Source organism: Thermobia domestica, chromosome 10 (assembly GCF_964235325.1).
Source record: "Thermobia domestica chromosome 10, izTheDome1.hap1.1, whole genome shotgun sequence".
In the NCBI taxonomy this organism is placed as follows: domain Eukaryota; kingdom Metazoa; phylum Arthropoda; class Insecta; order Zygentoma; family Lepismatidae; genus Thermobia; species Thermobia domestica.
The window spans coordinates 39,487,889-39,735,700 of NC_137463.1; the positions used below are offsets into that span (position 1 = coordinate 39,487,889).

At 36.1% G+C, this 247,812-nt stretch overlaps 2 protein-coding genes across 4 annotated transcripts; both read right to left on the reverse strand.

Moving 5' to 3' along the window:
* Window positions 1-7,013: 7,013 nt before the first annotated feature.
* On the reverse strand, window positions 7,014-146,517 carry LOC145662457 (putative fatty acyl-CoA reductase CG5065). Of its 3 annotated transcripts, none has more exons than XM_081728052.1 (9): window positions 146,249-146,517; window positions 62,260-62,518; window positions 52,731-52,979; window positions 37,104-37,249; window positions 31,444-31,553; window positions 24,861-25,053; window positions 20,582-20,821; window positions 17,672-17,929; window positions 7,014-12,052 (listed from the first exon to the last, which is right to left on the reverse strand). In XM_081728052.1, the coding sequence occupies exons 2-9, from the start codon at window positions 62,452-62,454 to the stop codon at window positions 11,866-11,868; spliced, it is 1,578 nt and encodes a 525-aa protein (XP_081584178.1). In that variant the 5' UTR covers window positions 62,455-62,518; window positions 146,249-146,517; the 3' UTR covers window positions 7,014-11,865. The 3 variants fall into 3 exon arrangements, with proteins under 3 accessions (XP_081584178.1, XP_081584177.1, XP_081584179.1); XM_081728051.1 differs by lacking the exon at window positions 146,249-146,517 and adding an exon at window positions 87,127-87,367; XM_081728053.1 differs by lacking the exons at window positions 7,014-12,052; window positions 146,249-146,517 and adding an exon at window positions 87,127-87,368 and having other exon boundaries at window positions 17,668-17,929.
* A 67,347-nt stretch (window positions 146,518-213,864) lies between these two features.
* Window positions 213,865-247,163, reverse strand: LOC145661975 (uncharacterized). Its single transcript, XM_081727320.1, has 5 exons — window positions 247,055-247,163; window positions 236,944-237,108; window positions 223,839-224,015; window positions 218,011-218,181; window positions 213,865-214,845 (listed from the first exon to the last, which is right to left on the reverse strand). Exons 1-5 carry the CDS (start codon window positions 247,091-247,093, stop codon window positions 214,693-214,695), a joined length of 705 nt encoding a protein of 234 aa, XP_081583446.1. The 5' UTR covers window positions 247,094-247,163; the 3' UTR covers window positions 213,865-214,692.
* Window positions 247,164-247,812: the final 649 nt, after the last annotated feature.

Genomic DNA, 247,812 nt, shown 5'->3' on the forward strand with positions numbered 1-247,812 from the left:
ACTAAATATTTTTGAAAAACTAATATTTTTTTTCTTTTGTCCGTTTTCCGTAAGTGGAAAGAGGTAATAAAATGTAACTTGATTTGATTATTTTTGTGGGATTATGGGTGGCCAACTTGAAATGGAATTCACTATACTTTAATAAAACTAACACCTACTTTTAGCCGTTTTTTTCACCCTCTATAACCAGGAATGAACTAAAGTTTAGTTTTCGTTGTTAGCAACTCGTTCTCTTTTGAGATGTTTAGTACATATCTTTTAGTTCGGCACCAATAACTCAGCGATATGATAAAAAAAATGGTAAAATTTGCAACATTGGTTCAACGTATCATATCTCAGGAACGGTTTGAGATATCAAACTGCTGTAAACGGCATTATAACTATTTTGTCTATTGGAAACAATCTAATTCCTTAGGTACGATATTTATTCCTTACTTCGTTAAAACTGGACTGCTTACTACCGCAAAGGAAGTATTAGGTAGAGATGCAAAGGCTCGGAAAAAACCCGGCTTTTTTGAAAAAAAAAACTCGTTTTTTTCTGCTTCGCTTTTTTGCTTGGGAAATTTTGGGCTTTTTTCAAAATTCTGCTTTAAATTGATAAACCATATTTTGTTTCGCTTCTCTATAACACAAAAAGTCATTTAATTAGTGGTAGATGTCGATAATAATATAAAACCTCGAAAACAAACCATGAATTTCGAAAACATATTTCAAACAGTTTGACTTCTCAACATATTTACATTATGAATTCCAAAGGATTAACCAATGTATATAATAAGATTTTTTTTAACCTCCTACATACAAAAGTAAGCAGAGTTGGCAAGAACCATGGTTGTTTGTGAAAATGCCAAAATCCCGTTTTTTGGGGGGAGTTTAAACTAGTTTTTTTTTTGGTTTAAACCAGGCTTTTTTGGGTTTAGATATTTTGCTTTATGTATTTATATTACATATTGACAGAAATAAGTTTGTTTCGCCTTGGTGTTATTATGCAACAATGGGGTTATGCTGGAAAAGGTCACATAAGCTTAAAGAAGTCCGGTCAGTAAATTTCTTAAATTGGGAAACTCCCGCCCTAGCCATCGGGAAAATCCCGTCATTACTCTAAATGTAAAACAATAACGGAAAAATCCTGTTATTGATTTGCATGTAAAATTTAAAGGTCAACGTATCATAATCAGTACGCTAAAACTGAGGTATTAAATTACAAATTCAGTACGTACATATCATTGAAAGTCCAATCTAAGCTAATGTTGGAAGCTACGTAGGCAATCGATAAATTTTGCCAATTTCTATCAATATATTTAAGTAACCTTGGCTTCTTTATAAAACAACAGGCATTCAAGCATGCAGAAATATACAATTTAGTTTCGTTTCGTATGTTCAGGCTTAACATCCTTACGTAATACCGAGGTTATCAAGAAGACATTCGCTTAAAGTGACATCCGAACTGCTACTTTGTTTACGCATGAAAAAAGGGTTGTGGTTCGACCGAGAATTTAACATGGGACACCTTGATTAAAAGGTGAAAAGGAAATAAATATCATGCAGATAGTTTGATATGGGGAAACGTCACCATCAAGTTCACACGATTCGCACACTGAGAAAAAAAGGATAGGATTTCTGGGTGGATACATCGTATTTACGCGGGTACGCTTCTTAAGTAATGCAATTTCATGTATAAAAGTACAGTAGGTGGGAACACCATGCCAAGTCTGGAGTTCGGCGTAGAACTAGACTCGCTGTGATTGGATAATTTTATTCACATGATTGATTTCGTGTTAAAAACTATTACTCTCGTAAGGTAGGGAGTCATAGATTTAGAAAGAACCAAGAGTGAACAGTCGTAGGAAGGTGGTAACAACATTATATACGTAAGTTACCACTGTAGGAATGGGTATGGCGTTAATTCTAGATTTAAAATGGTGGTCCCACAATACAAAATTTTCGCTGGACGATGGTGTAGATCGTACTAAGGATGAAACAACATTACTTAATGTGGTGACGCGCGTAACCTGGTAAAAACAGCATTTACATGCCGACTGGATTATGCATTTTTCTCCGTGCATTTTTCGTTCTTTTTATTTGTTTGTTTGTTTGTTTTTTTTTTTTTTGGTTTAAACCAGTTTATTTTTTCTTTTTTAAAAAAAGAAAAGAACAGCTGGTGTAAACCAGCCAACCCAAAAAGTAAATACTTATTTTAAAAAAATACATAAATAACAAGCAAAATTCTATGTAGTATTTTTCAAAATATTCCATACCCTCTTTTTTGGAACAATATAAAATTAAAATAAAACACAAGAAAAATACTTAGATTTATACGATACAATTAAAGGCTGCACATCTAGAGCGTTTGGTTTTGTATATTCTTGAAATTCTACAGTTTTATATAACCACCATCACGGTTTACTCAGTCCTCAAGTTTTCTGAATTTTTAACAAGAGGGATTCAACATAAGGGTATGAGACAAGAACATGGTAACCTACAATTTTACTGTTTTAAGAAATTAGAGATTTTCTGCTGCATAATCCATTTTGAAAGTCGGAAAGCTGATTTTTCACATAAGTCTATACATGAGGGATTAAACGAAGCGGTATGCGTTGCTGTCTATCTGATGCTGCGTAACTCAGCAATTGAAAATTTGTTAGTTACCATGTTCTTGGCTCACATCCTTCATATCATTCTGGAACTCTCCTCACCCCCCCCCCCAAAAAAAAGGACTGCGGAATATATTTAACTTAAGATAAATACAGCTGCACAACAAACATGACTGAGTGGAGTTTTTGCGCTTCTATCGGGAAGTCCGGGATTCAACTCAGCATTCGACCATTCTGATAAAGCTTTTCTTCATTCCATCTGTGAAGTAGAAATAGTGCGTATACTGTGAGTTGGCCGACTTCCTTTCTTATTGTTTTTAAATCGTTATTATTACTAATTACCAGCAGTGACGGTTTTGCGAAGGTTAGGTGGGCGGTCTTTCGGACTGAAGCCTGTTTCCCAAAATTACTTAATGTCTAAAACAAACGAAATATCTATTAGTCATGCCTTTACTCATAAACTTTAAGCTCCCGTCAAATAAAAATTACGAATGTTTAGAAAAACTAAACATTAGTAAGAAAAAAAAACTCCCAAAATACTTTTCTAAATCCGCCACTGATTCTCAGTATAAAATGATCTTCAATGAGGTTGTATCCGGAAGATTATCGCTAAATATATAAACGAAACGAAATATTAGTTATGCCTGTACTCATAAACTTCAAGCTCCTCCCAAATAAAATTAGGACATTTTAGGAAACGAAACAATCAGAGAAATCCCTCCCAAAGTACTTTTCTAAACCCGCTACTGATTATTTGTATAAATTAGTATTCAAGGTTGTATCTGGAAAATTATTGGTAAATCGTTGCACAGCTACAGTATAACAGAAATGTGGAAGTACGGTTTGACGGATATATTGAAAAAAGGTACGCTTTGACGGATATATAGAAAAACGTAAGTTTAACTTTTGCGCTAGAAGCTAGAGTACTAAAAGCTCTTAGAAATGAAACACGGATGACAAACTGAAATGATCCCGAGAAGAAAAAAATGTCGATAACTCAAAAGTTAAAATAAAGTTAAATAGCCTTTAAAATTGCCCTGAAATATTACATTCTTCATGTTAGCTTTAATTCGTAAAACATGTGCTCCATCCATCTTGCTGGTGAATTTTAGAGCGAAATATGGGATTTAGGTCATGGAATTCTTATCTAACTATAGAATATACTATAAGAAAGCTATTTAGACAGAAAAATCATGATAATGAAAAAAGCCAAAATTTCCAAAATTCTCGTTTTTTTCCCAAAAAAGCCGGCTTTTTATGTGAAAAAAACCATCGATTCAAAAAAGCCGGCTTTTTTGCATCTCTAATATTAGGTCATGAAGAAAAGATAGCAAGGAAATTATGGATCACCAACGAAATTCTAGACTTAATGGATGGGAGAAGGGAACTGAAGAATACCAACAACAGTGTGGCTAAGGTGGAGTGTAAAAGAATAAGAAATCAGGTCATTCGTAAATGCAGATTTACCAAGGAGGAGTGGATAAGACAATAATGTGAGGAAATAGCAAAGGATATGAACACAGGAAGAGTAGATGGGGGTTGTAAGAAAATTAAGATGAACTTCAATCCACGGACACCAACGACCAATACACTAAAAGAAAAAGAAGGAAGATCCATAACTGAAGTTGGTGATATAGTGAAAATATGGAAAGAGTATCGAGAAAGGCTCTATGGAAGCGACAAGCCATTAGAAGAATTAGAAAACATGGAGGAAGTAGAAGAAGAGGCAAGGAGAGAATTCACACTTAGATCCGGGTACGACAGATCATTATAAGGCCTAAACTATGGAAAAACTCCAGGTGTAGATGAGATACTAACAGAAATCTTACAAAGTGCAGGACAGGAAGTTCATGACAAATTCTATAAATTTACCAACAACGTTTATGAAAAAGAGTAGGTGCCTACAGACTTCCAGACTACCAAGATAGTGGAAATACCAAAAGCAGTAGGTGGTGAGAAATGCGAGAATCACAGAACGATAAGCTTTGCTTATTATGCTTAAAAAATTTTGACAATGAAAATCTATGGAAGATCGAAATTCAAGATAGAAGGAGTATTAGCAGATGACCAGTTTGGATTTAAAAAAAAAAAAAAAACTGGAACAAAGGAAGCAATCCTTACATTAAGAGGATTTCTAGAAGAAAGAATTCGAGTGGGAAAATTACGTAACATTTGTGGCTCTGGAAAAAGCATTTGATAATGTAGAATGGAACAAAATGTTCAAAATTCTAAATGAAGCAGGAATAAACTATAAGGAACGAACAATATGTATAAATATTCACAACCTGTACAAAGAACAGAAGGCAACAATTGAGGTAGAAGGAGAGAGAAGAGAAGCAGCTATTCAGAAAGGAGTTAGACAAGGATGCTCATCGTCACCAATTTTGTTTAATCTCCATATTGAAGAAGCAATAAAAGAAATCAAGGCCATTCAATACATACGAATAACTGTTGATGGACAGAAAATACACACGCTTAGATTTGTGGACGATATCTCAATGTTGGCAGACATTGAGAAAGAATATATTAGACAGATGTAAACCGTATGCAACAGCTACCGAGCTGCAAATTCAACATGAAGGATAACAAGAGCAAAACTGATTCTCTTTGGGTAATGTCATAGCCTCGCCTTACCTGCCCCTTTCAACATCCGAGATATGCCATTTTTGGACACAGTGAATCCACGCTCCCTGCACAGTTTGATAGCGGCACTATTACTGTAGTCCACGTTGGAAAGCGAAGTTATGTAGCCCTCCCAATAAGCACATATTTTCGGCGGCATTTGTCCCGACATGCATTTATCACACCTGTCACGCACAGTCAATGATCTCATGCCAACATGACTTGCAGCTTACTTCTCTTCCCGTTTCGTGGTGTTGCAGAATGTGTCTAATTTCGCCACCATAGATCGGACACAACCTCTGTACTCCTATTTCTACGAGATTCCTCTCATCTGCCTACCTCTTTCTAGTGATCCTTTTCCGATTGGCTTTCCAGTTAAATTTTAAAAGCATTACAACTTCCTTCCATTCTATCTATATAATCTGCCAAATGTTGCACAAACGATATAAATTATGCAGGAACGATATAAATTATTATAATTATCCTCGTTATGAAGTTTCTACCATTCCTCAATCCTGCCTCTCTTGGATCTGAAGATTTGTCTCAGGATTTTATATTCAAATGATTTCAATCTGCTTTCTTCCCAGAGAGTAAGCAACTATGTTTCGCAGCTATATATAGATTAGAAGCTTCAAATTCTTCGACAGAATTCACGAAGATTAAAGAGATTGAAATGAATAATGACACGAATTCTCAACTTTCAGCCAACATTTAATTTCTTCATGGATATGGCTTTAGCCTATTAATGTTTGAAAAGTGTTCACTTTGTCGAAAGTAATTATTACCTGATATTTTAACATATCAATAATTTGCAGTATTACGGCCACGACAAATTTTCATATATTTAGCTTTCTCTGTATTTAGTCCTAAATCCACGTCCCTGCAGGCGTCTAGCTAGAAACCTCTGCAGTTTTGCAATTGTTCTCACATCATACACGTATCTCATCAGTTTGAAAACAAGGTAACATGGACACTAAAATAACACGAGTTGGCCACTTAGTCAACCAATTGGGTACAACATTCCACTACATTATTCTTATTTTAAACATTATTAAATTGCTTAATAATAATGATAAGTAACATGAATTTATAAACCTGTGTTTATGACCAGCTATCTTCACCTCAACCAATCGTAGGAGGAAATTAATTTTTTCCCTCAAGCTTTTAAAATACTAGAATATAAATTGTTTTTAAGCGTGACATTATGCCCAGCTGAAAAAGCACAAGATATACGATTCACAAGAGTTCGTTACGAGAGGTAATTCCGTTAATTTGAAATAGAAAGTGTATCAGTTAGAACAAGATTTTAAAAATGTATACTTTTTGTCCTTATGATGATACAATAATTTCTCGATTTTTTCGTACGTTCTGTATGATGTTCAAAAATGATGCATTACGAAGGATATGATGTCTTTGCATATACACAATTCAAAATATGTTAACATTTTTTGTAATGGATATTTTAAATGCATTTATAACCTTAAGCTATACACAATTGCAATACGTTTTCTAATTTTTCCTTAAAAATTGAATCTCCTATCGAATGCATTGTACATTGTATGTAAGTCCTATCATAACATATTGATAAACAGAATGGTAATCTATTTCCCCGTCATTAAGTTTTAAACCCTTTTATTGAGTAGACAAACAGCCATCATAGGAGGTAAAGAACTATAACAAAACTATATTAGAATAATTAATTATGCATAAACTTTTCATCGTAAATATGTTAACATACCTACGAATATATATACTTTATTACTTTGTAAATAAATAACAATACATATGATCAGTGTCACGTAACATTTTATTGAAATGTTTATTTGGCAAATAAAATTACAAAATGTCTTTTCACAATTGCTAAACAAGCAACAAAACTTGTCTGCCTTGAGAATTAAAATGACTGGTTTTATATGTACGTATCTTCACATCAAAAATTATTTTGTTAATTCTATACTACAAAATAATAATAATGATAATGTTGTATACACTTTCAAAAAACAAACAAAATGTGTGTGTATGTATAATAGAAAAGAAATATTTGTTTAAATACTTTTCTTATATACAAAAGTAAAAATTATGACTGATATAGCACCATTAAATACATCTAAACTTACAATATATTTTAATAATAATATTAATAATATCGAGACTTTCTCGACGAGTCTTTTAATACTGGTTTTCAAAACAATACTGTATGAAAACTTACAACAAGTTTAGTATAAGCAAATTTAATACTTGTTTATTATGTTGCAAAATTTTGTTTGGTATTTTTGAAAATCAGAAATACTTACGAAGTTTTAAATATACTCGTACTGGTATATACATATATAGTTTCAAATTGTTATGTAGAAAATTTTGATAAATACCGTGAACTTTAAGCTGGTCACCCTTTTAAACTGATCACCCTCCGAAGATGCTTTTCTTTCTTTCTTCTGCGTTTGTCATCTTTATATATTGGACAGAAGCGAACAAGGTAATGTCTTCCTCCAATTTATACATTGATTGGGCAAGCATCATATTGTGCGGCTCAATTAATTTTACTAATGACAGTAACAACTAGTGGAAAGAATGTACGGTGGTCAGATTCGGAATCCTACACCAGACGGAGCTAGTTGAAAACAATAGTACATAAAGGCTTTTCAATTTGTAATAAGAGAACTTTCAGAAAGGACGAATCGATGGTGATGATGAATAATGATTATAATCAGTGGTGGCTTTAGCGGGTAGGCCGGGGTAGGCACGAGCCCACCCAAAAATTTTGAAAAATATATAAACGCTAAAAGATACAATAAAGAGTAAATATGTTTTCCACTATTTATATTAATAGTAGATAATAATTTAACAAATAGCATCAACCACTACTGTAAAAGTCATTTCCTACTATCATTAATGAATACAGAGCGGGCCTACCCAAAATTAAAATCCTACCCTGATTATAAGAATGAATATTTTTAGTGATACAAATGAAATGAATAACACCACGAACAGTGGTATATACAGAAGGGAGTTTAGAGTTTTAACCCACTACCTTGAACAATATATTACGGAAAAATAAACATTTATTATACTAAGATATGCACACAAAATTGGCACATTTTGAAACAATATTAGTTTGTATATTTGAACTCCCTTCCCCTTGGTAATATTCCGTATATGACACCGGCTTCGAAAAATTTTGTTTCCTTTCCTTATTATAAAATGTGTATTCCCACCAAGACTGCTATTTTAAGCTGATTTGTATGTTTTTATCTCTTGAAAAATAGGAAATCATTTTCCTTTGAATCTGAAGGTTTCGTAGAATAAGTTTGCACTCCTATTATCTCTTAGAAGGTAGTTTAAAGGAATATGTAACGAACTTTATATGAACAATATGAAAATAGCGAATTACAATTCGTGCCATATTAAAACTATTAAAACATTGAACACCAAACACAGGAATACTTTGTACAGATTTTAACCATTGTGTCACTTTGTCAATGTTTGTGATTTTAATTAAAAACAATAATCTACACTGAATGTGGGTATGTTCTGTGGTTTGTCCTAAAGTGAGTTCTTGCCCAATTATCAAGAAAGACTAAGTTGGACTTGAAGGATGACCATCTCTAGTCTCTTTGTGTTTTAAAAACATTTATGGCATACTGAAAGCTCTTTTTTTCTGTTTTAAAACTATATGGCAAATGGTCAGCTCTTTTTTCTTGTGTTTTACAAACATATGACATTCTGTCAGCTCTTTTGTTGTGTTTTAAAACCATATGGCAAACAGTCATCTCTTTTGTCTTGTGTTTTAAAACCACACGACAAATGGTCAGTTACTTTCTTCTGTTTTAACATCATGTGAAAAACTTGAAAAATTGGCAACTGGACAAATATATTAAAATTTAGGTTTAGAAATATTATCTACAAGAGAACTGATTAATGACTATATATTACCTACAGCAGGTATTCATTAATACATGTCCATTAATATAAATACGACATAAAACTTCCTGACATATAGAATATAACTGAAGTTCTACTCGAAAAATCAATGTTGAATAATTCGTATCTTGTTTTCTTTTTTAATTTCTTTTGTTTGTTCAAAACTCAATTATTTTTTCATAGAGTGAATCAGGATTTCTCAACCTATTTCATACCACGACCATCTTGTTATCAAATCCTCTTCCCAGAGATAGACATAAGTAATTTCCGGTTTGTAATAATCTCCTTGATTATTGGTGCCTATGTCTCGTCAGTTGAAAATGATTTGATAATGTGAGCCATGAAAATTCAACCGGACATTTGTCGAACTTGCCCAATCAAACCAGGCTCAAATTTCGTACGAATTTTAATTTTGAATTGTATTTTAATGTGCATTTCTTGTTGTATTTGTATTTTATCCTTATTCTTGCAATTGTTTTTAAACGATGATTTATTTGTTTAAAATTCTTTGTTGTATAAGTACGGAGACAAAAATATGTCTATCAAAATAAATTTTAAAGAATTTTCTGTTGTTATATGCTCACTTATACATTTATCTTTTCACTTTTTTTCACGACGCCCCAGGTTGAGAAATACCACAGTAAATAGTAAATTATTGTATATATCATAAAACTGTTGAAATCATGACACAAAAATTTTCACAATTTATTTTTGTAAAGAAAAATATTATCTTTTTTGATGTATATGTATTTAAATTAATAATATTATGTTTACTTTTCCATGATCCATTATATTGCATAATAATATGTAATAAGTTTTGTAAACTATATGAAATGACTGTTTTAAATTTTATATTAAGAAAAAATCTATATAAGACCATAAAATCTTCTCATAATTAACAGAAAATAATCAACAAACAAGACTAAATAAAATAAATGGATTATATCAATAAATTGCGCTGTCTGAAACCAGACCAAACTAAATCGTGCTGTAGGAAATTGACCCTTATGGAAACAGTGATTACATGATAAGAAATGCTATTTTTGAGAAATAGGCTTCATATGACTCGTGAAATTTTACACTCAGTTTGTTGTGGCATAAGGTTCGGAGTGAAACACACCACGCGCAAATGATTTCACGCTTAAACAAAGAATTTGGCGAAAATGTAGCGAGCGTAATCTGGTATCAGATATATCAAATAATAATAATAATAATATCACTGAGTGTAATTATTATTGGAATAACAAAGGCAAACCATTTTATTATATAATATTTGCTTTTGGCAGCAACCCATGTTAAATTGTCAATGTTTCCATAAGGGCGAATTTCCCTCAGCACGAAATGTAGTTATTTCGATTTGGTTCCACAGCTCAATACATTTAAGGCACATAGACAAAAAAGATTCTCATAAAGAAGCGCATAGTTTTTCTTTCTAAATTGTGCTAGTGAACAACAAACTCAAATATACATAATACACTAACAAACACACACTCTATAAGAGTAATTAAATAATAATGGCATACAAAGTATCATATCGTCGAAAATTATACAAAACACACAAATTTTTCAGTACAATGTTTTCTTTCTGTGTACAAAATACCAATGGTCTATCCAGGATTTTGTTTGAGAGTTGCTAAGATTTATATTTACTAAGGGTATGTACGATAGATAAGTGATATATACTTGAAAAACCTAGAAACCTAAATGTGAACACACTACACGCACACATATATTATATAAATAAAATATTCGGAAGGAACGATAGACTTTCTAGGGTGAGTACACAGCTATGAGATGACTTAACTTCATCAAATTTAATGTAATCCATAGACACTACAATGGCACCATTTTACATTCAAGACTAACAATATAAAGCGAAATCAATACGATAATATTCCAGGGTTTATATTTAAAGATATCACTCCACATTCACTTGATGAAACATATCTGGTTAATACAAGTTGGCATTTAAAATTCCGGCAATCACTGCACGTGATAAGTGCCGGATTTGGGGATGGTTATATGTACTGCATATATTTAACAGAAAATTGATGATAAAATGTGAAGGAATGAGCAGAATTGCCTGTTAGCAGGTGCAAGCAATTATCCCAACTGATTACCGACTACGGCGCCATCAAAACACAAACGGTGTCTCCAGAAAACAATATCGAGCTAACGCGGAAAACTTGAAAATGCACTCATGCTGCAAAATCTAAAACAATTAGAGTATTGATGACCGGATATATTAAATGTCAACGTATATGCGTATCTAAATACTACATGGTAAAAATGATTAATGTGTGAAAAACGATATTACGATTTAGAAAATGTTTAGTAGATTTCTGGCACTCCTGGTTTCAATAGATAAATATGGGCGGAGACTGAACCTATCCTTGGCATTGATCCTTAAGTCTCACTATATCCTACCATTTATCTCTGATACCTGTCCACAGACAGACAGATGGACATTCTATAAGACTTTGCAACTGATACGTTACTATCATAACTTGGAAGTCTAAAACTATTCTAAATGTAAATTTTAAAATTAATAAGTTCACACTTAACGTCCTGCATTTTCACTATAATACACTATGTAATAACATAGTGACTATTCTAATACCTATAGTAGAAGGAACATTCATATTCTCTCTATAAAAACGAGAGGAATTATTTTCGTTTAAAAAATGGTCTTTACAAAGATATTGTTCTTATTCTTCTTTAAACACAATTAAACCACTCTGGCTTCTTGATCTGTTTCAGCTAACACTCGCACTATTGGAACAGAAAACACACTGGCGGAGAAGGAGTCCAACATCACGTGCAAAGCATCGAATACAGGTCCAGACCACGAGTAAATCAGCCACGCTAACAGCATATAAAATATGGCCGTTGTTGTGATGTGCACCCAATAAAGTCTGGAAACAGAAAGAGAAATGATAATCACAAATTAATTTATAGATTACCAGTACAATTTATAATGGTAATAAAAAATAATAGCAAGGCTTACTTATAGGGTTGATAGTTTTTGGTAAGCCTACAGCGGGACACATTTGACGAACATGTGCAGATCATAGGTTTTTCGTACTCCAATTTGTACATAGAACTATTTGTTAAGAATAATACAAAGAAATACACATATGGCGTACATGAATGAAAATTTAAACCAAAAACACGCGAAGCAGAAAAAATCCTAACTTTATCTTGTTGGCGGTACACCATTAAACTAGTCAAAGAATTGGCGGTGATTTTGATATTTCCAACACCCGCCATATAATATGTCTCTCTTAAACTTAATTCGGAACACTCAAAATTTTCTTAAAATTCGGGATGTTCTGCCCAATTCGAGACAAGTGGCAAATAGCCCTACTCAATTCTGGCTAAATAGAATTTCCATATGCACGAGTTCAACTTCCGATGTAGACTCATGTGGTTTGCATCTTACTTTAAACTGTAGATCCACCCCTGTAGTCTCGGTACTGAAATAAGACTCAAACTACAAACGAACAAATAATTTAATACCAATATAACTACTGATAATAAATCACTTATATGGCAACATACCTACGAAATAAAATCCATTACAGAAGGATATTTATGTATTATGTATTTTCTTACGCAATGTTGTAAACGAAATGTTTAAGAATACAAATTTCTACAACATATACATTTTAACGTGGGATTTAGTAACAGGGAAACAAGATACTAAATCATACCAAAAAGTCCAGAAAAAATTTTAGCATTAAAAAAAATCGCCATTGATATATTGTACTAGATTACAGTATACTATGCATATTGTACGAGAGTGCGTCATTTAAAAATATAGAATCAGATGGATTTGTTTTTTCTTTACATACATGGTATATCTTGACATCAATAGTTTTACACGTTCTGTTTCATATCCTTGTTTAATACTATTTACAATCTTCTTTAGTTTGATTCTCTTTCTTTAATTGCATTGTTTTGTGTATTTTTAGAAACAGAAAGTACTTAGTCCTCGCACAGTTTAATAGATAGTGCAATTAACTCGTAAGAAATAGAAAGAAAAACTTTAATTTTAATAAAATTAATTATTTTTCAATGATTGAGTTCAAATAAACAATATGTTGATAAATGTCATTAAAATTTATTAATACTTTTTTTCAGTATTGGACAACTCACAAGAAGAATGTTAAAAAAGAGAAAACAATGTACAATCCGCAGCAAAAAACCTGCAGCATGAGCATATAAGTTTATTGTGAAACTACGCCTAACAGCGCAGGAATCAACATAACGTCTAAGTGGCACGAATCATGCCAGGAGAAACCTCGGCGTTCTCCCCTGCACACTTATTTTGGAGCAAAAGACTTCGTTGTTTCACAATGAACTTACATGCTCATGTTGCAAGTTTTTTTTTACTGCGGACTGTACGAAAGGACGTTATTTTATGACAAATGTTATCCAGGAAGTACCGGAAAGCAGGCAAATTACAAAAGAGCATACGTTTTCCTTTCTTACAAATACCGAATAAACTGAATACTAGGGGGGCATTCAGGTATTCAATACATTATTGAAGGTACAATGACTCCAGTAGATGTACTCGGGTGATACAAAGTTAGATTTCAGCTTTATATTTAGCCCGAGAAAAGGGATAACCAGGACTCCACGGTAAAAAACACTTCCAGAAGTGATCTAACAAGGATGGAGACACGTCATTGAGGATGTTCTGAAAGTGTCCATCAGGTCATTGTCTTCCAGTGTCATGTAAATTTAACATGTTTATTCATCCTTTGTAAATAATAAAAGTGAAAAAATTGGGCACTGTACAACCGTTATAGAAAATCTGAACTTCCGATTTCAGTTCAACAAAAATATAGTAGTAGGAAATTCCGATTTCATCAATTTCCATTACATAATTTCGATTTATTTTTTTTTCTTTCGTATTGTGCTAAATGAGATTTTATACTATTACTATTATATTAAATGAATTTACCTATGTATGTTTATATTTTTGTATATTTATATTTTTATACCTATGGAAATCTAATCTTTTACTGTAATTAGTAACGTATTCTTCCCCTTTTCTTTTTAATAAACAAATAATAACTTGAGACATCACAAAACTAACTCGAGCAATGATAGTCTTCATTGTAACAAGTTAAATTTGGAAATGTCTAAATGTTAAAAATTTTGAATATCATTAATTGTGATAAATCTATCTCAATAGTAACATGTGTCGATCCTAAATTCTCTGAATACAGTAAATCATAAATTTATGGTCATTAACTTTCGTTTATCAGTCAACTAAAGTATTTTGTTTATCTACAAAATCATGTTATGTTCAACTAGAAATGATCAAATATAATACTCATTTCCGATTATTTCATTTTTCCGATCTGCTATAAAGTTATAATACAGTATATTAGACATTGATGATTGAATTGTTACTTTGGAAAATTCCCACCACCACGGCGAAAATTCGTATATACTAATTTTCTGTGCTATTTGTTTCTATATGTTCTAATATTAAGAGTATTTTTTTTTCTAAATTAAAATTTGATTGAAATACAGCAAATATATTTATATAAACGTAAATATATATAGCCTCTAATTAAATTAAATGGTTCGAGTAAGTAAACATTGAATTTGTTGTTGTTGAACTTGTTTATTATATAAATAAACTGTTTGGCAAAGCTTATTTATAGGACTCTTATTGTTATACAAATTTCAATATTAAATGTTATTTAAAGTTACTTAAATACACTAGCCTGTGATGGAAAAAGTGTTTGGAAACTAGTAAGTGATTCTTATAGATTTAGAGGTGCTGATTTCAACGGAATAATCGAAAAAAGCTCTATCACGTAAGGTTTTCTCAGAAAACGCACATCTTGCTATACGCTTTGGCTCCTTCTCTGAATGCTGTGTAGAGAGCACATTAAAAACATTCTCACTAGATGTCAAAAGACTACTGATAATGAAATTCCAAATTTACAAAATAAAGGATACGAAACAAATACAATATACTCCCTACTAATTAAATTTACTTTCGTTAAGCCAAATTTAGGTACCACTCTTTATTAAATTAAATTTTGTGCAATTCTAATGACAAAGAACGCTATTTCTTACTATAAGATTCACACATCAGTTTGTTTATAAGTATATCTATGCTACAGGTGAATTGATTTTGTTTTAATTTATTATGTGGTTGGTGTGCGCTATAAACTCTCCATAGTGTTTGTAAAGTAGTCTAATTGGCTCCAGGGAATTTTCATAATTGGCCACATTCGTTTTGTTACATTTCTGAAGAATGTGTAGTGATAAAATATCAGCAGAACTTAATAAACTTTTGTCAAGAAAAAAGCGTATATCGCTTATTTTGTTGTAAAGCTACGTGACCAAGATGAATCCTGGGTCCCCCACAAAGTGTGTTATCCATGCGTAGAACAGCTTCCAAAGTGGTTTAAGGGCACAACTAAGTATTTTCGTTTTGGTGTGCATATGATCTGGAAAGAACCCCGAAATCATACTTTTTTTTTGTTTGTTTGTTCAACATACAAGGGTTCAACAAAAAATTAAGAAGCACATTGTTTATCCAAATCTACCTTTAGCAAGACGCCCCGTTTTGGATTGTTTATAAATACCTTCTCCAACCCGTCCAGAAACAGAGGATACCAACTTAAGTTCTGAGGAAAATGATGATCAAGAGACAGACGAGTTTTAAGGTATTACAAGAAACAATGAAGCCTGAGCCATTTTCGCAGGTAGAACTTAATGCTTTAGTTAGGGATTTGGGTCTTACAAAGGAATGCTTAGAGCTACTGGGTTCTCGACTGAAGGAAAAAAAATTCTTTTGGAACCAGGTACTTCTATTTCTTGGTTTAGAAACAGAGAAAAAGATTTCATTCCTTAGTTTTGTGAAAAAGAAAACCTAGTATATTCTTGCAAAGTCGCTGGATTGATGGAGAAGTTGAATATAGCATATGAGGTTAAGGACTGGAGACTGTTCATCGACTCCTCGCAAAGAAGCATTAAAGCAGTGTTGCTACATAATAGCAGCACATATACCTCAGTTCCAGGTGCTCACTGTGTGTTTCTAAAAGAAAATGATGAAAATCTATCTGTAATCCACACGAAACTTAAGTACAAAAAACGAACATGGCTGGATCATATGTGGCGATTTAAAAATTATTTCCACGATTCTAAGACAACTGGCAAGTTACACAAAATATCCATGCTTCCTCTGCGAATGGGAAGCGAAGCAGGAGTAGAGCTCATCACTGGACCCAAAAAGTTTGGCCACTTTGAACATCCCTACAGCCTGGAGGTAAAAATATAATACGGAAACGCTTAGTTGATCCTTGTAGAATCCTGCTCCCGCCTCTTCATTTTAAACTTGGCGTCATGAAACAGTTCATAAAATTTCTGTCAAAAGAGGGAGAAAGTTTTCGATAGTTGGCTTAAACGTTTCCAGGATTCTCAGAGGCTAAACTAAAAGAAGGCGTATTTCTTGGTCCAGACATCAGAAAACTAATGAAAAGATAAGAAGTTTGATGATAGGATGGCCGTACCTAAGCAAAAGGCTTGGAATGCGTTTAAAGAAGTCGTTCACAAATTTCTTGCTAACTTTAAGGATCCTAACTTCAAGACCATTGTAGAATTTTAACATGTTAGTAAAATTCAAAGATTTGGGATGCTCAATGAGTTTAACACTGCACTTCCTTAATTAACATTTAGACTACTCGGATAATCTAGGTGCAATAAGTGGAGCACGGAGAGGAATTCCATTAAGTAGCAAAGATGTCTAGCAAAGGTACCAGGGAAGATTGAACGTCAACATGGTAGTAGATTACTGTTGGGTGCTGCAGAGAGAGCTTCCGCAATCAGTCTACGAAAGAAAATGCCGAAGAACGTTTTTTTTTTTTCACTCAAAAGGGCAACATGGGATCTTTAAACATATTTGTTCGAGTTTTATTTAAAAACTGAAAGATAAACTTTTCATAAAGTATGTTCATAGAGTAAGAATATATAATCTGTTTTTCCTTGCAGTTATGACTCTCTTTTATACAGAAAACTGAATGTCATTTTTGAAATTAGCGTACCAAAATACATAAAGATCAACAATTATATTTTAAACATTTTTTATTCAGCTTAAGTTTGCAGGTTAGTGTTATGTGTTTATTTTTTGAAATTAAGGAAGTTGGAATTCTGAGTTTAACGTACAGCAGGGTCTTATCGGCGAATTCTTCCACCTCTAACGGAAACCTGTGAATAAGTATTTTTGCTTAAGAAGAAAATTCTTAAGGAATCCAATGGCGGCGTGAGAGAGTTTCCTGACGTTGTTTTATCAAATGCTTTTCAAATTTTAAAAAAGCCCCTCTCCCTTTGCGTCACAATATTGAATTAGCACCTATTTTACCTTATTCTACCATATTATTTCGTAGTAAGTCCCAAGTAGTCAGAGCGTGATAACAGAAGCCTTATAACTACTTACTCTTGTAATTGCAAATATGCATCCCTATTTTCTAAAAAATCTTTTAACTTAAACAAGTTTTACTTACATTCTATGGTGTCTCCTTGCTTTTGGCAGAGTGTTGGGATCCTCTTTCAAGAGATACTGCCTTGTGCCAAGAACAAAGTTCTTGATGTAAGGATCCCAGTCAATGTCATTGATATTCGTGTAGAAAGTAGCCCGATCTTCTTCAGATAACTTTTCACTCAATAGTCGATATTTCTCGTTCATAAATTGCCATTCTTTTGTGGTGTAGTATTGCAGTACTTCTAGTCCTCCTTGGATTCGTTTTTGGATTCTGACCATGCTGAAATAAAAAAAATAAAAAATCTATTATATATATTTAATTCTATTATATAATATATGAAAAAACTATTATATGAGTTGTTGAGTTGAGTTGATTTTAGTTTAGTGTCTCTTTCAGCAGCAAGGCTATATGAGACGTGGACCTACTTATTAACGCGGAATCCGAACCACACGAGCTCCCGCCGAGAATCGAACCCGGGTCTCTCACACCAAGGGCGCGTACACTAACCGCTTAGCCACGAGGAAGCTCTATATATTTAAAATTAATGAACCAATTTGAAGCAGATGTGGCGTCAGTGATGATGGATCATGTTACCTACATCAACGTGATATAAGAGCGCGTAGTCTCAACAGAGATGGGAATTCTGCAATCGGGAACCACTCGAGCTCGCCATCTATTCCCAGTGAACCTCTTTCTCACTAATCTCAAGGAGATTTATGCTCATTAATCTCAACAAGACTCGTGCTCATTAATCTCAATGATGTTCGAGCTCATTAATTTCAATAAAGTTTGAGCTCACTAATATCAATAAAGCAAGCTCTCACTAATCTCAATGATATTCACGCTCATTAATCTCAATAAGGATAACGCTCATTAATATTAATGAGGCTCACGCACACTAATCTCAATGAAGCTCACGCTCATTATCTTAAGACTCGCGCTGACAAATCTCAATGAGACTTACTCTCACTAATCTCAACGAGCTCGCACTCATTAATCTCAATAAGTTTCCTACTCATTAGTATCAATGAAGCTCGCCATTACTAATCTTAAAGAATCTCACGCTTACTAACCTCAATGAGAGACACTCACTAATCCCAATGAGACTCACGCTCATTAATCTCAATCAGGTTTACACTCACTAATCTCAATGAGGCTTATGCTCATTAATCTTAATAAGGCTCGCGCTCACTAACATCAATAACGCTTGCTCTCACTAGTCTCAATGAGGTTCATACTTATTAATTTCAATGAGTATCACGCTCATTAATATCAATGAAGCTCATGCTCATTAACCTAAACAAGGCTCACGTTCACTAAGCTTAATAAGATTAGCGCTCACAAATCTCAATGAGACTCACGCTCATTAATCTCAATAAGTTTTGCACTCATTAATATAAATGAGGTTCATGCTCACTAGTCTCAATGAGACTCATGCTCACTAATCACAATGAAGTTCACGCTGACTAACCTCAATGAGACTGACTCAGTGTCTTGATGAAGTTCACGCTCATTAATCTCAATGAAGCTCATGCTAGCTCACACTCGCACGAACTCTTGCTCACTTTCCTCACTGAGACTCGTTCAACAACGATCTTGCACTCATTAACCTCATACACTTGCGCTCACAAGAGCTCAGGCTCGTTACAGTCAATAAGAGACGTACACACTTGTGCCTGCTTTCATTAACTTCACTGAAATTTGCGCTTACTTGAACTCAGGCTTTGGCTCGCTTTCATCAACTTCACTGGAATTTGCGCTTACTTGAACCTCAAGTTCTTGCTCGCTTTCATAAACTTCATTCGACTTTGCGCTTACTTGAAGTCAGGTTCTGGCTCAGTTCCATTAACTTCATTGCAATTTGCGCTTACTTGAATTTAGGTTCTGGCTTCCTTCCATTAAATTCACTGGAATTTGCGCTTAGTAGAACTCAGGCTCTGGCTCGCTTTTGTTTATAGGACTCGTGCTCATTGAGCGCAGGAACTCGCGAGTTTTGACATCTATAGGGCTTTAGTGAAGAACACAATGAGATAAACAAGATAGATTGAAAATAAGAAATTTCTGTCTAACGTAAATTTCAGGTATTTTGCAAATACCCAGTGCTATACAGCAAACTTGTAAACACAGTTTTAATTCTTTTTACCTTGTCCTGTATTCTGAAATCTGCCTGATAATCAACCTTAAACTGAATGGGATTTTGGATGCATTCTGCATTAACTATTTCCTCATAAAGAATATCCTACATCTCTAACTTGGCCTACAATATATCATAAACCGAAATTACTCAAATTTATAACACCAGACAGAATCATGAATTAATCAAATCAATTGCCTTAAAGTGTTAAGCTGCATCTTAAATGCATCAAAACACGTCAGTCTTAGCATTTTCACTCAAAAAGAAGTGTTCTCTCACTAAAGTATAGATTTGAATACAATTTGGTTGTTTCATATGAACTGTTGATTGGAAACAACATAAGAATGTATTTTAGTCCATTGTAAACTAGTGTAATTGTTATACTATATTCTTATATGGTAAATACAATGTTTTCGCATATAACTTCTCCACTAACAGACATGTTTCAATGAAATACAGCTACAGAGTGAACGCGTCTTCGGGGCGGAAGAGCTATATTCAATTCTCGGACGGAGCTAAGGTGGTTCGGATTCCGTGTTAAGCCGTACGTCCACGTCTCATACAGCCTCGCGGCTGAACCTGACGATAAACTCTAATCAATTAATCAAACAAATATACCAACATCTCATTCTTCACATATCAAACCGTTTAACGATTCGTGAATTGAGGATTTGCATTTTAACATTATGGCAATCTGCGTCTACCACTATATGTTTTACGTGATATCTAATCTGAAAAAATAAATACAATTCTAAACTATATATATAAAATTAATACGTATATAGTATTATACTTACAATGGCTTCATTCCTAAGAGCGAAACTATAAAATCAATGAAATATGCCGGAAGAAAATGGAAGAAGGCAACACACAACAAGTGGACGAACTTGTTGCTTTTGATGCTTCCGTCAGGAAACCAGATGGCACCACTGAGAGGATTTTCATACAAATGTTTCCGTCCTGTGTTCAGAACTTCTCCCCATGTCATCGGGTTTTCACCAGATTGGGTTGTATTGAACACCATTATCTTCTCTGATCTGTTGAAATAAATTGAAATATATTAGCAATTAACAGGTATAAATAAGTTTATTTTTGGGTCTGTATTCAATTTCAGAAATCAAAATTTGTCCTAAGCGATGTCCTATACTGGAATATAATGATGCAATTTTGGACGAAGATCAGGGGCGTCATTTAGCGGGGGCAGGAAGGGGCAATTCACCCCCCCCAAGAGTTTGAGGAATACATATACTTTAATAGATTGTGTAGTAATATGCTAGTACAAAAGTGAAATTCTTATGTAAGTGGTGCTCTTGCCCCCCTCAAGCAAAGTGTGAAATGACGCCCCTAACGAAGTCTTGTATCAAACAAGATATAAGATATAAAGTGGACCTGCAATTTAAAAATTTGGCATTGACAGAATTTTAACAGTAACAAGTAATGAGTTATTACAAGATGGCGAAGAAGACGCGCAGTGTTCTGTTGTTTGCTGAATTTAAATCGTGTGTTGCTATGCACAGATTCTAAAAAATTTACAGGAAAAAAAAAAGCTACGAATGACAGGATATTAAAAAGTAGTTAAAACAACTTCAAAGTAACTGAAAGTGTTTACTATAATACGAAGTGTATATCAGCTGCCACGCAGCAAAATATCTCTTATGTCCAAATAAAAGGTAAATTTCAAGAAGCTACCCCTGATTTTGAAGCACGCTAAAAACGTGGGTTACCTAATCTGAATAATATACAGAGGAAGTTGCATTTTCCGTAATTTTGTCTGTTTGGAAGAAGAAAAAAGGTATGTTGGGAATTCTGAATCGCCCTGTATATTCTATTATTAATATATAAAGAGAAGGTAAAATATGTGGTTATAAACCGAAATTACAATCTTGGAAAATATCGCAATAAATGAAAGACCTAATAATAATTTTAAAGAAAGATTAATACATTCAAATATTGATTCATAATGGTAGAAAAGAACGAAAAGTTAAAAAAAAAAACAAATATTCAACAAGTAACAGAGTCACAATCTACTGTACATCACATGAAGAAGTTTGGTCTAGTATTTGACAAACCAAACTCCTTTACAAGCTAAAGTTTACTAAACGTAGGCTGAACTAGATCTAGAAATACTTTAAAACGAATCAATATTTGAAAATAGAAAATATTTCAACTCTTCAGATTTGTCAAGTAGAATGTCATTTAGTTCTACTTTTCGCGTTGAACCCCATGGACAAATTTACTTTTATATCCTGAATATTATACTAACCTGCTAATTTCACAAGCACTGCGGACAGCCTACCAAACAAGAATGAAATTCATTGTTACTCAGTAGGAATATTTAACGAATTGATTTTTGAATATCCGTATCTTTGAGATCAACTGAATGGATCATCGAACATTGACGAATTCAATTTCTACCTTTTCACCCTGTACACCCTGGCCAAAATTTATGGTAATCAAGCAAGTAGTTCTTGGGAGTTTGTGTCTCCTGGACAGACAAACTGACAGTAAATATATATATGAAGCAATTTTTGGTAAACCAAACTACTAAAAACCTATTAATTATGGAAAATGGAAGTTATTATTTATCGTGCCGACTAACTTCGAAAACAGTTGATTGTTTGGTTGAATCAACTTTCCAGCATCAAGGCTATATGAGAGGCTTTTTCTCTTTAAAGTAAAATCAAAATTACTACTTGAATTTGAATCCGAGGCAAGTTGCCATACCAAAAATCGAACACAGTGTCACACATAACTAGCTACGGTTTGATTCTATGGAGTATTCAATTCTACGGTACCTTAAAAAAAAAAAAAAAAAAACTTTTCGTTGCTATTCAATTGCATGTTCTCGTCATTTGTTTCCTGTAAACAAAATATCCGACAGCGGCCAGGTAACGTTAAGCAAGCAATTCATTGTATCCGTTATAAAAAGCATTGACAATGATTGATATCCTTCCTCGGTGTATAGGTATACAAACGCTCTCAGGTCGTTATGCCATAATCCTTTGTTTAACATTTATTACGCGTACAAAAAGAAAAAGAACGATTAATTTTATGAACACTCTTTCAGATAATCTCTACAACTATTACCGTTAAGAATAAGGAAACGCTATGTGTCGCCTGGCTACAGAGCAAATTGGTTTCAGAAACCTACAGGAAAGATAATGGTCTGAGAAGCAAGACTCATCTGCTTTCACTTGTTTCTTTTTTTTTATTACCCAGAGTGCATTTGTGTTAAGATTGACGCGGGTTATTGTGTTAAACCAAGGACAAACTTGTAGCGGTAGAAGTGATGACATAATAATATTGTTTTCGCCTTCCGAAATACGTTTTAGAGTTCTATATACATACACGAGAATGATTTGTGTGAGTAAGCCAGTAGGTATTGTTTCCGTCAAGACATTTACCTTTTGTATCTGGTATCACTTTTTCCTTCACATTATGCGGTTCAAAGAGCATTATTGCCTGTGAGTGATCCTGTGTGCTTTTCCTTGCTGTCAAGTTTAAAAAATAAATAAATACATAAATAACTTGCGACTGACTCTGATTGACGCAAGCGAAAGCGCGAATTTGTTGTCATGTTTTGATCAAATTATACATGGAAGTTTGTGAAATTGCGAAACGAATTTTGTTTTTTACTCGAGGAAGGACTGTAAGGCACGTTCCCACTCTTTGGAAATGGTTGTGCACGGTATAAACAGAACTTCCTATTTCTCAGTGCGACCTATGTTATTTTTTTCCTGCAGCTGATTTGTCGTTCATTCATTTTTTGTTCGTCTCTTATCTTGTCCAAATGAAAAGGGAAGAACATTAAAGAATATCATCAGCAACTTGACACCATAGCATTTAAGTGGCCCACTTACAAAGTACGTTGGATAGAAATGCTATATCGCGGGGCCTATATAGTCATTTTTTTGTGTGTGTCCCATTGATCCCATAGATGTCCTAAGACACTTAGACTCACAATAGAAATTTTAAAAATAATGGGAATATGCACAGGATGTCCCTTGAATTTTAATGTGAAGTGCTTGTTACAGGATAATATTTGGATGACCAAAATCGTAATGTGATTATCCTGCGAAGAACCCAGAAATGTCCCATAGGAATCTGGAGCTTCACAGGATGTAGTCACCCACATAAGTACCTGGACCCCAAGTAATGGTTTTATAACAGTCAGGGGTCCAGGTACTTATGTGGGTGACTATACACGCGACATCCACCACCAAATATGGGACATCCCGATATTTCGAGACTGACATCTAAGAGACGTGTTTGTGATAGACGGGTCAATGTCCTTCTCCTGTCATCCGTCCATATACCGTCCTTTCAACCTCCAGCGCTTTCTTTGGTAATTGAGCATTGAATTACGATTATGTATGATAGCCTCTTCTAAGGCAGAAATTTTAAATATTGTAATGTACCATGTGCTTCTGTTTATATGCTCCTCTTTGTAAATGATATGTGCTCCTCTTTGTAAACATCAAACACATGTATTTTCGTTGCAGTGCTACACCTCACGTGGGATTACAAGAAACAGACGACGGTCCACTCACACCACCTACAAGTCACATGACGACATGGGAGCAGCAGCGCCACCGCTGCTAGCAACGCCTATATATTGAGAACATACAATGGATAGGCACCAGCCTTCGATTGGTCTCCCCTCCTCTTGCTTGCCTGGAGCACTAGGAGAACCCAACGTCAAGGCCTCTAGTCTGCTGCGGAATTCTTAGCTTCCCTTCTACCTGACTTAGCCTGCTTCGGGGCTCTGTGTCTCTTTAACCCTCTCACTGCTTGCTGCGGAGCATTGGGGTTTCCTATGCCACTCTGCTTAGCTTGCCTGGAACTCTGTAGATATCGTATTCTTGCCCGCACGGTCTTGGGCTATCTAATTTTTACCTGACAATAGAGAAAGTTGTATTGAAGTATTTCTGTAGATATTGTTTTTATTAGAGGATTTTTTGAATGTAATAAACCGATAGTGGGAGTCGATTCCGGACTCTGATATACTCAACTTAGCTCTACCTACTTCTGCACTAGCACAACTTTTAAAATATACAAAGACAAAAACATATTTACCTATTGGTTCCTCTCCACCAAGCAGCTATTATCATGGCGTTTATACACAAGTCTACAGGAACTACATCTGCCAAATAATCTTCTCGGCAATGCATGGAACGTAGAACTCCCTTTCCAGCTCCTACAAGAAGACCTGTGGGACCATTTAGGTTTTCTACCCAGCCAGGGAGAGGCTCCCTCCAAGCTGCTGTTACTAAAAATAGAAAGAAAAAGAATAGCGTAAGCTTCACAGTATTGAAAATTTTTTTCTTACTTAATATATATATATATTTAATGAAAAGAGAACTTTCTCCTTTGTTTAAAGAAAGCAAACAAATATTAAAAGTTATATTTAGTTCATCAAACGTTTAGTTCAATTTGATTAAACTAAACAGACTAATTTACATATATCTAAAATCATAATCCTAGAGTTGGGTAAACAACAATCTAGAATTACATATATTAGTTCGATCGTACGTCATCTTGTTTGCTAATAGAACTGACTTGGTTCTGGTTAGTTCTATTAACTTGAAATTTGAATACTTTCCTTCATCACGAATACAATATTATGATTTATCAGTTATTTTGTACTATAACGAACACGATATTATCAGTTACTTTATGTTATCACGAATACAAATATTATCAGTTATTTTGTAGTATCACGAATATAATGTCAGTTATTTCGTATTATCAGGAATACAGTATTATTCGTATTATCAGTTATTTTGTATTATAATGAATATAATACTATAAGTTATTTTGTACTTTCACGAACACTATATTATCAGATATTTTATGGTATCACGAATGCAAATAATATCAGTTATTTATAATATCATTCATTTCGTATTATCGCGAATATATTATTATCATACATTTTACGTTATCACAAATACGATATTATCAATTACTTTATATTGTCATGAATAAAAAACCAAAACTAACTTTCCAACTTCTTTTATGCACACTCATACTCAATGACAAATATTCGATGTAGGCCCATTTCGTGACGTGGGAGATGTCTAAACGATAATCAACTTCTTCCAAAAATCCGTGCTTGTTTGTGTCTTTTCCCCTCCACAAGTAGCCTGTCGGTCTAAACTGTTTTAAACACCTTGAGATGGTGTGGTGCTTGTTTATCAAATTTTGACTGAAAATATATCTGAAGAACGGTTTATACCAATGGAGTTCTAGACTATTCGAGCGCATAGTAAGCCTTCTGTATCACTGATTCCGCCATTTTGCTACTGGGCAATTTCGGAAATACCTTGAAGAGTCCTTCAGTGTTGCCAAATGGAACTTCGAATGTTTACCTCAAACATTGGTATTTTTACGTGTTACATCAGTATTTTTTTTAAAGAATAGATTTAATACAGTTGTCACAGGTAACTTTTCTTTTCTGTGCTGCTCATTTTGAATTCCATTCTAGTATTTACCGAATCTACATGGACTTCACACACAATGAGGGTTAGAGCACGTTTCCTTTATAGTAAAAACGAGTTCTCCGGAAGTACCCTAAGCGTCAAATGTTGCTTTCAGTTGAGAACAGAGATAAATTTCCAGCATTTCTCCCCCTTTTCGGTTTCTTTATCCCCTTAATCTGCTAGTAATCTCCTCTTTTTCTCTTTCCCCTTCTTTCAATGACACTTATCTAAAAGTTGATTTCCAAATTTCTTTGTTATCGTGGACTGAGTGTGCTGCTGACAAAATCAAGCAGTTTGTGCTTTCTTTGGATTCAAAAGAAGCGGGTGCGATTTCCAAAGGCGTACCAACTTCTTCAACCAGAGAAGATTCATGATCTGCAGACAAAACTGTTTTCTGTCTCCGGTATGTGTTTTGTGTTCACTAGAAACTTAGAACAACATTGCTTAGACAAGGAACAGTGGGTTAACTACTATATACTTTACTGAGGCAACAGATAAATGGTTTTGCCAAAAAAAACCTCAGGTTAGATTTAGAAGAATACGCATGTTGTCGGATTTGCAACACTTACAGAGCTGCCATTTCGAACGAGTGCAAAGTTTGTCCTACCGGTCTCTGCATATGTAGAAAGAAGCTTTTACATCTACAAAGATGTTTTATCTCCAAATAGAAATGCATTAATATTTAAAAACTTAGACATGTTTAATGTTATTAAGGACAACAGCTGTATGTTTTTCCTTCCTAATATAATGAAGAGAGGTATATACTTTATATCAATTTATTTCTATTTAGATTTTAAGAAAAGGGAGGATTTCCCGTTCCTCTTGGGGCCGAATATTCGTCTCAGGATCTTGTTTTCAAATACATTCTTCCGTCAGAGTAAGCGATCATATTTCGCAACCATACACCTCAACAGGCATTATTCAATATTTTTATCTTCAAAAATATTTTAGATATTTTTAGCTTCAAATTCCTCCACAGAATTCACGACGACAAAAGCTTGTGAACTGAATAATAACACAAATTACCTTATTTCAACCAATATTTAGTTTTCTCGTAGATATGGTTTTGGTTTGTTGATATTGATCCTAGATATTTTAAAGTATCCACTTCGTCGAAAAGTATTATTTGATATTTTGAGGTATCCATAATTTGCAGTATTACGACCTCGACGAACTTCCATGTATTTACTTTTCTCTAACATTCTTTTAAAACATTATAGGTCGTCGACACTAATTGGGCACTAGCTTTTAGCATATGTTTTATAACTAGTGCCGGTGTGGGTGGGGCCAGTTCACGTGAAGATAGCCCCACCCATTTTAAAAATGCAGCACTAATTTTGTAAACTATACCAAAAAAATACTTCTAAATTAGTGCTGACGATACCGCATACAAAGAAAATCAGTGCTATTAATCTCATGATAAAAATTAGGGATTGATTGTTTTCTTTGATGATGGTGCCATTAAAGATTCTCCTATTTTAACCTTCTAACAATAGCACTAATTTTCTTTCTATGCGGTATCTTCAGCACTAATTTAACACTAGCTTTGTGTATGAGTTTTTTCTGAATCCGTTGAGTGGGTGAGGCTAGTGTGAATCTAGCTCTACCCGTAATTTTTTTATTGTTTTTTGACGTTTTAGTAACAGCAGATTTTTTTAACCTTGTAGATCGTCGGTACTAACTAGGCACTAATTTTTTTTATGTGTGTTTTACCATTAGTGCGGGTGTGGGTGGGGCCACATTCACGGGCATATAGATCTATTCAATAAGTCATTCACATAGAAGTTACAAATGATGCGATTTCATTTCACTGCATATTTTGCTTAATTTTACACATATTATAAAGTGAAACAAAAATCATTGAAAAATAGTGTATTTGTTATTCAAATTAGCAACAGATTTCATTAAACCTAGATCCTTACTTACTACGTAATCTATAATTGTTAGCATTAGCCAATCCTTTACATTTGGAAATTCCTGTTGTGCAATCCCAATTAGCAATTACGTATTCTTATTCAACAATACCTAAGTATGTGAATACCAATAACATTTTATTTTTAATAACTTAATTTTGTAAAAATCTATTACTTTGGTGGAACCATCTTCTAACAATAATGTTTCAACGCTATTTAACATATACCAGAGTTCACATCTGATGGTGGTGTTCAAACTGTGTTAGACTAGACAAATTAACTTTTTTTTGTGCCTTCTTGGATGATAATGATCAGTAGCTACACGTTATGTAAGAAAAAAAAAACTGACTGGGTCTCTCAGTCAAAGGTGAAGGCCAACAGCATTCATCCGTCTGAGTCTCTAAATTAAAATGCACATAAAAACAAGTGTCCAGTTCTTAGTAAACTAGCTAAGGGTAGAATGTAAAACGAACAAGTAATTTCTGTGTAAGTCACACATCACAGATATAGTAAAAGAAAAAAAAAGCACCTTAGGGCAGTTAGACTTATGAATTATGTAATCTGTACAACGTGGAAATCCCATTCAAGTTTTGAAATAATAACAATAATAATAATACAGATGGTCTAGGTATAGGGAAAATCGTATCTTATTTGCAAGAATTCAGAATGAAAATGACTGTTACTATGGTCCTGGATACCAGTAATGGAATGGATCATGAACTTCGTGACCCGTGACTCGGAAGATCCAAAGGCAATCAGACCCATGACTCACCAGATCCGGTGACCCGGACAGACCCATGACCCGAAGACGAAACATATGATTCTCTCCTTTCCCATTGCTTTTCTAGTAAATATAATTTTCTTTGACAATTGTTATTTGCGTCTGTGTGTCAAACATTTGCACTGAAAGATAACTACAAGATTTATTAGAGTACGAACGTGACAGAATTGCAGAAAAGATAAACTACATGTTTCTCTTATAAGGTATCGTCAAAATTTAACCGACCTCTAAATCTTGTCGTTTAGAATATAAAAGACACCGCTGAGCCCCAAAAATTGTCTGGTAACTCTTTTTGTATAGGTTATGTTCAAATACTACGTATGGGGAAACGAATAAACACGAAATTATATTTGTGAAAACATAAAGTATTCAAAGCATGGCAAAGTGGGGCATGCTGGCTCAGTGGTAGGGTGCTTATCACTGGTGTGTGAGGTTCCTAATTCGATCCCCAGCCAACTAACTTTGTGGTGGACAATGACGTGTCCGTGGGTTTTCTGAGGGGACTTTCGTTTGCTTCCGCATTCTCATTCCATTATTTATTCCATCATTATTTATTTATTTTAATCATCCGTCTCTCTTCATTTACCTTAATCATCCTCCCTTAGCCCATATCGTGGGACCTTAAACTGAAAGATTTCACTTCATTTTTTTCCTTTATTAATTAGATAAATGATTTTATTTATTTATTTATTTATTTATTTTCTTTTTGTAAAATGACACGTTAGTAAAAACAAGTTTTGACAAAAATGATGAAAACTATACTACACAGAATGGTTCCCCAAAAGCTTCTATTTATTTATATGTCAAGTGTAGGCAACAGCTTGACAGGATCAGATATCTCACAAAATGTGTATCTACGCGTCGCAAACACGATATTGTCGTTAATTTCACGTCTGACAAAACTTGATATTTGTCGTTTCAAAAAAAAAAAAAAAAAAGATTCAAATATGATTCGCTCTTCATTTGAACTGGCAAAAGGATCGCTGATACATATTCTCTCAGGGCCTCTTCCCCCATTGATAAACTTCATGAAGTGTCCCTAATTTTGCATTGGAAAGGTTTGCAGCAGTAATGGTGAGATTACAATTAGCAATCTCTTGAATATGATTATACTGTATATTGCATATTATTGTTATAATGTCTGTTAAATATTCAAGTAATTATCGCCACACATCACAATAACAACTGTATCAATAACAATTCTTTTTCATAAATATACATAATTTATAAAGATTTTGTGAAGGTTATGTTCGAACCGTCGAGCACCGTAGAAAAATTAATCCATGCATCTATGTAATCTTAATGTTATTCTTTTCTTCATCAACAAATGAAAAGTTTATAAAAATATTTTATTTAAATTAAGATAAAAAAAAAATCAATGCGACAACTAAGGTGTTTCATAGGTGTTGGAACAAGAATTCAATTATCATGAAATGAAAATGAAATCTTTTGTTTTGTTTTTTTCTCCTAGAGAGACAGAGAGAGAAAGAAAGAGAGAGAGAGAGAGTTGATAGACAACATACGAACCTGATATGAAACAAGAGTACTAATGGTAGACCCTACACATAAACACCAGATTAGTCGTAGTATTTCATTCCTTCTTTGTGTTAGAATATATGAATTTGTTTAAAATGGAAATAAACCACCTCGAAATGAATACATTTAAAAAACATAGGCGATTGTGTCCAAGAATTACCTTCTGACACAGCCGTTCATAGATTTCGTGGGGACCCAAACAAATTACACGTGGCCCCGCTGCTTTTTTTTTTTTTTTTTTTTTGTTACTGAAAACAATCAAATAACATAAATGTCGCTAAGTTCCTCTATTATTATTGAACTAAATTATATTTTTGTCAACAGAGGCCAGAACATCCTTAGGAAGTACTAAATGCTTATTTTTTTAAATCTAATCTCATTTAATCCAATCTCAAGAAAAGTTATGATTATTTTATCGCTGTAGGGAATATCAAACTTGAAATAGTAATTAAATTTTAAAAAAACTTGAAAAAAATATATTTATTTTTCACAGGCCTTCCGGCATTTGACGGAGTTGCATTCGCTTTGGGCTCGATTTCAGAAATGTATTCTGTAAAATCTAATAAACATATGGTATTGTGAGATATATGATAACAAAGCCAAAGTTTTCTTCCAACATATCACAAGTGTTTTAAATGAGCACCTCGCGTAACTCGGCACATATCAAGCCGATAATCAATTTCCTGCTAAACATTTTTATAGCATATTGTTGTAGTCAATTATCAGCAATTCATCTCATGTTTGCTGTTGACTCTTACAGCAGTAGAAAGTGGGAACGCTGCGTGGAAACGAAACTGAAAGTTAACCTAAGTTTATTAGATTTTACAGAATAAATATTTGAAATCGGGTCCATTATTTTGACTTGCCCTGTACAAGATATTATATTGTTTATTCTGTTCCGATCTTTGTTTATAAATACAAGATTTTTTAAAACAAAAATTACTTACCTATTGACGGTCGAACAATGACTATTGGGAAAAGCTCACTGTGATCCGACATCAGTTTTTCTGATAAACATTTTGAATATGCATACGTATTTGGCAGTTTTCCTATAAACCTGCAAGGAATAAGTACAGTATAGTTACATCATAAATGACTCTTATGTTATTAAAGAAGATGGACTGTCCAGGCCCGCAACCAGAGGGGGGATAGGAGGGCCTGGCTCCCTTAAACTTTACTTAACCTCTCCAGACCTCAATACAAAATTCTATTATTAATTCAAAAAGCACAATTTAGATATTTGTAAGATAATTTTTGATTACTTGGTCCCCCCTAACATATTCATGCCCTCTCCCCCCAAAAACCTCTGTGGCTGGTTTGCGGGCCTGGGACTGTCACAGTATACACTACGTGAAGGCTTCTTATAAGTGTGAAAATCTATATAAAAGGTTTGACAATGAAGTTCCAGAACTGATATTGGTGCTCTGTAATTGCTAATGACAGAAAATTGTATATCATGTGAGGGTAGCGCTATGATTTTGTAGGACAAATAGAGATTTTGTAAACAGAGCATCTGTGCTCTTCTTTCAATATTGGTCATCCAAGACACTCTGGTTCCCGTTGTCATGGATTCTTATATGAAACAAAGAGCATACATTAAGTTTTGCTGAAAGTTAGGGAAATCAACAACAAAGACAAATATGGATAGTGGTCAGACATGTCCAACAGAATGATTGCAGAAGACAGTGGCGGATCTAGCCGGGGCCGGGGAGGCTAGGCCCCCAATTTTTCGAGTGACAAAAATAATTGTAGCTATTATTTATATATTTTTGAAAGTTTATGGTAAACTAATGATATACCTTCATAGTCAGAGTTATAGCTGCCCTCCAGTTTTTCATCTAGATCCGTCACTGGCAGAAGATCGGCTGTTACTCGCCGTATAGTCTAGTTCTTGTTCCGAGTTATTTTTATGTCTTCTTACATCGCAAAAAAATGTCCGTTTTGATAGTCATAAACAATTGCAGACAGCTGTTATACATTGGTTTCATTCACAGGCAGTTGACTGTTACGATATCGGGATACAAAAGTTGATCCCATATCAGGCACGTAGCCAGGATTTCGTGAAGGGGGTGTGTGACATGGAATACTGTGGTCATCACACCAGGGGCTCGATCATTCTAAACAATTTTACTGGAACATATATTGGTTCGTTTAGCCAGGATTTCGTAACGAAGGGGGGGGGGGAATAACATGAAATTCTGAAGGCCATGGAGCTCGATCAATCTAAACTACTTTACTATCAACATATATCGGTTTGTGAGGATATGCTGGTAAGTATTATAATAAACTATGAAGAAATCTCGAGTAAAATAATAATAATAAAAAATAAACGTATTGAAAAAGATTATACAATATATACATCCTTCCTCTGTTTATTCAAATATAACAATTTTCCTTTCATTATGACCTCAACTATTATAAAAAGTACATATTCACTATTATAAAAAGTACATACTCAATAATGTCTTGTAAAATATTTTGCAATATCTGCGTTCCTTTTTCTGTTGAGTCAAATGTTAACAGAACTTTCTCTCCACATATATTTTTGGTTTTATTATTTCGTCAACTACTGTCTGTTTCAAATGACAGGTTAAAGGAGCAGTAGAAAATTGTTTTTGAAATAACATGTTTGATATTGTAAGGATGCGATGATCAAAAATTATGATAAAAAAATGTCCACGCTGTTACACAACGGCACTATGCTTTCGGAAGCATGAAATCTCCCTGACTAGTAGCAGTAATTCTGAGAATTCCGCAACTTTTCTAGAAATTTCAAATTCCCTGACTCTTCCAGGATATATCGGTCACCTCGCAACCATGTATTGCAAGTAATACAAATTTTCTCATAAGAAAGAGTAACCAAAAGCTTCCTGTAGTTTATTTTAACGCTGATCCTTCTTTTTCTTGTTTCATTTTGTTTCATCCTTCCCTAAGTTTTTTCATTTCTGGTCTCGAAGGGACCCCCGGACCCCCCCCTTGGCTACGTGCCTGCCCATATGGTTTGACAAGTGCCTGAATGCCGGTGGTAAATATGTTGAAAAGTTGTGTCATCTGTGCCATATTTGGCAATTAATTTTCCAAGGTCATTGTGCCTTTCTTTCTGTTTACCCCCCGACGAAATTTACTTTCTGAACTCGCCTCGTAGGTTAAACATTAGTCCAAAAAAGACAGCAAAAATAGAATCTAAATTATAGTATCACAAACTATAGTAGAGTAGCGCAAATAGTCATAGATTATGTCATTTAATAAGACAAAGATTATTAAAGTTCTAATAGCTTGTACAGATCTATTGTTATAAAATATATTCTATTCTTGACAACCATACAATTATTATTAAAATAAAACTGATACGTGTTTCTTTCTATTCAGGCACGTAGCCAGGATTTCGTGAAGGGGGGGGGATCCGTGACATGAAATATTGTGGTCATCACACCAGGGGTTCGATCATTCTAAACTATTTTACTGAAACATATATTGGTTCGTTTAGCCAGGATTTTGTAACGGGGGGGGGGGGGTGACATAAAATTCTGAAGGCCAAGGAGCTCGATCAATCTAAACTACTTTACTATCAACATATATTGGTTTGTGAGGATATGTTGGTAAGTATTTTAATAAACTATGGAGAAATCTCGAGTAAAATCAGGAAAAAAAGCATTGAAAAAGATTATACAATATTTACATCCTTCCTCTGTTTATTCAAATATAACAATTTTCCTTTCATTATGACCTCAACTATTATAAAAAGTACATATTCACTATTATAAAAAGTACATACTCAATAATGTCCTGTAAAATATTTTAATGTCCTGTAAAATATTTTGCAATATCTGCGTTCCTTTCTCCGTTGAATCAAATGTTAACTGAACTTTCTTTCCATTCCACATAAATTTTTGTTTTTATTATTCCGTCAATTACTGTCTGTTTCAAATGACAGGTTAAAGGAGCAGTAGAAAATTGTTTTTGAAATAACATGTTTGATATTGTAAGGATGCGATGACCAAAAATTATGATAAAAAAAATGTCCACGCTGTTACACAACGGCACTATGCTTTCGGAAGCTTGAAATCTCCCTGACTAGTAGCAGAAATTCTGAGAATTCCGCAACTTTTCTAGAAATTCCAAATTCCCTAACTCTTCCAGGATATATTGCATACCTCGCAACCATGTATTGCAAGTAATACAAATTTCCTCATAAGAAAGAGTAACCAAAAGCTTCCTGTGGTTTATTTTTAACGCTGATCCTTTTTCATATTTCATTTTGTTTCATCCTTGCCTATTTTTTTCATTTCTGGTCTCGAAGGGGGGGTCCGGACCCCCCCTTCGCTACGTGCCTGTTCTATTAATACTTACACAAAATTAAGCTAATTTTAATTAATACTAACTTTAAAACATGTTTACTGGCACACGCTCGAAACAAAAGAGAGACATTCGATAATACCAACATAGTTCGTAGAACCTTCTAACTAGTAGAAATGGCTCCACTTGAAGAACACTTGGTAAAACGCGCTCCAAAGGATTTAGTCTTTCAACAAATGCAGAGTTGTAAATCCTACAGTTGAAGTATGCACTCAAAATTCCAATTTTCCTAAAAAGGCATAATCATGAGATGTTCAAGATGCTGAATGAAATTAATCCTCATGTGAAAAAAAATCATATCACCAGAAACTCCAATACATGCAAGCTCTTTATGGTACTGTATATACTACAGTTAAGCCATACATATCCAGGGTAGAAAGAAATATTTCAGAGACATCTAGTATTAAGAGAATTATAGGAGTTGTATGTAGCGTTGAAATAAATATGGCAGAGAGATCTAGTGTTGAAAAAAAATTGGCAGATATATCTAGGCTGAAAGAAACCTAACTGATGTTTAACGTTGAAAGAAACGCGACAGAGACATGTAAGAGCACTGTAAATAAGTCTTAATGACAAATTCACAAACAAATGTGAAAAATGGATGTTTTTTTAATACAGGATGACTACAACATATTTCTTTCAATGCTAGATTTGTCTGCCAAAATTCTTTCAAGGTTAGATGTCTCTGTCATATTTATTTCAACGCTAGATGTCTCTGCCTTATTTCTTTCAACCCTTGTTGTCTGTTTCATACTTCTTGCAACGCTAATATCTCTGTTGCATTTCCTTTAAAGCTACATGTCTCTGATGTTTCATTCAATGCTATATCTGTCATAGTTCCTTCAGCCTAAATGTCTCTATAATATTTCTTTCAATGCTAGATGTCTCAGCCATGTTTCTTTCAACTACAGTTCATTCAACGAACCTTCTGATCCTGATGTAAACATTGCAGTACTGTATTACTCCGCCAGTCATCGGATGATTGGCTATCGGTCAGCGCTTCTTTCGAGAAGCACGTGCTTGTACCCTGCCGATGTTTTACTTATTCCCCGCATGTGATCATATTGTTAACTGTGATTCGCGCTAAAGTTGGGTCAAAACTATTTTCAATGCATGCGTATTCTCTTTTATTGCATTAATTCAATTTAGTTCTTAGATAAAGTGTTGTTTCTGTTGTCTAATTCTAAGGAATTTTGGTAATGAGCCTTATAAGCAAGGACTATTTTCTTCCGCCGCATGGGTGTTTTAAGGCTCTCTAACCAATAAAATCAAACAATCACCACGTGTATTTGTTTACATGAGGTACTGAACGTTCCTTGAATAAACTTTAGATTACTCTCTTATAACTCCCTCAACACATTTTTCTGCCATTTTTCTTTCAACGTTAGATGTTTCTGAAATATTTATTCTAACCTTTGATGTCTCTAAAATACCTCTTTTAACTTTAGATGTCTCTGTCGCGTTTCTTTCAACACTAAACATCGGTTAGATTTCTTTCAGCCTAGATATCTCTGCCATATTTTTTTCAACACTAGATCTCTCTGCCATATTTATTTCAACGCTACATACAACTTCCATCATTCTCTCAACGCTAGATGTCTCTGGAATATTTCTTTCTACCCCAGATATCTCCGGCTTAACTGTAGCATACACAGTACCATAAAGAGCTTGCATGTACTGAAGTTTATGGCGATATGATTACATCTTTGCCTATCAGTATATACGGTAGACTTGGAAATAAACTATAATATGGTTGGTTCGGCCTCCGTAACTTCTACCGATCCCCCCTCCCCCTCCCTACATTTTTGGGCTGGCTACGAGCCTATATATATTAAACATAGAGAGAGAGGGATATCTTACGTGGTATGGTCTTGTGTTTAACTCTACTTTTTCTAAGGGCCGCAATGGTAGAGCGTTCACCTCTGGTTCATGGGGTCCCTGGTTCGATTTCAGCTCGAGCCAAGTGAACTTTGTGGTAGACAAATACCGTGTGCATGGGTTTTCTCGGGTTCTCCCGTTTCCTCCCACTTTCTTCATTCTACCATTTCATTCATTACTCATCATCACCGTCTCCTTTAGCCAAACCGGCATAACCGTAGGACGTAAAACTGAAAGATTTCAATTCATTTCATTTCCATTTTTTTCTAAGAAATCACAACTGTCTGAGTCACTATTAATTGCTTGTAATCACAATGTAGAAAGAATATAGGATCTAGTGAAATAAATAAAACATATATAAATATTAACTTACTTGGGAGTAATGGAATCTAATATTTTATCGTCCATCCAATTAACGCAGTGCATGACGTTGTATGGGTCGGACGAGGGTTCGTAAGTCTTTTCTTCTAACACATCTTGATCACAGAAGCTGTAAGCGGTTGACACGTGAACAACAGCCTACAAAGATAAACAACAATTAACATCCTATGAATCACAACAATACGAAATATATCTATTTGAGATTATAATTTAAATTGCGTGAAGAACCAACCAGAGTTATAAATTTATGAATAAACTTTTCACTTCTATGTATTCATAAGTCTTAGCCTATCATAGAGTAAACCATAAAAACAGTTTAATTAGTAATTTGATTAAGAGGAATTGATAATATGCTCATGTTATGAAAAACAAAAGTAGCATCACAATGAATCATATTTTTTCGGTTTCTAGATTGAAAACAAGATTTCGATGTTAATCCAATGTTCTCGGGATTGCTGCCAGAGTGAGTGTTGCTGTGCTGAGCTTTCGTTACCATACAGCGGCAACATCTTCAGAGCTATGTGTTGAAGTGTGCTGGTCGTACAGATTATATTGTGGTCTTTAAGAATCGCTGTGTTCCTATTGGTTGTTTTTGTTGGCCAATGGCGTGCTCTGATTTTGCTGGTGGAAACTGCTCTCTGATTGGCTGATGGTTCTTTTCGTACTGAGAAGCTGGATCCATCCATCAACAGAGACGAAGTTTATCATCTACCTGACATTTGGATCCAGCTTCTCAGTACGAAAAGAACCATCAACCAATCAGAGAGCAGTTTCCACCAGCAAAATCAGAGCACACCATTGGCCAACAAAAACAACCAATAGGAAAACAGCGATTCTTAAAGACTACAATATAATCTGTACGACCAGCACACTTCAACACATAGCTCTGAAGATGTTGCCGCTGTATGGTAACGAAAGCTCAGCAGAGCAACACTCACTCTGGCAGCAATCCCGAGAACATTGGATTAATAGTAGACGCCAGCAAAGCTTCAAGATCATAAGATTTCGATGGATTAACGCTCTCAAGTAATATCAAACGATAGTACAATATCACTAATTAGCTCAGTTTCCTAATTACTTGACTATCAGGAACCCGTGAAGGCCTTATACGAAGGGTGATCAGATAGTAAGGTTACAAAGCCGGCAGTGAAACGTGTACATATTTTATTTCATATAACCAATATAGCCAACACATAGTACATATAGTAGGTTATTTTTCGACATAGTCTTCATATCCACTGAGGCGCTTATCGCTTCGTGGAACGAGATAGAAGATTTCCTTCCATAATAGTGAAGCTTTGAACTTTTAAAGTTCACTTGTTTCACATTTTCGGCACCCTATAACTCCGAAACTATCCACTTTTGAGCACAGGTCCGTATGAACTTTTTTTTCTTATTTTGATGTGAGGAATTTGTTCACAAAATACTGTGACACATTTTTTGTAACACCCTGTATATACACTTACATATGTCAGTCAATAGTAGAATATGGTAAGGGATCCAATTTCTTTCCTCTTTAAGTTCAAAAGAATACGAGAAAACTAGAAATTAAGGAGCTAGACTGAAAGAATAACATCAAAATTATAATTTATAGCCATTGTGATTTCATTATACCTAGGTACACTCATATCCAAAATTACTGTCGCATGTCTATAAATATGTTGTTGTAGGAATATAATTTGATAACGAATTCGCCCGGTATTTCTTTTAATGTTAGTAGATGTATAATCAGCAAAGACATGTCTGTGGCAAATTTCATGTCAAAAGAGCAGTAAATAAGAACAATAAAACGAAAATAAAACTTTCTTGTCCATTTGACAACATTTTGTCTTACTCATTCTAATTTTCGTATTTATAATTCTTTTCCTATGAAATTTATCACAAATAGACATTTCCCGATAGTATCAGTATCAGTATCAGTATCACATAGAATCAGTATTAAAAGTACCCTGCAAAATCATAATCAAATTATATTCTTACAAGAAGACAGTTATAGATATGCAACAATAATTTTGGACATGAGTGTAAATTATATCACTTTTGCAATTATTATTATTGTATTTTCCTGGTGCATTCATATAAAGATAAGATGTCAGATCATTCATAGAGGTTTGTGAAAGCACTTCCAGTAACCATATGAAGTTGTGTTACATAAGGCAACATGTAGAGGACAATTAAGAGTGAAGTATGTGTTCAGGTTGTCACCATCAATTTTCTCAGTGTGTGTGCAAATATTGTCAGAAATAACAGTTAATCAAGCCAATCATAGATATAATTCCCACCTACTAACAAAAACCAGGGGCTTGACAACATTTTTTAAAGAAAGTGCAAACTACAAATAAATTTCACACAAAGATGGTAATCGAAAACCAACTTGCTTTCCCAAATGAGACAATGACTTCTAGTAGTTATGTAACCGTTCATTTTTTTCATCGTGCGTGTGTACCTTAACCCTCGGCGCTTTCCTCCTACATCTGTCTGTGCATAAATAACAGTCAGACAAAACGTTCCGGGTTTACATCTTGACGACTGTCATGTCCAAATAGGATGATGTCAGGTGAAGGTTTATGGGCGCTGCGTGCTGCATACAAATGAAAGGAACATTCACCAGAATTTCCCTAGCAACGAACATTAACTCTTTTTTCTTCTTCTTCTTCTTCCCGAGTTTTCGCATCCATTCGCGAAATAGAATTACTTTCGGCACACCTGAAGGAACCAAAGGAGTGACTGTTCTTCTCTTGTTAATTCCACATTCTTTCTATTTTACCTCAGTTGACTTGAGCTACAATATTCTTTTTTCATTATTTTCTCCTAACTAACTGTAGGGCTTAAAAAAACTAACGGCATTAATACAAACATTCAAGCATTGAATCCTGTCCTATATCAATTATTTTTTTCTTTAATGCTGTGAAAATTACTTTTGCTTACAGTTTGAAGGTTATTGGATCAAAATATCCATTATATTTCAAGCAAAAATTTTCTTGTAGGCTTTATATCTGGAGAACTACATATAGTGTAAACAAACCCAAACTATCACTTAATTTAGTATGATGCCCGTATTCCGAAAAAAAAAGAAAAAAAACGAAAACTCGATTTAGGGTCCGTTCAAAAATTTTGTGGCCCCTGGCTCAAAAACTAATTATTGGTCAAGAACGCAATCTTTTGATCCATTTTCTTGATCATTTCTAGAATTCTTGTCCCAGCAGCTAATACGTATCTTTCTTTTCTTTCAGTGGGGCATGGTGGATCAGTGGTAGAGTGTTTACCTCTGGTGCGTGGTGTTCTTAGTTCGATCTGTGGCCACGTACGTTCGTGGTGGACAACATCGTGTCCGTGGGTTTTCCTCCCATATTCTCATTCCACCAATTCCTCCATCATCATACACTTGGTTTAATCATCCCTTAGCCTAAACGATATAATCGTGGGAAGTTAAACTGAAAGATTTCCTTTTTTCTTTTCTTTTAGTTTTCCACAGAGTTGTAGGCTCTCTCTTCGGAAAATTCTTATTTTTAAAAATTGTGGATTTTAATATGTTTTATTTGACCAAAGATTTGACCAAGTATATTCATAGAATATATTGATTATCACAAATAAGCGGTTAAAAATGAAATGAAATTTTTGAGTTTTACGTCCCACGGTTACGCCGGTTTGGCTAAAGGAGACGGTGATGATGAGTAATGAATGAAATGGTGGAATGAAGAAAGTGGGAGGAAACGGGAGAACCCCGAGAAAACTTATTCACACGGTGTTTGTCCACCACAAAGTTCATTTGTCGGGAGCAGGGTTTGAAGCCGAGACCCCTAGCACCAGAGGTGAACGCCCTACCACAGCCCCAAAATAAGTGGTTAGTAATAACATCGTTAGTAGCTTATGTAGGGTGAATGGGTATTGTCATGAAAGGAGTAAGTGTAATAATACAATAATTAGTGATTAATTGCATATATTCGACTGTTTAATGTCTATATTTTCATTCGAATTTTATATAGTTAAACGTAGAGATGATGAGATATCACTACAGGCTCGTAGTCAGCCCCAAAATGTAGGGGGGACCCGGCTGTAGTTAGAGGGCCCAATCCAATCATATTATAGTTCATCTGCGAGCCTACCGTGAAACTTTTACGGAGGCCAGCAAAAATTTAGGGGGGGCGGCCCCCTAGACCCCACTGGATACGGGCCTGTATCACTATCATTGGTGTATGTGACGATACGAAATTTCTTTCTGTATTGAAGGACTCAACGATAATGACAAACACTAAGGAAGTCCACATTATAGGAATGATTTGTTGTAGGGTTGCTCATAATATAAGGCGAGACAGAATTTTGCATGACGAAATGTGATACAAGACATACAGGACTCTTCTAATAGAAACATGTATACCTTTCGAGATCACTTATACAGTACCTTTTCGAAAGAAAGATGCTTCAAATCTTCTCACATAGGCAACTCACGTTGCAAAGATTCCCGGCGGGAGCTTATGTAGTTCGAATTCCACATCAAGCTTTTAGGTCCACGTCTCATATAGCTTCGGTGCTTAGAGGAACAATAAACATGAACTAAACCAATCAACCAAGTTGCAAATGATAGACAAATAAACTCTGATAAAGACTCTAGAAAGGATCACGCGAAATATTTCCAGGTACAGGACATGGATAGACACCTTAAGTCACCGTTAGCCGTTAAGATGTCAACGGATTGTCTCTATTAATGAATTCGGCCGAGATAATTGATCTAGTTTGCTACTGCAGAAAACAGTCTTAAAAAATTCGCGTAATACAAGGGCGCCGATCCTGGGGGGCTTGGGCCCCCAAAGCTCATGTGGGCCCCCTATTGTATTTATGAATATACAATATTTGGCATAATTTGAATGCAATTTGTCTTTAAAATCCTCATATATATACCTTCTGCATCTAAATGGGCCCCTCAAATTTAGAGATAAATAGGCGCCCTTGCGTAGGCCTACATGTATGGGATATGGGCTATAGACAGCCACCGTTAAAGACGCCGTTATCTATTGATAAGTTAACGGATTGATTCCATTAACGACTCCGGTCGAGATAATCGCTCTATGCACTGCAAAAAAAATCGATTATATGTATGGGATATGATATACAGATAGCCGCCGTTAAAGTAGCCGTTATCCGTTAATACGTTAACGAATTGGCTCTATGGACTATAAATAGCCACCGTTAATGTTGCCGTTATCCGCTAACGGATTGACTCCATTAACGAGTTCGTCAGAGATAATAACTCTAGCTATGCATGCATAAAACATAATTTAAAAATTCGCATCCGTTCAAGGGTTACCGTGCGGAGTATCGAACAGACTAACAACACAATAAGTGTCACTGCGTGATCCTACTGAATAAAGAATGCTATGCGAATAATTATGTTAAAGGGAACGTAAGTTCATAGTGTCCGCTATGAATAATATCATAAAATTTGGTAAAGTGTTGTAAAGCATTGCAAACATTTCTGCGGATTTCAGCGCCTACGTCCATTGCAGGAGGCGATTGGTTCATTGATTAATAAATTGATTGATTGGCTAATAAGTTTGTCCTTTCTCAGCAGTGATATTATATAAAATAAATAAAAGTCACTGTATTATGTGCGATGTTCCCCACCAGGAATCGAACCCAGGGGGGCGTGGTGGCTCAGTGGTAGAGCGTTCACCTCCGGTACTTGGGGTCCCTGGTTTGATCCCAGCTCGCGCCGTGTGGACTTTGTGGTGTACAAACACGGTGCTCGTGGGTTTTCTTGGGGTTCTCCCGTTTCCTCCCACTTTCTTCATTCCACCATTTCACTCATCTCTCATCATCACCGTCTCCTTTAGCCTAACCGGCAAAACTGTGGGACATAAAACTTAAAAGATAAGATAAGGAGTCGAACCCGGTACCTCGTGCACCAAAGGCGTTTGCGCCAGCCTCTAGACCAGCGAGAAGGCCATATAAGTAGCCATGTAGTCAGTAAAACAATCCGGCTGCTTTTCCCTTCTAGGTTAGCGACCCAGGCGGATGGCTGAATGAATCTTCGTGGAAGAAAGTAGAGAATGGAAATACGGCCTCTCTCAACCAAGGATCGAATCCGAGTCATCCTATTTCCAAAGATAGATAAACGCGTTACGAATCACATCAATGTATTCTAATTTCGTTTGGTTTGATGAGTGACGAAATACCACCAGAACTTGATGTAGTTGGTAGCCGTCTTGAATGACGACAGTGGCGTATTTAGGGGGGGGGGCTTCCGGGCTTAAGCCACCCCGAAATCTTACTTACTATAGTAAATTATATGAAATATCTTGCAGAATTTTCACATTTTCAGGCAAAGCCCCTCCCCCCGAAAGTTAGCAAAGCCCTCCCCGAAACAAAATCGTAAATACGCCACTGAATGACGACCTAACTTGCAGAAATAATATGGCATGGCTAGACGAAGTAAGATCCACCAAAATGAATTGGCAGGGGGGAAATGGGCCTCACGTTCATCTAACCTCTAAACCTCATAAACTAGGGAAAATTTTGAAACCTGAGGGCTATGGTGTAAAAATTCGAGATCTATATCATGTTCGGAATATCACTTCAACGGCAAATCTACACTATCATGCAGTTGAAAATAATTCTAAGAAACACCGACGGAAAATGCATTTAGACCTATAGAGAGTACACGCTGCACTTGTTTGTATTAAGACATAAGTTCTCCAAGGCTGTTTGCACACACACACACACAAAAAAAAAAAAAAAAAAATCAGACAGCGGGGCGTAGGAAATGGAAAATTTATCTTAAGACTTAAAATACTATGTTTATCCAGTGTAAACTTGATAATTTCGGACCACACTGTGCTCTCGGATACGACCTTCACTTCTCCCAATTGATTTTTAATTTTTAAGGGTATCTAGTGTATCTGAAAATAGCGTTGTAATTGTGTCTCGATTTATTTTTTCTGGTTTATGCCTAGATGGCTCGTCACTTGCAGCTCTGCAATTGCAATAATAATGATGGTTTCTAGCGAAAGCTCCACCCATTGATATGACCTTGTAATAAGAGTAGTATCTATTTACCTTCACTTAATGTCAATTACAAATTTATTCTTAATGTATTAATGATGAAGAGGAGAGACCATTAATGCTAGTAAGTATTCAACATTTTTTCACATGTTAAGCTTCTTGTTTAAACAATTTCTAAAATTACTATACTTGTAGTTACTAACGAGATTTCTTTCTTTTCAGACTTTAAACTACTTAATTATACGTTAACGCTGTAGATGTCTTGAAGTAACTCCAGCGATAAACGGCGCCTAAAACGGGACAACGCGGAGTAATCGTCTTCCGTTGGAATTTTTGGAACAATAGCAAACGATACTCAATATGAAATGCAATGAAATGAAATCTTTCAGTTTAACGTCCCACGATTATGCTCTTTATGCTAAGGGAGACAGATGGTTAAGGCAAATGAATGATGATGAAATAATTGGTGGAATGCTAATGTGGGAGAAAACGCATACCTTGAGAAAACCCACAGATACCAATTACTTGGCCGGGAACCGAACGAGGGACCCCACGCACGCCGCGTCTATTTTACACATTAAAATTTAAGCCCGCGGCTTTTACACGAGAAAGATAACAAGTATGTACAGCCGGATAGGGATGCGCACGAGAAAATAGTCTCGCCTCGACACAAAAGTGATATCTTGGCCTAACAACGTTCTGTTTTTTCTTGGAAGAACTCAAATTTTCGTCTCGTCTCTCTAGTACATAACTAGGGTGACCAAATTTAGAAAATAAAAAAAAAACTCGATAAACTGGCATAATTTGATAATCCACGTCTAGTCATGGTTAGGTTGTTATTCATGTCAATGAGGAGAAAATAACCTTCGATCATTTACCGATTGAAGGTTATCCAATATTGAAACATACTTAGCTACGGAGCCATTCGAGAAATTTGAAGATATCTAACATTTCGAAATCTTCTCAAAACAGACTAAAGTTGGAGTTTTAAGAACATATAGGGAAAACGGTACAGTGCTCACCTCTGGTGCGAGTTCTTAGTTCGATCCTAGGTCAGCTGAGTTTGTGGTTCTGAACATTGTGTCTGTGGGTTTTGTTGGGTTCTCCCGTTTCCTCCCGCATTATCATTCCACCCCTTTAAACTACAAGACTAGAAATTTCATTTCATTTTACACACGTATATAAAGGTCATTTTGCGACTCGTTTACGGTTTTGCCGTAACGTCTTACGTGCTTCTTAAAAAAAAAGGAACATTCCTGTTAAATCGAGACATATAATCATGCTATGCATAAAGGCAGCACGGTTGTTGCTTCTTTTAAGAAAGAATGTTCAGCAAGAGTAATCGCTACAACGTTTATTTGTTTCTTTAAGTAATAGCTACAACGCTTGTTTGTTTCTTTTCAGTTGTCACGCAGCTTATACGTATTTAAAAACACTTTATAAGACTAGTTTCGGTTATTCATTATTTAAAAAAAAAATGTAAACAAAACTTAAAAGTGAACCCTATACATATGTGCATCACCGTAGAAAGGACCTGAGTCCATTTTGTGTAACTTTGAGATATTAAAGAAAAACTATTTAAATCCAAAAGTGAAGACATTTTCTTGCACTCAACCTACAGTTTCCCATATGCACCGTTGTAATACCTTTGACTCTTTCTACACCCAAATATGCGTACATTTTTATACAAGCGGAAAATATCATAAACCGAATTTCAGAAAAATGTGATTTAGGTTCTTTCTCTAATCATCGATTCACAAGCGTATGCGTATTCTTAATATGAGAATACTTTATAAGCTGAAAACAAACGAAAGAAGAAGAGTAATTGTGATTTGAACGAAATGAGCTGTAACATAGTAGCTAAGTTGAACGAAATAAGCTGACATACTTTGTAATATTAGTAGATAAGTAGCAAGTTTTCAGTAACTAGGTAGTAACATTAGTGAAGATGTGAAAAAGCATAAAAGAATACCGAAAGAAGTCTTTAAGGAGAAGAAAAATAAGTATTTCTTATTGTGGATTGCATTTTTTGTTTGTCTGTAACTGAGTAATCAAATCATTTATTTTCAAGGTGAGTGTCAAGGAAAAAAACAGCAAAAGGTAGGTCACACTTACCGTATTTCCCCTTTCTGTCTTATATTCAAATATAGTAATTTATTCACAATAATATTTAGAAAGAATGATCAGAGGATAATACGTGATTTTTTTTTAAAAAAATTGTTATGTTCCTAGCTGGAAAAATTTCCAGTTCCAGTTCCAGTTCCAATTTAATATATTTATCTAACAGTGGATGGAAAGGATTTTCATGAAAATGCTATTATATCCAGTGCATTTTCTTCTGTTCTGTATATGATGAAAGGTTCCGAGGTGGCTCAGTGGTAGAGCGTTCACTTCTGGTGCATGAGGTTTCGGGTTCGATCCCGGCTCCCGCCAAGTGAACTTTGTGGTGGGCAAACATCGTGAGCGTGGGTTTCCTCGGGGTTCCCCCGTTTCCTCCCACTTTCTTCATTCCACCTTTTCATTCATTTCCCATCATCACTGTCTCCTTTAGCCTAGCCGCCATAAACGTGGGACGTAAAACTCAAAGATTTTCATTTCATTTCATGTGTATCATGAAATGACGACGGATTTGATTTGACATTTGATGGGTGATTGGTGTTCTTTTATCTTCTAAATAGTGTAGTCTTCCTAGAAACGAAATCTGTCAGTTTAACATCACACAATTATGTCATTTAGGGTAAGGGAGATGGATGATTAAGGGGCAAGTGAATGATGATGGAAGAATTGGTGGAATGAAAAAGTGGGAAGAAACGGAAGTACCCGAGAGAACCCATGGACATGATGTTATTCATCACGAACATATATGGTTGGAGATCGAACCAGATACCCCCTAAATCAGAGGTAAGCGCTCTATGATTGAGGCACGGTTCCCCCCGTGGGCTTCATAGAGTTTTCTTCTATTCTCTTAGCGATGATTTCGGTTAGATCCTGAATCTTCATTCTTTCAGTGGCTGGTGTTGTAAAGGATGTTGCCTAAGCTCTTTTTCTTTTTCACTGGTTAAATGAGTATTGCTTGAAAAATGATTAAATTCTTATTCTTAATTAAATAATGAGAATTTTATAGGTATTTCATCTTTTTGTGATTGAGTTATGGTACTTCCTTGATTGGTTAATTGATAGTTAACTCCTTTGTCGGAAGCAGGGTTATAAAGAAACAGTCTCTGAGAATCGAACCCGTGACCTCATGGATGAAAGGCACAATTGCTTGCTTAGACCAGCGAAGCGGGTTTTGGTGTTTTCTTGAAAAGTATGTGCCCTACATATAAACGGACTGTAGTAGATATGATAAAATTCAGTTATCGCTGGAAGATCTTCTCTGTGGGTTTGGTTAATGTGGAGACAAAATTTTTGTTTATTCGTCGAGTCCATGCTTACCATTAAAGTAGCTCAGTTCAATGCCTTTTTTGTGTAGCTTTAATGATAGATTCTTGCCATTGTTTTTGGTGTTATTTCCACATTTCTTTAGTTTCTAGAAAGAGAAAAGTAAAAGTAAAGAGGTCCCCTCGAGAATGCCTGCCCTGGAGAAGTGAAGCACCAGCCATATCTACGTGTCCTTTCTGCATACAAGTAGTACACTAAAGCATAGGTCGGCACGACTGTGTCGCGGTTTCTATCTCGTCGAATGCATTCAGGAAGAAGGAAATATGCAGGAAGAAACTAATAATGATAAGTAAAAGATTAAAAAACCGAAAAGGTTCTTCAACTTTGTGGCTTTGTGAGCGGAATTGAAAACAATACGTGAGAACCAGGAAAAATCAAAAGTATTCGGTCAGGCCACAAGCTTAGGAATTTGTCTGGCAAAACCACACTGCAACGGATTGGCAAAATTCAAACAAATGCATCTGTCACTGGTAATAACTAAGTTGAATTGGAATATCTTCTTAAATGTCTGTGTTGAGGAAATGCTTGGCTAGTGGAACGTCTGTAACATTTTTAATTATATAATCGTGCATTTTATTGATCTGGGTCTTTGCTTGATCATTGGGGTGCAGAAGGTGCAGTTGCATCGTCAGTGGGCGATTTTTCTTCCTGATGTTATTCCGTGTTTGGCTGAGACTTCTATGTTACCTATTTTTTTCTTGATGGTCCGGTAACGCAGATGTCTTCTTTCTAGTTTGCAAGTACGTTTATTGTAGTCTGAAGAGTCTTCTGTATGGACAATTGTATTCTCTTGACCATTCTTTGTATGTTATCATGGCGAGTAGGAATGGAGAAAATAACAGTGACACAACTGAGTGTTTCGGAGGTTGGTTGCTTAGCTATTGCTTAGTATACTGTTTGCTCTGGTGTTGATTCTAACTCATTATCAGGTTCGTGGTTCTTATCTGGTTGTTTCTATTATTCGTGCGGCTCCCTGTTGGTTCTGATAACTGTTGGAAATACTGCTGTTTGTAAAGTCTTATGTGGATAGTCGGTATTCACTGGTGCTATGTGATCTGGCTGAGTAGCTACTGCTTCCAATTAAGTAAGTTAGTTTTGTAAGGTAGATTGCAGTAGCTTGGGTAGACCTTCCCGCAACAGAGACACACGCGTTGACTGGACCATATATGTTTTGGATGCTTATATCGGTAGCAATGTCAGCAGAGGATCAGTAGGATCAGCAGGATCTACACTTCATCACCTTCCTATGTTGTTTGAAGGCCGTGTGTTGTAAGTTCGTCTTCTACTCCTGCTGAAAATAATCTGATAAGTGGAGATGGCCCTTTCTCTGTTTGAATCATTGTTATGTTAATGGGACGTATTTTCTACTTCTCTACTTTCATGTTGATTTCATTTCTATCTAGTTAGTCGGAATATCCCATATTACACAAGTAAATGTGCTTATTCTTTGCCTTGTAATGTGAAAAGAGACTCCCACTGCTCTCTGTCTGTTATTGATCATTATTTGAGAGTTTTTAATGTTGTCTTGAAAGTTGCTGAAGTGTGTCACTACCTCAGATGGCTACCTCCTTTGTTTGATTCGTTTTCTGGATTATACTGGAATGAAATATTCTTCTCCTTCTTCCTGTTTGTTCTGATCCAATACAATGCATTCTTATATTATTTGTGAATATGTTTTGGTTTAGGTGTTCTTGCTTGACTGAAGTTTCCTTTGAGTGATTTTTGTTTTTCGTCTACTCGTGGCAAAATAATACTTCCATATTTCCCTCTCGTCTCTTTCTTCTTTCCCCACTTTGGATTCAGTTCGTGAAACGAGCATTTTGATGATTCCTGTTTATGAGTTCCGCTTTTTTTTTTTTTTTTTTTTTTTTTTTTTTTTTTTTTTTTTTTTTTGCAGGGTAGCTTGGAGTTCCCTGTCGATTCAATTTTGTCGGTGTGTATCTGCGCCACACACATCATGTTAAAACTACTTCAGATACTATAATTCCAGATAAGAATATAAAATTCCCACCGTATTATAGAAGTCTGGACACAATAGAGGAATTCGCAAAGCACCTTTCAACCTCAACGACAACTTCTGTGTTATCACTTAAATCTATAGTCATTGTACAGGGACAAGAACCTTAACTAGATGACAACTTCGAAGTAAGAAGAATCCAGAATCATTCTTTCTAAACTATGACGATTTATATTTATTCCACACACTAAGTAGCGACTCTTCAGAGGAACACCAGCTGATCATATGGAACATAAATGAGGACAAATTCCAGATTAAAGAAGATGATCCAGCACCAATAATTCCTACTGATATAGCAATTTCTAATCGTAACAGTGGGCAAACCTAGCTTCCACCCTCCCTACTGATCTAGTGGCTAGAGCCTGTTCTTTTGAAACATGTGATTACAGGTTCGATTCCCGGTGGAAAAGCACTTAAATTTGAACTTATTATGGTGGTTCGACTTTCGCCTTGAAGTATAGGAGCACGTTTTACATGGCGTCAGTGCTGAAAAGGGAAGCTAAATTTCAACAAACAACAACAACAAATTCCACCAAACAATCAAGTACCAAACTTCACAAAAGAATACATCCAAATCATCTCATCCTTAATGTGAAAACATAGTGCAAGGTGTTTACTTTGCTGTTTGATTTCAACTTGCTTTACATATTTGCTCAGTAATTTCAGCATATGTAAGTATATCGTATAACACATAGTCAAGTACTTCGTCTGCAAGTTCACCTCGCTAGTTTTCTCGTACTTTTACTAGATTCAAATACCTGTGAAGTTCTGATTGGTTCATTCAGTATTTTCTGCTATTCGTTTGCTATAACAATTTGTAAAACGAGTTTCGTTCTACTACTGGATTGTATAATCGGAAATGGATAAAGATGTGCTAATAATGACAGTCTTTATGTAAATCTCCCCACCCCGATGATTCTGGAACATGAAACACAAAGATCATCTCAATAGATACAGTACGTACTATGAAAGTGCTAAGAAAAGACAGTGGAAGAATTGGAAGTTTCACTTATTTATTTATTTCAGAACTTGAATCCTACTCAGATTCTTTACACATTCTTTTCTCAAACTTTCTGAATCAACTAGATATCCTGATTTGATAATAAACATTTTAATATACGTTTTGTTTAGAGATAAGCAAATAAATATAAATTACAGAAGTATGTGTACATTAGTGCGATGAAAATTTCTACACTGAATCTCGTTTGTGTCTTTCACAACTCATGTCTTTCGTCTGTGAAGCATGACATAGGTGCAAGATCAACACAGTAAAAACTATGGATGCGAAAATTTAGGAATGTATTTTAATCTACTTCCATACATGGTATCATCGTTGAGACTAAATGTCAACTGTATGGTGAGATTTATTCAAAACTTGGTCATCAACGAAAGAGACGTGTGACTAAATCACAATGACACGTAATCTTTCAATTTAACGTCCCACAGTTATGCCTTTCAGGCTAAGGGAGACGGATGATCAAGACAAATGAATGATGATGGAAGAATTGGTGGAATGAGAATGTGGGAGGATATAGGAGTACCACGAGAAAACCCACGGACAGGATGTGGTCCACCAGAAACTCACTTGGCCGGGATCGAACCAGGGATTTCACAAACCAGAGATAAGCAGTCTACCAGTATTCCACTATAGCCCAAAAAGTGTAAGTAGTAAGCCGCGTTCTCTACAGAGTGGATTGTGAGGAGAACGGAAGGACAAAATTCAATAACCTCATACTTACAGACAAGAAGGAAATCTAACCTACTCTCAATGAAATCGTAATCAACATTAATACAAGAGACCTACCACAAATTTAGAAAATCGTCCAGCTACCATGAAAATCTTTAAAAGAAAACTCAATGTCCTCTTATTCTTCAGCGGTAACTTTTACATCTTATAGTGCCAAACCATCTATAACCAATGAACGAAACTGACGCATCTACAAGATTATATTAGAAGAAAATCAGCCCAACAAAATGAATGAGAGAGAAGGAAACCCATCACAATCACCTATGAAATAACACTCCACATGATACATGAGAGTGACATCTCTCTGATGATCTGGATACGTAGTAACTTCATCTAGGTAATCTCTGTGTCTGTACAACTTCCGAGCTGATACTCATTAGGATAGTAAGACCTCTCACACAGTTTTATTCTTGCAAATACAGTATGTAGCTCATGGCTGCTTGAATTCTGTTCATCAAATAACGTCAACAATCATCAAATAACGAGGCCAATCAAGTTAGAAACATTTCAGAATAAAAGAAGCCACAGCACCGCAGAAGGCATCAATCTTCACCGACTGATTTTAATCTTACCACTCTCTAGGACGCCTGGTCTTTGAGAGTTTCCTGCACCTCGCAAAAAACCTCAACCACTCTGTAAGACTCTGTAACGGAGTTTTATGCTCTTCTCTAGGACGCCTGGTCTTTGAGAGCTTCCTTCTCTTGGACGCCTGCATCTTGCAAAAACCTCAACCACTCTGTAAGACTTTGTAACGGAGTTTTATGCTCCTCCCTAGGACGCCTGGTCTTTGAGAGCTTCCTTCTCTTGGACGCCTGCATCTTGCAAAAACCTCAACCACTCTGTAAAACTTTGTAACGGAGTTTTATGCTCCTCCCTAGGACGCCTGGTCTTTGAGAGCTTCCTTCTCTTGGACGCCTGCATCTTGCAAAAACCTCAACCACTCTGTAAGACTCTCTAACGGAGTTTTATGCTCCTCTCTAGGACGCTCGGTCTCTGCGAGATATTTTACGTACACTTCTTGGCCACAAGAGCCTTAAATTCTATTACCCTAGGACGTTCGGCCTTTGGGTCCCTACAAGCTCACCAACAAAACCATCAAACATCTAAAAGGACTTGGTATTTCAGATTTAATTATTATTACTGTATATAGGAGGATTTTTAAATAATAAACGGTGATTGGAAAGGTCCCAAAATTCCCGTGTACCATTTTTAAGCTCTACCTTACAGAGAACTTTACAGTGTTTTTAAAATGTGTAAGTTTCTATACTTTGGGTACGAGCAATTTTATTAGACTATAATACAGTTGTTTCAGTCTTTGCGTAGTTCATGAACCACTCTATACATCTAGGTAAGTTTAGGCAGTAAGAGACAAACAATTATTATTATTATTATGAACACTTACTATGGGTACTTACATCCAAATGCTTCATCTTCTTACACAGCTCGAGAACTCGCAGTGTGCCTCTTGTGTTAAAATTAACAGCATTTTTAAGTTTCTGATCAAACCGAACATTGGCAGCACAATGGAACACTACTGACACTTTACTAATCAACACAGCTTCACTCTCTGGGCTGATTCCTAGTTTCTCCTCCAACACATCACCATAAACACCTACAATTTTCTTCAACAGCGACGGGTCTTTGCTGCGAACTTCGTCGAAAAGCTGCAGAGAGAACAGAAATATACAGATCAATTTACGTTGTTAGCACTTAATAATTGAGAGTAACAATATTCCTTCTTTTCCCTAATGGTTTTTCGATACTTTTCTATACACATGACACCGTTACTTGTTGTTCAAAATAGCAATTAGTTTTGTTCTAGGTGAAAAAAAAAATACTGAAGACCAAATCCAAACTTTGTTGACACACAACGCGGGAACCAAATAATTGCACAAGGAAATACTTCATATGCGTGCGAAGAGTCAAAGTGTACCACTATAATAAGTTTTATGAAGATCCGATGAGTTCACTAAGGTTGTACGATACATACTATCCTTGTGATCTTGATTTCTTTTAAAAAAACAAATAGCAGTGTCACGTGTACACCACGCGAAAAAGTTTGGTTTGTACGGAGTAATAATTTCTCATTAATATCGAAACCAGAAGCGGTGCAAATCTACTATCACTTACGGTTTTCATACGGAGATTACAGGGGATATGGAATATATTCTTGAGACGAATTGATTGTAAGAAGGCGCTTGTCGCTGTTACCGTCTTTTTTTTTTTTTTTTTTTTTTTTTACTGAATAACAATCAGCGTTAAAACAGGAAGTAGTTGAATTGTTTCACTGCTGGTTTTAATACAGAGTTTTGATTGGAGATGAAGTATGTTCTTGGATCACTTAATTGAATACAGAAAACCGCTTTTAGTTATCTATTACGGGTTTTATTTCATGGCAATTAACATTAAAACCAAAGGTGATTGATTCCTGTCATTCCATTTCGAATATAAGATTAAAAGAAAATATAGTACCTATTCTTAAAGCACTAAGTCGATACATGGAACCACTTTTCGCTCTCTCTGCTTGATTTCTACCACTTCCGGTTTGAATATCACATCCAAAAACCAACTCAAACGAAATTTGGTAGTCATCCACAAAGAACTTCTGGAATTTCTTTTGTTTCTCGGATGGACGGAAAATATGAGTAGGCCAATAGCAAAACCCGTTAAATCCAGTCTTTAAAAAAATGAGATAGTGGTTGCTGTGGATACCTCAGTTGGAAAGCTTTTATTTCCAAATAGTATTCAGTAGAAAATGACATTTTAACTTGAAAATTGTCATTGAAATATGTGCCAATTTCCAAACGAGTCAAATCCATTATGGCTACAGATGCAAAAACAGTTGAATCCATCTTCCATATTCAGTTTCATAAACTGTTAAGGCTGTTGCTACCTCTTCGCTGAGTCGAGTTTTCCCCTATCTAATAACATTGGAACTTTTTTCGTGTTTTTCTCAGCAAGCAATGAATAAATCCTTATAAAAATTTGCATAGAGTCAGGTCGATAATAAAGGATTTGTTATATGAGCTTATAATTTTACTAAAAGCCTCCAATTAAGTTATTCATTCCCCCCTTTTTTTCATGTGAAGATTTGCAACAATGCGATATCTGCTTCTCCCTGTTTGTATTAGCAGCGTGAGGGAAATGCGGGCTAGCCATTTAAAACAGGTTTTTAAACTCTGTCCATGTCACATCTGTGGAATGAAATTTTCTAGCCCTCTCGTCCTTTTCGAGGACAGATTTATGGCACTGAGAAGGAGGGGGTGCTCTTTATTTTCTTTGCTAAACCTATTGCTTTTAGTATATTCGTCTAGTCTCATTCGGAGTTCTTGTGGTTACTTCAAACATAGCAAGGTGCTTCTTGCATCTCATGTATTTCAGTCTTACACCTGGTGATTGGTTATACAAATATAAATTAGCAGACGATTGTGATAGCAGATAAATTTCCTGTGTGGGGGGCGCGGTGGCTCAGTGGTAGAGCGTTCATCTCAGTTGCATGGGGTCCTTGGTTTGATCCCAGCTCGCGCTAAGTGAACTTTGTGGTGGACGAACATCGTGTGCATGGGTTTTCTCGGGGTTCTCCTGTTTTCTCCCACTTTCTTCATTCCACCATTTCATTCATTACTTATTATCACTGTCTCCTTTAGCCTAACCGGCATAACTGTGGGACGTAAAACTTACAGATTTCATTTTATTTTCAAATTTCCTGTGTGAAATAATAATAATAATAATAATAATAATAATAATAATAATAATAATAATAATAGGAAATTCTTGGCACAAGAGATTGTAACGAGCAATGAATATCAGTGCAGCTTGGCACTAGTAATTTAGTTAAAATTTGTGGTCACCACATCGGTTCCTCCTTGCCGGTGTTTCCTTGACCAGAGACTGGCCGCGCTGCCGACACCAGTTGGGTTTTCACATTGAAAACACCAGCGCTCTTTGACTTTTGTAACCTCACGGAAACAGGTAAACCAGTGGAGATAGCATTTTAGAATAATTATATATATGTATATGCAGACCCGTATCCAGGAGGATCTAGGGGTTTGCCCCCCTAAATTTTCGCTGCCCCCCTAAACTTTTCACGGTACGCTTGCAAATGAATTATATAATATGGTGATAAACTATGATATGGTTGGATCGGGCTCCCCTAACTTCAGCCCCCCCCCCTACATTTTTGGTCTGGCTATTTACCTGTGTATATGTATTTGAAACTGTGAATAGTAGTATAGAATGTTTATGCTAAATAATAATAATTTCATTTTTACCACATACGAAGGAAATTTAGAAATAAACTTTTTGTTACACAAATGTGTTCTTAGCGTGAATGCTGTCAAATTCTATTCCTAATGATGACAGATTTTTCGGTGTTGTTTCAGTATCGTGAGGCAACTGGGAAACTGAAGAACTGACCACACATTACCCTTCTAACAGAGCACATTTGCAGGAGAAAGTGAAGTGTAATATCAGGGATTCTTTTACTACACAAGAAAACATCTATACATAATGAAATATGTAGTGTTAATGTAGATACAAACATCATTTTCTTGGTAACGTCTTTTCGTGGTTATTACTTTTCGAAATATGAATAGGGACTTATTTCTTGGTAACAGGGAATAGGGACTTATTAGTGTTACCTGCTAATAATAACCTTGTAACTTACGCATTCTAAATAAGAAATATTTATTTTCCAGATGGCGAACGCGTAATTTCATCTATAGCTACAACATATATATAAATAGTACAACACATATTAACAGAATAATTTTAATTTTATGCATTATTTTTTCATGCTTCATTTTAAAATATAGGGCTTTTTTGTTGAGGTACACCAATTTGTCATTGCCATACATATTAAACTAAAGCATTACCGTATGAGTATAAAAATATGTGATGGAATACTTCGTTACATTAAGCCACAACATTATGTAAATGAAGTTATTAAAAAAATAATAAACAAGCAGTATAATCAAAATGCTAAATATCACCGAAGCACTATTCACAATTTAAATATCTATGAGCATACTCCAAAATCCGTAGGTAAGTTTCTACATTGAAAAAAAAAGTAAACAAAATTCACAAGGCCACGCTAAACATAAATAAAGGAAAAGTTAAATAAAAAAAATGTTACCAGTAAAATTTCTACTCTTCCCCTCCAAAAATATGTCTCAAATCAAGTAAGTAACTTGCTTAAATTATACTGGTCTACGACTTTTTAATTTTGTTGATAAGTGGTCAAAGTTACACTCGAAGTATTTACTTCAATCAATACAAATAAATCAAACAAACACTAATATTTCACATTTATTTATACAATGAGTATGTCATAGTTTTTTTAAAAAACAATTTTCATTTCACGTATAAATTTGAAAGAAATAATTCGGTTTCAAATGTTACTTTCACGCAAAAAAAGAAAGAAAAATATACTATGGTAAATTAAAGTGAGATTACAGTGTTACAGTACGTAAAAACTATTTTTTTGTTATATTATACTATGTACATTGTAAGATCAAACCACAAGTTCTCTAAACGTACACATTCCATTTTAAAAAGTAGTTCAAATAAGATGTTAACGAAATTTTGCGGACAACTCGCGAAACTTATCTAAGAAGCAACTTTAAAAATTGACAAAAGTTATAGATATACTTCACGAGTGAGTAAAGAAATAATACAAATGTAGATTAAAAAGATATCTTTTTAAAAAATGTGCACGTAACAGGAATATAGTTAACAAATCTAAAATATTCTATAAAATAGATTTAAACAAATTTTCAATCAGATCAATTGATTCCCTAAATTTTCTTTGTATCACCTTATATATAAATATAAAAAATATATAAAAACAAGAATTTTAGGAATAATTCAAAAAATGGATCAAAAGATAGCGATCTTGGCTCAGAATTTTAAAAATGATCCAAAAAGTGCATAAAAAGATTGCGATCTTGCCAAATAATTAGTTTTTGGATCAGGGGCCACAAAAGTTAGCAACGGTTCCTAAATCGAGTTTTCGTATTTTCTACGGAATAAGCACATCATACTGAGTAAATTGTTAGTTTGGGTTTGGCTACACTACCTGTAGTTCTCCAGATATAAGGCGTACATGAAAATGTTTGATTGTATTAAATATATTGGATTTTTTGGATTAGGGTTCACAAAATTTTGAATGGGCCCTAAATCGAGTTTTCGTATCGGAATAAGCACATCATGCGGGCTAAATTGTTACTTTTTGGTTTGGCTATACTATATATAGTTCTCAAAATATGGGACGTACAAGAAAATGTTTGAATGGGTGAAATATATTGATTTTTTTCGATCAGGGCCCACAAATTTTTTGAATGGCAGCTGAATCTTTATATATATATATATATATATATATATATATATATATATATATATATATATATATATTTTACGGAATAAGCATATCATACTGAGTAAATTGTTAGTTTTGGTTTGGCCCCACACTTTGTAATTGTCAAAATATGGGGCGTACAAGAAAATTTTTGATTGGATGTAATATATTGAATTTTGTGGATCAGGGCCCACAACATTTTTGAACGGTCCTTAAATCGAGTTTTTGTATTTTTTACGCAATAAGCACATCATACTAAGTTAAGTCATAGTTTGGGTACGCTATATGTAGTTCTCGAGGTATAAGACCTACAAGAAAATTTTTGTCTGGAATATATTGGATCTTTTGATCCAATAGGGTCTAAATGTATACAATATATATTGGTGTTGTTGCCCATTATTATGTTTGATCTAAATCTATAGTTGACTGGTAATAGGTACTATTTTGAGCACTATTCTTTGTTACAAACGATACACTTTATTTTAAATTGAAATATAATAAATAAAATACAAATAATTCTCTTAGCAAGATACGTCACTATAAAAGTAGCTTTTCTTTTACCAGTATAGAAGTTTATTATAAATACCTCATATATAGATAAAATGGGCACTGGAGTCAAGAAAGGTATGTCTCTTCATGTTTTGAAAAATGTAATAATAATAATAATAATAATAATAATAATAATAATAATTATAATAAAGTGACATTCGCTTTCGTATACATTAAAAGTATCTTTATTCAATATAGACAGTTCGCTTCTAATTACTTATAACTGTCTATACTTGACGGGGGAAAAAGCTAATGTAAAGAAGAATGGATCTGTTCTCGCTGTGTTTATTTTTTTCTACTTTCAGCAAAGAAAACGTACTCCAACGCTTCCTCACTGAAATGCCATAAATATGTCATGGTTGAAAAGGGTCTCCTCACAGCTGTGGACAATGTTGAAACTTCAAAGTAACCTTCAGTTACTCACCGCAACCTGCTAGAAGAGAGAACGCAGTGTCGTCAATGCGTTGTTGCAAATCTTCACATGAAAAAAAGGGGGGAATGAATAACTTAATTGGAGGCTTTTAATAAAATTATAAGCTCATATAACAAATCCTTTATTATCGACCTGACTCCATGCAAATTTTTATAAGGATTTGTTCATTGCTTGCTGAGAAAAACACGAAAAAAGTTCCAATGTTATTAGATAGGGGAAAACTCGACTCAGCGAAGAGGTAGCAACAGCCTTAAGTCCCAAAGCTGCACACAACATAATGAGAAAAACAGAAATAAACCCGGTTAATTCCATATTTCAAACAGTTTGAGGTTTAGTACTGTATTGGGTTAGTTTAGTAGTCTGAATATTTATTGCAACTCTTGGTAAATTATTCGAAATTTCACTTGGCAATATTTGCAGTCTTTGCTTTGGTTACTTTTTGTTTTTGGACTAAGAATTGAAATACTAAACGTCCTAATCTAACTTTTCGTCACGTGTTTTTGTGCTAATCGGTTTTTCTGTAATAATTACTAGACAAATGAAGCACATTCACGTGTAAAAATTGTTTTGTATTTTCTAGTAGTAGAACACTGATTTATTTATGCCTCCAGATCGTGTGTTTGGTAATATTGAACGGGAAATCGAAAACAATGCCTCATAGAAACTCCTGAAAAATATGAAGAAATAATTGAAAAGTTGAGTACTGTTGTATATTTAGGAAAAAAACTGTGAGATCATGGACTGGAAACATGGCTCTGAGGAAATCTTTAAAAAACCTGGTAATTATCACTTTCAATTTCAAAAATCTCGCAAAATTATTTTGCTAAAAACAATAGCTGTACAACAGTTCTAGTCAAAGAAGAACCATTTTGCAATTTCCAGACAGGCAACTTGAAACCGATTAGCAAGCTAGGAAAGACAATAAGAAATATACCAATTGATTCTGTTCCATGGGAACACTATGTCAAAGAAGAGAAACTGCATGATGTTAAGCGGCTTTTGTTGTTACATTTTGGTGAAAATTGGGAAAGCAACCCTAAACTTACGTTTTACAAAGAGGTTCTTGCAGAAATACAAAACCGAGGAAATGGTGCTGCATCAGAGGACGACGGCGATATGGATTTCCATTTAGTAGAAGATGGTGAAGAGGAGCTTACACAACTCAGTTTTTTGCTCATTTGCATCAGTTGTTTTCAATTCAGAACAAAATTAATGTAGTATTTATGTATCAATATTCATTTGCACCAATCTGTACAATGTATAATTGAACCACTGATTGGAAAAAGGGAATAAGTACATTTTTTGCGATTTTAACCTGAGATAGCAGATGTGTTCCTTTAAGATAGTTACATCGTTGAGTAGAAAATAGGAATGTTTGGGCAACTCTATATGACCAATGTAGAAGACAAAATATCTCGTTGATTAGAAAAAGGAAATAACTACGTTTCCTATTTTCTTCTTCCAATCACTATAGGATACCACCACAACTGTGAGACTGTGTGTATGTAGACAACCATTAGAGCCCTCTGCTGACGTTACGATACTTCGCCTTGTCTTCGCATTGCACAATCTATAGAGAAATATTTGCTCCAATCAGTTACAGATTTACGTGTTTTCAGTGATACAAGTGGTGATCTTACAATACCAAAACTGCAATCATACAATGACATTAATGCTTTTCAGTCTGATCGTGTCAGAACGCTTTACCACTGTACAGCAATATTTGCCTGTCAGAGGTCACAGTTTTTACCATGTGACCGACATTTTGTTATAATCAAACGAGAACTCAAACGACACAATCGCATTTATTTACCAGCACAGTATAACCACATGATTACGAATGCAAGAAATACTGATACTCCATTTCAGGTTTACGAAGTTGTCAATGAAAAAATCTTAGATTTTAAACATTGGTGGTAACCTTCTTACAAGAAATCTTCAGGTAGCATTGTGGAAAAAACAGTGAAATATCAAGTACGTAAATAAAGACACTGTTTATAAAGCAGAATCTCTAGGTTATGTGCAAGCTCATAAGTTTATCAATGAACTAAGAACTGATATTTTTCGATTACTCAAAAGTAATGTCCCAAATGTTCCACTGAAAACATCAAAGGCATACGATTGGCAAGTCCCGATCAATCAGAAAAAGATAAACGATTCTTCACAAATCATCAAATGCATACCTGACCAATACAAAAAGTTTTATAGGATGATTTGTTCATGGAAAACCACTGACCAAGAAACTGTAGAAGACGAAGATGCAGACGGATAGGACCCTATGTAAAGTCATTCTATTTTGACAACATATTTTGCTACGTATCTTTTTCAGCTGTCTATTGTATTACTTTTCTTGCTGTACGAATAACATGTGCTTTACAAAAAAAAAAAAAAAAAGAAGAAGAAGAAGAAGAAAAAGAAAAAGAACGGTGACAATAAAAGTGTTAGAAGCCTAACATGCGTGATAGTTCGGATACATATATCCAAGATTAACACACAACATTGTATTCAGCATGTATATTTTCATAACTTTCTATCATAAACTGCACATTACATGCCCTACACACAATTACAATTGCGTTCAACTCTAATTGATTGGAAAAAGGGAATATTTTTTCCATTTTTAAGCTTATCTAACCAATTGCAGTGCTGCAATACAGGATTCTTCTTCTTGTCTTAGTGTTTGTTAGTTCTTTTGCTACAAGTAATCAATTATACACTTTTTACAACAAATACAAACAACGCCTCGGGAAGGTTTTTTAGCGTTTTTGAAAACTTAGGTCTGATGCACTTATTCCCTTTTTCCAATCAGTGATTCAATTTATAATACACTTTTCCAATGTTTGAGTAGACATAATACTGATTTCTGACTCTGTTTTCCCTTGCTTTTAACAGGTTTTGTATCTATCTTGAGCCTCAACAAAAATTGCCGCTCATCCAGATGCAAAAGCTGTTATTTGCATTTACATATGCAAAAACTGTTAAATCCAAATTATTTTCTTCAATAACTTAATTCAGAGAATAGTGTAATTACACAGCTTTTGGCAGGCCAACATTCACATTATTCTTTCTCTTTTTTTTAAAAAAAAAAAGTTTCTACATGTTATTTTACAATTTTGACGTGTTTAAACAGTTTTTTCTCGATTTGCCACAAATTTTAAAATGTGAATTTAACGGGTTTTGCTATTCGCGTACTCATATATATAGGAGCTCTGGCAAACCAAACTCCTTGGAAACCAAATGGATGACAGAATAATTTTGGAGATATAATTATTGAAACTAGGTACTTCTAAACTCTATAGAATAACGAGCGTGGCAGTCAGCCTTGATTCATGTTTGCTTATACAGTAATTGCTGCATTTCTTTTCTTTTCTTTCTTTTCCTTTTGGCATTTTCATCTTTTCTTTTCTATTCTTTGTACAGGTTTAAATCTAACCTTTTTGTTTTGTTTTGTTAAAGAGTTTCTTTCCAGTACTTTTACAGTTACGTGTAATTTCATTGTTCAACGAGTTTTTTTTTTAACCTTTGTGTTGTCTGCTTATTATGCAATATACCGTATTTTGTCGGTGTGTGTATATAATTATGAAATGTAGGAAAAACATATACTTACTGGAGAACTAATTAGATCTTCCAGTCGCGTGGCTACCTCACAACCTCTCTTTGGTCTCACCATGATAAATATAGTGTCAAGGTCAGAGCAACATCGCAGTAACTTCTCCAGAAGCACTTTGCCCATGAATCCTGTGCCTCCGGTCACAAAGATGCAACGCCCTTTGAAAAAGTCAGCAACACTGGAGGTCGCCATGTTGTTTACTTGATCTGCTTCTACACTATATACTTTTTATATCACTCCGCTCCAGTGTCCAGTCCTGCAACGAAAGAAAATTGACACCATTAACAATACTAGAAATTCTACTTAATACATTATTTTATAGCTTCGTCCGACTGCAGCGAAGCTAAAAAGGAGTTTCTTTTAACCACTATGTAAGATATACAGGGTGCGCCAGAAGTACAGGGGTCGCACCTGATAGTTTTTAAAATAAAATAGCACTTCAATGAAAATGGAAATATGTATTTATTTTTGCACAAAGATTCATTGTCATTTAAAAGAAATGAGAATTAACATGTATTGCTGTATCTTGAAAACATTTCGTAAGTGTTCCGTCATGCATATTAATACACTCCCGTAATCTGTCGGAGGAAACAGTTCACCATGATTTCATTTTTGCGCTACATTTCATCAATTCTTACGGATCATTTAGACGAACAAAAATGACAGGTCTATTTGTTTATACACCCGAACAAGTGGAAATAGGCTTTATCTAATATCAGTAACCTGTTCACATTGTCACATACAACTTGCAAAAGCTTCAAGAAATCTTTGTAAAATTGAAGTCGTTTCGTCTTGTGCTGTTCAGTAAACCAAGGGACAACTTGCATCTTCTAAGGATGGTAGTAAAGATTTTTGTACAGGATTTGGCGAACGCTGTATTCGCCAACCCAAGTGCGATAGCTTGTCTACCCAAGATCGCGTCCCATCCACGATACGCTTTTTTTGGAGTACATAACGAACGAGGATGTTATGAAGATTTGCTGTCTTTCATAAGTTCGTCTGGACGTCATTTCGATACCCATAACAACAGAGTATTTCCACTAAGGGCATCAAATCGGCCAAACTTGCATCGAAAGTTGCGTGGAGTAGCTCTGATAGCCTGTGTCTTTATAAACTACTCTGCCGCGACAATGAGTTGTTGCACAGAACAGTGCACTATCCCAACTGAACTTCCGAGGACAGTGACCGTCGAATAAAAACCGTCAAGTGTTTCTGGCTCACATTGTACATTGCTGTTTGAAACAGCAACACTAAGAAGCAATAACGGAAACGCATTCAACTCAGAAGATTTTTACAGCAGGGCATGACGTACGAACTGTTACAATTTCAGCGGAATGGTGCACGCTTAGGTTCAGCACTTATTTACTAGTATTTATTTAGTACATGCAAACTAACCGTTTTAAGTCTGAAGATACAAGGTGATTCTCTTTAAACTCATGGATTTCATTTGGGTCTAGAATTTCTAACTGAAGTCCGATATTCATGCGGTGTATGGCAAATGATCAGAGAAGGATAGGAGATTTATGGGATTATGTTTACTAGTTTAAATTTGTCCAGGGTAATATCGACCACGCCTCAAGAAAAACAGCAAATATTCGCCACTGTACCTTAGAATTTAAATGAAGATTTGGATTTTTAAAGCAAAATTGAAGAGCACAAATTAAGTGTTGGTGAGAATAGAAATTAAGCTTTAGTAGTAGTATCCCCAGTAACACCCACTCACAGGTTGAATAGCTGTAACCGGTTTCTTGCGACAAACGACGAAGAGATTTCTTGGGCGACTCAAGGAGTCGATAACTGACATCTTCCACGACACCCGCCTGCGGGGTCCGATACTTCCCTGTGGCACCTAGAAGCGATCCTGTTTCTTACAATTTATTCACTAGAGATCACATTATGTTCCTGTCTGGGGCAGAAGATGAGGAAAATTTGTTTCTAAATGCCCTTTGCGTAGCAACAACGGGTTCCATTCTCCAAGAACTTTTAACGATAAGCTCATATTGCTTCAAAGAATACACAATTTTCACTGTATCCCGAATAAACTCACACAGTAGCACAGAACTGTACAGCACAATTCTCAATGCAACTGCCCAGTTTCCTGTTTCTTATTGATCTTGGCGAGGTTGCTATATAACGAAGAAAACTTAAATCTCCAAACCGTGCCGCACCTCATTGCAATTGCAAGGTACACTGGCGAATATTTGCTGGTTTTCTTCAGGCGCGGTCTATATTACTCCGGATGAATTAAACCAGTAAACATAGTTCCATAAATCTCCCATCCTTCCTTGATCATTTGCCACAAACGGCATGAAAATCGGACTACAGTTAGAAATTCTAGACCCAAATGAAACCCTTGAGTTTTAAATAAATCACACTGAATAAGAGCAAACAACACGAACTGCAACTCATCTAGGACTGTTCATAGTGAAAACCGAAATAGATTGATTTCTTAGTGACCTGCTGGAAAGGAATGAATCCCACGACGATAAAACTCCTGAAGTTTTGAGCTGAAAACTGTTGTGGTAAGGCACGTTACACAGACTTCACATCATCAAAGATTTTTCTTTTCAATGGCGTCTGCAAATCAGAAAGCAGCTGGTAATTGGTAGAGTCCAAGTCAAGAGTACAGGACGGCTGGAGTAGAACCTCTTATATAAAGTCCATTAATATTTGGCGTGTGATGAGCAGTGTGGCCTGGCGTTATCACGGTGGACGATGACACAGTGGCGATTGACTCTTATTCGTAGTGTTGTTACTAGCCTCTCCAAATGTTCACAGTAGAAATTCGTATTAATGTTTGTTTAGAATCCAGCATTTTCCAGTGAATTATTTCTTTGAAATCTCACCATACATTTAACAATGACTTCAGGGGATGAAGTTCTGTTTTGGTTGTCTATGGCGACAGTTCAGAAGTACGACAGAGAGTCCTGGAACACTTTGGTACCTAACCCAATATTATTTCCAGAAAGCGTAGCAAGAACTGATCTTCCGCCAAGTGAACTTTGTGGTGGACAAACACCGTGTGCGTGGGTTTTCTCGGGGTTTTCCCGTTTCCTCGCACTTTCTTCATTCCACCATTTCATTCATTTCTGATCATCACCTTCTCCTTTAGCCTAGCCGACATAAATGTGGGACGTAAAACTCAAAAATTTCATTTCATTTCATGTACTGAAAAAGCAAGGGAACACAGGTCACCACTTCCTCTTCTCGCTGAATTGCTCTCAGCTGATGTGGAACACAACGATCACACTTTGTGAAGAAACCCAATGTTTAATTCGTTTCTCCACCACTGTCCTCTACATCTAGAAGATATCCATTATTTCTGCTATCGTCAGCTTTGAGCCGTTTCTTGTGATTCGATGAAGATTCTCTTCTGAAAACACTCCTGGACGTGGTTCTTCTTGACAGTTTCTGTCTCCGTTACTGAATTTCGAACCCTATGACGGCATGCCTTATTATCAACTGCATTTGCCTTATAGACTTGCAGAATGCTGAGGCAGTCTGTGTCCGTAGTGATGCCTTCACGGAACTCCAAAAGTGAACTGATATGCTCTTTACCTGTCTCCATTTGACTCACATGCTAGTCTGTCATGACCACACTTACTGTCTGTTGCTCTAATGTTCCCCCGATTACGTGACCACTAATTCGCGCACTGTGAAGTTACTTTTTTACGTATTCAATATTTTTATTCCCTAATCTTTGCGACCTTCCCTCAAACACTCTAACATTGTTCATATTCGTTTCAAATTACGCTTAAGAAGCATATTATTCGTAAAGCAATATGCTTAACTCTTCCACTCCTTACCAATATATCGTCTTTCCTATGGAGTTCTTTCCTAATTACTATGTTGAATAATGTATCTGAATATTTTCCCTAAAATTATACATGACAAGTAGCGTGTAAATCGTATTGTTTTATAAGAATTACTTGTAACATTGACGCCACTTTGAAGAGTCCCGGCTGGAAATAATTCTACGTAAAACAAAAATAAATATCTTTCATCTTAGCCAGTAATTCAAAGATTATAGGTATAACGTTAGGCAACATTCATAATGAACAGTTTCTCATTTATCAGTCATTTTGTTTTTAAAAAGCAAAGCTTCTATTCTAGAGGTATACTTATTGACCTTGGAGATTAAAGTTTTTTCAATGTCATGTTAATCATTGTTGAAAAAAAACCTCCCAATGAAAAGGTATTCTTGTAACGCTTCTTCGAAGTTAAAAAAAAAAAAAAAACACGCGATTACGAGGAATTCTCGATTCGTTAATGTCAATCTCTGCTCGTTGTTTTAACCACCCACCAATTACGTCCACTTTGCAGTAAATTCAGTATTATGTAGTAATGGAGAGCTAAATGTTAAATTTCGGTGTACAATTGTAAGCTTACATGCTATTTTAAATGTATTTACAAGGTTTTTCATGTAAAACAAATCTCATAGAGTTGTTAAGTTTAATCTTTCACGGAAGTACGTAATTGTAAGAACAGTCAGATCATTAGACTGCGTTTACTTTGGAGGCACGCTTAGCCAAGTAAAATGGAAGCGCACGCTTGCGCAAGCTTGCCCATACAAACAAAATTTTTATAAGGGCGTTTGAAACAGGTGGTGATTTGACGAAACCGGTTACACTGCTCACCACTCGCAAGGGCGCGCTTGCACAAGCTTGCCCCGCTGCCATCGGGAAACAAAACAATTTGTTTTTACAGGCAAGCGTGCTCCTTCAAAGTTGGGCTCTTTCAAGTGACTGTGACTTTCAAGCAATATTTCGTCTTCACTGTCCGATGACTCCATCTTGACTGATGAAATGGGAGCGTGATCAGTTGCTGTTGCTTGCCTGTAGTATAAACACACCCCCATCTGAGCAAGCTTGCGCAAACGTGCGCTTCCATTTTACTTGGCCAAGCGTGCCTCTAAAGTAAACGCAGCCTTAAGCTTTCTTTTGTTTTGTTTCTTCTTCAAAATTTCCTTTTTGTTTTCAGTAACAATTTGAATACTTTTGGAGCTCTGTTCATAGCAAAACCTTACGTCAGCGTTTCCCAACCGGTGTGCCGTGAATGGGCCGCTGGTGTGCCGCGAGGAATCGAAACAAAATTATTAATTTTATAGCAATCAAAACGCAAAAGGTAGGGAAAATGTATATTTGTATTTCACATTACTATGAACCTCCATTATGAATCTACAATTTTAAGTTTTATACCAGGTTACTGTTCTGTACATTTCTAATGCTGAAAAAAATTATCATTGTTATGACCATTATTGCTTCTTTATTACTGCAGACTATTTCGTAACTTGAAAATTTTAAATATCATTCAATCCTTTCGACAAATTACCTACATTTGTGTTTTAAAAGTAAAAGAGATTTGTTTGTTCGTTCGTTATTTAGTGATCTTCCTTCTTTGTAAAAGGTTGGATACAGTTTTCAAAAAGAAAGCGTATTTTTAAAAACCTGAGTCCAATATTACATTGCAATTGTCTTTTATTTTTAAATTAGAATGAAGAATAAGCATGATGATTTACCACGGGGGAAAAACTAATGAAAGAGCTTTCTTCTCTGTAAGAAGAAGATCAATAATCACAGAAAAATACCACTGTGTTTTATATTTACAAATAATAATATGTATATGAGTGTGCCGCGAGAATTCAAGTAACATCCGTAGTGTGCCGCAAGTTGAAAAAGGTTGGGAAATGCTTCCTTATGTTAATAACCTCTGTTACAGTTTCCAACATATATAATTGACTTCATCAGACATATCATATCTGATGAAGGAAATCATGGTTTGCCAAAACTGTAACAGTTTTTGCTATGGTCTGATTTTGACTTTTATTTAAATTTAATTTGGTTTCACATTATACAAACTACCCTAACAACACAGACAGGGGGCCCAACAATGGGAAACGGTAGGCTAGCCAACTGTGACCCTTGGCTGTAAGTTGTACGATGGGTAGTCAGGAAGTAAGATTACAAAGCCTACAGAAAAATGTGTATAATCATTTCATACAACCAATACAGCCAACAGATAGTACATGCATTACGTTATTTTTCGACATGGTTTCCATATTGGTTGAGGCACTTGTCGCATCGTGGGATGAGTTTGAAGATTCCCTTTAGGTAAAAATCCTGTCCTTGCGTATTCAGTCACATTGTCACGAAGTGTTCCACCTCCTCGTCTGAAGCGACGGCCTCCTATGTACGCCTTCAAGTGCGGGAACAGGTGAAAATCAATCCTGAATAAACAATCCACGCGAGCTGTGATCAAGTATGTTGATGCCGTGCTTGGGTTGGCCGCTGAACTTCTCGTCAGAGATGTTTTCTCTCTCAGCCACAAATAAAACTTTCAACACAATTCTGATACATACTGACGAGACATTATAGTCTTTCTGTAAACCTTTACCAGCTGCCGGTGAATTTCAGCCACGTTTACATGTTTCGCCCATTGAAATCGAATAACCGAGCAGACTTCTTCGCGAGACCAATTTTCCCAACGATCTTATAAAATAGAGGATCTGCCCTTACAACAAAATCTTGAAGCCATGCGTTACAGTTTCGCCACCCCTACTCTGCCCACTCCACCCAATAGAATCACAATGTTTTGAGCCAACAATCATGGCGGAAACGAAAGTAGTCAATCAGACGATGGAATGAGCAAGAGTAGCCAATCAAGCGTGCCGATGCTCGGTTGCTTTTTTGGCTAAATCGATTTAATAGGATGAAGATACATATGGGCACATCCTCTATTTATAACATCCTTGAGTTTCCCAAACGAATCGCCATTTGTGTTTGCCTACAACTAGCGCCATAGTTGACGGGTGGCTGAAACTCCGCACAGTTGCCAACTCCATGTATTAAAATTACCGCATACTCCTCATTCCTCTATAACAAACGAAACTACAGGAATATCGGCCTTGTAACCTTACTTTTTGATCCTCCCTCGTAATTGCCTGCCTTGCTGAGCATCTACCAGCTAACTCAATTGTCAATGTTACCCTTTTACAAAAGAAATGCAAGTAAAACTGAGGTCAGGAGCGTGAGATCAAAATTGTTGGATAAGACATCAAAGTGTTGGTTGAAAACCATACACTTTACACTGCGTGGACAAGCGTATTTTTCAACTTTATTTTTGTTATTACTAATATTATCAACCATGTTGATCATTAGGTTATTTAAAAGTCTATCAACTGTACTGCAAGGTACTATTCATAAGCTTACCATATTTCTGCTACTCCACACCGAGACCCTTTGGTAAAAAGTTTACTTTCATTTCTTCCATCGATAGAAAGTACGTGGTACGTGCAAAAATTACGTACAGTTTTGGTATAGTTCCAAAACTACTTAATGAGGGTAGATTAATATAATTATTCATGAATTAACTTTAGCCTTTAAGGAATAACTGTGCAAAAATTCAAGCTTCAATGTTCATTTTTAACAAGTTCACATGTAAAGTCCTTTTTGATATCGACCTGAAATGAAGGATTTTATTGTAGAGGTTCCAAATGAAATTTTTGTTGTGAAAAAGATATTGAGTTTCATCGCCAGTTGAAGAATATTTGTTATTTGTGGGGGACACTGCCTCTGCTAGCTATACTGTGAGGAAGTGCATGCGTGAATGTATGGAGGGAAAGCAGGGGACAAGTAAAGATCTGCCATGGGCTGGAAGCTTCGTTTTTGGAACCATCGCAGAAAGCATTGCTCTTCTTTAGAGTCTGGTTATGGGGAACCGTTGAGATTAACCGTTGAGGATATCTGTGATCATACAGAATTCTCTCATTGCATTACAGGAAGAATTTTGATAGAATAACTGAAGTTATCCAAAATAAACAAGACGTTAGGTTCCTCGACAGCTGGATGAAGAGCACAAGGTGTCTCGGTTAGGAAGAAAGATCTTTACAGGATAATAAGATTGAAGTAGTCACTCATCCATTCTTCTCCTCGAACTATCTCCCAGTGACCTCTGTCTGTTTTCAAAAGTGAACGATTTCATTGCAAGGTAGAAGTTTTGAGCACAGATGTGACCTCAGAAGTGTCATTTTCCACAGCCTTTTGAAAAAAAAAAAAAAAAAAGATTTTTGATAGTGTAATTTTGGTATATACACTCATGTCGAAAATTATTGTCGCATGTCTATAAATATGTTGTAGGAATATAATTTGATAACGACTTCACCTGTTTTTTCTTACAATGTTGCTAACTTAGTATGTGTATAATCGGCAAAGACATGTATGTGGAAAATTTAATGTCAAAAGAGCAGTAAATAAGAACAATAAAACGAAAATAAAACTTCCTTGTCCATTTAGCAACATTTTGTTTTACTCATTCTAATTTTCGTATTTATAATTCTTTTCCTATGAAATTTACCATAAATATACATTTCCCGATTATACACATAGTATCAGTATTAAAAGTACCCAACAAAATCATCATCAAATTATATTCTTACAGGAAGACAGTTATAGATATGCTACAATCATTTTGTATATGAATGTACCTAGTACTTACATGAATAAAGTGGGTGAATCCCACACGCCAGAGATGAACAGTGTACCACACCAGAGATAACCGACCCCGGCACATACTACTTGCAATAATAATAGATACTGCTTTGACTTCCCTGATGAAAAGGCCTATATTTGACAGTACATTCTTACGCATATGTCCTGTATGAATGTACTTCGTAAGTTAAGATACTACCATTATGTCACACTTTGAAGTGAACTATGTTGATAATTGTATTCGTGTGTTTAATAAGAGATTATCCGAAAAACAAAGATAGTTGATGTTCTCCGCAGTTGTCTTCAAGATACACCTGATTGTGAATAGTTAATTTCAAATGAAGAATCTTGCTTTTAAGTATTCATTAAAATAGAACAAACGTTTTCGAAGTACAACAGCGCATTTAGTCGTCCTTGAATTTTGAATGATGGCGGCAATTTTCTGTTTCCTCTTCAGCGTGACCTTGCTTCAGAATTGGTAACATTATTTAAATTGTGTATACAGGAAATTTTGTAGTACAATAGAATATTAAAGATAAGAATGTTATTCTAAATATTATTGAATTTATAAATATTAGAGTAATTTCGTATGTATAACGAATACAAAGGATTTTTTTTTTTTACTTTACTTTTTTATTGCGCTTCGGTAAGAATAATGATGTTTGGAGGTTATTTAACAACAGATGCAGAATTTATTACAGAGGTCGACGTACCACAGTGTTTATTTTAACAACCTTTCTACTTCGTTTCTTCCTTCTTTTAAAAATATATTGTTTTATTTCCTGCTATTAATGCTTTTTAATATACAGGATGTTCTCTGAAGTCTTCAACCATTTTCAAAGTGCTATATTCTAAACCAGTATTTGAATCAAACGGCCACAGTTTAAAATGTTCGAGTTCATATGTATATTACGCTTATACTTATATAAGCACATCATACGATTTCAAAGCATTCTATTAGCTTTAAAGCAGCCATGTGCGACAGCCAGCCCCCGGGCCAGTTCCAGCCTATTGAACTCTTTCATCCAAACCGCCTACAAACGCCCCTTGTGCCACCAGTGACCCACTTTATTTTTCACTACGTTACATGGGCTATATCATTCAGTTAGCCAAACCCCCGTTGTTGCACTTCAGGCACACTACCCGTTCTCTTGTTGTACGAATTTCGTTCAGTTTTCTTCTCAGGTTTTCGATGTAACACGGTATTGTTCAAGGCAGTTGCTAACGAATAAAACTGGTCTTGGGCGTTTGTGGGTTAAGATTCTTTTTTTTTTTTCTGGATCACTGATGTCCACCTTTAAAATAATATTCTCCGCATTGGAACATCCAGTGTACCACCGAACATTAACAGACTAGTCCAAAATAAAGGGCCAAGTTTCCCATTAAAATGGTAAATCAATAGATTTTTTTGTTTTTTTCTTTAGTAAGTAAATATGTTGATTTACCGTTACAACAGATTTGTTGCCCCCGTGATGTTAGTGTACTCCATTGAATACGTACGGCCCTCGATGTCAGTAAGCCCTCTGTGATTGGTCCATCTCCTATTCCAACTTGCACATGCATGCGAATGTTAGCTAGAAACAGGAATTGTCCTTTTACGAGTGGCACAGTACACACACACACACAAACATCATGGCCCTCTGTTCGTTGACGACGAAGGAGAATTTCCTGAAATAGTTCACATAGTCTCCGAAAGATGCCAGTCTCTATTAACCTGGTGTAAGAGATATCGCCTCCTTTGTTTCATTATGCGTAAATAAAAAACATCGCTCTTGCATATGATTAAAAAATCTCTACCCCTGATGATAGATATATCATCATGTGGAAAAAGGTATTTAAAGCATAAGTTTCCAACCTAGGGGGCGCCCTCTAAAAGAGAACAGGGAGCGCAAGCTACTCACAGAAATAAACTGTAAAATTATGAATAGAGCTACTTATAATAAGCATTTACAATATAGCTTTAGAAAGCTTCCCAGACGCTACGTGGTTCAGATTCTCTTTCATATTTTCATTCAAGATTTGTACGTAAAAACTTAACAAATAGAAATTGGCGATAATTTGATTATTACCACATATTATTATCACATATAATAATAATAATAATAATAATAATAATAATAATAATAATAATAATAATAATAACAATAATAATAATAATAATAATAATAATTATTATTATTATTATTATTATTATTATTATTATTATTATTATTATTATTATTATTATTATTATTATTATTATTATTATTATTATTACGGAAGATTTGAAAATTTAATGATGCATCTGAAATTGCAGATGGGTAACGCATGACCAACAAGCCGCGAAGAGAGGGCTTATGAAGTATCCAGGGCTTACGAAAGAGTTCACGAGGGAACAAATAATGCTTTAAAGAAAGCAAGAAAAGTTAGCTACAAAATGGAAAATAACTGTAGTTACATCAAGTTTTCAGTTTTTAAAAAATCGAATGATCAAGATAAAAAAAAAAGTAAAAAAATAAAATCATATTGTATGCTATTGCAACACTGACCAATACTTATGAATAATATGATAATACGTTATTGAGGTCACGGTTAAAGTAGGAAGCAGATATCAAAATATGTTATTTGTATAGTTTTAATCACTTCAGAAAGAAATACAAGTTCCCGTGAAAAAAAAGTATAATCAATTACTTTAATTAACTATATTTGTTTTAGTATCTGTGTTTTAATTAAAGATGATCTAATGTGCTTCACATTCACCTTGGTCAGTAGAGGTGATATATACATGAAATATGTATATTAAAGGTTAGTAATGCCAAGGGCAACAAGTTGTTTTTTTTTCTTTCAAACAGGAAAATAGGATTGGTGGTCATTCATTTGAACATCGTTTAGTATACTGCCTGTTGAAGGGCAAGTCACACTTAACGTAAACAAATTTTTATGAACTATATGCTAGAGCTATGATCAAAACACAAACGAAATTAAGGCAAAAGAAAAAAATCAGCATTACGTCACAGTATTCTTGTATGTTAATTACGATTACGTAAACATATTTTCTACTGAATTCTTGCTTTTACTGCGCTGCCCAACTGTGAAAGCGAAGAAGTAAAAGAAACGTATTTATTCTTCATCGTATTTAATATGAGATAGAAACTTATAGATAGAGGAAACATTAGTAACGTAGAGTCACATTATTTAGGCCAGTGGTTCCCAACCGATGTCTCGCAACACACTGATGTTTCACGCAAGCCCCTAAGATGTGCCCCGAAATTTTAGAATTTAAAAATCATGAAGGATTTAATAAGTTAAAATCGACACAGACTGTACCAGTCAACAACTCCAGTGGCAGCAATAATGTTCAATGCAACATAGAGTCATAAAAACTAAGTGAGTAGAAAAAAAATTACCGATCTGAAACACTTTTTATCAAATTTTAGTGACTGTTAAGAGTTGGCAACACTGCTCAGTTCCGGTTCCGATTCCCGTTCCAGTTCCGGTTCCGGTTCCGGTTCCCGTTCCAGTACCGGTTCCGATTGAACACAAAGAAAATAATAGGCTACGAACATCTATTGAACATAGCAGAAATTACACAGAGTATAGACTACGAACATGTATTCCAACTTCTATTTAATATAGCAGAAGAGCTACAAGCATTGTTTTTTAACATAGAATTATGAATACATATTCCAACTCCCATTCAACATAGCAGAAATTTGTAGCCTTTTACGACCCTGGTAACACTGCATATTTTGTTGTTCCTTTTTTCTGGCAACATTGGTCAGTTCCAACTTTGATTCCAATTACATACAAGCAATGTTTCCTAACATAGGACTATGAACACACATTCCACCTTCTATTGAAAATAGTAGAAATTATATAATAAGGCGGCGTTTTTTTTTTTTTTACCCTTGACAACACTGCATATTTAGTTGTTTTCTTTTATGACTACTTTTTAGCGATTTTTATTGAGTTAGCAACATTGTAGAGTCGGAGTCGGAATTGGAACCGAAACTATATATATATATATATATATATAAGACGTGGACTCACAACTTAACGTGAGATCCAAACTACATGATCTCCCGCTGGAAATCGAACCTGGGTCTCTCGCATTTGGAGATTTGTATTTTCAAATGATACCATACATATTCCTCACGATTCATAAATTTGGGGAAATCCGGAAAAATTTGAGAACTTTTTAAAAAGAAAAAATGTTGTTTAGCAATTACGGACGCCCCTGGTAGTCAGTTACCTACACCAAATGTACCCAAATATTAATATTGCGTGTTTTGGACTATATTTCTGCTAAGCATTCACTAAAGCATAATTAGTAGTAAGTGTAAAGGTACGGCATTTTTAAAGGAATATATTTCGTTTTTTTAATAAAATTACGAAGAAATGCACTCAATAATCTCTTGGTTGTTCCTAATTACGGTAAATTCATGATTAGCACGGCATTGTTTTCTGAATAATGCAGGGCTAACGATCCATACATTCGGAAAAAATCAAGAAAATTTTCCAAACTTATCCTTAAAAAGGCATGTTTTAATTTCGACACCGTATCGGGGTCTCAGTGCCAAGTGCCTGCATAATGGATACACCGAAAAGTCCTACATGTCCTAGGTTATAGATATTGGCCAACTTGCATTGACATTTGTTTAGTAGTTTTAAAAGTATAGTCAATTTTCGAACCAAGGGCAACAATTTTTACTGCAAAACTGACTTGAGTGAGAGAGAGAGAAGTGAGAGAGGGTGGCAAAGAGAGAGAGAGAGTATGTGATAGAGACAGTATGTTTTCATATGAAAACTCTCTCTCTCTCTCTTTGAAAGTTTATAAAATTTAAATATCCCTATATACTTGTATGATAATAATTGATTATTGCAAGAACAGAAAGGTCAAATATATATGTGCTCAGGAGATGAAGGAGAGAAAAACCACAACGAAGTCCAGGGATCAGTCTGAAGGCCTATCTTCTTTGACATTGTAATACAATCATGTTTGGAAACATGGAACCAGGTGGGGAGAGTAGCAGGCGCAATAAGATACGCAAATGACTTGGCTACTGTGATTAGTCGAATTTCGAGAATGTAATTAGAAAAGAAAGGAAATAAAGCTAAAGAGAAATTAGAGAAATGGTGAGGGGAAACAAGCTAAATCTTTCAATACAAGCTTTAATGTCTTGTTTATTCATACAATAAATAAGACCAAATACATGCTACTTGGTAATGACTTGGAAGGAAATTTTACAATAAAATCGCGAATAAATCAGTAAAAAGAGTTCGGATAGTTGAGTCTGTAGCTGGATGAGAAATGAAACTTTTAATATCATGCTGAAATGACAAAGACAGAAAAAACAAAAAAATTATGAATAAGATTGTCACAATAGCAGATTACGCAAAATCCCGTTAAGAGTAACAGCACTGTATATATTTTATCTATCTAAACTAATATAAATAATATAAATAAAATAAAGAGTTTGTGTGTTTGTCTGTCTGTCTGTCTGTGTGTGGCTTGGGAACCAGACGAGTGGACCGAGAGTTACCAAATTTTGGTCAGGGGTACCTTGGCCCAGGCCCCAGATCAAGACGAAACCCTTTTTTCAAATTTCGAACCAAGGGGTCTCAGGGGGAGGCGTTTACCGAAACCGGCATGGGAACCAGACAAATTGACCGACTGTTGCCAAATTTTAGTCACGAATACCTTGGTTCAGGCTCCAGACCAGAGTTAAACGTTTTTGTCAAAATTCGAACCAGAGGGGTCTCAGGGGGCGTCTACCGGAACATGTAAAAGTAGTAGAAAATGACCGATATTAGTATCGAATTCATAGTTTTTGCGGTCGCTGAAATTAATGGTGAAACTATAATCGCATTAACTTCCAAAGTCATCCTATTTGGCTGTGGTCTGGGTCACGGAGGGGGGGGGGGATACCGAGACATGTAAAAGTAATCCAAAATGACCTATATTAGTATCAAATCCATAGTTTTCGCGGTCGCTGAGATCAATGGTAACACTTTCATTAGCGATGACTTGCAAATTCAGCTACCATTGTATTCGGCCGGGGGGGGGGGATACCGAGACATGTAAAAATAGCCCAAAATGACCGGTATTAGTGTCAAATCCATAGTTTTCGCGGTATCTGAAATGAATGGTGATACTGCCACAGGCGTTGACTTCCAAATACGACCCCCATGCGAAGAATGGGTATATTCAGCTAGTACGTAATAAAATAATTGTAACCATGGGCGCCCAAAGAAAATTTTGTAGGGGAGGGCTCAAATGCCTGGTTGCTATATTATGTTTGGTATTTTTTATTTGTATTAAAAATTTAAGACATTTTCGTGAGCCAGGGGGTTCTCGGGTCCCACCCTGCCCTCCCCTTCGTGGGCCCATGATTGTAACATCAATAATGGAATATGGCTCAAGTATATGGGCACATAGAGTCAGAAAAAATGCAAAAATAAAATAACGTGCAAAGAATATGTAATACTACTAAAATTAACGGAAGCATACAGAACAACCCCCTCTATCTAAAAGAGAGCATACATCTACCCGTACAGGAAAGGAAATAACACCAAAGTAGTTGAAATAACTGAAAGAATTCCCGAAGGTAAAGATACATAGTTAGTTAGTTAGATTTGAGTTTAGCTTCTTGTTCAACAGCGACCACATGACTCCCCGTCGGGAATCAAACACAGGTCTTCCATGCCACAGGCGTGTACGCTATCCACTTTGCCAGGAGGGAGTTCAAAGTTACGGATTAATATCTCAATAAATTCTAAAAAAAAAAGAAAAAGAAAAAGAAAAAGAAAAGAAAAGAAAAGAAAAAAGAAATGAAAACAACGTTGAAGACAAACAAAACATTAACTAGCCGCCACTGAACAAAGCAAATGATGAATTGCACATTTCAAGTGTTCATTGTCATACTTATTTCTTTGGGTTTGCTTTTGCATCACATCGCTATATTTCTTGTTTGAAATCACAAGGACGTTTATTTTCCCTCCTTCTTAAGTATATAATGTTTTGTAATAGTTGATTGCATTGTCCTCAGGACATTTAACATGTGTAACCGGAAGAGAAATGATACAAGGTGCTTATTATCTCCATGTGAATACCGTTTCCACCCAAAACAATAATCATTACGAGCAAGGTAGGAGGAATCCAGACATATTCATGAGCTATTAAGGTATTAAATGTTAGTAACCACAATTTCTGTTATGTAGAGTTATGGTTTTTTTTTTTTTTTTTTTTTTTTTTTTTTTTTTTTTTTTTTTTACTCTGTACCGTACTAAGCAGGAAGGGATCGGAGTTTAAACCTCTTAAGACAATAGATCAATATATAGGGTGTCTCGAAAACTAACTACAAAACTTCAGGTGTGAATTCCTGAGACTCAAAGGAGTGGGAAGCTTCATATATAAGCTTCCGAGTTGTTAGAAACCTCTGAAAAAGATATCCCAAAAAAAAAAATGAAGAAAAATTCCAGAACCAAACTAATTTAATGGAACACATGAAGCTAAAATGATAGTTACATTTACAAAAATTATTGTCCATTAGCTTGAATGCACGCTTTAACCCGCCTTTCCATGGACAGACGTACAGTACATTAGTGAAGATGTAAATGGTTTGACGACTCATGTTGCAACTATTAATTATACATTGCCTAAAGACGTCGACATTAGGAACAAATTATTAATACAGTAGCTGCTTAAGATGTCCCCAAAGATTCAAATCGGATTCAAATCGAGTGATCGTGAGGGGCCATGCTACCTGATCTCCACGACCAATCCACCGTTTGGGATAATGGAAGTCAAGGAAATGTTTTACTGCACGAGAGTAGTGGGATGGAGCACCATTTGTGTGTGAAGTGCATGTTGGCTCATATTGCCAAATTAACATTGCTCCCTTAACATAGTCAGTTCTTCTTCCAGGAAACAAAAGTAGGAATATTCTTAGAACCATAGTGGAAGGAAGAATGGCCCCAACAAGTGGTTTTCAACTATGTCACACCGTACTTTCAGAGAAAACTGCACTTGGTGATTGGTTTCGACCACGACATGGTGATTGTTGACAGCTCAGTGGTGTTGATTGTGAATGCTGAAGGTTTCTCCTCTTAAGGTTGTTTCGTCAGTAAAAAGAACTCGGCATTCAAAATCTGGAAGGGCTTTTTGCTGAAGGAATCAATTACAGAAGCCTACACTAGACGAATAAGCAGAGCTGTTGCTGCGCAACGGCAATTCTCGGGGATATGGGGAATACGTGTATGAATTCTTTATCTGTCCATAGGAATTTCTGGAACGCGGTGATCACTCCGCTATCGCTCATTATATTTATCAGGATCGACTTTCTGTGTAATCTTTTGACCCGACAGCGATATCTTTCCGCGTTGACGAGATATTCAACATTATATCAGCGTCATCGGCAGTTTCTTGATCGCCTTTCACGGTAAAATAGTATAACTTTTGATCTATGTTCATTAGATATTTTTTGCTTAATTTTACATCTATTTTTATTTCTTTCGTTTGTCGATATACTACCATATCAGCCTTGTGTATATTCTAAAAATACCTTGGTAAGTTAGTAGGTAGATTAATTTAATACACAGGATTCGATTTTCTTCTACAATATTTTATTAATTATACTTTTCCTGTTACATACTGTACAATATAACACAAAGTCACTATATATATGGTCGGAAGACCATACAAAGTTCCCTAAGCAATTTGGATAAAATAAGTGTCCAAAGGCCCAGGTAACAAAGGGAAGGATTTCAGAGCTCCAAGCAAGCTAGGTTGAAGAGGTTCAGGAATTCTTGGTGCTCCAGGCAAGCTAAGCAGGCAGGAAAACCACGGAGCTCCAGGCAAGCTAGGTAGTTGCAGTTTAGGGTCTCTCAGAGCTCCATGCACCCTAAGAGAGGAGTTGAGCTCCCAACAGAGCTCCAGGAAGCTAAGGGGGCGGGCAGGAGGCCTATGAGCTCTAGACAAGCTAAGAGGCATGGGTTAGGTTAGAACTCTCAGAGTTCCAGGCAAGCTAAGCTTAAGAGATCAGGGATGATCAGCCAAGACTGATGTCGATGGAGAGACCTTACATGGAATTGTATATCTTCTCCTGGACAGCGGTGGCGCTTGTATTCCTCTTCTGTCACATGATTTGACGACGATGATGAAGCAATATCAAAAGCCATTGTTTGCTACAGTTTACTCTTTTTGTTCTATGGCGATAAAAGTTGAAACCGGAAAACGTTTATCTGAATCATTTTCGGATTGAATAAAGAGTTATCGAAGAAGATATAACTATTCTTGGGGATCTGAATCGATTGCAAAAAACCTATCTCGATATCTCTTTTCGTTTTTGCTATACGGAAATCAACATTGAAACTAAAAATAGTAGGAAATTTCAACCACTTCCAACTTTGGTAGAGCTGCGGGTTTTGATGGTATGTGCTGTTGACACCCTAAATCGAATGCAGGAAACCACTGCATCTAATGCCTATCTAGTACCATAATCTATCTATGGCGATAAATGTTGAAACTAGAAATGGTTAATTTGAACCACTTCCGGTTTGAATAGAGGGTAAGCGAAGGAGTTCAACCCCTGTTTTTCATCTGTAAAAATCAGTATTGAAACCAGAAGTAATAACATTTCTACTATTTCCGGTTTTGGTATAGTGTTGCAGTTTGTGATTATATGCTCTCCTGAGAGACTGAATAGATTGCAGAAAACCGCTTGAGATTGTCTATTACCATTTTTGTTCTATGACGATAAATGTTGAAACCGGAAATTGTTAATTTGAACCCTTTCTGGTTTGAATAAAGGATTAACGGAGAAAATGGAAAAAAAATGGAATGAAATCTTTAAGATTTACGTCCCACGGTTATGCCGGTTAGGCTAGAGACGGTGATGATGAGAGATGAATGAAATGGTGTAATGAAGAAAGTGGGAGGAAACGGGAGAACCCCGAGAAAACCCATGAGCACAGTGTTTGTCCACCACAAAGTCCACACGGCGCGAGCTGGGATCGAACCAGGGACCCCAAGCACCGGAAGTGAAAGCTCTACCACTGAGCCACCGCGCCAACGGAGAAAATTGAACCTATTCTTGGGACGCTGAATCGATTCCAAGAAACCACTTCTCGATATCTCTTACGGCTTTTGCTCTGATGCCCGTCAACGAACAACATTGTTCTATAAACTTCAGATACTTACGGATAGCATAGTTGGGAAGTCTAAAATGAAAATGAACTTATTTGTAAATACATAACGGAAGAATGGAAGATCTATTCGAAATGAATTTTTGAATATACCTGTAGGCATTACCTACCTCGAAATGAACTTTTATTCTGTCACATAGATTAAATTGTGCATCGTGAGAGGGGAGAAGGTTTCAACATTTATGCCAAAATTAGAAATGAAATGAAATCTTTCTGTTTGACGCCCCACAACTATGTCCTTTAGGTTAAGGGAGGCGATGATTAAGACAAGTGAATGATGGTAGAAGAATTGGTGGAATAGTGTTGTGGTAGGAAACGGAAGTACCTCGAGAAAACTCACGGAGACGATGTTGCCCACCCCAAGCTCACTTAATCGAGGATCGAACCAAGGTCCCCATGCACCAGAGGTAAGCGCTCTAGTACTTATCCATTATGCCCCCTGTCAGAAATAAAGAATCTCTTGAGTCCCTCAAGTCAAACTCGGTAAATAAACTCATTTGAAATAAACGGGAACGTATTCCTTTTTTTTTTTTTTTTAATAAATCCCCTTTATACGGGGAAGAGGACTAATATCTCAGGTGTTTTTATCATATTGAAATCGATGTTGTCTGTTTCATCATTACTAGAAAAAGATAACCGTTTCAAATGGTCTTTCGAACACAGTTACCAAAGTCCTCGAGCTAGGATTTTATTATGTCGTTTTGACTGAAACGCATGTCCTAAGGAGAAGGGACGGGTTTCAAAATGAATGCTAAAAATGGAGCATCTCGTTAACTTTTGAAGCCAGAAGTTAAAAACTCGGTATATTAGCTTCCGATTTAAAAAAATAAATGGATACGCGTCCAAGTCTTTTAAAAAAAATCCTCTAAAGGAAATAAAGAGCAATTTCCATAATATTTTAATTTCGTCATTTTGTGAATACAAAATGGCGGTGACCAAATAGTTGAAGCATTTATAGTGAATTTTTGACCATAGTTAAAACGAGTGGAACTATGTTTTATCATTTTATTCCTATTCAAATACGCGTGCTAAGCAGGCCGGTAGCCAGGCCAAAAATGTAGGGAAGGGGGTCCGGTAGAAGTTAGGAAGGGCTACCCAACCATATTATAGTACATTTGCAAGCCTACCGTGAACATTTTAGGGGGTACAGTGAAAATTTAGGGGGAGCGGCCCATCCTAGCCCCTCCGTGGATACGGGCCTGGTGCTAAGGAGAGGCAAGAAGTTCCAAATGTATCTTTTAAGTATTTTACTGGTTGACAGTGGGTGCAGATGAGGGACTTAAGTGCGTTACGCTGACGATCGTGAGCTAAAACCCATTGGAGTTTTGAGTCCCTCTGTAGTAACATAGATGGAGCTTTAACGGTCCTCGATGTTTCTGTTGAGCCCAGTCATTCTGACCAATGATAGAATGAGAAAATAAAATTCAAGAAGTGTTTTTTAAGGAAAAAATGGTAAAGCTCTCACCATCTCTGGACCCCATCTGCAAGACCAATGGAGTTTCTGGTGGACAAACACCGTATGTGTGAGTTTTCTCGGGTTTCAACTGTTTCTTCGCAATTTTATCATTAAACCATTATTATCAATCTCATCACCACCGTTTCCCTTAGACTCAGTGCATAATCGTGGAACATTAATCTCGAAAAAGAAACATTTTCCATAAACTTATTCTTCCCGTACAAAGCACGGACATTTCACCTAGTATTCGTTGAAGACGAAAATTGTTTTTTTTTTCTATACGAACCACAGTATCTGTTCTTTTAATATTAATAAGAAATATTTTACACAAAATAGAAATGTCAGCAATGAAGTGATCGTTGGAAAAATGAAATGAAATGAAATCTTTGAGTTTTACGTCCCACGGTTATGCCGATTAGGCTAAAGGAGACGGTGATGATGAATAATGAATGAAACGGTGGAATGAAGAAAGTGGGAGGAAACGGGAGAACCCCGAGAAAACCCACGTACACGGTGTTTGTCCACCACAAAGTTCACTTGGCGGGGGCTGGGATCGAACCAGCACCAGAGGTGTACGCTCTACCACTGAGCCACCGCGGCCCCAGAAGTGATCGTTGGATTATCACAAGACAACAAACAGCAAACCATATTTTCATTCCCCATCTTTCAAGCTTGCTTTAGAAATAAAAATTCTAGTCACACGGCTATGCTTGATAAGCCCTGCACTCTTGTTCATTAGATAAAATTATTATTTTATTTTATTTGTTTATTTATACATTACCGTCTTCTGATTATGATAATGAGAGAACGAAATGGTGAAAATGAGGAAAATGAGAGAAAACAGAACTTCCACGCACGGTGCTTGACTAGCACTAGGTCCACTTAGTGAGAGGTGAGATCGAGCAAGGGACCCCAACGTACCGGAGATAGGCGCTTTACCATTGATCCACCGCAGCCCCTGGAATTAAATTAAGGCAATGTGTATTTTCTGTGGCCAATTGAGATATTTTATGCGTTGAGTTTTAACATGTTCTACGTACAGTTGGGAGAATATATTGGAAAATTCTTATAGTCTGATCTGTGAGGCAAGTACGTAGCCCGGATTTCGTAAAGGGGAGGGGGGATCCGTGACATGAAATACTGTGGTCACCACACCAAGAAAGTTCGATCATTCTAAACTATTTTACTGGAACATATATTGGTTCGCTTAGCCAGAATTTCGTAATGAGGGGAGGGGGCGTGACATGACATGCAATACTGAAGGCCCAGGAAGTCGATCAATCTAAACTACTTTACTGGCAACATATATTGATTTGTTAGGACAATAAAATGAGGATATGTTAGTTAAGTATTTTAATAAGAAACAGAACTTTCTTCCCACATAACTTGTTTTCGTTATTCCATCAACTACTGTCTGTTCCAAATGGCAGGTTAAAGGAACAGTAGAAAACTGTTTCTGAAAAAAACATGTTTGATACTGCAGAAAAGCGATGACGAAAAATTACGATAAAAATGTCCACACTGTTACAGAACGGCACTATGCTTTGGAAAGCTTGAAATTTCCCTGACTAGTAGCAGAAATTTTGAGAATTCCGTAACTTTTCTAGAAATTTCAAATTTCTCGGTTTTACCAGGATATCCCGCTCACTCGCCACCATGTATTGCAACTTATATAAATCTCCTTATAAAAAAGAGTAACCAAAAGCTTGCTGTAGATTGTTACTTTTAACGCTGATTCTTCTTTTTCTCGTTTCATTTTGTTTTATTCTTCCTTAATTTTTCATTTCTGGTTTCGAACGGGGGTCCGAAACCCCCGGACCTCCCCCTTGGCTACGTGCCTGAGGTCAATGCTCCGCTCAAGGCTAAAATTACTTCTTCCCCCTTTATCTAGAGAGAGCAAGAGACCTTTATCTTGAAATATCATCGTAACTTTTAACCTAATACCGATAGGCAAAAAACGCTGACACTATGTACACTACAAATATTGGCAGTGGTACATTATTTGATACACTTTTCAATACTACTAGATTAACAGTAATGCCAATCTAACATAGAGGAGTGTTTGTGAAAATAACACTTCATTAGACTTTTATATATTTCAAATCTACATTGTAAATAAAAATTTGAAAACCTAATATACCACATTTACATGCATTATTCAGTGTTACAATACAAAATACAAGAACGCTAGAACACACAGACTTCAATATTTTGGGGACTTTTAGAGAAGTAATAACGCAAGTGATGTGGGCAGGGCAATAAACATCCGAAGTACATTAGTGTCGAATATTAGGGTGATGAAATGACGAATTTTGAATCAAGAGAAACAAAGTTCCAAGGAATTGAAAAGATGACTATTTTAAAAAAGGTTTTACTTCGGAAAAGTGCCTACAGAAATACCAACTCCAAGCACGAAGATTGGTTTCAAAACTTATAAAGATCATAATGTCATTTACAGCAATTTGATATCTGAATAATCAACAAATGTATTTATTCACTGTTTTTCTTATAAAGTAGCTATAATACAATTCATTAATTAATGGTTGCTTATGTATTTGCTCACTGTTTTTCTTATAAAGTAGCCATAATACAATTCATTAATTAATGGTTGCTTATGTATTTGTTCACTGTTTTTCTTATAAAGTAGCCATAATACAATTCATTAATTAATGGTTGCTTATGTATTTGTTCACTGTTTTTCTTATAAAGTAGCTAGAATACAATTCATTCATTAATGGTTGCTAATAGCGAAAGTATTTGAAAGGGTTAGGTTAATTTAACACAGATGCGGCCCTTCAGGAAAGTCACATTGGTAAAACTTATTTTATTATTTCAAACAAAGAGAAGAAAATTTACCTTAGTTTGAAGCGTTCAAAGTTAAATTTTTACAGACACGACTTTCCTCATGAGTCGCCACTTGTAACCAATTTTTAAACAATTTTAATACTTGCATAATATAACAGGACATATGATAAGAACATATCACGTAGGGGCATATGATAAGAACGTAACATTTGAACGTATGACTGGTATCTAACCCTAGGTGTTTCATTAATATCACGCGTACGGTACGTTATTCTAATATCAGTTTACACGACACAAATTTATAATGGAACGGTACTGTAAATATATATATGAAACCAAACTTGCTATCTTAAAAAACAAACTGACAATTCAAATGTAAGATTTTAACAGGTTTTCCAAAAACTATTAATGGTTGAGCACAAACATTCCAAACAGGTATCTAAAGATTAGTGATAACTCAAAAACAAAAACAAAAACAAAAAAAAAATGAAAGCGTTTTCTAAGTTACTATTAACAGTTGAATACAAACGTCCCTACACATTATGAACCAAACGTGTTATCTAAAGTTACGATTTGATAATTCAAAAATATAGATGTAAACGGATTTTCCAAACTATTAAAGGGTGACGACAAATGATTCAAAAGTATTGTGACCTGAACTTGGGTGTTAAGATGTGAATTGATATTTAAAAAAAAATAAATAACAATTGACTAGATTTTCGGAAATATTAACGGTTGAAGATAAAACTCTAAAAGTAGGATCTACTAACTATCTCTTTTGGGATTTCTGCTTTTAGAGGTAAATTTTAGACTTTCAGTCGAAGAGTTACTGCTTCCTTACTATTTATCAATGGATCATGGCTCATACCTCGTTTTCTTTCTAGAATAGAGCAACCTTTCGAACTGTAACACTCGCTTGTCCGTATTACACACCAGAAAGGGGAAAATCGGAGAAACCCGGGAGTTTCTTTCAAAAAAATCAAAATATTTGTGCCTCTCGGACCCGTGGCGCGGTTCACGTAGGGATTAAAAAAATTTAGAAATACTCAAAAGTCCATACAATCCGTATGCAAAATTTCAAACGGATATCTTGAAAACTAAGGGCGTGAAAATTTTTTGAAATATACCTTAAAAGGGTCTTCACTACAGCGAAATTAAAATACCGCTTATTTTAGAGTTTTTCTGTAATATCTTCAAAACAAATAAATATATTCGAAAAACAGAAACGTAGTGAACTAAGCAATGCGATTTTGCATGTGATACCGTTATCACAACTTATCTATCTGCTTTCGATTTGCAACTGTGGATAGATTTAGCTTTTGTGTGTGTGTGTGTGGATTCTGTAAATAGCGACATACCAAAAGCAGATAGGTGAATTGTGATAAAGGTATCACATGCAAAATCATATTATCTAGTTCACTATGTGTCTGCTTTTTGAATATTTTTATTTGTTTTCGAAGATATTACAGAAAAATTCTAAAATAAACGGTAGTTTAATTTCGCTGTAGTGAATGCCCTTAAGAAAACAAAACAGTATCACACTCCTCCGCCTCCATTTGGCGCAGCCAAATTGACCGTCCGGTTCCAAAACATATTTGGGGTGTTCTTTGGTCCATACTTGACTTGACCAATTAAAAAAAAGGGGGGGTTCAATACGTGTTATATGAGCTTAATAAATGTTTAAACACAACACTATTCATGGTACAAATTCGTACGAAAAATCCCAAAAGGGCTATATGGGTATTGTTAATAGAAATACACATTTTTGAATCAGCTGAAAAATATTAAGACTTATAGATCGAAAAATTTCAAAAATATTAAGAAGGAGACTAGTTTGAAGAAGGACAAATTAGTAATATAAATGTTAGGCTGAAGGTTAAAATCTTGGTGTAGGAATGTTGTTATTTAACAATTTATTTATGAAATACTCACAGCTGTTGTCTGCTAGCACTATAAGCTGATTCAACGACAATGATCGCAGTTTAACGACATTCACTCACTCATGCAGCGTTCAAAAACTACATCCGCCATGTGCGTCGAGAACCTTAGCAAAGGCAAAGTAAATTGAAACTGCAGGTCTCTAGACATTCCAGTATGTATTATGCGTGTGTGTGTCTACATGTGTGTTAGTGAATGAGAATTTACGTCATAAAGATATAGTGGATTGGTCGCCTGACTGTGGGGAAAAAACGTTAGTAATCTTTCTCTTTCCAGATGCGTTCATGTTGCTCTTGAAGGTCAATATCAAGGAAGTCTCTATACCAATGGACTGTGTTTACGGGCATCAACCTATCCACGGTCTTGAGCATTGGTTAAGCCTCTAAGCCAGATTCGCCCCCAAGATCTGGACATCAAAGTCACGTGACTTAAAGACCTCATAATAACAGGTAAGAAAGCAAATGACGTAAAGCACTGTAGCATTGTCAAGGACAGAATTCTTTTTTTTATTTTCCATTTCATATTTTTTTAGAAGAGCAACCAAATTCCACGCAATGAAGAATCACCAACAACAACCCCGAAAACAAGTGAAATATTTTCCTTCTCTAGACGCATTAACATACACACTTAAGGCTGCTTAATTAACCCAGAACTTCACAAGAAGTAAGATACTTTATGGATCAACATCATTTTTAGTCATGATATAGCGAGTCAAAAGAATTGGGATTAGGAATTAGATTTCTGGGCCTTCGGCATCTGTGGCCATATTAGCCTGTCACTAGGATTAGGATTAGGAATTAGATTTCTAGGCCTTCGGCATCTATGGTCATATCTTCCTGTCACTACGATTAGGTTTAGGAATTAGATTTTTGGGCCTTCGGCATCTATAGCCATATTAGCCTGTCACTAGGATTAGGATTAGGATTAGGAATTAGATTTCTGGGCCTTCGGCATCTATGGCCATATTAGCCTGTCACTAGGATTAGGATTAGGAATAGATTTCTGAGCCTTCTGCATCTATGGCCATGTTAGCCTGACACTAGGATTAGGATGATTAGGAATTAGATTTCTGGGTCTTCGGCATCTATGGCCATATTATCCTGTCACTAGGATTAGGATTAGATATTAGATTTCTGGGCCTTCGGTATCTATGGTCATATTAGCCTGTAACTAGGATTAGGATGATTAGGAATTAGATTTCTGGGCCTTCGGCATCTATGGCCATATTAGCCTGTCACTAGGATGATTAGAAATTAGATTTCTGGGCCTTTGGCATCTATGGCCATATTAGCCTGTCACTAGGATTAGGTTTAGGAATTAGATTTCTGGGCCTTCGGCATCTATGGCCATATTAGCCTGTCACTAGGATTAGGATTAGATATTAGATTTCTGGGCCTTCGGCATCTATGGTCATATTAGCCTGTCACTAGAATTAGGATGATTAGGAATTAGATGTCTGGGCCTTCGGCATCTATGGCCATATTAGCCTGTCACTAGGATGATTAGAAATTAGATTTCTGGGCCTTCGGCATCTATGGCCATATTAGCCTGTCACTAGTATTAGGATTAGAAATTAGATTTATGGGCCTTCGGCATCTATGGCATATTAGCCTGTCACTAGGATTAGGATGATTAGGAATTAGATTTCTGGCCTTCGGCATCTATGGCCATATTAGCCTGTCACTAGGATTAGGATGATTAGAAATTAGATTTCTGGGCCTTCGGCATCTATGGCTCAACCAGTATTACCAACACACTTCCGTGAACTACAAGCATACATTTCTGCACTTATACCGTTAGTGTTTGGCGGGAAATTACTGTCCAAATGTGAAGTATATACTAATCAATAGATCCCATCAACCTGAACAAAATGATACAAATGGATGAGTATAAATTATCATGAGTAGTTTTCGAGAAAAACGAATGCTTTTGCAAATCTAAAATATTTTGTAATACGAAAACTACGTTTAATATTAAGATGAAATTGATAATGAAGTATGTTCTCAGAAGCTTTCCGTTATGACACAAGCAAGACTGTTAATAGTACATAGCTAATTATATATAGCTCAGTATACGTTATGGCTAATGAGATATATCCCATTATACGGTACGACTAATGAAACATAGCCCAGTATACGGTACGGTTAATAAGATATACCCCAAAATTATAATTAACTCTTAAACTTTTATTCTTGTTTTAGGGTAATCTTGTTCAAGTATGAAATTTATATCACTCAATAGATGGCATTAAGCTAGAGGAAGTAAACAGCTTGAGAGTAAATTCCGATGTGTAATTTCTGAAAAATTGAGAAAAACATATTTTTATGGGACTAGAAAATATATCCTTTGCTGCGAATTATAACTGATAGTTTATATTCTATTAGATTATTTATTTACTTATGATTTATATGTAGTTAAAAAAAACTTACCAATTTGCTAATTTGACTTTGTTTTAAACCACTTCTACACTATTCAGAACAGTCTAATACTCTTTGTGATTACCCAGAATATCTGTAGAGATCGTACGTAGAGAAGATAAAAAGGGAATAGGGCTTAGAGGTCCCAAATGGACTAGGTTGTCACATAGCCTCGCCCTACGACCGTAAAAGCCATGTATGACGTTGTGTCTATTTTGTAATTTTAGAAAATATTAAACACACAAATTTTTGACATTTTATATTGGCAACGGATAGTGTTTCTCAATCTTGGGATCGCAACCTTTAGTGTTCACGAGAGGAATACATGGGGTCTCGAAGGGAGGTGATTTTTTTAAAAAAAAAAAAGATTATTTTGACTTTCTTATTTTGAAATAAATTTTTATTTCCATACTTATAGCCAAACTATTATTCCCATTTCCATGTAACGGTTACACACCATTTGTGGAACGGATCACGAAGATCCTGGCCCATGATCTACCAGTTCCAGTGACCCGGGTGAGTCGGATAGACTAGACCACACACATGACTCGTAGTGATCCGGTCTGACCGGAACAGGTTCGATATTGAAATACACATGGGAGTACGTGCGAGGCTTTTAATGTAGTCCTAACACGATTTTCTTTTCTATCTTTCTCTCTCTGCCTTGTCACTAAATCTACAAATTTCTTTCTCGCTTTTGTTTGCGTCTGTATGTGACAGATAACTACACTGAAAGATAACTACAAGGTTTATCAGAGTGTAAACACATAAAAATCCCCGAAAAGATACGATGGATGGTTTTCTTATAGGTAATCATCAAAGTTTAACCGAGCGAACCTGTAAAACTTGTCGTTTAGAATATAAGAGATGCCACTGAGGCCAAACTGTGTTTTGTTAAATCTTTTTGTATAGTCTGTGTTTAAAAAGCAGTGCATTATTTTTCAATATGGGGAGACAAAATAAAGATGAAACTATATTTGAAACATTCAAGAGATGGTGTATTAATTATGAAATGTCACACTGAGAATCAAACAAACGAATGTCCGAGCTCAAGTAGGGAATGTCATTTATCAGCTATAAAATTCTGCAGTAACGCTACAGAGATGATATTTCGGATAATTCCGGGTCGGTCAGTGTGTTCGGTTTATCAAGGCTGTCAGAGTCATCAGGTCTGTCCGAATCAGCGTGTTTGTCTGGGTCACTGGGTTAGATAGGGTCCGTAAAGCGAAACAAAGAACCGGATGACCCATACAAAAGTTGTGACTTAAGTGACCCATTACCAGCTACATACATTTACAATTGTAAGCGATAAATCTATCTATCTATCTATCTATCTATCTATCTATCTATATATATATATATATATATATATACTTAAACTACCCGACCGATTTCAATCAAATTTTCAACATAGATGAGGCTTGGGCCTGGAAAGTTTTTTTGTCATTTCACTTTTACGGTACAACGTAGGGGAGGGGGAGGAGAAGATATATAAAAAATAAATAAATCTTAATAACTCTTGAACCAAACGCCCAATGTCGATCAAACTTTTCAACATAGATTAGGTGCAGGTCTGTGATGTTGTTTGTTATTTCACTTTGACGGTGCAACTTAGGGAAGGAGGAGAAGGGAGATATTATAAAACATCGAAAATGACCGATATTAAGTGTCGAATCCATAGTTTTCTGGGTTGCTGAGATGAACAGTGATACTTCCGATGTAGTTTAAATTCATATTCAACCCCACAAATTGGGAGAGGGAGGAGATATTTATAATAATTGAAAATGACCTATATTAGTACCGAATTCATAGTTTTCGGTGTCGCTGAGATGAACAGTAACATTTCCCTTGCCGGTTAAATCCAAATTCAGCCCCGCAACTTGGAGAAGAGGTAGGGGGAGATATATAAAAATGATCAAAAATCACCGATTGATATTAATGTAGAATCCATAGTTTTCTAGATCGCTGAGATAAACAGTGATACTTCCGGTATCCTTTAAATTCAGTTCTCTATGTCTAAAATGAAACATATTCTCCCCGTGCGAAGAACGGGTATTCTGCTAGTAGCGATAATAAAAATATCTTATTATAAATCGAAAAATTACTTATTGGGTTGCTGGCAAGATGTGAAAAACGGAAGGTTGTGATATGAAATAGGTTGCTAAACCCTGATCTAAGATTTCCTGTTCTTATTATTATTATTATTATTTTTTTTTTAATGGTTTTGGTTTTTCGGCGATTCTACGAGCTATCGTGGTCTCGGGCCCCCTCGCTGCAGCAATTGCTGGCTCTCTTGCATAGATATAAAGCTAAAATGACATGTGACTAATTTAACAGCTTTTACTTTTTAAAAATTTACTTTTTAAAAAAAAATAATAGGTGGAAACTCAAACTATAAAAATTCACAGGAAGTACTATGACTAATTTAGATTTTAACGGGTTTGTTCTTTTAGAAATGTTGTTTTATGTAACAGATTACAAACTGAGAACTCAGAAAGTTTCATTTAACCACACAGGTTTCCATTGTAGAAATAGATAACCATAGCAAAATTAATTCTTTAGCACCAATAGATTTGATAGTAGGAAAAGCTGAGCTATTAAACTTAAAAGACCATGTTGCGAAATTATTTTTGTTAATGGTTGTGACTGAAGGAATATAGTGGATTGTTATCAAGATATTAGAACACTTGCTGTGACTGAAATTCTGAATGAAGCGTTTTACAAAAGATAACAAACAAACATTTTTTTTTTTTTAAAAAAAAGGTTTGTTCAGTGAATTTTATGTTGCGTAACACTTATTTAAAAAAGCAAAGTTGAAGATAAAACGACAAACGTTAGAAAAATGTCACAACATTTTAAAAGGAAACAAGGAGGGAGGGGAGGAAATGGTGTCGGAAATACACTTCCATTAACATGCAGAGAGGAATCTCATGCTGGTAGCTTTAATATGTTCATGTTCCATTAAAAGACAGGTAGGTGTGTTTGTAGAAATTAGTGTTAAAGTGACAGCATGTGAACTAGGACAAAAGGGATTTAATGTATTTTTGCATTTACTATTATTAAATGCTTTAATACACTCATACATTAGATGTATATTAAAGTTCCTTTTTTATTGTCATTTGCTGGCTCCTGAAGTCAATTTGTTTAGAGTAATATCATTAAAAAAAGTGCGAGGTGAAGCACTACTGTGTAACAAATTAACAATATAAAGGTGAAAGTTAATTTTCTGCAATATTAACCTGATAATAATGTACATTATTTTTCATGATGGTCGAAAATAGACCTCACGGCATTCTCGGACTTTCTAAACAATATAGATAATTGTTTACATAGAATAATTTCCTGGTTTTATTATTTTATTTTGTGTTTGTGTATTCTGTAATATATTTTAAAAAAGTTTGCATTATCTTTGTAAACAGAAGAAAATGCACAGAAACACACTTTCTTAAAAAAACTCAATAAAATCAGTTCCTACCGCACTAAGCCAAAGATCTACAGTAGGTTGAGAAAAATATATACTATGTCTTTGATAAGAATATAATACTCCTTGGATAACACGTACCAAACAATAGAGATTAACCATAAATGGAGATTTTGTTTCTCCATCAATTGGACAGTAAAAGCATGTTTCAGTGCTCCACAGGCGTATTCACTGCTTAAAAAGTTACGTGTATGTTGGGTTGCATCTGTCCAGGCGTTTATGATACCAGCAAAAGTACTAGACCATCTAATTCAGTTACAGCAGTCAGGGGAAGATATTTTTGCTGTTGACTGTACTGACCTCGTCTCTCAACGACGTCCGACATTTTGTAATGAGGTGTGCTCACCCAACTTTTTGTAGTTTGGTGATGGTTTTATAACCCTTTTCCTACCTTTGGAAGATGCTAACCACGGCAGTTCGGGAAGAGGCAATAAGTAACGCTATGTCCGAGATGCTCGTTCCTAGTTGTCTGCCCATAACAAACTGGGTCCAATCAATCGTTGATATATCGCCGACCTTTTCTATTCTACGTACAAGCGTCACACTGACAAATCGAGTGAGTAGCATTGAAAATCTATCAAAAGATATGATTGTACGTAGCACTTTTTTATTTCTATCGTAATTATCGTTTCTATCGTAAAATTATCGTATATTTTGTTTCCAATCTCAATATCAAACTCTATTATTATTATTATTATTATTATTATTATTATTATTATTATTATTATTATTATTATTATTATTATTATTATTATTATTATGAGGAAATTAACACGAACGTTTACATCTAAAACTATGTTTAAAAATCTGCATAGAAAACAAGATAGAAGTTCAATTCTTTGCTAGTCTATCGGAAAAAAAAATTCTGTGATTTTCCTTCAACACTTTATACCTTTATATGTGAAAACTTATCAACATCAAGTAGCTAGTAAATACTCCTTGATCGAATCGATAACGCTGGTTTCCTGGGTACGTGTTCCCTGGTTTCATTACAGGCGGAACCATTTGCCTGGAGTATAAACACTATTAGTGGCTTGGATGTATGTTCCGTCTTATACAGTATCGGTGTTTAAAATGTTTGTTAAACTGCAATGTTCAGATTAACCAATTTTCTAGTAATAATAAACATGTGTGAACAGTTGAATTGGTTTTATGATTTTCAAGTACAATAGACCTAAAATGTAACAAAAAGTTTTCAATTACTACCAGCTGGGTAAAAATGCGGAGTAACGCGGGGGGATCCCGTCCCCTCACGTCCAGAAAATATAAACGGCGTTCCTAAAAAAAAAAAAAATACAATAGGCAAAGATAGGCAGGGAGACGGCGTGACGTCACGCCGCTACCTACCATCCCCCTACCTTTTCAGATCCACTTTTACTCCTGATTACTACTCTAATTACGTTAATTTACGTGCATCATTTACCTTCTCCAGACATTGGTTATCTTTGGAATGTTCTGAGCGATTTTGTCTCATGTGTTGCAAAATTTTTATTCTTTTTCACGCACGCAGTGAATGAAATTCCTTTTGAATTTCAATTATTTCTAGACTTATCTTTGCATCTTACTAGGAGTTGTTAAACTATCGTATAGTTTTCTATTATCGTACATCAGGTATCGTACATCATACGGGGGGGGGGGTAAATTCATCGTATGATTCGATAATTATCGTACACGTTGACAACGCTACGAGTGTGATACTTTTTAAACATCTCGCAATCGACTCTGCTTTACCTCATTTTACATCAGCCCAACGACTTTGTTCAAGACGTAGCGAGTGGACATAATGTTTCGGCTGGTGAGTGTACTTCTAAAAGTCATATGTCACTAACTCTTGCCTTTTTTTGCTCTGACACTTGTCAACAGAAGGACGAAAGGATACAGCCGTTCTATACGACTCTTCCCATTCTCATGTATAGCTTAGTTTGGAAATCAAAAAAGGTTTATTTACATACTGCATTAACCCTCGTACAATTCAATAATTGTCACTTTTCGGAAGTCTAGTGTTAATACAGCTTCATGAAAGATCGGTTGAGAAATGTTTGTATTGAAGAATGTGATACTTGGCTACAAATGTAGTTAAAACCAACAGCATCTTACAAAAAGGTATATTTTTTGTTTGAAATACCTTAAGGTCATTCAGGCAGATGAGCAGAGCGGATGAGGTAACTGAACTTGTATGCCGTCAGTTATGTTGTTCACAGGGTTTTTCCAACGCATTATTACGTTAATTCTTGCCCTTTTCAGTTAAACACACGTAGAACAAACATCGGAGACTGGAAATCCCATTTTGGGTTATATTATTCTTAGTTTAAGTATAAGCAGGAGCGAATTTTTCCGTTCTTCCTTTCTTCCTGTAAGATGGCAGAGGAAATACTCTCTATACCAAAGGAAACTACAGACAGAGGTTATATTTATAGACCTTTGATAAAGAGATGTGAAGCCCTTTGAGTTGTCGTGCATGATTATGGTTGCCAACCTTCTCAAGTAAAAATCGAGACACAGAGACGATTGTTACGTGACGAGAGAATGGGAAGTTTGTAATGGGAATTTTATAATTTAACGTCTCATACATTATGCGTTTTAACACTTTCGATCCTGGGCTAATCTGACCTTGTTTATTCCAATATGCTCGGGTTTTTAGGCCTTTTTCATAAAATTATAGTACATTGGTAAATAATAATAGATACACTGAAAACATTGCAACACATTTTTTGGATTTTAGATTTTATTACTATTATATAATTTGGTGATGAAAGAAGGGGTAGTTTGCTACACTGCTGGTTGAAATATTTGCCTTTTGAACAGTCGATATATTTATTATTATTATTATTATTATTTTACAATAGAAAGATAATATTCCCACCGCGTGTGAAGTGAGAGCAGAGACAATTGTGTGCAATACGAAGAGGGAATTCTGCGGGAACTGTATAGGATGGCCCAAAAGTAGGTATACAGTCCCGTACTGATCAACTCATTGTTTTTTTATATCATTTCTTATTGTTATCCATCAGGTAGATTTAGTGGTCCTTATGCAGAGTCGTTCTGACGCGTGATTAGTACCATACTAAAGAGTTCGACTAACGTATGTTTTCTGCAGTAGTCAGGCCTTTAGTATGATGCTAATCATTTGTCGAAAAGACTGTTTAAGGCAAAGTTTCTTTATTAATTGTTCTTAATGTATTTTTACTTATATCTTAAGCTCGGAATAGCCGAGGCAAATAAACTTATAAGCTAGAATGCTATATTTGATCAATGTACGGGTGTATGTAGGGGTGTATACCTACTTTTAAGCCATCCTGTAGTTTTCGAAACAAAATATTCCACTATTTTATCGAACGTGCTGCAGAAAAAACGCAGAAAGTTGATCACAACAATCAACCTGCAAAAGTTAGTTGTCAAGTGAATAGCATTTCTTCAAAGACCGAGTCTCATTAAGTATTTAACATGGCTAACAACCGACTGTTACCCATAATAAGGTACATAGGGGCTATTACCTTAAAAAAAAAAGTCAGACGCGGGCTCCGGCGTTTTGGAATAATTATGAAAGAATTGGGCGAAATGATAATGCGCGAGGAAACGTGAGAAACGAGAAAAACTCATGGGGTTATTGTCGACCAAAAACTCACGTAAATTGGAATCGAACCAGAGATCCTCTGCAAAACAAGTAAGCTCTACCATTAAGATCCGTACACATAAAGAAAAAAGGGAAACCTAACACATTGATACAGAGAGAAGACTCCCTCTCCCGGATTTATTCTTACTTTAATGCAGTAACGTAGCGTGAAGTTTCGAAATGAGTATTCTGAAATCATACCCGTAGTTAGAGGGTGGCTAGAAGGGGCCCAATCTCCTTGCGACCATTGTCAGTCCCCTGAAACTTTCAGTTGTTTGTTGTATGTAGAGTTTAAAATGAACTGAAGTCCCCACTCCCTCTCCTATTACTCTCTGAGCTTCCAGTTAACCATGCTCTTGTATGATACCACTTAGATTAAAAATGTCTTACTTATTGCCTGATAGCCTTTATATTTATGGTACCTACGTCGCTGCTTAAATGTATATATCGTTACATCCTTTACTCCCGTTTGCAACAGTTTCCTTTGGCTTCGCACGAATCCTTAAAAGAAAAAAATATTTGTATAAGCTTACTTGAAAGTTTGTTTTTACTATCAATGCAGCTTCCACAAAAGTCACGTCAAATCTTTTGTGCTCATCAGTTCACAATTTTGCCATGATAGAAACAAGTAGCCATGTCACGTGTACACCACGTGAAGAAATTTGATTTTCTGTGGCATGGTGCTTTCTCAATTATAATTGAAACCGGAAATGGTAGTACATTTATACCATTTACGGTTTTAGTAAATAGATTAGAGGGGAGATGCAATATATTCTTAAGATGCTTAATTGATTACAGGAAACTGCCTTTCGCAATCTCTTAATGTTTTTAACTTATATCGATCAACCTTGAAACTGGAAGTAAGTAGATTTATGTCATTTCTGGTTTTAGTAGAAAAGTTAGAATAGATTATGGAATATATATTAACACTTTCGGTTTGAAAAAAAAAAGTTTAAAGAGAAGATGGTACCTATTCTTAGAACGGTAAATCGATTCCAAAAAACATTTCTTCCCATCAGTTATCGGTTTTGCTGTATGTAGATAAATATTGAAGCCGAATGTTGTACTGGATTTCCAGCACTTCCGCTTTTAGATGAGACTTAAAGATGGAAATGAAATATATTTTTGGGACGCTTAATCGAGTGCAGGAAACCGCTTTCCACTATCTATTACCTTTTCTGCTCTATAGAAAACACTGTTAAAACCGGAACTTGTTGATTTTCTGCCACTTCCGGTTTTAATAGAAATAGAATGGAGGTGCAATATATTGTTGCAATGCTCTAGGAAAATGCCTATCGCTATATGTTGCCGTTTTCATAGTATAACGATCAACGTTAATGTTGAAAGTAGTTGGTTTCTGCTGCTTCCAGTTTTAACAGAGAGGGACTGGAGTAGAGATGAGAACTGGGACGGTTAATTGATTGCAAAAATCCATTTTTCCCTATTTGTTATCCTTTTCATTCTATAACGACCATTATCTTTTTCGGAAGTGGTTTATTTTTGCCTTTGCTGGTGCCACTTCCGGTTTTAATAGAAAAGTAGAGTGGAGACGAAATGTATTTTTTGGGACGCTTAATTGATGACAGAAAACCGTTTCTTGTCATCTATTACGGGTTTTTATTCTATGAAAGTCCACGATTAAGCTGGAAATATTAATTTTTTGTCACTTCTAGTTCGATTATAGGGTTAAGACAAAAGATACTAACTATGCTTAAAACACTAAATTGATTCTTCAGAACAGCTTTCCGCTATCTGCTATCATTTTTGCTCTCTTAGATCAATATTAAAACCGGAAGTTGTTGTGAATTTCTATCACTTTTGGTTGCTGAAAATCGCTTCTCTCTGTCTGTTACCTGTGCGAGGGTTTCCTCGGAGTTCTCCCCTTTCCTTCCACTTTCTTCAGTCCACCATTTCATTCATTTCTCATCATCACCGTCTCCTTTAGCCTAGCCGGCATAATCGTGGGACGTAAAGCTCAAATATTTCATTTCATTTCTCTGTCTGTTACCGTTTTGGCTCTATAGCGATCAACTTTAAAACCGGGAATGATTAATTTCTAACACTTCCGGCTTGCATATCAGCTTCAAAGTGAACTGGTTCCTAAATTTTAACTCGTTACATTCTGACAAAATGTGACGATTGCTCAAGTAGTTCTTGAGAATATTTGTAAAAATTTATGTAAAGTTTCTTGCTGTTTCTAAGAACGCCTTGCGTATATGGAACCAACAGTACATTGTGGGCATGCACGGTTACATAAATGCAAAGGATAATTTCATCTCTTTTTATCCAGGTTTTAGATCAAGATCTCAGAAAGATGGGTGTTTACAGCTAGCATTAACATAAAAAAAACAAAAAAAACGTGAGTGTCTGTCTGACACTAATCAGATATTCGTATAGAAATGTGCCAGCAAATTTTGTATACATACAGATTTTTGTCAGATCTAATTTTGTAGGAAGCCAAGTTTTCGATATTTCTTTTTTTAACTCAAGAAGGGGTTGGGGATTAATTTTGATGCAAATATTACATACGGTTAACTCCTGAGATAGGCAACCCAACCGTCCCTTCAGTGGTGTATGTTGTATAAGTTTCAGATCTTTGAATTCTTTTTGATCAACCTTATGCTTTGCGTGCAAAGAATGGGAATATCAGCTGACTCGAGAATCGATAAGGGCAACGCCGAAGACTTTGCTCGTCGTTTTATATTTCACGCATTTCTTTACTTTCAAATTTTCCGCATAAACATTATTCTTCTCGTGCGAAGGACGGGATGTTTCAGTCATTTATCTGCAACATTGAACAAACATATACTAACAAAAGAAACACTGACCAAAGCTTAAAACTCACTTTATTTTAAATTATAACTTGTAACGGTATAAGTTATAATTTAAAATAAAGCGTGTTTTAAGCTTTGGTCAGTGTTTCTTTTGTTAAAATCAATCCAAAGCCATGGATAGTCTTACTAAACATATACTAGTATAACTGTCATTAATCATTCGTCTGAGCTCCTCCGTGGCTAAGCGGTTAGCGTAGGCGCCTTTGGCGCGGGAGATCCGGGTTCGATTCCCGGCGGGAGCTCATGTGGTTCGGATTCCACGTTAATCAGTAGGTCCACGTCTCATATAGCCTCGCTGCTGAACGGGACGTTAAACTCAAAATCAAATCAAATCAAATCATTCGTCTAAAGGCTACAACTAAGGGACCTGGAACTAAAAGTTTTACTATTAAATCATTTCGCAATTTTAAGAATGGGTAGTTTCATCTTGAATCTCCTCCTTCTTCTCCTCCCTCTCTTTCTTTCTAAAATATATGAAGGACACGGAGGCTCACTGGTAGATCGCTTATCTCTGGTGCGTGAGGTCTCTGAGTCGGTCCCCACCCAAGTAAGTTTGTGGTGGATAATATCATTTGTATGGCTTCTTTTCTCGGCGTACTCCCGTTTCCTCCCACATTTTCATTCGACCACTTCTTCCATCATTATTCATTTGCCTTAATCATCCGTCTCCCTTCGCCCAAAAAGCATAATTGTAAGATATTAAACTGAAGGATTTTCATCTCTTCTAAAACAGATTGTTCTTCAGAGGTTTTGCCTCATTAGCATTTTTTTTTAAACGAAAACTTTTCCTTTTCAAAGTCTACAAGTTACAAATTCCACAAATTTTCACATAAGTATATTTTCTTTTCCAGTTTTTTTTAAGAAGAAGAAATATATATATATATCACATATGAATATGTTGCATGAGAACTAGGGGGAAAACAAGGCAGGTCAAGGGACTTTCAAAGACAAAATACTGTTAAGAAGTATAGCGATAAAATCATGATGGTTAGCAACCCTATGTGTGACGTAAATACTTGTGCAACAGCAGTAATACTGACGAATATAAAGTGTAATGAATAATACTCACGTTTTTTTCGGTTTTGGAGTTCCCAAAAGTCATAGAGTGAATTTCCGATACAAAATTAAGGAAAACTCAATGCTCTATAAGCCCATTATCTTGTAAAATTCTTATAAAATTAAATTTTCTTCCACTACAGATCAACTACGTCAGATTCCTTTTTCTTTCTTTTCTTTTTGGTATAATATACGTACACATTAGACAGATAAGCTTACAACGTTTTTTAAAGACTGAAATTCGTTACGATTTAAGTTCGATCAACATGGAAAACTCAACTCCCCCAACGGGAATTGAACCACGAAACGTGGGCAACAAAAGGGGGGAAAATGTGGCGCAATAACCATCAGATATCAGGTTCTAGAATAGAAAGCGAGAAGCCATTTCCTGTAATCAATTAAGAGTCTCAAGAATATACTCCATCTCTACTTTAAGCACTACTAAAATCGGAATCTACTCTCATTTCTGGTTGCAATATTAATTGAGGAAATACCCCATCATATAAACCAAACCTCCTTCACGTAGTGAGCTTCACCGTGGCTATGTGAATAGCATGCACGCCTCTGATGTGAAAGGCTCGGGTTCGATTCCCAGCGGAAGTTCATGTGCTTGTGATTCTGATCCCAGTTAAGTTGTAGGGTCCACGCCTCACATAGCCTCGCTGCTGAACGAGATGCTAAACTCAAATCAAGTCAAATCCATTCCTTCACATATGATATACACGTGACACTGCTACTTGATTTCTTCTAAACAGGAAAACTTACTTACATTGCTCCTATTTCCGCTGAAAATAACTAAACTAACTAATTATTAATATCTTCTGTACCCATATGTATCAGACAATATCCAGTAGGCTGGGATTTAGTTTAACGATTTCTACATATATGAATCTACAGAAAATTGCCTAAACGGAAGAGGTCCGAATTTAAACGAGTATTGCAAAATCTAATAAAAAATCTCAGACACTCATTTCTCTTTCCGATCGTCTAATTATACTCTAATCTCGAGATAGAAATCGGATGTACGTTGGCTCAATAGAAGAGCCTCTGGTACAAGGTACCCTTGGTTCGTCCTCCGTTCACGTGATTATGGGGTTAACAACATAGTGTCCGTGGATTTTCTCGGAGTTCTCCCGTTTCCTTCCACATTCACATTCCACCAATTCTTTCATAATCATTCACTTTAATTAATCACCTGCCCCTTTTTAGCATAAAGGGCATGTTCGTGGAAAGTTAAACTATAACTTTCATTTAATTTTATTTGGAGACAGAATCCCAGCATAATCCTCGCTCCATTGAAGTCTCTCTTGAAAGCTAAAGGGACATGTTTCATTGGAAGGTTTTTAAGTATGATTATGCCTATTACAAACTATGAGTAAAAACTCTGAAGTAAGCAACCTTTCGTTTTCATATAGTGTAAAATCATAAGGTCAAGAGTTCACCTTCATAGTGGACAGTTGCTCAGTCATTATGACCTTCAATGCGACAACGATTCCTTTGTATCTGTGTTGTTTGGGCTCTTCAGAAATTAAATACACGAGGTTATAATATATCAAACAACGTAAACTTACAATTTATCTTTTGATCCAAGTCACATGAGTTTTCATCCATAATTAAATCCAATTTCCCGTTATTATTGACCACTTAGCTACGACGGATTCCTAAGAATGATTTCTAGTTCAGGATATTTTTTTTACTTGTTTACGATCATTCTATTGTTTTTATATTTACTAAGGCATTTTTCTTTGTCAGATGTAAGGGCACAGTATCTTAGTGGTAGAGGGCTCACTTCCGGTGAGAGGAATCCTTGCTCCGATCGCCGGTTACGCCAGATGTGAGTTTATGATGGGTAACATCTCGTCAGCGTTGATTTCCACAGAGTTCTCCAATTTCCTTCCATTTCTTCTATAAACATTTGCTTTTGTTACTAATTCGTTATTTTTTATCTTACAGCGCACAAACAATAACCATTCAGTTAATTTCCTTCTCTTGCAAGTACTCAGTTGCGCTTATTTCTGAATGACTTTAGGAGACTCGTTCGAGTATGTGTGTTTCATTGTCAAATTTCCAAGCGAAAAATATCCAGATCCTAGAGAGGAAGCTAAGAGAATTTTGGGAAAGCCCAAGTCCCTTAGGTTCTGGAGGATCGGTGCCCATGTTGGTATTTCCCGATAGACAAAAGCTTTATAATTATGTGCGTGGTAGGATAAGATTGAAATTAAATTCAGAACAGTTTGAGATATAGTTAATGATTAGAAGGACTACCATATAACGAACTTTTAAAAAGAATACATTTTTAGTTTTCAGAATACATAACTATTGTAAGATTTCCGAGAAGAAATACACAAGAAACTACTACCATTTTGTACTAGTTTATAATCTGTGTATTGCGGGAGAGAATTTTGCGCGAAGAATGTAGAAACATGACAGGACTTGTTAATATTTTGAGTGTATTTGCTATGGCTGAGTTCCCCCTTGTTTGTAATTATAAATAAAGTTAGTTGGTGTTTGAACAGAGTGCAAGTTTATTATTTGGACGTGGGGGAAATAGTGAAATAAGGTTATAGCTGGTTTTTGTGCTGTATAGTTTGTGTATAACTCTCGTTACGTAGTGGCGTCCAGCGTGCGGCGTGGTAATACGAAATGGATAAGTTATACAAAGCAAGAAACCAATTCGGTCTTCTTTCACCGAATTACTCCACAAATATCTTACTATTATAGCGTTGTAAATATAGTTTAGTCATTACACTTCTACAATACCGATTATGTAAATATTAGCTTTTCTTTCGTTCGTGTTTACAGCTGAAAGTGTTGTATTTTCTTGAAAATTGAGCACTGCGATATATTAGCATTAATACTATAGGGGCCTATATATAAATGACAGAAATGGAAACGATACATATTAGGGGAAAAAAGGTAAAATTAATATCAGACTCCTCTAAATGAAATGAACGTTTTATCACACAGTTTTATTTATACCATAAACATATAGCTTTTTTTTTTTTTTGTGCTCCATCGCTATCAATGCACTTCTCCCACTGCCTTCAAAATGTTCTTATGGCAATTTCAAAGAACACCTTAGTCTTAGAGTCAATAACTCTTTACATGCTATTTTGACAGCTTCCTGATTAACAAACTTATTTATTCACAATAAAGGCATCCAAATGTTTAAAGAATTGGCGGCCAGTCGGAAACAAGTCTGGTGAGTAAGGTGGACGAAGCAGAACCTTGTTACTGCAACAGAAAGCCAACAGTTGCTATAGGACCATACGCGAAGCATATGGAAGTGCATTTCCTGTGGGAGAATAACTCATTTTCTGTTTACCAAAACTGGCTCTGAGGACGACAATTTTTGATGCACCATATCAATTTATTTGCAGCAATACTGTGTATTAATAATTTCATTCACTTCTGGGAAGCTGTAATGAATAATTCACCTTTGATTTCACCAAGTTGACACCATTATCTTTCTTGTGAGTATGTTTGGTTTGTGTGTATGCTTGGTTTTTGATCTGCATCTGATTCCATTTTTCATCACACCACAAGAGCTAGAAAGGGACATTTTTGTCTAGTACTCAATAATGTTCAGATCTCCAAAAGTTGCAGTTTGTGCCTTACTGTCAATTCATGAAGAACTCATTTGTAAAGCTTTTTCACCTTCCTAAGAGCTACTAGGTGTCTAGAAACGGTGTCTAGAAACTAGTTTGGCAGCAAGTTATCGATCAATTATGGAAGGGTTAGCTTCAACTAGTGCCTTCAGGTCATAATCACAGAGAACGATTTCAACTCTCTACCGGGTTCATTTCGTAAGGCCATGCTCCCTGAACAAAATTTTTAAATCCAGCGTCTTACTGTAGATTTATTAACATTTATTATCAGCAGCTACTATTGTAAATATATGGTTAGATAGAGCAATTGATGGACATTTCATATGGAACGACCTGATAGGATGGGAACATGTAACATACTTAGGTACATACCATGTTGCAGGAAGGGAAATCAGGAAACATGCTAAATAATTTTGATTTTAAGGGAATCTATGAAGCAATGTGGAAAGATATTGATGAACAATTATGTAGAGGAAACTATGAAACGGTTTAATTAGGCAATAGAGAAGCGGACATAATGGCGTGGTAGTGATTGTGGTAATGAAACTAGAATGTGTAGATAATAAAGTTATGATGATCATACTTTACGGAAAGAAGAAAAATCTCATAGTAAGAGATATGTACCTCTATGTGTAGTACCTCTATGCACTTCTATGCATATATCCATAGTACTTCTATGCATAGTAAGAGATATGTATAGTAAGAGGTATGTGCCGATCACTAGATACATGACGGAGAAAGGTGAATAGAAATACAAAAAGTTAGGAGAAATTATAGGTAGAGTAAAAAAGGGTTCAAGGACATTTGTAAGGAAAGATTTCAATACGATTTTTTAGGAATCAAGATGGTAGCATATTAGGCAAATACGGTTTAGGAGCAAAAATAGAGGAGAACAGGGGTTACGGTCTACTCAAGAACTTACTAATATTATGAACCAAAGGTTTCAACAGTAAATAGAAGAAGACTATACCTAAAATCCCCAATGTTGACAGTAGGAACTACGTTATTCGATATGACTGAAACATTATGGTAGATCAGTATTTTTCACACCGTTGTCCGTGGACTACAAGTCATACTAGAAGTGTATGTACTCTTGAGGTCCTTGTAGATTAATCAAAAAAAGAAAGAAAAGATAAACTCTTGTAAAGACAGTAAAGAGGATCATGCAAATTATTTGCGCACTAACATTGCAATCTTATAAGGTCCACAAGCGTCATCGTAGTAATAAATGCTGATTTTTTTTCCACTAAGAAAAGCTAAATATCCTTTCACCATAGGCAACCAACAATTCTTTGCTGCTGTACAAGGTAGCATAATAGCTACCGAATCAGATTTTAAACGATAGAGTACGTTAAAGTTAACGTTTTTCGTGAAGGTGTTAACGTATTTACTATGACTAGATAATCCTTCTAGCTGTTTACTGCAAAAAACGGATTTCAAAAATTCGGTTTCGTTCAATGGTTATCGTTTGAAGTAACGGTCGGTCATACAGATGGACAGACAGACTTATATTACAATCTTTTAAGGCTCACTTAGTGTAATCCTAATAAAATTCAGGCGAATTGCGCATCACATACTATACGAGGGTTGCATTGAAAGTGTCTGGAAACTGACAGTAAGACTGCAAATATTTTTATTGCTTTTCAACGTATTTAAGCTTTAGCGGCAATACACTTGTTCATTCAAATAAAATAAAAGTTGAAACAGTTATGCCACTTAGCAGTGGGTACTTCAGAAACATGCATTTTGTATGTTTGCACTGCCCGTTCTAGGTTTAGAAATCGATGATCACATATTTTATTTTTGATGGTTGAAACAAGAAAAAATCGTTGGGGGCTACATTTGGTGAATAAGCAGTGTGATATATATAAGTTCAATCACTATTGAGGAAGTCCTTTGTGCTGCTGTGTGAGAGCTTGCACTGTCATTATGCATAATGACACGGCGTTTGGAGTTGTGAGATCTAAGTGTATTGACTACTTCTAATAAATAAATTGCAGTATACCTCTCGTCATTAACTGTTCTGCGATTCGCCAAGACAATAATAGAGATACTACCAGATTTCCTGAAGGAATTGAGCAACCATTTTCTTCGCAACATTGCATAAACGAATCTAGTAGTTCAGAATCTGATATATATATATATATATATATATATATATATATATATACTATATAATTTTAATATGATAAAGATAATAAAATTCTTAGATTATATACATTATTCATACCCTTCAATTATTTATTTTAAAAAAACTAACTTGTACAATTTATTCTATTGATAGAAAATAAAAGGCATGTTGATTCATACTATTTTAGAAAGAAATGGACCTCTGGAATGTTTATATGGTAACACAAAATAGAAAATGTTTAGGGGACAACTTAGAACCTGATTATATAATGTAAACCACATTAAAGAGAATGTTATTCACTATCAGCGTTAGAAAATAAACTTCACAATTACATTTTTGTTTCCAATCATAAAATAAATATGATTTTTTTTTCATGAGATATTGAACCTCAAAGTTCTCTTCTGAAAAAATTTACATTTTAGAGTCACAGCATTTGGTATCCAAACGGTCCATACGTGTAGTGATATATGGCAGAAAAATCAAAAAAGATTAATTGATTTTAGAAGAAGATAAGTATAGGGTGATTCGTAGATTATTCTAACGTAACAAAGTGGTATTCACTTGAAAAAAGTAAGTTTAAGAAACGCTGTAATAGATATTGTTTTTTTTTTAAAAAAAAAAGCATTGGAAGCGGACAGATTTAAAACTTGGGTGCAGTTCGAAAAAATATATAAAAGAAGTTAACGTCAAAATAGAACGTAAACTGAAAGCGAGATAGAAATTCACGATTAACACTTTCGATCCTGGGCTAATCTGATCTTATTTATTCCAGTATTCTGGGGTTTTTAGATCTTTTTTAAGAATTTATAGCACATTGCTAAATAATAATAGACGCACTAAAAATATTGCAAGCAAGTTTTAGGACTTTAGATTTTATTATGAATATATAATTTGATGATGTAAGAAGGGGTAGTTCGCTACACTGCTGTTTGAAATATGCACTTTTTGAACAAATGAAAAAAAAAAAATACAATAGAAAAATAATACTGAAGTGAAGTGCGAGCAGTGCCAATGGTGTGTAGTAAGAAGCGGGAAATCTGCGGGAACTGACCGCTGAGTTCCGTTATTGTGAAGCAACGATTCTGCACGATGTTTTCTCGAACAAGGTCCATAAGGTCGTCTGTCATGACAGTTGACCTCCCACTACCCTCCACATCATGCAGATTTTAGCGTTCTGCTGCCGCACATCAGCAACGCACCATCTGCTTCCTCATAACGTTAGGTCCATAGACCTGGCTCAACTGACGATGGATTTCAATCGGCGTTATGCCCTGTGCATTCAAAAAACTTTATAACTGCTCGCACTTCAAACGCGGCGGGAGCTGGAATAGGAAACCACTTCCATCTTCAACCACTGCCACGACGCTTCTGAGAGCACTACAAAAGTTCCGCTGGCGCATGCGCCAAGTTAGGACCTTACTCTCTCACGTCAGCGCAGTCGCTGCAACCCACATACGGTTTCCTAGCTATGGGACGCGTGGGAAATTTACTTTCTGGATGGGCTTCGTACAAATATCTTTATATAGGTGTTTTCATGTACAGTACCGTGCTCGGGAAGTGAGCGGGACGAGCCTCGGGTGCCGAAGTGAAGGGGGTGCAAATTCGGGAGGAAAAAAGAATATATATATATAAAATGGGTGGAAAAAGTAATAAAAAGTGCTCAAAATCAAGGAAAAGTAGGGTTTATTTTTGAAAATTTTCTTGCGCTTCGCGGCTGGTCTGTCGATTTCACTCATATATATGAGGGGGAGGGCGCTGTCGTATACTCTCGCCTCGGGCGCTGATTTTCCATGGCACGGCACTGCTCATGTACTCACCTGCTTTTAAAATTTCTAAATCAGAATCTAAATCTGAATTATCAATTTCACCTTGCGAATGGGATCTAAACTGTACTCTTCTAAAATCTTTGATGTTTATTCTACAGGTATATTCATTTTACTTGCTTCAAACAAGACAACTTCTGTAAATTAAATAGTTTCCGAAACAACATATTCCACTATTTTATTGAACGTGCTGCTGTCAAACGCAGAAAGTTGATCACAACAATCAACCTGCAAAAGTTCGTTTACTCTTCGCTGGATGTCAGGTGAACAGTATTTCTTCAAGAACTGAGTCTCAATAAGTATTTAATACGGCCGACAGACAACTGACCGGAACCCATACGTATGGACCATTACGTAAAAAACGAGTTAGACTCGAGCTCCGGCATTTTGAAATAAACATCCAAAACGAGTCTGACTCGGGCTTAGGATCGAAAGTGTTAATATTGTGATTTAGTTAAAAATCTATAGGAATATATAGGTTTGTCCATAGTGCTCTGTGGATTTTTCGTTATAACGGAATTATCAGAACCTAAGGGTATTCGAAAACTTTTGGAGATTTTTTAGGAAAATGTTTGGACCCAAAAATAAAGGAGCACAATAGGGTGAACAGAGTATAAATTACATAAAATGTACCTCGGATCACCACTATAGGCGTCACTACATATCACACGGGTTGTTAGATCAGAGGTGCCTAAGGCGGAACACATCGCTCTCATGAGGAACTCATGCGGAGTGTAAAAAGTTTTAATTAGAAAGTTGTAGTTATTGGATCGAAAGAACCAATATGTTTGAATCAAAAAAAATCTTGTAGGCCTTATATCTGGAGAACTACACAAGTGTAACCAAACTCAAACTATCATTTAACTCAGTATAATGTGCTTATTCCGTTTAAAAAAAATTATGAAAACTCGATTTAAAGGCCGTTCAAAAATTTTGTGGCCTCTGATTCAAAAAACTCCAATATATCTATATCAATCAAAAAATTTCTTGTAAGCCTTATATCTGGAGAACTACATATAGTATAGCCAAACCCCAACTATCACTTAACTCACCGTAGAAAATACAAAGACTCGATTTAGAGGCCGTTCAAAAATGTTATGGCCCCTGATCCAAAAACTAAGTATTGGTCAAGATAGTTAATCTTTTGATCCATTTTTAGGCTTCCTAAAATTCTTGTTCACAATATTTTGAAAGATAAACAAACATTATGTACGCTTAGACCATTGGGATTATAACATTTCTTTATCTTACGATATATTAGAAGTCATTGCCTCATACCTTTGTTGTTTTGTACTCGCGGAATGTTGACTAAGGTATTGGGCACATCAACATCTCTCCTTCTGAATGATAGCTGACAGCAGTTGTACAAGATCACAAACAGATCATGTAATATGCAGTTAAAGGTGAAAGTAAGATTGAAGCATAGGTCTTTAGCAATCAGCGTATTACATTCAAAGGTGACGCACATTGTTTTCGTCGCCCATTGAGAGGCCAGCTCTCGAATTTTTTTAAAGACGCAATTTAATGATTCATCAAAACATACATGTGGGCTACGTAAACATAAAAAGAAGAATTAATTGTGAAGCGTAATTTGGAACAAAACCAATGATGATTTTGAAATAAGTATACGCAATGTTGTGAAACTGTTTCAAAAGAATTACGAAAAATTAATTGAAAACTCGGAAGGATTTAATTCCTTCATTGATATTTGTTGATATAAATATACCATTTAAAAAAAATGGTCACCTCTCCCGTAAGTATGTGGTTCTGCAGCGCGGTAGACCTGGTTTCAATTTCAAGTCGGATTTTAAGTTAAGCTGTAGAACCAAATAACATAGTCTCGGTGCTGGAAAGAGAAGTCAAACTACGAATCAACTAACCAAAGTCTTTAGTATAACATTTCACTAAACCATTGACGACATTATCTTTTGCATACAATGAATGACTGTCATTTAGTTTATTTTGTCTTCATATTATAAATGACTTTGCTTGTAACAGTGCAAGTCCCGCTTTCGTTCTCCAAAGTTCTTTTTAGATTTCCAAGCGAAGTAGCTGAAGCGGTAGACCGTTGGCTTCGCATTCGGGAGGTCGCGGGTTCGATTCGCACTGCCGACCATCCTGACTGGGGTTTTCCAGGATTTTCCTCAGCCCTATCAGGCAAATGCCGGGATGGTACCTACTAAACATGCCCTGGCCGATACCTTCCCAAAATACTTCCCATTGTTTTTAGATATCCAGTGTAAAATGGCCTCTGAGCTGTATCTGGTGATTGTTAAATAAAAAAATAAAATAAGTAAATAAATAAACAAACAAGCTACCCAATGGAAAATTCCGTCATTTTAGATTTAAAAGCACCTATTTGAAACAATCTTCCTATCTTGCCATGTTTTTGTATCTGTGTTTATAACGTAGTTGGCTTATGGTATGGTCCCAGAATTTTGATACACTCAGTAAAGTATAAGCTGGGGAAGAAGGACGTAAATATTCCTCTCTAGGTTTCCACCTACCCAATCGAGGCGATATAGTTTGAGCGTGGCAACGAATAACATACAGGTGTTCGGAAGCAAAAGTTATAGACCAACGTGGATGTAGAAATGAGTCATTTCGGAGCGTCGTATAGCAAGCCGAATATTTCGGAATGATTAAAAAAAAATAAAAAAAAGAGAGAGAGTCGAAACTGGAGAATGAAACGTCGGATCAATGTCAGGTAAAAGATTTACTAATTATTTTGAGCGGACGAAACCCTTAAGGTAAGTAATGAATGTTGACTATCAATCATCTTAGAGTTCCTGATTCACTATCTTTCGTTTATAGGAACAAAGATTTTTACTTTTTTTTTCAATGCTAATCCTATCTCCGCCCTTGATCCACACCTACTGATATATTGATGGAATCACCGATTGAAAATAACCATGAAATCTTTGTATTCGGTCTTGATCGGAAAGTTCGTTCTCAAGTCGTGGACCGGGGTCACGGTGGCTCAGTGGGAGAGCGATTACCTCTGGTATGTGGAGTCCCTGGTTCGATCCCGATCCAAGTAAGTTTGTGGTGGGCAACAGCATGTCCATGGATTCTCTCGGGGTACTCCCCTTTCCTCCCACGTTCTCATTCCATCAATTTTTCCATTATCATTCACGTACCAGCGGTTTGTGTTTATTACAAAATAAATACAAAATTATTTAAAAAGTAGTTAACAAGGAACCAAGAAAACATGATAAGTTATCAATTACCGTTGAGTTCATTTTCCTACTCGCTGTCTTAACCTAGATTTTTCGGTAATTCATATTCAGGCAACACTGTAATTTCTATGGATAGCAACACTGAAAATTCTTCTAATTCGTATTTTCGGATGTAGAATAACATTGTCTATTATTGTGCTAAGTTATATTTCATTATCTCTTTTCACTTTACGAAAAACGAGCAAAAGAAAAATGGTATCATTTTTAGTAGTCCGCCCCCTTAATCATCCGTCTCCTTTACCCTAAAGGGTATAATTGTGGGATGTTAAACTGAAATATTTCAACTTGTGGTCCTTTTATTTTATAGTTGCAACAAATTTTCGCAGAGCTACAGCTCTAATATGATGGATTTGCGCATCCATATTTGGTCCATAGCTAACGAGATGCCAAACTGGACTCAGTACTCCCCTTGCGACGACCTTCAGCCACTTCTGATTTTTTTTTTTTTTTTTCGTTACGTATGTAAACCCAAGTCAGCCTATCAAAAATTATCTCGGCCGTCCCGCATAAGTGTTCTGGTATAAGTTGTGAATTAGCAAAATCCTTTCTTGTTTTTTTGCCTTTCTTTTCATCTATTTTCGAGACGAGGATCGAGAAGAGAAATTTCATGAGTCTCATGGACAACACTAGTTCATCCAGGTCTTAAGAGTCTTCATCCCGGCGAAATTAAAATACCGCTAATTTTACAGTAATTATGTGATATCTTCAAATAGATAAAAGATAATCGAAATGTGGAACAAGAGCGCCCTAGACAATATTATTTTACATGAGAAACCGTTATCACGACTAACTTATCTGCTTTCGATTTCGAGCCATTTTGAAAATCGGCATTTATTTTCGCGTTTCTAAACAGCTGAAAACATAAAGCTACTAGGTGACTTGTGATAACGGTACCTCACGCAAAATAATATTGTCTAGGGTGCTCTTGTTCCACATTTCAATTATCTTTTATCTATTTGAAGATATCACATAATTACTGTAAAAATTAGCGGTATTTTAATTTCGCCGGGATGAAGACTCTTAAATCTGAAAACTGTTTTAGTGCTGCATGATTCACTATAAAGTGAGTGTACGAACACAATGAAGAAACATTTATCAACGTTTACAGATACGCAAGTCATTACAATATACTTCAATAATAAATATTGTTTATTGTTTATTGTTATATCACACCCTTCGTGACACTAAACAATTCTGGTAATTGCTGGATGAAATTGAGAAAAAAAGTCCGAGCATAAATTTTGTACACAAATTTACAAAACGAGACGAGAAAGAATTCTTCGAGAATCGAGACGAGACGAGAAAACATAATTTCTTATCTTGTCTCGTGGACAACACTACAACATTAGTAAAAGTTAAAATGTTTATAGCTGCATACCAGGAGCGTAACCAGAGATTTTTGTTGGGAGGGGTCAAAAGTTTGGGAGAAGGGTCCAATATAAAGAGTAGTACTATGAAGTGTAGAGTCCCAGGTGGTTGACTGGTTCATCCTATGTAAAGGCCGTCACTAATAATACCTTATTAATTGATAGATATTTTCTGTTTTGAGCTTTCATTATCGTTTGGTACATATTTATTCTTTTTCTTTGAGTATAAAGTAGTGTATTATTCTTCCAAAGTCTAAATTTCCCGTATGGTACCACATTTGCTAGAAATAAGGGGCATTACTCCTCCACATCCTCTGTAGAAATCGTCATAGAGGACACAAATGTACATACATACATATGTAGTGTTATGTGTCTACCCAAATTTTCAATGCACGCTTCGCCACTGTCAATATTACAAGACAGTACAGTACATCTATATAATATTGAACTGGTGTTATTCTATACCCGAAAAGGTTAGGTATTGCCACCTATATTTTCAGAAGAAAGCATAAGAATTAGATTGCTTTATAAGAAACGAAAGAGTGTAGATGAAATGTAAGATCAAATGTTTACGCTACATCAATCATTTCTCTGCATATATTTCTATAAGAAAATATAGAAATATGCTTTTACGAATTTTGGGGGAGTCTGAACCCAGTGGATCCCTCGCATGGGTGCGCTCCTGCTGTATGCTAAAGAAAGAGAGCTTATTTAATGTACTGCTTCTGAAGCTGTATGAAACTTTCTTCATTCAGCTTGTAATTACAAAATTTTTAAAAAATAAAAAAAAAAGATTACCAATTTTACTTTCCTCAAGAGCCGCCACTACTTCATTGACTTCTTTAACTGTTCTTGTCCGGACATTGTTGAGAATGATTTGCAATTCGTTTAGGTGAATATACGAAGGAACTTAAGAGAAGACAAGAATGTCGAATCATCCTGTTAGGAATATGAAAAATGAGCTCTGTTGGAAGTATTCTCTTCACATTCTAACTTTTAACAGAGTAAACATTGAAAAATTCCAATCACTCTTACACGTCTTCCTCAACACTCATTGTCTTGTTTTTGTTTCATTGTTTGCCCATGAACTCTACCGGTGAACGAGCGTGTTGACCTGAAGCAAAGCAATAATGTTTATGTTTTCCTATTATTCCAGCGAAGTACATGAGTATTGCTTTGGCTCTCGGCTCCTGTTTTTTATGACCATGCCTTCTACTTTTCTTGGAGTTATTATTTGCACAAACCACACACTAAGCACTTTTTAATGCTCATAGGGATACATAACTAAATCGATTGTTAACAGGTTGACTGCCAAGATGATTTCAGGGTACTGCTCCCAGGAGGCCATACATTTCTTCTTACCTTTGGCTCAATTATGGATAGTCATGTCACATTTTTGTCGCGATATTTTGCTTCTCCCGAAAATGTACCAATGGGAGCCGAGCACCATATGTCACGCTTATGGTCTCACAGTAATTTGTGACAATGAGCATCATATATGATGCTCAAGAACCTGAATAGGTTAGTAATTTGTGATATCGAGCATGAGCATCATATATGGTGCTCATGGCACCACAGAAAAATAAGGTGAGCACCACATATGATGCTCATGACAGTCAACCTACAGGTCCGAAGGTCCAATACCACAGAAACAACAATAACAGAAATACAGATAGTTATGAAAATAATGGAAACGCCTGAACACCTGATTAATATGGCGTTCGAGGCCCTTTATCTTGTAGTAGTAGCTTGTTTTCTCTGCCTTACAATTAAAGTATATAACTCGTGATTGTTTTCAAGACTAATACTAGACTATCCATTATGCAGTGCAGAATAATTGCGTAGGAGATAATGAAAGTGGAGATCGGCACTGGATTCAGTGCCCTAACACTGATCATAATTGCTTAATAATGTTATTGTTGGTCTAGTGAGCGAGCCAGTAGAGATACTGAAGTTCATTTCTGATGTTTCTCAAATCGTCAACTGGACGGTTCTGGTCTGGCTGTATGTTTTAGCGCATTGTCAAGCTGGAAGACTGAGTTATTGTTAGGTGTTGAAAACACATGGTAGAAGTTTAACATTCACTATCACTCAACACAATAATAACACAAGCGAAAAGAATGTTCAGTGGCACAAACTAAGAGAATTTAGGTGTTGCTAAACATGGGTGTTTTCATTATTTTAATAACCATCTGTATAATATAGTTATTAATATAATGTGCAATTTTATAATTGTGTAATTTTCTCCATTTATTCTTTTGTTCTTTTGAACTCAATATGAAAAAATGTTTGCAAAAATCTTCATGACTATTCCTTTATGCGAGTTAACTGACGGTTTTCACATCCTACAATTATAAAATGGGCAGAATTTTGCTTCTATATGAGGACAAACCAATCAAAACCTTAAAATAATTCCGTTAAATTATTTTTGTTTGTCCTTATTTGTTAGCACTAGGCTAAACATTTATATTTATTCACCTTCTTCACAAAGAAAACTTTTGAACTGCGCGAAGTTCATTATTTCCCGCTTTAATTTGTTACTATTGCACTTAAATATTTACATTTATTCACATTTTTTTAAAAATTAACTTTATTGCTTGTACCCACTAGGCTAAAGAAGACGGACGGCTAAAGAAAAGGGACTTTTTGGATGCTTTTTTCTCATAAAAAGCTGGGTTTTGGGAGGGACAGAAATTTATGCTTTTTTTTTTTTTTTTTTTTTTTTTTTGGCTTTTTGTTATTTTCTTATTCAAGTTCCACTTTTGTTCCCCTTTACAGGATTCTACAATTAAGAAAGTGCATTTACAACATTAAATACTTGAGAGTCCTGTGTTGAGTCTTCTTGAGTTGGCTATCATGATTGCTTCTCAAACTCATATGGTATTCTTGCCGGCAAGTGTAAGCTATGCAATCCTCCATATCAAAAATGTCGTATTGGTTGCCTAACGATATTATGTAGCGCCTAGAAGTTATACATCTCGTCATGCATATTTTACCAGTAAGTTACCGGTATAACTCATATGTATAGATGTTCTGTCATTAATTTTCAGTTTGTTTAGTTGGAGTAGCTTGGAATCTATGGAGCAGAAAAAGAATTTTTCATTTCCACCCATAAAGAATCGGATGTGGCCTCTGTAAGGGGGGATTAGGGAAATCGTAGTTTTCATAAATTAACACTCTGAATTGGCAGCTCTGCTGATGTTTCAATACATCAAAAGGTGCGTTAAGCGTCTGTCTACATTATGCAATTCCCGAAAAGAACGAAAAAGAAACTTTGAAATTATCATGATAAAACTTTTACTTACATGCACTCGGCAACAAGGCTTTATTTTGGTATAACGATTATTTATGTATCGCTTAAGGTTCAAAAGTTCTTCCTAGGTACTATCCCAAACTCCGGGTTACATTGTATATTGATACAAAACTCCTGAAACGATATGGACATGGAAGCTTGAAGCCTCCTCCTTCCAGTAATGAAATTCTGCATACGCTACTGGTACTATTTATAAGAAAATATTTTCAGAGCTAAATTTATGAGAGAACAACTCGTGAGGTAGACCGCGTTACCTCCCTTAAATAGAAGTGATACTATAACTATACAAGGAAAATGGACATTTTTGCTCGTAATCAATAAATGTCGAAACAATTTTCGTTGTAATTTACTATTTCCATTGTAATACCACTATATAGGTATTAGTATTATATTCCTATACCTGTATTACAGTATATTCCTATATAATGTACACAGGAATCGCTTGAATAGTTATATATTTAATCCCAAGAACCACTGAGCCTGATGAAAGAAAATAAAGAAGAATTTTAGGAATGATCCAATAAAATGGATCAAAAGATTGCGATCTTGACCAAGAATTTTAGGAATGATCAAAAAGTGCAACAAAAGATTGCGATCTTCGCCAATAATTAGTGTTTAGATCAGAGCCCACAAAATTTTTTAACGGCCCCTAAATCGAGTTTTCGTATACTTATGCAAAAAGCACATAATACTGAGTTAAGTGATAGTCTGGGTTTGGCTTCACTATATGTAGTTCGTAGAAAGACCAATTGGATTGGACACATCTTGCGAAGAAATTGTCTTCTTCACACCGCCATAGAAACAAAGATGGAAGGGAAGCTAGAAATAGGAAGAAGTAGAACACAGCTGATCTATAATTTGAAAGATAGGAGAAAATATTGGGAGTTAAAAGAGAAAGCTGAAGATCGAGGAAAGTGTATGAAACATTTCCAGGCCCAAGTCTAAAATTGAAAAAAAAAATCCTCATTAGTCCCAGGACCTACCGAAAGACAGAATACAAGGTGTACAAGAAATGTTTTGATTGATATGTATTGGAGTTTTTTGGATCAGCGGTCACAAAAATTTGAACGGACCCTAAATTCAGTTTTCGTATTTTTTACTGAATAAGCATATCATACTGAGTTAAGTGATAGTTTAGGTTTGGCTATACTATATGTGGTTCTCCAGATATAAAGCCTACAAGAAATGTTTTGATTGAAACATATTTTTAACAGGCACTGAGAAAAATCAGTACCTATTTTCAGGGGTGGGTACTAATTCCTTCCAATGTCTCTATTTCTGACCAGTAAAATAATAAATGGAAGTCAGATTGGGTCATGGTGGGTCACAGTGAGCGCTGTAACTTAGATTTTTTCTGGAGGGGCAAGCATTAATATTTGGGCCCCCTAGAAAATGTTGAGCCCCTAGAAAGAAAAATAACTCCCTTCTTTCCATCTTTCTTTTACTCTTTGTGTGGGCCCTCACGCACGGCAAGGTCTGCGGGGCCGTTAGTTAAACTCCTGGGCCCGTTCCATACATGACAAATTGATTAAGGGGACAATATTGACAAATCTCAAAACCATATGAATAAATATTATTTCACGGAGAAAAATGCATAATCCAGTCGGCATGTAAATGCTGTTTTTACCAGGTTACGCTCGTCTCCACATTAAGTAATGTTGTTTCATCCGTAGTACGATCTACACCACCGTCCAGCAAAAATTTTGTATTGTGGGACCACCATTTCAAATCTAGAATTAACGCCATACCCATTCCGACGGTGGTACTACCTTCCTACGAGTGTCCCCTCTTGATTCTTTCTAAATCTGTGACTCCCTACCTTACGAGAGTAAGAGTTTTTAACACGAAATCAATCACGTGAATAAAATTATCCAATCACAGCGAGTGTAGTTCGACGCCGAACTCCAGACTTGGCATGGTGTTCCCACCTGCTGTACTTTTATTCATGAAATTGCATTACTTAAGGAGCGCACCCGCGTAAATACGATGAATGCACACGGAAATCCTAGTCCTTTTTTTCTCAGTGTTCTAGCGACCCTAGTAATATACAATTTTTACTGAAATGAGCCTACGACACATCTTTGTTTTATTTACCTTTTGTGTGCTGTTTTGTTTATGTAATGTAGTGAACCTGTTTGACGCTTCATTTATAATTTCATGTTCGTGTCGTATATCGAGTAAAAAAAATTTGTCTTAAAGTGAGGCCCTCGAACGGCGGGAAGCTTCCCTGGGGGCAGTTGCCCTCTGCCCCCACAAGTTACGGCCCTGATTACAGTAAGTCATAGTGGGTGGTGGGTCAGAGTAGATTATGGTGTAAGGTGAGTCAGTGGGTCATGGGCCAAGTTTTCATTGGCCCACGCCATCTCTGGTGGGTGCACAAGAAGCATGCAAGAGGAACATTCATAGTATGGAACGTTTTCCACCACCCACTGTCGCCTCTAAGATGGTTTCAGGACCATGCCACTTTTTTTAGTAGTAAGAAACGTGAAATACTGCTAATACTTTGGTTGCACTTCCATAAAATTTGAAAATAATAATTCGGATGATAGGAGAACAATAGAAAGAAATGCAGAGATCTTATTAAACGCTTGCAGGGACATGGGTTTAGAAGTAAATGCAGAGAAAACTAAATACATGGAAGTGCGTCGGGACCGTAATACAGCAAATTATGGATGTTAAAATATTAAATAATACTTTTGATAAAGTGGATAGTTTCAAATATCTAGGATCAATATTAACAGACGTAAATCATATTCACGAAGAAATTAAATGTCGACTGAAAGCAGAGAATTCGTGTTATTATTCAGTTCAAAATCTCTTGTCGCGAATTCTGCCGAGGAATTTGAAGCCTAAACCATATCAAAGGATAATCATGTCAGTTGTTCTGTATGGTTACGAAACATGGTCACTTACTCTGAGGTAGGACATAGACTGAAAGTATTTAAGAGCAAGATCCTAAGACGAATATTCAGACCCAAGAGGAACGGGGGTGTGGAATGGCGGAAACTTGAGGAACTACATAAGTTATACTGTTTACCAAACATTGTTAGGTCATCAAGTGTATGAGGCTTAGGTGGGCAGGTCATGTAGCTAGAATGGAAGAAAATAGAAACGCTTTCAAAGTCTTAACTGGAAGACCAATAGGAAAACGACCATTAGGAAGATCTAGGCGCAGATGGGAGGACAATGTTAAGATGGATCTCGCAGAAATAGGAATACAATATAGAAATTGGATCCAATTGGCTAAGGATAGAAGTCAGTGGAGAGCTTCTGTGAACGCGGCATTGAACCTCCGGGTTCCATAGGCCATGGAGTTAGTTTTTCTGTATAGTCTTAGAACGAATTGACTGCTGGATTTTCTCCTGTTTGGAAACAATGTCCAAGTAATTTGCATTTTTTGCAAAAATAAAGTTGCACACGACCTTGAGATTCTATCAACTACATGAGAGAAAATAATGCTAGAACAATGTAAAGTTCTCATGATATCGATCCCGAAGGTCACTTCTCCTACCTCAATCCAATTCTGGAAGGAAATGCACTTACTCACCCTTTGTCCTTGAAGTACTCTCTACACGTGCAGTTCTTTCATGTATATATGTAAAATGCACGAAATGAGAGAAGGAAGACAAGTTCCACGTGGAAGGAAGGAAGCATCTGTTGTATGTGACCATGACGCTCATAATTTGAAAAACAGGTTCTTACACTTGTACCACATCGTCTGGTTCTTCTCTTAAATTTTCTGACTACTATGTACTGTACTTTTTAAATCAAATTTCCTCAAGGACAACATTTAAAAGCATTTTGCAGCATATTTAGTTCTTCATTATTATATAATTATCACTTCTGTAATATTATTATTACCCTTCAGTATTTAAAAAAATATATGTATTTAAATTCTATATCCAACAATTGGAACTCCTTCGTAGCTAAGCGGTTAGCGTATGTCTTTAGCGTAGAAGACCCCGGGTTCGATTCCTGGCGGGAGCTCATGTGGTTCGGATTTCACGTTAATCAGTAGGTCCGCATCTCATATAGCAGAAAAATGAAATGAAATTCAGTTTAATGTCCCACGGATATGCCGGTTAGGCTAAAGGAGACGGTGATTTTAAGAAATGAATGAAATGGTGGAATGGAGAAAGTGGGAGGAAACGGGAGAACCACGAGAAAACCCACGAGCACGATGTTTGTCCACTACAAATTTCACACGGCGCGAGCTGAGATCGAACCAAGGACCCCAAGTATTGGGGGTGAACGCTCTACCGCTGAGCTACCACGCTCCCCATGTAGCTTCGCTGCTGAACGGGACGTTTAAACTCAAAATCAACTCATATACAACAATAGTCCGTTACGATGCGAATGAAAGAGATACTCAGAGAAAACGTTTCGGAGCGGAGATGGCGTTATTTTCTAAACGAAAATAAGAGTTGTTGCAAAAGAGATTTCGAAATTGCTATTTTATCCGCTGCATACTTTAGGACATCGTAGAACAGACTCTAACTAAATACCAAGGATGTTATAAAATAGAGGATCTGCCCATACAACAAAATCGTGAAGCCATACGTCACAGCTTAGCCACACCTACTCTGCCCACTCCGCGCAACTAAGATCTCAATGTTTCGAGCCAACAATCATGGCGGAAACGAGAGTAACCAATCAGACGTTCCGGATCAAACGATGCTCGGTTGTTTTTTGGCTTCATTGAGTTCATATGATGAAGATACGTAAGGGCAGATCCTCTATTTTATAACATCCTCGCTCAATACCCTCTATCTAGATACGGTCCTGTATGTACAGGGTGTTAATAAATGTCATGTGGGAGATGATTCTGCACATTGAAATACAAAAAGAAAAAATGTTCACAGGAACTTATGTTCTAAATCAAGCAATTTCTGATAGACAGACTACCGAAAAACAGGAGAACAGCAAACATGCTCAAAGATTGTACAAGTGATCAGCTCTGCGCAGTGGGAAAGAGGGCGAGTGGGACGAAAGTCCCGGGCGCCGAAATAAGGTAGCGCAAAATTTGGGAGGAAAAAAAGAAAAGAAAAGAAAGAAAAAGAGAGAATAAAAATTACTTGGAATATTTTAGACTAACAGCAGTATTTTTCAATCTAATATTTAGTTCGACCACGGTCAGATTTATACTTGGACACATAAAATGGAAGGAAAAAAGGTAATAAAAAGTGCTCAAAATCAACTAAAAACAGGGTTAATTTTTGAAAATTTTCTTGTGCTTCGCCGCTGGTCTGTCCATCTCACTTATATGTACGGGGGTGCGTCGTATACTCTCGCTCTGGGCGCTGATTTTCCACGGCACGGCACTGCAAGTGATCACCAAAAGTATCTCAAGTATGAGTAGGGCGAAATAAATATCGAGCTAAAGGAACATCATTAGGAACACAGGTACTTATTGTCAGCAAGTGGATATTGCAATAGGATTGAACATTACGAAGTTTACACGTGATACGTGGTTGCATAACTACACTAGGAAAGTTGACTATGAAGTCTGACAAGAATCTCGCAGATCGAGATCATCCATGGGCCACGGTACAATTGATAAGATTGTTAGGTATTTGTGCTATGTCTGTCATAGGGCGTAGATATGACATTTCTGAAGAAGCACAGCTCTAAAGTTCCTTTTCTTTTATTCTTGGGAGACTTTCACTCTGAAATCAAGCGGTTTAGCACATATGTTTATACCAACATTTCCTCTTATTTTGCTGAGTAAACTCACCTCTCAAATTCATGACAATGTATTCGTTAACACTGTGTGCATATATAGAGGAAAAGTCAGTAAATAGGGTCTAAGTTGTAAATGGCTACAAAATACAAGAAGTACATACATGGCAACTGTTTCCATCTATATTGAAACAGTTGTGTCATCAATGTATAAGCGTGCCAATAAATGCTGTGGAAGTCTGTGAGCTGTTGTCGCAGTCACCTATGGACTTCGCTTTTTGCTTCTACTGCTGATTTGAAGTGGCCCGGGAAAAGGAAGGTATTTTTCCGGAGCTGTTAAGTCCACCCTGAGACCGTAACTCCTATCATACTTAAATATGAATTACCACTATTTTAGCAAGTGAAGTGGTTGGAGGATAAAGGTGTTATGTTACATTTTTCGAAATGTTGCATTCTGACTAGTCATGCACGTGTTATATGTTATTCATGCTACCTAACACATTATTTGGTGAGTCCTCGTTCTAGTGCAGATATTTAGAAACGATGAAGGTGGTATGTTAACGGATAAAGTTGTGAAAGTCAATTTTCCGATCATATTCAATTTGTTACATACCACCTTTATCCTCAAAGCGTTTGAATTCTATTTTTCATCTTCCGTGTACTGAGAGTTCTCCACGGGGGAAATTTGAAATCATCACTTCTTCTGCATTATCCACGAAACATTTACCACGAAAGTGGTATTTTAAGGGACCAAACAGATGAAACTTTCTTGAGGCTAAGACAGGGTTGTACGGTGGTTTCTGTAGAAGTTATCATCTGAATTCGCTACTAGCTTGTTTGCGCAGATCACATGAGAGCAAGTGTTGTCATCATAGAACAAATGTCTCGATTCAGCAGCGTTCCATGAAGGAATGGCAGCCCGAAATTGTTACAACAATGAAACAGTCATTGACTCACGTTCTCTCTAAAAATGAATAACCAGCACATCCTGCCAGTTTCAGAACACTTAAATATAACATTCTCAAAGAAGGTCGTAACCTTGATTTTTTTCGTTGGCTGTGGAGATGTATGACTATATTTCTACTGATTCACGGTTCGTTTCAGGCTGGTAATGATGCACCCATGTTTCATAGACTGTAACGATCCTGCTAAACGATCCGGCCTTCTTTTTTTCTTGGCGTACTGACAGAGATGTGCCAAGTATAGACCCATTCGAATGCTTTGTGTTCTTCAGCTAGATGTCTACAAATCCACCTTGCACACACTTTTCGTAAATTCACATAAACGCGTGCCATGCTATAGTCTAATGTACGTGAACACCAAAGTTCAAATGCAACATGGTCAATCGATACACGCATGTCCTAACAATCCATATTCTCCTCTATTTAGTATCTTCCTCTGTCGAAGTCTCAACTGAGCACTCAGGTTGTTGTTCACCGTTACTACGTTTTACAAGCCCTAAGGCTGCGACACGCAATTCTTCCCATATACGGCAGGAACACCTTCTCCATCAGAAAACGCCCTACAGTACACTGCTCCTCTAACGCACATTCAAAGACAGTATGTGTTTTCTCATGCTCTGCCAGATCTTCAAAAGCTTGAAAATGTTGCTTAAAGCCTCAGTACGAGGACATTTGAAACTCTTCATTTTCATTTCGTATTTTCTACACCAGTTTATGCCTGTTTATTTAATGCCTTTGCTTTGTACATATACTAAGAATATACTCCTATCTGCAAAGATAGGATAAAATTGAAAAATAACAAGGATGAAGAGATTATACTTGTTAAAATACAGTTACTGAAGTGGTAGTAAGTCGGGTGTATTTTAAGAAGAAATGCTGCTCACAAATCCTATGTGATGGCAAAATCCTGTGGATGAAAGCCTTTTTTTTTTTAAGTTAGTAGACACCAAGGTTCAAGAGGTGCCTAGGAAGTGTTCTTATACAAGATAGCGTGACAACAGCAATCTTTTAGTGGACACCAAGATTCAAGGGGTACCTAGGAAGTGTTATCAAACAAGATAGCGTGTTGAAACGAAGAAGCGGGAGGAACTATGGATCAATAGTAAAATATTCATTTCTGGTGTAAAGATCCCTGGTTCGATCTCAGACTATGAGTTTATAGTGGACAATAGGGTAAGTCTGGTACTGATGGATCTCCTGGGTGAGACGAACCAAGGCCGTAATTCGTAAACTATCCATCAGAGTACCGCATGAATATTGATGCAGTGCCATGGCGGATATAAACTATACACTGAGGTCTTATGCAGAGTCGTTTAGAGGTATGATTAGCGTCATACTATAGGCCTGTCTACTGCAGGAAACATATGTTAGTCGAACTCTTTAGTATGGCACTAATCAAGCGTCAGAAACGACCCAGCATAAGGCCCTGTGTGTTTTTCTGAAGCTGAAGTCCACACATTTCTTGGGTAGACGAGATTTTTTTTTTATTTCAGGTAGGTCAAAACTTTTTTTCTACCACATTTAATTGAACGCAATGTTTCGCACTAATACATTTAATCATAAAAGAATTTGTTAATGAAAACAATGAAGTTTCCCGCGTTCTAAAACTACAACAAGTAAATTACCCTTCTTGCCTCTCCTTCTTTGAATAGATGAACCACTATCATTGTGGAAGAGATGGACCACATAAGAAATATGAGGATGTTTGTACGGAAAAGTTTTCAAATAGAAGAAACAAGATATAATGTGTGGTACAATCGAATTATTGGCACTCATTTTTCTTCTTAAAACATGAAAGTTATGTGTTCTTGCCATTTGCAAATGTTTCTTTTCTAGATTCCATAATAAAAAGAAAGTTAATTTTTAGATTTTCTGCATTTCTCTCTTAGTTTAATGAATATTAGAGATCAATATTAGACTTCAGTAAAAACTTGGTTGCTGTATAGTATCTACTTTATTAATATAACGCATTTATAAACAAAACTGTTCCATTTTTTTCTTTCTTTATTGTTTAGGTTATACATACGGTTCATCACTCCCACAATGCATGGTCCATCTAACCCATACTACTATGGGATAGATAGACCAGTAAGCCACTTTTCAAGCTTAGATTTCGGGTAGAAATATGTAATTTTTTAATCCTAAAAACCTTTAGTTATAATTACCTAAAGTCCGTTCTTAGATTTCGTGTAGAAAAAACATGCTCTACATGCCCAGTTATTCGAATTATTGGAAGCAGAAATAAAATAGTCCATCTCTGCCGGAGTTACCAAATATATGATAGTGAAAGAGTTGGAGCGACAGTCAGCAAGCAGAGGATTAATGTTGTTTGATACACACACATGGATATGTGTATTCATTTTTGATTACTAGATGTGTTTAAAGATTTTCAATCGGCTTATGAATATTATATTCCTTTACTGTTGAGTTCTTTAACATGCAATGGCTCAAAGTTATCCATGACCTGGGCTCCCTTCATAGAAGAAAGTATTATATAAGAACATTATTTCCGGTTGTGAATGCGTTTTGAGTATATTTTTTTCCCTTACAACCATTATAGTGACAGGATGTGAAGAATCAGTGGAAAGAATGCGAATCATGCGAAGAAAAATTGTTGTGCCTGGTTCACACACATGAAAGAAGGAACAAAGATGCTCTTGTTACTCACAAGAGATCAATGGAAAATCTGTTCTCAGCCTCCAACTAGGAGTTTGATCTCACATTAAGGAGTGCTTTGGTTTAACACTTTCTTCCATATTTGGCTTCATTTCATGACCTAACTGTTATTATATAGCTTTATGATTGCATCGCGTGGAGTCGAGAATAAAAAGATATTCTCATTATCTCATATCAGGATTATTTTTTTAAAAAATGTACCCTAGCTGAATTGGTTTTTCTTCGCATGCGAAGAATTCGCTTATGGAAAATATTTGAAGTTGTTGATGTCAAATATAGAAGTAGAAGGGGAGAAAATAGAACTGGAAACTCGTTTTCGATACTTGGGTAAGTATTATGGCTGATGATATGAAGTGAGAACATGAAATAAAAGCAAGGATAAGAATAGCGAAAGAAGTCTTTAGGAGGAAGAAAAGTCTACGAGGGGGGACCCAAAAAAAAAACGGGAAATTCGTCGTAACTTCTTTATTTCTCAATATTTTTACACCAAATTTTAATCACCTTCAAAGTATTGTCCATGGACCGCAACGCATTTCTGCAAACGATCCTTCTATTGTTCAAAACAGTTTTGAAAATCACTTATCGGGATCTTCTTTATGACCTCCAGCGATTTTTGTTTTACCTCCTCCACAGTGGCAAAACCTCCTCCACTGGCTTGATTGCTGCTTTGATTCGGGGTCATAGCCATAGCACCACGATTCATCATCAGTAATCACCTTGGCAAAAAAAAAGTCAGGGTCCTCTTTGAGCTGATTTTGAAGTTCAACACATGCCTCAAGTCGACGCTCCTTTTGCTCCTCTGTGAGAAGGCGAGGGACAAATTTGGCTGCAACCCTTCTCATGTGCAAATCTTCTGATAAAATCCTCTGAATTGAACTCCACGATATTTCAGACATCTCACAGATTTGATTAATGGTTCGGCGACAGTCTTCACGAACGAGGGCATTGATTTTTTCGACGTTTTCGTCAGTTCTTGCCGTTGAGGGGCGTTCTGAACGGGGTTGGTCTTCAATTGACAATTCTCCATTTTTAAAACGTGCAAACCACTCGTATACTCTGGTTTTACTTAGGGCAGCATTCCCATAAGCAGTCTTCAGCATTACAGTAGTTTCCGCGGCCGATTTCCCCAACAGGAAACCAAATTTCACAGCCGCCTCGATAATCTGCCATCACGTTTTCGCCGAACTGGGAAAAGTTGGTTTACTAAACAAACTCTCAAGAGCGAACCGATGCACTCACAGCGACACAACTTCGCACACTGACGCAGGTGACGTGATCGTAACGGGCAATTGGTACAACAATGGGTTCCCCCACTCTCCCTCCCCACTGCAGCACAATTCCCGTTTTTTTTGGGTCCCCTCTCGTATTTTGTATGACCTTGAATAAAGAATTGAAAAAAAGATTCATGTGGAGTTTTGTACTGTATGGGGTAGAAACATGGACAATACGCAAAATGATGAAAAACGACTGGAATATTTTGAAATATGGGTGTGGAGAAGAATGAAGAAAATTGGTTGGGTCGAACAGAAAACGAATGAGCTGGTGTTAGAAATGGTGAGGAAGAAAAGAATAGTTTTAGATATTACGAGAAGAGGAAGAGAAACTGATTGGGTCATTGGCTAAGGAGGAACTGTATGTATCATTAAGGACATGCTAGAGCAGCGTTTCCCAACCGGTGTGCCGTGAATGGGCCGCTGGTGTGCCGCGAGGAAATCGAAACAAAATTATCAATTCTATAGCAATCAAATTACAAAACGTAGGGAAAAATGTACATTTCTATTTCACACTACTATGAACCTCTAGTATGAACCTCTAATTTTAAGTTTCATACCGTGTTACTTTTTGTACATTTTTAATGTTGAAAAAAGTATTTATCATTGTTATGACCATTATTGCTTCTATATTGTTGCAGACTATTTCGTAACTTGAAAATTTAAAATATCATTCAATATCTTCGACAAAGCAAATATCCATACAAATTACCTACATTTGTGTTTTAGAAGTAAAAGAGATTTGTTTGTTCGTTCGTTAATTAGTGATCTTCCTTCTTAGTGAAAGGTTGGATATAGTTTTCGAAAAAGAAAGCGTATTTTTAGAAACCTGAGTCTAATATTTCATTGGAATTGTTTTCTATTTTTAAATTAGAATGAAGAATAAGCATAATGATTTACCACTGGAGAAAACTAGTGATCGAGCTTTCTTCTCTGTGAGGAGATCAGTAATCACAGAAAAAAAATACCACTGTGTTTTATGTTTACAAATAAAAATATCTATAAGTGTGCCGCGAGAATTCAAGTTATACCCGCAGTGTGCCGCAAGTTGAAGAAGGTTGGGAAACGCTATGATAGCAGGAAAGCGAGGAAGGGGAGAAGGAAGCTACAATTGGTGGACGATATCAAAATAGACAAATCGTTCGTGAAGATAAAGAAGTTAATAGCGAAAGACCATGGACCATAAAAGCTTCTCACTTGCGGCAGGTGATCCGTCAGTAATGGCAAAATACAAATGATGATCACTTTTATTACTCATTGATACTGAACTAATAGAATCTACTCTGTCACTTTCCCTAATGTTGACTTATTATTATTATTATTATTATTATTATTATTATTATTATTATTATTATTATTATTATTATTATTATTATTATTATTATTATTCCAGGTAAATGCAAGTCCATAACTATGGCTGTATTGGAAATTTACAGTGTTTCAGTTTTTAGGGTAAATTTTCACGGACTGTTCCGGGTTTCACTGTGAAAACCTTGAAACCCTACCCAAGTGCTAATTATTTTCAAAAATTGATTTTAAATGGTTCAACCTTATTCTTGCCATTTTATGAGTAGAAAATTTCCCCTCTTTAGAAGCAGAGTTTTTCGAAAGCGTTTGGACAGCAACAACTTATTTGTGATAAGCAGTTGCTTTACCGAGTTTCATCTGTCTAACAAAATTAAACCCAACTCTATCTTCTACATAGATATTCAATTGTTATTGGTATTTTCATGTCTTTTCATTGATTGGTCGATTGATGTTTTGTGCCATGGCAGTTTTCGAAACTGAGGTTAACACACTCGAGATTGAACCGAGTGCTTAAAGTGGAATCTGAAACAGCCCCACCAGTGATCGAACTCTCGACCATACACGTAGAAAATATTACCATATTTTCACGTTTAACCCTTTATCGACAAATATCTAGAATTAATGCTTCCAGACCATAAATTCCTACTTTCGCCATATTATTTTTTTAAAATAAAATTCATACGTACACTCATGTCCAAAATTATTGTCGCATGTCTATAAATACGTTATTGTACGAATATAATTTGATAACGAATTCGCCCGGTATTTGTTATAATGTTAATATGTGTATAATCGGCAAAGACATGTATGTGGAAAATTTCATGTCAAAAGAGCAGTAAATAAGAATAATAAAACGAAAATAAAACTTCCTTGCTCATTTAGCAACATTTTGGTTTACTCATTCTAATTTTCGTATTTATAATTCTTTTCCTATGAAATTTACCACAAATATACATTTCCCGATTATATGCATAGTACCAGTACTAAAAGTACCCTGCAAAATGATTATCAAATTATATTCTTACAAGAAGACAGTTATAGATATGCGACAATCATTTTGGGCATGAGAGTACATATTGTACAATCTCCACCGAAAGTGCATTTCCATGCTGCTTTAACTTCATTTGAACACTTTGCAACACATTTAAAACGAATTGGTCTAGGACTAGTTTCTGAATATTTCACGTGTCTCGCACAGTTTGCATACAGTAAATGTTCATCAAAAAAGACCAAAGCAACAAAACAGTGTTCTATTCTACCATACTGCAATGGGACGCGGCCAGGTGCAGAACACGGTGTACGAAACATCCTGCCAGCTATACAGTTGCAATTACATTATAATCTGCAAAAGCCTACCACTGATATCCGAGTGAAATACTCGCACCGAATGTTGCTGTTGTATGTTTTATTTATTTATTTATTTGTTTTTGCTCAGGGTATCGACAGGCCCGTAGCCAGCCAAAAATGTAGGGGGGGCGTTAGAAATTAGGGGGGAACTATAATATAATCCAACCATATTATAGTTCATTTGCAAGCCTACCGTGAAAATTTTAAGGGGTCAGTAAAAATTTAGGAATTGGCGGCCCAATCTAGCCCTCCGTGGATACGGGCCTAGGTACGGAAGCACCACTTTGATCTTTAGCTGAGGTAAATTTCGTCTGAACACCCTGATCTGTATGACCTCTAGGCGTGTATATTCATCGAGATGAACGAATCAATATCAAAAAATCACTTTTTCGGGGTTAAAAGTCACGTTTGATTCCTAAAAGCCGTGAAACGTGAAAAATCCATTGAAATCTCGATTTTTTTTCACGATCACAGTACTTCCTTCTTTCCTATCGCAACTTGAAAGTTAAGAAGAAAAAAAAGTACGAGTAATTTTCATGTCATCTATGCAGTTGCTATTTTTTTTTCCTCTTTTACAAAACAATTTGTATGCATCAAACCGTGACGCATTTAAAGTAAATAGTGTGTGTATGCTTAGTAGGAAGTTGTGAATCGGTCAGGATCGAAACAAAAAAAGCGACCAATGATTCAAAAAGTAAATCCATTAAGCATGCTCGCGATGTCACGATCCTTGTGTCTAGGGAAAAGATAGCATTTCGTAACACCTAATATTTTAACAGCAAACTACAACCAACTGCACACATTGCACTGTGTGTAAAGCTCACGTTCCTTTCTAATAGTTCTTTTTTTTTTTTTTTTTTTTTTTTAAGTTTTCAATTACATTAGCACTATTTATTTTGACAGTTTTTTTTAAATAGGAGATACAAGATTATAACCCAATATCACTTATTTAATTATATGTTTATAAGATTTTTAAGTGTTAATAAAGAACACGAACTTCGTCTTATCTTCATTGAGAATAGGTTTCAAGAACAAATTAATGCAAAAAAATTTTACAATAGGTGTACACATTATTAGCAATTAACGAAAAGAAATGATCAAATCTGAGATAAATACTGGTGGCTCAGTGGTAGAGCGTTCACCTCTGGTGCTTGGGGTCCCGGGTTCGATCCCAGCCCCCGTCAAGCGAACTTTCTAGTGCACAAACACTGTGTGCTTGGGTTTCTTTGGGGTTATCCCGTTTCCTCCCACTTTCCTCATTCCACCATTTCATTCATTACTCATCATCACCGTCTCCTTTAGCCTCACCGACATAAACGTGTGACGTAAAACTCAACGATTTCATTTCATTTTCGACTACGTGGGTGCTCCGGGGCACCAACACCCACATAAATAAGCTTGTGCGTGTGGCGCACCCACAAGATTTTTAGTTTGATAGAAACAAAATGACATAAATATTTCTCACTTGCCGTTATCGAAACGTAAACAATTAAAACATTGAGAAGAAAGTTAAAATTTCTAACTTCTAAAACATAATTGCTTACTTTTTAATACTTTTTGTACATACAAACGTTTCAAATGTGTTTGCGCAAAGCAACCAAGCAACACACTCACCCACTCCTTACCTTTCTCTGGCCTAGTCAAAGGCAGTCTCCACAATAAAAATGGAACTATAATGTAAATAGAATCGAGCACAGCCCTTTATGACAGTGTTCATAAAATATTTTAACTAAAAGGAAATCAATCAATGAAATATCGAGATTTCTATGAAAACGTATAACATGTCCCGCCATTGATATGCACCCACATAAATTTTGAAAAATCGGCGCCGTTGGATAGAACTCATTATGCTGAACAAAGTGATATAGATAAGTGTGAAAACTCATGCGTAGTTTCTGAGAAAAATCAAGAAAAAATGAATTTATTAAAAAACCTAAAAATTGTTGCCGTACGAGAACTATGTGATCTATTGAAATGAAACTGATATTAAGAAATACGCTTGTTAAGCATTCCGTTACGTCACTAGCAGGATAACAGTACATACAATGGCGCCGATCCTGGGGGGACCGAGGAGCCCCCCCCCCAAAGCTGATGTGGGCCCCCTTATAGTATTTAGGAATATACAATATTTGGCATAATTTGAATGTAATTTGTCTTAAAATCCCCATATATACCTTCTGCACTTGAATGCCCCCCCCCCCAAATTTACAGAGAAATCGGCGCCCTTGAGTACATATTATCGCTAATTGGACATAGTCCAAATTTATAATTAACTCTTCATTTTTTTTTTTGTTTATTTAACTAACGTCCAAAATTGATACACAAATTAGTTTATTAATGACATTAAATGAAACAAAATTATATTTTTGAGATTGAATTCGCATGCGTAGTTTCCGAGAGAAGTAAAACAAATTGATGTCGCTAAAAGTATCACTCATTGTTAATTTTATTTGGGAGTTTATATTCTGCTAGAAAATAGTGTTTTTTTTAAATATAATTTATGTACTGTACATGTTAAAAATAGTTTCTATCTATTCTTGTCTGTGTTCTCATAATAGATGATTCAATTCTCTAACAATGAGACAGAAAGTCTTAACAGTTGTTCAAATACTACTTGTAAAATATTGTGTGGTGCCATGACTTATGTCAACATTCGAATTGGAAGGAAATTAAACAAGTCAGTCATTGTATTTCTTTGATCAATAGTAAATAGCCTTTAAGAGGAAGAAAAATCTATTTTGTGGACCTTGAATAAAGAGTTGAGAAAAAGACTCATAAAATGTTTCGTAGAGTAGAGGAGAGTAGCGGAGTGAAGTACTGTAGGGTTCAGAAACATGGACATTACACAAAAATGATTAAAAACGACTGGAAGCTTTCGAAATGTGGGTGTAGAGAAGAATGGAGAGAATTAACTGCGTTGAGCGGAAATCGAATGAGAGGTTCTTAGAAATTACGAGATTTTAGATATTATTATGAAGAGAAAGAGAAACTGGAACATTGGCTAAGAAGGAACTGTATTATGAGGGACGTGATAGAGAGTATGATGTCAGGAAAGAGAGGGAGACGGGGAAGAAGACTACAATTAATGGACGATATCAAAACAGAAAAATCGTACGTGAAAATCAGAAGGCTACCAGAAGACCGTGGAGCATGACAATATCTCAGTTGTGGCAAGTGACCTGCCAATATTGGCAGAATACCTATGATGATGATAATAAATTATAGGTCACGTCAGAAGCCAGAGACAAAGAAAGAGAGAGAAAAGGAAGTGTACGGTCTCGTTCAAAAATTGTCTGGCCATTAACTTTGTTGTTTTCAATTTGGAGCCAATATATATACATATATATATATATATATATATATATATATATATATATATATATATATATATATATATATATATATATATATATATATATATATATATATATGAACAACTATATGCTCTCTTGAAAAGGGGTTAGAGTTGAAGCTATACGTGTAAATAAATAAATAACAATAGCTAAATGGAGTAAAAATAATCCCAAGGAAACATAAGAGATAGTTAAAGAAATTTGCACTGATAAAATAATTCTACCTCCGAAGTTGTGAAAACAAAATTTTATATATCTGTCTAACTATTTTTTCCTTGCTTCAGCTACCTGTACAATTAGTCGTAGCTTTAACGTTTTACTTTCTACACAGCATTTAAGAAGCTGACGACATACGAAAACAGAGGGAATTTTTCATGCTAATCTTCCTAAAAGAAAGACATGTACATGACACAGTCAGGTGTTAGTTTACTCACCAATATCAGAATCTGAGGATCAAACAGCATTAGAAACAGGCTTGCCGTGATGTAAATAAATTCTATTAAAAAAATACTTTCCTGATATTTTACCGTCACTCCACACTTTTACACAGTAAGCACAAAATACCACATCACCTAAGATTTTCATTTTACTTATGAGAATGTATATATTATCGTAAGTAAAGTGAAAATCTTAGATAATGTCATATTTTGTGCTTACTGCCTAAAAGCAGAAATTTTTCCTATGGTTCACTAGGCCTTCGTGTGTTAATCACAAAGGCAAGTCTACAGATGGCCACGAGGTGTTTTTGGAAGGTCATGAAGAGATCGGCGTCGAAGCCCGCGCTGAACGCCCGTCAACCTCCTCAAACTACGAAAAATGTAACTTGTATCAAATACCTTTTGCAAACAGACCGTCGAATGAGTGTTCGTTTAATGTCCGACATGTTAAATATTCCAAAACCTATCGTCCACGGCATTGTGACCAAGGATTTGCACATGACAAAAGTGTACGCGAAGTTTGTTCCAAGAATTTTGACCAATAACCGCAAATCTCGCCGAGTGGAAATTTGTCAAAACTTTTCGGAAAGTGTGAAAATGATCCCCACTTTTTGGGCAATGTTATCATGGGTGATGAAACGTGAATATTCCAGTACAACTCCGAAACGAAGAGGTATAGTGTCAACTGGCAAACCTCGGCGTGCCCTAGCTCCAAGGAGGATCTAATTAGCAAATTAATGATCAAGATCATGCTCATTGTGTTTTTTTGACATCAGTTGGATCGTCCACCATGAGTTGTACCTCCCAGAACAAACGTTAACTCTAAATTTTACGTAAAAGCCCTCAAGAGACTGAGAGCAAGGATCTGCATCGTCAGGTCAGACATCAGCGGCGATTCGAAACTTCATCATGACAACGCGCCAACCCACACTGCCTTCGGTGAGCAGCTACCTGGCCAAATCTAACGTGGCAACTCTGCCCCAGCCACCGTACAGTACCGACTAGGATTCCGCAAACTTTTTTGTTGTTTCCCCGTTTGAAATCTCCTCTCAAAGAACATCATTATAAAACAATTGATGATATGAAAGTAGCTTTTGAAATATCTTTAAACGTATTTCCTAAACAGGTCTTCCAGGACGCCTTCACAGACTGGAAATCCCGCTGGCAAAGATGGAGTTCCTTTTTTTATTAGCTTGCTAACACAATTTTGTTCACTTAAAGAGTAAAAATAAAATGTCTTGAAAAACAGCTACACAAGTATCCTGTAGAAAGTTTCAGATATCTGTAATGTTCCCGTGATATTGCTGCTTATAACTAATCATTTACTCTCTTCACATTGAATAGTGTAAGTTGAAATCTAAAGATAAAGTTACCCGTTGAATAAATGTTTTTTCTTGAAGCATTCAGGATACTTCCGTTAAACCATAGCTACCGGAAAAAGTAAGCTTAATAACCCAGTCCTTCTTGGCTTCCTTTCCAGAGATTGATTTTTTTTAATAATGCTTTTAATTATTAAGTACTACAACTCTATACTTGTATTGCTGGAAACATTGTTTTACTGTAGCACTCATTTCTCATTCGTAGTTGCTATCATTTTCTTTACTTCTCGCCTAATGTAGTAATTTCCGACGTATTGATACCAGGAATATGCACAAAATTACATATTATTACCTTGATTGACACAGGATGTAAATTTCTAGTATTTTTCCATGTTCACCGGTAGAAAGTCTTCCGCGCGAAGTACCTGTCGCCTTAAACATGGATAACACTGCAAATATCTAAGTAGGATAATTACATAGTGGACTTGAATAGTACGTCTATGCCCGATACACAAATATTAATATACAGTAGGATGTCGATAATCCGAACATCAAAAATCCGAAACGTCAAAATTCCGAACGCGGTCCCTACAAGCTTTTTACATTTTGTCTTAGCGCTAGCGACAGGCCCGTATCCAGGGGGGTCTAGGGGGCCGGGCCCCCTTAAATTTTTACTGGCTCCCTCTAAAATTTTCACGGTAGGCTTGCAAATGAACTATAATATGGAATGAACTAATATTTTTGGATCGCCCCCCCTCTACATTTTCGGGCTGGCTACGGGCCTGGCTAGCGATAAACAAACAGGGTTGTCCGTCGGCATTGTGTGAAGTCAGTCTTTTTACAAAAGCTCATTCATACGTAATTGGATGTCACATATTTTTATTTTTATTTTCCCTTAGGCCTATACAAGTTAAGTTTTAAGTATGAGTTACAAGAACAGTGTAATTTCGTGTACGAGCTGGTTCTTCAGAAACATTAAATGTAAGTTGCCTTACGTACGGTGTTGTAATTACTGTATGTACTGTATAACCACTATATCGATAAAAGAGCATACCGTATAGTATATGTAAGTCTAGATGGCATTTTCTCGGTCATTTTCGAAAATCCGAACAATTTGAAAATCTGAACTATACCTATGGTTGCGGTAGTTCCAATGTGGTCCCAATTAGTTCGGATTTTCGACTTCTTACTGTAGTTATGTTGCATAATTTTATATGAAGTTCAGAGAGATATTCTATCCATCTCTACAGCTGCACTTACAAATATGTCTTTTCCATAACTAACACTAAAGCAATTAATACTTAGTAGCATAAACTACGAACAACTACCAATCACTTACGAAAAATACAATCAGAATCCTGGCATGAATAGGGTCTAAAACCGAATTATGTTGTCCTTTCTCTCTCTCTGCTGGATGTTTTGTTTCTCTCTCAATCTAGAGAAACACCGAAACTCGCATTCAGAAAGCGATTTTTAAATATATTTTCCACCAACTACCTTCTTTGTAGGTGGTGTGAACAATAACTTTACTCAGAGCAACTCAATGGTGTTACTGTTTACATATAATTTATGAATTTAATATGATAACTAGAGCAAGATGAGGTGTACTAACTCCTTCTCTGATCTTTTCTGAACGAATACATATATAACATTCTATACAGGGTGTTTCAAAACAACACTGACAACGTCTGGGAAATGATTCCTGACACCAAGATAAGACGAAAAGTATAGACCAACCTGGGTGCACAAATGCTTCCTTTCAGAGTTATAGGCTGCCGAAAACGCGAAAAAAAAAGTGTCCATAGGGATATAGAAAAAACGCCCTTAATTAATAGCTTGTAGCTATTCTTATTCGTCTTCTCTTAACGGTGACACACGCACTGCTACAGTGTTGCCATACTTGATACAATTGTACCAAATTCAGCACTTTTTATAATTCATCGGCCCGTTGGTACCATGCTGGCATTTTCAGCCACTTTTGTGAAACAGTTGGTACAATTCTACCCAATTCAACACCATTTAACAAATACTTCTCACATTTTCAAAAGTGTCAATAAAACTTTTCCTATTCATATGTGTGTTGGACTATTAAAAATGCTCTTGAACATTTGTTCTGTGACGTTGCACCCAGGCACGTAGCCAGGATTTCGTAATAGGGGGGGTCCGAGACATGAAATACTGTGGTTGTCACACCAGAGTTCGATTATTCTAAACTATTTTATTGGCAACATACATTGGTTCGTTTAGTCTGGACTTCGCAATGGGAGGGGGGCGGGGCGTGTGACATGAAATATTGTGGTTATCACACCAGGGGCTTGATCAATCTAAACTATTTTACTAGCAACACATTGGTTTGTTAGGACGAGAAATTGAGGACATGTTAGTAAATATTTTAGTAGCAAAGTATGAAGAAATCTCGAATCAAAGAATATTAAAAAGATTTTAAAAGATTTTACAATATCTACATTTCTTCTTCTGTTCATTCATATATAACAATTTTCCTTTTATTATGACCTCAACTATTAAAAAAAAAAGTACATATCCAATAATGTAAAATATTATATAATATCTGCGTTCCTTTCTCTGTTGAGTCAAATGTTAACAGAATTTGCTTTCCACATAACTTTTTGTTTCTATTATTCCATCAACTCTGTCTGTTCCAAATAGCAAGTTAAAGGAGCAGTTGAAAACCGTTTCTGAAATAACTTGTTTGATCTACAAAGAAGCGATGATGAAAAATTATTTTTATTTTTCGCTTTTTATTTTTAATGCTGATTCTTCCTATTTCTCGTTTCTTTTTGTTTTATCCTTCATTAATTTTTCTTTAATTTCTGGTCTTGAAGGGGGGGTCCGGACCCCCCGGACCCACCCCTTGGCTACGTGCCTGTTGCACCGCATAACGCTACGAACTTTGAATGGGGAATTCGTTATTCGAATTATACCGGGAAACAAATGACGCTAGATGGGCACATCCGCGCCGCGCATGAAGGAGACGAGAAAGAAGCAGTGTGGTGGATTTTAGCTTAGCAAGCACTGAATATTCTGAAGAAGACCCGCGTTTGTTTAAGTAAGTCTGGTATGCTTCCTACGTGCGAGAAAAGTATCATCTACTTCCACGGTTGTTCGGGGTCCTCCTATTTGGATGTCTTTAAAAAGTATTTTTAAACAGAGCACTTTCTTGATTTGAACTCTTGGAAGAGGGAGGGGGAGTGTTCTAGAACTTTACCCCTTTCAGTTTCGTGTGATAAAGCAATGTATTAAATAATCAATTCAGCACTTTTTGTTTCAGTTTGGTACTATTTTTCAACCCACTCCAGCGTTAGGACTGTGGCAACACTGCACTGTTAACAGTAACGCATATAGTGAGTGCACTTATGATTATTTTAACGCAGCACCTAACAATTTATGCCACCATGAAAATATATTGACTCATATTTTTTTCTTACAATTCATGAGCTTCCGCCGATTTGCATTAGATTTATTCCAAACATGGCGGATGAAAGAAAGAAAAAAGTTAAGAAACAACTCGCTTATTCATTACGAAATGATCTTGTATAGATTTCCTTGCTTCTCTTTGCCCGTATTCTTCATTGTGTTCTAAGGTTTTAGTTCGCAAAAGAACAATACCAAATGAATTGCAGTATTTGACAATTTTTGCTCGAGAATGCACTTTTCCCATCTCCTTCTTCTCAAGGAAATGATTTCAAACAAACTAAACAAACTAAACATATTAACCTTGTTTAAACTTTTTTCTTTCTTTTTTTTTTTTTTTTTTTTTTTTTTTTACTTTTAAGTTAACAAAGATCCTTACATCAGATAAAATATTAATTGACGAATCTATAACCAGTGGGGTACGCAGAACCTTACCTAGCGGAATGGGATTCAAACACTCCAAGCTCATTTCACTTCAGGCCACGAACGATTTGCATTAATAACTTCAATACGGCATTTTCTTCTTCTTTTTCCCATAATATCTTGTAGAACGAGTGGGTTTGGGCGCAAATCTTCCCCAAAATTACCTTTCTCTCCCTCGAAAATTTACGATTCTTCCACCCTTTCAAATATACTTCTTCACCCCAAAATTACCATTTTCTAGTATAAATGTATCATTTTCAAATAAAAATTGCGTCCTTCATTAAAATTAGGGGGCGCTATCTGTGCAGTAAAACCCGCTTGTGGTACCTCTGAAATGAAAGTACTACAAATCGTATAGAATTGGTTTGCAGCTTCACACATAATCTATTGATAGTACTTGTAACTTATTGTATTTACTCGAATATAAGCACCCCCTCAAAAGCAATGTCTACAGTATTTTGAGAATACGTTATAGTACTATGCGGATATGGGCACCCCTGTAGGACACAGAGAGAGGTAATACCTCTATCCATTCTGACAAACTCAAGGTTAGACTTATACATGCAGTATTATGAACTGAAAAATCAGAATTTTGACATTTTCAACTTGTTTTCGTTCTTCATTCTTATAATATTTTGGCACACAAAACTTAAATAAAGCAATATTTTGTGATTGACAATGGTGTTACTAACAAGGGAAGTAGCTGAACTGGTACGCGGGGATCTGCATGTGCTATATATCGTTGGAAAGATCACATCAAGTATACATCACACGTAAAATATCTCGCTTGAATGAAGCCTGTAGGGGGTGTGGCAACCACTTAAAGATCTGAACAAGGCACGCTCCGCAACACCAGAAAACGTGGACAAAATAGAAAACTATGATGTTAATTGTTTTGAGATGTGGTATATATTATATACATGTAAAAGGTAGCTGAATATGAATCTGATATCAAATGTTTACAAATCAAAATGATGGATCCAACATGGCGGACACAAATTACAGAAAACAAGCTATGGACCTGTAATTGGGAATATAGAGATGTTCGACGTCGTTATATATGAATCGGATACCAAACATGTAAAATTCAATACGGAGGGATCTAAGATGGCGGACTAAATGCAAAACACTGCTATGAAACTCAAAGATGGTAGAAAGAGGTTTTCTGTGGTCGCAGAGTACGAATTCAATGTTAAAAGTGGAAAATGCAATATTTTGTCCACGTTTTCTGCTGTTTCGGAGCGTGCCTCGTTCGGATCTTCAAATGGTCGCCACGCCTCCTACAAGCTCCATTCAAACAACATATTTCACATGTGAGGTGTACTGGGTGTCACTTTTCCAACGATATATAACACATGTAGATCTCCGCGTACCACTTCACCTACTTCCTCTGTAAGTCTCATCACTATTTGTAAACATTCTCAAATCATTATTTATAGTTTTCGCTCTCCAGGGACGCATCCATGAGGGGGACCTATCAGCTCCACCCTCCAAACTTTGTAACTCCGCATGTATCTTGTATACTTATATAACAAAACTGAAGATATTTGGCAAAGCAATGATTGATGAAGCATGACGATTTTATCGTACACTTTGGCTGTAATTGAGCTCCTTCGTGAGTAAGCGATTAGCGTACGCGTCTTTGGTGTGGGAGAGCCGGGTTCGATTAACGGCAGGAGCTCATGTGGTTCGGATTCCACGTTAATCAGTAGGTCCACGTCTCACATAGCCTCGCTGCTGAAAGGAATGTTAAACTCAAAATCATCATTCATCTGTAATTTTTTTGTATTTTTTTTTTAATCTTTCAAACCATGAAAGAAAAAAGGTGATCGTGAAAAAAAAGCGAATTCAAGATTTCAACGAATTTATATGTTTCATAGTTCATACACACCGAAAATGTGATTTTTTAACATTTGTCCGTCCGTTCATCTGTTCGTCTTGATGTACACTAATGTCCAAAATGATTGTCGGATATCTATAACTGTCTTCTTGTAAGAATATAATTTGATAATGATTTTGCAGGGTACTTTTAATCTGATATTATGTGCATAATCGGGAAATGTATAATTGGGGTAAATTTCATAGAAAAATAATTATAAATACGAAAATTGGAATGAGTAAAACAAAATGTAGCTAAATGGACAAGAAAGTTTTATTTTCGTTTTATTGTTCTTATTTACTGCTCTTTTGACATGAAATTTGCCACATACATATCTTTGCTGATTATACGCATATTAACGTTATAAGAAATACTTGGCGAATTCGTTATCAAATTATATTCCTACAGACATGCGACAATAATTTTGGACATGAGTGTACATTTGATGGGCATTGCGTACGCGATACTAGAAAAAAAAAAGAAAAAGATGACATTTCATGAACTTCCGACTCCTACTTATAATTTTATTCGTATTTCAGAAGAGAATGTTTCATTATTACCCGCAGCACAACATACGGTACCGGTAATTAAGTTTAAGAAATTGGAGAGTGAAAGTTTAGTGTGGTGGGCCGTACCTTTTTATTTTTACAAAAACAATCTAGTTCTATCATTTTTTTCCCTGAGAATATAGGTGGTAGTACTTCATAATTACTTATCATATTTTCATGTGTAAAATATCACCGGTTCGATACTACACACACATAGTGACTTGTAGTATTGGACTTCACTCCCCCCAAAATTTGGGTCCCCTGAATAAAAAAAAATCTGGGGGCGTGACTGTCATTTTCCTTTCTTATTTTGACAGAAGGACTTTATGATTAACAACAATTAAAAAGCAATTAAGCACCAACTATGCAATTATAAGTGCCATCAAAGCCGCAACTTGTAGGGGAACAGGGGCAACTGCCCCTCCAGGGAAGCTCACCGCCCTTCGAAGAAGTGCCCATTTTAAGACAATTTTTTTTTACTGCATACATGATACAAACATGAAATTATAAATGAAGCATAAACCAGGTTCACTACATTACATAAACAAAACAGCACATAAAATGTAAATAAAACAAAAATGAATCGTAGGCCCATTTCAATAAAAAAAAGTCTACTTTTAGGGGTCCTAGAAATAAAATTTATTCGCATAGCTTTGAGATTTGTCAATGTTGTCCCCTTAATTAGTTTGTCATGTATGGAACGGGCCTAGGGGCGCAAGTAACAGCCCCGTAGACCTTGCCGTGCGGGAGGGCCCACAGGCTCTGGGGGTTACATTAAGAGTAAGAGAAGGATGGAAAGAGGGGCCCCATGAATTAGAAAAACAACTTTTTGGGGGGAAATACACGTATTAATGCTTGCCCCCTCCGCACGAAAAAATCTAAGTTACGGCGCTGAGTGCGATCAAGAGTTTTAGGACATTTCTTTAAAAAAGAAGAAGAAGAAGAAGACGCTTATATTCGAGTAAATACGGTATTTCACACAAAATTGAAATATTGTTCATAAATTTACATACTCTACGTAATTTATTAAGTGGTGTATGTGAGAATAGATCAAAGAATACAAGTTTAGTTTGCATTCGAAGAGTTATAGTCTCTGCAGGATTAAATTCCAAATAGTTTCTTTTGTTTAACGTCCTACTATTGTGCTCTCAGACTAAAATGAAAATGAAATGAAATCTTTAAGTTTTACGTCCCACGGTTATGCCGGTTAGGCTAAAGGAGACGGTGAAGATGAGTAATGAATGAAATGGTGGAATGAAGAAAGTGGGAGGAAACGGGAGAACCCCGAGAAAACCCACGCACACGGTGCTTGTCCACCACAAAGTTCACTTGGCGGGGACTGGGATCGAACCCGGGACCCCAAGCTCCAGAGGTGAACGCTCTACCACTGAGCCACTCTCAGACAAGGGAGACGGTGATGACGATATGAGTGATAATAGCAAAATGATGAAAGTGGAAGGAAACGGGAGAACCCACGTACACGATGTTTGTCTGCCACAAAGCCCACTTGGCGAGAGGTGGGATCGAATCAGAGACCTCACTTGTCAAAGGTGAGCGTTCTAAACTGAGTCGCAGTGCCCTGGATTTTAAATAGTGATGGTGGTAACATACAGAAGAGCTAAGGTAAAGGTTCGAACCCAAGATGTATCAATTACGTGGCTCCGAATATCAATGAACAATATTTAAAATGTCATGTTCATGTTCTCCTGTCAAGTAATCATCAACAAGTATATGCCCATATTGACAGTCACTTGCTGCAACTGAGAAGCTTCCATGCTCCACGGTCCTCCGATAATCTCTTCGTCTTTACGTACGATCTTTCTTATTTTATATAGTCCATTAATTGTAGCTTCCTTCGCCCTCTCCCTCTCTTTTCCGCCACCATACCCTCTGGCACGTCCCTCATGATACAATTTCTTCTCAGGCAAGGTCCCAACCAGTTTCTCTTCCTTTTCTCAATAATATTTAAAAGTGTTATTTTCTTCCCACTATTTCTAACACCATCTCATTCGTTTTCCGCTCGACCCAGCTAAGTTTCTCCATTCTTCTCTACACCCACATTTCGAAAGTTTACAGTCGTTTTTCATCACTTTTGTGTAATCTTCTCAAGTAACATTAGCTAAAATACCTAGCATTGTGCTTATTGGGATGTTGATTCTGGTACCCCTTCGGAATACTAATATAACTATAATAATCTAATTGCCTCAGTATTTATGAAGTATAGGGCCCAAGGTACTCGCTTCGCTATTACTCCGTCTTTGGGTGATATTTGAGATATTTATTTAAAAAAAAAAACTAAAACGAACAATATTTAAAATTTAATTTTCACATAAGTTTTCATTTCAAAAAATGTTTAGTTAATATTTAGCATTGGGCTTGAGGCAATCCGGGGCTGTGGACTTAACCTTTCACTACGCTACTGATATCAAACGCGCAGTGAGTAGTAAAGCTCTCTCGTTCATCGATTACTGCCTACTATGTATTACCATAATATTTCCCTCCCATCCGCAATGAACAAAAATATAAAATAATAATAATAATAATAATAATAATAATAATAATAATAATAATAATAATAATAATAATAATAATAATAATAATAATAATAATAATAATAAGCTGGTCTAGTTGTTAACGTAAATGTCTTTGATGTACGGAGTCTTGTGTTCGATCCCAGTGGGAGAGCGTTGTTTGAATTCCACCTTAAACTGTAGATCCATATCTCCTGTAGCCTGGGTACTGAAAAGGGATGCAAAGCTCCAACAACCAACCTAGCACTTCCTACCAATTTATTTTTATTTATTTTTTTATTTATTTTAGTTATACTTGACAAATATGTTTTTTTTTTCACTTGGCAAGAATTCATATCTTAGTAATAAGCTGTACGGTCAAAGTAGTGAATATGATTTAATAAACGCTCTGAATCGCAGTTTGTTTTATTTGGTATGCTTTTCTTTCGTTGAAGTAAATCGTGAAATGAAATGAAATGAATCTTTGAGTTTAACGTCCCATGATTATTCCCGTTAGGTTAAGAGGGACGATGACTGAAGCAAGTGAATGATTATGGAAGAATTGGTGGAATGAGAAAGTGGGAGGAAACGTGAATACCCGAGAAAATCCACGGACATGATGCTGACCACCACAAGTTTACTTGGACGGGGATGGAACCAGAGACTCCACTCACCAAAGGTAATGGCTCTACCAATGAGCCACAATGTCTCCTGAACGTAATCATGACTGCTTGATTGATCAATTAATATTTACGTTCTTAGTCGAATTAGCGAGGCTACACAAGTACGAAACCTATAGGTGATAGTGGGATCAGAACAACTATAGTGCGCCATTTGGAATTGAACTCGAAAGGTGTTCGTACTAGCTACGTAAGTGAGTTACAAGTGTATCTCTAGGTAAATTGGTGAGGGAGTACCAGGTTCAATTCCCGGTTGGACCAAGGTGACCAGAATTTTCACTTGCGAAAACGGGACGCATATGAATCGGCTACGGGGGGGGGGGGAATATCCGACTTCCAGATTGCATTTTGGGACTCAGCATTGTTCTCAATTCACAAAATACAGAAGTAAGAGTGATAAAACACCATTTCTAACTTTATGTACCACACAACAAATAATGGTTCCCGATTGCAAGTTCTACCCAAGAATTCTTTTAACTAGTTGAACACTCAGAATTCCCACTCAATTCCCACTTGAACAACGAACACTCAATTCCCATTTGAAAATCTAGATACGGCTGAACCTTGGCCACGACTATTGGTACGGAAGAGAGTAGAATTTCCATTGACAATTTATATTTTGAATAATAATTACGGGACACCTAGGTCATTTTTACATAAAAACGGGACATTTAGGCGTCCCGTTCGAGAATCAGAAAAAACGGGACAACGGTTGGAAAAAAGGGACTGTCCCGGCTAAAACGGGACGTCTGGTCACCTTGGGTTGGACTCAGGTGATTCGGAAGTCTGTGTCTCGTAGTCACGCTTCTGCGAGAGGTGCTAACCTCAAATCAAATAAAGACACAAACTATTTGTTTTAAAATATTTTGTCTTCATATATTACTAGTGAAAGCGAGAAGAGGGTCTTATCCCGTATAGCCTTCGCACATTGCGGACCGTAGGGGGCAAAACTTGCAAAAGTCAGTTATAACTGCTACGCCTATTATCGTAAACTAAAACGCAAATGGTAAACTATTACAGAATGGAGCTCAGAGGGGGAAAAAAAATCGCTGTATTGGCAGTAAAATAAACATCGTTCGTAAGAAGATAAAAAAATGTTCTAGTATTATGTACTATAGGTTATAGAACATGAGTCAGAATGTAAGTGTACGGCTATGAAAGAACTGGTGGGATAATTTGAGAGAGAACGTAAGACTGTCGTAAATCACCTTCAACAAAATATTATCCACCTCAAATTCATATATCCTGGAATTAAAACGCTGAAATTTCGCTGCATAAGCAGGCTCGACAAAAGCGGGCGAAAGCAATGACTGGATCCGAGACGTAAGTCCTCCGAAGGGCTGTAAGGTTCCGATGCTGGTTTGAATTTGTAGACATATGATCTTACCTCCTTGCCTCTCTACGGCCAATTTCACCACTGTGAGCGCTCTCTGTTCTAGAAAATTTTGTCTGAAGGGGACTATGGGCGTAACTAGAAGGGGTAGGCTCTTCCTAGAATACAATTATGCACGTTGAAAGATTCTTTCAGTTCTCAGAAGTAAGGAGCCATGGTCCCCGTAGATAATATTCCAGCGACGTCATTTAAGGCAAAGTAAAAATGGAGGCTACGTTGGGACACTTTTTTACTAAAGAACATGACAGAAACAGCGATTATTCTACGAGGTCCGAAGAAAGGGGTAATTTAACCCTCCCCCCCACCGACGCTATGTACTTCTCCCTGGGACATATTTCTGATCGTACTCAATGTGGATTATCAGTATTTTCGTAATAATAGTTTTCACCCACAGAAATTTAATCCCTCCCCCCGGAAAAAAATCTTCTGAAATGATCACAGGTACTTTTTTTCACCCTCCTTGCATTGAAATCCCTCTTGCAGGGGAAAATCTTTTGAATTCATCACTGTACACACACACACACACACAAAAAAAAAAATGATTGTTGCTGGTATGTATTAGTATCAAAACACTCCTTTCTTCATACAGGGGACCGAAATTCGACTTCCTCGTTTGCTTGAACTTAACACTGCTTTTCACTGACAGTTCAACTGAGAAGTGTTGTCTTCAATCCCTGATTGATGCTTAAGACCACTAGAAGTTTTGTATAAGTTTAAATGTTCACATTTATATGTATATTTCCTTGTTTATAGTGTTAAAATGTTTCTTTTGGTTTCGATGCACATACCTTCGACAGGAAAATAGGTTTTAATTAAGCTTTTATTTATAACTTTGATAAACACGTGTAACGATCACATTAATCCGCGATGTTGTGAAACTAGTTCTACGTCCTACGCCAGTATTTGTGTGGAGATTGTGTTCCTCATAAATAATTTCAAAGAAAAAAAGGAAGTGCAATAGAAAAAATAAAAAGGAAGCATTCCGAGAGGAAGGAGGAAACAATGCAGTTTACTTACGGCGTGAATGTGAGAGGCCTCCTCCAGTTCCGTTCCGTCACGTCGGTTGGATACTTCACTTGGAAAAAGTAGGCAGTTAACTGAGTGAGCTGCTTGCTCTCTCAAGTTCAGCCCTTCTTGAAGGCCAATGAATGTTTGCACCACTTTGGCTGAGAGAGAGACAGGCCGTCACTCTGCTTGACTTAAGCGAGAAGAGCAAAAGCGCCTTTGTGCAATTACGGACCTACTTTTTCGATTTCTTCCCTAGGTAAACACAAAACGTCGCAAGACGGTACGTGTGTGATTGGATAGGTACTTTTCCTCTTTCTTTCCATCTGACATACTCTCTTCGTCTCTGTCCCTATAGACTTTTCAGTGAGACCTCTATTGTCATTTTTTTTTAAAGAAAAAGAATGAGTCAATAGATTAAATAACTTTTTTTTCTTTTCTTTACTTCTTGCAGCGGAAGGTGAAAGTATTGTGTAACTTATATCACCACCAACACCGCCTGCAATGAATTCTATTTTATTTAGCTGCCATCAGCTGCGGTTTATCTTTATTTATGCGTAAAAATAAAAGAAGAAAAAGAAGCTGTATGTTTGAGGTATTTCCAGGTTTTTAATTATGAATAATGATGATGGTGCTGTCTGTAACAAACAATGCTTGCTTAAAGCTAAGAAGCTTATACGGTAATCCCATTGGAACATAATCAGCTAACGCATCTCCCGCACCCCCAATCATAGAAGTTTTAAACTATGTTACGTAATAAACTCACTGTCTTGCATGAAAGGATCATATGTACTGATTCCGCCGCTAGTAGATCATTAATAAATAAATATAAAGGATTTCTACAATTTCATTGTTAAAGACTAACCCCTGCTGCTTGACAGAAATGACATTGACAACTACAGTATCGTAGGTAGAGGATGAGTGCTCCGATAAATAAAGTTTCGAAACATTTCACTGACAAAGTGGTGAAAAATTCATGTTGGGTAAGTAGGAGCACGCTTCTACGATCGGAGAAACGACAGAGAGAAGCAGAAAGAGCAAAGCTGGAAGATGAAGTAGGATAATGGAATAAGCAAGAGTTGGCAATAGTGTATAAAAGTAATCCTGAATCCACGAGTAATGCACTTGCAAAACCATCAACTACGAAATTTTCTGTTATCATTGTCACTGTTAACGCTAAATTTCGTATCTGCTCCTTGATCTCTCTGTTTGTTTTACGCATAATGAGAGTAGGAAACAGTGTCGTTATAGGGAACCCAGTTGGAAATGACTGGTTTATACAAAGCAATCCCAAATTAATGAACTCAATTTCAGAGATTTATTCTGTAAAATCTAATAACCATAAATGTCATTGTGAGACATGCACTTCGAAATGTTTACTTTCAAAGTTTAGTCTTTCCACTTTCTACTAGTGTTGTAAATAGAAAAAAAAACGGCTCGTATTTTTTCAGAAATTTACGTTTTTTTAAGAAAAAAAGCATTGCCTCCCGTTTTTTTAATTTCGTTTTTTTTAAATAGTCATTTGTAATGCATCTTACGTCTATTTAAGTATGAAATATTTTTACGTAGGTGTAATTACCGTAAAATGCAACATAAATTAAACGCTAGATACTGATACGCTACAAATATTTTACAATTTACATGAATACAATACCTATTAACAATTCAGGTTTCAGTAGTTTTCATCAATATCAACTAAGAAATAAAAGTAAAAATGAAATTTTGTTTTTTCGTGAAAGCAGGCCTTTAATAAGTACGAAAATAATGTCACGAACAGTATAAAATTCAAATAACTTGTCTAAAGGTAAAAACGAATACTGATTTGCCTAATAGTATTTTTCTAAATGTCATATATAAATAATTTGTCGACTAGATATATATGATATGCAGAGCCGGCTCTACTATATATGCGACACGTGCATTTGCATGGAGCGGCAAGTTTGGAGGGTCCGGTAAAATCTGTCATAAGTATATTATTTAAATGAAATAGTTCTTGTTGGAAACAGACTTCATGATAATGGTAGTTACATTTACTAAGCTGATCTTCTATTTGAATACTACATTCATAAATTATGTTTAGGTGGCATTAGTTTAAGGTCACATGGACAATGCTAAAGCAAATGGTCAAATAAATCCGAGCACAAATTGCTTAATTGTTGTGAAATGCAAGATTTCATTTCTCGAATAGTAGTCAATATCTGTTCCATTTAGTAAGTTATCACAGTTTTGACATGAAACTAGTATTGTTTTTGTCAGAAACAAGTTCCTTATCTTTGAAGATAGAAACAACTTTTTTATAAAAAAAAATTAGAAGATGTAGAAGAAAAATCAATAAATAAAGATAAAAGAACTAGTTGCACTGGAATTGCAAACTGATACATTGAGATTGAAGCTTGATAGTGAATTCTGTAAAAAAGATTACCATCTTTCCTCTGCAGGTGTGTTTGTTTTATCTTCAACTAACATTATAGATTAATATTTAAAGAAAAAAACAGACACAACGGGATTGCATTTTAGTAAGTATTTAAGCCTTTCTGAGTGCGACTGCACTTATCCTCACCTTTGTTGTTCATTCTGGAGTAGGATACTTAAAATCATGACTTTTTAAGATTTGTTCTTTCTGGAGAAAGGAGGAGACGGCAAATTATTCCATTGCACGAGGCGACAAATTGACTAGGACCGGCCCTGATGATATGTATATAAAAGACATGAGAATAGGATGACTCAGTTTGAAGTAATGTAGTGTGTTTCAAAATTAATATTAGGGTTTTGAAACTTTGTAGTATCTATTAGCCTACAATTAACTTACAATTATAAATATTATATCAAATGAAAGAGCAACTCAAACAGTTTTGTACGCACACATGTACTATTACATGCGTTGTTTCTTCTGTTTGCCGTTAGAAAGAGCAAGTAGCAAAGATGGAGACTAGAGAGCAGAAAGCTTTTTGTATTTTAATAAAGACTGAATCTGTACAGTGCAACCGTCTGTGTGAAGAATATTAAGGAGACGTTTGCATCTACGTCTTTATCGTTTGCAGTTGCTACAAGTCTAAAGCCTACAGACTACGGTTTACTTGCCAATTTCGCAGTGAAATATTGCTGTATAACAATGAAGATTTTCTGGATCGTGTCGTCTTCAGTGATAATTGACATTTCACCTAAGAGCTAATGTGAACACTCATAATGTTTGCATCTGGCCGTCAGCAAATCCCCAGGAGATGGTACAGTTGAAACAAGACTCCCCTAAATTGAATGTGTTTCGTGCCATATGGCGGAAAGTTTATGGGCCTTTCTCGCCTATCGACTAGATATGTGCCGTGTGACGAATGAATCTCACATTGAACACTTGTAGCAAAGACTGTTTGAGGTGCTCTTTTACTTGATGCATTGCTTATAATTGTACGTAAGATATAATAAGTACTATGAAGACTTAAAATCCCAAAATTTATTTTGAAACACACTGCATTTCTCACCAAAAGTGTTGGAACTAAGTTGTAAAAAGAAGAGAATATTTTCCTTATAAAGTTATTGTTTACAACGCTATTATTATTAGTCGAGACTATAACTACAACAATAAAACGAGTTAGTAGTAAAAAAAATGTAATCAAATGTATACTCGATGGCCCAGGTGGCCAAAGTGGCACACATGGGTGTGTCAGTTGTTTAATCCGCTCCTGTGTGGACACTAATTAAGATATTGGGATATTATTCTTGCAAAATATGGTTGGACTATAGTTTATCATATTAATTTCTTTTTCTTCTGGTGTCGAATTTCCTTCTCAAATTTCACCCCAGTCAAAAATTCGAGAATTTTCTAATTTCGAATTTCCTTTACTTCTTCTTCCCCTGTAGCTTCCTTTGTTGTAGAAAGACATCCTTAAGACTTGCCAAGTAGATTCCTCGTATGGATACCTAACTGTTGGCATCAATTGGACGGGCCTGCACACAGTGTTGCCAATTAGGGAAATTAAAATTATCCTATATTTGGACAAAAAATTAGAAATTTTTGTTTATAAATCCGTACCTATACGTCCAAGTGCAAGTCAACTTACGCCAGTCGAACATTTGTCCTTACTTAACAAACGCAAGTACAGATCGTTACGATGGGGTAATTAGGGGGCGCACGTAAAATTCGTATTTAGGTTCTAACTCTTGATTTTTCTAGTTTTTCCTTACTTTTCTGTTTACCGTAATATATTTTTGATAATTAGAACCTTTGTTCCTTAAATCGCGCCATAATACTTGTAGGATATATTAGTGGTGTACCAATGTTTAATTTAAGATAGTTTGCGTCTGTCTGGTAGCAGTGTTGCTAGCTACAGAAAATTTTAATTCCAGATTTTAGGGGAAATTTTGGAAAAATTATTTGTTTTGTCTCTATTATTTCCCTCTTTTTGGCTATATCGGAACAAACGTACAAGTATCTGGACGTCTCATCTTTGCTCTACACAACACACTATAGAAAGTTTCAATAGGATAATTAGGGGAAGTACAGTTGAGGTTTACAGTAGACCTTGTTCTCTAATTGGAAAGATAACAATGATTTTTTAAAGGTAGAATGAGATATTTTTTATTGACATGCTTACTTTATTAGATATCGTCACAATACTTGTAGGATATATTAGAGGGATACCAAAGCTTATTTTAAGATAGTTTGTGTCTGTCTGATAGTCGTGTTGCCAGCTACAGAAAATTTTAATTCCAGATTTTAGGCGCAAATTTTGGAAAAAAAATCCCCTTTTAATTTCTATTATTTCCTTCTTGTTGGCTACATTCAAACAAACGTACCAGGTCTAACAGCCTCATTCTTAGCCTACACAGCGCACCATAAAAAGTTTCACTAGAATAATTAGGGGAAGTACAGTTGAGGTTTATAATAAACCATTTTCTGGAAATGGTAAGAAAATGGTGAATTTCTGAGGTAGAATGATTTTTTTTCTAATTTCATGCTTTGTTATATATTGCCATGAAAGTTGTAGGATATATTCTTGGAGTACTACGGTTTATTTTCAAATAGTTTTCGTCTGTCTGATGGCAGCGTTTCCAGCCAAAACAATTAATTCCCATTATTAGGTGAAAAATTCGGAAAATTTCCCTTTTCCCTTCTATTATTACCCTCTTACTGGCTACATTGAAACAAGCGTACCACTACCTGAAAGCTTCCTCTTTGCCCTACAGAACGCACCATAAAAAGTTTCAATAGGATAATTAGAGAAGCTGTAGCCCCGGCATATTTGATTTTTGCTTCTGAAGCATAAAAAGTGTCAAAATTTCATGTGTATGACAGAATTTTTCTTTCCCTCTTTGAATGGGAGCCAGCGACTTTAGGATTTCACTTTACCTTATCAACACACCAAAGATTTGTTTAGGTGACTTGAACCCATATAGCAGCAGTGGTGCTAGATACAAAAAATTTTGAAATTCGGTTAGGGAATTTTTTGTAAATTTTCACCCCTACACTTCCCTCAATAATTTCCCACCCGTTGGCAACACTGCAATGCAACTTACACAAAAAAAAAAATAGCCACATCCATTTTCTAAAAAACAAGGCCTTAACCATATCAATCGAATGAATAGTTTTTGAGCAATAAGTCACTAACTGGAAATGTAGGAAAACGACAAAAATGACCTGGGACCGAAAGGAATAATCACACAATTTTGCTCGTATAGCTATAAAGAAACAAACGATTTGTAAGTTACGAGGGCTTCGACTCAAGTTCTGTTGATTATTTCAATAATCTGCAACATAAATCAATAAATAATAGTTGCCAAGAAAAAAACAGACATTTGAAAAAAACATGAAAAAAATGATGTTTTTTATTGAAAAATCTTCACAGAAAAAAAAACATTTTTTTACAACACTACTTTCTACCACTAAGAGTCAGTGGCGAGCAGTTAAGGAAACCGGAGAATCGACGTCTCCTTCGTGGGCCACCTCGTTCCCCCGACTTGGCTCCATTTGATTTCCTCATGTGGAGATTTGTAAAGGATCGTGTTTACGTACCACCACTTCCAACAAATCTGGATGACCTGCGTGCCCGCATCACAGCAGTATTTCTGATATTGAGTGCAACGTGCTACACAAGGTTTGGCAAAAGATAGACTATCAGCTTCATGTGTGTTGTAAATGAAATAGTTCAGTTTTACGTACCACGATAATTCCGGTTAGGCTACAATAGACGGTAATAACTAACTAACTAACTCTATGGCCTATGGAACCCGGAGGTTCAGTGCCGCGTTCACAAAAGCTCTCCACTGACTTCTATCCTTAGCTAATTGGATCCAGTTTCTACTTTGTATTCCTATCTCTGCGAGATCCATCTTAATATTATCCTCCCATCTGCCCCTAGGTCTTCCTAATGGTCGTTTTCCTATGGGTCTACCAGTCAAGACTTTGACAGCGTTTCTACTTTCTTCCATTCTAGCTACATGACCTGCCCACCTAAGCCTCCTAGACTTGACGACCCTAACAATGTTGGGTAAACCGTATAAACTATGTAGTTCCTCGTTATGAAGCTTCCGCCATTCCCCATTCTCGTTCCTCTTGGGTCCGAATATTCTTCTCAGGATATAGACGGTAATAATGAGAAAAAAATGAAGTGGTGGAATGAATAAAGTGGGCGAAAACGGGAGAACCCCGGGAAAACTGATAATGACGGTGTTTGTCCACCAAAAAGCACCCTTGGCGCGAGCTTGGATCAAACCAGGACCCCGCGCACTAGAAATGAACGCTCTACCACTGAGCTACGGTGCCCCCTTCATGTGTACCCTGTTACGTGAAATGTTCACATAGAGCACTTGTGATATGTTTGAAGAAAACGGACAGTTTCCTTTCTTAGCACATGTCTCACAATAACATAGTATATGATTATTAGATTTCACAGAATGAATTTCTGAAATCAGGTTCATCATTTTGACTTCGAAGATAATGAAGATTGCTCGATGTCCAGTGATCGAGTTTTTTTTTTTTTTTTTTTTACCTAGTATGCCAGTTCTGCCGACTAACAAGTCAGGGTACCCAGGTGTAACACGCCGATTGTGATAAGATTGCACAGATATAAAGAACATCGAAAAAGAAAGGACACATATTTTTTATATCAGCCAACAAGCGCATTGAAAGGGTCAAATAGGGGCATAAAAATGGAGTCAAAATGAGATTATGTGGAATATAACGAGAACGAAAAGAGACATCGGAAAAGTTTAAATGTACGAAATACTACCCATAGTCGACGCAATTCAATGAGGTAGAACGCACCCATGAGAAGAAAGCAGAACATCCGAAAATGGACCAATCACGTGTACAACATTGTCACAATGTCTTACGGAAATAAGCAAAAAGGGTGATAAGGAGCAGGAAGAAAGAAGAAACGAAAATAGAAAATACGTGTTTTTGCTTTGGGTGCATATGTTGCCCGTATGCGAAAGAGACGCAGATTTATCTCTATGCCCGAAGATGAGATAACACGCAGGACGGATGCAAACGCCGTTCATATAGACAGCCAGCGAGACAGTACTGCGCGGTGGGTTGCATAAATCGAGTAATGAGAACAACGATGAGATGGATGTTGGAAACGGAAATGTGTGTAGGCAGTAGTAACACAAAAACAAAATTGTTACTATTGCTGTTATGTTGTACGCGTATTTTCGTAGTGATATAATGTTGATACTCATGTGTGGTACTGATATTCATGTTGCTGTTTATCTTACGTATGTGGACCACCTGCTATTACATTTTACTGTGCTATGAATGTTGTTCCAATTACCCGATATATGCAACCCACTGCGAGAACAAACACCGTGCTCGTAAGTTTTCTCGGGTTTCTCACGTTTCCTCCCACTTTCTTCATTTCACTCATCTCTCATCATCACCGTCTCCTTTAGCTTAACCGACATAACCGTGGGATTTAAAACTTTTAAATTTCATTTCATTTTATCATCTTTTTTTTAAGTTTTTCTAATGTAATACAATAGAGTTACTGTACATTAGGGTGCATCGAATTTCCACTTTTTTTTAAATCAGCTTACCCCTAGTGATATTTTTTTGCGAAATGGGCTCCATATAACGTGTAAAAAATTGCAAGTCGATTGGTCAATATCTTTAGGTGCCACCAACGGCCGAAAATTTTAAAATTTTGTTAAAAAATAAATGTTATTTTAAAAACTGTAAAATATGTACTTTTATAAAATATGATTATCCTATGTGGTTTTGTTTCTGTAAAAAGTCTATATTTAACGTGAAAAAATTTCAGCTTGATGAGTCAAGTCATTCAGGTGCCACCAATGGCTTAAAATATGGACAATTGTGTCCCTACTTTTTTCATTTCTTAAAAATTAAGTTGCATTGTTTGTGATTCATCTGGATCGTTAATTAGATAATAAATATTTTGTTTTACATCTGCAGCTCTTTGCTTACTTCCAATAATGTTGGAAATAACCCAGAACTCACCACGAGGAGCTGGCTGCAGTTTGAGGTCCACCTACGCGCCCACCTGTATATACTAATGTTGCATATGACAGTGTTAAGTTCATATCGTTACTCTTTTACCTCAAATTGTTTTTGTAATAAATTCTGGTATGTTTTTTCTTGATTGTAGTGTTGCTAGGACAAATCTATGTTGTGCTTCTTGTCCACATACCGCTGATACCGCTTCTGTCACCAACTTCTCATTCTTTCTACAGCACGAGTGTGACAGGGTAAGGATGTAATAGATTAATCAGCCATTGGAGCCGTCTTTACATTTTCTCTTAGCTTCTGCAGGCTCAAGTGTTTTGTCAGTGGTGGCTCCGTCAGCGTGCATGTTGACCAATTAATTATACGGTGTATCAACATAGTTTGTCACTTCTAAGTTGATTTCAGGGACGACGAATTCAGGTACCGGTACGCGATCACCAGATTGGGTCGTTTGTCTTGCTTTTAGGACTGTCCTCCAGCCAAGTTCTCGTACTTTAGCATCTTGGTCAGTCAACATTGACAGAAGTAGGTTCTCAGGATGGCCGTACCACGCATTTCTACGGATAACTGGATGAATTTTCCTGTATTTCGCTTCCATGTGGAGAGAAGTCGTTATAAGGTGCCACAAATGACGAGCTCCTTCTGCACACGATGGATTACGGATCACAGCAAACCAGAGTGGCGCGTAGACCATCATGATGTACTGGACGATGGTTTTAAGTTCATTAGTGGGTTCTTTTGTTCCTACGTACAAACGTAAGACTCTATTTGCTGTAGTTAGCCATCTGGTTTGATGAATTCTACCAGGCTTCATGTGAGTTAACCCAACGGGGCATTCTCCTGAAGAAACCGCTTGGCAGATATTCAGCAAATATTTTTGATTCATGCTTAATGCATCTTCAGTGAAGTTGAGGTCCCAGTCTACTGGAACGGGCTGAAAATTCTGGAGTGGCAACTCTTCGCAGGTTGGAAGTGCTGATCCTATTGGTTCTCTAAATGTATTTGGTCCAGTAGACTTGCCGTCTATAAATTCAATCAAATGTCGAAATGGGAGCTCATTCGTGTGTATCATACAGACGATTCTCTGAAGGGGTTCGTTCAGGAAGACTTCAATATATGCCATCGCACCATTCTTCCGACCAGTGTTGGTAGCAGTACCGTCGCAACCCAAGAAACCAGATCGGACAGGGGGATATTTTGATGAACAAAGAACTTTGTGATGGCAGCCCGTATGCTCTCTCCTCTTCCAGATGAAGGAGAGACGTGGCCAAGATAGTTAGATACTGGCTCCTGTAGCAGTACGTAGTGATCTTTTTTTCATTATTCGGTGGTTGATGCCGTCTTTAGTCTGAAGAGTGAGAGTCTGATTCTTTCTTCCGTCGAAGTATAACGCTTTTACTTTGGTCGATTCAAGCGATGCATTCGCCTCTTCAACGAATGCGTTTCCTAAGGATTTCTTCTCTCTCCGAATCTTGCTTTTGTCGATCACCTTCTGCTTATGAACTGGGGTAACCAGTCCGATATCTGCCAAAAGCAACGAAGTGATAATTGCGGTCTGATATATTACGTCTATATACTGCATTGAAGAATGTCGGCAATCTAACTATCGTTTGTTTAGAAGGGCTAGTCTTCTTTCTTTTAAGCACAGGAAGAAACTCGACCTTGGAAACTGACTCTTCTCACGATTCATTTTGTAAAGGGACACTATCGTTTTGTCTTCTGGAACTACTAATTTCATTGGGCTTTAGTTGATTTTTCTGACCTCGATTTTTTCGCAATAAATGTTTGACACGTTTCTGTGTCTCCTTTCTATAAAGTCCTGCCATACCCATCTGTCGCGTGGTTCTCTGGTCAATTAAAAATTAAACCTTCAATTTAGGCACTTTCTTCTCTCTCGCAGAAGTCCAAGCAACCGGATCGATGCGTTTGCAAGAAGCGATATCAAACAAGTTTTGCTGGCGAACTCCTGGAATTCTGCAACTTTGGAAGAAAGAAAAAAACGGGTTTGTCCTTGAACTTTTGCAGCTGACGGACCTCCTTTTGATAATGTAAAATCAACGCTATAACCCGTTGCTCGCTCAAAATAGCTGCACCGCTGATTGATGCATTTTCCCAAATTTGAATTACTTTCCTTGCCACTGAATGAGCTAGCACCTTAGCAGAGTGATCCTTCCGAGATGCTTCTTCCCATTTCATGTTCTCTCTTTCCCACAAGAATTGCTTAAGAACACCAGCGATTGTTGGAAGCTGATTAGAAGTGAATTCCATTGGGGACCCAATGACATTATGGACAAAGTTCCTTACACTCAAACGTGACTTCTTTTTAGGTGACATCTTTACGAACACTTGATAGCTTATTCACCGAAAGCAATTTTGAACAGTTAGACACTTTTGTCAACGCAAGACCTCAACAATCTTGCCGCACCATTGGAATGACGACCTGATACATTCAATGACTGCCGACAAGCACAAATAGGACGCAATCCTTTAAAAACGCACACAAATGCACACGTATTTTCACTTAAACACAATCAGCAACGTAAATAGTTTCCACATCAAACACCATTTTTTCTGTCTAGAAAGCAACGCAAAATTACTCCTAATCTCATCTCCAGACACACTAACAAGGAGTCACTTTTTTTCTTTTCTCCCGATGCTACACCACTTTTAATTTAGGACAAACTAGCTTTTGGGCGACTTCATTCTATGCAGATGTATTATCGAAAGGAGTCTTTCTACAAAAATAATTACTTGTTATTTTTTTTCGCGCTACAAACATAAGCTGGATAACTACCGGTATGTGTCTTATTTAATAACATTCAGTCTACTGTAAAGTCTGTTTTTTTTTTACCTTGATTGCCCCATTTTTAAACCTAATTAGCTGTTTAAAAGAGCCGAAAACTCGATTTTTTTTTTTACAAAACACTGAATAAAATATATTTTTGGGGGGTTTTGTCCAAATTTTAAGAAGCCGGTAGCACCTGAAGGACTTGACCTGTCAAGCTGAATTTTTTCACGTAAAACATGTACATTTCTACCGAAAATAACTACTAAGGGTAAAACGTTTAGGTAAAAGTAAATATGTATAATTTGTTTTTTAAAAAAATGTATTTCTTAACAAATTTTTGAAACTTTAGGCCGTTAGTGGCACCTGAAGAAATTAACTAATCGGCCTGCAATTTTCTATATGACATATAGAGACCATTTCGCAAAAAAAAATGTCGCTAAGGGTAAGCTGATTTCAAAAAAAGTGGAAATTCGATGCACCCTACTGTACATACAATTAAATATAGGTAATTGAGGTAGTTGTGATGGGGCAAACTATTTTACCGATCTGGTGCTAGAAATCTGGTAACAATTCTCAACTAAAGTAAAAATTTTCAGTGTAAATTTCATGCATTTCGCGAAATATTAGTTCGCGATACCTTCACTTTGCAATACCTGATGCTCTCGCGTACACGTTGGCATTTAGTTATTCATCATACGATTCTATCGATGTGGAAGTAGAATAAGCTTCTGGCCATTCCGATCGCCGGATGGACTTCTTTGCATCCAAGTTTGTTTTCTTTCTCTTCTTAGAAATATAGACGAAACGCAGGTTTCAACGGCACGAACAGATGTAGATTTATAATTCATGATTTGATGCGAAATCTATAACAGGCGAGTCATCTTCCGTTTCACAAAAGAAGCTTACATTTTGAAGCGTGATTTGAAGACATACTACATTCCGTGAAATATTGCTAATTTGTACAAATCTTTTTTCTTTCTTTTCTAAATCATTCCATGATTAAATGAAATGTTACGTTTGTTAGCTCATTTATAGACTTCATGTACAGCCAGAAGCATAAGTATCTCCTAACCTGAGTGCTCTAATTCCATTACTTGGGGTCCAGATTACACAGGTCTGCAAACAAAAAGCTGATTACATAAGTTTAGTTGATTTTTACGCTTCTGGGTGCATCGAAGCCGAAAATGACCCAAATTTCTTCCTGGGATGTCAAGTTTTGCACAATCAAAATGTAACGTGGTCAAACAGGTAGCTGCAAATCGCTAAATTGCAAATGCATCACACGAAAATAAAAATGAACATGAAAAATTAAATGTATTTGTGCTACCCGAAACATGAAAATACACGTATATTCGGAAGGGGATCACTGACACATATCGTAATATGTCATGAATGAGAGTACGGGATTACAAAGAAAAACCAAAAACAATAAATATGTTTATAAAACGAATTTAGTAAGATTACATCTTAGATTTGTAAAACGTTGCTAAGTAGTTCTGGCTACATTTTTTGTTGCTCAAATACTACGAGTACGCGAGTACGCGGGTTTTTGTTGGCCCTGATATTAGAAAACTCATATGCGACAAAGACTTCATCAGTTCAATGACTCCAACTCAAAAAGAGGCTTGAGTTGCCTTTACTCTGGTCATCAAACCGTTTTTGGGAAACCGAAAGGACGCACAGTACAAGGAAATGCTGGGAAAATGTTGCACGCTTTTCGAAAGCTTGGTTGCTCCATGAGCTTAAAAGTACATTTTCTCAACTCCCACCTGGATTACTTTCCTGACAATGTGAGAGCAGTGAGTGAAGAGCAGGGGGAGCGTTTCCATCAAGATATCAAAGAAATGGAATAACGGTATCAGAGGAACTGGAGTGTTACGATGATGGAAGACTACTGCTGGATGTTGTTTAGGGATCTTCCGGCAGCCACCTAGAAAAGGAGCAGCTTCAAACGAAGTTTGACCTTTAAAAAAAGACGATTTCACAAGTAATCTGATTGAGGGTGGTATTACTTTTTTTGTCTTCACGTGTGTGCGTGTTTCTGCACATTAATTTGTGTTACGGTGTTAACGGAGTTTCTGTAAATCGCATATTTGTGTTCATATTTTTGTTCAACAATGACCACCCGTTTGTTCGAAACCCAGATGTCCCAGGACAAAACGGTTGTCATTCCTGGATTCAGCGCACGCCAACACATTCGAATCAGTTAACTAAACCAAAACAGCTTAGCATTGTTTTATTTTTGCTGACCTGTGTTATTTGCAGCTTGTAAAACGCCTGGACAGATATAACCCAACTTACATTTCTTGGCACTGACAGCAGTTGGTAGCACTGAGTCAGGTCTGTATGTAAGTAAAATTTTGAGTAGATGACGCACGAAAGAGTTCCCCATTCTGAGATGAATCTCTATAGTTCATCCTTCCGATGAACAACATATATTATCCTCAATATTGCTGTGTATGTAATGCAGCGTTTCCTAACCTTTTTCAACTTGCGGCACACTACGAGTGTAACTTGGATTCTCGCGGCACACTTATAGATATTATTATTTGTAAATATAAAATACCGTGGTATTTTTTCTGTGATTACTAATCTCCTCCTCACAGAGATGAAAGAAAGCTCGATCACTGGTTTTCCCCTATGCTAAGTCATTGTGCTTATTTTTCATTCTAATTTAAAAACAGAAAACAATTGCAATGAGATACAGGAATCAGGTTTTTAAAATTACGCTTTCTTTTTCGAAAACTGTATCCAATCTTTTACTAAGAAGGAAGATCACTAAATAACGAACGAACAAATAAATCTCTTTTACTTTTAAAACACAAATGTAGGTAATTCGTCGAAAGGATTGAATGATATTTTAAATTTTCTAGTTACGAAATAGTCTGCAACAATAAAGAAGCAATAATGGTCATAACAATGACAACAAATACTTTTTTTTTCACATTAGAAATGTACAGAAAAGTAACACGGCATGAAACTTAAAATTGTAGATTCATAGTAGTGGCTCATAGTAATGTGCAATACAAATATACATTTTCTCCTGTGTTTTGCAATTTGATTGTTATAGAATTAATAATTTTGTTTCGATTTCCTCGCGGCACACCTGCGGCCCATTCACGGTACACCGGTTGGGAAACGCTGATGTAATGTATTATTTCTTTATATACTGTATGTTCAGAGAAATAAAAATACTGACCACGCATGGATCGGAAAATGCTTGAAAGTAGATGAAAATATCAAATCTAGAACAACTGTTGAAAATAAGTTTGTAAATAATTGCCTCCATTGAGAGACCTTCTCCAATTCTCCTTATTCTAACATCTTTTTCTTTCTGGAGAGGAGAAGATCTTGCTTGTCACACTGAGTACGTATTGACATTGACTTGAAAATATTTGAAAAAAAGTTTGAACCTGGATTTTAACTCGGGTCTTTCGAATTGACGTTCAATGCGGTAACGGATTGATTCCATTAACGAGATCAGCGGAGATAATTGCCCTAGCTGTCTGTTACAAAAAACGGAAGTAAGAGAAAAATCCCTTTAGTTTAACAGTTATGGTATGAAGTAGCGGGTATACTAACAATACAATTTTAGAAGGTCTACGACCATGATTCTAATAAAATTTAACCTTATAAGGCCCATTATTGTGATCCTAGTAACATTACAATTTCATAAGGCTCACTATTGTAATTCTAATAACATTTCAATCTTATAAAGCTTCCTATTGTTATCCTAATAACATTACAATCTTATAAAGCTCCCTCTTGTTATCCTAATAACATTACAATCTTATAAAGCTCCCTATTGTTATCCTAATAACATTACAATCTTATAAAGCTCCCTATTGTTATCCTAATAACATTACAATCTTATAAAGCTCCCTATTGTTATCCTAATAACATTACAATCTTATGAAGCTCCCTGTTGTTATCCTAATAACATTTCAATCTTATAAAGCTCCCTATTGTTATCCTAATAACATTTCAACCTTATAAAGCTCCCTATTGTTATCCTAATAACATTACAATCTTATAAAGCTCCCTATTGTTATCCTAATAACATTACAATCTTATAAAGCTCCCTATTGTTATCCTAATAACATTTCAACCTTATAAAGCTCCCTATTGTTATCCTAATAACATTACAATCTTATAAAGCTCCCTATTGTGATCCTAATAACATTACAACCTTATAAAACCCACTAGCATGATCAAAATTATGTTTAATTCTTTCCTTTACCACTATTAGTACAACTGCAGAAGTGTGAGTAAGGCACACCTAAACCAACAGTTTTTCGACCAATAGCTTACATAATGTTTTTCTTCTGCTTTAAAACGAAACGAAATAACGGTATCAGCCTTAAAACGAACCTTATAAGTGACTATTTCGTTCGTTTAAACATTTCACAATTTACATAGTGGAATGATACACCACAATTGGAATTTTAAAATATTTTGTAATATCTGTGTTTCTCCAATAAATAATACAATCCAGAAAGAAACTACAGTTAAGAAATATATTACGTTACATTTTTGCTTTAACAAGAAAAGTGATCGGACGAAAAGGAAAGTAATGACAAATGAACCGGATATCAAATGAGGTTTGATCAAACGCAGTAGTTTAATAAGTTCCAGGAATTTAAACAGAAAACAATAAAAGAATGTTAAATAGAGACCTATATATTGTATATTAAAAAAGAAAGAAACAAATAATTTTACATTGGGTCAGTATATGAGTATGTCAAGGTCTTACGCAAGTAATGAAAATTCTTCACATGGAAATGTGGTCAGAAGAAAGTATAGGAGTGAAAATGATGCACATTGTACACGCTAGCTGTTGTGAGTACGGTATATTTATTTACCGCCACTGCTGTGTTTTTGTTCTTCGATAGATTTGTCAAGGCTAGTGTCAAGAATATGAATGCTTTTCATCTGTTGATGTCTACCTCCTTTCCTTTTGTATATATTATACACTTTTTTATTATCACATATACCACACATAAAAGCAATGACAAGGTGTACCTCAAGGGCACGTTGTGGCACCTATCATCAACTTTCAGGTGTAAGTTAGGAATTAGTTTTTTTTTTTTTAACGCGATGTCATTGATTAATCTTACATGTTCCTGAGTAGTTTAAATAGCTTATCGTATTTAAGACACATGGATGTAGAAGCCACACCTTTATATTTTTCGTACAATTTCAGAAAATAATGTTCGCAACAACTAGATTTAAATGCATTCTTGAGTTGAGTTGATTTTGAGTTTAACGTCCCGTTCAGCAGCAAGGCTATATGAGACGTGGATCTACTGATTAACGTGGAATCCGAACCACATGAGCTCCCGCCGGTAATGGAACCCGGGTCTCACACGCCAAAGGCGCGTATGCTAACCGCTTAGCCACGGAGGAGCTCTAAATGTGTTTTTACGTTTTAGCTGTGCAGTACTTCTACATTCGCCCACAATTTTACTTTAGCAGAAGCTGATTTTCCTTAAATGATCCAACAAATGTACTGACTACCCCACTCCATGCTTGACTTACATAATTAAATGGGAAGCAACCTAACTCAACAACAATGATGACTCATGCTTCACGTGTACTATATTTACTACAATGTTTTTAACGTTTAACGGGGCAAAACTATCCAAAGATGACATACTGTATACGAATCGATAAATCTCGTTAAGCTTAACAAAATGACGAGAGTCAGTGTCAAACCTCATGCGTAGGTTTATTGAAAGTCGAAAAAAAAAATAGAACCATATACATTAAAGGCGTGCGCTAGCCACCAGAGCAGCAGGGAATTATCCTATTCTCTCATAAGCAGTTACTTACTTCTTGATAAGGTAGGTGCAGGTAAATACGCCATGTTAAGGGTGTTTGTAATTTGTATGGCCTTAATTTTCATGAAATACAAAGAACAAGACATGTGCGTTGCAGAGTAGCCTTTTCAGCGTGTAGAAAAAATGCAGCAATGTTCTGACTCACTTGTATTTTGTACCCAAGGTAAAAGAAAAAAGTGTTACAAAGTGGTGTATTTACCAACACGTTTAAGTAATTACGCCAAGTCTAGGATTCTACTAGAAACCTGTAATAAATCTTGCAACTGCTTACATCGTCTGTATTATACGAACTCAAATATTACTACACAACATGGCTGAAGCAAACCAATAGAATAGTCAAAGTGTAAGATGAAGATAAAAAGATAAAATGTAAAAACGATAATTTTTAAAGCAAAAATGAAGTTCCAAACTGAAAAGTTTTAGTTCCTAAGAAGATAAACAAACAGTGTCACTGTACTGTGACTTAAAAAAAAAAAAAAAAAAAAAACTACATTGGTATTACATGGAAGATGTGGGACAAATGAAAACATATTTATCTTCTGCAGTCAGTCCTGCACAAGCCCTGGCGTATTTTACTGCACCATACTTGGTATTGATTTAGTAGCCATGCAATCACAAATTCTGAAATTACACTTACAAAACAAAGTGTTCCTAGACGGATACGAAATAAGGCGTACATTGCTGTAAACAATCGGCAATGTTCTGAGTTGGCACGGTAGAAGGGTCTAGTAACGGATTCTCACCTCTATTGAAATAATAACGTCCTTCCAGGGAACCTTCCCGAAGCTGCACGGCGCACAGTGGGAGATTTCATCGATCTAAGGGAACTTTATTCAATTTTGCGACCAAGCAATATAGCAAAGAATACCTGCGATGTAGATAGCTAAATATGCTGTTGGTATGAAATTGACATGAATTTGGGCAATGGTCCCGTGCAACGGTTGCAAATATGGCCTGAAAGAGGCAACCAAGTGCACGCGCGTAGAGCCTGCGACAGGTACGCTTTGTACTAGCAGTTCATTTGACTTGTGTCCTGCTGTGCTTACACAGAGTGGTCAGTGCAATGCTGTAATAGTATTGTGGGTCTCCGAAGGAAAGATTGAGCACTTGAACTTTGCATTGCATTTTAGTGTTCCTATGGGATAGCGTGGAAAAAGTGTTTGTGTCAACATGTGGAAAAAATGTTATTTGTGAATTACAAACAAGGTTTCAAGTAGGTATTCTGTGGTGTTCAGCCTCCTTGTTAAGTTCATCTGAAAGCTTATTGAGGTTAGAAGTGAAAACAATCGAGAAACGTTGCGCAAGTTTGCGCAAAAACGTAAGGACGTGGTGTAAAAATGGCTCCCGCGTTTACATTGCAGGTTATATTAGATGTGTGGGAACAACATGCGTCAACAAAGCGGTTGAAGTTTTAACAAATTACATAATGGAACAAACCGGAGTAGTAGAACTGACCACTAGTTCGCGAACAAGAATAATAAAATGTATTAATGATATACGTACTGGTTAAACGGGACAAAGCCAATCGGCACCAGGAGAGGTTGATAGAAGACAATGCAACGAAGAAAGTGAAGTGGACTTCAACTTAGCGTCTGTTCTGCCAACAGATACTTCTGTTGAAAATAAATGCGATAGACCAAAAATGTATCTCAAAAGTGCAATGTAGGAAAGTTAAACTTAAAGAATCAACCAGCAACGAGGAATTGACGATGGCGACTGAATTAAAACTACGGTGGAAAACGCGACTCGGCAGCGATCGTCAAGGAGTTTTGTTGTTTTACCCTACATGGGATACGAAAAATCAAGAAATCTGGAAGCGCTACACTTCCCGTTCTGGCGAAATTATCAGAAGATGAAGCTTTGGCGTTACTAGTTGATGCAAATCTTTGGAAAAACCAGTAAAATGACATGTGTGATGAGGCAAAATAAGCAGGCTGTAAAATGTATCCATCCTATGATAAGGTTAGAGATGCCAAGCAACGTTGTTATCCAGATGAAATAAAAATCACAGACATCGGTTGACATACCGGTGCAATCCCTTCTTCATGATACCATAAGAAGACTCAGTAAAACACAAGAAGATGTGTTTCGAACTTTGTCTGATGTTCGCAACATTAATATTGGTGTTAAGGGGGATTGTGGTGGTGCGCAACAAAGTATGTATCGCCAATTAAGGGGGCTGTGGTGGTGCGCAACAAAGTATGTATCGCCAACCTGAGTATTCAACTGACGAGAGTCTTATGTAATGTCTATAGTCCCTATTCAACTGTACAGTGTCACTAACAATCGTAACTGTGTTATTTGGCAAAATCCCGCTCCATCCTCTACCAGATTGTCATCCCATAAGTTTTTTGTTTGCAAAAGAAACGGTTGGGGTTGTACAAAACCAAGTCCAGAAAGTAGAAGACCAAATCGAGAAACTCACCTTAATCATAATAACTATAGGTGACAAGGAATCTATCGTTCGGCCTAAGATGATTTTTTGTATGATTGATAAAAAAGTGTGTAATTTTGTATCCTCATGTGCGTCTACGCAGACGTGTCATTTATGTGGAGCAAAACCGAGAGAGATGAATAATCTTGGTATTCTTTCTCATAAAACTGTAGATCTGAACTTTTTGACTTTTGGACTCTGTCAGGTTTATTCTTGGATGCGTCTTATGTAATGTATTCTTCACATTGCCTACCACCTAGATAATCGGATGATAATGGAATAAAAAAAAAAAAAAAAAAAACGGTCCAAACAAAATTTTCGTAGTGAGCTTGGACTATTTGTAGATATGCCGAAACAACAAGCAGGAAACACCAATGATGGCAATACAGCCCGCATGTTTTTCCGGAATGCTGAAAAATGGTCCGAAATAACGCTGATAAAATGCCCATTTAATTAAGCAATGTCACGTTATTTTAGAATACTTAAATTGTGTTTTTCCGATTGATACAAACAAATTTAGTGAGTGCGCTCGTTGCACTTTGGGACTGTATTTGCAAAGTACCTATTCTTGGTATCATATGCCCGTAAGCGTTCTAGAAGTCCTATTTCTACCAATAGGCCAGCTTTCCGAAGAAGCACAAGAGGCTCGAAATAAAGACAATAAGAAATATAGGAAACTCTTCACAAGAAAATTATCCACAGTGAATACCAACACGGATTTAATTCATAGATTCCTGATCACCTCTGATCCATATATTGCTAGTAAATGTGCTCCTGCCGAAACCAAACGTTTAGACATAATGTCCGAGGTACTACGATTGCTAAAAGCGCCTTATGTCAATGATTTCTCGGATCATTCCGAACAGAGCAGTGAATGTGACTAATGAACTTGTTTTTCCCGTCAGGTTTGCGTTCTCACTGACTCTTGTTATTGTCTTGACTATCTAATATAATGTACACATTATCACTAAACTTTTATTTAGACATAAGCTGATCACATCAATCCTACTGTTGTCCTTTCTCCAATTGTGTGTAATCGTGTTCACTTTTCTTACACATGTGTTACTTCTTGGTAAATAATACACAAACAACATTCTTTACCACAGAAATCGCATATTTCAATCGAATAGAACGTTAAAACCTGCCACAGGCAAATGTGCATCACACACTGAATAAAGTTCCCCTAGATCGATGAAATCTCCCACTGTGCGGCGTGGCGGTCGCACCGCTGTCTCATGGAGTATTCGTTTAAATCGGACTTGCCCAAGACCGTGGCACATATTGTGGGCGTATTTTTAGCGGATTTCGTCGGAAACGTCTCAGCACTGAACACCTGACGTATTTAGCTGCCTGTAGTTACCTTATTATTAAATTATCATAAAAGCAGGGGTGGTTCTATAAGGGTGTAGTTACAAAGTCATTTCTTAATTAATATGAAGAAAAAAAATATGGGCATTTGTTTCTAGAAGTTAGAAAGGAGTGAAAAAAAAAAGTTATTTTAATGTGGAATCTACAACCTTAATGATGTCTATGATGGATTTGGCAACACTGTAAATCACAAATAAGGAAAATCAAAGATCGCAACCAGAGCCTAAAACTGAATAGCCCCCACCGGATTATGGCTTATGCTGACGTTCTAAATCTGATAGGAGATGATATGACAATAGAAAGAAATGCAGAGGTTTTATTACACGCCTGTGTGGATATGGATTTAGAAGTAAATGGTGAGAAAACTAAATACATCGAAGTTTGCCGTGTATACAAGTGATTGTTTTACAGTCTGTGCGATATAAATTCAATACTCAAACTGGAAATAGTGCATCTATAAGTACTGCTTATAACAGAGTAATAAAATCAAAGGTAGAACCTATTCTTCGGGCGCTGAATGCATATGAAAAAGCCATTATTTGCTATCTCTTATTGCTTTTGTCCTATGGCGATAAAGTTTGAAATCAAGAATAGCTTATTTCAACCACTACCGGTTTGAATAGAGGGCTAGGGGAGGAGATAAAACCTATACCTGGGACGCTCCACATACACATTTACCGTTTTTGCTGTATCCAACTCAGTACTGAAACCGGAAGTTATAGCAAAGTTGAACTACTTCCGGTCTCGATAGAGTGTTCAACATAGTCACGACATATTGTTTTGGGACGCTGAATCGTTTACGAAAAACAGTTCCCCGCTATGTTACCGGTTTCGTTCTCTGGCGATAAACGTTGAAACACGTAATGAAATCGAAAGTAATAGTATATTTGAACCATTCCCGGTTTTGATAGATTGTAGAAAACTACTTCTTGCCGTTTCCCGTTTCCTTCTATAGCCATAAACGTTGAAATCGTAAATGACTAATTTTAACCACTTGTGGTTTGAATAGAACTTAAACGGAGGAGATTAAACTTATTCTTGAAATCCTGCATCGATTACAAAAAAACTTCATCTTCATAACATTTATAGTTTTTTGCTTTACGTAAATTAGTATTGAAACCTGAAGTAATAGTAGGTTTGGTAGACTATTGTGGATAGTCAAGATAAGTTGTCTTGAGATGCTAAAATATTTGAAACAATAACACTTCTTGCCCTCTCTTGCCGTTTTCGTTGTATAGCGAGAAACGTTGAAATCGGACATGATTAATTTTAACCACTTCCGGTTTGATTAGAGGATTAACGGAGCAGATAGGACCTATTCTTGAGACGCTAAATCGACTTCTAAAAATCGCATCTTGACATTACTTATTGTTTTTGTTCTACAGAAATCAGTTTCGAAAAACCGGAAGTAATAGTAAATTTGAACCACTTCCGGTTTAGGAGAGTGTTGTGGATAGTCATGATACGTTGTCCTGAGACATTGAATCGTTTACGAGAAACAGCATTTCGGTATCTGTTACCATTTTCATTTTATGGCGATAAACATTGAAAGTGGTATTGAAACCGAAAGTAATAGTAAATTTAAACATTATTATTATTATTATTATTATTATTATTATTATTATTATTATTATTATTATTATTACATCATGAACGCTCCGTTATGCCGTGCTCTTAATTCAAACGAAGTTTTTAAAGTCTTAACCTGCTGATTAAAATTCTAGTTTCGTGCTCATTATTTGTCCACGGTTCAAATCCATTACAGATTTTTAAGATAAGATAAAAACTCATCATATTGTTGTTAATGAATCCTATAATTAGTAATTTCGTAGTTCCAGAATCCTTCTTTGTTATTCACGGTCGGATGGAAGAAAAGGTTACTCTGGTGAGTCAAATAATTAGCATTCTATATATAGCTGTTATTATTGCTGGTTTTTGTGCACTATACTAAATTGACAAAATACACAATGTTACAGTTTGGGAGAGAGAGAGAGAGAGCGGAAAAAGAAAAAAAAATGGTTTTCTCTATACAGGGCCGGCTCTAGGAATTTTGCCGTCCTGTGCCCACCCCCTCTGTTGTCCAGAAAGAACAAATCTTAAAAGCTACGATTTTATGTATACTACCCCACAACGAAGGGGAGGAAATGAGTACTCAGAAAGGCTTAAACACTGTAAATGTAAGCGTGTTGTGTCTGTTTTTTTTTTTTTATAAATAGGCCTAATAATATATGTTAGTGAAAGATAAAGCAAATACTCCTGCAGAGGAAATGTGGTAATCCTTTTTATAGAATTCGATGTCGAGCTTCAATCTCAATATATCAGTTTACAATTCCAGTGCAACTAGCCCTTTTATCTTTATTTTTTGATTTTCCTTCTACAGCTGGTAATTTTTTTTTTAACTTGTATCCGCCTTCAATGATAAGAAACTTGTTTGTGACAAAGACAATTCTAGTTATCATATCAAAATTATGATAACTAACTAAATGGAACAGGTGTTCACTGCTGTTCGAGAATTGAGTTCTTGTATTTTACAACAATCAAGCAATTCATGCTAGGATTTATTTGACCATTTGCTTTAGCACTGTTCACGTGACCTTAAACTAAGCGACCTAAATATAATTTATGAATGTAGTATTCATATATAAGGCCAACTTAGCAAATTTAACTACTATCGTCATGAAATTTGTTTTCAAGAAGAAATATATTTTTTAAAATAATATAGTTATGACAGATTTTGCCCCCTTCGAAACACGTCGCCCTGTGCAAATGCACGTGTTGCACATATAGTAGAGCCGGCCCTGTCTCTACGTTTTATATCCATTTCACATTTTTCATGATTAATTTCTTTATCATTGTCACCAGTGGCGTATTTACGATTTTGTTTCGGGATGCTTTGCTAACTTACGGGGGGAGGGGGGCTTTGCCTGAAAATGTGAAAATTCTGCAAGATATTTCATATACTTTACTATAGTAAGTAAGATTTCGGGGGGGCTTAAGCCCGGACCCCCCCAAATACGTCATTAATTGTCATTATTCAGCTTGAGATGGACAAAGATTCGTAATGGCAGAGTGGCAAGCTTTCTAAGCCAATCGAATCACTTGTCAAACAGGTTTCGTTCCAATGAGACAACTACTGCTACTATGAGTGTCTTACAAAGAATTATTTTCATGCTTTCTTGTCGAGTTAGTGTCACATTTTAATAATTCAGTAAAATACAGCAACTTCTAAGTTGTAAATAAAGACTATGGGCCTTATGCAGAGTCGTTTTGAAGCGCGATTAGTGCCATACTAAAGAGTTTGACGAACATAAGTCTCCTGCAGTAGTCAGTGTTTTAGTATGAAGCTAATCAACCCTTGTGAACCTGGCCCCCCCACCTCTCGGTACAAACGATTTCAGCATTTCAATAAAAAGTACTTCGTTTGTACCGGTTTGTACCGCAAATATTTTTGTTTGTACTGTACTGCAGTATGAGAAATTAAGAAAACAAAGTGGGGGGCCAAGTTCACGCAGCCCCCCCACATTGTCCTAGGATCGATTTAATTGGCTCATTTGAAAGATTTTCGTTTGTACCGGATTGTACCGTTGTTTGTTTCGTTTGTACCGTTCTGGATTATGAAAAATTAACGAAACAAAATGGGGGCCCAGATCAAACAGGCCCCCAAATCACGACTTTATACACTGGGTACACATGATTTTTGTATGCGATATGAAAGTACGTGGTTAGTACCGGATTGTACCACAAAGAGTTTTATTTTAGCCATAACAGATTATGAAAAATTAAGAAAACAAAATTGGGGGGGCTGTGTGAACCTGGCCCCCCACCACGACGTACAAACGATTTAGTTGGCTAATTTCAAAGATTTTCGTTTGTACCGGATTGTACCGTAGTTTGTTTCGTTTGTACCGTTCTGGATTATGAAAAATTAACGAAACAAAATGGAGGCCCAGATCAAACAGGCCCCCAAATCACGACTTTATACACTGGGTACACATGATTTTCGTATGTGATATGAAAGTACGTGGTTAGTACCGGATTGTACCACAAAGAGTTTTATTTTAGCCATAACAGATTATGAAAAATTAAGAAAACAAAATTGGGGGGGCTGTGTGAACCTGGCCCCCCACCACGTCGTACAAACGATTTAGTTGGCTCATTTGAAAGATTTTCGTTTGTACCGGATTGTACCGTAGTTTGTTTCGTTTGTACCGTTCTGGATTATGAAAAATTAACGAAACAAAATGGGGGCCCAGATCAAACAGGCCCCCAAATCACGACTTTATACACTGGGTACACATGATTTTTGTATGCGATATGAAAGTACGTGGTTAGTACCGGATTGTACCACAAAGTGTTTTATTTTAGCCATAATAGATTATGAAAAATTAAGAAAACAAAATTGGAGGGCTGTGTGAACCTGGCCCCCCCACCACGTCGTACAAACGATTTAGTTGGCTCATTTGAAAGATTTTCGTTTTTACCGGATTGTACCGTAGTTTGTTTCGTTTGTACCGTTCTGGATTATGAAAAATTAACGAAACAAAATGGGGGCCCAGATCAAACAGGCCCCCAAATCACGACTTTATACACTGGGTACACATGATTTTTGTATGCGATATGAAAGTACGTGGTTAGTACCGGATTGTACCACAAAGAGTTTTATTTTAGCCATAATAGATTATGAAAAATTAAGAAAACAAAATTGGGGGGCTGTGTGAACCTGGCCCCCCCACCACGTCGTACAAACGATTTAGTTGGCTCATTTGAAAGATTTTCGTTTGTACCGGATTGTACCGTAGTTTGTTTCGTTTGTACCGTTCTGGATTATGAAAAATTAACGAAACAAAATGGGGGCCCAGATCAAACAGGCCCCCAAATCACGACTTAATATACAGGGTACACATTACTTTTTATGCCACATAAAAGTACTTGGTTAGTACAGAATTGTACCACAAAAAGTTTTATTTTAGCCATAATAGATTATGAAAAATTAAGAAAACAAAATTGGGAGGCTGTGTGAACCTGGCCCCCCACCACGTTGTACAAACAATTTAGTTGGCTCATTTGAAAGATTTTCGTTTGTACCGGATTGTACCGTAGTTTGTTTCGTTTTTACCGCCGTAGATTATGTTAAATTAACGGAACAAACTGGGGTTCCAATTCAAGCAAACATTCTAATCAAGTTTTGAAACACAGGATACATATGACTTTCGAGAAACTTGAATTTGTCATGGCAGGTCAACCTGGCCCGCACATGTTTTGTTTTCTTTCAATTCGAATCAAAGCGTCACCAAAAATTTGTACCAGTATGTATCAATTTATAGCATCAAAGTTAGAATTTGTACCGCCATCAATTTCGAGAAATTTGAATTTTTGATGGCAGGTCAAACTGATCCAGAAAACATTTTTTTTTTCAATTCGAATGAAAACGGTACCAAAAATTTGTACCCAATATATGCCAATTTGTACCAGCAAAATAAGAATTTGAACTCTTACCAGGTTGTAGACGTTTGAATTCTTGTTGGTGAGTCAAGCTGGAACGCACTTTATTTTCTTTCTAATTCGAACCAAAAATTTGTACCCAATATATACCAATTTTTACCACCAAAATTAAGATTTCTACCCCCACAAATTCCGAGAATTATGAATTTTTAATGGCGCGTCAGGCTGGGCTGGAGAACTTATTTTCCTTTTCAATTCGAAGCAAAAAAAATACCAAAACTTGTATCCAATATGCACCAATCTGTACCACAAAAATTAGAAATTGTACCCCGATTATTTTTTGAGAAAATTGAACTTTTGTTGGGAAGTCAATCTAGTCAATCTGGACATCACAAGTCATTTTTCGTCTCAATTCCAACTAAACCGGTACCAAAATTTGTACCCAATATATACCAATTTGTAGCACCAAAATTAGAATCTGTACTGCCACCAATTTCGACAAACATGCATTTTATTGGCTGATTAAACTGACCCGCAGAACTTTTTTCCTTCGAATTTGAATCGAAACGGCACCAAAAATTTGTAACGAATATGTACTAATTTGTATTACGAAAATTACAATTTGATCCCCCATGAATTTCGAGAAATTTTAATTTTTGATGGCAAGTCAAACAGGCCCACACAACATATTTTTCTGTTCAATTCGAATGAAAACAATATCAAAAATTTGTAAGAATTTTTACTCCCACCAATTTCTACAAATTTAAATTTTTGATGTGTCACGCTGGCCCGCACAACTTTGTTTTTTTTTCAATTCCAATCAAAGCATTACCAAAAATTTGTACGCAATTTGTACCACAAAATTTAGATTTGTACTCCCACCAATTTCGAGAATTGTGAATTTTTGATGGCGGATCGATGTTACCCTCATGACTTATTTTTCTTTACAATTCGAATCAAAACGGGACCAAAAATTTGTAGCAGATCTGTATCAATTCGTATCACTAAAATTAGAATTAGAACCCGCATCAATATCTAGAAATTTTAATTTTTGATGGAGGGTCATGCTAGCTTGGGCAACTTATTTTTCTTTCAAATTCGAATCAACACGGTATCAAAAAAATTGTAGCCAATATTTACGAATTTGCAGTATCAAAATTAGAATATATATCCCCACCAATTTCGAGAAATACGAATTTAAATATGCGGGTTAAACTGATCCGCACAACTTATTTGATTTTAAAATTCGAATCAAAACTGTACCAAACACCTGTACCCTATATGTACCGATTTGTACCGCCAAACTTAAAATCTGTACCCTCACTAATTTCGAAAAAAAAAAGAAATTTTCACATATAACAGGTGAAGCAGAGCCGAAGAACTCTTTTCCCTTCCAATTCGAATCAAAATGGCAACAAATGTTGGTACCCAATATGTACCAATTTGTACGACGAAAATTAGTTATGCTCCAACTAATTTCGAGAAATTTGAATTTTTGTGGTGGTAAAAGTTCTCCTCCACTGGTTTTTTCATTCTAGTTCGAATCAAAACGGTACCAAAAATTTGTACCCTATATGTAGAAATTTGTATCAACAAAATTAGAATTTCTACCCCCACTAATTTCGAGAAATTAGAATTTTTGATGGCGGCCCAGGTTGATGACAAGCTGGCCCGGACAACACATTTTCATTAAAATTAGAATCAAAACGGTACCAAATATTTGTACCCAATATGTACCAATTTGTACCACCAAAATTAGAATTTGTACCTCCACCAATATCAAGAAATTTGAATTTATGTTGGCGGTTCAAGCTGGCCGGCACAACTTGTTTATCTTTCTAATTCGAATCAGTACAGTATCAAAATTTTGTACTCAATATGTACCAATTTGTGCCACCAAAATTAAATTTGTATCCCCAGTTATTTCGAGAAATTTGAGTTTTTGGTGGCAACGTCAAGCTGGCCCCCACAACTTATTCTCTTTCCAATTCGGATCGAAATGGTATCGAAAATATGTACCTCATATGTACCATTTTGTACCACAAAAATTAGAATTTGTGCAACTACCAATTTTGAGAAATTTGAATTCTCAATACTCGATCCAACTTGACGTCGAAACCTGGCTCGCCCAACACATTTCTTTTATTAATTCGAATCAAAATGTTACCAAAAATTCGTGCCAAATAGATATCAGTTTGCGCCATCTATAAACACCGAAGACAAAATTATTTTAATATTTTTCTACGGTGTACCAAATGTTAGAAAGAATAAAGGAAAGCATTATCACAAAACAAGTTGTTCGATAGGCGGCAGATTAAATGGATAGCATTGGCATTTGTACAACTTGGTTGGGGGAGAGAGAGTCAAACATCTACATATGTTGATGACTCCAAAATATTTATGAGCGAGTGATTTTTCCCCAACCATTTGTGAAAATGGACAATATTAATTTTTATTATAGAACTCATTCAGAGGATCAGTTCTGTGAAGTCATCTCTATCCACTCATATCTCCGTTTCGAAAACAGAGTCTAAATTCTAATTTTGCTTATACAAATTTTTACAAATTCAGTTACCATCAATAATACACTCCAGAGTTAAAATGTTTAATGGAAATAGTAACAAATTCATTTGCGAAGTAGTGATGTCGAATTTTAAAAAAATGTGTTTCTCTGGTTTACCTTGAGATCAAATAGATAAACATATTTGAGTAAGCATTTCAGATTTATTGAATTGGTGCAGGTACAATGTAATATTTTTTTTTGTTACAAATTGTCTAAAAAAATTTGGACAATTTTCATATGAATTCTGAATAAGCCTTTGGCCTGAAAGAGTTGACTTGGTGATAAATTTTCCGTTCGTTGAATAACAATTTATTCATACATGATTTTGCTCATGCAAATCATCAGCAAATTTTCTGTTCTGCTTTTATGAATTGCGGGGAAATTTGGTTGCACGTTCTCGTTCGAATCGAATACTATTTTGATTGAATACAAAAAAAAGGGGGGATTGCCATGCCCAGGAAGACTGCAATGAAAATTTAAATTTCTAGAAATTGGTAAGGTTGGAAATTCTAATTTTGAGAGTACAAAACTGGTACTTACTTGGCACAAACTTTTGGTAACATTTTAATCCGAATTCGTAAACCAAATGTGTTGCGCGAGCCAAGTTTCGGCATTAAGTTGGCTCCAGCATTGAAAATTCAAATTTCTCCAAATCGGTAAGGGTACAAATTCTAATTTTAATGGTAGAGATTCATACATATCGAGTACACATTATTGGTACCGTTTTCATTCGAATTGCAAAGAAAAATAAGTTATGCGGGCCAGTTTCACCCGCCACCAAAAATTATAATTTCTCGAAATTAGTGGGGGGTACAAATTCTAATTGCGGCGGTACAAATTGGTACATATTTTGTTCAAATTTTTGGTGAGGTTTTGATTTGAATTTGAAACAAAAATAAGTTGGCCGGCCAGTTTGACCTGCAATTAAATTCATATTTCTTGAAATTGGTTGCTGTACAAATTCTAGTTTTGGTGATACAAGTTGTTACATATTGGCTACAAGTTTTTGGTACAGTTTTGATTCAAATTGGGAAGAAAAAAGTTTTGTGCTCGCCAGATTGACCTCCTAACAAAAATTCAAATTTCTCGAAATTGGTGAAGGTACAAATTCTTATTTTGGTAGTTCAAATTGGTACATAATGGGTAAAAAATTTTGTAAGGTTTTAGATTCAAATTGGAAAGAAAGTGTTTGTGAACCGCCATCAAAAATTCAAGTTCCTTAAAATTGGTGGGGATAGAAATTCTAATTTTTGTTGAAAAAGTTGTACATATCGGGTACAAATTTTTGAACAATTTTGATTCAAATTGGAAAGAAAAATAAGTTGTGTGGGCAAGTTTGACCTACCAACAAAATTCTGTCTGACGTGACCTGCCACGCTCCACGAAATTTCTTGGGATATAAATTATAATTTTGGTGTTACAAATTGGTGCACATTCTGTACAGAGTTCTGATACCGTTTTGATTTGAATTGGGAAGAAAAAGTGTGCAAGCCTACTTGACTCGCCATTAAAAATTCAATTCTTGCGAAATTGGTGAGGGTGCAAATCATAGTTTTGGAGGTACAAATTGGTACATATTATTTACAAAGTTTTAGTACCGTTTGCATTCGAATTGAAATAAAATGTGTTGTGTAGACCAGTTGACGTCATATTGATCCTCCATTACATCCCAATTTTGTCGAAATAAGTAGTGTGTACAAATTCTAATTTTCGTGGTACAAGTGGGCGCATAGTGGGATAGTGGGTACAATTTTCTGGTACCGTTGTGATTCGAATTTGAAAGGAAAATAAGTTGTGCAATCCAGTTTGACCCGCCATCAAAACTAAAATTTCTCGAAATTGGTGGAAGTATAAGTTCTAATTTGAAGGTACAAATTGGTAAGTATGGGTACCAATTTATGGTGCCATTTTGATTCGAATTGGAAAGAAAAAGAGTTGTGCGGCTTTGCTCCACCCGTTACCGCTATCAAAAATCAAATCTTTTTCGAAATTGATGAGGGTGCAAACTTTAATTTTGGCGTTTCAAATTTGTACATATCGGGTAAAAATATTTGATACCGTTTGGATGTGAATTTTAATGAAACATAACTTGTGCGGGCCAGTTTAACCCACAAATCTAAATCTAGATCAAACTAAAATCATTGTCTTACATTCCGCTACTAACCAAGTACTTTCATATGACATACAAAACTCATGTGTACCCGCTGTATTAAGTCGTGATTTGAGGGATTGCTTGATCTGAGCCCCCATTTTGTATCGTTATTTTTTCATAATCCAGGACGGTACAAACGAAACAAACTACGGTACAATCCGGTACAAACGAAAATCTTTCAAATGAGCCAACTAAGTTGTTTGTACAACGTTGTGGGGGGCCAGGTTCCCACAGTCCCCCCAATTTTGTTTTCCTAATTTTTCATAATCTATTATGGGTAAACTAAAACTCATTGTGGTACAATCCGGTACTAACCACGTACTTTCATATGACATACAAAAATCATGTGTACCCGGTGCATTAAGCCGTGATTTGGGGGCCTGCTTGATCTGGGCCCCCATTTTGTTTCGTTAATTTTTCATAATCGGGAACGGTACAAACGAAACAAACTACGGTAGAATCCGGTACAAACAAAAATCTTTCAAATGAGCCAACTAAATCGTTTGTACGACATAGTGGGGGGCCAGGTTCACACAGCCCTCCAATTTTGTTTTCTTAATTTTTAATAATCTATTATGGCTAAAATAAAACTCTTTGTGGTACAATCCGGTACTAACCAAGTACTTTCATATGACATACAAAAATCATGTGTACCCGGTGTATTAAGTCTTGGTTTGGGGGCCTGTTTGATCTGGGCCTCCATTTTGTTTCGTTAATTTTTCATAATCCAGAACGGTACAAACGAAACAGACTACGGTACAATCCGGTACAAACGAAAATCTTTCAAATGAGCCAACTAAATCGTTTGTACGACGTGGTGGGGGGCCAGGTTCACACAGCCCCCCCAATTTTGTTTTCTTAATTTTTCATAATGTTATGGTTATACTAAAACTCATTGTGGTACAATCCGGTACTAACAAAGTACTTTCATATGACATACAAAAAGCATGTATACCCGGTGTATTAAGTCGTGATTTGGGGTCCTGTTTGATCTGGGCCCCAATTTTGTTTCGTTAATTTTTCATAATCCAGAACGGTACAAACGAAACAAACTACGGTACAATCCGGTACAAACGAAAATCTTTCAAATGAGCCAATTAAATCGATCCTAGGACAATGTGGGGGGGCTGCGTGAACTTGGCCGCCCCACTTTGTTTTCTTAATTTCTCATACTGCAGTACAGTACAAACAAAAATATTTGCGGTACAAACCGGTACAAACGAAGTACTTTTTATTGAAATGCTGAAATCGTTTGTACCGAGAGGTGGGGGGGCCAGGTTCACAAGGGTTGCTAATCACACGTCGAAACGACTCTGCATAAGGCGGTATTTGTTTTTTTACTCTTTACAAATATTGAGACGAGATGGACAATGTTCAACGTTGTCAAATGCCCCAAGCACGTTTTAAAAGCTGCAGTATTAACTAAATATAAATGAATCGCAACAATGCAGTGCAACTGTCACTTAGAAAACAGCAAAATTTCAGCCACTTTCGCTTTTGATAGTGTTGCGTTTTGGAATGATAGACCTATATATTCTTTAAACCACGAACTGTTTTCAGAAAACCGTTTGTCGCTGTTTAATACAAGCTTTGTTCGATTATTATTATTATTATTATTATTATTATTATTATTATTATTATTATTATTATTATTATTATTATTATTATTATTATTATTATTATTTTATTATTATTATTATTATTATTATTATTAGTAGTAGTAGTAGTAGTAGTAGTAGTAGTAGTAGTAGTAGTAGTAGTATTAAGTATTCTTGATTTCGGCAGGTTCTGGGACTAATGAGGTGTTTTTCTTTTCTATTTTAGATTTGAGAGTGGAAATGTTTCTTCTATTTTCCAAATCATCGATCACTTGTGTTCTTCTTACTATTCCTCGCTTTCCTTCCATCTTTCCTTCTATTGAGGCGTAAAAAAGAAGATTTTGTTCTACAGGCCCCGATAAATATTGAAACAGGAAATGGTTAATTTGAACCACTTCCGGTTGGAATAGAAGGTTAACGGAGGAGATAAAAAATTATTCTTAGGGTGCTAAATCAATTGCAAAAAAAAAAAAAAAAAAAAAAAAAAAACCTGCATCTCGATGTCTGTTAGCGTTCTTACTTTACGAAATTTAATATTGAAGCCGGAAGTAGTTGTAAATTTAAACCAATTCCAATTTTAGTAGAGTATTGTGGGTGACGATGTTATGCTGTATCGAGACACTGAATGGATTACAGAAAACTGTTTGTTGCTATCTATTGTCATTTTTGTTCTATGACGATAAATGTTGAAACTGGAAATGGCCAATCTGTACCACTTCCGTTTTGAATAGGGGGTTAATGGGAAAGATGGAACCCATTGTTGGGACGGTGAATCGAATGCAAAAAAAAAAAAAGTGTATCTCGTTATCTGTGGAAATCAGTTCTAAAACCTGAAGTAGTCTTACATATGAAGCACTTCCTGTTTTGATAGAGTGTTTAGGATTGCCATGCAGAGACGTACGCAGGGGGTAGGTCCTGGGAGTCTGGACCCCCCAAAATTTCGACTTTTGTATAAATTTGGACTAATTTTAGGGTCAATTTTAGGAATTTTAATGTAAAGTACCCTCATATTGAGTTTGGACCCCGCCCTTCCTTTCCGAAATAAATTCCTGCGTACGCTACTGTAGTCATGGTACGTTCGTTGAGGTGCTGAATTGTTTGCAGAAAACAACTTGATGTTATCTGTTATCGTTTTTGTTTTATGGCGATAAACGTTGAATAAGAAAATGGCTATTTTGAACCACATACACCTTGAATAGAAAGTTAACGGAGAAGATGGAACCTATTCTTTGGACGCTGAATCTATTGTTTAAAAAAAATCTCGACATCCCTTAATGTTTTTGCTCTGATACCTGTTGACAGACGGACGGGCTCTGACTAATATTTGGTCTAGGAATTAATTCGTGCGGTTGGTACGCACACATTGAAGCTGTAGTACAAACACAAAATACATAAATACCTTAAGAAAAATATTGTCCATCGCTAGCCACCACTTTCGCCCATCTGTCAGGCAATGTACGGATTCCGTGGCGAAAGAAGTCCTCATCCTTGGAAGCGATCCAGTCAGAGACCCATGTTTCGATATCTTCTGAAGAAGTAAACCACTGTCCAATCAAATAGTTGTTCATGCAATCGAACAAGTAGTAGTCCGAAGGAGCAACGTCTGGTGAATACGGCGGGTGGGGTAAAACTTCCCATCCGACATTTTCTAAATAGGTTTTGACCGGTTTTGCGACATGTGGGCGAGCGTTATCATGTTGAACAATAAGTTTATCATGTCTGTTCTCCCATTCTGGTCGTGTTCTGGCCAGAGCTTGCTTCAAACGCATTAATTGTCGTCGATAACGTTCTCCATTCATAGTTTCACCCGGTTGCAGCAGCTCATAGTACACCACACCTTTCATATCCCACCATATGCACAGCATAACCTTTGCACAGTGAATATCTCGTTTTGGTTGTGATGGACCTGGTTCACCTGGTTTCACCCAGGCCTTTTTTCGTTTAGGGTTCTCGTAATGGATCCACTTCTCATCACCCGTAATAATTCGATGCAGAAACTCCTTTCTGCTCGGTCGTTGAAGCAGCAATTCGCAAATGGTTTTTCGTCTTTCAACGTCTCTGTCTTTCAATTCATGTGGAACCCAATGTGACATCTTTTGAATCATTCCCATGGCTTTCAAGCGTTTGGAGACTGTTGTTTGATCAACGCCTAATGCTGCTGCAAGTTGTTCCTGCGTTTGACACGAATCCTGCTCGAGCAATGCTGTCAATTCTTCGTCTTGAATTTTTTTTGACTGTCCAGCTCGCTCTTGGTCTGCCAAGCCGAAATCACCACTTCTAAACCGTGCAAACCACTTCTGACACGTTCGCTCAGCTAGAGCATGGTCACCATACACTTCCACCAAAATACGATGACTTTCAGTCGCACTTTTCTGCATGTTAAAGTAATGCAGCAGGACACCCCGCAAAAACACTTTATCAGGCACAAATTGCGCCATGTTCACTTAACTACAAACTGGTGTTGTTGACGCTTTAATCCACTGCCCTATACTACGAACGATACGCGATGACAGGGGTTTGCAACACATGTGTGGATACACGGAACTGTGGGATGCTCCGTTCGTTGCGCCATCTCTTGTCCACCCGCACGAATTAATTCCTAGACCAAATATACTCCATCTATTACCATCTCGATATTCCTATCCACCGCTATCATTACTCTACACTCTATACTGCTACACCCTACCCCTGATGCCCTCGATCGGGAGTTACTTGCAGATAATCAAATTTATGATCATCTTCCACTGATCCTTCCATCCAGGGGTGGATCCAGGACGGATTTCTGGGGAGGAGGGGCGGTGGGTTGTAATACTGCTACTTAGAGCTACTTTTAAGAGCACCAAACTTTGGGATGGGTTTTATTTATATATAAAATAAAGAAGTTTCCTCTTCTGGGCGGGAAATCGCCTCAATCGCCCCTTCCCCTGGATCCGCCCCTGCTTCCATCCTATGTTGCACAATGAATCCATCGACATCTAAAATAGGCAAGCATCTTCTTCTTCAACGTCTAGAGGAGCCCCTATGCGAGAAGATAACTTTATTCGTCAGCTAACTTTCCCTGTATTGTGATGTGATTGTACAGCGGTGGACACTTCTAAATGGTACAGACATATGGAGATTTACGGCTAAGGTGTACCATTTAGAAGTGTCCACCGCTGTACACCTTACACCATCCATCCTCATCTTCAAAGCATATAAAACTTATATACTGGCAAATATGTTACACTTCCATGTATTTCCTTCTCTCTACTATAGCATCTATATATTAGCCCTAAGTTCGTTATTTCAAAATTTCTGTAACTAATTAAAACGTAATTTACTCACTAAGTGTTCAATAATAACACTCAATATAACATATATATTTAAACCGATAATATTCCGAAGTATTTATGCATTTATCTTTTTATTTTTCACAAAATTCCTTTTTTTTATAATTGAGAATACATCCAGTATTATTATTATTTTTTTTTTTCGAATTATGTCCGAACTGTATAGAAAAACATGTTTACACATATCTGGCCACTAAACTTAACAAGTTAAACGTTCAGGTCTGGCCATAAAGAAAAAATCATACCATGCGATACGGACTGTTGTCCACATCAACATATACATATTTATAAATGTTATCGTTATAATGCTCAGACTTACCATTCTATACATCATGTAATTGCTTTATTAGTTATCCTGTCTGATGTTAAGGCTCGAAAAAGGTCCTTTAGCCTTTGACAATTCTTCTAAAAAAGCTTTAAAGAACTTTTGATACATGCTTCATATTTGGCTTCCTTTTGATATTACAGAATTTACCTACCATAGTGGTAGAGCCTTTGTTAGATACATGTACTTAGCCTCAAGGTCACTTTCCCAGAAAGCTTAAAAATCATTGCATCCAATCAAAAGTCTTCAGTTTTCAGTTTCACCAATTTTATATAAACCTAGTTAAAATGAAAGGGGAACCTCAATGTATAGGCCCTCCTTATCATTTCCATGTCTTGGCTACTACTTTGACCTTGGTATAGTGAACGGAATTTTTGCTTTTACAAAGGAGCAATCTTTTTAAGTTTGAAACTCTAATCTGCGTCATGCAATACGTAATTTTCATATTACGTAATTTTCCTTCTTTACATCGTGCGTTACATGTTTTACTTCAAATAACATCCCGATATATTTTTTGGAGAGGGAGCAGTTTCCCAAACGACATTCCAAATCAATTAAGAGGAAGTGTTTCAATGTCCATAGACACGTGTACTGCACTAAATATATTTTGCTTCTTTTTGTCTTGTAATAACACTTAAAACATTCTTCATGTCTTAAAGACGTTACTTCTTTTTATCTTCTTAGTTTCCATTCATTTTTTTTTAGTAGTCACACAGACGTATTCACAAGAGAATCTACCTCAGAAGCTTCGTTCGTTAATTTTGAAAAGGAATTGATATAGGCCTAGTTCTTAATGCCATTTGCTTAGTAATATATACTGTACAGTATATATATTGTAAAGTTCTGCTTATGCAGGTGTACGTAGAACATAGCTAAATTATACTCCAGAATCTCCCACTACCAAGTTTAATTGCAAAATCCTCTTTTCTATAAACAATACGTTACAAAAATCACTATGATATAAAATTCTGTAATACTTGGGTGAAATTTGGTATCCCAAAATCCGAACACCCTACGGAAAGATCTCACAGAGCTCCGAGCAAGCTAAGTGGATAGGAAAGGAGGCCTAGAGCTCCGAGTAAGCTAAAGGCTTTGGGTTAGGTTCCTCTCAAAGTTTCCAGACAGGCTGAGAGAGTGGAGGTGACCAGCCGAAGACTGATTGTGGTTGATGAGGTCCTCTTGGTTTTATCGGCCATGTTCTCCAGTGTGGCGCTGGTGCTTTTTCGTCATCACATAACCTGTCGTATCGCTGGTGCTCCTGCGTCTGTCACTGTCTGTAGTAAGTCGTAGTAGGAAGCACATAGCTGATGTGTATAAATATGAACATGTGGTGGTTGTTAGACTAGGGCCATCGTAACCTGAGCTCTGACAGATCTAACATCGTGTAAGTTGACGACAGTGTTGCGAACCGTCATAGCAAGAAGAATCAAAGCGACCACATGACAGAACAATAAAGGAATCGAATTACTTTATCACTGATTGAATCAGATTATAAGTTGAAATATTTACAAACTAGATATTTAAAAAAAAAAATAATCGTACTTCACTTTACTCCTCAACATTCCAGCACAACGTAGTTCCACTAGGCCTAAAGTTATTGCCACAATACGCTGCTGAAGTCGTCTGCTGTGAATTTTACTGGGCGCAGCCATATTGGTTACAAACAAACCGTTGCTAGGGTGGTTGCTAAGGCAGTTTTAATGGCTTCGTATTGAAACTGCTGAGTCCTGTGAAATATTCTCAATATAGTGTTGATGAACAAGATAAATGCGTATGCTGAAATGTCTGATTTTAACAAATAGCAATGAATATATTTACTTTATGCGTATATGAAGCCTATATTTTATCATATGAAACAAAATTACTCTACATTTTATTTACTGCAATCGCCGATAACTTGCTGGACAACAAGCGAGTGACAATTCAAAGTATGTACATGAGCGTCCCTTAATAATAATTTTGGATTGAGTTTAATTAAAATTACTGAAAATTGAATGCTATATTCTTTTGTCATATTGTTTGTTTAGCTTCAGTGAAAATGTTTAATATGGAAGAAAGTTGATTTTTAAATAAATGGAGATCAGATTTCGGAGCGAAAGGGTACAGAGCTAGAATAACCAATGTATTTTATAATATACAATTACGAATACTTGATCTCAGAAACTTAACATCTCTTCGTGGAAATAGTTTCCTAATTTATTCTTCATTCTTTTGTTAGCAGGTGTTCATTCCTTGCTTGGCGCTGGTAAAGTTGAAATGCGTCATCAGAAATAATTATTTAAAAGATATAATGCTCTAACTATTTTATATAATGTCCTAATCTTATCTGAATTATTATTTTCTTTGCGTCTGCCACAAACGGCGTACAGATTTGTAACATGCCGGCATTTATGATAATTCGAGCTCGCTTGAAGCTCGAGCGCCCGTAAGGATGCACCTGTAGAGAGCAGGCAGATCAGTGAAGTTTGATATGTGTGCAAAGAAAGAAAGACAGGTACGAAAACCATACACCAACCTGGAGTAGTAATCACCACAAGTGGATTTGGACAAGGTTCTAGACCACAGGCCCCCGTTCCCATTTGTCAGTAATAAAGACAGAAAACAATGTGCCCTTCGGGGATCTAACCCGCCTTCACTCGCTAACACCTGCTCGGCAATACTGTTTGAATTAAATATTAAACTTTGGTACAGAAAGGAAACAACCTAGCCACTAACCTATATGGGGGGACTTGTGTTCTAGAACCTTCCGGTGGATTTGTATTTGAATTTCTTAATAATCATGACCCTTTTTAAACACTGCTTTTATGTTCTCCCTCTATGTAAAAAATTTTCTTCCACATAACTATTTCCGTAGATTAGCATATTTTTAGACGTAAATTTTCAAAAAATGATCCTGTATTTTTCATGCGCACTTAACGTAGATCGACAGGATGGAGCAATTATAGTTTAGGTCAAACGAAAAGAGACAAATTAACAAGTCCGGTTTAAACTTTACTATAATCTTACCAACCAGTGTTTCTTTCATGTGTGTTCAGATATGTTTTTGGGTGGCACTGCATCCCCCTCCCAGAGCTCTGAGTGTGCTCCCCACGGAGGATACCAAAATAATACGTCTATAATATAATAATAAATAGAACAGTACCAGCAGGGACCCTCAGAATAGTAATAGTGCCCTTCCGGAACATTTTTTTTTCTGAAAGAACAACTGTTACCAACATTCATATGCAGTAAGGTACAGTTAGGTTAGTTGTGCTTAATTAAATGCGGTTGTCTTACATATATGTGTAAACGGCGATTTACCAGTTTTAAAATCATCAATTGCCTGCTAATGCCAATTGTATCAAGCGTTTCAAATTTTTACACATAATTTATATGTTACCACAAGGGTAAAATTGTGATCGAACTTGCGATGTTGTGGTTCGGAGAGAGCGGAAGCAGGCGAGTATCACACTCCATGCTGAGGTAGGCATTGTTTGAAGATTATAGTGTCCCTAAACATGTGATTCAGTTATCAGTTGAGTTGAGTTGATTTTAGTTTAACGTCCCTTTCAGCAGCGAGGCTATATGAGACGTGAACCTACTGATTAACGTGGAATCCGAACCACATGAGCTCCCGCCGGGAATCAAACTCAGTTATTAGTTTACTAAGAAAAGATATTACAGTGTTCTGAGTATTAATATATATTAAATAGTTAGCGAAATTAGCCCAAAATGTCACAAACATACAAACAAAGAAAAAAGACAAAGCAAGGGTGCTTTTGGTAAAAATATGTGTATTTTAATTTCTTCCTGGCAAAATGTGCAGAGAAAGTGTCCCTCAAAAAGATTGTTCGCCCAATAAATAATTAATCGTTATATCGTTTGTTGTATAGCGTGGCTTTCTTATTGTTACTCTTTAATATATTAGGTAGTACAATATTTCTAATTTGATTTGATTTCTTAATCATTCTTTAGTCAATTACTCTTAAACTGTTATGGTTACATCCGAAAGCGGAACAAATCATTTTCAGAGGCGAGTACCATGTAAACTTCTTTATATAACCCGCTCAAAGCTGGTTTGTTTGTAACCAGCTAGCTAAAGAGGAAGCGGAAGTGACGTTTTCTGCACCAGCGTATAATGAATACTTTTTTTTCTTTTTCCACTTATTGACACAACTGTTCTTTTGACAAATTTGCTACGTAAATAGAATGGGGTTACCGGTCCACCTCCCTATCGCCGCAGGGAGTAGGTTTTCGTGGAATTGAAAGCGAAGAGGGTAGTGAGTCTGTACGGCTCTTTTAAAGTTCAAGGGCAATGAACATTATGTGGAGTGTCAGGCTGAAATGAGTATAATTTCTAATGATCTTTGTAGGAAATTTGTTGACATAAGGAAAAAATGTACCTACATACTCTATATATTACAGAGATTGTTATAATGAGCTTTTCATAAGGACTGATTTAGAAATTGAGTGGTTGGAAAGTAACGAGCGTAATCCAGCTATGTTTGTCTTTTCGTAGAAGACATTTTTTCACCAATATGTGAAGGGGAGGATAGGTTTAGACCCACAAAAATACATTTGGAAACACTAGGTTGTTTCCATGATAACCGAACAGTGTTGTCGCATTTATACCTACTCATTACTGTGAAAGTTTTTGTGTTGTCAGCTTGTTTTGATTTTTTGTGCTATCATCTCAGTGCATTGGTGTGAATATTGTGTTATTTTCATTCATCAGTGGAACATAGTTTGTATTCGTATTATTCACATAGACCTAAAATATAAATTTAGTAGCTATGTGTATGTGTGTATGTTTGTGTTTATGAACACAATGCCTGAAGTGCGTAAGAAGTGCGGAAAGGGGGTGCCCTTGACAAGTCAGGCACGGGAATTTGTTTGAGTTTTACGTCCCATGGTTATGCCGGTTAGGCTAAAGGAGTACGGGAATTTGTATTTAATATTAGGGAACATTTGGAGAAAGAACGTAACGACGGTCCTTTATTGCCATTGAATAAAGTGATTGAAAGAGTAGATTCAGCTTTATACATTAGCCCTACAACTGTGAAAAGAATCACAAAAGACAAGTGTCTGAAAGACCTCGCTGAACCGACGGAAATTTTATCCACCCTAGGAAAAAAGCGTAAGATTTCTACAGTAAATGGAATTAAATTATGTACAATTGAAAGCCATTCTCTAACGTAAGTAGTTTTCTTAAAAAAAAAAAAAAAAAAAAAAAAAAAGATATAACATTATGAGTCTTAGCAGAGTCGTTCTGACGCGTGTTTAGTGTCATACTAAAGAGTTGAACTGATTTTGAGTTTAACGTCTCTTTCAACAGCGAGGCTATATGAGATGTGGACCTACTGATTAACGTGGAATCCGAACCACATGAGCTCCCGCCGGGAATAGAGCCGGGGTCTCCCATGCCAAATTCGTACGCTAACCGCTTAGCTACGAAGAAGCCCGATCTTATACTAAAGAGTTCGACTAACATATGTTTCCATGTAGTAGTCAGGCATTTAGTATGACGCTAATCATATGTCAAAACGACTCTGCATAAGGCCCTATGTGTTTAGAAGTAATGGTTGTTTTAGTTACGATTTTGTAAACTATCTTAACGCAATACTAATTTGTTTGTTTCTTTTGTCTAATACTGTACTTTCGTCAGGCATAATGTTAAATAATATTTTTGTTGTAATACATATATGATTCATTTCCACAAAATGTGCCCCTTGTTATATTTATATTGTTACAGAAGATAAATGTGGCAACCGCGCTTGATCGCACGTGAGAGTTGTCAGAGCTCTTCTTAGCGCGGCCTTACTATAGTGAACAGAGCCATGCGCGGGATAGTACACATTCCAGGCCAGTTTAAAAATAAGCCAAAAGGTAATTTTTCTTCTTGCAGATAAGCGCTGGGTAATATTCAGCTATAGAAATTTAATAAAATAAGTGAATTTCGTTTCTTCTTGTGGAACTTTGGTAAATTTCCATTTATTCGAATGTAATATTAAAACCGGAAGTAGTTAATACCCAGACAACACGTACGTGTACGACACATGTGCACTATCCATGCATAAGCCGTACATTTGCACATGTGCATTTGTGTGGATGATGAGCACATACATAACCCGTGCATAAGCCGTACACGTGAATTTGCGTGGATGAAGCACACATACATAACCCGTGTATGTGCACATGTGCATTTACGTGGGTTATGCACACGTACATAACCAGTGACTAAGTCGTGCATGTAAACATGTGCATTTGCACCCGTGCCTAAGCCGTTACATACACATGTGCATTTGCCTGGATGAAGCACAAGTACAGAACCCGTGCTTAAAGTCGCTATGTGCACATGTGCATTTGCATGGATGAAGTACACATTTATATAACCCGTGCTGTAGCCGTTATATACACATGTGCATTTGCATGGATACAGCGCACGTACGTAACCCGTGCTTAAGCCGTTATGTGCACATGTGCATTTGCATGGATGAAGCACACATTTATATAACCCGTGCTGTAGCCGTTATGTATACATGTGCTTTTGCGTGGATGCAGCGCATGTACATAACCAATGCTTGAGCCGTGCATGTGCACATGTGCATTTGCGTGGATGAAGCACATTTAAATTACCTTTGCTTAAGCCGTTGTGTGCACATGGGTATTTGCACGGCTACTGCACGTGTGTATGAGACGTCCATAATACCGTGCAAGTGTATACTTTTACTTTCATTCTTTTACTCTCATTCTCATCAACAATATAAAGTAACCTCCATTTTTAGTAGGTGTGGTTTTTCTCCAGGCGGTGTTATAGAGACTTTTCGACGAATAACAGCTGAATGATTGTAAAAACTCCATAACGTCCACTGAGCTAGGATACAAGATAAACAGGTGGCAGTATTGTACTGATGTAACTACAGTCAGGCAGTTCATAGGTTTACAAAATTATTGTCGTGGCCAATTACAGCAGAATATGTTGCGTTATTTGTTACTTGGCAAACATGTCAAAGATACTACCTAAAGCTTTGCTCGTTGCAAACATTAAACTCCAAACCTAAATTCTCACTGACAATTATTAGTTACTTGTTATATACTTTGAAGGTGATGTCTTTGCAGTTATAGATGGTGTTACTGCGTAAGACACCAAATATATAAACTCCTTTTTTCGTTGCATCTCGAATTTGCTTTTACAGCACCTCTGTACTACGAGGAAATCACCTGTGCACTACATGTAAATCATCTGGTTACTGCTTCAAATCACCTCTATCGTACATGTAAATCATCTTGGTACTGCGTGTAAATCACCTCTGTCCTACATGTAAATCACCTGTGTGTTACGTGTAAATCATCTCTGTCCTACATGTAAATCATCTGGGTACTGCGTGTAAATCACCTATGTGCTACGTGTAAATCACCTCTGTCCTACATGTAAATCACCTGGTTACTGCGTGTAAATCACCTGTGTGTTACGTGTAAGTCATATCTGTCCTACGTGTAAATCACTTGGGTACTGCGTGTAAGTCACCTGTGTGTTAACGTGTAAATCATCTCTGTCCTACATGTAAATCACCTGGTTACTGCATGTACATCACCTGTGTGCTACATGTAAATCACCTGTGTGCTACGTGTAAATCACCGCTGTCCTACATGTAAATCACCTGTGAACTACATGTAAATCGAATACGTGCTACTTGTAAATCACCTGCGCGGTAGGTGTAAATCACTTCTGCAGGACGTGTACGTGTGCATTGCACATGTTCTATGCATGTGAAGATGTTGAATAGAACTTGGCATGTATATGTGCATCACATGTACAGGCGTGCATTTATACAGATGATGCACATGTTGCATCCGTGCAATTGTACATGTACTATACGGATACTGTACGTGCATTGTGCTGTCTGGGTATATAGTTTCCGTTTGCAATAGAGATATAAAGATTGACATTATTCTTGGAAAGCAAAATCCATACCAAAACGCCATTCTCCGCTATCTCCTAAAAAATTTCGCTCAATGGAGATCATTATTGAAACCGGGGGGGGGGTATATTTCTACCACATCCGACTACAATTGAGGAATGAAAAAGTCGGAAATGAAAACTATTCTTGCCGAACTGAATCTATATATCAGCAAAACTGCTTCTCGTTCACTATTACAATTATTTTCTCTATAGCGATCACAGTTTAAACTAGGGATGGGCAAAACCGTTTTTTATAAAAACAGAAAACCGGTTTCTATAAAAACCGAAACCCGAAAAACCGACATTTCGGTTTTCCCCAAAACCGGTTCGGTTTTTCACCGAAACCGGTTTCGGTTTTCTCCAAAGCCGGTTTCGGTTTTCTCCAAAACCGGTTCGGTTTTTGACCGAAACTGGTTTCGCTGAAAACTTTTCGAAAACACATAAAACTATTTCTGTGGAAATGGATTCGGTTTCCGGAGAACAACAAAACACCATTCTGGTCAGAAATAGAACAAATTTTGGAAAAAACCGGAATCGGTTTTGAAGAAAACCGAAACCGGACCAGGTAAAAAACCGAACCGGTTTTGGAGAAAACCGAAACCGGTTTTTTGAAAATTTTCAAGAACCGGTTTCGGTTTTTCTAAAAACCGAAAAACCGGTTTTTGTGCCCACCACTAGTTTAAACAGGAAATCGTAGTTGAATAGAGGGATAAAAGTGGATTGCTATATGGAGATCAATATTCTAAGGTTCCACATGTTGTCGTACCACATGCTAGATGTAACCATGTGTTTCCACACCATGTGCTTGAAGTGAACACACTTCACACGACACCCACGAAGAAGAGGTCGTGCACTATCGCCAACGATCAGCAATGACGCAGATGCAAACAGTCAGCAACATTTCTGCATAAAAGGAGAATTGGACACCACAGAAGACATCACTCTCTCCCGGTTGATCAAACTACCAACCCACGACAAAAGTGAGCCATTTATATCTGTAAGATGCATAGTAATCGGTGTAGTCACAATTAGTATTGTGTTTTCATGCAAAGAGTCAGGGTTCAAATGAAGTCATTTCTCATTATGTCTGTTAGGTCTCTTTTTTTTTATTTCATTCGAAACGAAAACATTTAAAAAATCATGAAATACCACACACATGTGAAAATACATTCGTATAATATATATTTATTTTGATCATAGTTAATTGCAAGCACTCTGCAGATGTAATATGTGTAGTGCCAATTGAAAACAAATAAGTTTCCACTTAGTTGGAAACATTGCACTACTTATTACGATAGTGATAACGCTTGTAAATAACATGTATAGTACATGCTAGGTTACTAAATTTCTTCATGATTCGTTACATGCTTTTGAATATATTTAGATTTATGTAAAATTTATACCATTGTCTTGATTCAACATCTGTCAAGTTTATTGCAATTTGGTAACTTTGATATTAGCAACTACAAGTTTACAAGTCAAACCTACGAGGAATTTACTAAAGTCAATTTTCAGATCTTCTAAATTCGTTTTACAGTTTGGAAGCATCCCTTGTAACTCTTGATTTCAACTTCAAAGGATGAAGTTACAGACTTCCCAAGTACAGCATAATTAAATATCAAAAGCACGCACCCATTCCATAATGAGTGAACATCATTTTGTATCGTGCGTACACAATTACTCAACAATATGTATATCTAAATATGTCTCATACTGTGTATATACCCGTATACTTTTATGAATATCCTTCAAGTACTTGATTGGTTAACATAAACCACAAATGTATGTGAATAGTTCACGGTTTTGACCTTTGGAGAACTGTTCATTTGTGGTTTTACTAAATATTAGCTTCAAACTTCAAATCCTTTCAACAGTCCGTGGTTTGTTAATAATAAAACCGCACATTCATTACTGTCCTATTACAACTGGTATTGGTTGCGTTCAGTACACATAATGACCTACATATTAGCTACTCAAATGCCCCCTACTGTTTTATCTGATTTTAAGATTATGAAATATTTTAACTTTTATCCTTGAAGACTCATATGTTTTATAATTCTTGTTAAGAGTAACCGAGTGGTGATTATAATATTCACTTAACACAAGCTAAAATGTCTAGACTTGTTTTCAGTTTTCCTCAATCGAGTGCCTAAAGTTCAACAAGAGATTTTTTATGCACAGAGTCCGGAAGGACACTCTGGCTAGTTAGTATAGTCCGCACTTCTGGCGCATAGGGTCCCTGGTTCGATCCGGATTAGGGATTAGGAATTAGATTTCTGGGCTTTAGGCGTCTATGACCATGTTAACCCGTCATGTACGAGGGATGGCGTCTCTCGGCGATCACACTATCCAAAGAAAAGAAAGGAAGGAAGCGCCTTGGGACTGGTTTGTTAAGTACCATCCCGGCATTTGTCTGTTACGATTGAGGAACATCTCACTCAGGATGGATGGTCTGAAAAGGCTTTTACACTTTTTCGACCCTATGTCCCCACCGGGAATCGAACTCGGGACCGCTCACACCAAAGACGAGAGCGTTAGCGGCTGCACTACGTGGGGGCTACTTGATTCGATCCGAGCTCCCGCCGAGCGAAGTTTGTGGTAGACAAACACCGTATGCGTAAGTTTCCTTGGGGTTCTTCCGTTTCATACCACTTTCACAATTTCATCCACCTGAGCATCATCGTCTCCCTTAGCTTCGGCGCATGATATCGTGGGACGTTAAGAAACAATTACCGCATCCGGCTTTCGAACTCAATAATTGAGCGCAAACACGGATAATGAGACACCTGGTGTCCGAGCGAACGCTAACTCTAATGAAAAGTGCGAGTCCATGGTTGGACAATAACAATTAAAAAAAAAAAAAAAAGAAAAAAGAAAGAATCCCTATGTGTTGTGTACTGCATGTATGTAAAGTACATAAAAAATAAGAAAAATCTACGAATTGTAGTAAAACGTTTTTCGCGCAGATTACTGTTTGGTTTCGCATAAAGAAAATGTCTAAACGGTTTCTTCCAAATTTGTATTGACTCTGGTAGGGTTTTGTAAATTTATAAACTGCCATATTGACTGTAAAGCAATCTGGCCTGTATAAATAACAAGTAAGTATTATGATTTGCGTGCATGATTATAAAGAGTTATTCAAAAAGCGCACTGGTTTTGGATCGTCTGGCAAATTTTTGTTTCTCGATTACCGACATTGTTTTGTATTCTTACTCTACCCACAAACATTTCGATTGTCACCTTAGTCTGAATTTCTCGCATTTCTTTTATCTGTGTCTAGCCATGGAGCAGTTCCCTATAGTGCAACGTGTGCTAATTGTCAAAACCTTTTATTAGAACGGATTGTTTTGTTTCGGCTAATGCTGACCAACAATGACTCCCAAGGTCATGTGACTTAACTCCTTGTGACTACTCTTAAATCATTGGTGTATGTCAATAAACCCCGTTTCATGCATGAATTCAAGGAAGAAATTCAACGAGTTGTCGGAGAAATCCAAGTGGAAACATGGTAGGCAGTCATAGCGTATTTCACGAACAGAGTTATTGCATGCTAGCGCAGGAGAGGAGTTCATATGCCCGACGACATTCACCATACCTGAAATCGAAATGTGTAATAAACATGTTTATGAATTTTGTTAGTGTGTTTTGAAAATACAAAGTTAATAATTTGATGTAACAAAACCGGCACGCTTTTTGAATAATCCTATATTTAATTTAAAAGCATTTTATAATGTTTTACGGTTTAAATCCTCTACGGTCAACAAGTTTTACCAACTTATTACTAACATGGGTCCAAACCAAGACCGCGGCTTTATTCGGATGAATAGACGGGCATGCAAGACCAACCCATGAAATAAAACTTAAAGACCATTTCCCACCACATTATTTTGCCTTCAAGAGAACTTAATTACAGGATCACTTTACCAGTCCCATTATATTATTATTATTATTATTATTATTATTATTATTATTATTATTATTATTATTATCATTATTATTATTATTATTATTTAAACCCGTATCGTTCCCACAGATATCTTAACTAACATATCCTCTATTAATCAAGAAAGGAACATCAGGACCTCCTGGTAGAAACCAATGCAAGAAAACTTTCCATCATGTATGCAAGAATTACGTGCAGTACATTAAATTCTTTTGTTTTTTCGGGGGGGGGGGATTACGTACATTACATTAAATTTGTCAACATAAGAACCAATATATAGTTTACTAACACAAAAATTCTCAATTGTGCATCCAGCATACGGAAATTTGCATTGTAGATCGTTATTTAGGAGTGGTTCACTTAACGTGATTATGTAAAAGAAATCGAATCCAGCTGGAAGCAACGTGGACTTGTGTTAAAAGGTTTCTTATGTACTCTTTCTCCCATGGTCTCTGTTTCTCTTCTTCCGCCTTTGAGAACGACAAACGTGTGAAGAATGATAGATAATAGAACTTACAAATTGCAAAACGAATTAGTAGTTCATGACACTTTGCGTTACAATGGGCAATAGGTATATATTAAACGAACAGACACCAAGTACATTAATGTGATGTACCTTATATAAAAGTGATCCACAAAAAAAGGTGAGAAATTGACTCCGAAACTCCATTCATCTGTTGCCTGTTTTCACCTTTTAATTCTTCAGTATCATTGCTTGGCATTTTGTGAAGTCTTTAATCTAAATCTTCATCGGTATAATGAATCACATTGAAGAATTTATTTCGATATATGTGTCAATCTTATTTTCGTATATAGAAGTAGTAAAAGAGGTGAAAAAGCAATTAGATGCCGTTATAATATGAATTTACTCTACTGGGTCAACAAGTACGTAAGGCTTCAAAAAAATTCATTTCCGGTTTCAAACAGTACCGGTATTGAAAAAAAATCATCATCATCATATTTTTTCTGTCATTATTGGCAGGTCACCTGCCACAACTGAGAAGCTTCCATGTCCCAGTCTTCCGCTAACAACGTCTTCACGTACGATTTTTCACTTTTGATATCATCCATTAATTGTAGTCTCCTTCGCAGTCTCCCTCTCTTTCCTGCCACTATACTCTGTAGCACATCCCTCATGATACAGTTCCTTCTTAGCCAATACCCCAACCACTTTCTCTTTCTCTTGTTAATACAGTAATATTTAAAATTGTTCTTTCCCCTCACCATTTCTAACACACTCTAATTCGTTTCCCGCTCCACCCAGCTAATTCTCTCCATTCTTCTCCACACCCACATTTCCAAAGCTTCCAGTCGTTTTTAATCATTTTTGCGTAATGTCCATGTTTCTGACCAATATAATACAGCACTTGACACGAAACATTTTATTGGTCTTTTTCTCAACTCTTTATTCAAGGTCCCACAAAATAGTGTTTTCTTTCTCCTTAAGGCTTTTTCTCTCCATTCCTATCCTTGCTTTTATTTCACTTTCACATTTCATATTATTACCAGTACTAATAATACAACCCAGATATCGAAATCTAGTCACATGTTCTATATTCTTCCCTCTTATTTCTATGCTTGACACTGGCCCCATCGTTCCAATTAGCATGGTTTTTGTCATTCTAAAATTTATTCTCATTCCGTATTCTTCACAGCACTTCCTCAAGTTTTCCAACATTTTATTGATTTTCTCTTCAGATTCTGCAACAAGTGCCATATCATCTGCAAATCGTATACACCTAATCACTCTACCTCCTACCTAAATGTCGTCTTCATTTTGTGGCCCTTTTTCCTTATCTCTTGAGGAAGATTTAGCATTTAGATTTCTGGGCGCTCGGCATCTTATGGCCATTTAGCCCGTCACGTTTGAGGGATGACGTCCCTCGGCGAGCACACTATCCGGGGAAAGGGAAGGAAGAAAGTATTGGGGAAGGAAAGAAGCGGCCTGGGACCTATAAGTTAGGTACCACCCCGGCATTTACCTGGTGTGAATGAGGAAAACCCAGGAAAACCTCATTAAAGGTGGCTGGCCTGAAAAAGCTGTTACAATTTTTCGACCGAGTGCTCCCACCGGGAATCGAATCCGGGACCGCTCGCACCGAAGGCGAGAGCTTCCCTATCTCTTGTAGATAGATATTAAATAATGTAGGCGAGATACAGCATCCTTGTCGAACTTCCCCTTCCAATTGCACTCTCCTGTCACCTTCTCCCCTATTCTAACACTACCTATGTTTGTTGGTCCATATATAAGTTTCAAGTAAAATACATCAATGTTAGGTATTAAATTTTTAAGGAGTTAAGTGTGCCAAAACTCATATATTTATTCGACCGTGTCTTCTTCCGTCATGTCCAGAAGACAGAAAGTCTCAAGAACTACTTGATGGAGCAACATCAATTTGGCCACTATATAGACGGTCAAATGTTAGCAATTGAGTTCGTTGGTCGAGATTATATTGAAACCGGAAGTGGTAGAAATAAATGATTACCTGTTTTAAGGGGCCAGACTACGGAAAATGATACAGAAGCTAACCATTTTCCTTTCTCCTGTTTTACGTAAGTGAAAGGAGATAATGAAATGTACTGTAACTTACCACAATAATAGATAATGTTATTCTACAACCGAAAATACGAATCAAAAGAATTTTCGGTGTTACCATCCATAGAAATTACAGTGTGGCCAGAATATGAATTATACAAAAATCTAGGTTAAGGCAGCGACTAGAAAAATAAACTCGATGGTAGTTGATGACTTATCTTGTTGTCTTGGTTCCATGTTAACTACTTTTGTTTTAAAAAAATAACATTTGTATTTATTTTGTAATAAATAGAAACTGTAATTTTAATAACTTATAGGGTCGGGAGTAGTTGTAACAGTTGACTATTTTTATTTTTTTTTCTTTTCCCTCACAGGAAGAAATAAACTTTCGTTTACATATATATTTGCTTAAAATTCTAAATATACGGCAACAATTCAGCTTCAAATGAGTGTTACAACCATATCCGGTCTCCGCTACTGTAAAAAATAAATAAAATAAAATAAAATAACCAGTGGCGTATTTAAGATTTTGTTTCGGGGGGGGGGTTGCTAACTTTGTTCCTGGAAATGTGAAAATTCTGAAAGATACTTCATTTACTTTAATACAATAAATACAATATAGGGGGAAGCTTAAGCCCGGAATCCCCCCCTTAAATACGCCACTGAAAATAACCTAGCAACCAATGTTGAGTACAATCGAAAATATGCTCCGGGTTGTTGTAGTTATTAGTAAAATGTGTATGGAGACGAATGATTGACAAAGCGATTGATTATGGAAGAATGGGTGGAATGAGAATCTGGGAAAACCCTGAGAAAATCAACGAACACGAAATTGTCCATTATAAAGTCATAAGGACAGGGATCTCTCACAACAGAAGCGAGCGCTGTGTACTAAAGAAGCACCACCATGACACCAAAATGCCTGTGGATGTAGCCCAGTCCTCACATCAAAACACGGGAAATAAAAGGTGAATGGAATGACACATTGAGATCAGTAGTTAATGTAAATGATGATTTTAAAATGATTAGAAAGTAGTATTCTTAAGAAGTGCATTACAAAAGATTATGTTGTCGTTTCTTCCAGCTATTATCATGCAGATGAGACTTCTATGTTTTTGGTATTGACACAACACCAAAGTTGTACACAATATATTCTAAATACTTATGTTATTAGTTAAATGCAGCCCATAGCCAGTACATTCAACAAGGTTAAAAAAAGACTTTTTCCGTAGGTGGTCGGAAAAATAAGGAAGTGCGCTTTTATATTTTTTGCATGACAAGTGTGTTATGTTCTTGTGTAGTCAGAGCATTATTTGAAAGCGGGAGATGCATACGTTCGTTACAAGTGTTACGTAAAAAAAAAAATAACAGAAACAAACACCACAATATCGTATCTACCACACCTTTGCGTTTGTTGCATGTTTCGAGGCAAGAACCTGAATACCATAATAGATCTGCGTGGTTTCCAACAACCTGGTTCCAGAACAAATGGCTTTTCTCTTCTAAAACTATGTGTCCGGATGATTAGCGCATGCGAAATCGTTGTATAAAATGGCGATACCGAAAGATAAACAGTACAAAAATGATGTATGTATAAACACAGGGAACCAGCTTATGAAAGAGAAAGCGAAGATTCTTGATTGCGTGTACACAGTTCATTGTTCTTCACTCTATTTGTTTATTAAGGTGAGGCTAAAGATAACTTCATAATGTTGATTGCGAACTCAAAGATTTTGCGAATGAATAAGGAAAGAAAAATAGAGTGTGCAAAAATCAGTGAATGGACATAAAAGATAACTAATTAGGTAATCATGTCAATAAAAAAGACAGGGTATTACAAAATGAATGACACTGAAGAATGCCGTACGGCAGAAATTCATAAGAGAAGTGAGCACTACATATAAGCAAAGTATTATGCCCTACTTGAACGTCACTTATAGATTTATTTTTAAGGTGTACCGTATTTACTGCGGAACCCAGCAAACACAAACTTTTTCTGTATCCCAACCGATTGGATTAAAGTTAACACAGTCCCTTTTGCAATACGTGTATGGTCCTTGACATGTCTCATGGTAATGCGTCTTTATTTTTTGGGTGAGTTCCTTAATGGCTGAGATGTTTTCATTGCTTGTGACGGTTGATGGTTACCTAACCGTAGCTAGTCCTGGCTACTGCAATCCTAACGCTCCAGCCTCTGAAGCCATCAACACACATTACTCCAATTCACAAGTGTTGTCTCCCCATAGATTGGCAACAGCTTACTATGAATCGATGTAATGGTAGGCTATATCTCCGGATTAACAGAGGAACTCGATCATTGCATGTTGAAGAGTAGAGTGTCACGTTGATCATTCAAAATGGATCATCTGGAAAACAGGAAATAAAAGTTAGGTACCGTATATGTTAGATGGACACGGTAGTCTCGTGGTTACAGCGTTGGACTCGTCCACGTGGTCCTGGGTTCGATTCCCAGCCGGTGCTTCCCAATTTTTGGCGTCCACCTAGCGTGGCAAACTGGGGAGTCACGTGAATAAAAGACGTGACGGCCACTAGCTTCTGATACGATTGTTAAGAGACAGATCGACGCAGCACGCTGAAGGCTGGATGAAATTCATCCAGTCGCTAACACATGGCGTTGGAGTGGATTAAGCTCACAAAAAAGGGCTGTTATGCCCAGTGTTTTGGTTTCGGTGTTAGATGGTCAAAGATCAGTGTATCTATCTACACAATTTCATTTCTTTAGCACGTTCCATTATCGACCTATAGTGGATTGTGAGTTAGTATTCAACTGACCACTTTGTACATACACATGCGGCTTATACACGAGGAATAGTTAGGTTCCGTTATAGAAACCGAAGATAATGTAGACTTTGAGGATCAATAGGCTTGATTGAAATAGAAAATTACTCGCAAGTAGGTAGTAGCAGAAGATTGAATTTCGTTTTAGACTCCTTTTTTTGAAATGTATGAAACTCAGTTCTATGATAATTGAAATATCCCATGCACTGGCGTCTCTGGCATGTAAAATTTGGGGGGGGGGCATCAAAGAAAGTAATTTAAATAGTAATACCTAGCCCAGGCACGTAGCCAAGGAGTGGGTCCGGGGGTCCGGACCCCCCCCCCCCTTCGAGACCAGAAATAAAAAAAAATTAAGGAAGGATGAAACAAAAAGAAACAAGTAATAGGAAGAATAAGCGTTAAAAATAAAAAAAAGCTAAAAATAAAAATAATTTTTCATCATCACTTCTCTGCAGTATCAAACATGTTATTTGAGAAAAAGTTTTCTGCTCCTTTAACTTGTCATTTGGAACAGACAGCACTTGACGAAATAATAATAATAATAAAAAGTTATGTGGAAAGACAGTTCTAGTAACATTTGATTAAACAGAGAAAGGAACCCAGATATAATAAAATATTTTACAAGACATTATTGGATACGTACTTTTTTTTTAATAGTTGAGGTCATAATGAAAGGAAAATTGTTATATTTGGATGAACAGAAGAAGGAACATAGATATTGTAAAATCTTTTTTTAAATCTCTTTTTTTTTTTTTTTTTTGGCGCGGTGGCTCAGTGGTAGAGCGTTCACCTCCGGTGCTTGGGGTCCCTGGTTCGGTAGCAGTACGCGCCGTGTAGACTTCGTGGTGGACAAACACCGTGCTAGTGGGTTTTCCCGGGGTTGTCCCGTTACCTCCCACTTTCTTCATTTCACCCTTTCACTCATCTCTCATCATCACCGTCTCCTTTAGTCTAACCGGCATAGACGTGGGCCGTAAAACTTAAAGATTTCATTTCATTTTCATGTCAAATCATTTTTTTAATATTCTTTATTCGAGATTTCTTCATAGTTTGTTACTAAAATACTTACTAACATGTCCTAATTTTAAAGTCTTAACAAACAAATATATGTTGCTATTAAAATAGTTTAAATTGATCAAGCCCCTGCTGTGATAACAATATTTCGTGTCAAACTCCCCTCCCCCTTCATTACGAAATCCTGACTAAACGAACCATATGTTGCCAGTAAAATAGTTTAGAATAATCGAACTCTGATGTGATAACCACAGTATTTCATGTCTCGGACCTCCCCTATTACGAAATCCTGGCTACGTGCCTGCCTAGCCCAACCTGTTTATTAACTTCGGTTCTATTTGTTACCTTTCTGCTTACCTTCACGGACCCTCTAAGGTATATCAAGAACTCGATTACAATCGTTTCACAGCCTGAATATTATATTCCAAATAAATATAATTATTATTATTTATATGATATTCTGTCGTTTGAATATTTTGTACTTCAAAATATTGGAGGGACCCGTCCCCCTCGTCCCCCCCGCCAGAGATGCCCGTGATACATGAGGCTGACGTCCGATCTCAATATTAGTCACCTCATGATAAGAAACGGGATTATTAGAGTAAGATTAAGAGGTTAAGGTTAATGTGAGATTCAGAATCATCAGGAGAAATGTGAGGTGACTAAACTTCTGTGATGTTGAGATTTTTCTCATTAGTTTTGCTATTCCTTTTAACTTGATTTGATTACAGCTTATTGTCACGATTCAACACCCAACTTGTACGAGTAAGTCATATGCATCTCACTTTTGATGTGGAATCCATGTACTTCAAAACCAAGATTTGTCAACCAAAAAGACAAAAATTATAACTACTTAGTCATGAAAAAACTCTGGTGATTGATTGGTAGATGGGTGACCTTAGCAGTACACGTGGTAAGTAGTGTTGTAAAAAAACGGTTTTTTTCTGTGAAGTTTTTTTCAATAAAAAACATCGTTCTTTTTCATGTTTTTTTTTCAAATTTCTGTTTTTTTTTCAAATTTCTGTTTTTTTTTTCTGGCAGCTATTATTTATTGATTTATGTTGAAGATTATTGAAATAATCAATAGAACTTGAGTCGAAGCCCTCGTAACTTACAAATCGTTTGTTTCCTTGTACCTATACGAGCAAAATCGTGTGATTATTCCTTTCGGGCCCAGGTCATTTTTGGCGTTTTCCTACCTTGTCAGTTAGTGACTTATTGCTCAAAAACCATTTACCCTATTGATATGGTTAAGACCTTGTTTTTTTAAAAAGGAATGTGGCTGTTTTTTGGTGTACGTTACATTGCAGTGTTGCAAGCGGGTGGGAAATTATTGAGGGAAATGTAGGGGTGAAAATTTACCAAAAAAATCCCTAACCGAATTTCAAGACTTTTTGTATCTAGCACCACTGTTGCCATATGGGTCCAAGTCACCTAAAAAATTTCTTTGGTGCGTTGACAAGGTACAGTGAAAACCTGAAGTCGCTGGCTTCCTTTCAAAGAGAGAAAGAAAAAATTCTCTGTTTCCATACACATGAAATTTTGACACTTTTTACACCTCAGAAGCAAAAATCAACAGATATGCCGGGGCTACAGCTTCTCTAATTATCCTATTGAAACTTTTTATGGTGCGTTCTGTAGGCTAAAGAGAGGGCTTTCAGGTAGTGGTACATTTGTTCCAACGTAGCGAGCAAGAGGGAAATAATAGAGGGGAAAGGGAAATTTGCCGAATTTTTCACTTAAAATCGGGAATTAATTGTTTTGGCTGGAAATACTGCCATAAAACAGACATAAACTATATGAAAGTAAACTTCGGTACCATAAGAATATATCCTACAAGTATCATGACGATATCTAACAAAGTAAGCATGAATTTTTTTAAAAAAATCTTATTCTAACTCAGAAATGCACAATTTTCTTACCATTTACAGAACATGGTTTATTATAAGCCTCAACTGTACTTCCCCTAATTATTCTATCGAAACTTTTTTATGGTGCGCTGTATAGGCTAAGGACGAGGCTTTCAGACAGTGGTACGTTTGTTCGAATGTAGCCAACAAGAGGGAAATAATAAAGACAAAAAGATAATTTTCCCAAAATTTACCCAAATCGGAAATTAAAATTTTCTGTAGCTGGCAACAGTGCTAGCACACACACACACAAACTATCTTAAAAGAAGCTTTGGTATCCCTATAATATATCCTACAAGTATTGTGACGATATCTAATAAAGTAAGCAGGTCATTAAAAAATATTTCAGTCTACCTAAAAAAAATCACAGTTATCTTTCCACTTAGAGAACAAGGTGTACTGTAAACCTCAACTGTACGTCTCCTAACTATCCTATTGAAACTTTCTATAGTGCGTTGTGAAGGGTAAAGACAAGACTTTCAGATACTGGTACTTTTGTTCCTATGTAGCCAACAAGAGGGATATAATAGATAAAACACGTAATTTTCCCCTAACATCTTGAATTAAAATTTTCTGAAGCTGGCAACACTGCTATCAGACAGACGAAAACTATCTTAAAATAAACACTGGTACATCACTAATATATATCCTACAAGTATCATGGCGATATTTAAGAAACAATGCTTCTAATTACCAAAAATATATTTCGATAAACAGAAAAGTAGGGGAAAATCAAGAGTTAAAACCTAAATCCGAATTTTCGTGCGTCCCCTAATTACCCCACTGTAACGATATGTACCCGAGTTTGCTCAGTAAGGACAAATGTTCGACTGGCGTAAGTTGACTTGCATTCGGACGTATAGGTACGGTTTATAACAAAAATTTCGATTTTTTGCCCAAATTCAAGGAGATTTTAATTTCCGTAATTGGCAACACTGCACGCAAGCCCGTCCAATTTATGTCAACAATTAGGTATTCATTCTACGTGTCTACCTGACAAGTCTTAAGGAGGTCTCTCTACAACGAATGAAGCTACAGGGGAAAAGTAATAAAGAAAATTCGAAAATTCTCGAATTTTTGACTGGGGTGAAATTTGAGAAGGAAATTCGACACAAGAAGAAAAAGAAACTAAAAAGATAAACTATGGACCAACCATATTTGGCATATATATATATATATATATATATATATATATATATATATATATATATATATATATATATATATATATATATATATATATATATACCGATATCTTAATTAGTGGCCATACAGGTGCGGATTAAAAAAAGTGACACACCCGTATGTGCCACTTTGGCCACCTGGGTCTGAAAGGGTTACGAGTGTACATTTTGACTACTAATTTGTGTTGTAATAATTAGGCCTACAGTCTTGAGTAATAATAATATCGTTGTTGTAAACAATCACAATTTCTCCTTTTTACATCTTAGTTCCAATACTGATGCTGAGAAATGAAGGGTGTTTCAAAATGAATATCGGGAAATTAAGTCTTCGTAGTACTTATTACATTTTACGCACAATTATAAACAATGCATCAAATAAAAGAACACCTCAAACAGTTTTTGCTTCAAGTGTTCGATGTGAGCTTCATTCGTCACATGGCACACATTGAGTCAATAGGTGAGAAAGGCCCATAAACTTTCCGCCATATGGCACAAAACATTCAATTCACACAGACGTTTGCACTGTAAATATAGATTCAGGCTTTGCAAAATTAAAACACACAAAGCTTTCTGGTCTCTAGTCTCCATCTTTGCTACTTGCTCTTTCTAACAGCAGACAGAGGAAATAATGCATGACATGCGTGTGTACAAAACTGTTTGAGTTGCTCTTTCATTTGATAATACTTATAATTGTAAGTTAATTGTAATAGATACTACAACGTTTCAAACCCTAATATTAATTTTGAAACACCCTGCATTACTTCAAATTATGTCATCCTATATTCATGTCTTGTATGTACACTCATGTCCAAAATTATTGTCGTATGTCTATAAATATGTTGTTATAGGAATATAATTTGATAACGAATCCGCCTGGTATTTCTTATAATGTTAGTGTGTGTATAATCGGCAAAGACATGTATGTGGCAAATTTCATGTCAAAACAGCAGTAAATAAGAACAATAAAACGAAAATAAAACTTTCTTGTCCATTTAGCAACATTTTGTTTTACTCTTTCTAATTTTCGTATTTATAATTCTTTTCCTTTTAAATTTACCACAAATATACATTTTCCGATTATACACACAGCATCAGTATTAAAAGTACCCTGCAAAATCATTATCAAATTATATTCTTACCAGAAGGTAGTTATAGATATGCGACAATCATTTTGGACATGAGTGTACATATCATCAGGGCCGGCCCTAGGCAATTTGTCGCCCTTTGCCGCCTCCCTCTTTCTCCAGAAAGAACAAATCTTAAAAGTCACAATTTTAAGTATGCTACTCCAGCATGAACAACGAAGGGAAGGGAAACTACACTCGCACTCAGAAAGGCTTAAATACTTACTAGAAATACAATATTGTTGTGTTTTTTTTTCTTTAAATATTAATCTATTATGTTAGTGAAAGATAAAGCAAATACATCTGAAAGATGATAATCCTTTTTATAGAATTCAATATCGAGTTTCAACCTCAACATGTCAGTTTGCAATTATAGTGCAACTAGCTCTTTTTCGTTTATTTCTTGATTTTCCTTCTACATCTGTTATTTTTTAAAGTGTTTCCATCTTCAATGATAACGATCTTATTTGCGACAAAGACAAGAGAAGCTTTCATATCAGAACTCTGATAACTATAGTACTCGCGCCGAGTCGTGATGCTTGACCTAGATCTACCGATTTCACCACCCAATAGAACGCGAGGGTTTGTTCCAGTTGTCAACCCCCACCCATCCCATTTTGTCAGTGGCTTCTCTCGCGCTACACGGAAAACATCTCCCGAGAGTACAGTGTTGTCGGATTGGCGTCAGGTTCCGTTTTGTTCATTCTTTTTTGTTGCGTTATATTTTCGTTGTTACTATTTGTGCTATTGTTACCATTTTAGAATAGTTGTTACAGTAGTTATTGTTGTACAGTGTTATTATTGGCAATTTTAAATGCCTTTTTTTATATACTCGTTTACTATGTCTTCAAAGTTTGACAACATTGTTGGTGAATTTCAGCTGTTTGACATTTCCCCAAGCGTGCGTTCGGGAAGCGGCTCAACGAATTATACCGAAGTTTTCCGATGCATCGAAGCTCAAACAAAATATTGCTGTGATTGGTTTAGAGCCCAAGCTTCATGACTGGACGCGAGTACTATAACCAAAGTGGACAGGCGTTCGAGAATTGAGTTCTTGTATTTGACAACAATCAAGCAATTTATTCTGGGATTTATTTCACTATTTGCTTTAGCACTGCCCATGTGACTTAAACTAATGCGACCTAAACATAATTTATGAATGTAGTATTCAAATAGAAGGTCAGCTTAGTAAATTTAGCTACCATGATCATGAAGTCTGTTTCCAACAAGAAACATTTATTTTAAATAAAATACTTATGACAGATAATGCAGCCCCGTGCAAATGCACGTGTTTCACATGTTAGAGCCAGCCATGCATATCATATATCTAGTCGACAAATTATTTATATATGATATTCAGAAAAATACTAGTAGGCAAATTAGAATTAGTTTTTACCTTTAGACAAGTTATTTGCATTTTATACTGTTCGTGATATTATTTTCGTAGGTCTACTTATTAAAGGCCTACTTTCACGAAAAAACAAATGTTCATTTATACTTTTATTTCTTCGTTGATATTGGTGAAACAGTACAGAAACCCGGATTATTAGTAGGTACGCTACTCATATAAATTGTAAAATATTTGTACCGTATTAGTATCTAGTGTTTAATTTATGTTGCATTTTATGGTAATTATACCTACATAAAAATACTGCAGACTTAAATGAAATAAGATACATTACAAATGACTATTTGAAAAAAAAAAACGAAATTTAGAAAAAAACGAGAGGCAATGTTTTTTTTTCTAAAAAAACGTACATTTCTGAAAAAATACGAACGGTTTTTTTTTTTCTATTTACAACACTAGTGGTAAGCCCCACGTTGGCTAATGGTCGGCATCATTGGAAGTTGAAATTTTCAATAAACACCTAGGTAAATGACGTTGAAAAATATGTTGGCCCAATATAGTTTAAAGTGTACGATGGCAACAATTAGTCGTCATTCATCCAACAGTTTCTTGCACTCTTTCGTAGAGCATGCCTTCACAATTTAATTAGTTGGCAAATTCTCGGCAAAGTATCACTTACACGTACGACCAAGAGTACTAGTTGGTTTAGTCCACCATTTCCCACTGTTGGGCCTACTGCCTGTGCTGCTACAGAGATGGATAGAATGTACATTCCACTTTTAACACCGATACTATATGAACATGACGAACTATGTGAACATGAAATTCGAACTACATGTACTTCGTAACCGTGTCTCCTACACAAACGGTAAAACACCTGAACATATATTGCACGTTCGGTGCACAAAGGAATCAAATCCACTTTTGGTCATAATGACATTTTTCGTTTTCTAAGATCTCTATCTGATAACCAGATATTGTAGATATTTTTTTTTTTTTTTTTTAGTCTTAACTCTAATGAAATTAAGGCTATGTCCAACACTCGGAATGCGTTGGGATTTTCCTATATAATAAAATGGCATATTTCTTTCCAAAATATTATGAAAACTATTTATTTTATACATTTCAAAATTCGTCCAAATGTTTGTTAGTATTAATATTGCATGTTCGCTTTTACTTTTTCTTGCTAGGGTAATATAACAGCGCGCTAATTAAAAATTAATTTTCTTCCATTTAAAACCTGCTTAATATATGGCACTACATTTTGCAACAACGCAGAACAGCAGGTAGGAGGCTAACCAGCTAGGTGTCTTTCATTCTCTGGCCCCCGCTAAGTCACGTGCGCGAACTTTAAGTTGACCCCAGAGATAAAGAAACCGATGGATACTAGATTAAAAATTAAAAAAAAAAAAAAAGTTAACATGTAGTATTGGGGTAGGTTAACAACTGGAGAAATTTTGAACTACATAAGACAAATAGTTTTCATAATACTTTGGAAAGAAGTTCACCATGTTATTATATAGGGATTGAAGATCTCAGCTGAAAACGTTAGACACTGCCTTAAGCGATCGCACACACTTTATGGTCCCCATTCCGTAAAGGCTTGAGTCATTGCAACGCAAAATCTGCACTTTGAATTGTACTAATAGGCATAAAGGTCATAATTGATGTTTGTACGTTTTGTGTTGCGTTACGCTCCGCAATTTTTGCGAAGGCTGGTATGGTGTGAAGTTCTATGTCTCTTTTTTCCCATAGTTTTGTTAATTGTAAACCTTATTTCCTTGTATACTCCTATATTTGATTGATGGAATGACTGAGATTTAGAATCTCGTTCCATCATCGAAAACTTATAGAAGTGTTAGATTGAATCTACAAGTTTACACAAATTCCGAATCGCATTTTAAAAATTTTCTTTGAGTTTCACGTCCCACAAGTATACACCGAAGTTAAGGGAAACGGTGCTGCTGACATGGATGATAATGACGGAATGACGAAAGTGGGGGGGAACGGGAGAACTTCGAGAAAGTCCACAGTACCACTTGACAGGAGCTGGAATCGAATCAGACACGCACCGGTAAGTGCTAGCTCAGATAGAGGAACTAAAAGTCTCAGATAGAGGTGATTTTGGAAAAAGGAAAAATGGAACGTCCTTATTTTAAAGGAAATGGATTATTAATTAAGTGGATGATTATCGAAGAAATTGTCAAATAATAATAATATGGGGAGAGACAGCAGCTGACTAAAAGCCCAACATGATATCCTCTACAATCTCATGTTGCCTCGGGCCGTAATGGCTCAGTGGTAGAGCGTTCACCTCTGGTGCATGGGGTTCTTGGTTCGATCCCAGCTGGCGCCAAGTGAACTTTGTGGCGGACAAATACCGTGTGCGTGGGTTTACCCCGAGACTCCCGTTCTCTCCCACTTTCTTCATTCACTATTTCATTCATTTCTCATCATGACCGTCTCCTTTAGCCTAGCTGGCATAACCATGGGACGTAAAAATTTAAAGATTTCATTTAATTTGTCTCAAGTTACCTGAAAATGAACCAGCCCTAGTAGCATGAAAGCTTTCAGCCAAGAACTTTCAACGCGTGCTTTCATACAATATGGCTTTTGTTGTACTTGCGAGCGATGCTTTAGACTTTTCGCAGAGCGTCATATCATCACTGGCCCTTCATTGGCTATTGACTTGACTTGTAAAACACTTACGTTAAGCTTGAATGGAACACTGAATGCAAGGTTGCCCTCATGTAACTTCGTTACTGGAACCCAGCTTGAGGCATGTTTTCACATTTTCCAATCAAGCTCAATACAAGCTTGGCCGACTTGCAAGGCAAGCTTACAGCAAGCGAACAAATCAAGATTGAACAAATTGAACAAGAAGTGAACAAATCAACATTTCTACTATGAAACAGCTATTTTTGGGAGCGCTCTTGTGTAACGATGTTCACGAAATAAAGTGAATCTAAAGTTTTTGGATGCGTGAGAGCAATTAAAATATCATTTCATTTTCCGAAAACTATGAACAGAGTGCGAGTGAGCCTTTTAGAGTGCGACAAAATGTTGTAGCTGAGTCTGAATTTTAATTAAACACACACATAAACTTATTTGTAGAAGACTTTTGGTTGATTAGCATAAGATAAAACGTCATTAATAAATTCACTAAGGTCAATGTTATCGTTTCACTGTTGAGTTGATTTTGAGTTTAACGTCCCGTTCAGCAGCGAGGCTATATGAGACGTGGACCTACTGATTAACGTGGAATCCGAACCACATGAGCTCCCGCCGGGAATCGAACCCGGGCCTCCCACGCCAAAGGCGCGTATGCTAACCGCTTAGCCACGGAGGAGCTCTATCGTTTCACTGTGTTTGAATACATTCTTTAGTAGTCGACGCGTATTTACTCATAACTAATTGTGAAGGGTCGGCTCTCTGAAAAGTACACACTTCGATACACGGAAGTATAGTAATATATTGACATAAGATACATAATAAGATGAGTGGATTGCCTTCAGGTTTCGAATTTGTTCAAGAAAGAGAAGAAATTGACCTTGGCAGTAGAGTATGAGAGAAGAAGTTAGCAAACAAATGAAGATCAAATTTTATTTATAAGCTGTGAATAAATTCAGCTTCTTATTTGTGAGATATCCGATTCCTTATTTTCTTCCTTTCTCTCTTAAGGAATTGGTTGCAGACGGAAGTGTGTGCAGCAAGAACAAAAGACTGTAGATGTTGTTACCACAATAGTTGCATAACAAACTCATGAATGGAAGTAAGGTGCTTGCATTACTTTGCAAAAAAAAGAGGTGTTATTACCGTTTAATAAAGTTACACTCGAGGAAGCACTTAGAGCGTGAGAAAAAAAATAATCATAATACAACGTAAAACGGCAACTTAATTAATATGTAACTTTTGCAATATAAATCTTGTCAGTCAGGTTGCCAGAGCTTACGTTTTCCCGTAAATTTTACGTTTTTTTACACCTGTTACGTTATACTTTTTTATTTTCCTCTTAAAGAGTTTTTTTTTGTTTTCAAAGCAATTGTAGTCCTGGACATTTTTATGTTTTTATAAGTTAATGTATATACAGGGTGTTAATGAATTTCGTGTCACAAATTTAGGTGATTCCTTATATTAAATGAAAGAAAAAAATTCTAATAAACATGGGGTCGGAAAACTACTCGTATCAGAGTTATAAACTCCGAAAATGTGAAACATCATATTTTAAGTATAAGTGTGGTTTTAAGACCAATACGAAGTTAACTATGTAAGTTGGATAAGTAACAGGTGCCCCTAAGTCCAGGAAGCCAAGGGAAGGATTCCCACAAACCTCCAGGAAAGTTAAGTGGATGTGGTTTAGGAATTTTCAATGCTGCAAGCAAAGAGAGGTTGGTGTCCCGCAGAGCTCCAAGCAAGCTAGATGGGCATAAAACTATACAGCTCCAGGCAAGCTAGGTGGTTGCAGTTAGGATTCGTTCAGAGCTCCAGGCAAGCTAAGAGGGTGGTTGAGTTCCCATAAAGCTCCTGTAAGTTGAGCAGGAGACCACAGAGCTCCAGGAAAGCTAAGAGAGGGGGGATTTGACAGCCGAAATTGATATCGATTGAGATGTTACATGTTGTTTCATACCCTCTCATAAACAGCGATGACGCTGGTATTTACAAATATAAACCACGTGTAGGATATTACGATATTCATGTTTCAGATCTCCTGGTACCAGCGTAATGAACGATATTTAGTACGTTGGGTTACAGGGATAATTGTAGCTACTACTGCAACTGAATACTCGTTGTGTGTTGTAATGTTATGATTTGCATTTTTTTATATAGTTTATAACTGAAAGGAGGGTTTCTCCAACCCACCTTTCTGAAAACTTTTTCTATCACTTCATACAAGGAATTATCTTCTAAATTTACGACACGGAACCCATTAACACCTTGTATACTTACTTCGAGGAATTGATATCTCACACACTATCAATGTAACTCAATGATGTAACTTGGAATTCAGAGGGGAAAAGGAACAAGTGCGTTATCTCCTTTCTAACCGGCATTCCAACATCTTGTTTGAGAATACGTAGTCTCAGCATCTTAAACTTCGTCTGTCAACACTGTTTCGAGCAGTTAATGTTTTTTTTATGGATAACTCCCCCGGAGCTACGACATTCTCTCCACCCGGAGCATTTCTCTGACCAGACTCAACTTGGGCTACCAATTCCCATTTATGCGAAATATCCCCGGTGAGAGGGAGAGGGAAGATCTTCTGAAATCATAATTGGTCTCGATGATATAGTAATTTCGATCGATAGCGATATTCTGTCTAGAAGTAACGTAAAATACTGTTTGCAATAAAATTATTCTACTTTGCTAAGTCAAAGTATATAGGCCTTCTGTTGCTCTTAGAGTGAAAAGATATGCATCGAGTCGGCCATGGTTTGTATATTTTGAATACCACAAATCGCTTTTAAAACTTTTTTCCCTCTGAAATATCTGAAAATTTTCTTTTTTAAAAAAAATATCTGGCAACCCTACTTGTCACGTCACCCACTACTTAAAAAAAAGCAAATTCTTTTATTCCACGTGCAAAAGAATAACAAACACAAAAAAGAAAGGAAAGTAAAAAGAAAGTAAGAAAGAAAATAAAAATAAAAAGTGCAACCGCTACTACATGCAAGTCCTTGGCCTACAAAAGTGCATCTTTGTTTCACTGGTCATATCCCATCTGAGCAGTCAGTGAGCTAACCAACTCTGCATTCACTCCAAAGCAGCGTTGCCATCACTCTATTACCGAATTATTTAGTCTTGAAAAATGAAATGAAATCAACGTTCAAGTTTTGCGTCTTATGGTTATGCCCTGTAGGCTTGAAGAGAGGGATGATGAATGAAAATGCACGAATATGAGATAATTAATGGAAGGAAACCGAAGAACCCCGAGGAAACAAACGGATATGGTGCTGTCAACCACAAGCACACATAGTCGGGATCAAATCAAACCAGAGACCCCTCGTATCAGACTTGAACATTATAGCACTGAGACCGTCCCCCCCCCCCCCCGATTTCACTACACTGGGATTGAGTAGTAACACGCGAGGCATGAGAGAGCATTTACCTCTAGTGTGTGAGGTCCCTGATTCAATTCCCGGCCAATTTTTCGAGACGAGACGGCGCTTCTATAAATTTACGAGACGATCCAAGAAAATAAAAACAAATAAAACTTTACTCCACGTCTCGCCTTGTCTTCTGGACATTATCTAGAACAAATTTCAAATTAAATTTTAAAAATAATAATACTTGTTTAAAAAAGGTATTTTCCACTTTCACTATAAGGATAAAGGTGAGAAAATAGTTTGGGAAGATGTAAATGCAAGTTCGTTTCCCATTATAAATCATTGTTAAGCATATTTAAAATTATCAGGGTAATCAGTATACGAAAAGATTGAAATAACATTCATTTGAGAGAATAAAAGAAAGAGAGAAATGCATGAAACACGGAATAATCAGATCATTTTCATTTTACACTTTTCGGTATAAATTATTTATCTCATCAAAAAAGGAAGTACATAATTAAAAATTATTAACATAAAGTTATGACTACAAATTATAAGTTTCTCCTTGTCTTTTGTTTGTATTTCATTTCATCAATATCTCTTCACATGTTAATGATGACATTTTGCTAATGTCTTCTGTAACTATACTATTTCAATGTCGCTTGCTTTTGAAAATTAATTAGTATTACTGGTTACTTTTATATTATAACTAACACTATGGCCTTTGGAACCCTAAGATTCAATGCGTTCACAAAAGCTCTCTATTGACTTCTATCCTTAGCCAATTGGATCCACTTTCTACTTTGTATTCCTATTTCTGCAAGCCATCTTAACGTTGTCCTCCCATTTCCGCCTAGGCCTTCCTAATGGTCGTTTTTCGATTGGTCTTTCAGTTAAAACTTTGAATGCGTTCCTACTTTCTTCCATCTTAGCTACATGACCTGACCAAGCCTCCTAGATTTGATGACCCTAACAATGTTTGGTAAACCGTATAAATCATTTAGTTCCTCGTTATGAAGTTTCTGTTATTCCTTATTCCTGTTTCTCTTGGGCCTGAATATTCTCAGGATCAATTTTCTATTATTGGAGTTAAATTTAATTTTTTAAGTAATTAAATTATTTGTAACCAAATTTAATTTCCACGAAGTACGAAACATTTAAATAAAGATTTGAAAAAGAAATCAGTAAAGAAAACATTACAGTACCGTATCAGTACATTTCCAAGAAAGCAGAAAAAAAGAGTTCCCCTGGATTACTTAAAATGATTTCACAAATATTATAGCACCGTTAATTTCAATATTCAAATTAACATTTAATAATATGATTTTCAACTAATAAGTTCATAATTTCAACAACGCAAGTATTTTCCTGAAGTAAATTGTTTATTTTGCAATCTAGTATATATATATATATATATAGTTTATGATAAAATAAATCTTACTATCTTGAAATATCTATAATTGCACGATAACTCTAATTTTGTACATCATTTCATGAATTACATTACGAATGAATAATATATTTTATCAGTGAATTCAATTTCGCAACTCTTCAGAACTTATATTGTACAGAATGTGTACCCTTTGCGTGTATATATTTAAAATTCTACCACTTTGAGATATTTTGTCAAAATGCAAATCTTATAAAGGTATTTTATGTTGAATATCACAATGCTTCAATGCCATAGCAAAAGAACATAATCCAAGTTTTTGGGAGCTTGGACTATATAAGTTATTTTGGATAGCGTTGTTCTATTTGATAATTATTAAGTTGCTTTTATTCTGTTGGGATAAGTTTAATTTGTTACAAGAAATGCAGGTAAAGTTTTCCCTGAATTGAAATAAAGTAAATATAAGTATTGTAGAAAATCCATCTTAGCACATGTGACTAGCTTCATATATCTCTATAACAACAACAGCACTAATAATTATATACACAATATTAAAGCATATTACGCATATTATTAAGTTTCACAATATTTCGTATCAAATAAGCATATGAAAAATTTCGAGCGCTAGATCCAAATTTTATTTACATACATGCATAAGTTGATTGTTCCTGCAAAATTAGAAATGGCCTACTCTACTCTCTAACATTGCAAGGAAATAAATTTCATGACGAAAATGATACGGATTGAACATATTTATCAATATCATATTCATTTAGTTAGAATTGTAGACACTTTATCCTTTTTAAGAAAGTATATTCATATTTTCGTATTGCGCATGAGGTGTCCTTCTCGTTCTTATATTCACATCGAATTCCGACGTTTATTTGCATTTTTAGCCATTCTCCAGCGATATCGTTAGCTCTCTCCTTTAAACTGGAATTATTTCTCTTCCTTCATCTTCTCCTTCGAGATATATAGTATCTCCATTTGAATCAAAACTACCTTCACCTCCCTCAACTTTGGCCTTCTCTTCCTTGGCCAATTCAAACATGATGTAACCTGACAGAACGATAGCTAAAGTCTGCAAATTAAAAAACAAAGTAACATATAAATTATATTTATTCAAGTATTTTCATAATTAACTAGACTAATGGCTCTTAACCTAATTCCTATCACGATCCCCATTTTATCACATTCTCTTGCCAGCGAACCCTTTATAATTTCTGGTTTGTAATAAGCTTGTGTGAGATTTTTAATATACCAATTGGCGGAGATCTCATTGACATCCATCTATTTCTATAATAGTACAATAAATTTCTTGGATATAGTGGATAGAGTAACTTCTCTAAAAGCGAATGGATTAAAACCAAATTTGGTCAGGTCATTCATATTACAAATATCGAATCCGATCCGTCATACTGTTTGAAAATGGAAGCTGTTTGAAAATTTTAAAACTTAATAACTCCCTTAATTTCAGGTCATAAAGGATAAAAAAAAAAATCTGTTAAAAGTGTTTAGTAGACCTATTTTTGTTATTCTTAACAGTATGTATAAAATTAAAATATGCCTATTAGAACAAAATTCAAAATAATATTTAACAATATTTTCTACATAGGTTCTACAATATATTAGATTCTAATTATGTTGATCTCTTCTATATTTCTAAATAGAATCTACAGTATATTAGATTCTAATTATGTTGATCTCTTCCGCTTATCTTGGCGGCTCTCAGGTTGAGAAACACTGAACTAGACTATCTAATATGTCAATAAGGGCTAATTGTTATATTGTGAAGGAAATTGTGTACATTTCCCCGCTCATCCAGCTTCACAACATTTTTTAATCAGAACTATTTTGTTTTAATAGGAGCATAGGAGAACAATAGAAAGAAACACAGAGGCCGTACTAAACGCTTACAGGAACAGACTTAGAAGCAAATGCCAAAAAAAAAAAAAAAAAAAAAAAAAAAAACCTAAATACGTGGAAATTTGCCGAGATCGCAATGTTGGAAATTATGGTTGCGTCAAAATATCAAATAATACTTTCGACAAAAACAGATCAAAATCATATCCGCGAAGAAATTTAATGTATACTGAAAGCAGGGAATTCATGTTATTATTCAGTACAAAACCTTTTGTCCTCGCGAATTCTGTCGAAGAATTTGAAGTCTAATATATTATATGAAACAACAATTATTTCACTATTGCACTGTATGGTTGCGAAACATGGTCGCTTACTCTGAGGGAAGAACGCAAACTGAAAGTATTTGAGAATAAAATCCTGAGGCGAGTATTCGCCAAGAGGAACGGGAATGGAGAATGGTGGAAACTTCGTACAAAGAACTGGATAATATATACCGTTTACCAAACATTGTTAGGATCATCAAGTTCAAGAGGATCAGGTGAGCAGGTCATAGCCAGAATGAAAGAAAGTAGGACCGCTTTCAAAAAATAACTGTGAATCCAATCAGAAAACGTCCATTAGGAAGACCTAGATACAGATAGGAGAATAATATTAAGATGGATCTCGCAGAAATAAGAGTACAAAGTAGAAACTGGATCCAGTTGGCTAAGAACAGAAGTTAATAAGGATCTTTTGTCAACGTGACATTGATCTTCCTGGTTTCGCTTTTCTCAGGTCTGAGTGCATATGATTATTTTTATCTTATTAACTACTTTAAAAAATGCTTTTCTTCATAGATGTTGTTGTTATGTGTTTAAGTTACTTCAAGAGTGGCAGAAGAGGACACGATGGTTCAATGGTTGCCAATGGCCATATAATGCTGAACCTACAGGTTTCATTCCGTTCACCAGGTGCTGTTGGCATGAAAATCAGCCGGTGTAGTGCAGTCAGTGATGATTTCAGAGACCGGAAACCGAATTCTGAAATCATTACCGATTCAGGATTTGTCCCGAAGCTGCGAAATTTCTCCTGGAGTTAAATCTCCACTCGTGCTTATTAAATCTCCGATCGTGAGAATTATTTGATCTTGATCTACAGATCAAATGCTTTCTATGAAACCAGAAGAGGCTGGGTCATAGACGTCTATAGACTGTAAATAAAATTGAAACTTCAAATGGAACGGAGGTATCTCGCTGCATAGATGGCCATTTTCCACTGGGCTCGCTCGGGCTCGGGCTCGCGCTCACCTGTCTCAACTGGGCTCGCGCTCACGATCACTTCTCTCAACTGAGCTCGCACTCACTTGGACTCGCGTTTATTTTTTTCGACTGGGCTCGCACTCACTTCTCTCAATTTGGTTCACGCTCACTAACCTAAGCTGGGCTCGCGCTCACTTATTTCATTGGGGGTTGGGCTCACTCGGACTCGCGCTCAATTATTGAGCCCGAGCCCGGTTGAGCGCGAGTGCCGAGTTCACGAACATCGGGCTCGCGAGTTTTGACACCTATGTCTCGCTGACAGTTTCGAGTTCAATAGCTGATTTGACAACACGCCTGTTCTGGTCTGTGTAGCTAAGTAGAGAGCTGGTTCAATTCCAAATCTAAATTTCGTTTTTTAAAATGCAATTAAGCCTTGCAAATGACGCTCGCGATTGCTGCTGAAAGAAATTTATCTCATAAAGGAAGAAAAGCCCAAAACAGAGAGGGGGGCAGAGGGAAAAGACGCAGACTGTTAAAGCGTTAAAAATTTCATTTATTTCCATGTCTTTCGCTCTTTTCTTTACCTAGTTCGTCCTTTTTTTCCTCTTGTTAGGCTCTTTCCATGTATTCTTTGTCTCTGCATGATGTGTTATTATTTTCCTTTTCTGTGCATTAATTCCTATCTCTTAGAACTTCACGTGAATGGAATTTCTGTCTATCTGTCTCGTGGTACTCTAGATGATACTAATCTTTCTTGCTCCAAATGGTGGGATATTCTGGTATGAAATGTTTGGGGCATGCCTGTACTGTCATGTTGATTGTCGATCTATCAGTTGTATAGTAAAACAATTCTCGAGGAGGAAAGTGCTATCATTTCTTTTAACTCCAACCTCCACTTAATTTTGTTTCTCACTGTACCAGCCAAATTACCGATAGGGACTCTTATTTATGTAACATAAACTACTGAAGTTTGACGTTCAGCTCCTACTGTTCCGTTGGCCTTCCCGCTCTCTTTCCTAGCTAGTTGACACAAACAGAGTATAGTATAGTACACATTGAAAAGGAGGAGATAAAAACAATTACTGGAAATATATTTAAAGGTAGGTCTAATAAAGAACGACAAACTATTTCATTCTGTCAATTACCTGAGGAATATTAACATAAATAGCAATAATACCAATTATGATCGTACGTTGGTATGCGACATTCCATATTTTCACCCAGCAACTAGTTCCATAAACTTCTCCGACATTTGACTTGCACGATTCAGGAATAACAACCCAATCAGATGGACCTTCAACACCGCAGCATTTCTCCTACAAGGAATTAGTTGCATAAAATTTGTAGATTGAAAAAAAAAAAGCTTTCTTTATACATACTATTAATATTCACACTATTAATAGTAGGTCACATCACACTACACATATTTGAATCCAGTGTTGAAAAAAATAGTTAATAAATTTGAAGACTACAGGAGAAAAAGAAGGCAAGTCAGTTTTTTATAACTTGCCCGACCTTTTTATAACTTTTTTGTAACTATTTATAATTATCCTGTTTTCCCACTGACTTTCCTCCTTTTTTCCTTGTAGGCGAAATCTTCAGCATTAAATTTCTTAGTTACTAACCTTCTTCTTACCGGGGGATGTAGCCCATGCAAACAACACCTTTCAGGCTATATAAGCCTGCTGTTAACTCATTTTCGATCATTTATTGACTTACTTCCATTTCCCCCTGTGGTTTTCATTTATAATGACAATTTTTTAAAGTTCCCGGGACGAAAATCAACTAGAATAAAAATTGAATTCTGCTTTACAGTTGTAGTCCTAAATATTTTATTGCAAAAATAAACTTCATGTAAGAAAAACCTCTAATAGGTACCAGTACAGAGCGTGTCTGCAAGTGCTTCAAAAGCTTTGTGATGGTAAACGTTTTATTGTCCTAATCTGTCCCATTTACGAAATACGATCTGCAAAGTGTCCTTCTGTACTCACAGGCCCATTAATCATTTTTCATTAGGAAGGAGAGCTTTCACTACCGTAGAATTCACTGTAAAGATTTCAGAGTAATACTAAAAAATGGTAACAGCCAAGAGTCGAGGTTTACTTACTACTACCAAGCGAAAAAGATAACCTTCTAGCTAAAAGACCACTCTATTGACTATCATATTCAAGAAGTTCCTTGATTTTTCGTCAGCTCGCGTTGCCTGTCCACAATTCTGGCCTGGTGAGTATGCTGGAGAAAGAAAGGGACGATGTATCTTATCAATTAGCCACAGTACGAATAGGAAGAATAAACTATAGAAATATGTTTGAGGATATATCGAGTAAATTTCTAATGTCAAACAACATACACATTATATTTAACAAAAAATCGGAGTATTGTTAGGAAATTCTCAGGAGAATAGTTTATTTACAAACTGGGGAGGGGGATTCACTTTCTCAGTATTGACTCATTTCAGCTTTACCAGTAAAGACGATTAAAAGTCCTCAGAAGAAAATTCGTCATGTTCCAGCAAAATCGAATGATTTCATTTTACGAAAGCTATTGTAAAACATTTCATAGTATGTGTCTGTATTATGAGATGGATACTGGTCATTTTTGTTTGACTCCAACTCCAACCATTAGGCATTGTCTGAAATCATCAACAAACATACACAACATATTGTGTTAAAATGGGATAACTTTTAAGTGTCAAATCGTAGAACACATTTTTTACATTTGAGGGCATAGGAGAAAAGTTCAGTTGTCGATTACTTTCAAATCCAACTGGTGGAGATGATTGTGAAGCCACAAACAGTACTCCTATGCGTCATATTACATCAAAATCTGCCTTTTTACGGTAGTTATTATGGAAGATACATTTAAAATTGAGGGATGTATTACCTATATCAGGGGATAATTTACCACTCACTGCTGACAATTTTTAATCCTATGCACAAAGAACTATGACTGTGGGAAAGTCTCAAAGAAAATGTCCATCTATTCTAACAAAATCGAAGGCTTGAAGTGGTGGATTCCAAAAGAGCCTAAGTCAATTGTTGTCAATGTTGAGATATTGATTTTAATAAGCTCCATTTCAGCATCTCCGTATATTGAACAGGGTTTTATGCCAAAACTCCATAAATCAAATTAATTGTAGGCAAAAAAAAAAAAAAAAAAAAAAAACAGCATTGCTTTCCAAAACTGTCCTTAGTCAAGAGTATTCTCTGAAGCTAATTTGTGACTCATGCCTAGAAACACCTATAAAACTCTTGCTATAGATGATAATTTCACCGTTATGTCACGAAAAGTAGGCAGTTACAATTTTCGTTTATATAGATGACTTTTCTTTCACAGAAATAGAATGATGGAAACATACACAAAAAAACTCGTCTCCTGAAAAACTTACTTTTTGACAGGCTGTTTTGGAATTGAGCTCTTCAATTTTTACGAAATTTATCGTGGAACATTTAAAAAATCGAGACGAGGAGTAATCTTAGATCCACACACACAAGGGATAATTCGGGTGCCTCTAAGAAAATATTCGGCATATTGCATCAAAATCAAACACATTTTTTTTAAATGAAATTTTTTGTTGAATATAAATCTTATACTTGGAGATGAGGGATTCATTCTTTTATTACTGGCTGATGCAAATAAGCAACAAAATTTTACTAACCCAAGAAAACAGCTACTGGCCCACATCCCACAATAGAAACAATTTACTTACCTTCGGTATGATATTAAATACTCGCCCGCACCGATGAACCACTCGCCCCGGGCGAGTGGGCGAGCGGTTATTTGCATCCCTGGTTTAAACCTAAGTTGTGGGGATAATTGAAAAAAAAAAAAAAAACTGTACCATACGTTTTCTCGAAATTGAATAATTTTTGCGTACATTATCCTGCAAAATTGTTTTGTATCTAAATGTTCAAACTTCCAACATGGGGTTTATTTTAGCCCCTTTTGAATCCTTTATTCTTCGTAAATTGCAGTCCTAAACAAAAGCATTATTCTTGCCTGGTTGAGAAAGGCGCATACGAAATTTCATTAAAATTGGGTAACTTTTACGAGAGTTATTGTGGAATAGACAGGCAGACGGGCACACAAATACCAATCGAGTCGAATGGTAGAAGTTCCGATAACGTTCGCTTCAATTAAAAGTTATTAACGTTCTTAATCCTGTAGAGGAAAGTAATACGTTTTCGACTACCACTTGTATGTAGAGTTAATTCAGTTCAGTCATGAGTTCAATTATCCCATGTATAATTTCAACATGCTAGTTATATTGTTAATGACTTATCTTGTAATAGTTTGTGTTGTATTCATATAGCCCATTTGAGAAAAAATAAAGGTTTAAGTGGTTATATACATGTTTATAAGTGAAAACTTTTACCTGATAGATTTATAATCAAAACATATTCCCTTTTCCTAAACAGAAGTGGTATATAGTCCCTTCCCATAGCATTTTTTTATTATTATTTCCGTGTATAACGCACGTAAATTTCAAGCAAACAATTATACCATTGCTTTGAAGATCAGCTGAAGCCATTGACCTTTGACGAAAATTGCACATTTAATATTAAGTACATTCATTAAAATTAAATAATGAAGACACACCTGTATAAGCTTCTGGCGATTTCCAAATTGATTTTTTTATTATTATTACAGTGTTTTCACAGCTCTATCAACAACAAAATCTCCATGCAAACCTCTTTTAATGTGGTCATGTATTGTTCAATGCGATATATTCAATTTAGTTGGTCTTTTGCGAAGTGTGTTAGTAGTAGTAAGCTTGCCATACGTCACGTAAAACACGGGACAGTCCGGATTTTGGGCCTGAGTGTCCCACGTTCCCGTAAATTTAGTTGGGACAGGCAAATGTCCGTATTTTAATCCCGTCCCATTTATGTTATCAATATCAGTTTATTCAAACAGTGAAAAAAATATTAAAAAATCTGACATTGGCTTGGAATCTTGTAATTAGTGAAGGAACAGTAAACTGTAACATGTAACACCTTCGAGTGAGTTATCACATCACCCTCTCTGATTTAATAGCGAGCAAACCTATAGACTCTCAGTGCAGAGTTGCAATTGTCTGTTAGCAGTCAAAGGAATCTCCAATCTTTGATAAAGTGCACTAGCTAAGCTGTCGTTGATAATACATTACAAGTTAAGTGTTCCAATTTTGTACCAACATGAATGCCTAAACTGAAGTATACATTTTCTTCCAATTTGAAGAAGAACCCGTTTCTGAAAGCAATGAAGTTGAACTATGAAGCTGACAGCAAAATTCACAATGCTACTTTTTCCATTGCACCTGGTGGAAACTTGGATGCTCTCCAGCACCAAAAAGCAAGCGAACATCAAATGGTTTCGAGGGCTTCTACATTTACAAGTACAGGGAAAATGAGTGATTTTTTCTCCAGCAAGACATTAGATAACTTAACAAGAATTATAAATAATCTTTTTGAGAGGCTAGAGAACTGAGAGAAGTTTCGCTTATCATACTGTTGTTCATAATCAGAGCTACAATTGATTGGTTTGTGTTGAAAAGTTAGGAGGGATTGGAAGATCGAAGGTATCTGTATTCTCATGAAAAAATATGGCAAGCTTAGTTAGTAAGAGACGTCACAATTGATCAAAGTAGCAATGACAGCACATGTTTGCACATGCATCTTCTTACATCCTCTAAGCGGCTTGTCTTTGACATATCCTGAAGATGGAAGATAATCATTTCTCCAAATGAAACAGGATTACTTTACGAGGAAATCGATCTCCATACGCAATCATTATTTGTATATACCATTGTTTACCCTATGTGTGGTTGAGTTGATTTTGAGTTTAACGTCCCGTTCAGCAGCGAGGCTATATGATACGTGGACCTACTGATTAACGTGGAATCCGAACCACATGAGCTCCCGCTGGGAATCGAATCCGGGTCTCCCACGCCCCTATGTGTAGTTGTTCGTACCCACATGCATACCACTAAGCGTTGCTCAATTCCAACTGTATAATGTAACCACTCACATTAATTATGCCTTCACAACTGAAACGAAGTGTTTGTAGGTTTCCGTAAGAAAATTTCCCTCATATTGCTCAAAACTTTCCCTTTTCTTATCAAATTTCCTCTAGTTTGTTGAGTGTCCAATATGATAAGTATAATAATAGCTGTATTGAAGGAAGTGCCAACCACATTTATTTTATACATTTGCTTTTTGCTTCTATTTTTTTTTTTTTTTTTTTTTTACTTTATCCTTCATCTTTTCTACAAAAAGTGCACACAAATACATGCAGCCAACATGGATGCAAATTATGCTACATTAAACAGACAACACACACATACGCACAAATTATTGTTACTGTATTTGTTTACTTCAAAAAACAAAGAAAAATTGAGCATTTATATTGATGAGTCAGTCAGTGCAAGAATTTTCCTGGATTTTCAGGGCCGTATCCAGTCATTTTGATACGCGATTAGAGCCATACTAAAGAGTTCGACTAACATAAGGTTCCTGTAGTAGTCATGTCTTTAGTATGACGCTAATCATTTCTCAAAATGACTCTGCATAAGGCGGTCAATGTTTTAACTAGAAATTCCTTTTTCCCTTTTTGCTAAATTTACCTACAAAATTTCCCAAGATTAAGGAAATTTCTTCTATACTACGAACACTGCTGAAACGTTCCACGTGACTTTGAAGGCAGGAATACCAGACATTTTAGTCTGTAGCTATGAAAGCAGTGTTACCAATATCACAACTAAATTACACCGACATTGTTCTCTGTAATACTTAGCCTAGAGGTATGGTGACTTCTCAGATATCCTTTATAATGTCATCCTCGTCTCCATAAGAAATAGTTCCAACTATCACCATAAGAATGCAACACAAAACAAAGCAGATAATATATAACCCCTTCAGTGGACCGTCTATCTTGCAGAGCAGACACTTCGTCTCGGAAAAGGTGTATTTAGATAAGTTCAATCCATACTAACCCCTTTTTGTAGACTGTCCCATCTCTCTCTCATGCGCTGGTTAATTATATCTCCAGTTATTTGCTCCCTAACACTCTGTTTGAAATCCTTATTCTTGAACAGGTCTCGGCCCACCACCAACATTCCCACTCCTGAGCCCAAGCTCAATAATAAGGATACTATTTGCAGAAACACATACTGAAAAATCAAAATTCGATTTTGTTAGTTAAAGCTATTTCGGAGACATTTATTCACAAAAGACTATATATTTTTTTTAATTATCTAAGCCCATATGGAGTAAACTGAGTTTAAGTTAAGTCTGATCTTGATATTACACATTTTATGTACCCATAGGGAAATTTGTATATATCCATATTATAGAAATATAAAGGTTTCTGTTTTTGATTTTACACGTCATGGAAGGAGTTTCGGTAGAAAGTACTGTAGTTGATATTTTATATATTTATTTATATTTTAACTTAAACTTTGTTTATGCTAACTTTGTTTATATTATAACTTAAACTTTGTTGATTTTAAATTCGTTTATATTGTTTAACTTTGTTTACATTTCAACTTCAATTTTGTTTATTTTAATTATTTATATTTTAAGTTTGTTTATTTTGTTTAACTTTGTTCATATTATAACTTAAACTTTGTTTATTTTAACTTCAGTCATATTTAAACTTAAGTTTTGTTTATATTTTAACTTGATGGTTAACTTAGTTTATTTTGTTTAACTTTGTTTATATTTTAACTTGATGTTTAACTTAGTTTATTTTGTTTAACTTTGTTTATATTTTAACTAAAACTTTATTTTTTAACTTTGTTTATTTTTTAACTTTATATTTTAACCTTATATTTAACTTTATATGCTTATATTTTAACTTTATCTTTTGACTTTCTATTTTATTTTTGAATCAGATATCAAAAGGACATTTAGTAAGTAGTATTTACGTCTGTTAGCAGGATTTGCTGCACTGGTAGAAGACGAACTAAAATAGACACAATCTGTACTTAACAGTGAATTATTTTTTACATATACTGTAAATACATCAATAAATAAGCAATCTGTTTCAGCAAAATAAAAGCTGTCAGTTACTATTTACTGGCTATATTGACTATATTTTCTTCTTCCAAACATCTTTTTCAGTAGAAAGACTATCCATGACTTTGGATTGATTATTTTGACAAAAGAAACACTGACCAAAGCTTCAAACACACTTTATTTTAAATTATAATAACGGTTTCGGATATCTAACATATCCTTCTTCAGACAATATCGAAAATAAATGAAAATACAGAAAATATATATAGTCATTGTTATGACAAAGTTTAAATTCTTTAACAGTCATATAAGTCATTGTTATCAAAACATTTAAATTCTTTTAACAGACATATATATATATATATATATATATATATATATATATATATATATATATATATATATATATATATATATATATATAGTTATTGTTGTACTTTTTTTTCCTCCTATTTGCTGAGGCCTTCAGCCAATTCCGTAAGTCTTCTTGTTCACCTTCCAACTAATCACATTCCGCCTTTTTTTGTTTCTTATAAGGGCCTTTTTCATTTTCTTCTTGTCTATTCCTTGCCATAATTCATTAATAAGTAAGTCTCCTGTCCAGTTCATCAGTTTATCTCTCCCTACCTTCTTTATTCAATCTGCTTCTTTCCAGTTCCTTATTATCATTCTTTTCTCCATCTCAAATACTTCCGTCTTATCCCAATTAATTCCATGATTCGTCTTCTTAACATGTTTATATATGGCATTGGTATCTTTCTAGTTCCTTTCCTAATCTTTTTAGTTCCTTTTCTATTCTTCTTCTTTATTGATCTTAATAAATTTTCTCCACTCTTTCTATAAGTTCTGACCCCTCCATTCTTCAATAAATTCTTCAGTTTCTCCGTTTCTTCTCCCATATTTTCTATACCATGCCATTTTCCACTCTCATCCTCTTCATTCTTCTTTCTCCCTCTCTTCCTCTTCCTGCGTTCTTCTTCCTTCTCTAACTCCTTCTTGCTGTAACCGTTCTTCTCTAACTGTCTGTAGAATTTCTGTATGCTCTCCTTCCTTCCTTCTTCTTCGTCCTCCAGCATTTCTATTCTTCTTATCATGTTTGTTATGAAATCTTTTTCAGTACTTTTGCCTACGAGACGAGACGAGACAAGAGGAAAAATACGGTTATACTTGATGTTTGGAAGAAGTCTTGGTAAAATTCTGCACTTATTCATGGAGAATTCAAATACTGTACTTGGATACCTAATTAGACACGATTAATCAGAATAATAATTAGAACTGCTAAATAATAATAATTAGAAAAGATATATATCTTCCAAGTTTTTAATCAATGTTTATACCCAAATGAACATAATAGTCGTTGACAGGACAGAACTCTATACCGATTGTAATGAGGCTAATTTTCAGAGTATATATATATATGAAATGCAAGAATATAGTGACCGAACTCCTGACCTCTTATAAATACAATAATGTAACAGAAATTATTATAGTATACAATCAATGGCTTGGAAGACCTGGATTCGATTCCCTGCCGGAGCTCATGTGGTTCGATTCCCATTTTAAGCTGTAGCACCAAGTCTCAAAAAGCCTTGGTGCTGAAAGAGACGCTAAAATCAAATTAATAGTAAACAATTAATCAAATATTAATAAAAAAAGAGTACCATTAAAATTAATTCACTGTAGGAAACACGCTGACTTACTTTTTAATATGGAGATAGCTTTCTTAATAAATTATAACTGAATATTACCTATTAAAAGGCGTCTAAAAAAGAACGCCGGATTTGAAAAGCCCGTTATTTTTATTTATTATTGTTGATAACATTGTTTTTGCATGTTTTGTTATCAGTGATCATTGAGGTTATGTTTTGATGCTGTGCTTGCGTTTTTTTAGGTTAGTGTTTGTGGAGTATCATCATGGAAAGATATAGTACGAAACAGCGAATGTTGATTGCTAAAACTCACTACAAGAATGGTGAAAGTTTCGCTGAATCTATTCGGAAACTCCATACGATTCTTGGACACACACTGCAGCAAGCGAATCTAGTGTTCGTAGGTTGATCAAGAAATTTAAACAAACCGTTTCAACAGTAGACATCAAAAGTCTTGGACGCCCTCGAAGTGGCCGCAGTGATGTTGTGGCTGTGCGTGATTCTGTTACTGTGGGGTCCGTGAAAATCATGTCGCCGTCGTGCTCAAGAAATACGCATATGTCAAGCAACAATGCATAGAATCTTAACCCTGCACCACTCGCGCGGTGTTAGGCATCACCAACCCTCGCATGGGGTCATAGTGACCCCACTTTATATTAAACGTATTTTTTGTGTACGAAAAATGTTGCAGTAAACAACTAACTAATTGTTGGCCTTGAAGTAGACAATACAACAGACAGCTAGGAGGGTGGCCGGGTCAGAATTGCCAGCTGTCTAGGAGAGCCAAACAAAAAATATCCCTCTTGGGTCATATTTACCCCTCGCGAGGGTTGCAGGGTTAACAAAACATTTGCATTTACACCCGTACAGAGTTCAGTTAACACAGGAACTGAAATCAATGGATCATGAAAAACGACGGCAATTTGTGCAATGGATTTTGGGAAAGGAACAAGAGAGCCATGGTTTCACAAAGCGCATCATTTTCTCAGATGAAGCTCACTTCTATTTAAACGGCTTTCTGAACAACCATAATTCCCGAATATGGGGATCAGAGAACTCAAGAGTAATTCACGAAAAAGACTTGCATCCTCAGCGAGTTACGATTAGGTGTGGAATTTGGAGTGGGGGCTTAATCGGTCCTTACTTGTTTGAAAATGAACAAGGAAGGGCTGTCACGACGAATGGAGTTCGTTATTGTGCGACACATTTCAGGAGACACAATCGCTCTGCTGCGCTCCCGGACAGACTAATTTCGTTACGAGAAGACCAAACCTACCCACCTCGACCTTGTGATCTGACACCTTATGACTTTTTCCTATGAGGGTACGCAGAACAAACCCCGTAATCTGTTTGAACTCAAACAAGAAATTTGACGTTTCCTCGACGAAGTTGGTGGGGAAATGTAAGGGCGGATGATGGTTAATTTCATGGACCCAGCGATCACGTGTAGGACTAATAGGAGGGTTATATGCCCGATATTGTGTTTCACGTTTAAACCTCAACATCTCCTGAAGAGAATTGTGTGTTTTGCTTGTTTCTTTCAATTCAATAAATTATATTTATAGTAGCCTCAAATCCATTGTTCTTTTTGAGACACCCTTTAGTTTAAGTAGATTAATAGTTAAATGGTATTGCACAAATGGTTTAAGCCTTAATTATTAAATCATGCAATGACATATGACGAGGTTTTAACTTCGGACCTTCATTATTTATCTAATCTATTTATAAAGAAGAAATTAAAAAATGAGAATGCAATGCACTCAAGTGTGCAAGAAATTGCACATCAGCAGGAAAACTTTGAAGCATCTGACACATGCTAATTGATGATCATTTAATTTACAATTTGATTCTAACAATTTACCATTAGATTCTAACAACCGATAAGTAAATATGGAAAATTATGAAGCAGTTACAAACAGCAAGGAGGAAAAAGGTCTAACAAACTCATATTTGACTCAAGAGAAAAATGACATTGATACAAACAGTAGTAATCGTGAAGTACTGCATGAAATTGTGAGGAACTGGCACTTGTGAGACTTTTCACCTTTATGTATTAACATGTGTGCTCTACATGTGAATTCGCACGAAATCCCATCCCGCACACTTGGCACTTGTCATACTTACATTGAAAAGTCCACATACTGAATTTTAGGTATTTAACCGTAACGAACTTCATTATGTGGACAGCTTGTTAGAATAATCGAATTAAGACTAACTCGAATTAAGACGACCATCTATGCATTACTATTACTACCCTGAAGAACGAATACTACAATAGAAGAGAGCTCAACAACAAAATCAATGCAATATTACCAAACGCCAAATACGTTTCATATAAGATACAAAGAAATAAAGGATTCAATCCCCGGCGGAAGCTCATGTGGTTCGGAGCCCACGTTAAGCATTAAGTTCACAACTCATATAGCCTCGGTGCTAATTCAACGAACCAGGTAACAAAGAATTAGAGGAATACGAAGCAAATTCTATTCAAATATAAACGTCAAAAGATTCTTCTAAAGTTTGAAACCTTATTTACTTCCGCCAAGATAAAACATAGCACACAATTAACGGTAAACGTAGAAACATATGCGATAATTTCACCACAACAATCTTTGCTTCTACCCGGAGTGAGCCTTAACTACAAAGAAGAAGATATCAAACAAGAGTTGATGAGCCAGATCGATTTCTACAATATACTAACAAATAAAACTAACCAAGTTACCCACACAATTTGTACGAATCTTCTCACACAATGCAATGCAAATCAATGACCTTATTACAAATAGACTCATAAGTGACCACTTCTATCGCGTCGAGGAATCCAGAAGTCAGGGCAAACCCAGCCCCTATACTAGTCAGGGACAGACCAAGGGCCGGGCAACCTGGACGACTGCACAGGCCGCCACAGTCAGAGGGTGCCAAAACGAGCCTCAAAACGTAAATTTTATAACGTGTTTTCTACTGACTTTTTTGGATTATATTCTTGTAAAGTAGCGTCAATTACATAATCTTTTCCCATTTCACCATAGAAGAAGAGAGTTGCATAGTACTAGGGTGGGGGGGGGGCTGTATGCTACAAATGGAGATATGATATGTAGAAGACGTAGTGGAGGGGGAGTTGATATTGTTTATAGCGGGCTATGTTCTTTGTGAACTTTTCCCAGGCAATGAATGTTATTGCATTTTATATATGTTACTCTTTTAAATTGGTAGTGGAGAGGGAACATATATACAGCACTTACTTTTGATTGATTTCTTAGAAACGACACTGTCGCTCCAAACTGTCGACCTTTCTTGAAAGTAGTGTTTAGGAGATGTTATTGTTTCCCTACGTACAGTTCTTGCCAAATGATTCATTTCGACAATCTTTGTGAAATCGAATATACCACTCTGCAACAAAATAGGAGGGGTTAGAAGTGGCACTACCAAAAAAAAAAAAAAAAAAAAAAAAAAAACAGCCATTACCTTTAAATCCTTCCTCCCGCCACGTAAAACACGTTCAACGTATGGGAATGTATTTATTGGTATTTCACGTTAATAGAATAGATTGTTACATAGTCGTATATATGGTAGAATGACTCTTGATGTCATTGATATAAGAAAACAATTTACAATATAGCGGTAACCATGTCACCATTAGTAGTATTTAATAAATTCTGTTCGATATTGTTTTTGTTTATACATATCGGTACATAAATAAAAATAATAAAAACACAATGTAATTAATACCATGTGTACATTTTTTTAACCCTAACAGCACAAGATGTGCTACGCATGTGCCAATTAGGTGTCCCAGCTACTTTTTAGGTACCCGATACTTGGCACATATGATATTCATGTGCTAAGTATCTACTTTAGCTACCAACAGTTTAAGGTACTTGTTATACCTAATTGATATTTGCAACTATCACAAATATGTACCACTATATACCTGGCTCAGTTTCGCACTCTAACAGTCATTTGTTTTGTCGTCACTTGGGACACATATCTGTCATGTTCTAGATACGTCCTTTAGGTATATCTGTTTCAGATACTCTAACAGTACAAGATATGCTAGGCATACGCCATTTAGGTGTTCTAAATTCATCTCCCACATTTGATGCATTTGTTGCATGTTTTTCTAAGCGATTGCTTACTAGAAGCAATAAACGCATCAACTTTATTAGATGGCAACTGACACCGATCATTTGAAAGTGAATATGGAAAAACAATGAAATAAAGTAAATAGACACTCATGATTTTGTTATAAAATTACATGGCGAGCAGATTTTATCTGCTCACAAACGGTTATCGTTGAATATACGCGTTTAAAGGAGCACTCTGATTAGCCAAATTCAAAACACCTCAAAAATGTATCCCTCTACAAGCGACGTTTACTTCATCGCCTCCGTGGCCAAGCCGGAAAAGCACGCGGCAAGTAATCCGAAGGTTGGTGGTTCGCGCCCACCCTGATGTATCCTTATTTTACTTGTTTAAAGTGTTAAAGTGTTTCCTAGACTCACCTTAATGTAAACACATTACACGTATAGGCGATTTAACATGAAGGATCAAGGGGAAGAACCTAGTAAGTCCAAAATTCGATATTTTTTTTTTTTTTTTTGTTTTAGATACAGTGTTGTTGTATGAAAACAGATGTTTCTGTTGATTTAATGACGAGGGGAACACTATGATAAGTCCGAAAATATTTACTAGTAAAGAAAACCCATCCTGGGGAAGAATATGTTAAGTCCACTACCTTCTGAGGAAAACGCTGTTAAGTCCAGGTTATTGTTGTGTTGTACAAATGGCAGCATTGACATCGGCCATTTAAGAAATTACTTGTTCACAGTCTCCGTTTAAAAACGTTCTCTAGTTAACGTGAAGTTTACAATAAAACGTGGGTTTCTTTAGTTGTTGTGGTCAGTGGTAATGATCAACGAAGCATGGATGATTCCCTGAGTGAAGAAGAATCTGCTCCACCTTCAACATCTAAGAAAAACCTTCATATGGAAGAATTCGAAATGTAATGCAAAATTCAGACGACAGACCCATGAGACCGACCCAGAGTGCGCCTGCAAACGACGTTTTGAGAAGGTTAATGATGTAGGAAAGCAAGAAACCATTAGACGAATGAACGAAATGGTGTCAAATGATGAAATTAACATATACCTGTCAGGCCTAATTGTATAGTACCTGTGCAGAGACGTAGGCCTAGGAAAAACGAGAGTGAAGCGTCTTATTGTCATGCATCATATTCATACCGACTACTGGTGGTACAAGAAAGATAGACAGAGGAGGTCACTGTTTGTAAAGCTGCATTCGCTTCACCTGATGGTATTGGTCGCGGGAAAGTTGATGATCTTACGAAACATTTGAAAAATACTGGTAATCCTCGGCCTATGATGTTAAGTTTTAACGTATTACACGTTACAGAATAACTAACGTAACCTACCCTAACGTAAACTAGGCTACAAATGTTTAACTTAGCTTATAACAGTGCTCTCAATCGGGTCGATTCCGACTCGAGCCGGGCCAGCTATTTTCGGGCCACTGGTTGGGGCAACTCGGGTCATGAGTAGATTCAGCTAGTGTTGTGTTACGGGTCGGTCGAGTCAGCTCGGATCAGGTTAGGTCAAACATTTTTGTTTTGGGTCGGTTCAAGTTGACTCAAAATCCGACCGGAACTTTACCCAAAACAAAAATGAACGAACCAACCTGACACGTGACCCAATCCGAGCTGACTGGACTGACCCATAACACGACCCTAGCTGACTATCCATGACCCGAGCTGACCAACCAGTGACTTGAAAAGAGCTGACCCGATTCGGATCAGAATCGACCCGATTGGCAGCATTACTTCTATATACGTCTCTAACCTATCTTGTTTTCACCTCAACTAATTTTAAAAGTATAACTGATCTAGGCCTATCATTTTTAGGGTTCCTGGAGATATCTCAAGAAAAATATGCAGATTTGCACTCACTGAAAAACTATTGCTCTTTAAAGGCAGCGGAGTGCTACACAAACCTTCCAAAGGCACAGTAAATCAAGAAACCACCATTGAAAAGACTTCATAATACGTACAAGTGCTACAAAGATGTGTTTTTATTACAGTGTTGGGAAGTAACGTAACGCAAGTAACGCGTTACTTGTAACGCGTTACTTTTTAAGTAACGTTTCCTAGTAGCGCGTTACCTTTTTTCAAAAGTAACTGTAACGGTAACGCGTTACAAATTTTTAAGTAACGTACCTACTTTGCGTTACTTTTTTCGCGTTACATTTCGGATGAGTAACTACAATATATGTATTTTTTTTCCGGAAACAAATGTTTCTTTCCTGTAAATGAATTTCTCAGAATGAAACAATCGAGCATGAACTACGTATGTCAGTGACCGACAGTCACAGACACACAGAGAAACAGATAAGTTCTTAGTGCCACTAGCTGTTTTTTGAAGATGAAGACACCTTAGGGAAATCACGTGTACTGATTGCAAGCACCTGGAAGATTTTGTTGTAGATTTTGACAGCTCCAAATCAATACATTCAGTGAGTGAACTAGGAGTGCAACTATTTTACTTTGATTGGTGTTGTTTTTTTATAAAGAAGGAAAACTAAAGTATCTTACCGTTCGAACATTTGAAAGAATACTTTTTTCTTAGGAGCTAAGGATGATGGTGGACAGAATTTAAAAGTAAAGTGTCTGAAGTACCCCGGCGGAAAATATTTATCAACAACTAGGGTGGCATAATTAACGATTTACAGTAAGGTGTTAATATGAATAAACTGTATTCTGATGAGCAGGCCTACTTTATTACTAGAAAATAGTTTGCTGATGGTATGTAATATTCGAGTTCTTTCAGATCAGTTTGCTTATCCTAGAGTCCAGTTGATTATAGAGTAGTGTAATGTTTCTCTACAGTATACTCTTTATTTTTAATTTTACATAGTAACATTATTATTATATAATTAGTTTAACAGAATAATAATAAGCAACCATTTTTTCTAACGTATAGGGGTGAGCACGAGTCAAGCTAAAACTCGATTTGACTCGAATTGAAGTCGAGTTTCGAGTCAAGTCAAGGGTAATATCCTCGAGTCGAGTTCCGAGCCGATCCAGTTTTTCGCGTCGAGTTTCGAGTCCAGTCGAGTTTGATAAATGGCTCGTTCGTTTTAAGTCGTCTTGAAATCATGGTCTGATTACACTGGAAAACGAAAGCCATGAGAAATGTAAGCTAAACAGTAATATGGAATATTTTTAGTGTTGCTTACGAGAGGGGACACGGCTCGCATCTCGTATCGTCTCGATAGCGAGACCACAAGAGATTTTTTAAAACAAGCTCAGCTCTGCTCGGTTCAACTGAGAAGATGGCTCGAGCCGGCTCACTTGGGGTGAACCATCGGCTCGAGCTGGCTTGATGAGGATGAGCAATGTGCTCGGTTCGGCTCAACTGATCCGAGAGCTCTTGCCGAGTCGGTTGGGTGAGCTGTTGGCTCCGCTTACTTTTTGGTTCGGGTCGATAGTGAATGAGCTGTGAGCCGAGCTGCTCGAGTCGTTGACAATTCTAAATCCGGGCCGAGCAGTTTTGAAGATATTTGGCCAGTGCCCTTTTACTTTTAACAGTGTTTGGCTTGAGCCCGAATACTCAACCTAGACCCTCAACCCAAACTCAGAAGCTCGTGAACAATGTCCTTGACTCCTAAACTTCACGACTACCGAGGTTGGCAATCAACTAGTTTTTTAGTATTCAAATACAAACCACCTATCTTTCTCTTTATATACAGTGTTGTAATAATAATAATAATAAATAATAATAATAATAATAATAATAATAATAATAATAATAATAATAATAATAATAATATAAGTTGTATTATGTATTAAGTAATAATAACAAATTGCATTTGTCTACAACAAATAATATAAGTTGTAGTAGTAGTAGTGTCATTGATAATAATTATACTGTCTATGTAATATACTTAAAGAATGTACTCGAAACTACACAGCGGATTTTGCTCGAGTCGAGTTCTCGAGTTGGAGGAAATTTTTCGAGTCGAGTTCTCGGATCGAGCTCAAAGATGTTTGTTTCTAGTCGAATCGAGGGTCAAAGAAAACTCGCTCATGTCCATCCCTACGAGTAACGCAGTATGGCATTTTATCAATGTTACATTATATGAAAATGTTCATATATCAAGTAAAAATTTGTCCTTGCATTTACATAAAGCGATTCATAACGTGCAATAATAATAATAATAATAATAATAATAATAATAATAATAATAATAATAATAATAATAATAATAATAATAATAATAGCGGTAGTAATGGTAGTACGGAAAATTGAAGTCATAATTTTTTTCACATTTTTAAAATTTCGGACCTAAAAGTAACGCGTTAGTAACGCGTTACTTTCGAAGTAAAGTAACAGTTACTTTTTGGGGGCAAGTAACGCGTTACTAACGCGTTACATTTTAAGAGAAAGTAAAGTAACTTGTAACGCGTTACATTTTTACAAGTAACTTACCCAACACTGTTTTATTATATTTCTTACAACTATCTTGTAAATAAAATAATCATCAGTATCAAAACAGTACTGATTGTTTGGGGAAAACTCTGATAGTCCGGTAAACAGCACAGTACTTTTTATTGTTAAAAAAGTATTACTACTATATTATTTTTCATACTTTATAATATCTAATCACAATAAGGTATAAGTAAAATGAATGTTAACAACAATAAGCATTGCATTGTAATGACATTTTGCAAAATATATAACTTCAAACTTTAAATTTGTTGTACTGTAAAATTTGCAAAATGTGACTTATCATATTGTTCCCCTGGATCCTTCACATATTTTGGGAAAGTAATTTTGTGGTTCATTGATGCTTACGGCATGGGGAACATACCTAGAACATACGAGGCACGTTCCTCAGGTACATGTCAGACATGTGCCTAGGGGCAGACATAGACTGTGACTATCACTTGCGATCGATGTGATTTCTCTCTCAGAGGTACATAATACACATACTTGACACATTCCCATGTACCTGAGGGAACATGATAAGCATATGTCTGCTATGTAATAGTGCTGTTAGGGAAGTACTAAATATACCTATATCATTATTTGAGTATCAATTTTTCTTTATGAAAAATGATTTTAAAATATTAAAATCACTGTAATAAAATGTCAAATACAGGCTAGGACTAGGAGGCGCAAAAAATTCACTTTTCCCAGGTGAAAATTTTGGCTTGGTTGCCCCTGTATACTAGATGCTTTCACTTCGTATCAAGCTTCAAAGTACTATGTGTCAGGGAATTCAAAAATGTTACAAATGCGAGATAATTGCATGGAATCTGAGAGCTAGATTGAAGTCTGCCCAGGATCGGGTACTGCGACTGCCCAAATCTATCTTTCTATTATTCATATTTTTCTACGTTACCATTACCGAGTGAACTTAACCCTAACAGCACAATTACATACCAGGCATATGCCTATCATGTTCCCTAACGTACATGAACCACAAAATTACTCCCTCAAAGTATGTTAAATCGCCTATATGCGTAATGTGTTTACATTAAGGCGAGTTTAAACAACACTTTAAACAAGTAAAAATATATAGGGCTACCCTAAGGTGGGCGCGAATCACCAACTTTCTGATTACTAGGCGCGCGCTCTTCCAACTTGGCCACGGAGGCGACGAAGAGAATGTCGCTTGTAGAGGTATAAATTATTGCAGTCTTTTCCCTTCGGCTAAACAGAGTGCTTCTTTAACCGCATATATTCGACTATAACCATTTGGGATTACATAAAATCTGCTCGCCATATAATTTTATAGCAAAATGATGAGTGTCTATTTACTTTATTTCATGGTTCTTCTATATTCACTTTCAAATGATCGGCAACAGTTGCCGTCTAATAAAGTTGATGCGTTTATTGCTTCTAGTACACAATTGCTTAGAAAAAGAAGCAACAAATGCATCAAATGTGGGAGATGAATTTAGAACACCTAAATGGCACATGCCTAGCATATCTTGTGCTCTTAGGGTGTCCGAAACAGATGCATCTAAAGGACGTATCTAGAACATGACAGATGTATGTCCCAAGTGACGACATAAAAACAAATGACTGTTAAAGTGCGAAACTGAGCCAGTTATATAAGTGCTATATTTGTGGTACATAGTTGCAAATATCAATTAGGTGTAACATGTACCTAAAACTGTATGTAGCTGAAGTATATACTTAGCACATGAATATCATATTTGCCAAGTGTCGAGTACCTAAAAAGTAGCTGGGACATGTAAATGGCACATGCCTAGCACATCTTGTGCTGTTAGAGAACCACTTATAAAATAAGTATAGTTTATTTACATATGACTGGATAGTTCTTTGTTAAATAAAAAAAGTCGTCAGATAAATTCATAGCCTGTCGTTGTAATAAAGCACTATGTACTTACCATTGATAATAATCGTATACTCTTAACCAGAAGTCCATAGTAGCCTATGATAATTGTAGACATAAGAATCATAGAGGAACTTATAAGGGCCTCACACACATTTCTGAAATATCCGTGGTCTCCTAGCAGAAGTCCACACAGTATTACATTTCCATAAGTAAATACCTGCAAAGAATAAAAAGGGTATATTGGAAAGTAATAATTAATATAGGGTAATTTGTTGAGTACCGTATTTATTAGGATCACGCAAGTCGGACTCACAATATTGTAATGTTAGTAGGTCCGAGAACACTAGTCCATACGTAGCTCTTGAAGCAAAATAAATTTTTGAATTCTGTTTCCAGCAAAGGATAAGTAGATCAACCATCTTGACCGAGCTTGTTAATGGAATGAATCCATTATTATCTTAACGGATAATAATGAGTTACGTCCATCCATTAGTTCACACGACAGCTCTTAATCGAAAACGAACATTTTAATTCTGTGTTTTTGCCATATAGTGCAGTCAAATTACCAAAAAGTAAGGAACAAATTAGTAACAAGCTGAAACTTCGTACTCGTACAAATGTTGGGAATGATGTTCTAAACAACATACTAAAAGTTCCCTGAAATCCCACGTGACCTTCGCCGCCATATTGGAAAAGGCCGCCGGAAACGCCAATTAAACAATACCCAGATAATAGTAGCAACATCTACGCTATGGTTGAATATAGAGAAATAAATTTAGTGCCGTTTTATAGAACATAGATAACACAATATTTCTATAGAGAAACAATTTTTCATAAAACACCTACTTTTAGAAATATTTAGCTCTAAAGTCTAAAATTCCGAAATTTACCGTCAAACTGATTTACAGTTTTATTGAACTTAGGGAGTAATTATTAACAAGTTAAAATTTGACATAGATGTTGGTGAAAATTATTTAAATGACATACTAAAATCCCACAACTTTTTCATTCGCCATATTGGAAAATGTCCAAATGTCCGAAGCAGGGGCGGCGATTCGGGGGGGCAAGAGGGGGCAGTTGCCCCCCCACTGTTTTGAAGTGACCCATTTTTTGCATGTATTACTGGTTCATAGAAAAAATGGTGCCATTTAATATTTGTGAGTACGTATTGGTTATTTGTCTTCCCGTGGAGTTAAGAATGCTATAGGAATTGCGTTTTGAAATTGCGTATTTCTTTAAATGTCATAGGATATGCCTATAGTATTTACTGTCTTTCATTATCTAAACCGTAAGAGTAATAACATACATTTAATGACATGGAATTTAATGTGTGGAATTAAAAATAAAAGTTGTTCATTAATCCCCAGTTTCAATATAACTTCCACAAAACAAGCCTCATTATTCATTAGTGTGATTACTGTTACCCCTTCTATTTATTTGTTTTGCAAATTTGTTATTAAATAATTTGATCACACAATATTCCAGACAGAATTGTAAGATGTTCATGTTACAAATCTCTTCTTTCGTTATTTATGAGTACCTACTTGCGTTGCTCTTGTCAATTTACTTAATAAAATATGAAATACGATATATGGTATTTTAACTAAAAAAAGATAGTATCCTATTAGTTATACAACCTTTCGTCAAACAAAGTGTTAAAAGCAACCAAGAAAACTAACAATGATATACAAATATTCAGATCATTACTTGCCCCCCCACTTTTAACGTCCAACCGCCGCCACTGGTCCGAAGTAATTGAAAGATAATATTTTGTTAAGTGAAATACAAAATCTGGACTGGACTAAATATTTGAGAAACTGTCAATGCAGTCTATCCGAAGTTAATTGCGATCAATGCTTGTGGGAGGGGCGAAACATTATGACCATATTTAAGGTTGTCGTCCGCCATCTTGGAATCAACTTGTTTATTTTAAATAGCAACATGGTCGTGTGACATATTAACCAACATCCTCGTTCGAAGAGAAACTCAACGGTAAGGTGATTTTTCCAAAACCTGCTACAGTTTTGAAGTTGTGAATAGATTTAGGATATGTTATGTGTGAAATGCTGTGAAATATGCTGTGTGAAATTTCGAATTAAAGTAAAAAGATAAAGCAAAAGCAAGCTTTGTAACATCTAACATTACGTATTGTTTAATAAACAGGAAAACAGAGAGCTAACATACATAAGACAATTACGATCGCATGACATGTTCAACATGTCCACCGTTCTGTTCTATGCATATCTTTAGCCGTGAGTTAGTGCTTGTGCACTCTGCCAAGCATAGTTGGTGATATTTGTTCACAGGTCGTAATGATTCTCCTTTTCAGGTAGCCAATGTCATTAATTTTAAACTTGTAGACAATAGATTTAAAGTGCCCCCAAATATAGAAATAAAAGTGACTTAGGTCGGGGGACCTTGCTGGCTTGCAACTGGGAAAGTGTTCATTGAGCTATCGATTACATTTCGACCATAACGCGTCCGCGCCTCATCTTGTTGCCAACATTGATGAAATCCCCCTTCCTCGTTCAACAAAAGTGGCGTAATAGTGTTTTCAGACATATCTCCATATTGTGCAGCATCCGAGGTCCCATCAATGAAAATAGGTCCAGTACGTCCCATCAATGAAAACAGGCCCAATAAGTTTTTCAACCCATATTCCACACCACACCATTATCTTACCCTGTACCTTGCATCTTTGATGCATTTATCTAATTAAGATTTGTATTAGCCCAGTACCAAACATTTTGCCCAATTTGTTTCAAGAATGAATTTAGGATAGATTATGTTATCATTTAGACTTAAACTTTGTTTTGTGTGGAACATTGTATAGATGGGAACCGACTGTCTCCTTACTTTTTTCTTGTAGGTAGGACATAATGCTAACTCGCGAGGCAAGAATCGAAATTATACTTTTGGCTGGAGGACGCAGTACAGCAATAATAACAACCGTCTTCAAAGAGCGGCATCCTAATCGCGAGCCAGTGACAAACAGTGCTGTACGAAAACTAATCCGCTAATTCAGGGCAACGGGGAATGATGATTTACCTCGATCAGGACGACCACGAAATGTAACTGATCCAGACAGTTGTGTTGGGTGAATTGGTGAAAAGTGCTAAGAAGAGTGTGCGACAACTATCAAGTGATCATTATGTTAGAGTCAAAATGTTGAAAGAATATTAAAAAGGGAAAAGTGGCACCCTTAAAAATTACAGTTGAATCAAAAACTGTTAGGGGATGATTCTGATGGCCAGTGGACCAGTGGAGTTTTGTGAGTAGGCGTTGGCCCAGATAGCTCGTGACCCAGTCTTTCTTCATAACATTGTTTTTTGTGATGAGGAAAATTTCTATGTAACAGGTGAGGTTAAAAATATCTTAATTGGATAGATGCATCAAAGATGCAAGGTGCAGCTAAGGTAATGATGTGGTGTGGAATATGCGGCGAAAAACGTCTTGGACCTGTTTTCATTGGTGGAACCTTAAATGTTGCACAATACGGAGATTGCTCGAAAACACTGTTATGCCACTTTTGTTGAACGAGGAAGAGTGATTTCATCAATATTAGCAACAAGATGGGGCATCGCCGCATTATGGCCGTAATGTAATCGATGGCTCAATGAACATTTTCTCGGTTGTATGCCATTTAAATAAATTTTCGCCAACATCTATGTCAAATTTTAACTTGTTAATGATTACTTCCTAAGTTCAATAAAACCGTAAATCAGTTTGACGGTAAATTTCGGAATTTTACAATTTACAGCTAAATATTTCTAAAAATACGCGTTTTATGAAACAATGTTTCTCTATAAAAGTATTGTGTTATCTATGTTCTATAAAACAACACTAAATTTATCTCTTTGTGTTCAACTATAGCGAAGATATTGCCATTTTTATCTAGGTATTGTTCATTTGGCATTGCCTGAGGCCATTTTCCATTATGGTGGTGAAGGTCACGTGGGATTTCAGGGAACTTTTGGTATGTTGGTTAGAACATCATTCCCAACATCTGTACGAAGATTCAGCTTGTTACTAATTTTTTCCTTTCTTCATTAAAATTTGAGTTTCATTTACTGCACTAATAGCTAGTTAGAGCGGTTATCTCGGCCAACGTCGTTAATAGATTGAATCCGTTACCATCCGTTAACAGCTAACGAAAACTTCAACGGTAAATATCCATATCTTGTTTTCAACTATTGAAACCAAAGTAAAAGAGGTTACACATGTCAACGTTAGGTGGCAGCAAACATCCTCAAATATATCTCACGAAATTAGAAATTCTAGTGCGTGATATTTTTCATCGTCTATCAGAGTTTATAATTATTTACGAGCATCAAAGGCAAGCAAAGAACCAGCTTATGTCTAACATGTTTAACGTTCCGAACTTTAATACAACACATTCGGGATCCCAGTAGAAGTTCATATAGACCAGCTGTGGTTTCATACCTTGCATAGCCCGAAAGAAACGGAAAGTTACATATATGATATAAAAAGGAGAATTCAGGAGATTCAACTGTTTTTTTTTTTTTATTAAGAAAAGAATATAATTATAATTCATTGAATCTTGTGTAAAGGGAACTTTTGACTTTTAAAAATGCAGAAATCAGTAAAACAGAAGTATAACGAAATTTAGGGAACCTCTGAAATCAATTTCTCACAGCGAAATTTTGTTGTATTTAAACAGTCACTTCTGAATAACTCAAGTATTGTTATTTTTGTTCTTGAAGTAAAAACATCCAAAATTTAGAAGCTTTACATCCATTTTGGAAACATTTTTATATTCATGGAACTGTTTATTTATTTTATATAGTTCCTTTGCTTATTTGTACGTAGGTTAGTTCTCCATAAATTTTACTTTCTTTGTATTTTTGTTTGTATGTTGAAGGGTTATTATCTCATTCCAAGGTAGAAGTAATTGATTTGCAACAAGTTTGGAGGATGTAGTTAATACGTCAATTCAAATTAGGTAAGTATTTTTGTAATACACAAAATCTTGTTTTTGTAACATTTTATCCTGTTATTTATGCTAAGGGTGTTGTTTGATATTTTGCATTTGATCGAATTTAATATATGCATATAACTAATTATGATTTAATGATCACATTGCATTTCGATCTCGTATTTTATATATTCTTTCAATTTTTTTTCCTATAGTGTAAAACTTGGACATCAGAGAACACAAACACTGGGCGCACACAACACCAGTCCGGGATGGGTGCACGTCCACCACAAATGGAGAAACACGTTCACAGAACATTCACCTCCCAAGATTCCCACCAACCAGTTGCGAGTCGAGTAGCGGTATTCGCGGCTGAGAGTTCATGCAAGAGCATGTGGATGAGGGGCGATACATGAATGAGAAATGAAGCTGCCCTCTCTGCTCCACACCTTCCCGACGATGACGATTCGCTACATGGAGAGGGTCTTTTGTCTAAGAGAGACGGATGCAAATGAGTGATGAAGGGATAATTGATCAAATATTTATAGTGGAAACATAATGAGAGTTGAAGAAACCCATAGACTGAAGTAACTCCTCTATAGGTTTTGTATTCATAGCCCATCATATTCCTTGGAATCCAACTGGAGACCTCCACGAAAGGTGAGCCCTTTACTACTAAGATAAAGTAATGATTAAAAATTTTATAACATATAAAAAACGTTAACTTAATTTCCTTGAAGGAGATTCAATTATTGCATTACATTTCTTGAAAGACATTATCTATTTAAGAAAAACGCTATTTTTAAAGACCTTCCGTAAATTAAGTACTGTCCAACAGATACATTGACGAAGTTCTGGATACAAGAATCAAGCACTATTATTGACTATTGTAAAATTCTTTCTATTTATGTAGAGTAGAGCAATTATCGTATACGGGAGTTTGGACTTTCCCATCACCTTTTTATTATAAAAGATCCTCTTGAGTACAAAAGTATATTACAATAGGTAGATTTCTCTAATATATAGGTAAAGTAAGGAACACAATTACCAGGCGTCGTGAGAGGGAATGAGAGTTCGTGTGATTAGGTGACTCTCGGTGACCCAGAGTCGTGAGAGAGAAAGGGAACCCAATGACCAAGCGTCGTATCTCTCAATTGACCAAGCGTCGTGAGAAGGTAAGGTGTTCCCAATGGCCAGGCGCCTTAGGGCTTTGGTGATTTGATCAACTTGCAGAAATTGATGATTCTTGAGGTGTGCTGCTGTCTTTTATCCTAAAATGTCGGCTATCTTCGTTGATCTCCGTCTTGCCGACTGTTTGCAATGGTGGCCGGCTCCTCTTCGGCACTGTCGTTTGCGCTCTATTTATTTACTCTAAACACGTGTAATAAACAAATGGCTACAGCCTGATGTGAAGACATGCGGAACCTTACACTATGTAAGAGTAATACTAAGCACTGCCTCTCATTTTTTCTGACTATGCTAAACGAAGGTCGAGTAATAATATATATTTACCTAAATACGTTATTTAATACGTTTTGCACCACTTAAGAAAAATGCATTTGTTAATAACCTTGAGTGTTTTGTTTTATGTAAATGACAAAATCATGATATATATAATAACAAAAACATGCAATTCTTTGAAAGCGGAAGTAATACTCCATTTTAACATAGGGACTAATTTTCCAATTAAAATCTGTATTATGCTATTTATTCTTATACGTTGAAACAACGTCTATGGAATATTATGTAATTGTTAAAATAGTATAAGTGATGTGATTAAGTTTGATAAAGTGTTCATCCTTTCCACTTACAGTGCTTGACTACGTATATATATAAAAAGAATCGCGGCCACAAAAACCAAAGAAAATTATCCGAATATGCAGTTTATCAGGGTCGTGGTGGAGACGTGGGAACCAGGCCCGTATCCAGCCCAAAAATGTAGAGGTAGCAGCTAGAGGTTAGGGGGGCTGATCGAACCATATTGTATTCATGACCATACCGTTCATTCATTTCCAAGCCTACCATGAAAATTTTAGCAGTGGCCAGAAAAATTTAGGGGAGCCCATGGGCGTCCGTGGATAGGGGCCTGCAGGGAACCCAGACACGTCTGAGAATTGAAAGACCAGAGAACAGGATAGCAGAGCCAAGGTTAAGTAACACAGGCAATGCAACAAAGCTTCGTACCGCAAATTGACTTGAGTACGTGGAACACAAGGGTTCTTCAATGCTGTGACTGAAACACACAGTCCTCTCTCTCCGGATCCCTTCCTGCCTCGGCTTGGCTGCCCTTCCTTTGACCAATATGCGACCGGCTTAAGTTGGAGATTAAGTAGTGAAAAACTACTTTTACACTTATTTCGTACACTTCAAATGGCAGTTTCAAAAGTATGTCACGCTCTTCACAATCTCAAAATTTCCTAATCATCGCTTAATAAGTCTATGCTTTAAAATTATAGGGCCTTATGCAGAGTCGTTTTGACGCGTTATTAGTGCCATATTAAAGAGTTCGACTAACATACGTTTCCTGCAGTAGTCAGGCCTTTAGTAGGACGCTAATCATACGTCAAAACGACTCTACATATGGCCCATACAGTTTAGTACACATGACCAAAGGTGCTCACTTTTGACAACCTCACTAGAACTTATGCTCACAACATCATTCCGACCTCACACTCAGTTGATCACACAATCACATCGTCAACCCGACATCACGCTTACATCATTGTGACCTCACGCTCACTCGACCTCACTCACAACATCATTTCGACATTATGCTCACTCAATCTCACGCTCATAACATTCTTTCGACCTCCCACTCACTCGACTCACAACCACAAAATCGTTCTGACATCACGCTCAAAGCATCTTCTTGACATCACGTTCACGTCCTTTCGACTTTACGCTCGCTTGGCCTCACGCTCACATCATTCCGACAACATGCTCACTCGACCGCACGCTCATATCATGATTAGAAACTCGCACTCACTCAACTTCACGCTCACTTTGTGAGGGTGAGGTCGAGTGAGCGTAAATTCCGAACTCATGAGCGCCGACCTCCTGAGTTCGAGCATCTTTGCACATGACCTAATTATTAAAATTAATTTGGAGATAAAATTTCCCTTGTTACCTCTCTCCCTAAACATGGACTCTGAGTTGTTTTCTTTGTGTATGTGTATGTATTTCGTCCCAATACATTTCTGAGGTTACGGAAAATGAGACCTACTTTTAACGTGGGCTCCCAACCACGACCGCGGCTTGAATTCCATTCAGCCAGTGTATGCACAGCCCATCACGACATCAACCCTCACAGTATACGTTGCCCCACTATCACATTATTTCGCCAACGAAAGGTAACTGGATCATAAGAAAACGCCACAGACTCAGGGAAACATAGGTGCTGATTGTGTTAGTGTTTACAAGTGTGTAAAGCACAAACTACAGGGCATTGCAAAATTATTTGTAATATAACAAAACCTTCAATTGAGACTTCAACAAGTGATGTCGAAATGGACATGTTATTCACATCAACCTAACAGCATGGATCCGCGACAGGTTATATTTAAATTTGTATTTACGTACAATTTTACTACAAAATTTTGCAACACTAATAATTATCAGGAATCAGTTACACGTTTCTTGAAGAACGGTATGTAATATGGTGCATGTAGGTAGGCTGTAAAGAAAAACACTATATGAAAAATTAGTGCATCTAAACTTACATTTATACTGGATTAGGTGCATACGGTTTGGAGATGATATGGCAGAATTAGAAAAAAGTATCAATAAGATGTTAGAAAACCTGAGGGAGAGCTGTGAAGAATATGAGGGAGAGCTGTGAAGAATATGAGGGAGAGTTGTGAAGAATATGGAATGAAAATAAATGTTAGAAAGACAATAGCCGTGAGATTGGAAAGAAGAGATTGGTGTCAATTATAGAAGTAGGAGAAGAGAACAGGTGACTAGTTTTCGATACCTGAGTAGTATTATTAGTAATGATATGAAATGTGAACGTGAAATAAAAACAAGGATAGGAATGGCAAAAAATGCCTTTAGGAGGAAGAAAAGACTATTGTGTGGGACCTTGAATAATGAGTTGAGAAAAGGACTCATAAAGGTTCTGTTCTCGAGAAAAGAAAGGACAAATTAAAGACTTCCCCAAATTTTTCCGTACATTTTACAATCTGTTGATCCGTATAGTAAAACTGCACCTTATTTATTTCATATGCTGCCATAGGAGCAGCAATAAAAACTACTGTTAAATGTCAGTAAAGCATCAAAATCTTCACATATTAGGAGCAAATGAACTGTTCATCAAATTACAAAGGAACATACATGATTTTTAAAAATGGAACTGATTAAATCCGAAAAGAACTTCAAGTAAGTGTATATTGAACGAAAACAACCTTGTGTGCCATAAATTATTACAGAACCGAATCACTTCTACAAATTCAACTTTTCACTATCTCCTACAAATATTAAACAAATTACATTGATAAGAGGTAACATTTGTGGCAAAAGTGCACGTTGAGCAGAACATTCATAGGAACCTATTACGAGTCGAACTGTACCTAACAGAGATTCTATTCCTCTTCCAAAGCCGGCTTATTTTTGGATTTGGGGGCCAGAATTCTTTTAGGTAACTTTTCTTCCTTTCTTTGTATATTTTCTGTATTTTTTGTTGGTTCAGGTTAGGTTAGGTTATATTTGATTACGTTAGGTAAGGCCAGGTTAGGTTACTTTCGGTTAGATCAGGTTACCTTTGTAGTGGTCTCCCAGTTCCAAAACTATCCTCCTCCAATGCCATATCCTGTAACAAAATCACTTGTTCTGCTCAAGTGCACTCTTACCACATTTGTTAATTCACGAAGGAAAAGTACCACATTTATGACATAAAGTTTTGTAGGAATATTATAAATCTGTGCGCTGTTAATGGACAGATGCCAACAAAACAAGAGCGTATAAGGCATTAGGAGGTAATTGGTAAAGAAAATTAATTTTTGAACCATTATTTGTCATGGACTCTTCAGCTTTACTTATATGGAATGGAATATGTGGGCAAGCACCGATAAAACGTACGTAGACACCCTTAGTAAACCAATGTGAGTTTATGTATCAATTGGACCCCACATTCTTAATCTGCACGAAAATCTTATATCGAATTCAGGGCTTTAATAGTCAATCAATATCTATCCATGTATAATATAAAGATGAGAGAAATTAAACTTACAAGTATGATTGTATTGATGGCAATAAGATATATTTTCATCTTCTACGTTGTAACTGTTGAGCAGCTACTAAAGCTGTGAATTCTAAGTTTTAATATTTTTCTTTCTTTCTTCACTCCTTTCGAAGGTATCTTCTTCAAGTGCTGACTACATTCTAGTCGCCTACATCCTCTTTTGGTTGTTCACATTTCTGTATTTCCATGGGCATTTTTATATAAGGTTACCGATCGAGTCTTTTTTTAAAATTCTTCTGATGTGGAACCACATTACGTGCACTTTCACGAGCTGTTATCAAGTTGAAAAATAATATTTTCTAATCACTTTTCTTGCAATAAATATAATCCTAATACATTATACGGTAATAGTATACATGAGAACCCCCCTGTCTTCCGTGCGCGAAGATACTTCTTACTATTCCACTACGTAGAAAATTTAAGGTATTTCATGTAGAGGTGGTAATAGAACACACAGGAAACCCAGATCATGTTGTATTCACACTTCAATATAAAGTGTGAATACAGCCTGATCTGCGTTTCTTCTGTGTTCTATTACCACTCCTACATGAAATACCATAAATTTTCTACGTAGTGCAATAGTAAGAAGTATCCATGTGCACAAGACATGCGATATGCGATAAATCCCCCCCTTACACACACACACAGTCTTAGATAAAGTACAAGGGCACTACACATGCAGATATAAGTACAAGGACAAATATGAGGAATGAAAGTAAAAATACAATAAGGAGCAGAAAACATTC

Excerpts from the sequence above, each read along its gene's own strand:
- LOC145662457 (XM_081728052.1), bottom strand. The coding sequence starts at position 62,454 with ATGGCGACCTCCAGTGTTGCTGACTTTTTCAAAGGGCGTTGCATCTTT. Across the intron at positions 17,930-20,581 it reads CTCTTAGGAATGAAGCCATT|CATGGTCAGAATCCAAAAAC; the intron begins GTAAGTATAATA and ends TTTTTATTTCAG. Across the intron at positions 12,053-17,671 it reads GCAAGGAGACACCATAGAAT|ACTTTATTGGGTGCACATCA; the intron begins GTAAGTAAAACT and ends TTCTGTTTCCAG.
- LOC145661975 (XM_081727320.1), bottom strand. The coding sequence starts at position 247,093 with ATGAAAATATATCTTATTGCCATCAATACAATCATACTT. Across the intron at positions 237,109-247,054 it reads CCATCAATACAATCATACTT|GTATTTACTTATGGAAATGT; the intron begins GTAAGTTTAATT and ends TATTCTTTGCAG. Across the intron at positions 224,016-236,943 it reads GTATACGATTATTATCAATG|TATGTGTTTCTGCAAATAGT; the intron begins GTAAGTACATAG and ends TTGATTTTTCAG.